Raw genomic sequence first — 271,215 nt, 5'->3', positions numbered from 1 at the left:
TTTTATTTTAGGTAGATCCGTGGTTTTGAATGAATCCCTGTTTAGGTTTCGTCCCAGTCAACATGTTTTCAAAAATCTGAATTCCGAAAATCGTGATTTTAAATAAAATGTTTACCCTTCCGAATAAATAAATATGGACAACACGTATTCCACTCATTGACTGTTGTTTTTCTATTCAAAAAGAAAACACTTGTATCAATTTAGGAATTACATAATATAAAATTATTGGTTAAAATTAAAAATACATAAGTAGTAACTAAGTTCCTGCCATCCCTAGGGAACCACCATCTCCACCAACACATGAAAAAATTATACATTTGAAGAGTTTATTAATATGTTACCAGCTGTTCCATCACACTATTGTAGAAGTTCTAGAAGTAAAAAATATAAATATATTAGCAGTGACTTTAATAGTTTACATCATGTCTATAGGTTTTATGTTGAGCACTGTAATATGAAAAATATATCTCCAGTTAGATACAAAATTGTTCTTAAAAAATTTAAATGTTTATGTTTTTAAATAAGTAGATGTGTAAAAAATAAAAATGCTAAAAGGATATATACCACTAATAACAATATATAAAAAGGCGTTTGTAGAAATAAAAATGTTGAAAGGACTTATACCTCTATTATTATATGTTCTTAGAAGGGCATTTATAAAATTAAAATTGTGAAAAGGGCCTACGCCATAAACACTTTTTTTTAAATAATATAACATTTAATATAAATTTAGTTTAAGAAATTTAATAAGCAGTTTTAGTTCCACGGAGTTTCGTGTTTGATATAATGTACAAATAAATATTCTATCTTAAAAAGTGGATTTCGCTCTGCTGTACATTAGGTGTTGGGGTGGAACTCTGACTAGGGTAGGTTAGATTTGAATGCAATGATAGGTATCATTGTATACGAAAAACGATTCTGGACGGAGTCGATTTGTCAGTCTAGGATATATTATAGATAATTAAAAATTTTCAAATCTTTGATTTAAAAAGAAAATTTTGTATAAATTTCTAGCTTAAAATAATTTGCGAATTTTCGTAATTTTTACGTATTTAGTCAATATTTGAACTTCAAATGCTAATAAAAAAAAATTGTGCCTACATATTTTTATAGATATTTAATTACTATAAGAATAACTTATGAGGAGCATTGTATTCAATTTTCAAGTATTTTGATAGGGCCGAAAAAATTTAATCAACCCTTCAAAAAAATTTTTCAGAAAAATTTAAAATTGCAGTTGTCTATTAATACCTCAAAAAAAGTCAAAATATTTTTAAAATTAAATCATATAAAGAAAATGCCAATCTAAATAACTGATAAAATTTTCAAGTATCTACGACTTATACTTTTTGAATAATAACAAATATTTAAAATCGTTTCAGGATAAATCGTTATCGTAACGCTATTTCGTAAAAATTTAAAATTCAAACGCACTTCAAATTTTTCCTGTAATGACGCTTCGAGATTTCTCTATAGCTACTTGAAGGAAAACTTAGTGTTGTATTCTTAATCCTTAGTTATAAACAGAAAAATTTTTATGATTTTTCAGCTTTAAAATTACTTGCAAATTTTCGCATTTTCGACAGATTTCGTAAAAGTTTGAACTATAAACGCTTATAAAAAAAAATTGTGCCTATTTATTCTTATAATTTTTTAATCGCTATAAGAATAACTTATGAGGAACTTTGTATTAAATTTTCAAACAAATTCTTCTCTAATATCCATGAAAACATTTCGTAATCACAATATAATCATCTCGTCTAATATCTATGTGTTATAATCTGTGGTACAATTATTGAACAATTTTTCAATTTTTCAATTTCCGATCTAAATATCTGGTGAAATGTTCAAGTATCTACGACTTATAATTTTTGAAGTATAACAAATAATATTTAAATTCGTTTGACTCGTTTGAGGATAAATCGTTATCATTACGCGCGCGATTTCATAAAAATTTAAAACTCAAACGCTCAAAACATTTTTCCTATAATGACGCTTCAAATTTTCAGATTTTCTCTATAGCTATTTGAAGCAAAACTTATGGAAAACTTGGTGTTAAATTTTATAACCTTAGATATAAATAAAAACAATATTATGAATTTTGAACTACAAAATAATTTGCAAATATTCATGGTTTTGACGAATTTCTGTCAATATATTTGAATTTCCAGTTGACATTTTTTTTGTGATAAAGATTGACAAATGTTTAAGAAACCTTGTATTAAATTTTCAAATCTTAGGTATAAAAGGAAAATTTTTTATGAATTTCTAGGATAAAATAATTTACGAATTTTCGTGATTTTTACGTATGTTGTCAAAATTACATATAATAATATATGTTATTTCTGACAAAACTAATTTGATTATATGAGTAGCTAACTAATAGTAACGAGAGATCTATGTAGTAATATCTAGTGCAAATAATGTGTAAACCTTTAAATTCAAAGAAATGTTCGTTTAGCATAATATTCGTATACTATAATGAGTATAATATCGTATCTTGTATATTATAAATTATATTTTAATTTATGTTTAGTAGGTTATGATGAAGTCACAACAATTAATACATACAAAGAAGCATTAATTCAAATAAAAAATCTTCTTTGGTTTGCTATTGATCAACAAGATGATAATCTTCTTCAATTGGTTTCATCGATCAAACAACATACAGAACAAAAAATAGCAGCAACCGTAACAAATCAAAAAACACTTCATCATTTTTGGAAATGCTAAATGTTTATATGTAATATTTAATTGTCGTCTTATATGTAGTATGTAATATGTAATAAAAAACCTATACATGATTTTAGTTTAAATTTAATGAATTTTAAAGAATTATATTATGTATTTAAAACAATAAATTGAAAACTATTCTTTGGTATGTATTTCTTATTTATTTGAATTGAATAATCCGGAATTTTTCCGTTTTATTGAATTATTATCAAACGTATTATCGTACATGAACATAATATGAGTAATATTTGTTTAAAAATATTGAAAACAAGTATACGAGTGTTCAACTGCATAATATTCTGCAATAGTATAGGATAATAATAATTAGAAAATTCAGTGGACAACTGTGTTCGTAAAGTTATGAATTAAAAAATTTTCACGAATCTGTATAGATTCATTCGTTCCTCTTCGATTAGTGTTTTCAAATTCATGTAAGGCCCCTCGTTGAGTTATTTCTTCTTCGTTTGAATCCAAAGTGTAATCAATATCACAATTTTTTATGCGCAAGTAATTATGTAAAATACATGTTGTTAATATTATTAGCTTTGTAGTTTGTTCTTTTAGTTCGATCGCACTTTTATAAACTCGCCATTTTTTTGTTAAGATACCAAATGCGTTCTCAACTACCCGCCTTGCTCTGCACAGTCTATAATTATATGTATCTAGTCTAATGTCATTTCTTGATAATCGGTGTGGAAATGGTTTCATTAAATAACTTTTTAAAGCAAAAGCTTCATCTCCGATAAGAACCATTGGGATATTTTCCTCTTGACCAGGTAATGGTATACTTTTTGGAACGTTTAAATTCCCGGCTTCCAGCCGTTTACCCATTACAGACTCTTCTAAAATGCCTCCATCAGAATTTCGTCCGTAACCTCTAACATCAATACAAATAAATTTATAATGTGGATCTACAATCGCCATCAAAACAACTGAAAATTTTTTAAGATAACAAAAATTTCTAGATTCACTATTATCCGGACATTTGATGGTAACGTGTTTTCCATCAACACTACCGATACAATTTGGGAATTGCCATTTCTCGTAAAAACCGCGAGCCGAAGCTTCCCAAATTGCTGTAGTAGGCTCAGGCATAAACATTGGTCCCATTATCTTGATTATAGCTTCACATACTTCTACAATTATTTTACTAACTGTTGAAAAACCAACACGAAAGCTGTGTCCAATAGTTGACAGGGAATCACCAGTTGATAAATATCTTAAAATTAAAATATTCAATAATTAATACAAATAAGTTGTTTAAATGATAAATTTACTTTATAGATTTCATATTATTTTATAAATAACATATTTATTTTAATAACCTATACTTTTAAATAAAAATGTCGTTTGTACTAGACACTAGTCTTTGTTATACATTTATATATATAATGATTTATCCTACCAGAGTTGGGAATTATTCGAATTATTCCCAAAAATCAAATAAATAATAAATTTACCTAAATCCTATAAATAACGTTCGTACTAAGGTTTTTTTAATAATATTTACTATATACTATAATTTTACATGTCAAAATAAGTATTAAATATTATTCATAATTTTAACGACTAAAAATATTCAGAATGAAAAATTATTCTTTATTCATAAATAAATTATTCATGCTTTTATTTTAGATTTTGAGCGGAGCGAATATTGATGTTAAAATGATGTGTTTTTTATGTGTGTACACGATAAGTTGTCGAAATTATGCTTCGATTTTCAACTTCAGTAGCTTTTGAGGTTAGAAAGTGAATATAGTTCGTACACTGGGGATGTGAAATTTAGAAATTCACAGTAGTTTTCAAAAGAACCGGAAAAAAACAATAAAAAATTTAAGGAAATACGGGAATTTTTACGCAAAATCAATTTTTTGAGAAAATCGATTTTAGATATTGGTGTAACTCTAAAACAAATTACCGTAGACACTTGACATTTTTACTGGATGTTTATATTGGCATTTTCTATACTTGATAACATTTTCAAGCTATTTTTAAGTTATTTATAGAAATTATAAATTTTCCGTTTTTTTTTTTAAATTTTTTATTCTATAAATGTCAATAAGACTGTATTCATTGGATCAAAAAACTTGAGAATTTAATACAAGGTTCTCCATAAGTTGGTAGTAGCAGTTGGTAAATATTAAAATACATAGGCACGTTTTTTTCATAACCATTAGAAGTTCAAAAATATTGAAAAAATTTATTTTATTGAAAATTTACAAATTCTACTCTATACAGTCTATACACTCATTATTTATTAAATGTTTTAACCTTTTATAAATACTTGTTTTACATATTATTTTGGGTAATTTATTACTAATTAATATAAATATACTATATAGTTATTGAGATAGGTACCTATACACTAAAATGTGTTTATTTTATATTTTAACTTTTAAAGGAGAAATTTTAAAAAATAAATGGAAGAACTCATGACAAAAGTTAACTTTATTATTATATTATGTTCCTTCAGAACACATGTGTACCTTGGTGGTTAAAACAAATTATTATTAACAACATTAATATATCATGTGTCCAAGATTTGTATATGGCACAAATAAATCATTATCATATTATTAAATTATTTAAAAAAAATTAAATTATTATTCTATTTCTCGACAAAAATATTAGAACAATGTTCACTATACAACAATAATTAAAATTTTGTTTTTCCATATACCTTACCATTAGTAAATATTTAATATTATGTCCCCTTAACGCCCAGGTTTATATTATTATAATGCTCTCCCTAAATTCAATTAAAATATTACTATGATTAGTCTGTGTACCAGGTTAATAAACAATATATTCCCTTCTATCTAACATAAGTGTGTTCTCCCAACTATTATTCAAAGGTTTCCCTTTATTATTTTTAAATTGTTATATCCTCGATGATGACTGAGTTGCTGTATAAGAAGTTGGTTAGCCCGGTAGCTTTGCCCCGACTAGGGTCCCACTATTATTATATTCCAAAATAAATTAAAATATTCTTTGTGACTTTGGTTCACACCTATTATATTATCTTATATCATATTGTATACTATTATTATTTATTAAATTAAATTCCATTAATAGTCAACACAGTGTTACTACACTTATAATATTATTAACTTAAGTTGTCCCACTCCTGTGTGGTCGTATACATATCCGACGGTATCGTTAAACCGAATATTATTATTATTAATTTTTTTTTTGTTTTTTCTCTTGTTGGTGCCTGAATTGCTCGCGCATCCAAATGACGGAGCTCCGCCATCTCGAGGTGAATTTCTCCCACCACGCGGCGACCAGTGGTGAGCACCGCAGCGCCTTTTCACGACCGGCGAAGTCGGAGGTGACGACGACCGCGCACGACGGACGATGCTCGGGCTGGTTAGTGCTGGGAATGCGCGAGATCCGACGAGTCTTGGTCGCCGCCGAGGTGCGTTCTCTCGCTGGACCGAGTATAGTCTCTCTAGTCTAACTAGAACTTAGAACTTAGAACTTCATAGACTCGTAGTATAAAAATATCGTAATTAATTCACAAGTTATAACGTTATATTGACATATTGTGCGCATTGGATTTTGATTTGATGGCATATTTCGTTATTAATGAACAATTAAATGACCTAGAAATAAGAAATAGTTTCCAAAGGCCAACGTATGATGCTTTTACATTGACGGATAAACTATTCATGAAAAATTTTTGGTTATCAAAAGAAGTAACGCGGTATTTAATTAATGTGTTAGAACCATACGTTGTGGTTGAAACCCGATTGTCTTCTATTGATATCCAGACAAAAATAAATTAAAAATTCATAATTATTAATCTACCTACATTGTGTTAGGGAACATTTAAATTGTTCAATTTAAGTTTACGCTAACAACGTTGAAATACATGGAATTCGGGAAAAAGAATATAAAATTTGTGTGATCGCTAAGCTAGATTTGATCCTTATTATCATTTGAAGTCTAAAGGCTATAAAAAATAATCTTTTTTTAGGTTTTAGTAGCTTTAAATAGTTGCTGCTTTGAACCAACCCGAAATTTTTAACACTTGGGTAAAATTTCCCAGTAATATTCAAGAACTTGATGAAGTTCGCAACGAGTAATATAATATATTAAAAATATAGGTACATTATAAAAAATATGTACAGTTTGAAACTAATTTTGTTAAAACTGTGAAGGTTTTATAAAAAGACGCGATTTGCTGGAGTCGTAGGCTGCTTAGATTGTACCCAATGTACCCACATTACCATTGTGTCTCCTTCAAAAAATTTGAATCTTGTTGAAAACCAATACCCAGAGTATATGTATGTAAACCGCAAGAATTACAATTCAATTAATGTTCAGCTGGTAAGTAAGATTACCTACTATTGTAAAATTAGAAGTAAATCATAAATATTATGCTTCCTAAGTACCTACAAAATGCTCCACGTTTTAAATATAGGTATGTGATTCAAATCTAAAAGTACTCAACGTAAATGCGTTATTTCCCGGAAGCACTCATGATGTTCATATATGGAACAACAGCAATGTTTCAATCATGCTTGAAAAACTGCATGATCATCATTATAGTGACTACTTTTTATTAGGTAAATGTTATTTAAAAATATTACCAAACCATAACAATTTGAGTACCTAACCCTAATTGGGGGGTCAATACACGGTGTGTCCTGCCTAACACGGGACCACCACCGTGTGCGAGCCTCGCTCCACGCAATTGCGTAGCACAATTCCGGTTGTCAACACAACCCCAGTAGGCCCGGGTCATTTAATTCGTAACTTTCAGCGTTGTCCCCTTTTTTACCCCACCTATTTTCTTTCTCTCCTTAACTTCTTTCAGATTCGTTGTCACCCCAGCTCGGTAGGGCCCCCGTCTGGTAGAGAGGGACTCTCTGCACGGCAAAGAGTCTGCGACACTCTTCTCGTAAGAAAACCGGTGTTGTAGGGACATCCTGAGCCAGGGAGGACACGACCTTGGACCGATCAGGTGCGGCTGCATTCGGGTCTCAGCGGTTCGCGTCTACCCATGTCCGGGGTGGTTGGTGTAAAAGCTGGCTTCCCTGGAGGTGTTCGTGTAGGCGCGACCGGGTCGATCACTCTGTGGTTCACTGTGAAAATCACAATCACAAATCACATCTTCAATATTCCATATACAAATAGTTTTTGAAAAGTCACTAACTTTATAGATATCTATTGTATTGCTTTTTATAGGTTCTTTAAAAAAACTCTCCAATTTAAGGAATTGTCTTCCAAGCAAAATTTGTTTTTTTTAAATGCTGACAATAACAAATATTAACTACTTTAATAATTTATAAATTGCCATTAGTTTTTAAGCCAACATATGAATCAGCATTAACATGTATTTTGATTGTAATTTGATCTAATATTAATATTTTTAACTGAGGAGAAGAAATCTCATTTGTAAGTGGACCTTCGCTATGTTCTACTTTAAACTGTTTTGGAGGAATATTATTTACATTATTTTCACAATTAGTCATAAATGACAATGAACGTTTTTGATATCTCTTTACTACCTGTTGAAGTGGTTTGTCATTTTTTCGGACCATTTTTTTTAAACCGTACATGTAATTTTCAAATTTAAAGCAGCTAACATTATCGAGTGGTCCATATAAATTATAGTCATCATATAAATGAATTAAAGAATGTATATTATGTGAAACAAAATGACTTCCATACAAATGAACAAATTGTGTAACAAAATCATTCATGATAGATTTAGCTGAAGATGCTAACATATTATAGTTGGGACTCAAAAATATTGTCATAACAATTTTTTAAGCTTAAAAAATGTTTATAAATCTTCTTTGATACAATAGAATGAATTGACAGAGGTCCCAAGTATAATAAAATCAATCTTAGTTCTGTTGCTTTAAACCTAGGCAATTCATCAAGTGACCTTGGCTTACAAGCAAATTCGCAAGGAATACTATTTCTAAAAGAAACCAAACGTTCAGAAATATGTTTAATTTGAATAGAATTTAACTTTTGTTTTTTAATATTGCGTTTGGATATCGTATCACCTTTCCAAAGCATTAATATCTTCTTGACCGCTCCTAGACATACAGAATGCATGTAATCAATACTAAAATGATTTACTACATCAAAATTTGGAATATTAAGTATTTATGTTACTTGGTGTTTATCGTTATGATATTGCCGTTGAATTTTATCTACAAGATCATTATGTGTCCGTTTTGAACAGTTCAAATTAGGGAAACACACTCGCCTCATTAAGTATTTACCTTTGACAGTACATCTGGTACAAGAATAAAAACCAGAATGGGATTTTTTATTAAGTAAAAAACTTTTTGCAGGCTGGTCGCAACAAATCGCATCAATAGTAACATTTTTATGAACATTATTTAATATATTATTTTCAGTGTACTGATTAACATTAATTAATGTTACCATGAGTTAGGTATAAGTTGTTCTATTTAATCGACAAAACATTTCATAAACGCATTGCTATTATCTGGTTTCTTATTGCCCACATAAATTCCTATGAGAAATACAGATTGGTTACGCTGTCTGCTTAAATAACCAAGAATAGGCCAAAAACAACTGCCTGAAGATTTCGACAAAGGCAAGCCATCTACACCTATAACTAATCTAATTGAATCTACTAAATAATTAAGATCAATATATTTTTTGATATTATCATTCACGCCAAAATGATAATATATTCCTGGACTAACTATTTGAACTTCAACAGGTTTTTCATAAGAAACCCCAGAGCACATTTTGTATAAACTTCTACAAGAAGCTGGTAAATGTTCAAAACATTTATGTTTTTTTTAAATACTTAATAACTTATCAAAACTATTGTTAGGTATATTTTGATATAAGGCCCATTGAACTATATCTTCAATTATATCTCTAGATGTAGCTATTGAGTTTTGAAATTCTTCAATTGGATCAAAATTTCCATCACTATTCTCTAGCAATAATGATGTTGAAGCATTATTTAACAATTGGTTAGCATTATTGGTAGGTAAATCAAAACCCACAGATGGGGAATGATATGTTACATGATTATCAACGTCTGTATAATTTGTAGTTAGTTCTATCAAAGGGTTATCGGTTACAATAGTAGAGGTATTATTTAATGCGACAGACGGTGAAGTTATAAAACTATCAATATGTGACAAAGTTTTTATGTAGTTCTTCTCGTCTAATAATCTCCTACGTTTGGTAGACTTACTTAAATTATTTCTTCTGCGCATTATTGTAGAATATTATATGTACATATTATGTATATATTATATATTACGTTAAATACTTAAATATAATTATAATGTAAAAATTACTCACTATTACTTGCAGTAGGTAGTCATTAGAACAGTTTGATGTACCTAGGTACGTAATATATTGAAATAATATAATATATTTTATAACAGTACGTTACAGTGTCACACGTTAGGTAAATCAATTTATTAAGTTAAAACTTGTAAAGTTAAGTTAAAAACATGTAATCTAATAAATATTATTAAAATAAACACTTCACAACAGACGCTATGAGTACCTATACGAAACCGCAGAATAAATGTTTAAACTTTAAATAACGTGTAATATACATAACAGTTCATAAGCATAACTTTAGATATGATGAATGTACGGAATACTTATTATTTTGTAATAAATTAGTAATTACGTAAACACTATTGTGGTCTGGCGGAAATTCGACAAATAATCATTTTTGAGTTAAAAATAATCAGCCGCGGCCGTCGAAAACCCTACAGCCAGGCCAGCCATGTATACCGGCACTACACAAACACAACAAATATCTTTTGTTGTTAAAGTTGTAAAATTTGTTGAAAAAACACTTATAGATTTAACATTTAATTTTAAATCAATTAAAATGTTGAATTCTAGTTTAACGTCAAAGATAATTATTTTTGAAAAAAATTACGTTTATAATTCTAATATTTTAGTTTATGTAAAATGTCCTAATGATGGATTCTTAGAGAACCATAAATTAGAATTAGTTACTATTATTTGTAAAGAATATTTAAAAATTAGATTGCACCATGTTGCAAAATCCATAACATCCGATATTGTGAGTAAACGGCGTGCCATGGGTACTTTTAAAATAAAATTATATGATTTTAATTACTATTTTGTTTATTTTTTGCATTGTACATAATATTTATTATAGTGATCTGTGGGTAGTAAATAGTGTTTTGCCAACCGAAAACATGGCGGCCGTCTTATCACTGTGCCTCACTTTTCGTAATATAGAAACCGCCCAGTTCGGTATCTAGTATAATATAGACATCTGTGTATTACTCTTCTGTGTATTACTGATCATATACAATGGATGGAGCCATGTCCCGATTTGTTGAAGCACATATTAGCGACGAGTCACGAGATGAGATGCACGATCTGCGCATGCGCATGTATACTCGTCACATATTTATTAAAAAAATTGCATCCTCCTTGGGAATTCATACTAAAAATTCGTCATATCTCATATAAATATTATATACACAAATATATTATTCATCTATTATAACAAAATTAATATTATTTAAAAATCAGTAAGTAGTAATCTTCGACCATATAAGCTAATAGACGCGCCTTATCATATGCTTGTATAGGCACAATTATGTAGCCATCATGTTTAATGATATGACGTCACGTTTAGGCAAAACAATTTCGAGTTATTATTAATTTGTTTATTAAATTATTTTTCACATTCTAGCTTTCATGGTTTCAAACTGCTTTCTTTGAAACTTGAAAGTATTGTGTTTTTTAAATGTTTGATAAATGACCATGGTTTTATTAGAATGATAGTTTTTTTTTTTTTTTTAAGTAGCGTTTATTGAAAATTTACAATCTATACAATTTTTGTACAATGAGAAAAATTGGAGGGAGGGATGACAATGATGGGGCAGTGGAGTGGTGGGTAATGATAGTTAAAGTATGAATGTTGAAAAGCTTAGTTTTTGGTTGCATTATTTTACTTTTGATTTTCATATGATATACCAAATGGCAAATACACCAGCTCACTAGGACTAGGTATAAGGTAACTACTGTCTACTAAAATGGTAAAATACAATAATGGTTTGATTAAATATTTTATTCTTACTATTAATTGAATAATATTTTATATAATATATTTATATATTGTGCAATCAAGTAATTATATTCTAATAAATAATATTTAGTATAGTTGTGGATCATTTACGTTAACAAATACATAACAATTATTTTATTATTTTATTGGATTTCATCATTGATTAAAGTATAATATACAAATATAAGTACCTACCATAGGCGCAACTAGATCTCTAAAACGAGGGGCGCTAAATCTGAATACATCACAGGGCCGTGGGGAGGGGGCAAAGCCTTCGACCACTTTAATCGATACATCAAAACTTTAAAAAATATATTAAGACTTTTTTACAAAAATAAAAAAATGAACAACATTTCTACTACTACAATATCGGAAACATATTGAAACATTTTAATTTCATAATCCTGTTAAATATATAATAATTTATAGATTTGAAATCAGCATAAATTTTCTGGGTTTCATGCAATATTTATTCAAAATAGTTTCGGTGTTTATCTGATTGAATAAATCTTTTTCAATATTCATCAAAGATAAATAACAAATTATATTATACGACCAAACAGTTCTACATTTTTTCAGGAAATTTCCTATCATTTAAAAACATAAAATTCATAATATTAGGTTTATAATAATAGTTATATATAAAAAACAAGGGGTGCTAAATTTTAACTTGGGGATGCTAAAAACCTTTTTTCGCCCCCCCTAGGTGCGCCACAGTGTACCTACAGTAAATACATTTATTACATACACGTATTTTTAAAATAGCCTTGCTATTTTTTGATTTCAAGTGTATATTAATCTGAGAGTTTACAATGAGGTAACAATATACTAGTTCTAAATATATCATTTTGGTAAATTTAATTTAATAATTATATTTTAATTAATAAATAAATCGTAAAATAGGAGAAAAACCGAGATACACAGATAGATTGATAAATAGTTATTAGTGTTATAGTAAGGAAATAAGAAATTAAGAATTAAAATTTGTAAGTAATCCATTAATCAATCATATTTTATTGGGATAGCTAGAAATGTTCTGTGATAAATAATTAATAAAATAAATAACTATATTATTATTTTGAAAATCCCGCGTTTTTATTTATAAAATAAACATGCGAAGAGTATACATGCACGCATGCGCAGATCGCTCATCTCATCTCGCGACTCGTCGCTAATATGTGCTTCAACCTGCTAACATGGGCAAGATAGGACATGGTTCCATTGTATATGATCTAAGGTATTACCACAGATTATATAAAACCAGATGGTGCACTCCCTATTCGGCCCATATAATTCTCAAAAATGCGAAAAATTAAAACCTACCTCAAATCAGTGTCACAACGGATAGGGAAAATAAGGCTTTATTAGAAATTATTGTTTATTAACTACGCATCACTGACTTTTTTGACACTGTTCAGCCGTTGTAACACAGATTATATAAATATATATTTAAATATATAGTAATATATAGTAATATAATATACATTTAAATATATAGTACCGAATTACCGTTATTGTTTTGCTGCTCATTGCTCAACGTACGCGGTATGCTGATATACTGGTATATATTATTTTGAATTAAAACTAAATTTTAGATGATTTTTGGAATTCCATTAGCATTGAGCCATTGACGCTCAAAGCACAGAATATAACAAAGAATATGCTCAAAGTACATATAATATAATATTATTATGTATTAAATATTATTTGATACAATAATTAAAAATTATGGTAAAAGTTGTTATACATTAATTTATTTCTCTTATGTGACCCTACTGATTTGAGGTAGGTTCGTGTTATCAGTAAATCGAAGAAGTGCACCATATGGTTACAAGCATAGATAATATAAGAATGGATAGGACACGCCTATACCAGTTTCATATGGGGCCGTGTGCTTTTTTGAGGAAGAGAGAAAGACGATTTGGGGCTTATTTTGAGGTTATGTACAAAAACTATTTTATTGAACAACAATAACATGATAATAATATGATATGAACTATCCGCCTTGATTACAATAATTACAATTTTGAATTTGTTTTTTGTGCCTTTATTTTGTGAATACTCAAATCATTTTATTTACTTTAAATTTTAACTAATTAATTGTAATTTGAAGAGTACCTATTTAGGCAGTATTCGACTGAATTTATCAATAAGAAAAAATCTCTCCAGTTTTTCATAGTTAAAGTTAAGTTACAATTGCATAACAAATATTCAATATTTGATAACATGTCTTGTGTGAACAATGACATTAATATGCTATTTGACCAAACTCAACAGTTCGATACGCATAGAGATCATCTTATTAAAAATATTTGTATAATGTTTTATAATATCCGTTTATTTCACGAAGTCAGAAAAGCAAACGATCGACTAAAACTCCGAAGTAAATTGACTAAACTTGTCCATTTCAGACATGAATGAAAATTGTATAATACATTAAATATTTTAATTACCAAATTAAACAATATTAATTATTATTATTATTAATCCTGTTACTTAAAATAATTGTTACTTGTAAATTTATTTAATAAAAAAAAAAGCAAAAAATATTATTATTTATTATCATTTATCATATCAATATTTGCCCCATATAACCTTAAAAATGTATCACTAAATTTTCTTGTGATAAGCTCTTATGTCCTATCCATTCTTATATTATCTATGGTTACAAGGGGATCGAGAGCAAAAATCATGAACCAATCATTGCTAACCATTACTGATCATGCGCTGGGACTCAAAATATTTAGTTATTACACGTTATCAACTTTTTTCAAACTTCATCGTTTTCATGAATGCATCTCGATTCTTGAGTCTAGCTCTATTCTCATATTGAATATAGAATGTCTAATATTTAGTAAAGTTTATTACAATGTCGTTGTCTTGTTCTAAATGCAATAAAGTGTTTGGTTATTATTGGAATCTTAAAACTCATGAAAATAAATGTAGTATAACTGTTAAAAATGAAAAAAATAACTTAATCAAATGTCCAGACAGTAAATGTGAATATTCATTTACCAGCTATGCGTTATTAAGAAAACACGTAGACGATCTTCATTCAGTTGTTTTAAATAAAGAACAACATTGTTTCAAAACCTTGAATGGTACGTGTTATGTGAATATTGGATTTATGTTTAAACAGTAAACACTTTCCTACCCGTTTCAATGTTTGCAGAATTTATGGAATGGAAACAACAAATTGAAAAAGAATGTGTTTGTTCCTATGTTTCAAAAGCAACAGCTCATTTAAAAAAAGGAAAGCGTACTTATTATTATTGCCATCGAAGCGGTTATTTCAAAACTAAATCACAAGGTAAAAGGCGTATCAAAAGCCAAGGCAGTAACAAGATAGATTCTACATGCACATCGTCGATGGTAAATAATGAATATCGTTGAGTGTTCTTTTTTCAATTTATAAAGTACCTATCTTATTTAAATAATTAGGTTGTAACAGAAGATACAAATGCAATAAGTGTTAACTATTGTAGTACCCATTTTGGACATGGATCTAACTTAGGCCAATGTCGATTAACTGCTGATGAACATGCAATGATAGCAGGTAGTGATGTAAATTTGTATAATACAAATGTATCAAATTGTATTATACATGGTATTACACAAGCTGTAAGAATTGTTTTATACAATGGTGTTAAATCTGTATACAACTTTTTTTTTGCTATGTGGTATAATATTTCACTCAGAATATAAACAATGTGAGCAATAAGCACCAACATTTTTGAAAAGCGTTTGTAATATACCAAAATAAATATTATAATTCATAGAAAATATTATTAATTAAAATATTATTTAAAAAAAATCGTTTTTATAATAATAGTATGTACATCCGCAAATCGCAATAGTATAATTAATATAATAATAAAATAAATAATATACTATTGCGATTTGCAGATATATATTACCAAAGGTGGGCATTAACTATTTAAAAAGTTAATTTTTTTAAACTTTTTAGCTTAACTAGTTGGTTTGTTTTCTAATTAACTTATGAACTTAACTAGTTTAATTTACAGTTGAAATAACTTAGCTTTTCTCAGTTGATTTAAAAAAAAGTAAGTTAATAAGTTAAAATAGTTTAAAATAGTTCATTTAATAAATAATAAAAAGTAAAATACATTATGATAAAAGTTAAATCAAATTGATTTATAATTTATAAATTAGAAACTAGAAAGACACATTAACTCTTTATGTGATTTACTTAATAATTTAAAAAAAAATAGATTTACTTTTTTTAAACTGAATTTTTTTTTCAATATTAACTTTTAACTTATCGATCTTGTGTCGTCTTAACTTAACTTAACTTAGTTAATTATTTTCATTTAAACACTTTATTGCATTTAGAACAAGACAACGACATTGTAATAAACTTTACTAAATATTAGACATTCTATATTCAATATGAGAATAGAGCTAGACTCAAGAATCGAGATGCAGTCATGAAAACGATGAAGTTTGAAAAAAGTTGATAACGTGTAATCACTAAATATTTTGAGTCCCAGCGCATGCTCAGTAATGGTTAGCAATGATTGGTCCATGATTTTTGCTCTCGATCCCCTCGTATCTGGTTTTATATAATCTGTGGTATTACTCTATGAAATACAGTCGATTACAGCACCAAAGTGTTATCATTTTTATTTTATCAGTATAATATGATAGTGTCACCTATATTAAATATAATAAGACTATAATTATAATCTTAGATCTCAGTGGTTCTAATTCGTTAATTAACTCAATTAAGTATAATAATAAATATAAAATAAAAAATCACAATAGTAATTGTAATTGAATACCGAAGATCAGATGATATGAAAACATTATTTTGAAATGTTTGTGGCAAATCTTTAAACTAACAACTAACATAAATGTTACAATGTACATAAATGAATAATGCATATACATATTTATTCTATTTTTTATTTTTTCAGTATTGATGTTCTGATGTTCTGCATATCAAGAATATACAACATTTAACAAATAGATAGAATCGAGTTTTTAATCAAACACGAACCAAATATTATTTTATTATATTTAAAATGTATTGATATTTAATATTTAATATTTATTTTTTATTTTTCAAACCGAACTGAACACCCAGAGTTTGGTTTGGTTCAAAAATCGAACAGTTTATAACACCTCTAAGTTTCTAGAATACTGTTTAAGAGGACGCTACACCAAAAGCGAAACGCATACAACGGCCAAGAGAACGCGCTGTTAAGTGTTTTCGCGATGCGCAGGCACGCGACGTTTAAGCCACGCCCACTACTCGTAGTCAGCGGTCGGCCGAGTGCCGACAATAATTGACAATTGTGCTCATTCTGGAGCGATGTTTATTATTTTCTCAACCTTCGTCAGTGACGGAACTAGTAAATATACGGTGCATACTGCATACATGTATATTGTATAGTATATTAGAATATTACGTCGCATTGTCACTGTACAGTGTACGCGGCTTGTATTTATTGCATTATTTTAATACTTACTAGTTACTTCATAAAAGATATATTCAACACCGTAAATAATATCTAATTTATAACTGTAACCTAAACTTATATTACCTAAAATATTAGTTTTTTAGTAGGTTAATTAATTGAACATGTTATTTTACGTTATACTGCTACCACATAGGTTTATTTTTTAAATGATATTTTTGTGTATTTCTAAACATTATAATTTTTTACACATCAGGCATTGAGTCATCTGTATCTTACCTTTCTACCTATCTAACTTATAATAATTTGAAACCTACGATTTTCTATAATAACTAATAAAGTGAGTAATAACTAATAAGTAACAACAAATATATGAAATATGAATAACGCATTCATTTAATAATATATTTATTAGTTTGTAATTAATAAATAATATAATGTATACCTAAACACTAGACAAGTAGCAAGGATAGTAGAATATTATTCCAAATGTATTTTTAAGAAAATCCCTGCTTTACTTTTTCATATCTTTTAATCTTATATTATATTACTAAATAGTAAAAATCTATAAAAAAAATAACTTATTTTTTATAATTTTTTTGATTTGTCATTTATATTGTACGTTTAAAATATGTAGTGTATTTTACACAGCATATCTCTAAATTTTGAGGAATATTTAAGGATAAACAACAATTCATTTATGTAGTTTTACTTTATTGTTTTTATTTTTTTTATTTTGAGCATTTTAAATATGTTCTGGCTCTCTTATGTCACTAATCAGCATCCTTTTCCCATAAAGTGGATCTACAATTTCGGGCAACAAACATTCGAAATAAAATCTAAAATAATAAAATACGTAATATATGTTATTTATAACTTTATAAGTATACCTACCTTTATATGGCATATTATATTAGTATATAAAGTATATATAATAAGTATCCATTGTTGATAAATAATTAGATTATGATATATGTTTTTTATTACTTACATCTTCAACTTATTTAACATAGTACTTTCCCAAAATGTATTATCAAAATGAATGATTTGTATGTCTGTCCATTGGTTTGTATGAATTACAAAGTAACAAACAATTCGGCCTTTAACTCAATTGTCCCATAATTTGGTAATAATAATAATTATGTTCCTTTTTTAGAACTATTTTACCAAAATCATCTATTTTAACTAATATTACCTAAATATTTAAATATAAGATTTCTAGTGTATATTTTACATTATAATTTTTGTGTATACCTGGCACCTGCTACCAGGTATACTTTTTATGACAAGTTGTAGGTATAATTTTTTAAACATGATATCAAAGCAATCTATTATTTATAAGATCCTAACTTTCTACGTTCTATATCTAGTACCAAGGTACTAAATACTTATCTTACTTCATACTCTTATACCGACGATTTACGAATCACACAGATATACGATTCAAGCGTGCTTACCTATATAGAAGGGGATGCAAAAGTATATAAAATAATGTGAGTATATCTGAATATCATCAACTATATTTAAAAAAAAACTACATAAACATATATATATATATATATATATACTGTAGACGTGTAGACTTACCAGTTACCATATATGTAATAAGTATCTTTAAAATTTAAATAAATAAAAATATACGTTTCACATTTATCAAAAATATAGAATAATAATTGATGAGGATCACATATTTTTAAAATTATTATTAGTTGTGGTCATAATTTTAATAAGACGTTCGGGCTCTTTAATATCGGACTTCAACATTCTTATTGGATAAAGTGGTTGAATTATTTCAGGTAGCATACAATCCATATAAAACCTAAAGTTATAAACAAATTAAAAATGTACTTACTTAAAATATTATTAAGTTAGGTCAGTTAATAAATTACATTTTTAACTTTTCTGCCATATTAGAAGTCCAAAATTCTGGTTCATAATAAATTTTTTCTATTGTAATCCAATTACTGGTATATATTACAAAATAGCATAACTTTCTGCGGGTAATATGCAACTGGCCCATTACTTGATAATAATAAATATTATCTTTTTTAAGTTTTGTACAATTATCTACAATGTTACAATATGGCAACTATAAAGTTTAAAAAAATTACCTTATGAAATTGTAATACTACAGGCTTAGTATACGCAATGATTATAATAATATGTAAACAACATGACTTACTAATTTTTTGTAAATAGCATCTATTGCATTTGAAGTGTCTTTTGCAATATATGGACATTTAATTTCAATAATTGCCGTTTTACCAATCAAGCCATCTACATAATATTAAACCCGATATATTTTAAATTGTATATGTACATTAAATTATAAAACATAAATAATATAATATAATACCTAATATTCAAATATTTTACCTGGACTAGCTGCTAAGTATGGCTCATCAGGATCCACTATCAAACCACAAATTTGTATTTTTTCACCAATTATACATTCTGCTTTTTTACGAGCGATAGGCTCCGTATCTCTGCCGTATTGTAAATATTTGGATTGGACATTTCCAGAATAAAGTATATTGTACACGGTGTTTTTACAACTGGTATTAGAACGCATTTTACACACTTGTCCGAATCGAGAGGCAGTAATTCGTTTTTTGCGTTCATAGTACCACTTCTCACTATCGCTTTGATTTCTAGTATCTTCTTCAATTTTTTGAATATCTGCATTCTCCAAGGATGTAAGGAATTCTTTTTTTTTTTTTTCAAAATCTTGAAGTGAATATTGGTTTGTTAGCGGCTGTGCCAAACCATAGTCAGTATCAGGACCGTCAGTACAAATAATTTTATTTTGTCTAGCTTCTGGGAATAACTGTCTTCTTTTTAAGGTGTTGGCTCTTATTCGCTCAGAATTTTTTATGAATCTTTTCCCAAATTTTCCTATAAAACAAAATAATTATTTTTAATGTAGATATCTTTTTAAAAATTTTAAAACTTTTTACTACTACTCACCTGGACTACAGTTGGAGATCTTTTTGTGTATTTTTCTTAGATACTGTTTAGAGTTAAATGAAACTACGGCTGCTTCTACCCTAGTATTATAGCTTCTTTTACTCGAAAAATTTAATCTTTTACCAGCTATGTGTTTGTTTATTAAAGAATTAAATTGTTCGCACATGTTGTTATTTTTATTTTCTAACAAACTTTCGGCATTTAAAACAAGCCTTGATACATAGTTTTTTATTTCATTCATCATTCCAGAGCTTTCAGCCTCTGGTACTAAGTTTAAATCACTATTTTTCGATCCGTTACAAAAATAAGAATCACACTTTAGATGCTGACCAAGTCTATGATATGGAGCGTTAGCAATATCCCTTTGAATACCTACAAGTTAAAAATGATTCAATTTATAATAAATTGTAAAATATTTTCCACAAAATACCTTTTATCTTTTCTAATTTCGTTACTCCAATTGTATTTTTCCAATGTATAACTGCTTTTGTGATATCACCTCTAAATCGTAAAATATTCGATAAAATATATTTTCGAACACGGAGTGGGTATTTTGTGTTTCTAGCAATCACTGTAAGTTTGGTGGCATAGTTTCGCATCAAATGATTTCGGCACTCAATTTTTCTTATATGAAAATTGGGACCGTACGGCTGAATTTCATTTAAACGTTTAGTCACACTGCTGTCCCCATCACCTATTACATTTTTAAATGCCACAATTTTTTTATTTTCACCGAGTAATTTTTAAAAAATTTTTTACCTATTAAACAATTATACTTTAATCCATGCATTTCCTCGCTTTTCATAAATCCTTCAACCACGCCATCCGCCTCCATACTTGTTGAGGATTTTTTCCAATTGAGGAAGCATTGATGATCAGGTGCGACTTTTTTATTATTTTTCGATTTTTGGCAAATACAACAATATTTATTGCGTATTCCAACGAAAAGCACTTTTTTAGATTTAAAACCAATTATCGTAGCCTAAATGAAATAAATAAGATTTGGTTTAATTATCATTATTACCAAACTATATATAAATATATTATAACTAGAACTAGAACTTCATGCTCCGGAAGAATATTAAAATATGCATGCGCATTTATGACCTAAAAATCAATTAAAACCAAAACTATTTAGTTATTGTTTAAATTTTAATTGACCTACTAAGTTAATAATGAAAAAATATAATAGATAGTAAATAATATTATATTGACAAACACCGATTAATTGATATCAGCTCGTATAAGATTTGTTTGTAATATTAGTTTGTATGTAGATAAAATAATATGCAAATATACCAAAATATGTACTAAAGGTAAGAAAAAACATTAAATATACAAACAAAATTACAGTTTTAATTACATATGCAGTATGAATGTACCTAATTCTTTAAAACAAATTTATATATCAATAAGTTATGTTTTGAATGATTAATAAAAAAATATGCAAACTCTAGTCCTAATACTTACTGCTCCAGATAAGGCATCGTATTTTGTCCGATAGCTGCGTTTAGACCACTGCCCATCTGCAACAACTGTGATGACTGGTGTGCCATCTACGTTTATATCACCACACTCCAACGCCATTTTTTTTTCTTCCTCACCAGCTTTTTTTATTTCATCCCATGCTGTTGCATGCACAATATCAGCTACGTTTTCTTGTACTTTCGTATAACCACTAATCGATAACGATGGGATTTCAAGAAATGAAAACAATTCCGATAGCTGTGTGTGACCAATACCGATTGCTTGACAGCCGTGAACAGTTGCTTTATTAATTGGGACTTGTACTGTTTTTGAATTTTCAGTATAAAGTTTACTTTTGATGTTACACACTTTACATTTGAATGTTAAAATTGATTGAAATCCTATAAATGTTTCTTTCTGATACTCCATGTCAATAAATGAACAACTGAACCCACCACTGTGTACTTTTTGGATTTGTTTGATAAAGTGCATAATATCAATAATTCTTCGGCCTGTTAAAGGTCTGTGAATTCAATAAAAAAAAAGGCGGGTAAGTCGTGTATGTCGCTCTGCTGTACAGTAGGTTACAAGTGGGTTACTGTAATGGATGGAATTAAATTTGAATCCAATGATATTATATCATTGTATACGAAAAACGATTCTGAGCGAAGACGATTTATCTATCTAGGATATATTATAATAGATTATTAAAAATTTTCAAATCTTAGATATAAAAGGAAAATTTTTTATGAATTTATAGCTTAAAATAATTTCAGAATTTTCGTGATTTTAGATTCTGAACGAAGTGATGAATGTATTGATTTTACAATGATGTGTGTTTTTTTTTTTTTTGTTTGTGTACAGCATAACTAGTCGAAATAATGCTTCGATTTCAAACTTTGGGGGTGGTTTCCGATGTAAAATTGAAGATCCTTGGTGCATTATAAAAGTCAAAAGTAAACATTTTCCAACAGTTTTCAAAAAAATCGAGAAAAACAAAAAAAAATGACAGAAAAACGGGAATTTTTACGCAAAACCCGTTTTCGACCAAATCGATATTTTTATATGGTTGTTATTCAAAAACAAAATCACAAATTTATTGAAAGTTTACATTGTAAAAACGTAGGTACTGCCAATATAGGTCCTATATACAATAGCTTTAGTGAGTCCTTAGCATCTTTTTTGTTTTAAATGATTTTATTGCTTTTAAAAATATTTATTAGTCAATCATAAACAGTATATTATAAATTCTAGTGATAAAATTAGGTTTTTTGTACACACTTACTCAGCAGTTGTAGTATTTTCCGATGATAAACCATCTTCAGATGCAGTATAAATAACACTTAGGTTATGGTCAGAAACATTGTTGTTTCTACAATAATTATTAATTACATTATACACTACTATTATGCCCACATTAATTTATTTGTAAATACTTACTCAGTAATGTTTGTAAATACAGATGATAAACTATCTTCTGTAGATGCAGTGTTGAAGTCATTGTCGTTGCTAATATAATAGGTATTATAAAATAATATGTATAGGTGTGGTTATTATTAAAATTGTAAAAATTAGTTGTACATATACATTACATTAAAATCACCTATACCATAATGGTATTATTCACTAGGTATAAACTTACCAATTTAAAGGACACGATTCTTGGTTCTTTATTGAATCTACACTTATCGATGATACGTTTAGACTTCTTCTATTAGGTAAATCCACAGATGGAAAATCATTTATAAAATAACAAATAGTAATAATATAACGATAGAAATAATAATTATTCAATTAATTTAACTGTACTTACTCTGAAAATTCACTACTCTCTGGACTCGTTACGTCTTTATTACTAAATAATCATATATAATTGTTAAATAGTGATATTTTTAGTAATTTTTAATAAATTAATTATTTAACCATAAAAACCCTTAAAACAAATGACCATATATACATGAAATTTTCAACTTTTTTAGTTTTGTTTTTCTATAAATATCGATAAAAATTTATTTGTTGGGTAGAAAAGCTTGAAAATTTAATACAAGGCTTCTAACACATTGTAACAATAGCAGTTGAAAAATATTAAAAATACATAGGTATGATTTTTTTTATAAGCATTTAAAGTTCAAATTTTGACTAAATACGTAAAAATTACGGCAAGGTTCAAATTATCTTAGATAGAAATTCATAAAAGTTTTTCTTTTTAGATCTAAGATTTGAAAATAAAATACAAGGCTCCTAAAATATTTTTACAAAAGCAGTTGAAAAATAAAATAAATGCATGGTCACTTTTTTTTTGTTACAAGCATTCAAATTTTAATTTTGACAACATACGTAAAAATTGCGAAAATTCGCAAATCATTTTAAGCTAGAAATCCATAAAAAATTTTCTTTTTAAATCTAAGATTTGAAAATTTTTAATAATCTATAATATATCCTGCACAGATAAACCGTTTCCGCTCAGAATCGTTTTTCGTATACAATGATATAATATCATTGGATTGAAATTTAATTCCATCCATTACAGTAACCCACTTGTAACCTACTGTACTACAGACCTAAAAGCTTTTATAGGACTTATAATGGACAATTTCACAGTTCTCATCCTCCAACACATGTTGTTTTCAAATATTGAAAGACGAGATCAATTATACAATTGGTAAATAATGGAATAGTAAAGAAAATAGCTAAAAAGACTTAAATAGAATTCAAAATACAATAAAGAATTTATTATGATGAGTATAAAATCCATAAAAAATGTAATTCAATATTTAAAATTAGTAACCTATATAGATATCAAAAAATTTAAATTCAAGCATTTTTAAAAAATGTGTTTACGATAATTTTATTAAAATAGTAATTGACGATTTTGTTTATTTATTAATTACTTTTTTATTGTTTAGTTAGCCTCATTTTATTTATTATTTATTTTATATACGATAAAATTAGCAAATTTGACAACGTTGCATACAATTTCATACGCAATCGTGTTTCTTTATTATTTTTAAAGGTACTATTAATCCATCAACAAACATACGCAATCGTTTAGCCAAAAAGGACAAACGTACGCAATCATGTTCTACCCATCCACGACTTACCGGCTTTTTTTAAATTTTGTACTGAGTGGAGAATGTATTGATTTTACAATGAAATGTATGTTTTTATTTATATTTTTTTTTGTGTCAGCGTCATCACGTTTTGGAACAGTAATAAGTAATAGTACTCGAATTTCGACTTCAGTAACTTTTTTAAAAGGAAAGTGAATCTATAGTAGGCATTTTAGGGGTCAAAAGTAATTAATATTTTCAATAGTTTCAAAAGCGTTAGGAAAAAACCTCAAAAAAAGTAATGATATAATATTTACGGGAATTTTTACGCAAAACCAGTTTACGACAATATTGATTTTTTTATTTATTGAATGTTCATACTGGAATTTTCTATAGTTGATAACATTTTCAAAACATTTCAAATCTTTTTAAGTTACTATAGATATTTGAAAATGTTTAGTTTCTTTTTTTTATAAATGACTATTTTAAAAAAGCTTCAAAATTTATTAAATGTATCCTAATATATTGCCACAATGAGAGTTAAAAAATATTAAAAATTGCAGTCAAAATTTTTTATTATAAGCATCGAAAGTTCGAATTTTACAAAATACGCAAAAATCACAAACATTTATTTTGAGGTAGAAATTCACACAAATTAATCTTTTTAAATCTAAGATTTGAAAATTCAATTCAAGATTTGTCATAAGTTTGACTTCTTGTATCAAATAAAAAAATTCTACTTTTAAGTCAAATTAAATTTTTATATGAGTGTTTGAATTACAATATTGGATATTCACTCACATTGAATTTCTATTGTACCGATATTCTTATTTTGTTGTTATTCAAAAACGACTAACTGTAGAAACTTGAAATTTACACCATATATTTATTTTATCGATTCTTATACTTTATAAATTTTCAAAATATTTCAACTCTTTTTATTTATAGACGTTTTCAATTTTCATTTTTTTTTTTAGATTTTTATTCTATAAATGTCAATAAAATTGTATTTGTTTGGTCAAAAAGCCTGAAAATTTAATACAAGATTCCACATAAGTTAGTCTTACATTTATTCCAAAATTATTAAAATTATGAATACATTGCAGGCATCTGTGGTTGGAGAAGCCCTTATCCCTGGACCCCCCATTCAAAATCGTTTTTCGTAAAAGAGAATACATTATTTTATTTATTCAACGGCTAGAACCCAGGATATAATTATTTAATTTACTATATAATCGTTCAAACAAACAAATAATTTCTAATATACAATACTTTAAATACGAGTACTTACTTTATTTTTTGACATCGACGTATTGCAAGAGAACTAGTGTTTTTTCTTTTGGTCGATCTTTTACGTTTTAGCTTATTTCCTTGTTTGCCATTATCAAAAAAACTAAAACTAATTACTCAAAATTCAAAACTATAATTCACTATAAGAAATTTGAAGACCACGACACAGAAATCCGGAAGATGTGATCACATTGAATAATCCAGGAGGAATGATTGTGTAATGTGATTCATAACTCATAAGTCATAAGTAATTCAAAAATAACTTTTATATTTATTTTTGAACAAATTATTAGAAATACAACTATTATAGGTACTATATCTATATAGTCTCATATTTTGACTTCCGCTATTAAAGTCGTAATGACTAAAGTATAAGTACCTAATTACTTTTATTCAATTGTTATAATAGCCACGTATATAAAAATAAAAATAAATAAATACTAACACTACAAAATATTATTTTTTACCAGCAATATACCATTATAATTTAAATTTTGTAGTTTTTTATCGTGTATTTCGTGAGAAAATACGGAATTTTTTTTATAAGTGTAGACAATTTAATTATTGCAAATTATGCATACTTTAAGGGAGGTATCTACTATATCGGAAAATATAATAATTTTCGTAATTTCGTATTATAATATAAAATAATAATACAAATAACAGATGGTAGGTCGTAGGTGGAATGTCTTCAATCATCAATGCCAATTATTATAATAAAAATAAAAACAATTTTTAATACATTTATAGCGAGGTTATAATCTAATATAATAATAATGATATTTCGTAGCTAGTAGTCTATATTACAGTTCAGTATAATATTCTTGGAAGCATCCGATAACCATCAATCGACTGTCGTCGCGCGATAATAGACAGTCGTAGTGGAAATGTGGGGGAATATATTGTGGCCGTCGCCGGATAGCCGCAACGGCAGACAGGTAGCAGCACGTTACAGCAATGAAAAATAAAATTCAACAACGTAAACATGTTTACGGAAAACAAACAAAACAGCATAAAAAAACGATTTTAGAGCAAAAATACCTATTATGAGATTTAAAGAAAACAATATTTCGGAGACAACCTCATCGGGATTTTGTTTTATTTCAAATAAACAGCTTGCTGTAAAAGGCACAAAAACATTTTTTTTTCCATTTTTTAAACAACTATAACTTTTTTAATAATTCATATTTGAATAAACACCGATGAGGTTGTTTCCTAAATATTGTTTTCTATAAATTTCATTATAGGTATTTTTGCTATAAAACCATTTTTTGATGCCATTTCGTTTGTTTTTCGTAGACGTGTTTTTACCGCTGAAAATGACCAGTGTAGCGTCCTCTTAAGGCAATAATTGATCTAACTGTATTTAAAAAAAATTTTTCAGTACATATGTTCTGAGCTGTACTATGTATACTATTAAAGAAAAAAGATGATAAAGAAAAATTAATCACCCTGTATTATTTATGTGTTATGTTTATTTACATTGAAAATACAAAACATAAAATGTTTAATATATTGTGGTTTTTTTCTTTTTAATCATAATTTATGGTTATTATATCTATATAAGTATAGTGCTATAACTAATAATATAAAATATCATATCTCATTAAGAAGGTATTTCCCAGTCACAGAGTTGAAAAAAAAAAGTAAATTGGTCTTAATAGTATAAAACTATATGGTAAAAGTGATCTAATTTGTTGAGTCTCTATTATTTGTTGTACTTATTTTGGCTAAAGTTAAATAATATTTAATTAATATATTTATTAAATTTACTGAAAAGCAAAAAAAAACCAAAATCAAAAGACTAATTTAACCTAACCTAATTATTATTTATTATTGTGATTTTTTATTTTATATTTATTTTTATACTTGATTGAGTTAATTAACGAATTAGAACCACTGAGAACTAAGATTATAATTATAGTATTATTATATTTAATGGGTACAGGGTAGTTGTTCGAAAAATGATAAGACATTTTTATCGCTAGCCTCTTACATGTATGCCAACGTAACCAAATGAAATATCTCAATTATTCAAAATACGATTTATCAAGTACCGTACTACAGCCACTAATTTAAAAAGTTATTTTTTTTTAAACTTTTTAACCTAGTTAGTTTATTTTCTAATCAGCTTATGAACTTAACTAATTTAATATACAGTTGATATAACTTAGCTTTTCACAGTTGATTAAAAAAAAAACCATCAAGTTAAAAATATTTTGAAATTTTTCGTTTATATGTAAATATTACTATATTAGTAGTTACTATATTTTATACTATATTAGTATAAAATAAAAATAAAGTATAATGTACAGTGTACATTATGATAAAAGTTCAATAAAATTATTTTATATAACTTATAAATTAGAAACTAGAAAGACACATTCACTCTTTATGTGATTTACATACTAATTTTAAAAAAAGATTAGCCTTTTTTAAACTGAGTTCAATTGATATTTTTTTCCATATTAACTTTTAACTTATCGAGTTAATATAAATCTAATGAATCACTCAGTGCAGCACATGTTTAAAATGTTAAATTAATTACTATTTAAAAAAAATAAAATTATGTTGGTAATAGAAAAATTTAAGAATTATCGTACTCGTCGTTCCGCGACTGCGTATAGACAGTTGTTCTAAATACAGTCAATTACAGCACCCGGAACCTGGTAGTTGTTCGAAAAATAATAAGAGCCTCGAGTACGATAATTCTTAAATTTTGTTTGATACTCTGATGTCTCAAGTCTGGGTAGTGAGGTTACTCTAATTATGAAATGCTTAACCACCAGCACCAAGTACCTACCCACCTATGAGGTACCCACCCTAAATTTACCTGGAGGCCAATTTTCGAAATGAGCTATAAATTATGTGACATATTTATCGCATGCAATAAAATGATAAAATTATCGCATACGATTAATTTATGTCGAACGTTAAAATTGTAGGCTATTTTTGAACTAGTATCGATAAAATTTTATCATATATCGAATGGAATAACATTTGTCGCATGAACCACTACGGTAACATATTTGTATACATTATTCTAATCTCAAAATGTAATAAATACGATAAAATACGGATAGATAAAACGTAGTAATCACTAATCACGATTATAGATAATATTTTGTAGTTTTGTACTTGCGCGTCTCACTTTTAAGTATACGTTTTACATTTTTACGTTAAGTAATAAGTTTAAGTACCTTTTATTTCGCAAGTTCGTTTGATTTTTTGTATAGTTGTTTTTGGTTTATTGTAATCATGAGTGCTCCGATAAAAAGCAGGCCAACAAAACAACAAATGAAGTTGTTGGTTGACCTTTTGGCTCTCGACCCACAAATAATGGCCGGTACATTTTCAACCACGTTTACCTCAAAACTAGCGAAAGCAAGATGGGAAGCTATAGCAACCCAACTTACGAGTAATGGGTTCCCGGGCGCAGAAAAAACATCAAATGGAAAAAGGTAATTAATTTATAACTTAATGCAACAATTATTGATCCTCCGCAGTATTTTATAATAGAAACAGTTTAATTTTTCAGAAATATGATAATTAAAGATTTTTGGTTATCGTAAATAGTTAAGCCAAAAAATATGTTTTAAAATCATTGAATTTCGTTTTTTTTAAATTCAAAATAAACGATGAATTATGTAACTTTGGCCTCTACTTTTTAATTGTGTAGGATCGAAGCCCCCCTCACATTGATATTAATAATGTTAGCTCCCTACTTCAAATGTTGACTATGCAATTCAAATTTTCAGATTTGCTAAGTATTGGTTATTTGGTTACATTCTCTGTAGGCTGTACTTAAGCAGTTTTCGGTGACCCGCAACACACAGATTGTGCATCCGGGTGATAGTCATTTAACTCTTAATATTTCGGATGATATTTTATCATTATTTCTAGGCATGGCAAGATACCAAGGCAACAGCTAAAAGTAAGGCTGCAGCTATTAAACGGCATAGTAAATAGTAATGTAACCGGGGGTGGGCCTCCCTGTACCATTACTATGTCAGATGTCCAGTTGAATGCCATTGTTCAAGTAAGTGATGTTGCTGTAACTGGCCATACAGAAACTTCTGAGTCTCTGGTAGAAATTGTTTATGAAAATGAAACTTTTCAATTAGGTATAATATAAATATAGTAAAACAAAAACAATTTGGTACTTAATACATAATACTTAAAATTAAATATCAATGATTTATTTGCATAGAAACTTCTCAAATGGATAGCGAGTTGGTTGAAATTATCCCAGGAGATAAATGTGAGTGTGTTTATAATAATGATAGTATTTATGAAAATAAACTTGTACTCAGCTAAACGTGTCAAATTAAAAACAATTTTTATTGTAAAAAAATTAAACTATTATTATTAGGTGACCTATAAATCATTTTAATCAAATATTTTACAGAATCATTTTCTAAATATAATTCATTCAAATTACAACATACTTTAAAATTTAAACAGAAATTCAAAATTGTTATTAAATAAAATAGTATTGAAACATCAAAATCATTTTTAGTGAAATTAAAATCTGTAATTATATTATGTAGTGTTATTTGAAGTCCCAGATGCATCTTACCAGCCACTGGATAATACATCCATAACGCTAGAACCATTAGTTTCCATTAATCCAGAACCCAAAATTAGTCAAAGACCAAGTAAGAATGTTTATCTATTTTATATTTTTATTGAAAATGTATTTATAAAATTGATTAATAATATTTATAATTATTCATCATAGATCTTATAAAAAAACTAAATTAAAACAGTTAGAGAATCATAATGAAGCTGCAAACAAATTAGCGGACATTGCACTTCAGAAACTAGAATTAAAATAAGAATATTATGCAAAGAAAATTAAATTGATGGACGAGCAAACTGTCACTTTAAATAACATAAATAATATTTTGTCAATTTTTTTTAAAAGTCAATCAGGAGAATAATAATGTTATAAATTGTTAATTGTTATATTTAAAATACTATTATTATTTTTAATTACCTACCAACAAAGTAAAGCAACAGAGTTCCTTGTTGATACGTATTTGTTTTTATTTGTTTAACTTTAGTTTTTATATAGTATTTAAAATGCCGTAAAACGGGGTAACTTTGGCCTACTGTTGGAATTTTGGATACTTCTGTGTATTGTGATAAGACATGTGGCTATTATCAATGTGTTAAGGCGGATTCACAGCTCACCGTAAAACGTGAATCGTGATTTCATGAAAAATATTTTAGAACTGTGATTGGTTGAACCATACGGTTATTTAGTAGTTTACCATTATTTATGTTCATAATACCTTACCTATACCGCTTATACCGTATAGTTGAGTTCAATCCTACTCAGAGCGTGTGTTCACCGTAGATTAATGATAGTAGTTCAAATTTAATTATTATCACAATATAATATTAATATTATCAAAATCAATCGAATAAATATTTAATAATTATATTTTATTATTTTAATAAAAATTAAAAGTACCTATACTATACTACTTATGGCTATATTAGTATTTTAAATTATTTAAATATGCAAGACCACCAAGACATCAATCCATCTCGTGCCGTTGTAGTAAGTATATATCAATAGTCATTAAGATTATACATCTGTCTATGTTAATTCTTTTCCTTAAAGTCAATATTCCAAAAACAGAAATTAGGTGACTCTTCAACTAATATTGGTAACAATCTCTTTCCAGCGCTTGTGATTTTCTGACAACCTAATAGCGTCCTCCATGGGGTAGCCAGTGATGGTTTTGATTTTGTCTATCCAGCGCATCATTGTTTCTCAATCTTCTTCAATCATTATCTTATCCAGGCTTGATTCGTTACTGCTTATAATATAACTAAAAAACTATCAACTGTTTGCATATTACTGCCAGTCTTATTTTTAGTTTTGACATGTCTAGGATTAATTTTTAGTTCTCTTTTCCATCCAAGATATTCAAACGATTTGTCTGTAAGCCCACATCTCAGAGGCCTTTATGTGCCTTACATCTTTCGCTTTGAGTGTCCGTGTTTTGAATCCATATAGCATCACTGAAAAGGTAAGTGTCCTAAGTAGGTCATCTTGCTGTTTTTAGATATATGGTTACCCTTCTAAAATGGTATTAACCTGCTGACTGCTTCCTTCCCTAGTATAACGCAATGCCTAATCTCTCTTGATAAACTGCCATTTGCTTGTACGAGTGAACCTAGATATATCAAATCGTGGTGGGTGGTAATGCTCCTGCTCGATATTGTTATATTGTTTGCTCTATAACTTAATTAGGCTTATTAATACATTTTATTTAGGGTCGCATGTGTAAAGACTGCAATGCTTTTATCGTTGGATCTAAATATGTAACGCATAATTGCTCAAACATCTCAACAAAAATCATTAATGTTCGGCCTAAATCGCCTACCTTACTGCCAATGAATCAGTTGTCTAGTAATAGTAAGCATTTTTCGAACATTTTTTATTTACCTACCTAATTCAAACATGTAGCTTTTTAGTTATTACACTGTTTTTACTCAGGATAATAGTACTTAAAAATGATTTTACAGAAATTTAAAATTAATGTAATATTATATCTAGCATATTTTAACTGGCAAGAAATAAATCATTTGATCAACGAACCCATTGAACCAGTTGAACCAACCGAATTTGATAAAGATGATACAGCTTCAAATATAACATCACAACTTATTCTTGAAGTGGAGAAAAGAAGACCATTATGGGATCATCGACTTCCAAAAGTGCAAAGATACCCCAATGTTATTATTAAGCTATGGGAAGAAATCGTACAAGAGTTGAATTGTAAGTAGCTTTTAAACACTATATAACTTAAATACCTATGTAATAATAATAAAAAAAATATAACAAACAATTTTACTAAAGATTAACTTGTTTTTATAATTACCATGGGGACAAAAAAATTATATTAATATAATATTTTATGAATACACATTTTTATGGCAAAAGCTATGAGAGTTTTCAAGAAGGAGACAAAGCTCCAAACGTTTGATAATTTATTTAATTTATTTTGATCAAAGGTGTATTCTCAGCTAAAGAGTTGGAAAAAAAATTTGTATACCTAAAAGATCAATATAGAAGAATGAAATCAAAAGAAAATAATAAAGCAAGTGGTTCGAAAGGAGGAAAACCTCAAAAGCCGTGGAAAAATTTTAATAGTCTTATATTTTTGGATGATGTTATTTTGATAAAAAATAAGTAAGTGACTAAAATAACCTATACATTTATTTTTTATTGAAACATTTGTATTTTATTTATTTTGCCTTAAATATATTTTTACTAATAGGACTGTATCAAGTATTGGAGACATTGATCCTGTAGTGGCTGTAGCAGATTTAAATACTGAAAATATTAAATCAAGTATGAATGGAAAATTTTTAATTGTGTAAAACATTGATAATGATATTCATAACTCCAATTATTGTGTACTTTAATTATTGTTGTCTATTTCTTGGTGGAAAAGATAATGGGCCCCACTGATCAGGTTTAATTATACATATTATTCATATTAAAACAGCATACATTTTTACTGTCTTACAATTTTAAACTTTCATATTAAATGAAACATGGTATTGAAATACAATATAATAAATTAAAATTACGATAAAATACGATAATGAAGAGGATAGATTAAAGGTATAGAATAATATTCGAAATATTTTATTTTGTTTATTCTGTAGTCAATTAGTTATTTTCTTTTTTAAACTATAGAAAAAATTATATTAGAGTTTACGTGAAAATATTATAAAAAATGTAACTCTTTGTTATTTCATCTGTAAGTTTTTTAGCCATCCTCTTCACAGTATAATATACTCTGCCATTACTTGTCCAGATGTATCTGTAGCTGAGTTCTATATCACCAAAGATTAATACTCTTATATTACAAGTATCTGGTACATTAATTGAAATTAAATTATTTTTTATTTAGAGAAATCTGCTAGTAACATAAAATTTGAAGAAGCATTAATCGAAGAACTAAAAGCTACAAGACCAACATCTCCAATACCATTACAAGTATCATCGGATACAATATTTTGTAATCACCTTGTTGATTTGATGTCTGAACTACCAAACAATAAAAAAAGGAAGTTGCAAGGAGTATTAGTTCAATCTATTCTGAGGGAGATGGACAACTAATTTTTTTTTATTGAATATTATTATTTAAATTGTAAACGAAAGGTTGTTTTTTTTTTATTTCTATGCCATACTATTTGAAGCTATTATTTTTTTTTTAATGTTATACTCAAATATTATGTACATAGTTTTTATTTTATTTTAAATATAAAATGGCATTTTTAAATAAATAAAACATTTTAAATCTTATCATATTGAAATGATAATTCTCCTTCATTCATAAAATAATTTTTAATTTTCTCTCTTATAACTTTAGCTGTTTGGCCATAGTTATTTGATCCCATATCTCTAATAGGTGCCAACGCTCCTATTTCATCCATACTATGAGATTGATTTCTTGTATGATCACAATATATTCGAACACCTATAGTAAGTTTTAGTATTACGTATAAGTTGGTATTAAATACAATAAACAAAATAATAATAATTTAATTATTCATTTACCTTCTCTACTTTCGTATTGTTTTACATAGTTATGAAGCACAACTGTTGCTTGTACAATTGCATTAACCGTTTCTTCAGTAGCTATTATTGGTCGTCGAAATATACGCCATTTAGAAGCCATTATACCAAAAGTATTTTCTATACACCTACGAGCCCGGCTTAACCTTAAAAAATAAAATAACTAATAAGTAATATTTTACTGGTTTATATAAAACTGGATATTTTAAAACAATATCTGAATTATTTATTACAACGATAGTTTGTTACAAAATAAATAGTATTATATAATATATGTTATTTTTACCTATAGTTAAAAACTGCTTGATCAATAGGCAAATTTGCCTTTGATCGGCCAGGAAAGGGTCTCATTCTCTCATTACATTTGGTAACAGCATGAATGCTTCATCTGCTACGATATAGTATGGGATAAGCCCATTCTCACTATCAATTGGTACATCATCAGGAAAATCTATTTCATTATTTAAAGTTTGTTTGCCTAAATTACATTGTCTAAAGACTCCCCCATCACTGCATCGTCCTGGTGCTCCAATGTCAACAGCTGTAAAATTATACTCAGCGTCACATATTGCTAAGAGCACAATGCTGTGAGTTCCTTTGTAATTGTAATGCATTGAACCACTATTAGGAAATGCCTATAATACAATTGAAATAATTATTTAATATTCATAATTATATCAAATCTATGGTCTAAATTGTAACCTGATGAACAATATGTTTTCCATCCATGGCTCCCACACAGTTAGGCATATTCCAACAATTACTAAATCCTTCAGACACTACTAACCAATCATGCTTATTTGGAGTAAAAAATACCTACAACAAAGATTGATTTACCCTCAGACAATTTTTCATTATATTTTTGAAAAAGATTTTTCTCGGCAATTATAGAGTGCATATATGCCAAATGTTATTACTTTATCTTTGAGTACTTCCCATAAGGCCAAACAACATTCTTTAATAATCCCTGATACAGTAGACTCTCCTATTCTAAAAGAATACATTATACTGGCCATACTATCGCCAGTTGCTAAGTACCTACAACAATGTCATATGTATTAATATAATATATTAAATACATTATCAGTGTCGGCCTGGCCATGGCCGTTGGCAAGAGGTTGCAGCCTGGCATGGGCAGATAGGCCTACCGGGCAACCGGGCATTTCCCGGTGGGTCCCCCTTCGTATTTCGGTAATGGGGCCCTTAATATCATATATTATTAAATTCTTTTTCATGTGGGTCCCCTTTTTAAAATTTTCCGGTATGCCAAAAATGGCCTATCCGCCCATGCAGCCTGGGTCCCTGTTTTTTTTATTTAGGATCTTTTAAATTGTTTAACTAGTTGGCTTATTAAATAATGGACTGTATATAATTTTAGGGCACAATTTGTCTTTATAGGAGCCCAAAGCAATTAAGTATTATACTTTGATTGACTCAGACAAATAAATTGATAAAATTGCTAACTCAACATGTCAATTAAATAAATTGCTAATATAAATTAAACCAATTGTACAAATTGTACAATATCACATTAAAACATTTGTTTATTTAAAATTATAACTTTTAAGGTATTATTTCTGTAATATTATAGTATTAGGTATAAATAAATATTGTAACCATGTAGTACACTTAATTGTTTGTGTATAAAATAACATACATTTAAAAAATTATAATATTATGTTGAATTACTTATATGCCCTAATTGCCCTTTTTTTTATCATTTTATGAAATTACATTTTAGGTGACACTTCTGAAGAAATCCATCTGGACTCTTTATTAAGTACCTACCTCATTGTTGCAGATGAGATTTCTCTGGGTGAAAGAATATCAGGTCTGTATGGATGCCTGTAAATTAAAGGAGCAACTAAGCTAACTAGATCTTCAAAATTTGACGGGCTCATGCGCATGAAATTGTAGAACATGGCAGAGTTATTTAGTTGATACTCTTTTACAAGTGTAGTGTAGTGATCCAAACGTCTGCGTTCTTTGAAAATAGGTCTTACATGCCACCTTCGATCTTTGTTTCTGTTACTTTTAGAAGCACAATATCAATAATAATCAGCACATATTTCTTAAACATATAAGTGTTTATAACTTTTAATAATTGTAGTGCAATATACATAGGTATTTACTTATTCTTTAAAAAATGAAGTGCACATGCTGCAATTAATAATTTTCGTCTGTGAGCCTTTTTTTGGTATTCATAGTATTCCAATGAAGACATATTTAAAAATGACATATAACAGAAAACATGAAAAAAGTTAAAAAATGAAGTATAATATTAATTATTAGATTATTATGTAAGAACTACGAAAATTATAATAACAAAAGTTCATACTATTTTTCCCGGTTTAATTCAAAAAAAAATTCAACTTAACCTACAAATAATTATGGTATCATTTTATTCCGTGGTATACATAAAGTGGTATATATAAAGTATACGAAAAAAGACGTGAACAAATTATAAATTATCACGTTTCACGGTTCACGGTGAGCTGTGAATCCGCCTTTATGGTGGTTTTCGATAGTTTATAACGCTGGTAACCGAGTATGATAACAGTTTTTACCGTTATCACTTGTGTTGTTATCAAAAAAAAAGTGTTCGTATTCACGTGTTTTCAACGGAAAAAACCACGTCTTAAAACTTTTGTTTCGTTTGAAGTCAAAAAATCGTTTTTTTTTTCGGTAATTCTGATATTATCTCATACATATAGTACTAATAAAGAATAAATCATGAAATTAAAAAAAAACCAAATGTGTTGATGTAAACTTACATTTTATAGCCTGGGGTAACTTTGTCCCGCTATAATTTGATAGTGATAGCTTAAATTTGATATTTTTATTTTTTATTTTTTGTCTTGATTTTGATATAATTAGTCGTTTTAGGCTCTTATATTATACCTGTGTACTTAGTTTATATAGTCTCATCTTTCTTGCCCTATTTTCTTAAAACAGTACACGATGCCACGTAATCCAAAAAGACCGATAGGTACAAGGATGTACACAAACTATAAACCGGAAACGTTGCAGGCATGTCTAAGAGCTATTAAGTCCAAACAAATGACACAACGTAAAGCTTCCGAACACTACAAGATACCTAGGTCGACGATAAAGAACAAACTAAAAAATTTGCACAATAAAAGTGTTGGCTGTCCCACAGTATTTACTCCCGCCGTGGAAGCTAGCTTCGCACAGCATTGCATTAAACTTGCCGATTTTGGTTTCCCACTACTCCCCTCGGACCTTAAAGCCTTGGTTTCCTACAATCACGCATCCGTGAATGCGTGGTGCGCGATGCGCGATTGCTCGGTCACGCTTGCGTCATGCGTGATGGAGGTGTTTTGCCAGACTATGCGTGATTATGAGCGCGTGGTTGGGAGTTTGGAAATTGTTGTCAGTTTGTGTTCAGTAACACGCCAAAATGGACGTGATGTCAGTCTATAGTTGGTTAGAAGATGAAGCCGACGAAGAACTTCTACTATTGGTCCATTTGTTCAGGGATGAAAGCCATGAAATGTACAGTGAACGGGACAGGGCAGGCTGCTACAACAACCTAATACAAAGACGCTTGATTGACAGTGAAACTCGATTCAGAGCATATTTCCGAGTTTCCTTAGAACTATTTAATTATATACTTAATTATATTAGAGAAGACATAAAAATACCTCCTTGCAATCGAGTCAAAAAACCTATATCACCGGAAGAAAAATTGAGTGTTACTCTCAGGTAAGTAAACATAATAAAATAGTTAGCTAAACAATTTTTTTTATTAAATCTTTTTACAAAATAAAAATAATAACAAATTAATGTTTTTGTAAAACAAAATATATAAATTTCACCTGGTAAATTGCAAATTGCAAAGAATAAAATAAAACATAATTTATAACCTTTTAAATTTCAAAATTACACATAACATAATGTTTAATACCTTGTTAAGCAGTTTGAAAAGATTAAATTATCAAAATGATAAAATATAAAACAAAAATTAAAAATCAGCAATATAGTCTAAATATGAAAAATTAGAATTATCTGGAGTTGAACTAGGACTTGAATAATCTGGTACACTTGTATTTGACGTTGCGGAATTTGAGGTTGAAGAATCATCCATGATATCCGTTATGTTTGTGAAAGTTGATGGTGTTGTTGTTGCATGGTTATTCGTTATGGTTGGTGTGTTATTTTTTGCCGTTAATGCACGTAATTCCATTTCCGATACAATATTGTTGACTCGCATTCTTGTTTCCACCACCAATTCAGGGGGAAAAGTCATGACCGTTGATGCCATGCTTTTAAAAAATATTTGGATCGGATTATTACATTCAGCTTCCTTCATCTCTTTCATCATGGCTAATCGTTCTTCTCGTCCTTTTTTTATTTCTTGAATTATTTTGTCTTTTCCTCCTCGTACTTTATTATGGTTTTTTAAAATATAATTCTTTTGGTCCACTATCAGCTTCATGTGATTCATCAAGCGGAGAGTCAGTATTTTCAACAACTATACTATGATTCACTTCATCACTCTCTGCATAATCTGTCTGATCTAAAATTCCATTTTCCACCTCAGAGTTATCGATGATAGATTCTCCTTCAACTGCAATGTTTGATTTTGTTCTGAAAATTACAAAAATATTTTCGTTAGGAGATAGTAAAACGGTAAATAATAATGAGGATTTTTTATTATCTATATTATATTTATTAAATTTTAAATAAAAATACATTAATTATAATTAAAAATTTACCTTCTTTCATCTTCAATATCTCTCAAAAAGCTTAATGTATCTACATTATATTTTGATTTACTGGCTGCTGCTGCAGAACCGGTGCCTAATTTTCGTTTTTTTTAAATTTTTTTTGTAAGAATCTCGTATTGTTCGCCAACGTGTTTTGCAATCATTCACTAAAATTCATAAATAGGTAATATCATAATCATCAAATTGTATTTACCGTCCAAGCTACTAATAATTTAAATACACTCATTATGTCCAATTAGTCATTAGAATAATACAATTTTAACACGCAAATTAATAAAAAAAAATTGAAAATAATATATACTTTTCGAAATAATTAATGTAGTCACTTAAATGGATCACTCTGTATAATATATATAATTAAATAAATAAATATATATATATATATATATATATAAATATATATATATATATATATATCAATTTTACAGGTTTTTAGCGACTGGAGAGAGTTTTAGATCACTTGCATTCCAATTTAGGATATCACACAGCTGGATAAGTGTAATAGTAAGAGAAGTTCTTGCTGCTATTTGCCTTCGATTAAAAACTATAACAATGCCTGTACCAACAGAGAAAATTTTAAAAAAAGTATCTAACAAATTTTACCAAATGTGGAATTTCCCAAATTGCTGCGGAGCCATTGATGGGAAGCATATTAGGATCGTTTGTCCTGACAATTCTGGATCCTTGTACTTTAACTATAAATCTTTTTTTTCAATTGTTCTGTTGGCTGTAGTTGACGCGAATAATAAGTTCATGGTAGTGGACATAGGTTCATATGGGAAAGAGGGTGATGCCGGAATTTTCCCCCAATCCAATTTGGGAAAATTGATTTCAAATGGACAATTTGAATTTCCCGAACCAAGTTGTTTGCCAAACACAGATATAGTTTTACCACATGTATTTGTTGGTGATGAAACATTCAAATTGACGAATACAATGATGAGACCCTACCCTCGAGATCAGTCGAAAGCAGATATAACAAAAGCCATTTTTAATTATCGGCTAAGTCGAGCTAGACGGACGACAGAAAACACGTTCGGAATCATGTGCCAATATTTTCGTGTGTTTTTTACACCAATTAACATTCTCCCAGAAACGGTCAATAATTTAAGAATGACAGGCTGTATTGTTCACAATTTGTTGAGAGACGAATGTATTAGTGTCCTACAGAATCAACTGCAGAAAAAGAACCGATGTACCTGAGAGAAAATGCAACTAATATGATATCGTTCAATCACGTAGGAGGAAATGCAACGCACGAAGCATTTCGAGTTCGCGATTCATTCAAAAACTACTTTAATAGCCGGGCAGGATCAGTAAGTTGGCAACAAAAACATGTCACCCGGACTAGCTAATATGATTTATCATTGCGTAATGAAGAAAAGAATGTAAAAAGTCAAAATACTATACTATATTACTACATTTACGAAAATACATTTATATTATATGATAAGATTATTATTTTTTCAAGAATTTCATTTTTAAAAATAGACATTATACAACTTTAATTAATATCATATGATAATCTAATAATAAAACTAACAATACCTAACGAGTTTGTTAAAAACGTCCATAATATTACTAACTATGTATATTGTATTTATTTATACATAATATAATATAAAATAATAAAATAAAATATGTACCAATTAAGTTAATAGAATATTTAATTAGTAGTTGGTTGTTTAACATAGTTTAATGTACAATGACTACAATTTACATATACGATATACATATCAAGAAATATCACTAGTGTTCTGATTTAAATTTTAAAATAAAAATTGTTGTATATTTACCGTTTTTTCCGATGGCAATTGATATTTCCTTCCAAACGTTTTCTTTTATATTATTATCTTTATAATTTTTTTGACTCAATTTATATAAAACGGGGTGGTTCCGTACCAATTCAATGAGTTTTTCATCGTTCACGGGACTAAATACTTTAGATTCCATTCCGAAAAGTATTGTTGAATTAAAAATTTTAATAGTTTAGTATAAATGCATATGTATGAGTCGTAATGCGACGCGCAGATGTTGGTCTTCTGGCAACCGCGACGTGATTGACGCGCGTGATAGAAGGATCCCGCGCGTGAATTATTAATAAACACTTACATAGTTTTTCGTGGTTTCAACTTCTGCGCGATCACGCATCACGCATCGCGCACCACGCATTCACGGATGCGTGATTGTAGGAAACCAAGGCTTAAGATGTCCGTAACTCGTGTACCAGAACTCAATGAATTTGTGTAATATGCTCTATTATTTAGTTTATATAATTAAAACATACATTTAATATATTTTTTTTTTTATGTAATGCATATGTAATTAAGAAGTAATAAAAAAATTTGTTTTCCTTAAACTGGCTGTTTTATTCGTTATTTTAGCTTGTTTTACCCCAAAATTGGTTTAATTGCTTTCCAGAAACTTGATACTTAATTTGACATAGGTTAACTTTGGCCCAAAGAAGCAGGAAGGGCAGATATATAGAGATATTTGGAGGTGGGTTAAAGTTTACCCCATTGCCGGGCAACATTGGCCCAAATGTTTGTATACATTTTTTACAGTTAAAAAACGAAAAAAATTAAAATTAGATTTCGGACAAGGCATGTATGAACACACACAATTATATACATATTTATTATTTTTTTTTTCTTAAGTAAAACTTACCTAAAATTAGCTCTAAAGTTTAAAAATTCTGAAAAATGGTACAAAGTTACCCCATATTGGTACCTACCAAGAAAGTAAAGCAACAGAGTTGCTTAAGGTTAGGTTGCTTAAGTATTTGTTTTTATTTGTTTAACTTAAGTTTTTATATAATATTTAAAATGTTCTAAAAAGTGTCATAAATACCTTTTTGCCTATATCTTATCATGCTATAAATTGTTATATTTAAAATGTTATTATTTTTTTTAATTACCTACCAAGAAAGTAAAGCAACTGAGTTCCTTGTTGATAAGTATTTGTTTTTATTTAATATTCATTAAAAAGCTTGAATGTTAATTTTTTACAACATTTACTTATACATTTATACATTTCTATTTTGAAGTACTTGTACTATTTTGCTTCGTTGCTGTTTCCCAAGCATTAAATATTGGTTCCAGTTGTCACGTTGCTCCTCAAATGGTCCTTGGTCCTGGTTAATTTCCATATTAATGTCTTCTTCAGTCTCTCTAATCTCAGGTACATTGTGTTCAATGCACATATTGTGTAAAACAACACATGCATTTATAATCTGTGAAGATTTTTCGGGTTTGTAATGTAATACCCATGAAGAATAAAGATAAGGAGCTCGCACTCGCTGATACAACCAGGCCGACTTTCGCTCGTACAATAAAAGTTGCGCGGAATCACCACGGGTTGCGCGTCGTTCGATGGTTATACTAAAAATATTTGAATAACATGACGAATGCATACAGTAATTTGGAAGTTTTTAGCATTTATTTCCAAAATAAAGAATGCGATGTTAATTATATAATATTGTAGATATAGAAAAATTCTTAACTGTAAACTGGTGTTTAATAATGTTAGTTAGGTTATAATTATAATACCTACAGGCTATAATAGGTAATACAATAAACACATTCAACAAAATATTAATGATGTAATTCTTTCTGACCTTTAAACTTAGTTTAAATAACTAACTAAACAAAATTAAGAGTTATAATACAATATACAAGAAATCAATTAGGAAAATAAAAAAAATTATAATAATAACATTAACATTTTCCAACGTTCTAATATTTTGAGGTCTTCCTGAGTGCTCGTGTTTTGTCCTTTGCAATGTTGTCAATAACATTATTTGATCTTTTACAAATCATATGCATCCTTGTCACAGTATAAAAATGGAGTATTCTTTGGGTAAATTCTCGACAATGTTCAATGCAACCAATAAGTGGCAAGTTTTCAACATTTTCTAATGTACCGGCAACATCAAAAAATGTATCTACATTCAATTTATTAATTTCGATTGTTTTAACAATAACTGATTCTAATGTTGAAATTAAATAATAAAGTCTATTGCTAGAAGCTAATAATCCTCCTCTGCTACGTACTTCTAACACTTTATTTCTGTTAAGTTCTTCAAAGTTGTTAAACTTCAAACTATTTTGACAGTTCTGGCAGGTAGAAAAACGTATTGCTTTACGTCTTACATATCCAGATATGTATGTTATTATGAAATCATTTGGATTATTAGGAGTTCTTTCAATTATTTCTTCAAGATCGTCGCAATGTATACCTTGGTCCAATATACGATCCATGCTATCCTCCCAAGAAATTTTACTTTTTTTTGAAACATTTTCAGTCACATCCTCTAGGGTCATCAGGGTTTCCAATATTTCACCTCCAGAAACATTGCTACCTTTTGGTGGCTTAACTAATGAATATGTGGAAATTAGTCGAAACATTTGTATATAAAGAACTGAGTCTGGGTGGTCATTTGACCCACAAGCAGACCTCATCATTCCAAAAAACCTCTAAAAATACACATAAAATATAATTTAACTAATTTTTAGATAATTGTTAATTTTTATTTTACTTCAAGGGCATCTTGATTCAATCTAGATGTCATCACATATTTATAACCACAATTAATTTGCAAAAAACTTGATATTTCTAAACATGCAGTAAGTGATATCTTAAAACCAGAACATGTATTATTCGACATAAAGTGTTTGCCATCTACCATAGATTCCCACTGTTTCATATAAGACAGAAATTCACCAATTGCCTAAAATTCAAAAGTTATGGTTTATAAAATGAATGCAAATACTATAAATCTATACATAAAGTTATAAAGTAGGTATATTTTAATTACTGTCCAGTGTATTGAATTTGGTCGTAATGCATTCAATGGAGTTCTGGAATTCATTGCAATAATTAATTTTTGTATTCTAGTTATAAATTTAATAGTTGGTTCACAATCTGCCAAGTCTTTATGGAATCCTTTCAATAATTGCATTGCTGATGCAATAGGCTCACCGAAAAACTGTATAATATATTAAAATTAACTTAAGTTATTACATTAAATAATTAATCACAATATGTATTAGAAATTACTTGAAATGCCATAGCTACATTCATTTTTTGATAATGTTTTGGTCTGATGTGATTACTTGTTAATTTATACGCAATTTTCAAATTATATGATTCTTCATGTTCTATATCCAATAGTGCTTCCCAATGTTTTAATTTTAAAATACCATCGGGTGTCTGTACAAGTATTAAAATATTAATCATATTTACACCAAATTTAAACATTATTTTATAAATTACCCATGTTTCTTCATGCTTTACAATGAAATTTCGTAAATTTTTTATTAAATGGGGGAAATCCGATAGGAACCATAATTGTCTTTTAATATCACTTGGATGGGTCACCCACACTTTTTCTTCTGTTACACCAAACTGGGTCCACATATTTCTATTCCAAGAGGCCCCATCCGTTATAACAGCATCAACAAAAAACCCAGATTTTTCCAAAAGTAGTATACATTCCATAATCAAATGGTGCAAAACAGTTCCAGCAGCACATCCCTTCGACAAAAAGCAAGCTACAGCCTGAACCCATCTTCCCTGGAATGGCTGAAACATAATGACAAGACCATGGTCTCCCTTTTTTGACTGCTGGTGAAGAGAAGTGTGTTCACCTAAGTCGGTAAAACCAACCATTTTTAATTTTTTTGTATCAAATTTCACAGCTTCGCCAACTTTCATTTCATCAATCAATATAACGCCTAAGAAGAATTATTCTCAGTTGTATTTCTATTAATGTTTGAAATAAACTTACCCCTCCTTTGTTCCATGGACATTTCAGATGATTTTTTTTTAAGCAATTCAAAAATACCTTTGTGAAACCCATAACCACTATCCATTTTATTTATGTATCTGTTTAGAGTATCAATACTAGGAAGTGCCAATATTTTATGTTTCCTCAAATGTTCATATGCTTTACGACTCTTAATTCGAATCAGCAAACATTCATATACCCAATAAGTATTATAACGCATACCATGTACACTACTAACTTTGGCAGCAGCTATACAGCTTTTAAAAGCTTCTTGCTGTTGCAAAGGCAATTTTGAAATTATTTCGGTAATATTTTCAGTTGTTAAACTTGCACATTTTTCTCTATACATTTTAATAGCTGTTTGAAGTTTACATACCTATATAATATGTATAAAGAGAGAGAGAAAGAAATAACAAATTAAATAAGAATATAAAATATAAAAGAAGAGTTAATAAACTGATGAATTCTTACATTTTTTTTAAGTCGTATGTTTTTATTTTTAACAGATTTTACTTTTTTTAGTATTAATTTTCTTTTTATTTTGTATTTGGTTAAACATTTTTGTTTTGAAGCAATGCAATCTTTTTCCTTTTTTCTAACTAACCGACACTGAAAACACCTACTACTTTTCATCCCTTTAATACCAATTTTTTTGTTTGGTAGATAACCTACACATTGGTCAGAACTTCTATAAAGAAAGTACATAAAGAAAACTATTAATAATATAGATTTAAACTATAAGTACATAATTTAATTTCAATAATACACAATACAATTTATATATTTATATTATAATATTATACATTATAATAATATACTAATAATTAAAATCTAAATAAAGTTAGTAGTTAAAAGTTAATTCAAAATTGAGTATCAATTGAACTAAGTTAAAATAAATATTATTTTTTGTTACTAAAAGGTAACAGTACAAATTTTATTGATATTATTAATACATATCAAAACAATGTGTACCAGAAACTTCATTTTAGACTAATTAAAAAACTTAATAACCTCTTATTAAGTTTAAAAGTTAAATAAACTTAACATTGTAACTTAGCTTCAACTGATTAACATGTTAATGCCTGTTATGTTTAATCTGGGCTGTTTATAATAAATAAACACAAATACTAGTATGAGTTATATTATACAAATCACTCTTGTATTATTACAATTATTACAGTCTACATTATGTCTAGACAAAAACCTAAAACCGAGTAGTAACATATATATAGCACAATACAAAAATTAATGCACTGAACTCAGTACGCGTAACCAACATTACTTAACCTAAAACATTACAATGCCCAGCCTTGTAGTTTAACTACTTTTATTTACCTGGCAATGCATACTCCTTCACATACATTAGAAATTTCATTAATTTTATGGAGAATTAATTCTAAATTTTTAAAACTAGAAACTTCAGGCAATTCTAATTCAGGCAAACAGCGCTCAGTATTATTTATGATAATCTGTAAACAAAAAATTACATTTTTAATTAAATATATTAATTATTATTTTATTATATTACATAATTTCAAAACATCAGTAGACAAGGGCAGCTTGTAATAAGAATACTAGGAGCTATTGCCTATTATACTGCTATTTATTATATAATACTGCTCCTGCTTTGAAAATGGGGAAAACATTTTTATTTTAGTTTAACAGGTTTAATCATAACAGGAGATTAGTCAACAGTAAAAATTAATGAAAATTTAACTAAAGAAGAACCTAAAAATATTGCATTGGTCCTGGTAAATTTAGTTGGTGGATAGTGTAAGTTTTGAAGATTCAAGCTGCCACTATCAGTAAATATACAATAAAAAATAAAATAAATATAATTTGTTACCTTAAGATTTAATTTAATTCCAACAGCTGCAATTATATCATTTTTTATTTCTCTCCAACGCGAAAATATTATATTTGAATTAGTACAGCAATAAGCCCATGAACTATTTGGCAGATTCAAACATTTTAATCCATTTTTAAGATCATCAAATGTAAAAGAAATCAAAGGTGTCTCATTTGTTGAAAATGGTTCCCTGGCGATAGTTACATTCTCAAAATTATTTTGACAAGTCCTGTTAGGTTCAAATTGATTTGGTTTTTGTCGTTTTTGAGCACTTAAAGATCTTTTCTTTGGAGATTTTCTTTTCTTAATTGTATATGATAGGTATTTTGGCAAATTTGGAAAAATTGTTGGAACTGAACCAGATTTTAATAATGGTATATCTCTATCCATAGTGAATAATGAACCATCTGATAAAACAGTACTATACGTTTTATCAACACACTCAGGTTGGAAGTGTAACTCACAAACATAGTTAGACATTTTCAATATTCTATCTGCTCTGGGTATTGATTTATTCCATATCATTCTTTCTTCTTCGTCCTATAAACAATTTCGGTTTCAATAGTGGAACTTTTCTACTTTACCGGACATCCTTTTTTTTGCGATTTTTTTTGGGGGACTTTGTCATATTTTTGACGAAAAAAATTATGGTGAAATCAGAATTTGGGGCTCGGACTTAGTTTCGAAGTTATCGACGAATGAAGTTCGCTATTTTAAGTTCACTGTCCCTATCATGAAGATTGATGTTTTTGTTTTTGAAACTTGCGCTTTTATGCAAATTACAGTGCGAGGTTATCCACTTTATCAGGTAATTAAAAACGAAAATATCCCTCGATCAGCTATCCAAATCCACCTAAGTTAAATTAAAAATGTATATTTGTTGCACCGAAAACTTAAATAATGATATAAATAACTCATTGTATTAGGTTTATTGTTCCATTAAAACACCATAAAATTGTAGATTAAGTATATCTAACGTATTATACATTTTCTATAACAAAAAATGTCAATTTCTGCAAGTTTTCATTGCCACGTGAAAATATCCCTCGATTTGCACGGGTAATATAATGCGGAAACAGAATTTATCTAATTAAGTAGGTTAGAATGGCACTCTCAATTTGTAATCTAGAAACCAACAACATAAAGAATATAAATAAATATTTAAGGGGGCTGCAGCACTACATTTTTTCCATACATTTAGACCAATAAGCGAAAGAAAATTAAACATACTTCCAGTAGCTCGATTTCAATTTTGAAAACGGAATTCGATTTGCATTCCTCTTTTCTAAGTTTACTCGGAAGTGGATTTTTATATATTTAATTTCGTCCCTATCTACAACAAAGTTAAGTATAAGTTTATTTTGAGAAAAATGTAAACTTATTATGCATTATATTATATTAACTAAAAATAAAATCGTAAATCTACTTCCGAGCAAACCTAGAAAATAGACTAACGAATATAATCATCTTTTCAAAATTAATATAAGTCGATCAAAACAACCTGAATTTTCATTTCTCTTTTGGTACTGTTTGCATAAAATTGCTGTCCTAGAGCAGGAGCAAAAGTATTTACTTCGTGTTTATTGACTTGTGCATGCGCGTATGGGCGTTAGAACATTTCTAAGAATCTTAGTAGCCATAACAATAGTACCCTCATTCCGAACGATTATAAATCAATTAGAGCTAATGACTACGGAAATGAAATAATAATATATTATATAATAATTGTAAAGTATAAAATATATGGTAATAAGTAAATTTATGTTACTACAAAACAAAATATGATTAGTTGTGTTCAAGTATTCAGCCGGTTAAGTTCAATTTGTTTTTCTTGTCCGTGATTACTTTTTTAAATTTTAAAATGAATGAAGACTGGCGTTTTGGTAAAAAAGCGCGTCTCAAGCTATGTGCACCACGGAAAAAACCAAATTTGGCTAACTTGAAACGCAAAAAACTCGAAGATCATGAAAACAATGATGAGGTAGGTATTTATAATATATTGAATAGATTGAATTTTAGATTCTGAACGGACTGATGAATGTATTGATTTTACAATGATGTGTGTTTTTTTTTTTTTTTTTTTTTTATTTGTGCCTGGGGACAAAATTTCTACCAGTAATAGTGCTTCGATTTTTGACTTCAGCCTCTTTTCTGAAAGGAAAGTGAATCTAGTTGGTACTTTGGGGGGTCAAAAGTAAAAAATTTCCAATACTTTTCAAACGCGCAGGGAAAAACCCTAAAAAAATAACGGAAAAACGGGAATTTTTACGCAAAACCAGTTTTCGACAAAATCGATAATTTCATTTTACTGTAACTCAAAAAATAATAACTGTAAACACTTGAAATTTTCACCAAATGTTTATATTAGCGTTGTCTACACCTGGTTAATTTTTCAAAGTATTTTGACTTTTTTTGAGCTATTTATAGACAATTTAAATTTTCGATTTGTCTAAGTATTTTTTTTTGAAATATCCAAGAAAAAAAATTGGCAGCCCAAAAAATTTTGAAAATTTAATACGATGTTACTTATAAGTTGTTCTAATCAGAGATAAAAAAAATCAAAAATCGTTAGTCACAATTTTTTTTTATAGGCGCTTAAAGTTTAAATTTTGACAAATTACATAAAAATGACGAAAATTTGCAAATTATTTTGAGTTAGAAATTCATAAAAAAATTTCTTTTTAAATATAAGATTTGAGAATGTAATACAAGATTCCTCATATGTTATTTGTCTATTTTAATCAAAAAAAAAAATTTGCACGCGTTTTTAAATATTATTTATATTGTTTTAAACATTTAATTTAAAAATATATATATATTTATAGCATACACTTCTTTTTAAACTATAGACAAATGAAATAATTGTGGGACCATCTACTTCGACTATATTTTGTTCCACAACCCCAGAAAATACATTGATTACTACAAATATTCTAGCCACACCAAAAAAAAAAACCTGATGAATGTCTCAAGAAATTTAGAAAACTCTTTTTCATACCCTTCACAAAATGAAATCAGCGTAAAAGTTAATCCGTGGGAAACACTTGAAGGTAGACGAATTGTAGATATCAAACATCTATTTCGTTCACTGCAATCAATTCACCATCAAGGTTTTAATTGTACTTTCCGTGATTTGGAGTTTTTAAACGAAATACGTAAGGGATATCTCAGCACTTTTCAATTTAAATGCAAAGTATGTGGCATTACAGAAAATATAAATAATGAGGATGAGATCTGTAACAGTAAAAATGTTAATATTAATATGGCTATAGTAAGCGCTACAGTTAATACCGGACAAGGCTATAGTCAATTAGAAGAATTTGCTGCGACATTAAATATGCCCAATATGTGTAATAGAACGTATCAAGATTTTCATAATACTATGTATATGCATATGAACACCATAGCATTGAATGAAATGCAGTTAGCGGGACAAGAAGAAAAACGATTAGCGATAGAAAATGGTCAAGTTGACCATTTAGGACGACCTAAAATTGCAGTAGTCGCTGATGGCGCTTGGAGTAAGCGATCTTACAAAACTAAATACAACGCACTGTCCGGAGTTGTAAGTAAAAAATAAACTACATATTATAAAAAACATAGTTCCTAAGCATATAAAATTAAATATATTCTAATAATATAAAACATGTATCTATAATAATAATTATATTATATTATTATATTATTATACTATATTATATAATAAATACAATAGTAGTATAATATAATATAATATATAGGTATATGAATAATTATTTATGTTACGTGATATTTAACAAAATATATTTATAGGCTTGTATTATTGGTGCAAAAACAAAAAAAGTTATATTTTGTGGAGTCAGAAACAAATATTGTTGTATATGTCAATTAGCTGAAAACCGTGACGAAATAGCACAGGATCATGTATGTTTCAAAAATTGGAATTCGGCCTCAACCGCGATGGAAGCCGATATTATTGTTGAAGGGTTCAAGCAAAGTCTGCATATGCATAATGTTATATATTCTCAGTTAATAGGTAAGTGACTTTATTTTTTTTTTTTGCATAAATATTTTCATTTACTTATACGTTGTATTATTGAATATATTATAAAAAAGGAGATGGTGACAGTAGTATTATGAAACGTTTAAGATTGGAAAAGCCATATGGTACAAATGTTGTTATAAAAAAAGTAGAATGTACTAATCATTTACTACGTAACTACATAAATCGTCTTAGAGATATAAGTGGGAAAAGAAAAAATGATAAAGGAGATGTCATACCTGGTTGTTATCGGAAAGTGGTTCATGATCGCTTACTTAGGCTTCGGTATGCTGTCACTGAAGCGATAAAATATAGAAGACTTGAACAAACAGATCGCACATATGAAGCAACACTGACTTTACTCAAAGCAGATATAACAAACGGACCTAATCATGTTTTCGGAGACCACACTAAATGCCAATCGTATTTTTGTGAGGGTCAAAAGAAAGGTATGTAATTTTTATTTGTGTACTGTATGTTTGTATGACATTTATGATTTATAGAATAAAAACTTAAAAATAACTATAAATAACTCATAATATATAAATTTCAAGTTAATAGTTTTTAAATAACGACAAAATAAGAAAATCGTTGTATGAGAAATGAGAATTAGATAATTTACGAGTGAATATATACCTAATATGTAACTTCAAACGCACGTAAAAATTAACTTGAATTTCCAGTAAACTTATTTGTATTATTTGTTAAATGTAGGAAAATTTAAGGGGAATTTTTTAATATATTTTTAAAACTTAGATATAAATAGAAAAATTGTTATATATTCTAACTCGAAAAAATGCCAATTTTCGTGATATTGATAAATTTTATCAACATTTTAACTTTAGGCGCTCATAAAAAATTACTGTAGACGAATGCTCGGCTTTTTTTAATGTTCAATAACAACAACTTATGAGGACGGTTATAATACATTTTCAAGATTTTTGACCTATAAATAGTTAAAAAATAATCGCAGTATTTTGAAAATATTATGGTGCATATAATCATTCTGTGATGCATCATCTACGGTTATATTTTTAGAGTTACAATAAAAAAACAAATTCTCAGTTTTTTCTTAAATTATTGTTTGGTTTTCTTGACGCTTGTATTATATATGTTTTAGGAGAAGAAAACATCGTACCCGATTTAAAAATCTTTGGTGTTTGGGATGATATTTGTAGAGCCCGAAATCTTCTAACTTATCATACCGAAAGTTTAATGTATGGCTATAATAACAATTCAGCTGAACTTTATAATTCAATTTTAACCAAATATGTCGGAGGGAAACGCGTAAATTTTTCATTGAAAGGGTCTTATCAACTAAGGTGTAGCGCAGCAGTCACTGCATATAATTCAGGACCAAACCGTCTTTCTTTGTTTAACAAACATGTAACAAATAAAAGCCCAGGGAGATTTACAAAAATGTATATTAAAAGGCATATAGTAAGAGCTGAAACTCGAAAACGACGGCGATGTCTTTTTAGTGGACCAAAAAATAGAAAAAAATGTACAACAATAGGAGGACCAGATGAAAACTATGGAAATGTGTCTCATGACCCACTTTCTGAACTTACTGATGTTGAAATCAAACAGTTAAAAAATAAGTTCATGGAAAATTTAAAATTAACTGAAAAACAAATTATAGACTTAGAAATGAATACTAAAAGACAACATCAATGTGATGAATGGCATTTGGAGCGAAAAAAAAGGTAGATATTTCATATTTTTTTAACAAAATAATAAGTTTATATGAATGTTTTAAAATGTTTTAAAATGTATACATTTTTATTTTTTAGACTCACTGCTTCAGTGTTTGGTAAATTATGTAAAATGCGCCAAACCACGTCTCGCGAAAAGGTAATAAAAGAAATGTTGTATGGGACTTTTAGTGGTAATGCTGCTACGCGATATGGAATTGTACACGAAGATATGGCTAAAGAAGAGTTGGAGAAAATAATTGGAAAAAAAATTGAAAGTGCAGGTTTATTTGTAGATGCAAATTTACAATTTTTAGCGGCGTCTCCCGATGGACTAATAGACAATGATAGTCTCGTCGAAATTAAATGTCCAGCGTCTGCTAAGAGTTTTACTCCAGAAGAAGGAATTTTAATGAAAAAAATAAAAAGTTGCACTATTTGTTTGCGCCGCAAAACAAATTTATATTGTGTCATTTATGTTATCATATTCATGTGCATGTATCGGTGCGTTCCACAGTTGCAGCCTTGTCGGCGGACGCTTATCAGGCGTTCGTGTGCGACCGGCCAGCTGTGGAACCATTATCAGTGTTCTAGTTTATTCGGTTATGTTCAAAACTTTTAAGTTGTTTCGGTTTGTCATGCTTTCAGTGTCATAAAGTTTCTAATTTTTCCATTGTTCAGTGTTTAGTGTGGTGACACTGAAAGGCCGTTCTTTTGAGTTTCTTCGTGTGTTTTTCATCCGTTACATGTAGAAGTCCATTGACTTCGCATTTTGTCGCTGTCCAGTCAGCATTGTTTTTCGTTCTTCATGTTCTGTTTGCAGTCGTCCCAAACCACGTTGTTGTGATTTTGTGAATTCGTCGTCTGGTAATTATCGTTCTCAGCATTTTTATTGCGTTCATTCATTTGTTTATCCCCAGTTTAGGGTGGTCAAAATTACCAGCGATTTGTGTCGTGATTCAACGTGTTTTGGTGTACCTCGTTGCTCGTGGGGACAGTAGCGTGTGCTAAAGATCCTGTCCCGGCTGCATTCAGTGTTTCATTGGTGTGAGTTCTTCGTGAACAGTTGTCGGCACACATTCGCACGTACGCAGGGTCAAATTTTTGTTTTTATTGTAACTTATTTGACATACTTACAGGCCCTGGTGCGGTAGCGTGGGTGTAAAACCAGGTGTGTGTCTCAACTGTTATGTGAGTATTGGTCGGCCAAATGTTTATGTGTATGACCGACGGGTCTTAGGTATGTTATATTAGTTACCATTGTTATTTCATTGATATTATATTATTTTGTTTTCAATAAACCAATTGTTACCACCCATTATTATTATTATGTTATTTAGTATTATTTTATTTGAATGCGCTGAGGTAGTGCGCCATATTATGTTGCCTACCTCACAGTCGTGAAGGCACCACTTATTATTATTATATTATTAAGCGCTGAACGCGGCATCATTTTTGGTGACCTCGACGTGATATGTGGTGGTAGCAATTATTGTATTTCTAGTAGTGTTATTTGATTTTTATTGTATTTCATTGTTTTTCTTATTTTGTTTTTTTTTTGATTGTGAGATAAGCACTTAGTGCACTACATTTATTTTGTATAGCAGCAATGGGTGAAGAAAGGTCGTTGAAGTTAGTAAAAAGGAAACTGAAGATCATCACCACTGAACTTGCAGCAATGTCAACATTCAGTTCTCACTTTAACGCTTCCACTGATGACATAAACGAAGTTCGTGTACGGCTCGAAAGCCTGCTTGATACAGTTGACAGATTTGAATCGCATCAAACAGAGCTTGAGGATCTTGAGGATGAGGTCCCTGATAACCTACGGATTGCTGAGAGGATGGCGTTTAAAGACCTCTTTTTCAGTGTCAAATCATCATTAATGAAACTTGTGAATGCCAATCAAGAAAACCGTTCAACGTCACCATCTTATAGTGAAGTCACTAAGTACAATGGGGAAAATGCTATGAGGTTGCCTCCAATCAATGCTCCAAAATTTACTGGTGATTGGCAGATGTGGACATCTTTCATTGACTCATTTAATGCCATGTTCCATAATAACAAAACTTTGGCACCGGTTCAACGTTTGCATTACCTAAAGAGTTGCTTAGAAGGTCAAGCGAGTGATGTCATAAGATCAATACCCACGACTGGAGAAAATTATTTGCAAGCTTATAACACACTTGTTAATAGATATGAAAACAAGGGTGCCATTATCCAGTCACACATAAGGTCACTGTTGGAAACTCCAAAGGTACACACCGCATCAGCCACAGATTTACAAAGGTTACACCATCATATAATGTCAAACATCAACGCTCTTAGGGCTTTAGAACAACCAGTTCATTCATGGGATGCGTGGCTCGTAACTCTAATTTGCAATCGAATGGACAGTAGTACTGTCGGCGAATGGCAGCTTCATTACAACAGTAAAGAATTGGCATCATTTACTGCAATCGAATCTTTTTTATTCAACAGGATTGCAGCATATGAAGCTGGTGACATGAACGACTGTAAGTCTGCATCTAAACCAGTTCCTGTGAAACCTCCAAGAGTAAATGAAAAGAAAGTATTTTTTACTAAGCATAGTGAAAATAAAGCAAAGTGTATCATCTGTAACACTGAACATTTTTTATTTCAATGCATGAAATTTAAAAACTTGTCCATCAAAGAGCGCAGAGAAACTGTATTCAACAATCGACTGTGTTTTAATTGTTTGAAAGCTGATCACCAAGCCCGGCAATGCAAGTCATCTTCATGTACTCGATGTAATAAACGGCATAATACTTTATTGCATTTGGATCATGAGGAATCGGTTAGAGACACACTTGGCAACCATGAATCTCAGTCAGTTCAGGATTCAGATAGTGTACCTCCCAATGTAGTTGCTTGCGGTATTGTTGACCGTACACTACAGATTCAATCAAATGTTCAGATCATACTGGCCACAGCAGTGGTTCATGTGTGTGACGCGGCAGGCAATATGAGGCAATGCAGGGCGGTCCTTGATTCAGGATCACAGCTATGTTTTATTACTAACAAGATGGCACGACGCCTAGGGTTACATATCATCAACAACACAGTACCCATTTCTGGCATCGGACAGTCAAAATCAGCAACCAGCAAATGTTGTGTTGGTACAGTGCATTCCCGAATTAATCAGACGAAATTCCAATTACAATTTCATGTGTTACCTACAATAACGGGTGATCTTCCAACACAGACGTTTAATTCGAATCAATTTAAAATTCCAGATAATGTACAAACAGCATTAGCCGATCCTAATTTCAACAAGTCTGGAACTGTAGATATACTCCTAGGGGCTGAGATATTTTTTGATATTTTAAAACAAAACAAACACAGGGTATCAACACATACAGCTTTCCAGGATACTGCATTCGGGTGGATTCTGATTGGTAAAGTCAATACACCAACATCTATGTGCTCAGGTGTGCATCCAGGTACTACATGCCAAGTATCTGCATTATCATTGGTCACGTCAACAGTGTTATCACGTCAATGTGAGGAAGAAGAAATTGTTGAACAACATTTCACTCAGACAACCACTCGCAATGATAAAGGTCAATTTATTGTCAGACTACCACTTAAAGACCATCCCTCGTGTATTGGCAATACAAGTGGCATAGCAAAGAAACGGTTTTTGAACCTAGAGAATAAATTGGTAAAAAATAGTGCATTGGCAAATGAATATGATGAGTTCTTGATGGAGTATTTAAAATTGGGTCACATGGAACAAGGTGGACAGTATTACGATGATCAGGCTAAAGGATACTACATACCTCATCATGCAGTATTCAAAAGCAATAGCATTACTACAAAGACAAGAGTGGTGTTTGATGCGTCTGCGACAGGGTCTTCGGGCAAGTCTTTAAATGACATACTTATGAAAGGACCTGTTGTTCAACCAACGTTATACTCTACCTTATTACGTTTTCGAATCCATCAAATAGCACTGACAGCGGATATAGAAAAAATGTACAGGCAAATACTAGTTCATAGCGACGACTGTCAATTGCAAAAAATTGTCTATCGTTCAAAACCAACTGATAAACTCCAAGAGTTCATTCTAAAAACAGTGACCTACGGAACAAAAACCGCTCCGTACTTAGCTACAAGGTGTCTAGTACAGTTGGGAAAAACGTGTAACGATTCAGAAATATCTCAAATCATTCAGCGGGACTTTTATGTAGATGATTTGTTAACAGGTGCAGACACTGTTGAAGAGTGTCATAACATCTATCAAAAACTCACCAATATATTAACCAGTGCCCAATTGCCGCTGAGAAAGTGGTGTTCAAATTCACCGATACTCTTATCTTGGCTACCTACAACCACAGATGCAAATTATTTACTACCATTGTCAGAATCTGAGTCAGTTAGCACTCTAGGTCTAATGTGGCAACCTAGTTCAGATAGTTTTTGTTACTCCGTGAAGCCATGGAGTCCACCAAAGTGGATGACAAAGCGCAGTCTATTGTCAGACATCAACAGTATCTACGATCCCTTAGGTCTTGTGACACCGGTAATGATAAAGGGAAAGATTTTTGTTCAGCAGTTATGGTATCTGAAAGTCAATTGGGATGACAAGTTATCAGAAGATCTATGTTCAAAATGGAAAAGGTTCTACTTAAACCTACAACAACTTGACAAGTTAACAGTACCCAGAAAGGTGATCAGGTCAGATAGTGTCGGTATTCAAATACACGGGTTTTGTGATGCTTCGCAATTGGCGTTCGGCACTTGTGTGTATTTGAGAACAGTTGCTCGCGATGGTAGTGTTAGTGTTCACTTATACACATCGAAATCTAGAGTAGCGCCTATGAAGGCCACTACGATACCAAGGCTTGAACTATGTGGAGCTGTGTTGTTGGCAGATCTTATTAATGAAGTTCAGATGGAATTGTCACAACTAGGCATTACAATTCCGTCCGACAATATTTTCTTATGGAGTGATTCCACCATAGTGCTAGCATGGATTACTAGTCAATGCATTTTCCATGTTTATGTTGCAAATCGAATAGCCCGCATTCAAGATTTAACGAAAACAAACCAATGGCATCACGTTCCCACAAATGCTAACCCTGCCGATTTGATATCCCGAGGTGTTGAGGTACAAGTATTGTCCGAATCTGCGCTATGGTGGCATGGACCACCTTGGCTTAGTCAAGAACCGACGTCATGGCCCAACTGTCCAATTCTACCAACTGAAATCCCTGAAACTAGACCAGTGAAATTGGTCCTATCAACACAACAAGCAGCTAATGAACTCATGAGTAGATACTCCAATTGGAGTCGGTTGATTCGCGTAACCGGGTGGATTATGAGATTTTGCAATAATGCCAAAATACGCAAACATCAACAGGACTTGAGATCCACCCACCATTTGTCCGTATTAGAGCTAAAAACTGCAAGAATGATTTGGGTTCGACAAGCTCAACGTCAATCATTTCAGCGAGATATAGACATTTTATCACAGGGAAATCAGCTAAGTGGCAGCAGCAAATTAAGATCTCTACATCCATTCCTAGATAGCGATGGGCTGATTCGTGTTGGTGGACGGTTGTCAAATTCGACTCATTCAAATTCAAGAAAGTATCCTATTGTACTTCCGTCAGACCATTTAATTACTAAGTTAATCTTCAAGTCTGAACACGAACGTCTTTTGCATATAGGTCCTCAAGGACTGTTAGCAAATATTCACATCCAATACTGGCCTCTACGAGGACGTATCCTTGCCAGGTCCACAGTACACAAATGCATAATATGTTTTCGAGCTTCACCAGTTACCTCAGCACCAATAATGGCTCCGTTACCACGAGAGCGGGTCACGGTAGCGCGACCATTTACACACACTGGAGTAGATTTTTGTGGTCCTATATCGATTCGGTCGGGAATACGTCGTGTGTCTGCAGTAAAAGGTTATATAGCAGTGTTTGTATGCTTTGTAACGAGAGCAATACACTTGGAAGTGGTTAGCAATCTCAGCACCGAAGCCTTTTTAGCTGCACTGGAGCGATTCATTGCTCGCAGAGGGATATGTGGTCACATTTATAGCGATCAAGGAACAAATTTTGTGGGAGCACACAAAGTATTGCAAATGTGGTTCAAGACTAGTACAGATAAATTAACCATTCAAGAAAGAGCAGCAACCAAAGGTATTGAATGGCATTTCAACCCCCCGTCCTCGCCACATTTAGGTGGACTATGGGAGGCAGCAGTAAAGTCTGCGAAAAAGCATCTATCAAAAATATGTCATAGTGCATTGCTCACGTTTGAAGAGACTGTTACACTCTTATGCCGCATTGAGGCAATTCTTAACTCTCGACCACTGACGCCATTGTCTAATGATCCATCGGATTTCAACGCCTTAACTCCTGCTCATTTTCTAGTTGGTGAATCTTTAGTATTCCCACCTGAACCTGAAATATTGACAAGCCATGTCAATCATATCAAACGTTGGTCTTTGGTCAAGGGAATGTATCAAAATTTTTGGAAACGATGGCTTCTGGAGTATTTACCTCAATTGCAACGTCGGAACAAGTGGTTCAATCCTGGTAAAAAGGTAGCTGTAGGAGACTTGGCATTGTTGAAGGAGGACAATATGGCTGTAATGAAGTGGAAGCTAGTCAGAGTGGAAGCGATTCATCCGGGTCCAGATGGAACAGTTCGTGTGGTAACTGTAAGAAATCCTAATGGAACTTTACTAAAAAGACCAATGGTTAAAATTGCTGTATTACCAACATCTCAAGAGTCAACAATCTAGTCATCGTACTTCTGTTATTATTCAAATTGTATTCTGTTATTATTCAAATTGTATTCTGTTATTATTCAAATTGTATTCTTATATAGTAACATCTTGTTATTATTTAGGTGTTTTTTTTTTTTTTGTTTTTGTGTTAAGTGAAGTATCTTGTCATTCACTACATTTATGTTACTATACAGATTGTATGAGTCTATAGTTATAAATTTTATGTATTGTGGGTGTTGCAAAACTCACATGGTATCTATGTAGGGGTAATGTTGTATCTATGTAAGGTTGAAAGTTTTATAATCTTTCAAAGGGGGGAATATGTTTGCGCCGCAAAACAAATTTATATTGTGTCATTTATGTTATCATATTCATGTGCATGTATCGGTGCGTTCCACAGTTGCAGCCTTGTCGGCGGACGCTTATCAGGCGTTCGTGTGCGACCGGCCAGCTGTGGAACCATTATCAGTGTTCTAGTTTATTCGGTTATGTTCAAAACTTTTAAGTTGTTTCGGTTTGTCATGCTTTCAGTGTCACAAAGTTTCTAATTTTTCCATTGTTCAGTGTTTAGTGTGGTGACACTGAAAGGCCGTTCTTTTGAGTTTCTTCGTGTGTTTTTCATCCGTTACATGTAGAAGTCCATTGACTTCGCATTTTGTCGCTGTCCAGTCAGCATTGTTTTTCGTTCTTCATGTTCTGTTTGCAGTCGTCCCAAACCACGTTGTTGTGATTTTGTGAATTCGTCGTCTGGTAATTATCGTTCTCAGCATTTTTATTGCGTTCATTCATTTGTTTATCCCCAGTTTAGGGTGGTCAAAATTACCAGCGATTTGTGTCGTGATTCAACGTGTTTTGGTGTACCTCGTTGCTCGTGGGGACAGTAGCGTGTGCTAAAGATCCTGTCCCGGCTGCATTCAGTGTTTCATTGGTGTGAGTTCTTCGTGAACAGTTGTCGGCACACATTCGCACGTACGCAGGGTCAAATTTTTGTTTTTATTGTAACTTATTTGACATACTTACAGGCCCTGGTGCGGTAGCGTGGGTGTAAAACCAGGTGTGTGTCTCAACTGTTATGTGAGTATTGGTCGGCCAAATGTTTATGTGTATGACCGACGGGTCTTAGGTATGTTATATTAGTTACCATTGTTATTTCATTGATATTATATTATTTTGTTTTCAATAAACCAATTGTTACCACCCATTATTATTATTATGTTATTTAGTATTATTTTATTTGAATGCGCTGAGGTAGTGCGCCATATTATGTTGCCTACCTCACAGTCGTGAAGGCACCACTTATTATTATTATATTATTAAGCGCTGAACGCGGCATCACTATTGAAAACGGTCAACTACATCTAAAAAGAAATGATAGTTACTTTTATCAAGTCCAGGGTCAACTGCACATAACACGCAAAATGTTTTGTTATTTTTGTATCTGGACACCTAAAGGTAATATTATTTTGTTTTGAACTAATAGGATTCTAATTAAAATGTATAATAAATAAGTTATTTGTGTACAGGTTTGATGTATGAAAAAATTGAAAAAGACGATGATTTCTGGGATAAAAATATGAAGTCTCAACTAACAACATTTTTTACAGAATACTTTTTATCTGAAGTTTTAAAAGACAGTCTAATATTGAATGAATAAATATAATATTTACGAGAAATTCAAACCCTTTTTTATAAATGTTTTTATTATTCATTTGATTGTCAAATCATTTTTTGGTTATAGTTCATAACTATGAAATAACAAAGTGACTCTCTTGTGTAGTATAATGTAATTGCACATTTTTGCGAATTGCAGCGAAAGCCGAGTAGTGAGTAGGTAATATAATAGTAAAAGATAACGCGCGTAATTGAACATATTTAGTCATTTTTATAGCATTTTAATTATACGTAGTTCTGGGAATTCGTAATACTGTCGACCGATAGTCCGAGGCACGCGATAATGGATTACACACACTAATGTTCATTTACTACTCACACATAGACATAGCCCAAATATTCATGTTATGTGAATTGCCTAAATATTACTCCTTAAAACATGATACGCTGGAGCCCCCTTAATGACACATCTAATAGTGTTTCCTTTAAATCATTGAACATTTTCGATAAGATAAAATAATAAGTTTAAGATTTCGATACCACGAGTATCTTATACCTACTTGTTATAATACTCACTGTGTTTTTCTGTGCGTACGCGAAAACATCTACGATGGAGAATCATATTAATCATATCAATTTATTCGATTTATTTATGATGTCAAACCTAAACGACGGTTTAGGTTTGATTAATAAATTACAACTGTTAGGTGCATTGCCCGCGGAAGAAAAGTGTATCCGTGGACATCAAATGAAGTTGGTGAAAGACCAATTTTCACTCGACAAATTTTAATGGATTTGTCGTGAAAAAATTAATTGTAAAAAGGGGAAAAAACTCTGCAATTATAGGTAAGTACTACTAAAATGTAATAAATAACTAAAAAAAACCGGGGAAGTCGATTGTTTTAATAGATTAATTGATCAGTTCTTCACTATTTTTAAAATCGATCAATCGAGTGCTTGTTGATTGTTTATTCTTATATAATGTATAAGAATTGTAGTTGATAGTGAATAAAAATTAAAATAGTTGAAAAAATTTGTTGTGCATAGGAAGTGCACAATCTGTTATCATATAATCTGTGGCGTTACTGCGCATACGCTAGGACTTGTGATTATTCGCGTGTATGGGCAGTGATGCCTTGCTAGCGGCACTCGTCGCTACGCTCCTCGGCGCCGTCGCTCCGCTCCGCAAATCGAAAATATCCCTCGACTTGCTGTGCAACACCACCTTAAGTAGGTCACAGGGTAAGTTATGTCGTAGTATGGGCAGTGATGCTTTGCTAGCGGCACTCGTCGCTCCGAAAAACATCAATCTTCATGATAGGGACAGTGAACTTAAAACGAACTTCATTCGCCGATAACTTCGAAACTAAGTCCGAGCCCCAAATTCTGACTTCACCATCGTTTTCAGCGTACTTACTTACATATATTTCAATTACAAAAATCGCAAAAAAAAAGGTGTCCGGTAAAGTAGAAATATACCCATTGATTCTTATCGTTAATTGTATGGGGAATCGACTGGTACCATTATTTTAACCCAAAAAGCACTATTTCCTTAAGAAAACGTTGATTCAAAAACTATGTTTTCTGCAAAACGTTCCTTTTCCAAAGTAACTTTCAATGCAAAACGTTCTTTTTCCATTTTGCTTCAAAATGGACCTTTTCCAATGTTAAAAATATACCTTACATAGTAACTTCTGCAAAACGTACTATTTCCTTCATTATTTTTCAAAAAGGTCTATTTCCATTATCAAGCAAAACGCTCTTTTTCCTATACATTTGGTATGAATGATTAAATAGTTTTTATCCAAAACGTACTTAATATTTTTTTTAATTATAATTTTGAGATAGTACATTTTTAATAAAAGTTTACATAAATTAATTCCAAATTATATTTATGCCAAGTGTTTATTTAAAATTCTATGTAATTTAAATTTTCATAAAATGTGCTAATCTCGTTTCTAACATCAGTACTATGTGAGATATTGTACAATATAGATTCTATGATACCAAATCCCTCCAAAATCTAATCAATCTGCAATCATCGTGCTCATGTTTTATAAATTAGTTATATTTTATATAATAAGATTTTGTTTATGTTACTATTAATATTTAAACGTAGAGTATATTAAATAAATTCAATTAAATATATTTAATATAATAGTAATTTTTAGTATGAATAGGGCCAAACGAATGCTGGAAGCAGCAGCAGCAACACCAGTAAGTATAAATTAAATAAACATTTTAAGTTTTAAAATAGGTAGGTATATACTAGGTATTTACTTTAGTATGTTCATAAAATACAATATTCACTATTACACCAGTTACTTTGTTTACAATTTTAGGAGTTTAGGCCAAAACAGTTGTTTGTTGGAAATGTAAGACATCACAAAAAAGTGAGTAGATACCTACTTAGGTAGTTGTAATAATTGATTCTTCCAATGTTACTAAGTTAAAAGTTCCCTAGTACACTTTGGTATTTTTATTTTCAAATATTATTTTGTTATTGTAGGATAAATCAGAAAATAGGCCAAAATCTTCTAATTTAAACTGCATTGAAATAGATGATACTGTGCTAAACAAGCCACAAAATGTAAGTTTCAAAATGTTTAGTGAATTGTGTATTACTAAACAATTTTTATTCCTTTAAACAAAAGTTACAGTGTATTAAAACTATGACACATACTCAAAAATTTTATTTTTTATTTTCATATTAAGATTATATATTTAAATATATTTAAGGATAAGGTAATAAATTGGCTGCAGTGTAATGAATTAATGGTTAATACTGAGGAGCCATCCACTTCAAAAATTGATAGTACAAAAAAATATGTAAGTTTCAATAATAATTTATTATTTGTTGTTATATTATATTCATGTGTAACACTTGTGTTTATATTTAATTTAGCATTGTATTTTGATAAACAATTTTTAAAGTAAATATTAATATTAATGTTCCTAACAATAAACAAGATAAATAATTAGTTAATATTATTAATGTTGTTAAAATAAAATAATGACTAATTTATTGAAATATTGTTTGGTTTTTCTTGGTATTATTGACATTAGGTTTGATAATTTTAGGGTTTTGATATGGTAGATTTGAATTGTATGGAATTTGTTTATGAAGAAACTTTGCCTCTTCAATCTGAAGAAATACATTCAAATATAATCAATCAAAATCCAGTTGAGATTTTATTAAATAATCCTGAATATACAGAGTGTATTGAAGTTATTGATGGAGGAAGAAAACTAAAAAAGCCAAATAAAAGGAATGAAAAAAAAATTGAAAGAAATAAAATCTCATCTAATGTTATTATTGAGTGTAGTCACAAAAATATGAGCAAGCCTATCTGTAGGATTTCTGAAATAAATTATAACTGTGTTCAAAATTTTAAAAATAATTTAAGTATCTTAGAAACCAAAATTGATCAAGATAAATTTTTAATTTCGGCAATGTCAATAGTCAAACCTGTAAGAACTGATCGTATAATATAATATAATATATAGGTATATGAATAATTATTTATGTTACGTGATATTTAACAAAATATATTTATAGGCTTGTATTATTGGTGCAAAAACAAAAAAAGTTATATTTTGTGGAGTCAGAAACAAATATTGTTGTATATGTCAATTAGCTGAAAACCGTGACGAAATAGCACAGGATCATGTATGTTTCAAAAATTGGAATTCGGCCTCAACCGCGATGGAAGCCGATATTATTGTTGAAGGGTTCAAGCAAAGTCTGCATATGCATAATGTTATATATTCTCAGTTAATAGGTAAGTGACTTTATTTTTTTTTTTTGCATAAATATTTTCATTTACTTATACGTTGTATTATTGAATATATTATAAAAAAGGAGATGGTGACAGTAGTATTATGAAACGTTTAAGATTGGAAAAGCCATATGGTACAAATGTTGTTATAAAAAAAGTAGAATGTACTAATCATTTACTACGTAACTACATAAATCGTCTTAGAGATATAAGTGGGAAAAGAAAAAATGATAAAGGAGATGTCATACCTGGTTGTTATCGGAAAGTGGTTCATGATCGCTTACTTAGGCTTCGGTATGCTGTCACTGAAGCGATAAAATATAGAAGACTTGAACAAACAGATCGCACATATGAAGCAACACTGACTTTACTCAAAGCAGATATAACAAACGGACCTAATCATGTTTTCGGAGACCACACTAAATGCCAATCGTATTTTTGTGAGGGTCAAAAGAAAGGTATGTAATTTTTATTTGTGTACTGTATGTTTGTATGACATTTATGATTTATAGAATAAAAACTTAAAAATAACTATAAATAACTCATAATATATAAATTTCAAGTTAATAGTTTTTAAATAACGACAAAATAAGAAAATCGTTGTATGAGAAATGAGAATTAGATAATTTACGAGTGAATATATACCTAATATGTAACTTCAAACGCACGTAAAAATTAACTTGAATTTCCAGTAAACTTATTTGTATTATTTGTTAAATGTAGGAAAATTTAAGGGGAATTTTTTAATATATTTTTAAAACTTAGATATAAATAGAAAAATTGTTATATATTCTAACTCGAAAAAATGCCAATTTTCGTGATATTGATAAATTTTATCAACATTTTAACTTTAGGCGCTCATAAAAAATTACTGTAGACGAATGCTCGGCTTTTTTTAATGTTCAATAACAACAACTTATGAGGACGGTTATAATACATTTTCAAGATTTTTGACCTATAAATAGTTAAAAAATAATCGCAGTATTTTGAAAATATTATGGTGCATATAATCATTCTGTGATGCATCATCTACGGTTATATTTTTAGAGTTACAATAAAAAAACAAATTCTCAGTTTTTTCTTAAATTATTGTTTGGTTTTCTTGACGCTTGTATTATATATGTTTTAGGAGAAGAAAACATCGTACCCGATTTAAAAATCTTTGGTGTTTGGGATGATATTTGTAGAGCCCGAAATCTTCTAACTTATCATACCGAAAGTTTAATGTATGGCTATAATAACAATTCAGCTGAACTTTATAATTCAATTTTAACCAAATATGTCGGAGGGAAACGCGTAAATTTTTCATTGAAAGGGTCTTATCAACTAAGGTGTAGCGCAGCAGTCACTGCATATAATTCAGGACCAAACCGTCTTTCTTTGTTTAACAAACATGTAACAAATAAAAGCCCAGGGAGATTTACAAAAATGTATATTAAAAGGCATATAGTAAGAGCTGAAACTCGAAAACGACGGCGATGTCTTTTTAGTGGACCAAAAAATAGAAAAAAATGTACAACAATAGGAGGACCAGATGAAAACTATGGAAATGTGTCTCATGACCCACTTTCTGAACTTACTGATGTTGAAATCAAACAGTTAAAAAATAAGTTCATGGAAAATTTAAAATTAACTGAAAAACAAATTATAGACTTAGAAATGAATACTAAAAGACAACATCAATGTGATGAATGGCATTTGGAGCGAAAAAAAAGGTAGATATTTCATATTTTTTTAACAAAATAATAAGTTTATATGAATGTTTTAAAATGTTTTAAAATGTATACATTTTTATTTTTTAGACTCACTGCTTCAGTGTTTGGTAAATTATGTAAAATGCGCCAAACCACGTCTCGCGAAAAGGTAATAAAAGAAATGTTGTATGGGACTTTTAGTGGTAATGCTGCTACGCGATATGGAATTGCACACGAAGATATGGCTAAAGAAGAGTTGGAGAAAATAATTGGAAAAAAAATTGAAAGTGCAGGTTTATTTGTAGATGCAAATTTACAATTTTTAGCGGCGTCTCCCGATGGACTAATAGACAATGATAGTCTCGTCGAAATTAAATGTCCAGCGTCTGCTAAGAGTTTTACTCCAGAAGAAGGAATTTTAATGAAAAAAATAAAAAGTTGCACTATTGAAAACGGTCAACTACATCTAAAAAGAAATGATAGTTACTTTTATCAAGTCCAGGGTCAACTGCACATAACACGCAAAATGTTTTGTTATTTTTGTATCTGGACACCTAAAGGTAATATTATTTTGTTTTGAACTAATAGGATTCTAATTAAAATGTATAATAAATAAGTTATTTGTGTACAGGTTTGATGTATGAAAAAATTGAAAAAGACGATGATTTCTGGGATAAAAATATGAAGTCTCAACTAACAACATTTTTTACAGAATACTTTTTATCTGAAGTTTTAAAAGACAGTCTAATATTGAATGAATAAATATAATATTTACGAGAAATTCAAACCCTTTTTTATAAATGTTTTTATTATTCATTTGATTGTCAAATCATTTTTTGGTTATAGTTCATAACTATGAAATAACAAAGTGACTCTCTTGTGTAGTATAATGTAATTGCACATTTTTGCGAATTGCAGCGAAAGCCGAGTAGTGAGTAGGTAATATAATAGTAAAAGATAACGCGCGTAATTGAACATATTTAGTCATTTTTATAGCATTTTAATTATACGTAGTTCTGGGAATTCGTAATACTGTCGACCGATAGTCCGAGGCACGCGATAATGGATTACACACACTAATGTTCATTTACTACTCACACATAGACACTGTCAAGACAACTGATCGTCGAAAAACCCAACATCGAACAGATAGAAATGTAGTAAAATATTTTTTACCTACTCTTCAAGGAAAAATACCTGTATGTTCTACAGTGTTTAGGTCAATCACATCAATCTCAAGAAAGCGTTTAAACATTATTTCGAAAAACTATATGAAAAATAATAGCTTAGGTAGTCCTAAAGAAAATCGTGGAGGAAGTCGATTGAGTTTGGATGATGAAAAAATCAAAAATTCAATTATTGATCATATCCAAAATTTCAAAGCTAAGAAAAGTCACTATTCGAGAACAGACACAGGACGTTCTTATCTTCCACCGGGAATAACTATAAAGTTAATGTATAAACATTGGAAAAATGAGATGGTTAAAACTAATCAAAAGTTTGCTTCATTTAGTAAGTATTACTTAATATTTACCACAAAATTTAATCTGGGGTTTGGACATCCCCGACAAGATGTGTGTGGTTATTGTGCTGGTCTAGAAGACAAATTAAAAAACGAGGTTAATGAAATAATTAAAATTGAATTACAGGAAAACCTTAGTGCTCATAAATACATCAGTAAAAAATTTCATAGCTTGATGAAAAAAACGACTGAAAACTCAATAAATATTTCTTTTGATATGATGCAAAATCAACCACTACCAAAACTCAGCATTACAGAGACATTTTATAGTCGTCAAATTTGGTTGTACAACTTAACTTTTGTACTTAACTCCGAACTTCAAAATCCTGAAAATTGTTTTACATATACTTGGCTCGAGACAGAAAGTGGGAGAGGCCCAAATGAAGTTGCTTCTGCACTCCTAAACTTTTTAGAAATGATTGATAACCGACTTCAAACCCAAGACAAACCTATGACTGTTGTTAACCTATTCTCCGATTCTTGTTCAGCTCAGAACAAGAATCAATTTGTTATGACTGCACTACTTTATTTTATAAACCATAAGGCAAAGGTGATCAACGAAATACATCATTACTTTCCCGTGCGTGGACACAGTTATATGCCGCCTGATCAGGTATTTGGTCGAATTGAAAAGAAGTTGAGACAAATGGAAACCATTTTATCACCAAATGAATATTATAAAGTGTTTAAAGAATACACTACAGTAAGAACATTTGATAAGGATTATGCCATCATGGACTTTAAAACTGCCGTAAAAAAAATTGTTAAAAAAATTGATTTTAAAAGTACGGAACAAAAACATTATTCGTACATTCGAGGTAAAAAGACTGTTGGAGTAAGTTCATCATATGAAGAGGAACCAATACGAATAAATGTACTTAAAAAGCAAGCCAATTTGGAAAGTATTGGTTCAGCTGAAAAATTACCCAAGACAAATCACGTTAAACAACCAAAACAGGAAGACGTGAGACGTTTATTAAAATTCTTCACAGTGCCACCTGATGCTCAAGACTTTTATGAGGATATTTTTACTGAAAATACTAGCAGTATTAATTCAATAGAGGATTGTCAAGTATATGATGAAGATGCATAGATAAAATAAATATTAATAAAAATACCTAGTCACTTTTTGTTCATAATTTACAAAAGAATTTCTTATAGATTTAATAAATACCAAGTGATATAAGTGTAAGTAACATGTAAGTTCCTAATGTTCTTTTGCTTCATTAGTTTATAATAAAGGTAGATAAAGTTGTTACTTTAAAATTTAAAATAATTATTTTGTTTAATATATTTAGGTAATTCAGTTGTTATTATTACAAATACTCAGAAGGAAATGTGTATGTAATAATTTATAATATATAGCTTTGCATTAAAAGGACAAAAGTTTCATTTTAATTGTTAATATTTGTTTATTATTAATCATGATTATTTAATATTAATTAATAAAAACACATCATACATAAAAATATTATATCTTATATTTTGTCCTATCCAACAATTTTATTCAAAATGGACTTTTTCCGGAAATAGTATGTTTTGAAAAAAATTTAGAAAAAATTTTCCAAAACGTACTTTTTCCAAATTTAATGCAAAACATACTTATTCCGGAAAAGGTCCGTTTTGCAGAATATGACTTTTTTGAACCTTTAAAAAAAGCAATTAAGAAATTAAATTGAACAGGAATACATTTAAAAACAGAATAAGAATATTTTTAAGATTTTTTTAAAATCTTCAGATATGGTCTACACCAATTAAAAATATCCTTAACAGAAAACTGGCTCCACTGAAAAATAAGAAATAAGGAAAAGGTACGTTTTGCATTGAAGCCCCTCAATTAGTATAAACATCGAACGACCTGCGACCTAGTGGCGAAATCACACACCTTATTTCGTGCGGATGGAAACGAGTGTGTTTCATTTACGCACGTCAACGGGAGTGCGAGCTCCTTATCTTTATTCTTCATGGTAATACCCTATCCTTGAAGAGACACCTAAAATTATATTTAATTGAGAACGAAGGAATGACTAAATAAATTAATTTTGAATAAAATAAATGAGTACCTAAAACGCATTTTGAGTACACCATTGCATCGTTCTATAATGCTCCTTGTGGACATTTGTTTATTATTATAAAGTTCCTCAGCTGCAGTAGTGGGGTGTGTTATAGGTCTGACTGGTGTGAGTAACCAAGGCCGTAGCGGATAACCAGAATCTCCTACAAAGGTATCAAAATTATAATTTAAAATTTATTTATCTGGTAAAAACATACATTAATATTTACCTAATAAAAAGAAGTTGTTAAAGTTTCTGAAATGTAATTCCTGAAGAGTGTTTGAAACATTACTATTATTCCAAACATGTGCATCATGTGTACTACCGGGGAATAATGCATTAACATTTAAAATTTTTAGATTTGAGTCACATATCTAAATACAAATAAAATAATCCATAGGTATGTATTATTACATTATAATATTTAGGTATTCTTACTTCTTGCACTCAGAAAAAAAATATAGGTTAAGTTTTAATGATTTATTGTTTTGCAATTTATATGTACTTATATAATTAAAAATTTCTTAAAAACCAAGTAAATATAATTATAAACTTCTATCCATTAACTTTTTTCATTTCAAACTTAATTTAAACAGTTTTTCATTAATAAATGGATAATTTTCTCTGAGTGTGGGGAAGTATGCAAGAAAAAAAATGTAAAATGTTATTAATTCTTACTAGCTGAACGTTTATCGAGTGATAATTTTTCCGGTTCACATACATGTACTCAGGGTACTTGTTTTCCTCAAGGTTAAGATTTTTTGAAGGGGGCACTATAGCAACATGGGTACAATCCAAACATACAATCACGCCTGGAAATCCAGTTTTAAGATAAAACCTAAAAAGGGGGAAAGTAAATACATTTTTAACAAAATAATGTGATATAACTAAATTATTCCATACAAGTAATTTCTACAAGTTCCTTTAGTTTAAAAAAGTATTAAATAATAAATGTCTTACTCATGACGAACTGCATTGAGCTCACAAATAGTATGCGGGAATTTGACCCATGAATTGAAAATAGAGGGATTATTTAGTGCTGTTACGACCTCTTTAATGCAACAGGAAACTGACGCTTGTGACAGTACAGTATATCTACTGTTGCCAACCGGTGTTTGGTATGAGCCTGTTGCAAAAAAGTTTAAGGCAACTAGCACCTAGAATAGATAATTTTCATGAGACAAAAATCATTATAGATCATTAAATTAAAAATTGTATTTAAAATGTTAAAACCTTTGTGTCAATATCAATTGATGACAAACGGCTTGGCTTTTTAAGAAATGGTCTTAATAAATCAATCACATATTGTGTAAGATGTTTGGTTAAACGAAAATTTTTTATGAACATTTGTTCAGTCAGTGTAAATGGGTCCGACAAAGGTCTGTGAAAATCATTTCTAACACCATTATTATTCTCGTTTACATTAACCACATTTTCTACAAAATTGTTGACAACCAAATGGGTCATTATATTAAAATCTGACATTTTCGATAGTTCACAGTAAATTACTTATAATAATATATTAATATATAAAAATATTAAAAACCACAAAACTTAAAACACTTGATTGATTAATATAAATTAGTCTTTACGAACATTATGATTTTTTGAATAATAATAATATTAATTTATAATATTATAATATAAATATACAATGAATAATTATTGATAAGGATATATGGGTTATTTACTATTTTATCGATGGATACTAAATTTTCATGCGATAAACACTTTGTCACCACCATTACACCAGTAGACAAATAGTCAAATGATTTTTGTGCGACTAAACTATATCATATTTCAAAAATATCTTTATTTTTTTTTCATGCGACAAACGATTTTATCGTATGCGACAAATTTTATCACAATTTCAAAAATTGGGTCCCTGAGTAGACAATATACTCGCAAATAATTTACGAGTATGTAGTCTACTATAACTTAATAACTGATCAGTAAAATCTGTTTTACGTAATTATTGTAATACAATGCAAATAGCGGCAGCACTGTTTATTTCCAAATTGATTGTAGATGTTTATTACAAAAACGATAAACTAAAAACAGTAAAAACCATTAAGTAAGTTATTTATAGATTCAGCTATGATAGCTGAGCTATCAAGTATCATTTATCAATAATATTATTATCGATATTAGTTTCATAATTAAAATAGGTCGCCATTTTCTCATTATTATATTATGTTATTAGCATTTGACATAGTATTTTATAAATTTGTTGTATTTTATTATGTCGATTGACAAAATAATATTTATTATATTTATATAAAGCTATATATAAAGGTTGATTTTTCGTAACTCGTACATAAAATGTCTGATACCTGTTTATGTGGTAAAAAACAATTAAGTTTAAATTCGACTAATTGGTCTAGATATGTTATATCTTGTAAAAAAAAAAAGATTTGCTTAGGAAATTCAAGTATATCAAATTTTTTCAAAGTTCCTGTTGCTTGTACTCAGCCAACATCATCAAATGGTATGTATTACTTTATTATTTATATTTTAGAATATTGTTTTATTCATTTTTTTTTTATCCATTATCACGTAACAATGTACTATAGTAAATAGTAATAACTGTGGAGCTCAACTTCAGGGGTCTCGAGATGCAATAGATTTGTATATTTCTTTAGAAACTAAATATAATAAATCTGATTTGGTACATATGTGTTTTTGGGTCTAGAGTTTGAAATTTATAAGTTAATAGAACATTAGTACCTACTACCTAGACCATTTTGCAAATTTCCAATATTTTTTTATACATTTATAAATAGGTACATAGTATGGTTAAGTTATTATGTACATTTTTGTTTCATATTTTGCAATTTATCATAAATATTGTAATTTTTCTATAAATTCTATAAAATTGTTATTAATTTGTAATTTGTATAAAAATGTATATTAAACAATAATAGGTACCTATTATTATATATAAATAACCTACCTCTAAAATAAATTAATATTATTGATATTATTAAAGTATAATATAATATATAGGTGTTGTATGATTTATTATTAATCAAGGCGGATTTATTAGGTTAGGCGCTCTGATACTCACCATTTAGTTTTTAAATTACAAATATTAATTTTTTGGATAATTAGCCCACAGAATAATTAACATGAGATTTATAGAAAATTGACAATATTTAGCTGTACATTTCAAAATGTATAAATATGTTTAGTTTAAATAATCCTTTTTTAATACATGGACACAGTAAGTGCAGTAATTTATAATTTATAAATATGTAATTTTATTTCATACTACCATACCTTATGTTTTATAATTACACAAATAGGAAAATATTAATAATTTTATAGTTTATTAATCAACTTTTATTTTGTTTTTATACAATATTATATATTTTATTAAAATTTTTAGTTAAAATGCATGGACCTGAAATACTAGATAACACCAACAAAACTATTGAAAGTTTGGGTAAATATAAATAATTTTATAGTTAATTAATCAATTTTTATTTTGTTTTTATACAATGTTATACAATGTTATATATTTTATTATATATTTTAGTTGAAATGAATGAATTTGAAACACTTGATAACGCTAACAAAACTATTGAAATTCCAAGGAAAAATGCAGGTAAATATTTTTTAAAGTGCACAATGTACCTATTTATATTTTTACTGTACTATGTTTTTATTATAATTAACACGTTCACTGCGGATGACGCCAAATGGCGTCATCCGCACACTATTTTTCAATACATTATAATTTAGTCCGCGTTACAATCAAAAACCTCATTTTCGGTCAGCGTTATCTATAGATATTAGTTAATACGTGTGTGCAATCGCACATCGATATTTCTATTTTTAGTCTATAATATTTTTATTTTATTTTGGGATGTTTACTATTCCTTTATCAAGTTAATTATCGGTATTTTCAAGAAATTCACTATCGTTGCAATCATTTTTCCATCGTCGGTCGTTGATGAAACACGTACGTATTCACATTTTATTGTTTTTATACATTTTATAGTTAAATTATATACATTTTATTTCTTTTGGACGATTTTTTTTTTTTTATTTCGTTTACTTTCGTATTACTTATATTATGAACATGGATAATACATTGAATAAATCCGGTCCATCTCGACCAAAACGGTTATGCAATATGAATCGAAATTATGAACAACAAATTGAGCAGATGCTTTTTAACTCTGATAGTGACGAAAATTATGATTTTTCCGATTCTGGTAGTGAATATGAATTTGAAAATACTGAACAAGTGTCTGACGATTTTGAGAGTGATACCGTAAAGTGGGGTGACTTCGGACAATTTTTCGTGTTTTTTTGAAAAAATATGATTGTAAATTAAAGTAAAAATTTCAAAAAAAAAAATTTAACATCTACAGATGTTTATCCACTATATACGATCGTTAAAACTAAAGTTTAACTTCAATAACAAACTTTTTTAAAAAGTTAAAAGTTGTCCGAAGTCGACCCACAAATTGGTCGACTTCGGACACATACTTATTTTCACATAAAATCATATTAAAATTTATATGGTATGACTTCGGACAACAATTTAAATTTTTAAAAAACAAAACTGCAGACTTTCTTGTCTTTTTCCTTTTTTTAACCTTCAAAATGTATTAACAATAAAATATTTTATAATTAAATTAACAAAATAAATGATGAGCCAGAATTGGTATTTTTACTGGATGTCTTGTGTTATACAAATTAATTAATACCTTAAAAAAACTACTTACAGTCTTTTTTTTACTAACTTCAGTCTTAAAATACATTCTTTTGGTAATTAAACAAATCAAATTAATAAAATAAACTCAACATATAACAAATTAATACCTACGTATCAACCTACTATTTTAACAATTTAACTTAGTCTACTTTGACTATTTGTAAAATATTAATAATATAAAACAATATAAAATTAAATAAGTACCTTTGTAGATAAAAAAAACAACACTAAGTAGGTACCTAGGTCCCACCTACTCATTCAATTTCAGTAGCATCAATATCAAAAATATATCTGTCTCGTTTTTGTCTACTCAATACCTTGACTATTTTGACAACTTGCGTCACTTTAATCCGACTCTTATCGGCAACTATTGGGAAAACGAATGTTGGAGGTCCAGCTAAAGAATTTTTTTTTCTTAAAAAATTAACGTTTATTATTGGGTAATCTATATCGAGAATCTGACCAATATAATGTCGATAACTTTTGTTTGTTTCATATTTTACCAATATACAATTGTCAATTTCAAATTCAACTGGAATTTCTTGCTGGTGATTTGGAACTGCTTGACTTGTTGAGGGTTCTTGGTCATTATTAAATTCTATTATCTCTGTGTCGTTATCGGTTTCAGGGTCATCAATATTATTTTCGTTGACATCTTCAACTCTAAAATCTTCAACATTGATGCTTTTTCCAGGCTCTACTGCAATTTTTTCCCCCTTGGTTTTTTTACCGTATTTTCCCCTAAACGAACTTCTTGTAAAATGTCCACAAAAGCGTCAGTCCACGATCTACTTCTATTCAGTTCTTCCAGTTCTTCATCTTCAGGCTTAGATTTTACCCGTGTCAATACACGTTGTTTATCGAACGGAACTATTCCAGCGGCCTTAAATCCAGCTTTGACATTAGACTCTGGAGATTGAACGGACTCTAGAGCTTTTTTTAGCATTTGTGGAAATTCGGACTTTGGCAGAACACCTCTATTTTTCTTTTTCCACTTATCTAGAACATTACGCCACGCCGATTTTAAGGGACGGAAAAAAGCCAAATCTAAAGGCTGACACAAATGTGTCGAATTTGGAGGTAGTAGTACAAATTTAACTTCATTAATTTGACATAGTTTAATTACATTTATCGATAAGTGGCTAGCAAGGTTATCTCCTATCAAAACTTTTGTGCCAACCAAATTTTTTATAAAAGGAATAAATGAAAATGTAAACCAATCTTCTTCAAAGATTGCCATGTCAAACCAACCACTTATATTTCGATTATATCTCGCTCCGGGTATACCTCCCTCTACCCATGTTGGATATAAATGTGCAGCTTTGTACACAGTATAAGGTGGAACAATATTACCATCAGCTGAAGCGCAGAACATTACTGAAGTACTTGTTTTTGACGAATCTCCTATAATTTCAGGATGTTTGACACCTCGTCTAACGATAACCAATTTTTTTCCAGGGTCGTCTGAAAAATTGGTTTCGTCGTAGTTGAATATGTTAGTAGCGGGTATATCACGCAAAACATCTTCAAGATTATTAAAATATTTGTCTAAGATTGGTTTTGAAACCCCTGCTCTCACTCGTTTAATATTTTCTCCAAATCGTTGTGTTAAGTTCTTATTACGTTTCAAAAATGATCTAATCCAATCCACGCCAGGCATATTGTTGTGTTTAAAAATTTTTCGTTTCTTCCGGATCTATCTAAATACGACTGGACCAGAATCTGTAAATCCGATGCTCGTAGAGGGAACCCCCATTCTGCACATGTAATTAAACCATCAACTAAAATATCCTCGTCTTTTTTTGAAAGAACCATCTGACCACCCGGCTTTCGAAACATGTTGTTTTTATTATTAATATAATCATATATAGTAGCTCTTGGAACACCATACTTTTCACATGCTTTTCGAACACTTAAATTTTTTACTTTAACGTCATGGACAGCTTTCATAAGATTAGCCTGCGTATAATTCTGATAAGAGCGACCACCTACCTTTTTTTTGTATTTTCCCATATTGTTTGTACTGTCTGAAGTCGGCCCTCTATCCTTCAATTTTTGCACGAAAATTCATAAAAAATATCATATGACACTAACCACACTTTTTATAGGAAATACTTATTGAGAACTAGTTTATCTCGAAAACAAAAAAAAAACGATGACGATCGGAGTATTTGTTGTTGAATTACAAATGTTATGAGATGTGATAACAAAAATGGAGGGAAAATCCAATGATAAGGAATTAACTCATGGCCTCCACGCTATCAGCGTTACAACGTTACGAAACGTTTCCTACATCCCAATACAGGTTGGTAACCGTGAAATGTAATAAAAGATGATTTTTATTTAATCAAACCGATCGTATGCTGTACTTTATCAATTATTATCATGTTGTCCGAAGTCAACCCATGTGTCCGAAGTCACCCAATTTTACGGTACTGAGATCGCGAATAATGTACCAAGTGTAAATACTCAATCATCAACAAATACTAATAATGACGGTGACTGGCAAGAGGAGGAAATTGAATTATCTAATTTTCCTTTTATAAAACGAAACGAATTGCTTGTTCCGATAGAAGGCAAAATAAATCCTATAGATTATTTTTTTATGCTTTTCGATGAACATTTTATAAAACTATTGGTTGATGAAACGAATAATTATGCTGAAACCGAGTTTTTACGTGTAGGTAGTGCACCACGTTCTCGTATCTCCAATTGGAAACCAACAGATAAAGACGAAATGTTAACATTTATTGCATTGATAATTCACACTGGTACCATAAAACTCAACAGATTGAATGACTATTGGAAAACCCATCACCTTTTCAACTTTTCTTGCTTTTCAAATTATATGAGTCGTGATAGATTTTTAAATTTATTAAGATGTTTTCATTTTGCACCAAATATTGAAACTAATAATCAAAACCTACCTGAGGATCGCTTATATAAAATTAGACCTTTAATTACATATTTCAATAACAAAATGAATACCATATATTATGCCAAAAAAGAACTCTCACTTGATGAGTCCATGGTGTTATGGAGAGGCCGTCTCCAGTTTCGTCAATACATTCAAAATAAACGCCATAAATATGGAATTAAATTATACATGCTTACGGAACCTCATGGCTTGGTATTAAAATTTGCCATTTATGTAGGAGTACTCGATGACTTGGGAGGAAAAGGCCATGCAGCTAATGTGGTTTTGCATTTAATGTCCGAAAAGCTAAATAACGGCCATGCGTTATACATGGACAATTTCTACAATAGTTTTGATTTAGCCTCCAAATTGATTGAAAAGAAAACGTTTTGTACTGGAACATTAAGATTGAACAGAAAAAATACACCACAGGATGTTGTAGAGTCAAAATTAAAAAAAGGTGAAACCGTTGCCAGATACTTTCAAGGTGTTATGATTGGAAAGTGGAAAGATAAGAGAGATGTTGGTTATATTTCCACCGAATTTAAAAATAATTTAATTCTTACCAAAAACCGAAACGGTAAAGAACAATTTAAACCTGAACCTATCTCAAATTATAACCGTTTTATGAGTGGAATTGATCGGCAAGACCAAATGCATAGCTATTATCCATTTACTAGAAAAACAATCCGTTGGTATAAAAAAATTGGTATACATATAATACAAATGTTATTGATGAACTCATTTTATTTATATAATCAATATCACGCCGGACCTAAAATATCATTGTATGATTTTCGATTATCCATACTCAGTGAACTTTTGCCCAAACATCCAAAACCTAGATCTTTTTCAGTATCACATACTAATCATTTCCCAAAAACTCACGATGTTGGAAAATCTGGAAGACCTAACAGAAAAAGATGTCATCTGTGTTATTCTAAAGGGATAAGAAAAGATACAACATACTTCTGTCCAAGCTGTCCGGAAAAACCCAGTCTTTGTCATCAACCATGTTTTAAAAATTTCCATAAATAGTTTAAAATAAAATAGTAAATAATAAATATTAAATATTATAAATATTAAATAGTCAGTTTCCATTTTTTTAAAATTATAATAACGTGTTCACTTTTATTTTAAATTAATAAGGAATAAAGATGTTTTCATTTTATTAAATTATAAGTACATATTTACTTTTAGTTATTTATTAATTTAATTGCATTGTAAAATAATAAAAGTAACAATTTGGTATGATAGTTGTGAGTAACTGTTTGGTATACCTAGCATAACAAATTTGCTATGACGCCAATTGGCGTCAATCAGCGTCAGATAAAAGCAAAGTGTATGTGGTGCGGATGACGCCAATTGGCGTCAACGAAAAAAAAACTTTGAATTACTTCCGCACATTTGAATGTGTATTGTAATATGATCCGCAGTGAACGTGTTGAAAGATGCTTATGAAGATTAGAGTGTTAATGCTGAACTTAAATCATTAGACCCTAGAAATTTTATTGAAATTGGATTAAAATTAACACCGGAAGAAAAAATATCTATTATCAGAAGAGGACCTTTTCAGCCAGAAAAACATGAACTTATGGAGAAAAATTATCCCCAGGAACATGGTCATCGTTTCAATACTAATCAGTATTATAGAGTTTTACATAGTGGTGAGAGAATCAAGCGCGATTGGTTAAGTTTTAGTGTTAGTAATAGTCGAATGTATTGTTTATACTGTATGTTTTTTGGAAAAAATAAACAAAGATCGTGGACAGTTGACGGATTTCATGCTTGGCAAAAATTACAGGATATAAGTTTGCATGAAAAAACTGAAAATCATATAAATGCTGCTATTATAGTCAAAATGAAATTATCTTGTATCCCAATTTTTCCACAAATATATGAAAATAAAAGAAAGCAAGTATTAGAAAACAGAGAAATCATAAATGCTCTCATCAGTGGCGTAGCCAGGGGGGGGTTTTGGGTGTTTAAACCCCCCCCCCCCATTGACTTTCAACATCTAATAAATTATTATATATTTCATTAATTCTAGTACCTACTATCTATGAAAATATATGACATAAAACGTTTCTGAATATTCAGAGAACTCGTCCAGAAACGACAGAAACCTGATTGATATTTGATAATAATAATAATATTATATTTTTAATATTATCTGCACGAGTTTTCAAAAACACTGTGGTTATGACCACGATTAAAGATATTATTTATGGTTATTATTACAATGTATCACGGTCTTAGAAGATAAGATAAAGACCGTGCAATGTATTATCACAATATTTGATAAAACTGTTTGCTTATAATTTATATCACGATAATATTTGAATGTGAGACTGTTGTTATCTATTACTTTTGATTGTGTGATATTGTGATAAATTAAAATCAGCAAATTTATAATTACGAAATTTACGGATAAAAAAAATTCTAATTTGTCAATTGAATTAATATTTGATATTACATATTTTACTTTTGCCGTTATGGATAAATTTCTAATAAGAAAAACGAGTACAGCAGTATCTCAATCATCATCAAAAATTGATGTAGACGATGTGGTGAGTTAATTAATACTTAATTCTATTATTTATACAACAAATAATATAGTCCATACAGGAAAGTAACATGAAATTATGTTAAATATGTCGATTATTATATTTTAGACTAACACTGATAAAAACAAACATAAACGTTCTGTGGAAGATGATGAAGATGTTACCACCAAAATTGCTAAAACTGTAAGTAATTACCTACTACTTAATTACATTTAATTTAAAAAATGACCTATTTACTTAGCAGTTAGCAAAAACTACAAGATCATTATACCATATTGTGTTATATTAGTTGAATTAATGATTTTATTAGTAAAATTAAAAACGTATACAGCTATGATGCAATAGGTACCATTGATACTATATGGCCATATGGGACTAACAATTAATGTTTTTTTTTTTCAACAGAGTAAGAATATCCTGAACTTCAGAAATTCTGAAAACAGCCATGACACTGATATTACTGATTCTATGGATATTGGATTACTGATTCAGCAGTTAGAAAAGGTTTGTATGAAAAAGTATTTAAATATGTTTTGATGTGGTTCTAAATTATTTTATGTTTATAATTTATATATGTATAATATATGTATTTATGTTTAGATTTTAGATTCTGTGTGGAACAAAACACCTGTTGGTTTTTACTTTATGTTATTATGATTGTTTTAACTATAAATATAACTATTATCTATTTGTATATTGTATTATTGGTTTTTTTGTGTCTGTGACCTATGTTAGTTGTTTGTGTATTAATAGGCCAATAGGTAATAATTATAATAATATAGAATATATACAATAAATAAAATATAAATTTACACCAATATATAATAGTAAGTACTGTGGTAAATATAATTTTATAACTTTAAACTTATATTATGCATGAAATAATTTATATGTTAAAAAAGGTTTCTGCAATTAGTTGTAGACTGCTTTTGGTATAAATAAATAATAATATTTACAATGTAGCTAGATAATTGCATTTAAGCTTTAGATTTGATTTTATTTTAGTTATATTTAGTTTATTTGATTTGCTTTATTTTTACAACTTTTGTTTTAAGTAATTAATTGAGTTCAAATTAATATTTCAATTTGTTGTAGATTGACTCAAATAAAAGAGCAGAACTTCTTTTAAAAATTTGGGAACCAGATCATACTTTTAAGTTTCCTATAAGTGGAGATAGAAAATTAAAATTTCAACTTAGCTGGTTAAAAAAATGGTCTTGGTTAACTTATTCAAAATTGCATGATGGTGCATTTTGTAAATTTTGTGTTCTTTTTAAAAGAAACGAAGGTGGTCGCGGTAATCAAAAATTAGGCAAACTTGTTTTAGAACAATTTTCTAATTGGAAAAAAGCTATTGAAGAGTTCAATAAACATGAAAATACAAATTACCATAAAATGTCAGTTTTGAATGCTGACAATTTGTTATCTGTATATAACAAAAATATAGATTCTATTGATGTGCAGATAAATAATAGTTTAAAAATGGAAATCCAACAAAATCGTAAGAAAATACAACCAATTATTAAAACTATTATTCTGTGTGGTCGTCAAGGAATAGCCTTAAGAGGCCATAGAGATTCGGGACCAATAGATCTAAAACACAACACTAATGATGGCAACTTTCGAGCTTTGTTACGGTTTAGAGTTGAGGCGGGTGATAAAGAGCTAACAGACCATTTACAGAATGCTCCTCGAAATGCATCATATCTTAGTGCAGATGTACAAAATGAAATAATAGATGTATGTTTAGATATAATTTTGAAACAAATTGTAAACAGAGTAAATAGTGCTAGATGTTTTACAGTTTTAGCCGATGATACTACAGACATTGCTGGTATTGAACAATTTTCCCTATGTGCTAGATATTTAGACACAACAAAAATGATAATGAGAGAAGATTTTTTAAAATTTGTTCCTGTTAGTGATGTCACTGGAAAGGGATTAGCGACTACTCTTCTGACAACTTTGGAAGAAATCGGAATTGATGTAAAATACCTACGTGGTCAAGGGTATGATGGTGCCGCGTCCATGAGTGGACAATTCAATGGAGTCCAAGCTCATATTACTAAACATTACCCTCTTGCACATTATATACACTGTAGTTCCCATAGTCTCAATTTGGCTATTTCAGATGCTTGTAGTATTCAGTCTATAAGAAATTGCACTGGAACTATTCAAAAAGTTTGTATTTTTTTTAAATACCCCAAAAAAAATAATGTTTTATCTGAATCAATAGGACGTGTATGTTCTTCATCAACTCATAACCGTTTGAAACTGTTATGTCCAACAAGATGGGTAGACCGACATGACTCAATCATTATTTTCCTCGAGTTATTTGATGCAATAGTTGATAGTTTATCAGAAATTTGTACTTGGCTTGATAAGGATGCTTCATCAGGAGCATACCAATTGCTGTGTGCTATAAGACAACCAGAATTTATACTAGCAACTTATATACTGGGACACGTGTTGAGTTTGAGTTTACCATTAAGTAAGTTTCTTCAGACAAAAAATATAGATCTGGTTGAAGCTATTCAAACCGCTGACAACGTAGTAAATATAATTAAACAGCTAAGATTAAATGATAAAAGTGAATTTAAAATTATATTTAATAATGTAAAATCTAAATGTGATGCCTTAGACATTGAGATATCTATTCCTCGTACAGCTAACAAGCAAAAAAACAGATGCAATGTCCAAGTTGATTTGCCTGAAGATTATTACAGAATATCTTTATTTATTCCATTTATAGATCATTTTTTAAATCAATTAAATGATCGATTTTTAATTCATAGATCTATAATTGAAAATTTTAACTTTATTTTACCATCATCCAATAGTATACATAATGAAGACAAAATTAAGCAGCTAGTTGAAATGTATCAAGGCGATTTAGACTGCAGTGTGTTAGCAGCTGTGAGTGAAATTAAAATTTGGCAACAAAAATTTACAGCAACTAAAGATTTACCAAAAAATGCCATCGACGCTCTTCAAAAATGTAACATATCAATATTTCCTTCTACTTTCAAACTTTTACAGATTTTAGCAACTCTCCCAGTCACAACTGCTAGCAGTGAACGATCTTTTTCCACATTAAAAAGATTGAAAACATATTTACGAAACACCACATGTGAAAATAGGTTGAATGGTTTAGCAATGATGAATATACATAATGATATAATAATAGACCCTGATGATGTCCTAAATAAATTAGCGACTAAAACAAGAAGAATACGGTTGATGTAAATATTATAATGTGATTAAAATTTTGTTTGACATTAATAAATAAATGCTTTAATTGAAATTTGAAGTACAATACAATTTGAAATAATTTGTTTTATATATACCTAAACCGTAAACCCCCCCCATTGAAAAATCCTGGCTACGCCACTGGCTCTCATTGAAATAACTTTGTTTCTTAGTCAACATTCATTGCCATTTCGTGTCCATCGTGAAAGCTGGGATGAACGTAATAAAGGAAATTTTAAAGACCTAGTTATACTGATCAGTAAATTTTCTCCACAATTAGCTGTATATATAAATCACTTGAAAACCAAAGGAAAGAGTGAAGTAAATTTTATATCATGGCGAAGACAAAATCAGCTCATAAGTTCTGTAGCCACGTTTATCAAAATAAATATAAGAGATGAAATTAAAAAAGCTTAATATTTTAGTATTTCAATCGATACATCAAAACGTGAGCAATTAGCTTTCATTGTACGTTATGTTAGTTTCAAGGAAACGTCTTCTGTAATATGTGAAAGACTATTAGCACTATAGGAATCATCTTTATATCAGCTTTTTTCAATATTTCAGGATATTTTCCTTGAAAATGAATTAGATTGGAGATCTTCATTTGTTGGTGAGAGTTACGATGGCGCCAGCAATATGCGAGGACAATATGAAGATTTACAAGCTTTCATAAAAGAAGTAAATCCGTCTGCAGTTTATACGTGGTGCTATGCTCACCGTCTGAACCTTATCGTAGTTCAAGTTGCTAGTAGTTCTGCTGATGCAGTAAATATGTTTGGTAATGTAGAAGAACTGTATAACTTTATCTCATCTAGTAAAAAAAGAATAGCTTTCTATGAAAATACACAAAAAGAAATCAGACCAGCTGAAAGAGTAAAAAGATTAAAAAGAGTAAATACAACTAGATGGATGTCATATTCCAAGGCTCTCCAGACAGTTCTAAATACTTTTGATATAATCATAGACACTTTGGAAAATATCAAAGTTACAGAACTATCTGATTACAAGACTTGCTCTAAAGCCAATGGATTAATTGAATTTTTACTATCACTACAATTTGTAATGACTGCTATATGTTTCAGTAAAATATTTCAATTATTAGATCCAGTTACAAAAATTATTCAATCACCCGATATTGATTTATTAGGAGCAGTAAACAGTGTACAAGTGGTCTTAGATAACATTAAAAAAATGAGATCAGACAAAATATTTCAAAATATCTGCAATGAAACAACAATTTTCGTGGAAAAATCTGACTTTGAGTTTACATCATTGCCAGTGAAACGTTGTAGACAAAAAAATTAATGGCAGGTGATTTTAATCCTGACCATGTTATTACAGATCCAAAACAAGAATATAAAGTCAACACTTATTTTATGATAATTGATGCAGCCATTGTATCAACTGAAACTAGATTTCATTCAACAGGTCAACATTTATTAAAAGATATTTCACTTTTTTCAACTGCTCATTTAAAACAAACTAAAAAAGATCCTACAATGTTACCTAAAGACGCTTTTAAAACATTCTGTAATTTGTACCACCACTTTGTAAATTATGAAGATTTGAGGACAGAGTATATACAATATTCTAGATCATTTTTTGAGTTTGAAGATGCTATTGGGTTTCAACAAACTTATATCCATGACGAAAAATACACCAGTTACAATGATAGTGAACATGAAAGTGAAGAGAATTCAGATTCGGATCGTGATGAAGATGAAGGAGCAATTTATGTTCACAAACATAATAACTTAGGCACATTACTACATATGCTTCAAGTATGTCATAAAGCAGGATTAAAAAATGTTTTCCCATGCCTTACATATTGCATGTACATTACCTGTTGCAAGTACAACGTCTGAAAGAACTTTTGTCTAAGTTAAAAATTGTTAAAAATAGATTAAGGACAACAATATCACAAGACCGCTTAGAACAACTATTATTAATGTCATGTGAATCAGATATAGAGATTGATAACGGTCAAGTTATTGATATATTTGCCAACTGCAGTTCTGTGTTGAAGAAAAATCTTTTATAGCTTATAAGTTATAACCTATCATATCAAAGAAATGTATTTTATTATTATTATTATTATTATTTTAATTAATGTTTGAATTTTTTTCTAAATACATATAAGGTTTACTGGTTTACATATATGATTGGCCTTATTAAATAATTCACTGTTACCCTATTTAGAATAATTGAAGTGTGTGTACAAATATTATATGTCCAAATCAACCACAACAGTGGTGGTGGTGGTGGTGGTGGTGGTGGTGGTAGTCTTATGTGATTTGAACCATAAGTTTGTGGAGAGTTGGGCGCCACTGGTTCACTTGTAATATAAGATAGAGATAATTCTATATTGTTATTGATCAAAATGAAATAGAAATAATTTACTGAATTTAAACTACAAATGGTTTATTTAATTTGCATGTTTAATAATTATATTTTGTTTTTCTTTAGGTTCCCTATCTCCCAGTTCATCATATTCTGCTGATGGTTCGATTTCCTCATATAGCGATACCTACTTACCTGCTTTTTTTATTTTGAAACAAACATTTTTTTTTAGTCTTAGTTATTTAAGTAGTTAATAGTGCCTTTTCTTACATGGTATGCATTATGTAACATATATGAATAAAGTTTAATTTTGGATTTGAACGTGGCCCGTGGGAAATACATATGAGGTTATTAAATTTCTGTAGTGCCAAACAAAGCAATATAGGCTAAATATTACGAACTAATAATTACATTAAACGGTCAGGATATTGTATTAATTGTAGGTACAATTGTCATTTGCATGTTTATTAAAAATCATATACCTAGATAATAATTTCATAATTATTGTCACGTGCCATTAAGCCGTGAACGTATACCTACAAAATATGTTATTATTTTTTCTTCCTAAAAAGTATTGTATTGTGGGACTTTGTTATATTATTATTTATTATGGATTCTAAAATAAAAGCGTTTGCCCCGGCCAACAGAGTGCAAGCACTGAAAGCGAATGGCTCCACCCCGTGATCATGCCTATGAGCTGCGCATTTATGCACAAACGGAAATTAAAGCTGCGAATTCCAGTAGGGGGAGTGATAAAATGTATCTGATTTGAATTGAGAAACATATCAAAATTTATGTTTCAAAATCAAAAATGTGATAATCGGGGATAAACGCATAAAATATTTGGGTGATGAGGTTTAAAAAAATTGTATAATCTTTGTACCTAATACCTATTGTTATTTGTTATACCTATATGGCTATATGATAGGTAGGTACATCATTGGTATTATTGATATTTCGTGGGGAGGTTAACCCTTCGCGGCGAAACGGTCCGCGACGAAATGTCCTAGACCCCAGCAGTCTATCTGTGAGTTGTGACAAGTTCATATTAAATATTATTAATTATGGGCCGTCATATATTGTCAACAGTATTAATTACTTATTACTTATCAGTAACAATTTATTATATTGTAAATTACAATTCTTGGTCATTTGTAATATAATATAATATAATTATATATTTTATTTACTTTGCATTTTTATCAAAACAAAACTCTGAATAGTAAGTCCTAAACTTCTAAATAGTATATTTTGTTAATTATACAAATTGAATAATTTTGTTAAAATTTAACCATTCATTATTATAAACTGTAAACTAAATATTAATTATTCACAATAACCAGGTTCTCATGAGATTTCAAATGTTTTATTTTAAGTATTTTTAACATACCTACATACAACTGCATAGTGCATACATGTATTAAAATTTTTTGTTTGAAAAACAAATATAAAAAAATAAGGTTTAGAAACCGATTGGAACCGGTTTTAACCGGAACCAATCTTCAATTTTGCTTATCGATATTAGTTTTTTCTGATTTCAATTTAAAAATAAAATATCGATTTTTTTATTGAAGCAGAATATCGATTTAATTATAATAAGATTTCGATTTTAAATATTTTTTTTCGATTTTATATAAAATTTTGTTTTTTTTCGATTTTGAATGTAATTAATTTTTTTATTTTAGTTTCCGTTTAAAACAATACCTATTATTAGTTTGAAATTAGTGAAATATTTTCTAGTTATGAATAATTACTATATTATATTATTCTTTAATACTCTTACATTTCAACCAATGTCTAATTTAGCTTAGATTTTGTTCATATGAGTTAAATTTCTGTCGCAGCTATTCAAATAACAATTCCCAAGCCTAAAAGGCTTAACTTTAGTTATTGTTTAGACTTTTTAAATCACAAAATACTAAAAAGCCACCAAACAGATAACATAATAAGCCAATAAATTGTCATACTTTTGGACATTTTCAATTTCTACCAAAGAAAATAAAGAATAAAGAATAAAGAATAAAGAATAAAGATATAGACGGTAGGAACATCTCAATAATTTATTTATAATTGTAATATAAATCCAAAAAAACATATAACAAATCATATTTGATATTTTTATTAAACTTTTTAATCAAACCAATTACAGTTAGTTAAACCAATTACAAAATGAGGAAGCTTTTAATCATCAACTCCTAGTTAGTAAACTTTATTGAATATCATATTTATGTCATAAATTTTGTCTTTGAGCAATCATTATAGCATCTAATAAATTGGCTGATAATGACGTACGTAGATCAGATAATATGAACTTTATTCCATTAAAACTCCGTTCAACACTAACCTGAAAAAAAAATTAAAAATAAGAAATTTCACAAGAAAATACAAAGTATTATCAATGTAGTATATACCTGAGTAGCGGGTACAGCAAGAACAACATTTGCTAACTTATAAAGATCAGACTTTTTATGTTTTTGGGATTCCCAAAATGTAAGTATGTTTGTTTTATAATGTAGACGCTCGACATCTTTAAAATTATGCAAGCTAATGGATATATCATTTGACATATTTGTGTCACTCCGATTACTTGAAACAGATGATTGTGATGACAAAAACAATTCAAATCCATCATCAGTTGTTTCTGTAGTGTTATCAGGAGAATCAACATTATTACTGGCTGAAAAAAAAATTATAGATACTTTTATTTATAATTATTATTTAACACTAAATAAGTTAAAATTGTTTTATCAATCGGTATTAACCTGTAGCTGAATTATTGACATCATCAGTTTGATAAACATCATCTTGTATCTGAATCATACACTTCCATGTTTTAACTAAATGATCAATTCCAGTATTTTTGTCAGATTCATTTAACATGCATTGATACCGTGGATCAAGGAAAATTGCTAAAGAAAAAAAGTTTCAAATATTATTAAATACCTACTAAATAAAGACTGATTATTCAGCTTAAAACAACATTAAGGTGAATGTGCACTCGTGTGTAAACACAATAATATAATGTTTTTCTTTTATAATATAATTGTTTAACATATAAAAAAATATATAAGATATAATCAAATTTATTTTTAAGCTTTTGTTAAGAACAAATAATGTTTTAATCAACAGCAGCACTAATTTGCCAGTCTTTAAATTATTTTTTAACTGTATGATATAAGGTTTTGTATATGTGGTTATGACAATTATTATATTTCGTCAAACATACCTGCCAAAAATACTGGATTTTTTAATAATAGCACCTCACGCTGTTTCATTGATTTCAAAATTTGTTTAGCTAAAATTGAACCGTTAGACTGGAGACCATGGGATGCTTTAAGCCATACTCCATAGAAGTCACCGAGGTTGATGTCCTGCTTTTGAAGAGCTAGAGTAGCTATACACAGTTAATCTTAATATATCTATTAGTTACTAATATATTCAAAAACTAAAAACTTTTAATTACAATCAATATTAACTGTATGATAAATAATATATTTAATGACTTTTAAAGAAAATTATAAGAAAATATAAAACTTTAAAAGTTAAACATTTAGATAAAAAAGTATACTTGATAACTATATAAAAAGAAAACCACTGCATAAAGGTCACACACTGCAGCTGGAGGGGTAAAATTATTTTGTCTTGGCGGTGCCAAATTGTGACCAGCTTCATTTTGCTATTAATTGCCCCAGCGATAATTGCCACCACTGCAGTATGTGGGGGCAGTGGCGGTTATACACGCTGTTCAAGGGGGGGGGGGGCGAAAATAAAACCAACCCTCCCCCACCCCATAGCATTTATATACAGGGTGATCCATTTAAGTGGGTACACTAATTATCTCGAAAAGTATTAACTTTTTTTGAATTTTTTTTTTTTTTAAACTTCTAGGTTTATGTTTTTCTAAAACCGTATAATATTTTAATTTTTTTCACCCTTATATTTATTAGTGAAACCACTATCAACTTTTGATTTTCAAATGGTAACATATAATAAAAATATCATGAATTATTAATCCCATTTTTATTGTGAATTTACGCGTTAACATTTTTATTTTTCAATGATTCGTTTGCGAGATACAGCTCTTCAAAGTATTGGTGGTTGAAAGTCGGTACCGCTGGAAAATTTTAATTTGTAAAGCCCAGAAGCTATAACTGATAAATTCGATACCGTTCGAACTAACTACCTAAGGTACCTAACATTAAACATATTGATAATTGTTGTGCTTTGAACCTCATTAATTGAATGTCGAGCTATTAGTGCTATTACACCTTTATGCTAATTTAACCATTAAAGCTACGTTTTGTTGACCTTGACTGTCGCACCAAATCCCCTCCATAATCAATATTACCATAGAACAATAATAATCGTATTACAATTTACAATTACCGATATTTGGCGATACCTTTATCATTATTTATAATTATCTATGATGACCACGGTCTTATGAGATAATAGAATTGATTAAAATATTATAATATCATATTAGTTAATTAATGATAATAGTAAAGAAAAATCAATACTGATTACTGATAAAAAAACTTTAAAACTTGTGAAGTAATATACAATAACGTATATTTTGTATATCTACTGACTTGGTGTACACTGTACATGTTTCATCTAAGGATACATCATATAAACAATAATAGAAACATCTTGAAAGCCATACAAAAGATAATAGAAATATAACAAAAAATTGTTAATATCTGGACCACTAGGTACCAAGAGTTCAAGACCACATAAATAAACAAGGATTTGAAAGAAAGAATTTATGAAGACCCAACTACATCAGTCTTGGTTTATTTAATATTTTTTTTTTAATATATGTTCAAAGTGCTGTCCATTTTGTGACAAACAAAATGTCATACGTTTTAAAACATTATCAGTCGAACATTTTTTCAAAATGTTAGCTGGTATATTTGAACAGACTTCTGTAATTTTTTTTATCAGCTCATTTTTACTGGATGGCATTATATCATAGACAGCATTCTTCACAAATCCCCAAAAGAAAAAATCCAAAGGTGTCATGTCTGGACTACGTGCTGGCCATTGAATTTCTGGACTCCGGGTACCCATCCAGTTATCTTAAAAATAAAATTTAAATTAAATGTAATACTTATTTGTATAAAGTGTATCCATAACTTATTGGGTTAATGTAAATGAATACCTATGTGAATATAAATGAGAAGAAAATTGTGTAACTTTAAATATTATATGTATAATATTAAAATTTTTATAAGTAGCAATCAAACAAAATATGATGATAATGATAATTACCTCCGTAAATGTTGTTTAAATAGTCCTGAACCTGCCGGCAGTTATGGGCCGGAGCACCATCTTGTTGCCAAAATATATATTTTCTTTTAGAAAGAGGCAAGTCTTCTAATAAAAGTGGTAGTTCATTTTTCAAAAAATTTAAATACTTACTACCATTGAGATTTCCCTCATAGAAATAAGGTCCAACTAAATATTCGTCAATAATGCCACACCAAACATTAATTGACCAACGAGTTTGGACATTACTTTCCAAAGCCCAGTTAGGATTAATGTCACTCCAATAATGCTGGTTATGGTGATTAACTTGGCCATTATTGTGAAATCTGGCTTCGTCAGTCCATAAAATATTTGTAAGTATAGTTGGATCATCATCCAATTTAATAATCATTTGAGCAACAAAATTTAATCATCTCTCAAAATCATGGGACAGCAACTGCTGAACCTTCACACTTTTGTAAGGATGATACTTATAACACTTTGCCACACGTTGCACTGATGTATATGGTATATCCAGATATTCTAAAATATTAATATTACATTTTTAACTTTTAATTCCTAGAAAATATCTTTATTTTGTTAAAATTGAAGGTTTTTAGATATACTTTTGAATTAATAATATTTGTAATGTACAGTATTTTAGAAACACATTTTTAAGTTGGGTTATAAGTAAAAGTAGAACCTTTATGTATAATGTTATTGCAAAAGTAAAATGTAAAAATTCTTTGATATACTTGATTCTTTGATGTATTGTTAAATAAAACCTTAGTATAATTATGTACCTATATCAAATGTGTTGATTATATTTCGTAATTTTATATTCATATTCTATTTTTCAAGTAAACAGGGCTGCTAATTACAATGGAAATTTTATAAAGTAAAAAATTATAAAATTGAAAATAATGTGAAGAAGCAACCCTTAAAAACAAATTTATTACCAGATATTGATCTTAATGAAGTATAAGGATTCTCATAAAACGAAGCTAATATCGCAAAGGAATTATTTTCATTTGTGACTGTCCTAGCTCGTGCACGAGATTTACTAACAAGTGAACCATATGTTTCAATTTTTTTCAAAAGTTTTATAAAATAGGTAAAATGAGGTTGTTGGCGATCTTCATAGCGAGTGTTGTATAACCTAAAGAAATAAAATCATTTGTCTGTCAAGAGCCTTGTCGTTTGATGAAAAATGTAGCTTTGTTTACCTTGCTGCAGCTCTAGCGTTTTTTCCTGATTCCATGTAACATGTCAACATATCTGATTTTTCTATATTATTATAGGACATCTTTACACAAGGTGTAATAATTAAAATAATTTACAAATGTTTAGGAATGAAGAGCAAAATTAAGGGTCTAATAATAATGTAATAATAATATTATGTATGTATGTAAGTAACCTTATATATTATAAAATGTAAGTAAGGAAAAGTAATATTAAAAATAACATTTCATCATTAACTAACAAGACAAAATAATTAATACGCGTTTATTTTATGCTAAGCGGCTAGGCACATTTAAAATATAAAATTACCTACTTATACCTGAATATTATTTTAATTATCTTAAATTGATTTATTTACAACACGATGATGGATTATGTAATGTAGCATAATATAGATATTTTTGTTTTAATTATTTTAATTGCAATTAAACACTTTTATACCATACATGTATATGTATATAAATACATATGGACACATTTGAAGAAATACTATTAAAAATTATATTAAAATAATAAGGATAGGTACAATTATTTATCCCCAAGAAGATAATAATAGACATTTTGTTATAATCTTCACTGATGAAACCTTTTAAGTTATTAATTAGATAAATAAGTACTGATATTTCTGACAAAAATAATTGAAAGCATTACTACAGTACGATCAGCAAGCACATTCTGAATCGGAATAATTAAAAATTTTTTATTTATCCATTTAACACAATGCCTCGCTGTTCACGATCTGAGATTGGGTCAATATCGGAGAGCGATGAAAAGGAAGTCATTGTAAAGAAGTACCAGAAGTATAAAGAAATATGTAAGGAATTGATAGTGGACAATGAGCAACTGAAACAAGTAATTAACTTTAAATTAAAAATACAATTTTTATTTTGGTTACATTTAATTACTAGTTAGTATAGTTAATAATACTAATACATTTAAAAGTTACAACTTACAATACTAAAAACACATCATTTTTGATTTATTTCTAGAAAAATTCAACTTTAGAAAGGAGAGTAAGTTTGGAGGTTATGAAGACCAACGACTTAGAATCCGATAATAATCAGTTGGCAGAGAAGGTCCAAAATCTTGAAAGCATAATCGTAACTTAAAAATTTAACTTTAACCCACTATAATTATTTAATATATTATGTACATTCACAAAATACTATATTAATTTAAAATCATGTATAGGAAACCCAGAAAAATGAGTTTGAAAAGCAATTAAAAGAGTCTCAAAGAACATCCTTGGAATTACAAGAAGAAGTTGCCACGTTAAACAATCGTATAGAACATTTAAATGACCAATTGGTTATTATTTTATAATCTACATTCTACATATAAACCAAATTATTAAATATATGTTTTTATGTTAAAGATTATAAAACAACATGACGTCGAAAAATACGTTGAAAAATGTGAATTACAACTATCCAAATTGGAACTGGATGATGTTTTTGTGAAGGTAATTGACTTTTAATTGTAGGTACCTAACCCATGAATCCATGTCTATTCTGGATTTCTTGTTACAAATTTTGAAATTCTGAAAAAATTAATAATATGCTATTAATAAAATACAATTAAATATTGTGATATCTGAATATTATGAATAAATATAATATTATAACCCTGACCAATATTGGATAATGATATGTGTGCAACCATGTGGTGTCCTCAAACAAAGAAACAGTCAACATACATTTATTTATTCATAAAATAATATATCAAAAGGTATTACAAATGTGTAATTCCCTCATCATGCGAATTTTCATTGTCATCTGCTTGTAAATTATAAATTTTACTTATTGTACATGTTGTATAGATCATAACTCATCAAATAAAGTCAATTACTTAAAAAAAAATAATAATATATATTATTGGAGTATTGTAGTTAATTTTATTACTCATATTTAATTAATCACAGTAAATTAAAAATCCTATAACTTAAAATACATTAATATTCTGAAGTTAAAAATAATAAATTATGTACCTATATTTTCAATAACTCAAAATGTAAAATAATAAAAACTATGAAAGAAATGATTGGAACTGTAATCTTTTACAGAATGATCATTAATATTTTCAGGCCTCAAAATTAAAACTGTTAAAATAAAAATAAATTTGTGACAATAATCATTTTAAAAGTGACTTAAGAACATTCCTAAAAATTCTAAAAATGTATTATATTTTGATTGATATATATTTAAAAAGAAATAATTTAATTTACCATACAATGTATACCATTGCACTTACCTACTACTTAGGAGCTCTCTTCTAAATTAATCATTTGCTATCCATGTCCGGTTAATGTTGATGATAGCAAATTAACAGATGTTAGTCCATGTTGTAATTTATGTTTTAGACGTGTAATTCATGGTGGTGCCCTAAGCACAGTAGCTTAAAACAAGATTTGCCATTCTTAGTTCCAACTACTTCGGAGGAAAAAGTAGCATTGCGCCTGGCAGTTACACGTCAGAAGTATTGGGTCACTGAATCAAAGGTATGATATGAATTATTAGTTTTATTAAATTTTAAAAATGTAGATACCTACTTGAACTTGGTGTTCTTCATATCCTTCGCTCATTACCTTGCATAATTTCAACTGTTAATTAGATCAGATGTTGCGTCTTGGACTGTAAAACTGGTGTTAAGCATACAGTTCCTCCAGCATGCTTTACCAGGTTTTTAAATGGTAAACTGAAGAAGACCAGTTTTAAGCCTTCTGAAGCTATGTCAGTATCTAAAGAAAGTGTGGGAGATCAGCCACCAGCAAATAATGAAGAGGATTTATTCAATATTTCTATTTCATCATCTGATGAAGTATAAAGTATAATAATAACATTTGTTTATTTTAGTATACTGTGTTATTAAAAATAAAATATTATTCCCTACCTGCTGCATTTTACTATTTTAATAAAAATTACTATTCACAATAATAATGTACTATAATACTGATTGGAGTGGAGGTTTACCCATAGACTGGGTTGTAACTTGTAAGTATACCATTGTATATTTCCCTATTTTTTTTTTTGGTGACAAATGATAATTTATTATGGTCTATGCACGATTTAAGATAGTACTATCTTAAATCGTGGTCTATGATACTTTTCACACTTAGATCATACTAGGGCACTATAGGTACAGGTATGCTACTCCTCCATTTTGCGACTAATAATCTTATGTGAATATGAATTTCTCCCCCTTACTTTTATCATTGATAAATGAGTCGCAAAATTTATTGTGGCATAGCATACCCATTATATTATGTAGAACCTTAATCATACTAAGTTTTCACATTATATAGTTCAGGTTTTCCCCAAAAGTTGAAACTGATACCAAAAAAATTAGTTAATAAAATACTATTATATTTTGGTATAATGGTAATCGGTAACCGTTTCTCTTGGGGTACCTGAAATAGGATTCACATCTAACCGCTTCATCTTGCTAGCTATGGCCTATGAATCTATGATGATGGGCTGGTGAGGTTAGAGAAGCTTATGTAAGAATGGATCTCTAGGTGGGGCTATTCGTTTGAAAACCGACATTTTTCTTTTCTAATTGAAGGTATATCTTGGTCTTTAATTAACTTACTGTTGCATATTTTTTCAGTTAAATTGGTTATAATAACAAAAATATTGGTTGTATTTGAAAATGTAATTTTATTTTTTAATTCTTTCATGTTTGTTAGTTGATTTATGATTATTATTTTTAAGTATATGGTATAAATATTACTCATTACTCTTTAGTATACACTAAATCTGTAGGCATATTGGTAAGTGTTTTCGTAGTATAGGTACTGTAATTATGAGGTCGGTTAGATAACTTATAATAATAAGACTAAACTTGAATAATCGGAAAAACTAGTTATTACAATTATTCATGATTTTGTTTTAAATAAACTATAACCCACTATAATAACATTTTAGTATATCTTTAGAATAATATATACCTATTTTTTTAAATTGTCAAAAAAAAATCAATTACAAAAAAATATAGTATAATAAAAATCAATGGGTATGGTACACCTTAAAGTTTACAATACAGTATACACACATATAAATACTAAACAAATATACCAGGTATAATAAACACCAATATCTTATGAAAATAAATTATTGAGTTTAATGTCTTATAATACTGTCCAGTACAAAATTTGAACACAATAATTTTTAAATTGATTTTGTGGTTTAAACGATATATCAATATGTACAAATATACTTAATAGCTTTAAAACATAGTAAGCGACTAATAAAAAATTACATAGTAAATGATACAATTTTTTTTAATCATACAATATAATACAGGTGTATGCTGACATTAATTTCAGATGGTTTATGATAAATTGACGAGGCTCATTACCCATTTGTAAAATCTCTTCAGAGGCGCATACAAAGCTACCTAAGAAATTGTTTTATATACCTTATTATTTATTTAAATTAAAGCATATTCAGCACACCCCTATGATACAACTGACAAAAGTTTAAAAATGTAACTAAATCTATATAAAATGAGGTGATTAGAGCCATATTTAAAATGTTATTTTCACAATTTAACAATGTTTTATTGCCAATATTTTTTCAATACAATATTAATTTAAAACTTTACTAAACTTGTAGTTCTTGTTTTTATGATTTATCTTCTAATAGGTTATTTATTTTTTTTTTAATTACCATTCAAAACTATTTCACATTAGTTTTGAATTAATTATAGCAAGTTAATAATCAAATTTTAAATATACATATTATATGGTGCCTAACCTATAAGTAAACATCTAGCATATTGTAATTTTAAATACATACTAATTGTACAACTTTTTTTCAATTATCTATATTATTTAATTAAAAACAACTTAATTCAAAATTGCAAATTCCACATATTACCCCATTTTATATTTATAATATTGTGAACCACATAAATAATTTTAAATAATTTAATAGTGAAAGACTATGGATAGTTAAATATTTCAAATTTAAATTTATATAATATTATGTTTTTTTAACAATACAATAATTATGAATATTGTTACAAACAATAAGGTAATATGTCAAAAACAACTTAGCTATTTCAATATGTCGTGACTGAAATCACCCCATTTTATATTTCTATTATTATGAACCACTATAAAAGGCATTTGTGTAGCAGGTGATCTACCAATTTAATAGAAGTGATCCACTACAAGATTTAGGTACCTCTAATAATAATATGTATAATATGTACATTGTACATACCTATTAGGTTTAAAATATATTTTACCATTAATTATTAAGATATTTTTTTATTTAGGATTATCAAATCAAATAAGAATTCATTCAAAAATACACAGTTTACCGCCATTGATTAGTGCTACTATATGAAAATTATATTTCTATTATTATCAAAATCAGGAGTACGGCACGTACCTACATTATCATAATAGTAATACATTATAGTTTTCAGCTTAAATTGAGAAGTATGTAATAAGTAATAACTATAATAATTAATAGGCAAATAATAAAGGAGTAGAAGCGCACTTGATCGACTTTACAATTACTACTATGAAAGAAATGCATATTTATAAAATTTGATGGAGCACCTGCTAGATAAACACCCTTCAAAAATGTTACCATAATATTTAAAAGCCCAGGACTATGATAAATCTATTCCAAATTAAATGATACAGTTAGATCAAAATATTCGTTATGCAGTAATGCAAAATATGAGTTAAGATCATAACATGTATTCAAAAAAATTGAAACAAACTCAACTTAACCCCTAACTTAAAAAAATACAGTAAAATTTAAAAATGGGACTAATAATATTTTAACTTAGATTTCGTAGGTGGTAATAAATAGCTAACAACACCAATCAAACAGAAGAACTATTCAGTTGCAAAACACTAAAACAATATAATTTTAAATACAAATATTTTTATGATACATAGGATTAAGACATACCTACCTAATATTATAACAAAGTAGTTATTTAAATAAAATATTTAATAATACCATGTATAATAATGAAGGTGAGTAATTTATGATTTTTTTTTTTTAATTTTCTAAAAACATATTTTACCACCCATTTAAGTATCAATGATTAATTGATGTTGTTAGCTAAATTAACTTAATTGTATAATATTTGTTAAAATTAAAAAAAAAAAAAAACATTAGCAAGTACTATTTTCATTTAACATATTTTTAGTTTACTATATTATTGGGATTAAGTTTTTTTCTGGAATGCAGATTGTCAGACTTGATTTTTAATCTTCTTTGAAATTAACTTGAGTAGTTGAGTATTTACTATCTAATAAATTAAAAAAGGATAAATATAACCAAATTATTTAACGGTAAAAAAATATGTTTACATTCTTAATTCATTTTGTAGTCCCTCCCAACTATTAAAATAGTATATGGGAAACAACATTTTTATTTGTTATTGTTCTTGTTTGGAAAATGTAATGGACGATAGAAAATTATGTGATTTCAATATCCATCTCCAAATCATTTGGCCAAGTATATTTGTAGTAAATACAGATCAACTTAGTTCTTACTGTTCTTAGTAATAATTACTATGCCAGAATGTAAAATTTGAATATATGCAACTTATAAGTACTTCTGAACAGAGAACATTATATTTTTAAGTATGTATGATGTAGATAGGCAACCATCTTGTTGTGTCCAAGTAGATGGTAATAAGTAAATGAATAATATAATATATATGAAGTTGTATTAGGTTTGTGCTATGGTGTATTGGTGCCAGCCAATAATTTTAAGAGTATAACAAATTTTGTGTTATCAAACTTTGAATAACATTTATTGGTGGTGTAACTGAATGAACAAAACTGATTTAACTGAAAATAAAATTTAAATAAAAACTGTTAAGACGTCATAATAATGTATGGTAATATATGTACAAATTAATGTATTAATCATAACAATTTTTCTACATATACATTTTAAGAAAACTTACCAATAAACTGAATGTAGGTACAAATGTTGTGCCACAGAATATAACAATTGGTTGTGCTTTCCAAGTGGTTGGTATTCATGTATTATCAAATTTACATCACACTTCATAATATTAACTTAAATACATAGGTATATTTTTGATTGAAATATCAAATAAAATACATAAATATATCCCAAATTAGGACTTAGGTAGGTATAATGTAATTTTAAGTTCAATGGAATATTTTTGACAAACTTATTGATTCAACAACTATTTTGTTAGGTATATTATGCTTTTAAAGAAATTTAAACTGTCTGTCTACTTATAACGGTTTACAACATAAACTAACTATTATATAGTTAAATAACTATTAAAGTAATAGTGCTATGCTGCATGGCCACATGGTTTAGTATTTTATTTCACAAGTTTTAAAGTTTTTTATCAGTAATCAGTATTGATTTTTCTTTACTATTATCATTAATTAATTAATATGATATTATACACGAATTAAAATATACTGGATACCCAACGACCTATATGAACTGCTATTTTTCTTGGACCCAAACTGACTTGCCAAAACAGCTGTTGCAAACTACACCTAGCGCTTGTTATCATATTAGTAGCAACTTTTACAAAATAATTTACCGCCAAATTTCTAAATATTTGGAATTAAATAAACAACCATGACAAATTATATTCGTCAATTCGTCATGTTAATTACTATCATTGGACATTGTTTATAACCAAGAATTAAAATAGACGTACATCTTAATTCATGTTTATAACTTATTAAATAACACTTTTATTTACCATATTTACCTACTTCAAATAGGTACATTGCTAAACGATTGGTAAAGAGTACTAAGTGCCAGTTATGTATAGAAAGTATAAAAAATTTAAATACATCAACTGTCGGTAGTGAAGCTGATTTACTTAATAATAAAACAAGAGGATACCTAACTCACCCAGATCGAAATTTATACTTAATACTCAAACATTTAGAAACATGTTTTTCAAAACATGCCACTTCTTGTGATGTGTTTGAAGATACATATAATGAGTTTTTTAGTTTAAATATTGGTTTAAAGTTTCCTTGTTTTGAACATCAAGCTGATATATTGACTAATATTTTTTCGTATTATATTACTATGAGAATGAGGCAGTATTCTTACTTGGTGAATCAAAACTCAAAAAAACTAAGTAAAACAAAAAAAAAATTATCTAAATTAGTTAAAACATGATTTGTTGACTAATTTAATTTAAGGTTTGAACTGTATATGTATTGTAATTACAGGGTGATTGATTAAGCGTAAAACACTCATTATCTTAATCAATCACCCTGTATAAGTATTTCATGCAATTTGTATTAAGTAACTATATTAATAAATTTGTAAAATTATTTGTATTATGTAATAAAAAAAGATGTAAATAATATTCATTAAATAATTAAATGTGCATTTTTCTTTTACTACCTATTAATACTTACCTTTCACTTAACACTTTATCAATCCATTTTGTCATAGTAGAATATTTAGAATGGTCAATGGTGCCTATTAATTGTTAATAATATTGCAGATTACAGTAATAAGAAAATGCATGAATGTTTTAAATTAATCGTTCAAAAAAATCATAATATTATTTGTTATTTATGCATAATATTTTAAATTTTAAATAGTCAATCCATTAGTAAACATTTAATTCCCTTGGAGCGCTAGTGCACCTTTGCACATTGAAAGTCAGTTTAGGAGCGCCTTATCATGTATCGTTGGGTATCCAGTATATTTTAATTCGTGATATTATAATATTTTAATCAATTCTATTATCTCATAAGACCGTGGTCATCATGAAGACTAGAGATAAGGAGGCCAAACTCTACCACAAAAAACGTCCCGTATAACATAGCGCACTAATTTCTCCACCAGTCTGCGTGGCGGTCAAATCCGTGGCTGGCTCGGAGTATAATTAACCCGTATTAGATTGGGACATACTCGACTTTATTACATTTAAAAAATAATAATTAAAAAAATAATAATCGTATTTAAATTAGAATTACACCATCGTATTCAGCGAAAATTTATCTTTAAGAATGTTATATATTTACGTAATATATGTACATATAAATAGTAAAAAAAAATTTTTTAAAAATGTAAACTGTCACGTTTACATAATTATTATATATAATTAGGTATTTTACAATATAATTTATACATATTTACATTTATACTGGTGCATATTATTTTCTATTTTGACGATACCGATTGATTACATCAAATTGAGGAATTATTGATAAAAAGCTTAAAATAACTATAAGCACTTAAAGTTTTCGATATTTTTACGTGTTATGTTCTTCATTTTTTAAAATTAAATTAAGTTTTAGATATTAAAATAGATAAAAATGAGTCGAAATTGTTATGCCCCTGGGTGTTCAACTGGCAATTCTAAAGAAAAAAAATATAATTTGTTAAATGGCATTCGAAATAAAAGTATATTTAAAGCACCAAAGGTAAGTAATTGTATTATTTATACAAATACCCATAATAATATCCATATTATTTTTAGGACCCTAAGCTTTTAAATAAATGGGCCAAAGCGATCCCAAGAAAAGATAAGGTACTTAAGTTACTTACTATTTATATGTACATATATTACGTAAATATAGAACATTCTTAAAGATAAATTTGCGCTGAATACGATGGTGTAATTCTAATTTAAATACGATTATTATTTTTTTAATTATAATTTTTTAAATGTAATAAAGTCGAGTATGTCCCTATCTTATACGGGTTAATTATACTCCGAGCCAGCCTCGGATTTGACCGCCACGCAGACTGGTGGAGAAATTAGTGTGCGATGTTTTATAGAACCAATTTTTGTGCAGGCGGCCAGCAGTGTTTGGCCTCCTTATCTCTAGTCTTCATGGTGGTCATCATCAAGGTGTATTGATAAGGTGTCGTCACTTGTTTGATAACTTGATTGAAAACTTTACTACAGATAGTCGTCACCACCGGGAGCGCTGTATGTCCTAAAGAGGCCGATAAACGAACACTTTTGTATACCAAAACCATAGAAAATTGAAAATATATTATGATTTAAGAAATAAAATTTAAAATTTTTCATTGCATAATGACTTCTATGTTCTAAATTATTTGTATTTAAATACTTTCTTTTTATCAAATACAATTATTAATATTATTAAATATTGTCATTTTCAAATTTCCTATTACAAAAAAAATATATGAAAAATGTGAGAGTTAATTCACTAAATTATCATACATAATGCTTTCAAAGTGTTACAATGAACAAATAATAATTATTAATAATTAATTAATATATTGATTTTTAAATACAATTCATTATTTGTTGATATTGAGGTTAATACTAGTATTCATATTACCTATGTGTTACCAAAATGCATATATTTTGAATACCTTTTTATAAGCATTTATTACTCAGTTGTACCTATCACCATTGATTTTATAATATATTCATAGTTTTTATAGTATATTATAAAATCAATGCTATCACCTATATATTATTATAAATTATTAACCGATATCTTGGGGATAGAAACATATCCTTATATGGTCATCCTAGATCAGTGCTTATTTTCTTTAGACTTTAAGCGTTTATGGAAAAAGTTTAAATACTTAAATTTTAATACTATTATTAATATTTTTCAAAAGTATATTAAAACATTAATTTACTATACATTTTAATAATTTATCTGTGTGAAATAGTACATGTAATTTTGGTATATACCTAATTTAGAAAAAACAATATATAATTTTGATTAAGAGGGCCTTGACAGTTTTACATTAAATTTAGGGAGCCTCATGACAAAACAATTTGAGAAGCACTGTACTAGATTATATTGTAAAATATCTAAATATGTATATACAATAATATGTATACACAATATACAATATATACAATAATATGTATAACTAGATGTCCCGGTAAAAGATCATGTTTGTAATGTTGCATTTTAATTTAAAAACTTCTTATTCATTTTTCACTGTTTATTTTTCAAACATAATTTGTAGTTATTAAAGAAATATATTATACAGACAAAATTTTTGAAAAAGGTTGGTTGCTCATTACACAGTCAAATATTAACCAATTATATCATAATGCAATATGTCAAAAATGATATTCACTTGCAAAAGAAAAAAGTTAAGAAAAAAAGAGCAAGTTGTTAAAAACAAGAAAACACCAAAAAAACTAAACAATTTTTCAAAATTAGTTTGATGTTTATAAGATAACTATTATTGAATAATATTAAAATATAAATAATAATAATATACCTAATCATATAATAAAATATGCAAAATATTTTAAACATGTTTTTAGAGTTTTTTATGAGCACTAGAAAATAATACTTCACTATACCAGACTACTATTAAAATTAGGAGCAGAATCATAATAGATTTAATTTAATTTAAAGATTTTAAGAATGATGCAAATATCCAAAGAATAAGTGACTAAATTATACATCATATTTTATAGTTGATGTCAGTAGTAAGTGGGGCACTTGTTATTTGATTATATTCTAGTTCTATATTATTATCTTTATTTTTTTGTTCAATTAATTTTATCATTGATTCACCGTTAAGTTTTAACAAATTTTGATAATTCAAAGTAAACCCCTTTACAACTGTTTTAAATTTATTATTGTTTGTTTTATAATAATAACTTTTAGGACCCGTCGATGCCCAATCTGTTATATATACATTTTCACCTAATTCATCAGTCCATTCTCCCAACATTGTTCCTGTTGTAACTTTATTATAACCGTTATCAATATAGAAAATAGAATCTGTATCAAAATAAACTACAGCTCTACCTAATTTATCTAACATTTCATATAATCTTAATCTCGCACTAGAGGTTGTAAATAAAGCTATTAAAATGTTTGTATTATGAAAATTTTCAACGTAATAATCTTTATAATTATAACACATTTGTATCATATTGTCGTTTAACAATTTTATATTTATATTTTCTAATCTATCGTCTAATAATATCTTATAGAATTGTTGTGGGTCTGTAACAAACTCAGTTTTTTTCATATTTTGTCTTTGTCCAAATTTTCCCCATAAACTATTTAAACACAGTTTTGCTACAGCTCGTCTAACAGGATTATCACCTAACTTATCTTTATCTAATAAAATACCCATTTTATCGAAAATTGCTTTTATATACTCATCATTAGAACTATAATTATGTTTTGAACTTTCTAATTTTATTTTCATAAAATTATCAACATACTCTTTAAATAAATCTGTTGTTTTTTCTTCAAAATTCCATACTTCATAAATTTTTGTTATAATGTAACCTTTTTCCAAAGCTTTATTAACTTCGTCTGTTGTCCACGTTCCTATAAATTGCCTTTCATTTTGAGAATGATTACATTTTTGATTTTGATCTACAGAACATTTATAAAATAATGGAAATAATAATTTTTCATTTTTTTCCATTTTTATTTTTACTGGAAGTACAGGGTGATAAAGATTTTTTGGAGGTAAAATTTTACATTTAATTAATCCAAACCAATTTTTATCATATACTTTTGGTTTCAATATTTTTTCAGGATGTCCAACAGGATAATAATCATAATAATTCACAGTTGGATATAAACTACACACATCAATATAACGCATTTTTGTATTTTTTACTCTTAAGAGGCCGTCATGGTAGGAAAAAATCGACCGTAAAAACATACTTTTTTATTTCCAATAGTACTCAGGCCTCGTTGATCGTAGAAACATGATTTTAGTATCAAAATAATCACGAGAAGTTGTACTTAAAAATCTTGGAACAGATTTTTGATTTATGTTTTCTAACCAATTTTATTTGCATTTGAAGTTTGTAACAAATTTTAATTTTTTTAAAAAATTATATAAAATCAGCAAATTGAGGTATCGAAAATCTGTTCCAAGATTTTTAAGTACAACTTCTCGTGATTATTTTGATACTAAAATCATGGTTCTACGATCAACGAGGCCTGAGTACTATTGGAAATAAAAAAGTATGTTTTTGGCAAAAAAATCATGAATTCGCCGTCGTCATGTGCTGCTCTAGTGACTACAGTGGCAGAATTTTGAACAGTACTTCTGCCACCACCCCGCGTTCATAAGCAGCGGTACCGCTCCATAGGTCAAAACTGGTTATCTATCTCGGCCGCGCGCTGGTTATAAATAGCCAAATTGTCAATATGAAAATAATAATTTTGTCATTGAATAATATTATTTTACATTTCCAATTTTCGTATTCCTATTACTATCGTATTTTACGCAAAATGGAACCAAATCTTAAAACTGTAACTAATCAGCGAGAAAACGTCCGATTCAAACGATTTTTTTTTCAAACTGTAGTAAACTATTCGATAAAATTGGATATTTGATATTTCAGATGAATTTTTTTACATTTAAATCAGTATAACTGTATATTATGTAAAAAACTTAAAATCATACGCTGTGAAAAAAATTATCAACGATGGATAAATAAATATGTAATATTTCATAATACTAAGTACACAAATTATTGTTTTTGTATATTAATTAACATTCAATCAACATAATATGCGCCAATTTTATTATTGTCTGTCAAACAAAATTTGCTGAAACATTAAACGATTTATATATATATATTTTAATATTTATATATATATATTTATATATAATATTATTAATTTACGAATATATTTTTCAAGATTACGTATTACATTGTTTATTAATTTATTTTATATTGTATTTGTAAGGTGCAAGTATTGTAGTAATTATATTCCTCTATTGGCACACAAAGGTAATTTGAGAGCACGAGCAGTTAAAAAAATTTACCCACCCGCCCACGCATTTTTATTTAATAACGTACCCTAATAATTTTTGTTTCAATTAGTGATTCATTTATATATTATTTATGAATAATATTTTATGCTATAATCTTCAGTATAAAATACGTAGGTTAGGTTATGATATGACAATTATATAATTATACTTATGTATAAAAAGTATCTACCTATCTATGTAAAATTTGAATTTTACGGAGACTCTTGGAAGTTATGTATATATTTTCAAAAAAAAAAAATGCAGCGAATGATAATTTGTATAGCCGATAGGACAAAGCCACTTAGGTCAATTATAATTTATATGTAATATGTTTGATTCGTATGTCTTTATGTGTTATCTTATTCACGTCGTCGATAACATAACAGAAAGTCTCTAAATAAATAAAAATTATTTAATTATTTAATTATTTAATTATTAATGATAAACGAAGACATTAAATATTGAAATAAATGGTTTCAAATATTGACATCCTGCATGTCTAACTGTTCACGCCAGTAATTATTGGTAGTAGTAAACTAGTAACTAATACATTTTCGCTGGATTTTCATTACGGTTTATATTTTTTTTAATTATTTATTCACGTGAAAATGGATCAACTCAACAAAAAAACTCGTCGCTGCGCATCAAAAAAATTATCAGTTAAAAAATCGCTGAGTTCTCGAGTGATGAACATTCTAGGAATTCGTGATAAGACTAAGAGGTAGGTACCTATATATTATTATTATTAATTTAATACAATTCACTAAAATTATGTTAACAAAGTCCCAATCCAGAAATCGCAGAACCTATTGTAGAATCATGTTATTTAGGTGCTGACAATCAACCACCATGTTCATCAAAGGAAATAATTAGGTAAAGTTGTAAGTGTAATAATTTTTAGGTTGTTATTCAAATGTATAATACCATAACTATAATATTAATTAAAATAAATTATAATTAAACTTAATGTATGTACTAGTATGATTTTTAATTATATAATACAATTTTATTGTAATTATTTTTAAGTCACAATCCAGAGGCCATAGAATCTGTTATGGCACCTTTTTTCTTGGGAGCTGTTAATCAAACACCATGCTCATCGAGGGAAACAATTAGATAAAGTTTAATAATTTATAGCCATTTTATTGTATGAAATCTACTAGAATTTTATTTTTTATATATAATACATACCTACATCATATACATTTTTTTTATGGTTCAGTAAAATCTTGGATTTGAAGGACAACGAATTTAATGATTGTGGTAGAGAAGAAGTTTTACATAATTTGACAGTAGATGAATCCATATCTAGTAATAATGAAACTAAGTATGATTTTTAATTTTAATTTTGATTGAATATAGATGAGCCTAATAATTTGTGAAATTTATATTATTTTTGAACCAAAAATCAGTATTTCACACATTCCAAATATTGGTTATAGACTTATAACAATTTTAAAATTAAACATGATTATTTAAATTTTATAACAGGCCATGTGATGTAAATGAAAGTTTGGGAAGACGAATAGTGGATATCCATTACGTTTTTAATCAAATTAAAAATAGTGTTCATCGAGGGTCATTTGGTTGTTCATTTTTGAACATGACATTTATTTCTGAAAAAAAACATGGATTTAGATCAACATTTAAGTTTCAATGTGATATGTGTAACATTATTATGTTTATTAACTCAGAAGAGTTAAAACCTGAAACTTATTTACCGATAAATGATGCCGCCGTCAACGGATCAATAGCAGCTGGAATCGGCTTTACACAATTATCTGAATTTTGTGCAGTTATGGATATCCCTTGTATGTCTTCGTCTACTTTTCTATTAGTACAAGAGTTTATTAGCAAAAGAATCCATGAAGTCGCAGAGGTTCAAATGAAAATTGCTGGTGATGAGGAACGTCAGTTAGCAATAGAGGCTGGTGAAATAGATGCTGACGGGACCCCGATGTGCACCGTAGTTGCCGATGGACAATGGTCCAAGCGCAGTTACAAAACTAAATATGATGCGTTATCCGGCGTGGTAATATTATATTCATCATATTATAATAAAATTATATAATATATTAATGCACAAATGTATAGGTACGAGTTTCAAATTAAAATATTATTCTAGGCAACAATAATAGGTTACAAATCGAAAAAAATTTTGTTTGTGGGAATCAGAAACCGTTATTGCATTATTTGCCAAAGGTCTAAAAATAAAAAATTATCTCCACCCGAACATACGTGTTTTATGAATTGGAAAAAAGGTGCTACTAGCATGGAAGCTGATGCCATTGCTGATGGGTTTAAACAAAGTGTGGAATTGCATGGGCTCAAATACAATAAACTAATAGGTTCGTTATAAGTTATATAACATATATATCTGTCGTAATACCAATGTTCTTATACATTTTTGATTCATAATAATTAAAATGATGATAAGAGTTATCGTAGTTGACTTTATTATGATTATAAATAAAGGGCCATTCAGTACGATCCACAACGACTGTATTTTCAATAAATATTATAATAACTAAATTACAGTTAATACTTATATGAATATATTATCACTTACATGTTTAAAATAATAAAAATAATTATAATTAGGTATTTATAAATAAATAGAATTATTGAATAATTTGACCAGGTGATGGAGATTCAAGCGTTTCAAAAAGGCTTGCTGAGATCATGCCTTATGGCCCCAGACTGCCTATAAAAAAAATAGAATGTCGGAATCATTTATTACGAAATTATGGTACAAAATTATCAGCTATGACAGCAAATACAAAATATCCAATTTCACTAAGAAAGCATGTAAAGGCAAATATATTACGTTTTAGATTTGCGATAACTAAGGCAATTGAATATCGTAATAGTTTACAGGGGCTATCAGATTATGAAAAAGAAAGTGAAGAACAAGATTTCGTAGTTTTATATGATGGTCCAGCATCATTAATAACATCGATTACAAACGACAACTTGAATATATTTACATACCTCGTAGAGACGGATAAAATAGTTTTTGCTCTCAAACAAATAAAAAAAACATTTGCGTGTGAAATTCCGGTAATTCAAACTGAACACCCTCAATTACTTATTCTTACAGATACCATGTTTTTAAATCATTTTCAAATAAAATCTATTTCTCCGCAAAACACTGATCTAATCGCTTATGTAAATACGAAATTTGTATATGTAGAAAATTTCTTCAAATCAACAATAACCTCATTATACAATGATTTATTACAAAAACAATGTGTTCTTGAACGGAAATTATTGCAGCAAAGACTTTCGTTAGCCTCAAACAATCTTCCGGAGTTTGCGTATATTATGGGCGGCGGTCCTGGTTTCACGGCTGTCAAGCATGCCGAAATAATTTATTTAATTAAATGTAAAAAAGTTAGTGTCGAGATAACAAAAAAAAACGAATGTTATAACGAATTACCTGTTTTATATAACAATCAAACTTTCTTTATGGCCTCAAAAACACATTCATTACAAAAATATGGAACGCAAATTAACTGCAATTCATTATTCCCGTCAGCATTTAATTTAGATGGTAATTGGTATGGATTTTTCCCAAATGTCCAGGAAATAAAAACGCCACAAAAGTTGAAACCAAATACAGCATGGACATGGACATATAAAGGTGTAGATTTTTTAATGAATTCTGGGATATATACAAAAGATACAATGAAAGCTTTCCAACAACATATTATATATCCTCAGGAACAAGACGCCGTTAAAAATAATATAATTAGACAGTCAATGGGGTATGAAACGGTAAATCAAGGGATTCAATTTAAATATTTAATAGACGAACACACCCTAGGGAAAATGGTGGAAGATAAATTATTTAAATTATGGGGTTGGTTTACAACAATTGGAACATTTATATCGGGACTAATGGGGATATTCTTTGTTGCAAAAGTGATATTAACACTCGTTGACATGGGTATTAATATTACTTTTTTGTATCGAACTTTTAGGTGGAGCATAAAGCTCTTAGCAGGATTTTTTAACAGCATTACACATAATTTGATACTTCAATCTCATAAAAACAACTACTTAAAAAATCGAGAGTTTGATGAAGATTCTTTGGAAAAAAAAAAATGTCAGCATCATAATAAAAAAAATATATACCCAAAACTTCAGTATGAAATGGTTTAAAACCATAAAACAAATAAATAAATAATATTTTTTATGTACATATTATTATAACATTTTGTATGTAAAAAGGGCATAATTACCTACGCGCATAATAATAAAATAAAATATAAAATATAAAATATAACTTTTTGTAAATATATTTTACATGTTTATTCGCCGCGCTAATTAAAAATCATCTGTAACGATTTATGGTCACAAATAAAATTAATAAATCACGGATGGTTTTTTTATTACTGCGGAAAATATATGCATAAAATATTTAAGTACATTATGTTATATTATATATTTTATTTTATTATTATGTACGTTTAAGTAATTATGCACTTTGTGTATAGATAATATGTACATTGTACAATATGTACATATCACATATTTATAAGCTTATTTATACGTAAGTTATCCATTGTATATGAATCTAAATTCTCAATAGTAAAAATTTGTCTCTAATCCAAATTTGTATATGTATCTCTATTGTTTCTTTTAATTTATACATTAATAATTTAATCACTTAAATAATATTGTACACCTCTCACCACAGCTATATTATATACTGTATATCGTTATTTTATGTTTTCATATTATAATTATTGTAATTGGGTTCGTCCGTTTAATAAATTATTAAATATATATTAATGTTATGTTTCAATTAATTATGATACATAAATTAAATGTGTTCTTTACATTTGTAAGTACCTACATTATTTATATTTATATATATAGATCATATGAACATGATAAGTTTGTAATGTTTGTATACAGATTGTTTTTTTACTGCAAATTGCTATTGTATTAAATAATATAAAAAATTAAAGTATTATTCTATTTATTTCATATAATATGTTATGTATAACACTCAACTTCCTATATTAAGTTTAAAAATAAAATAAGTAAACAGGTATGTATTTTATACTAACAAAAATATTTAAAACGTTATACTAATTGGAGATGAAAATATCATACGATAAGTACTTCAGGTCACTAATAAGTAATATCGTAAAAAACGTGACACAGTTACTAAAAAAACCTATTTAATCGTAATGAAATTATTGTTACTACATGTTATTACATGTATTTTAAAAAGTAATTGGGCTAGAAATACAAATCAAGTTTTTGTGTATTATTATTTGTTTGCTTTATTTATCGATTAATATTCTTAAGTAAGCAGGGGCTTTAATTAATAAATAGGTCGCGACTCGTGACTCGTGAACTAGGAGCCACGCACCGCGCACCGTGCGCTAGTACATAGTAAGAAATACTTGGATGACAATTTACGCAACGGTCAACTACATTGACGCGAAACGTCTATAACGACAGTCAGTGATATAATAATGTACCGCTCCCGAGATTATAACACACGCGCCGCAGCGCGTAGATGATGGGCGTGGTAACGGCCAGCCGCGACGGCGGCGATACGGAATACAACGCCATCTCTTGAGCGTTGTATGTTTTTCACTTTTACCACGACGGCCTCTTAATTTTGTAGCATTTGTTCTACCTCCAAAGAAAGCGTCTCTTGGATTAATAGGTTCAGCTATATCAGCTTTTTCCATTTTTTTGTATGTATTACTATTTATCCAATCACATTCCCATTGTTCAACAAGATTATAACCTGCTTTTTTTATTGATGTACTTCTTTCAATTGTTTTTTCATACAAATCTTCCATTGTTGCATGATTTATATTATTTATAGTTTCTCTATCTTTATAACATTTAGTACAACCGTGCCAAAAACATCCATGATATTGATAAACTGTTTTTGATTTATTATCAAATCCGTCTACTTTAGCTCCTGCTATTTTTTTTTCACCGCCATTTAATGCATGTAAGATATTTTTATTATTAAAATGTTTTAACCACGTTATCGATTGTTTTGAATATTTTTCATTTTTTTCTTTATCAAAAACAGCTATAGTATCTTGTAACAAATATTTTGATTTATAAATAGACATACAAACACCTGCTATAGTCGTATATTGAAAAGGATCTATATTAGCTATTTCCAAAAACTGTTTTCTGAATTCTAAACAACTTCTTCGTAAAATATCTACATCTGAATTACAGTAAGACTCTAATTCTTCTTTAAAATTAAATATATAATTTTCCTTAATTTTACTATCATACCATTTTTCAAATTCTTGTTTATTCTCTGTTTTCATTGTCTTGTATCCGTAATATTCTTTATCAGGTAATACGCCTATATAATCTTTATTTTCCACTGTATTAAAGAAATGTGGGAAGTAACCTTTTTTCAACTCTTTAAGACCAAAAGTTTTGGGAAAACTACTAAGTGGAGCTTGAATAAAATTACTACTATCTTTTATTTTTATATTTAAATATTTAATTTCTAATAACATTAGTTTTGTACCACTATAAATTGTAAATGGTTTTAGAGTGTTATCAACCAAGTATTTTAATATAAATTGTGAATCGTATCCTTTTGCGTAATGAGCTATGAATGTATAACCCTTATATTTAGAGGATATTATATGCTTACAAAATTCTTCGTTTGTATCAAACATAATTTTATTTCCATCAAAATCATGTGCAATTATTTTATTTGCGATATGAGTTCCTGTTTCTTGTTGAGCTTCATAATCAAAAAACATATATTTTTCTGTGTAAGTACAATCTTGATATTTTTTACTACCTTTATAACATTTATAACAATCATCACGATCAATACATTTACCTCCTTTTGATATTCTAGGTTGCATATAACATTGGTGTTCATTTATTTTCACTTCTTGTTTACAATTTCTACATTCACTATATCCACATAAATGTTCCTTATTTCTTAATTCTATTTTATTACATTCAATACATTTGTAAACATATTCACATATATTATTATGATTATCTAAACATTCTTGATTAAAACAATATCTATTACATTTTTCACAATATATTCTATTTTTCGTACTACATAAATGTTCAAATCTCGTACCAAAATCTGTACATAATTTACATACATTGTATTCTTTAACACATTTATGTTTATCTTTATTTTTATATGGTTTATCACACTTTTCACAATAATAAGACGATCCGTAGAATCCTTTAGCTGATGTAATAACATCAAAATGATTACCATTTTTATACAAATAAATTTTATTTTTTTTATCATCGCCCTTATAAATTAAAGTATTTAAATTTTCAGCACAAATAACATTTATTTGTATATCTAGTGCAAGTTCCACATTCTTAATATCATTCAATGTAAAACCTTCTTCGTTGTATTCTGTTAACATATTACATAATTCTAATGCTAAATCTTTTTGAATTTTTCTACCTTTTCTCAAGTATATAATATCATTGGGTTTTAATTCATGTCCTAAAATATTATTTGTTTGAGTAGATAATGCAACAACAATAGCTCTGGGACAACATAAATTATCATTGTTCTTAATCTGAATAATACTATTTTTCGTTTTTATATTTTCTGATAAATTTATTATTTTAGTTCGATTTGAACCTCTTGGTATTTTTACTAATTGAACTTGAAAAGTAGTTTCTGTAATATCAATTGTTTCAGCTGAAGTTAATATGTTACCAATTATTTTTTTTAAGTTTAATAAAAAATTGTCAGATTTCATTCCAGTAGATATAGTATTATTTAAATTTGGATTCATTACTATAATATTTATTTGATCACCTTTTTCGTAATTTGAATTTTTTTGGACAAGGTTTAACATCTCCTCTAGAGCTTTATGTGTATAATCAATTTCGTATTTTGTATTACTTAGTTTAAGATCTTTTATTAAAGTTTCTCTAAAACAAATTTTATATTCAGCTTCATGAATCTTAAATTTCTTTTGCACTTGTTTATTCAATTGAATTACATCTATCAACTCAAAAACCTCTGGTGTTTTTTCTAATGAACTATTAAAATAATTTTCTTCGGTGAAAAAAGTTTTTTCTAACTTCTGAAACGGATTATTGTTTAATGAACTATTATCAGTCTTGAAAATATCTCCTTTAAATTTACGAAAAGGTTGTTGCTTTCTTTTATTTATGATACTTGTTATTAAATTTTCTTTATTAAGTTTGTAAATTGATCTTATATCATAATCTCTTGCTAATGACTTAAGCTCAGAGATTTTTAAATCACGAATTGTATGACCTTTCCTAATTTTTGATATAAGATCAATTTTTTTAAGGGTACTATATCCCCTAAGTTTATTCTCTTTTGCTATTGACTTAAGCTCAGAGACTTTCATATTTTCTAATATTCTTATAGAATTTATAGATTCCATTGTTTATTATAATTTTTTTTTTTTTTTTTTTTTAAATAAGATATTCAATTTCTTTTGAAAGATTTTGCATTTGAGGATTTTATTTCATTTTGTGATCTTTTATGAATAAAGTTATTTTACTGATCTTTTTATGTTTAATTACAGTGTACTGATCTTTTTATGTTTAATTACAGTGTACTGATCTTTTTATGTTTAATCACAGTTTACTGATCTTTTTATGATTTATTACAGTTTACTGATCTTTTTATGTTTAATTACAGTTTACTGATCTTTTTATGAAAAAAGTTATTTTACTGATCTTTTTATGATTTATTTCATTTTGTGATGATTTTCTGATGAAAATCAATCTTGTGATCTTTTACTGATAATTTTAGCAAAAGTGTCCTCAAGTGCCCCACTTACTACTGATGTCTACTCGATAAAAAATATTGCAAATGATTAAAATGCAAATTTAATGTATAATTACAGGCTCCAATTTATTATGCCAACTCAATAAAAAAAAACTTATTATGATTCATTGTTTTAGTAAATACTAAACTTCAATTTAAAAAAAAATAGCATTATAATTCGTAATTTTTAAGACATTTTGCATTTAACCCGTCAGTGGTCGCGATGTGAGCGCCACGCTCACATTTAAACGAGTTTGGTCATATCACTGGCTTGTTTCTGGCGTATTTCGTGTGAAACTATAAATACCTCTTATCGACATATGTACAAATATAGAAAAAATTAGATGTTATGAATTTATCAATATTTCTGCTTTGTGTTGAAGTTCAAAGTCATTAGTCACGAATAACTGAGCGCAGCGCTCACACGCGACTAATGCCGTATTTATTTTATTTTGTTATATCGAGGTTTGTTTCGTAATTTTATTGTTTCGTATTTTTATATAAAAATGGATAAAGTGACACAAAATATCACTTCATGGGTTGAAGAATCAGAAAATTTAGATTGTTTATATGATACAGATGATTCGGCCGATGATCCTGATTTTGTTCAGCCTGATATACAAGAACAATGTGAAAGTGAGTCTGATTTTTCTGATACAGAATTTATCGCAAATAAAACATTGAATACGCGTAATAGACCAAGTACATCTCGTAGATCTCGTTCTAGAAGCCCTTTGTCGGATAAAACTTCTCAACCCACCTATTATTTAGGTAAGGATAATATTACGAAGTGGAATATTGACGGCCCACCTTTGAATGTACGTACTCGCTCACATAATATAATTTTACATTTGCCTGGGGTAAAGCGGTATGCGAAAGACGCCAAGTCTATAGTTGATTGTTGGAGTTTGTTTTTTCCCGATACGGTTATAGAAGAAATTGTAAATTGTACAAATATCTATTTAGCTAAAATCAGAATCAATTATCAGAGAGAAAAAGACGTACTCGACACTAATATTATTGAAATAAAAGCGCTCTTTGGTCTCTTATACCTAGCAGGTTATCTTCGAAGTAATCATTTGAATCTAAAAGACTTATGGTCAAATGATGGCTTTGCTCCAGAATACTTTCGTGCAGTTATGCCTGAAAAACGTTTTTACTTGTTATTACGTGCGCTTAGGTTTGATGATTTTCGCACGAGAAAAGAAAGGTTATCGATAGACAAGCTAGCTGCAATTCGATCCGTATTCGATGATTTTGTAAAACGGTGTCAGGACTGCTATACTATAGGTGAAAATGCTACGATAGACGAAATGCTAGAAGGATTTAGAGGGAGATGCAATTTCAGACAATATATCCCCAATAAACCGAACAAGTATGGGATAAAAATCCAAGCGCTAGTCGACTCAAAAACGTTTTACACTTGTAATATGGAGGTATATGTCGGGACGCAACCAGATGGCCCTTTCAAGTTTGAAAACAGCCCATCAAGTGTTGTGAAAAGGCTGATTTCACCGATATCGAAAACGGGACGAAACGTCACAATGGATAATTGGTATAACTCCATACCACTGGCGACTAAGTTGTTGAAAACTCATAAGCTTACTGTAGTTGGGACTCTACGAAAAAACAAAAGAGAAATACCAACTTGTTTTTTGGATACAAAAAAAAGGACTGTAAACTCAACCATTTTTGGCTACGGAAAAGATATATTACTTACTTCATACGTCCCAAAAAAAAACAAAAATGTCCTTATGATATCCACTATGCATGAACATGGAATTATAGATTCTGAATCCGGAGACCAGAAGAAGCCAGAAGTAATTACATACTATAATTCCACAAAAGGTGGCGTTGATGTGGTTGACGAGCTCAAGGGGGAGTACTCTGTAGCAAGGATCAGTTGCAGATGGCCACTTACGATATTTTTTGCCCTTATGAACATCGCGGGAATCAATAGTCAAATCATTTTCCGAGACAATACCAACCAAACTATAAGCCGACGGTTGTACTTGAAAACCTTAGGAAAAGAATTGACTAAACATTTTATGATTCAACGTTTACAAAATAAAAAATTATCAATTCCTCTTAGACAGACTATTATGAAACTGACTGATCAGGTAGAAAAACCCACGGTAGCACCGACTCCTGAATCTAGTGATCGCCCAAAATGTAGATTTTGTCCGAAAAGAAAAAATCGTAAAACTATGGTAATTTGTTTTATTATTTACTAAATGTAAACATTTTTGTATTATTCTAAATTATATTTACAATGATTTTCAGGTACGTTGTGAAATGTGTAATGTTCCTATTTGTAAGGAACATACAGTAGCAACATGCACGTCTTGTGGTAAGAATAATGAAATCGAGTCTGATAGTGAATAACGTTAGGAAATAAATGCTTATTTTTTTAATAATTGTTTCCATTTTTTTTTTTTTCATATACATAATGTTACAATCATTAATAATTCTTACGAAATTTACTACATTTATCATTACTATTTTTAAAATTGTGTATAAGGTATAACAAAGTATTATTTATGTTTATAATTTTTTAATTTTAAATTGTTATTATAAAAAGTTGTATTGAAAAGATGATATGTATTTGATTTTTAATTTCTAAATATATTATTATTTTTAATCATTATAAGAAATAAAAGTAAAATGTTAATGCATTATTTTTGTTTCCCCGACTACCACAAACTTGAATTTAAGATCTTAAACTTATTCTAATGAAAATCGTATGCAAAATTGACAAAACAGGTATAAAGAGCGCTGCGCTCACACGCGACTAACGGTGTTATAAAAATCATCGCGACCACTGACGGGTTAAAAGTATGAATACATAGGCCTTCATAGGACAGGAAGCGCGCTCTGGTGACTATAGAACTGTGGTAATATTTTCAATCAAGAGTGTATACGTATAGGGGTCCAGAGTGACGACACCTTATCAATACACCTTGGTCATCATAGATAATTATAAATAATGATAAAGGTATCGCCAAATATCGGTAATTGTAAATTGTAATACGATTATTATTGTTCTATGGTAATATTGATTATGGAGGGGATTTGGTGCGACAGTCAAGGTCAACAAAACGTAGCTTTAATGGTTAAATTAGCATAAAGGTGTAATAGCACTAATAGCTCGACATTCAATTAATGAGGTTCAAAGCACAACAATTATCAATATGTTTAATGTTAGGTACCTTAGGTAGTTAGTTCGAACGGTATCGAATTTATCAGTTATAGCTTCTGGGCTTTACAAATTAAAATTTTCCAGCGGTACCGACTTTCAACCACCAATACTTTGAGGAGCTGTATCTCGCAAACGAATCATTGAAAAATAAAAATGTTAACGCGTAAATTCACAATAAAAATGGGATTATTAATTCATGATATTTTTATTATATGTTACCATTTGAAAATCAAAAGTTGATAGTGGTTTCACTAATAAATATAAGGGTGAAAAAAATTAAAATATTATACGGTTTTAGAAAAACATAAACCTAGAAGTTTAAAAAAAAAAAAATTCAAAAAAAGTTAATACTTTTCGAGATAATTAGTGTACCCACTTAAATGGATCACCCTGTATATATAGTATAGTATATACAAATAAAGTATATAAAAAAAATCCCAAGGGGGGGGGCGGTCCACCTTTCGCCCCCGCACCCTTATAACTGCCACTGTGTGGGGGGACCTTAATTCATACCTAAACGTTTTTGTCTCTTAAATAGTTAAATTAGTAAATTCTAACTAAATATATTATCTTGGATAATTGTATGAAAAATAATATTCCTATAGTATTCACAAGTTTTAATAAAAATATATTTAAAATAACAATATAAGACTACAGTGAAATTTGTGCATTCATTTATTTCTTTTTTCAAAAATTAGGTATAGTATAAAATCTTTGGTGAATGGTATAAATGTCTTAAGTCAAAAACAACTAGTTTTCAGGAAGATAACAAAAAACATTGGAAAATCATTCAAAATCATTGACAATAATGTCTGGGCTGATTATCAGTTTAATTTAGTATTCAATGTACTAACTTTCGTATTAACTATTAGGTAGAACTTTAAAATCAATTTTTCATTGTTTTTAAGTGACTTAAGATATTTAGATTTTTATTTATTATGACTTACGCTATATGTATCATTAAGTTTCAACAAGGTATGCATTTAAAATGATAACTTTATTAATTATTATTAACCTGTTCAATAAAGTAAAACAACAAAAAATAATATTTTTAATTAATAATATAACAACATATGCTGTTTGACAAAATAAAATAAATTTTTAACAGCTAATTACTTTTCAATACAATAAAACAAAATTGAATATAAAATAAAAATAAACTTATAACCTGTTTAGTAAAATCAAACAAAACAAAATAGAATATAAATTAAAAATAAATTTATTTCAAAAAAATAATTTAATGTTAAGTCTCTGGTTTTATTGCTATTAATACACCTAACACGAGAAGTTTTTTTATCAGCAGAATTAATTAAGCAAGATATAAAATTAACTCTTTTTCCATGATCCCCTAAACTCCAGTATTCATTAAATATAGAAATTCTTATGTCATCAGTAAGAATCTCAATGCACTTTTTTCTACAAGATTTTAAAAGTTGCATTTGCCTTCCAGTCAATTCATTACCACTTGAATTTACATAAGGTAGCCCTCTGTGTAAATTGAGTGTTCTTTCTTTTCGAACAGCCCGAGACCACTTTTTTTTATTGGACTTATCCGTTAGGTTAGGTTAGGTTCTGTATAAACCAAATCTTCAATACCCTCAAAATCATTTTCCAGTAATATTGCTAATTCTGGTTCCAGTGGTAGCTCAGGAAAATCAATATTTGAATTAATCGTTCTGGATAAAACTTGTTCAGGTTCTGACAAATAGAATTAATTTGAATATTTTATTTTACTTCTTCTTCTTCTTCTCTATTGGCTTCGGCCTTTAAGACCATGCCGCTATAAACAAATCTTGCCATCTGTCCCTGTCCTCTGCAACTTCTCTCCATCTGATTCCTGGTCCTATCGATTTTATGTCCTTCTTTACACAGTCTTCCCACCTCAACCTGGGTCTTCCTAAAGGTCTTTTCCCTGTAGGCTCTATTTTATTTTACTAAGCAGTAATAATACTATACAATATTTGATTCAAAGTAAGGATAAAATAGCTCTTTATACATTAAACAAAAAATTATATTATATTATACTTTATAATATGCATCTAGCTTAATAATTTTCTTAATTTGTATAACATTACTTATTATAATTTTATTATTAAAGATTTAAAGATGAACATTAACATTGTATTTTTACTTACTATTACTAATAATATTACGCTGTGGCTAGAGACCCGGTCACCGGGTATCTAACGCTATGTCCTAATTGAATCCGGGCAATGCGGTGCGTGCGTTGCGTCTATCGCCCGCACCGCAAACCGCTGCGTGTAATTTTTAATGTGGCAAAATTAAATACTACTTTATCGCTACGATAGGCGGGTAAACTTTTATTTCTTTGACAGTTGTAAATATGCCACTAACGGATACACAACGAAAGTTATTACTTTCCGAAAACTTGTGGTTAAAATATATACGTTTAAAAAAACTAAATAAAAGAAATAATGTCAATACTGTTTATAAAGATCGTTTTATTTTTGGTGAATTTTATCATCTTTATCCAAAATTACGTGAAGACGAAACGTTATTTAGATCGTACACTAGAATGATACCACAAACGTTCGACTACATTCTAAATTTAATTGAAATAGAGTGTTCACACAGTACAACTAATTTTAAGAAACCAATTTCAGTGGAGGAAAGATTACTCGTAACATTAAGGTAATTATTTTAATTTTAAATAAGTAGATATAATTGCTTATAATGATTGAATTATTTTTGTACAATTGTTTTAATTTTAAAGTTATATTATAAATAATAGTAATATATTAATACTTAGTCCTTACATTTATTTTATAATTTAAAAATAATTAATATTGTTTGAATTATTTGAATCAGACGTAGACGATGAAGATGGTGGATTTGTATAGTAATTTGTCATATTTTGATCATTAGAAAATTGTTGTGAGGATATTTCTCGTAATAATGTGTCTTGTATTGTACTCCTAAATCTTAATTTTTGCAGTGGATGTAACTGTTTCATGTACGGAATCAATGATTTAAAAAATAATAGATCTTCATCTTCAGGGGCTTGTGGTTCTAATATAGCAGCAACTTTTTTAGCTTCCAACTTTAATAGTTCATTTTCAAATGAAGATTTTGTGTCAATTTTTTGTTTTTTTTTTGTTGGACGATTTGGAGTTAAAGAACTTATATTTTCATCAACGCAAATATTTGAAATATTCTGATCGATTTTTTTTGTTGGACGATTTGGAGTTAAAGAACTTATATTTTCATCAACGCAAATATTTGAAATATTCTGATCGTCTGTATCAAACTCAACCTCATCATTATGAATTAAATCGTCATTTAATTCATCGCTCTCCGAAATATTACCACTTGTAGTTCTAGATTGTACAGAGTCTCTCAAAAAAAGCAATAATTGGAAATATGACCATCTTCCATTATAATGTGCTGCAAACTCCTGACCACTACCAGATGCACCTTTTGGTATTTTTTTTATTTCTTTCAGAAATTGATCTCTCAAATTTCTCCATTTTTTTTTAGCTTCTTCTTCTAAAAATTAAAAAAAAAAAAATGTTTACCACTTTTTTTAAAATTTTTTATTATTTTTAGCATAAAATAAATATGTTATCCCGTCATTAGAGCGAAAGAAAAAAAGCCAGCGCCAATGCGTTTATAAATTATTATTGTCCTTACTATTTATCGTATCATAAGACGTAATGTGGCGAATCACATAAATATTACTAATATTACTCGATCTGATGTTAACACTACAGTAATAAAGATAAGTCTAGATAGTAGATAGTAATTCATTGCATTTATATTACCTGCTATGCTATAATATTTTATACACATTTAAATTTAATATTAAATTTTAATTTTAAGTTTTAACTATCACAGTAGTATATGCGACTGAAAATTATTATAAGTAGTATAAATAGTATTTACTAACTATTGATCTTTTTTATGATCAAACTAAAAATAATAAAATATTAATGGCGTTTTAATTTTTTTCAGGTACTTAGCTACTGGTACTGCTTTTAGACAAATTGCGTTTTCGTTTAGAATTTCCAAGACAACTGTTTCATCAATTGTAATTGAAGTATGTCGAGCTATTTGGAAATGTTCCCAGGAAATACATATGCCTACTCCAAGTATAAATGATTTTGAAAACATCGCTCAAGATTTTTACGACAAATGGAACTTTCCCCATTGTGTTGGGAGCATTGATGGAAAGCACATACGGTTAAAGTGTCCAAAAAATTCTGGAAGCATGTTTTATAATTATAAACAATTTTTTTCCATAGTTTTAATGGCCATAGCTGATGCGAATTATAAGTTTATTATGGTTGACATAGGTGCTTATGGAAAAGACAGTGATGGTGGCGTATTTTCCAATTCTAATGTACATATTCGAATAGACAATAATTCATTAAAGTTACCTAAACCAAGATGTTTACCAAATTCAAATAATGTGGCACCATTTGTTTTCGTAGGAGATGAAGCTTTTCCTCTACGAAGTTATTTAATGCGACCTTATCCACGCAAGCAATTGGACGACGTAAATAAAGAATATTACAATTATAGATTGTCGCGGGCTCGAATGACAATTGAATGTGCCTTCGGTATTGCATCTGCAAAATTTAGGATTTTGCAAAAAAGTATAGAAACCAAAGTGGAAAACGCTGATCATATAGTGAAAGCAATATGCATTTTACATAATATTATAATAGACCGCGAAAAAGATACTGCGAGACAAACAAGTTTGAATGAAGAACAACCGAATACATTACTAATGGTGCGAAGAAATAAAGCCAATAATAGATCATCTCGATTTGCAGAAAATATTAGAAATATATTCACTTCAATTAACTATGATATTTAAAATGACTAAAGTACTAGACAGTACACGCCGTAAATTTATAATAAAACATATTTTTTTACTTACTTGGCATACATAATTCTTTCCCTACAGCTTCCCACTCTCGATCAACTTTGATTCTATCTTTAAATTGCTTATGGAACTTATCCCATAAAATACGCCTTTTTTGAACTTCTGAAATAAGACTCTCCATGACTTGCGATGTGCAGTGTATAACTACAGTGTGCAGTGTACATTCAAATGCAAGTTGGTATATTGTAGATATCTTGCCCGCCGTCACCGCAACAGATAAAATCAAACTTGTTTGATTATCAAATATTGCGTGCGGTGCGGTGCGGGTAGTTTTACCGCACCGCATACTTTTGCGGTCGTATTAGGACATCCGTACTTATCATACCTGGTTTGTTTTTTCTCCGCACCGCACGCAACGCACGCACCGCATTGCCCGGATTCAATTAGGACATAGCGTAATACGTACCCGGACACTGTTTTGCGCATGCGCGGGGATATTTTCGCCGCGATGTTATCTCTGTTATCAGGTAGGTTAGGTGTTATCAATCCCGCGTAAATTTGAATTTTTTTATATAATATAATTCAAATACATTAAAATACCGGTTTCAGTGAACTGTTTTTACAATTGCAATTTATTACCTACCTCTTGATAAAATACTGTAATTATATACCTTGCTTCTCCTAGTCTATAATACAAATGTAAGGGTATATTATTTATTTAAAAATAGTCAGGCTGTTTGTTTTCTGGTTTTTCTTCATATTTTTGAATTTAACAGTGACAGTTTTAACAGTGACAGCATTAACAAAGCTATTTGTATAATAAATTAAAAATTAGTGTTAAATTAAAATAACTAAAGTTATCAAGATGCGCATAGGTGACACATTTGAAAGTTATGCAGAATTTGAAAAAGCCTTAAATAATTTCAAGACATCAAACTTTGTTGACTATTGCATTAAAGACTGCAAGACTATTTCATCTCAAAAACACAGGTACCCAAGATTGGCAAATACGTCTGAAGATTTAAAATACTATTATGTTAAACTTATGTGTATTCATGGAGGGGTCCATAAAAAAAAAAAAGATTTGCCAAGATCAACGAAATACCTCGTAAGTATTTAAAGTATTATAGATAGTATAATATACTAAGTATATATTATATTTATTTTATTTATATATCTACCCTAAACTTAATTCAGAACTATGCGCCAAGGTTGTCAAGCTTTTATTTATTTAATAATAAACAGTGAAGGAAATGCATTAGAAATTAGTCGAATGGATAACAACCATAACCACATATTATCTGAAACATTATTCAATCATCTTCCAAACCAACGAAAGATTAACCCACAAAATAAAACTGAAGTTCTTGAGTTAATGGAATTAAGAGCAAACAAAAAATTAATTCAACACACAATGCAACTAAAGACTGGTAAAATTATAACACTGAAGGATCTTTCTAATATATATACTACAGGTAAAAAACAAACAATTATTAGTTTATAATCTACCCATGTTTGATTATTATTATGTTTAATCAAAACAATTATTCAGGAAAAACAAACAGTGACAGCAGTTTAGATGAAATCGTCCAACAGGTACGAAATAAACATAACTGTACTGTAGACATTTCTGTTGATAGTGGAAATAATTTAATTGGATTGTTTATCCAGGATTCAATAATGCATAACATATTTGAAGCTTTTCCAGAGGTAAAAATTATTTATTCACATCTTTATATTATACAGCGTCTGCAGTTTTTAGCAATTAATGTTTATAAAGCATATTATATACATTTATATTATAATTACAGGTTGTATTTGCTGATGCTACATACAAATTGAATAACCTAAGAATACCATTGTATGTATTGATGGTTGAAGACGGAAATGGAGAAAGCGAAGTTGCAGCTTTAGGATTGATGACAAATGAAGAGAAGGAAACATTATAATGGTTTTTTGAAACATTTAAAAAATTTAATGGCAGAAGTGAAGATACTAAATTTTTTATGACCGATAAAGATATGACCGAGAGACAAGTAATTAAAGAAACATTTCCTAATGTTAGCTTAGGTATATGTCTTTTTCATGTGTTGAGGACATTTAACCGTGAAATAACGTGCAAAAAACAAAATATAACGCCTGATCAAAGAGACCAATTAAAACAGATTTTTGAAAAAATGTGTTATGCTCAATGTGAGGATGATTATAATTCTTTATTTCAACACTTGCAATCTAAGGCCCCAAAATCAGTCTTCGAATACTTTTTAAAGAATTGGAACCATATTAGGCGAAAATGGGTGACTGGACTTACATTCCATAGTGGAAATTTGTTAAATAACACTAACAACCGTTTAGAGTCCTTTAATGGAAAATTGAAGAGTGTGATTCCAGTTTTTTCAACTATTGATGATTTTGTTGATAAACTCTTTATTTTATTGAAGTGCTTAAGACTGGAACGTGATAGGACTGCTGTAAAAATGGTTCAAAAATTACCAATTATACAAAGCAAAGATCCAGATCTCAGTAAATATTTTCTGTTACTTACTTCTTATTCATTTATGACGGTCAAGAAACAATTTGAAGCCAAGTCAGAAATGCTATCATTCGCTACAATTCACAATTGTCAATGTAAATTCTATATAGCTCTGACATTACCTTGCTGTCATATTTTTAATGCTAGACGAACAAATAATATATCATTATATGATGAGGATTTATGCGCAACTCGTTGGACCAGACAATACTATTATAAAAACCAACGCGTATTTAAAATGCCTACTACTACTATAGAACATTCTATTAATGAGGTGACAGAATGTAACAGTTTGACAGTAATAAAAAAAAAAACCCAAGAAAAAGTTAACAGATAATTTTTCTAATTTCACAAAAGAAATTATTATTTATATAGCAGGATTTGTTGTCTACAAATTATCTTCAATCATTCAGTGTCAGACGTGTCTTCAATCTTTATGTTCCAGTAATAAAGAACTATTTTGTAATTCTCTTACTGCTATCAAGAATAGGGGCGGAAATAAAGGTGGTTTAAACTATCCAAGCGATGATGTTATTATTATATGTCTGAAAACAGAAAAAATTCTTAAATCATTTAGTTATCAAAATAAACCTGTCAATACATTATTTCTACAGTGTCAAGTTCTCCAGCATTTCTATAATTCTAATATATTTAATTCCTTAAAATCTCATAGTCTGGAAAGTACCATTCCTTTATCTAATCATGTAATTTTATTAATCAAGTCTATTTCATGTACATATATTAAACTTAAGATCAATTATAATTTAAAGATACAGAACGAAAACCCATCACTGCGAATGTGGTATAACAAACTGACCCTCTTTAGAGGTCAATAGCAAGTAATTTATCGTATTAACTATTATGTATATGTGTATATTTATTGTAATAAACATGTTATATTATAATTTAAGGTTGTATTTATTTTTTAGAGATCTTGAAATGAAACTATTCATTATACCTCAAACAATATAATATGTAATACGTAATAATTTTAGGTAATTCAATAATGTATAATATTCAACTCGTAATACAAGTTGTAATAAAATTATAGCACAGAATTACATTTTTTTTTCATTTATTCTGTGATTATAGTGTGTAGAAGGATTAAAAAACCTAAAATTAAAAAGTACGTACGTAAAATTTGATGATTTGATCATTCGCATAGTATTAAATTCTCATAAATACTATGATGAAATAACAGTAATTATTATTTTTATTTTTAGTTTGTAAATAATATGGTTCTCAAATCTCAAATATACAAGTTGATGCCTTAAATATTAAATTTATATTACAAATTGCAATGATAAATAAGCAAAATGTTTATTGATTGTAAATTTTATATTATCTGAATTTCGTATGTTGGTACCTACCTATAAATCAAACATGATACAATATTTTATTTGTATAAAATGGTAGTTCTGAAAAAGGAGTCCGAGTTTTGGCTTCAATTTATGATTACAACGGCCCCTTTATATTACTCTATGTGATGAACTTAATGATTCTAGCAGTGATACTGAAACTGAAAATAACATGGATACACCACCAAAAATTACTGCTTTTGATATTATTAAATTATTAAATTCGTATAATTTAATATCTGCCTTTCCAAATTTATATACAGCATATAAATATGCATGCACAATACCAGCAACATCAGTTTCACGTGAACGGCCTTTTTCTAAATTTAAAATTAGATTAAGATCCACAATGAAACAAAATTTACTGGAACCATTAATGTTACTATCATGTAAAAGAAATATTGACATAAACGAGGATGAAGCTGTTAACAATTATGCAAATAGTTCACAGATATTAAAAGAGGCATTGTTATTTAAATAAAAACAATATTGGATTTTATAATATATTATTTTAATTAAATATTTATATTAAGTACATATTACTATATTACAAAAAAAATAAATACAAATTTAAGATAATGCTTAGTCATTAACAAGTTGACTGCCGAGCCATTTTTATTATAATGGTTCTTAGCGCCGTGAGTACCATAATTGGTATTCAACAATACTTATAACTACGCCAAGGCAAATTTTACAGATTTATCATGTGGGCCTTGGGTATTTTTCAGAGAAATCTAATAATATTTTTGTCGTAATCATTTATTATTATACTACTGATTATAAATAAAAAAAAAAATAAAAATCGGAGTGAGTACCATTTTAGGTATTCAATGCCTATTATATCATAAATTCCTACTCCCGATTACGTTATGGCCACGTGCATGTGCGTATATCGACTTAAAATAGACTATAATATGAAGTTTTCCTTGTAAACTAATAAATATCATTATATCACAATATTGTCGGGACAACAGCAGTGAAGGCTTTAGTATCGTCGCCATCCTAGTGTGATTTTGATCAATTTATTATGTCTTGTTTGTAAAAAAACTCGTACATAAAATACGAAATAAAACATGAATCGTGATCAAATTTTGGCTGCTCTAAGTTCTGATGAAGATGTGTCTGATAATTCATTTGTTGACGATTCAGATGCAGATCCTGATTTCAATTTAAATCTTTCGGTAAGATATTTTAGAAATTATATCCCCCATAAATTATTGTTGTATAGTAGGTAGGTGTTAAGAATTGTTTTTATTGTATGCGTAGGATGATAGTGATTTGGAGTATGTTGATGTTTCTGATTCGAGTGACGATGATACCTCTATTATACCCATTATTCAAACACCAACTCAAACTGAACCAAATTGGGGTCCTGTGAGTGAAAATGTTAGCTGTCCAGTTTTCAATGAACAAAATGAAACGTTTGGAATAAATCCAGATTTATTTGATACTTTAATTGATGGAACGCCATTTGATTTTTTTTCCTTGTTCGTGGATAACGAAATTTTAAGTATATTAGTTAATGAAACTAATAGATACGGAAATAATTTGTGTTCACTTCCTTTACGTCCTAAATCTAGATTGAAAAAATGGACAGAAGTTAATATTGATGAAATGAAAACATTTTTAGATATAGTTATGTGGATGGGGTTAACTCCGCAACCGAGTTTGGCATCATATTGGAGTAAAAGTTATTTATATCGTTCTGAAATCCCAAAATGCATGACCAGAAATCGCTTTGAAATTATTTTAAGAACATTTCACTGTTCAAACAATGCAGAATGCCCTCCAGGTGATAGACTTTTCAAAATTCGTAATTTGGTAGATTTATTGGTGATGAAATTTAAAATGTGGAACGTACCTTCTGAAAATATGTGTATTGATGAATCTGTAATTCCTTTCGTTGGACGATTATCATTTCGTCAATTTATAAAAAATAAACGACATCGATACGGAATAAAAGTATTTAAATTGTGTATTAATGATGGCTATACAATCGGCTTTAAAATTTATGCGGGCCAAGAGTCAGTACCTGGTGTAGGTGTTTCCACTAAAATAGTAATGGAGTTGGCCGAGGACTATTTAGATAAAGGGAGAACAATGTATACTGATAACTGGTACACGTCAGTAACTCTTGCTAATCAACTTCTTAATCGGTCAACGAATTTGGTGGGGACATTACGTTCAAATAGAAAATTTAATCCAGTATCGGTTGTAAAAGCAAAATTTAAAAAAGGAGAAATTATGTCAAGTCAAAGTCAAAATAATATAGTTGTTCTTAAATGGAAAGATAAGCGGGACGTATTAATGCTATCAACCAAACATAAAAATAATACGGTAGTAGTGAATAATAAACGAGGAAAACAAGTTGTAAAACCTCAAATGGTGATTGATTATAACAAAGCAAAAGGGTATGTTGATATTTGTGATTTAAGAAGCTCATATCATTCACCACTTCGGAGGTCATTGAAATGGTATCGAAAAGTCATGTTTGAAATCTTATTGAATACATGTTTATTAAATGCGATGTCTTTGTATACTGCTGTAACTACAAAAAAAAATAGTGTAACTCAATTTCGTGAAATTATAATTCATAGTTTGATTAAAAAAATCGAAGTACAACCAAGTGAAGAGAAACATATTCTTATCAATGCGCAACGAGGAAAATGTTATATCTGTTACAAAGAAATGGCTGAACAAGGTGGAAGACAACATGCTCAAAAGATTACACGTAGAGTTCAGACTAAATGTACCAAGTGTTTAAAATATTTTTGTCTAGAATGTTTTTTTAAGACCCATTCATGTAAATTATTGTAAAATCCAATTAAATTTAAATTAAACTTTGCTATTAACATCATTTTATAGAATTTTTTCTGTACTTTTCATTTCAATGGCTAAATTGAGTACCAAATACGGTCTTCAATAGTTTAACACATGTTAAAAGTGAGTACCAATTTTGGCATTCAATGCCTGAGAAATAAGTTAAGTGAATACCAGGATTGGTACTCAAAGCGTGAGTGACAAATAACTTAAAAATAGTATGGCGTAGATAACAAAACTAATGAGTACCAATAATGGTCTTCATGGCAGTCAACTTGTTAAAACTATAAGTCTTAAAACTGCTACCTAAAAGTTTAATTAAGTCTGAAGGTAAATAATGTTATAATTTTTCCCTTATGACATTTGTCATCAAACTACAATATATTTTTCTAGATTTCTTATTTCTTATTAATAATAATAATAATTTTATTTAGCAAAAATCATATACATTCACACTAATATATGAGAAGCATAAGCTTGTTATGGGGGTTATAAAAGTTGGAGTACAATACAAGATAGGAAAAAAATGATAAACAAATTATTATAAGATTTAGATTAGTAAAACTAATAGAAAAAAAAAGAAAAACATTTTTAGCAAACAGTATAATCACAACACTTATATAACTCAATTTACATACAGTATAAACGCAAATATTTTATAAATTAAGACGTTTTATCATAATTTTAAATATGTGAGATCTAAATTTTCAGAAAAGATTTAAATGTAAAAATATTTCTGTATTTATAAATATTAATATTAAGCTGTCTACATATCAAAGAAGCAGTGGATATATAAATTTTTAGACCTAATTGCTTTTTAGAGATAGGTACAATAATATTAATATTCTCTTTATATCGAGTGTTATATGAGTGATTAATTCTAGCTAGATTATGTTTAAACATAAACTTGCTATACAGGTTTAAACCTGTATAAGCTTAATAGTATATTTCTATAATATAAACTTTGAAAACATGGAACATTAAGCTCTAAATAAGTGGAATCATTACTATAATACATAGGTCTCACTAGTAAAAATTTAATTAACCTATTAAATGTGATTTTAAGCCTATATGTATGTGAATCATATGCTTGACCCAGGATACAAATACCATAATTAATAATGGTAATATCATATTATTATTATTATTTAAAATTGGTTTATAATAACTAATAAGAAATAAAAAAAATACTTTTTTGAATAGAAAGGTGTAATAAAATTACGGGTGGGGGGGTATAATCATTTTTGAGACGTGGGTGGGTACTAAAAAAATGTATTCGCCCCTATTAAAAAATCTTGTCGCCACGCCACTGAATTCTATGGAAAAGTGGATTTAGGAACCATGCAAAGTAGTAAGGATGATGATCAAGATAATGCCCAAGCAGCAACAAATGCTTTAGTTTTCTTGGCTGTTTGTATAAATGGCCATTGGAAAGTTCCACTTGGATATTTTCTTATTAGTAGTTTTTGTAGAAGTGAAAGAGCTAACCTTTTAGCCAAGTGTTTTGAATTAATGAAAGAAACAGGAGCAGTGTGTCATTCAATCACATTTTATGGAGCCCCCAAGCATTGGGTGCAAACTTTGATTACTTCTCTTCATCGTTTAAGCCATGGTTTAACAATCCAGCAACACCAGAACAATCAAATCCAATTTATCTCTTTTGGGATGCAGCTCATATGTTAAAACTAGTTCGCAACGGCAACACTTTAGGTGAGAAACAAGTTTTTATAAATGGTAAAGGAGAAATAATTAGATGGAACCATATTGTTAATTACAAGAACTACAAGATAGTAAAGGTTTGCATGCAGCCAATAAATTAAAAAAGTCATATTCAATATTATGAAAATAAGATGAATGTACGTTTAGCTGTACAAACTTTAAGTAAGAGCGTATGCTGTAGCTTATTATTCTGTGAAGAATTAAAACTATTATCAGGAATAAAAGCAACAGCTGAATTTTGTGAAGTTTTCAACAATGTGTTTGATTTAACTGATTTCCGTAACAAACTGGGAAAAGGTGATTACTATTGTCCAATTAATGACGAAAAGATTAATTATATTAAAGATTTCATGGATTATTTTAAAGACTATATTGAAGGCCTTAAATATTATGATATTAAGAGGACGTGATACCCGCATGTGTTGTCTCCGTCTTACAAATGCGTAACATGGTACATTTTTCGCTCAGCAGAACACGTGTAGCTCCGTTAACTTAAAAATTAGAGTGAACTGACCTCTTATAAAATTTAAAGGTAAGATTATTAACTAGACAACCTCATATGCTTTTTATTTTATATCAAATTTAAAGCGAGTTATGAGTATTTTAAAATTGTGAATTTTTTGTGCATCTTAAAATACTCATAACTTCCTTTAAAATTCATATCTTACCTTTAAATTTGAGACAACACATGCGGGTATCGCGTCCTCTTAATAGTCAACAGCAAGGTATTCATATATTAAAAAGCCAACGCAAAACTGGATTTTTAGGCCTTATTATATGTCTTACTAATCTTTTGAAACCATTTGATGTAGTAAAACCCTATGTAATGTCTTACCTGTTACGTTATAAAATTAGTCAGGATCATTTGGAAGTATTTTTCAGCGCAATGCGAAGTCGTGGTGGATTTAACAATAATCCTAATGCAATACAATTTCGATCAGCGTACAAACGATTACTTGTAAGTAAAAATAAACGAAACAATGCTGATGCACTTTGCCATTACAATGATGATGAATCAAAATATTTTGAAAAGTTTGAACATGATTATGACTATCGCACATCTCAATTGGAAGAATATGTTAATGATGTTGTTAAATACACCAGTGGGTTTATAGTCTGTAAAATAAGAAAACAAAAAAACATCTGTGAAACTTGTTATAATGAATTGACAACGGAAGACATGATTACTTCATCAAAATTATTAAAAATTAAAAATAAGGGTAAACTTATCAACACATCTATTGAAAAAAAAAATGACTTGCAACTGAATATGTAATTCGAATGCATGATGACATGCTACTTACCAAAAAAATTGAACGAAGTCTGTTCTGAAACGTCCATATTTAATTCGGACACAATAAAAAGTCATATACTTAATCAAGATGTTTTTGAAAATCACAGATCGCAATTAATTCAATTAATAATTCGCCATTACGTAAATATAAGATAACACCATTTTGCAAAGATGCATACACTATCAATTTCTTGGAAAAGCATACGAAGACATTTTACAAAATTAATTTTATTTAAAAATCAATAATACACACGAAACATTGTTTTAATTATACTCTAATATTGTACTCACTATTTTTTTTTCAATTTCAATCTTACATAAATAATATCTTGGTCGACAAAACTATTGACGATATTACATAATAACATATTAATAAACATGTATACTATAATTTTTTTTACATATAGGGATAGTCATGACTGTAAATATTATTATTTATTATTAATTATTACATTAATGTTGTTTATTTTTGCATTTGCATTTAATAAAGTTAATAGTCAATTAATCATAATAATTAATTATAATATTTTATTCTATACATTAATTTATTTTAAACCATTACTATTTGGCGTCATTGCCCTGGTCGGCTTGTTTCTATGCGCATGCACACTAGTTGTTTGTTTCCTGAAACTACAAAATAAGTGGGGGGGGGGGGGGGTTATGTTGGACACAACGAATGACTGAAGTAGCTCTATCCCATAGACCTATTAACCATGGGCCGCGCATAGAGAGAGAAATCATAAGTGGATTCACGACAATTGAGCGCAGACAATTGAGCGCGTGACAATTGAGCGAAGACTATTGAGCGCACGACAATTAAGCGCTGCGAAAATTAAGCGCTAAGATAATTGAGCGCAATATATAAAAAATAAAAATAAAAATAAAAAATGTAGTATAATAATTTTGAAAAATAAAAATTAAGTCATAGTATGGTTTATAATACATTATGAGCCAAGTTAAAATATTAAATATTTTGAGCAATGCCTTTTAAAAAATGTTCAGTTGATCTGGAATGAAATTGTTCACAAATATTTTTTATCCTCAATTCTGAATCTTTGTATTTTTTTTTTTTTTTGGTTTTGGTTCATTACCTGCAACAAATTGGTGAATTCTCATGCGATTCAACTTTTCCTCTTTTTTTAGAGCGTCGATAAATTTCCAAATTGATGGATGAACTGCATTTAAAATTGATTTAAATGAATAATGCCATCATCCTTCAATAGCATTGTTGGTCCTTTTCAATCATTTTTAATCAATCCATAACAGTTCCATAATTGTATAGGAAACTTTGGAGACCTTCGTTGCCTGTTACGACTTATACGACCTATCCACGTGTCTTCAAAATAATCTAAGAGAGGTGTCAATATGGTTTCATGTTCTATATAAAAATCTGTTTGTAATAGGTCTTCGAATGCAGTAATAACAGACTCTGAGGGAACATATGCTAATGCATTTAACATTTAATATTTAATGCAAACTCGGAATTTTCACGATATTTTATGGCGAGTCCCGTATTTTGAATATGTCTCCATATAGACTGACAAAAGTGAAAAAAACAGCCATTTATTTCTGTTTGAGGAAATACTTTTTTCACTGCATTTATTGTACGCCGTGAATTGTATATAGCTGGTAGAAAATACTATGTGACGATGAAAAAGTACCATCAACATATAAATGTTCACAATCAACCATCATATCAAGATTTTCTGTAGTTGAAAAAATTAATATGCGTGGAATTTCTTGATTTTGCGAGTAACTATCATACAATAAAAATGATTTACCATCTAATGTTGTTGTAAATTCTGGTGGAATGATCAACTCCTTCAATGAAGATGGAATTGCTGGTGCCATTAATTCTTTTTGGCGAATTCTTTGAACAGTTTTTTTCATTGAATCAACTGCTGGTAATTGACCAGCAACCGCTTCAGTAATCTACAATAGTAATAAAACAAATATTTTAATTTTTTTTTTATTTCTTAAACATGAAAGTTAAAATTATAACATGTCGATACAAGTTGTTTTTGCATATAAAATGTATTATTTAATAAAATTGACATGGCTCTTATTCAGTCAATATTGAACTTAGAGCCATAGTTAACACATAAAAATTACTTTAAAAATATGCCAATCCGAATATGGTGTTAAAAATAGGTGTTGCTATTTAAAAAAAGTTTTTACTGCGTATGCGCAGACTAAATTCTCAAAAGTTTTTGAAATATATCGAAAAATGAGTATTCATATACCACCAGTTTGTAAAAAAAAAAAAAAAATCGATTTATTCCAAACAAATCCGGCCTAGAAATTCAGTGTTCCCTAAATCGGTGAACACACTGTATATGTAAATACGTACAAACGATAAAGTAAAACGTATATATTAGTACTAATGAATAGTGTTTCCTATGTTAAAATCAATATGCGATTATTATAAACACTGACAGAAAACGAAAGTTACTACTATAAATTATACATTGATATAAATATATAATAATGATCTCATAAAATATAAATATTAAATTTTATATTATATTTACCTGTAAAGATACCTAAAACAGCTTGAGTACTAAGTTCAGTATGTTTTGCAGTTGTTTTTAAAAATTGCACTGCTTTTCTCGCTTCAATTTTTGCAATATCGGGTACATGGTTGTGCTCTTTTTCACTTTCACTAATAATTTGACCATCCGTTAAATTAATACGACCACGACATTTTTTCGTATTGTATTCAATACATCGCCAACTACTGTTTTTGTCGAATCTGTATATATATCCGTTGTAACACAGAAGGTCTCGACCTTTTTCACTTTTAATAAATTCCATTTTATAATTTAAAAAAATTTAAAAGAGAATGCACAGTGTGCCAGTATGCCCATGTGAAAATATGACAATAAAGTTATATCCAGCGATAAGAATCTACATCGACTGCTGCGTTATCGTCGTTGGAATTGTATTCTAAAAAAAAACGATTTAATAACACTGTATCGATACGATACGAACGATGCGGCAAATAAGTAATAACATTATCATCAAACATAAATATTTTCTGACGGTTTATATAGGTATTCAAAGACAGTGCGAACAAATTTATTTCTAATTTCGTCATTTCGTGTACAGCAGTAAATGTAATAGCGCTGAAACTGTCTCAGCGCTTAATTATCACAGCGCCCAATTTTCGCCGCGCTCAATTGTCTTCGCCCAATTGTCGCGCGCTCAATTGTTGGGACACCAAGTGGATATTAAGCAAAACAGACAGAGCTAGCCGTTGGAATTCATGGAAAAAACAATATTTTATTCCATGATAAATTGTGTTACCTATCATCCGGCGTTTTAAAAAATTAAATAATTTGAAGTTTAATTAGAAATGTTAATAGTACTTTTGTAGTTTAAAACTATAATATTTTGGTTTTTTTTAGCTGTTTTGTACAAAACCATGGTGCAATATTGCAATATAAAAGGCTGTAACACAACGTCAACGATTGACGTTGTAGTTGTAAAAGTGATGTCTGGTATTAAATAAATGAATATTTTAAAAGTTTGTCCAACTATATACGTGCCCAGTCCCCAATAAATAATCATTTATTGCAATTAATTAAAGTAATTTCAAAATATTATTTAACCATTCGACTACATCGTTATAATAATGAGTTAGTAAAACCAAAAACTAGAATTAAATCATATTTGACAAAATTAATAACTTTTCAACATCAATAACAATATCTGTATTTTAGATTCTGAGCGGAGCGTTTTTTTTTTTTTTTATGAAGAATGGGATAAAATAATAAAATTTGCAGCGTCTGACGCTACAGGGAAAACAGGGTAAACGCAGCGTTCAGACGCCGCGTCAAGACGCGTCGTTCTATCGCGTCTAGAAGTCGCAGGGAAACCGTACCTTTACACCAACCGATTGAGGCCAAGAACTTTTGTCTAGTATACAGATATCTTTAAGAATTGAATTATCAATATCATTAATTATATCTAATAATCTTGAATTTAGATTAGGTAACACAGATACTTGTTATGAACTGATCACCAGTGCCGGCGCGACGGGCGGGCGAGCAGGGACATTGCCTACAGCCTCGCGCTTCTATGAGGGCCTAGCGGGGTATATACCGGCAGCATTTTTTTTATTCATATCTTGGTTTTGTGTGACCCAAATGGCCACACTTTGTGATAATAAATATCATCAGCCACCCCATAGTTGATTGGTTATATCTCATTAAATATTGTCATGCAAATTATGATAATAGTTTTGCCAATTCATGCTAATTATTGGTAAAAAAAAATTTCGAGATTTCAATATTGGGGGGGGGGGGGGGGGCTGGTGAAACGGTCGTGTTTAGCTGCTCTCGAGAGCACGTCTTGTTTGTTTAAATGGTTGTCATTGACTACCAAACAATATTATTATTGGTAACTTTCTCAAATTTTTTATGCCCAAAACCTTCTCTGTGATGTCCTCTTTAATTTAAAAAAAATTGCAAGATGATCCAATAAGTAGTTTCGAAGCCAAACCGTAACAAAGATTTCCTCTTTTGCTTGATTTCAGTTATATACATATATATATAGTGCCATATATGTATTATGTATGGTAGCACTCGACTGGGTCGGCCGCGGTTCGCGCTACTAATGATAACCGATAATGAAATTTATCATATTGTACTATAAAGATACAACAGCTATGATATTAGTAATTCTGTACCAAAATTTGAGATAAATGATAGAGTTAGATTATCATCAGTAGTTGATGTATATAGAAATAAATTGAAAAAAATTGGTCCAAGGAAATTTTTACAATTGAAAAAGTTTTTATATCAAATGTTGTTTATTATAAAATTTATGATATAGAAGGTAGGTACATTTTATGAAGAAGAATTACTGTTAACATTATTATAAATTGTATATTTTGTTGTTCTTGAAGTAAATTTTTTTAATAAAAAACCACAATTAGAGTCTCTTTTTAAAGATCATAATCTGGCTAGAGAATGGTTATAATAATGTAGTATTTAAATTAAATTATATTCAAAGTATTAAATTGTATTATTGTATACAATATAATATAGTATTATTTGAAACTTTTCTAATCTAAAAACGTGCACGTTTTATAAATTTAGATTTTTCGTAATACACAATCTGATATCCTCTTCTCAAGCCGGCCTAAGCCCGCCACTTTGGAGTCCCGTACTGATATTATCCATCATCTTCTGCGGCCTGTCGAGCCCTCTCCTCCTCTTCCTTGACGGTAAGGATGTTTTCTACCATCTTGTAGAAGAGTCTGAGGGTTTTGCCTTTACAACCTGGGTTCTTACATCTTGTCCTTTTTTCATTTTAAACTGGCCAGTGATCTGTTCTATCAGTCCTTACCTCTTTAGGTGGAGCATGTTGTCCTATTTTAGTGCCCATTTTACCTTTTTTAATTATACCTTCTTGTACATCATTAGTTGGACGGCCACGTTTCGGAGTTATAGAAGTACCAATTTTACAAAGAGATAAACCTAGCTGTTCTCTAAAATGTACTTATGACATAACATTTGTGACTTGTTTTTGTTTTTGAATTATTTTATGGAGAAGCCATGAGTTTACTATGGTAACATCCAATAAATTATGAAAAACTCTCATATACCATTTTCTACTTCTCATTTTTATTTTATGGCACCCAAGCAACCCATCTAATAAGTCAACGCCACCCATATGCCTATTATATACTTTTATTATGTTTGGACAATCAACTTCTACCCTTTTTTTTTTGTTTTCTATCAAACCTACTAACATTGACTACCGGATCTACAGCAGCAAATGTTGATAGCAAACTAACAATTTTTGTGTCTTTCCATGTAACAGCAACAATATTTGTTTAGTTATTTGCTCGTTTAACTGTTTTTCTTCATATTTCATTCGTTCATACAGAGGTTTTACAACAGCTGACCATTTATGAACTTTGAGATTTTAGGTTTCCCATCTGCTTTTAAATGAACTCCAGTAGTTTTCAAAATGTCTGAATAGTTTTCTATATCTTCTACAGTTGTATTTTTTGGTTCCTTCTCACATAATAAAGACCATAGCCCTACACTCCATTGATAGTAACTATCAAGCAACTGTAAGTTACCATGAATAAAAACTACAGAGTGTTTTCCTATTTTATATAAATCACTAGTTTGATCATAATGCAAACTATAAGATTTATCATAACGTTTTATTATATGATGTTTATTATCTAAAAAATTTGCAAATGATGGATTTACTCATCGTCATCATCTTTATCACTAGAGCATACAGTTTCTGTTTTTGTTAGTTCAGTTGTTTGCGAGTTACATTGTATATTTTTTTCTGTCTGTGCACTCAGTGGCTCGATTTTTGGTTTAAATACATCGCGGTAGTAGTTGTCAGAATCTATAACACCTTGTTTCAATTCCATTATATTTCGTTTTATATTCTTTTTTGATGCTATTAAATTTTCCAAAAAACTTTTTCTTTGTTCATTGTGAATAATAAACACAAGATAACTGTATCGTATGACTACTAATAACACTATGTAGATAACAACAGTGTTACGTTATATTTATATATATATACCTATATACGTGTGTACTTAAAATTTATTTATTTTAATAAACGTATGAAAACCGCATCTATATCTTCCTTCATCCAGTTCCCGCGTTTTATCGATAAAAAAAAACCCGTAGTCGCTGCGATTCTAAGAGAAATAAGAAATTTTCCGAAATTCTAAGAAATCTACACGGAAAAAAATTTGGTTGATCCAACCAAAATACGACACCCGCAACCAATATTTTTGATTGCACTCGTGACAACAATTTGTTTGGTAGAAATTGCATACTGATTTTTGTAAACAGTACTTTGTATTGACAACATAGGTTCTGTTGTGATAGCAATATTAGGTTAGCTTATTCTAACCTGAAAAATGTTGTTATATACACTATGCTTTGTAGCAGTTTCTAAATTATTTTGTATCCACAATAATTAGACTGGTAGCATTCAACTGTTTGAATAGTACTTGTAGCATTTTATTCTGTTAAGACTGAGTTATTATTAGACTAACAGTGTCATTAATTATTAATGATTGCAATATTATTTAGTTTGTTTTTCAGAACATTTTATTGAATCACATAATTTATTGTTTTGGAAATACAGTAATGAATTGTAACTTAAATAATCATTATTTTGTTACAGCTATATAACTATTTAGCTGGAATTACTATTTAGAATAGTTATTTTTTAAGAAGTAAAATTTAAAGTATATGCCAAAATTTAATAAGCCTGCCTAAAATCTTCATATTTATCTGCCAAAAGGTGTTTTTATCTTATAAGTAAAATAATGTGCAATTATAAATTAAAACAAAAAATAAAATGCAAGTTTATTTAAAATAAAATATACATAAGTTCCTAACTTTAATTTAATTACAATAGAAATACATAGGTATAATCAGTGCTTTATGTTACTTGCAAATTATACACACATGGAATGAGGAGCTTATAAAAATTTATGAAGTTATACTTAAGTTTTAACATTTAATTAGTAAAAAGTAGCTAGAGTTAAATAAGATATTATTATTTAACCTCTAACAGTGATATATCTATTGACATTGTATAAATATGATTTGGAGTGTAGGACACCAGATCATTATAATAAATAAAAATACTGTCATTGATTTTTTCTTCTACTTCTAATGAATGATAATGTTCATCAAATATTGTAGCATTTAGTTTGAAACATTGAAATATAATTAATTCGTTGTTACAAAAATATATTTTATTTATCATACCAAAATTTGGACCATCTAATTCACATATATTTAAAGTAAGAATCATTTTAGGGGTGTATCGTGTACCTTTAACTAATATCCATGGGCAATTTATTAATGAATCAAGTGAATTTCTTTGTATAAAATTTCTAATAGCCTGTGTATCAATGTCATCAGTAATTTCAGTACAAGGACCTAATTTTATTTCATCACTTAAAGTTCCTTTAGTAAATATGTTATTTAACTGTAATTGGTGTTTTATAGCTAGGGTTTTACATATATTACGGCGATTGCTAGAAGTATTTGCTGAAATTTTAGAAATTCTATGCTTCGCTTTAAAACGCATAGACCATAGGGAAATTAACGGACCAAATTTTTCAATAATTGTATGGTAATGTACCATATAATGATACTTTGGTTTTAATTCACACTTGCTATATTTAATTTATAAATCATGATGCTCAGCAACAAGAGTTTGTAATAAAACACAACATTCTTTTTGTAACAAAGGAGATGTGAGCAAGTCAAGAATTTTCCTCAATAAAATATAAAGTACCCATACTGTTTCATCTCTAGGAACAAAATCTCCAATGATTAAACCTAAATATCGTGTAAGCGACATCATTTCTGATGCAGAAAGTCTTAAAGTATTTTTTTTTAGATGTTCAATATACAAAATGCAAGGTTTAATGCCTTTATCAGGGCCATAATCAAAACATAGCAATCTTTCATTAAAAACTTGTAAGGAAAAAAGTTTTAAATCTTGTATATAGTATAGCAATAAAAATGATTAGTCATATTTACAGACCTCTTCCAATAAGTCATGCATAATATCTACGCCTACTTAATCTAACACACTGAAACCTATGACATCATGCCATACACAAGCTTCTTTCACACCACTATCAGAAACATTACCCTCAATAACATCAAGGTGATACTATTCTAAATTTCTTAATAGATTTTCATCAGCATAACACTGCTTTTTCATTTCTTTTTTCTCTATCATACACATACGACACACATGGGTTGCTGAGAAACTCTCAACAAACCCAGTTATGCTATGGATTCCTAAATTATCCCCTATTATGAGGCCCAACTCAAACTTAATATTTCCATTGAAATCATCAGTATTAATATCAATTCCAGTCTCTCTTAAAAAAATTCAACTCACCAATGACAGGTTTAAAAATAATATTACTACCAATTTCTGTCGGTCTGACGAATGAAACAATAATGTTAAAAAAATAGTATTTAAAGAAGATTGGCGATGAGGTAGTAAACATGGGATAGAAACATAAACAGCACCAAGTTAATAGATTCGGTTGAACTCTGGCTTTTGGGTCCGGAGAAAAAAACGTCAAAAAATTTCTAAGTCCATATCACTGCCACAATATTATCACAACAGCAATACTACGCAGTGTTGCCATAACAATAATTTTATATAACACAATAATAATTTTATACTACGTGATCACATAAAATTGCATGGCTTTTGGGTCTGGGAAAAAATGTCGAAATATCGAAAAACGTCTAAGAGGTTTTTTATTCGTATACAGTATTAGAATAACATCCGGTAGTCGGTTTTTTGATTTATCAATTTTTGATTAATTACTATTATTATTAAAAGTAAAAAAATATGGTATTCGTTAGTCGTTCCCTACATTAAATATTTTTATTTAAATTACATTCGCGTTACTTGTAATTATTTTCATGACTAATATATTACTTTCCTTCTTCATTCAAAAAGTAGGGCTTTACAAATAACGTTAATTATTAAAAACAAAAATTATAATTTCCCACCTAATGTATATTATTTATTTTATTAAATATATTAGACAACTGTAATTGTTGTTGTATTCAATAATTATATTGTATGTTTTAATTTCTTATATCATATTTTTAAATATATATTAATTATATATTCATTTAATATGATATAATTATTTGAACTTAAAAATGTGGTGGCCCTAAAAAGGGCCGTTTTAAATGAGTGTGCTAATCACGCAGTGGCGGATGGTGGAAGTTATCTGTGGAAATAAAGTATTAATATTATAAGTTTATCATAATTTACATGCTCATATACAGGGTGTCCCGTGAGGATTTACCAATTGCAATATCTCCCGAAATAATGGTGATATCGAAATTCTGATTTTGTAATAAGACTCACAGGGATAAGAACTACAATTATTTCATACTTTAATTGATTTTAATGTTTTGGTAAAAAAGTTAAAAAATACATTTTTTTATTTAATTATTTCCAAAAAAATTGAAGATAGCCATTTTGTAGAGTTTATTTTTTTGAAGATATTGATGTTTCAAAATTTTATTTTCATAATTTTCCTGATTTTTAATATTTTTTTTAGTTTCGAGAAAAATTGCGAATTATTAATTAACACCGTAATGTTATCAAACATGTGATCCGCCGCACCGCGCGCATTCCCATACAGACGGCCGAATATCTTCCGTGTTCCTAATAGTTATACATTTTTAATCATATTTTATTTCTTCAAAACTAGAAAAATATTAAAAATCAGGAAATCAATGAAAACAAAATTTTGAAACGTCAATATTTTCAGAAAAATAAACTACAAAATGGCTATCTTTAATTTTTTTGGAAATAATTAAATAAAAAAATATATTTTTTAACTTTTTTACCCAAACAATTAAATAAATTTAAAAATGAAATAATTGTAGTTCTTATCCCAGTAAATCATATTTTAAACCAGAATTTTGATATCTCTATTATTTCGTGAGATATCGCAATGGGTAAATCCTCGCCGGACACCCTGTATGATATGAGTGGATATGACGTAACCTGAAAAGAGATGTTTTAAATGTGTTTTATCACATTAAAGCCGTTTTATCAAGGTACCTCTAGCATTCTGGACAGTGACAATCGTCAATGTCCCGTTTCATTGGTTCGTATCCAATGCCCGGATATGCCCTTGCAACGTCGCTCATGAACCTTTTGAAACGGTCGCTGGTTGTAGGAAGGCGATTTAGTATATTGGTTCGATACATCCATTCGCCAATGTACGAATCCGCTACCCGCTTGCAATTGCATCTTGTTAAGATGCGTTTTAATTCCCTCCACGATCTTTCTATATGCTGCGTGTGGTAGCGAATTGGTTCTTGGTTTGGTGGCCGAACTCCTTCCCACTGCTTATCTAAGCACTCTTGGCTAAATCTGCCAGTCCCTACCCAAATTGGTGGCTCATTTTTTGGAGGCTCAACAAAGTTTATTGAGTGGTTTACCACTCCATGACCACTAAAATGAATTAAAAATATCAATTATTTAAAAAAAAAATGTACGGTAGGTTTCAATCTTGCATATATTTTTTAAATTTTATTTGGTTATTATTTTGATAAATTTATTTTATTAATTTATTTTCATTTTTATAATACTATATAATACTTATATATTACTTTATAATATTTACCTAAATATATTACCACATTGACCATAAGCCCTCCACATGTCACTACATATAAATGCATCTTGGTTAATGTATTTTTGCATCAGTGGTAGTAGCGTGTCAGTTGACCTGTCCGGGACTATAACACCAAATACTTGTTTGGTAGTACGACTTATACCACCTTAATAATTATATTACAAATGTCTGTATTTATTATCTCACAAATTATTAATTTATGATTTATGATCGTTATTTTCAATTACCAAATAACCACACAGCATTCCATACCATAACACGCCCAACGTTGTATTTAGCTCTGAACAGATGCGTCTCATCTACTTCCACGATATCGTGTTCATTGCCGATCATTAGGTAGTCGTGGTTCATTATTTTAGTGGCTACGTCCCTAAAATATTCAGTATAAGCAACCGCTGTGTCTGTAGATATATTCACCTATTATTCAAAAACATATTTATTTTTTTATTTAAATTCCGCGAAAATAAGTAAATAAATTACTTGATTCACAATAGTATCATAAAATTAATAATAATAATAATAATAATAATAAAATTATACAATAATTATTATTATTATATAGTTATTGACATCGCGCGTTATATCATAAGCGCAATTTCAATAATAAAAAAAGCGGGTAAGTCGTGGATGTCGCTCTATTGTTTAGTAGGTTACAAGTGGGTTACTGTAATGGATGGAATTAAAAATGAATCCAATGATATTATATCATTGTATGCGGAAAACGATTCTGAGCGAAGACGGTTTATCTGTCTAGAATATATTATAGATTATTAAAAATTTTCAAATCTTAGATTTAAAAAGAAAAACTTTTATGAATTTCTATCTAAGATAATTTGAACATTGCCGTAATTTTAAAGTATTTAGTCAAAATTTGAACTTTAAATGCTTATAAAAAAAAACACCGCCTATGTATTTTTAATATTTTTTAACTGCTATTGTGACAATGTGTTAGAAGCCTTGCATTAAATTTTCAAGCTTTTCTACCGAACACATAAATTTTTATCGATATTTATAGAAAAAAAAACTAAAAAAGTTGAAAAATTAAAATGTCAGCAAACAGCTCAAAACAAATCTAAATATTTTGAAAATTTTATCAAATATATAAAATGACTATATAAACATTCAGTGAAAACAAGCTAACCTAAATTTCAAATGCTCATAAAAATTTAATTTGAATTTCCGGTGGAATTTTTATTTGTGATAAAGATTGAAAAACTTGTAAGGAATCTTGTATTAAATTTTTAAATCTTAGATTTAAAAAGAAAATTTTTTATGCATTTCTAGCTTAAAATAATTTGCGAATTTTTGTGATTTTTACGTATGTTGTCAAAATTCAAACTTTGAATTCTTATAAAAAAAAATTGTGACTGTATATTTATTTTATTTTAAAAATCGAAGCATTTTTACTGCCCCAAAACGTGATGACAGACACAAAAAAAAAAATAAAAACACACATCAATATATCGCTCCGCTCAGAATCTAAAATGAGGATGCTTAGTTCTGAATTTTATAGGCATTAAAATTAAAATTATAATTTGCATTTTAACTCTAGAATAATAGTGTTTTATTAATAATACCTATTCTGATGTCTACGAGATTCTTTTGTTATTTGATATGCAGTGATCGTAATACATGAACGCAAAAAATATTGGGGTTGCTATTATGATTTGCTATACTATTAATAGCAATATACTATTGTTTTAGGACAGAGTAAATAATTTTTAATCGACGCAATAATTTTAAAAACTATTAATTAAAACTATTAATTAAAACTATAACTGCTAATAACTGCTATATATATTCAAATATAAAATTAGAATAATTATGTCTTAGGTATCTTTTGCTAGATAATTTACAACTTATAACTTATAAAATGCTTCTACTTAGTAATTATGTAGGCATTATACAAATTCAAATTAATTTACCTATCGTTGGATCGTTGCTGTGTCCGAATTGATTAACCTCAAATAAATCATTTGAACGATTTTATTGCAGCCCAACTCTCCAGCAGTATGTACATACTCTAAAAACGTATTTTTAGTTGGATTCATTTTATGGCCACCCCCACATTTGAACCTGTAGCCGAGTTTCCGACTGGAATCAATAACTCGATACATTGGTCTTCCACAACGCGGATCCGGACATTTCGGCGTGGCCATCTCGGCGTGGCCATTTCGGCGTGGCCGTTTCGGCGTTGCCGTTTCGGCGTACAGCCTTTTCGGCGTGGGTCGATTTCGGCGTAGTAATTTTTCATAAAATGATTTTAATCGCGTTTAGATAATATAATGTTAGTATTGATTATATTGTACCGATATCATTTATCACCTTTTATCTCACTTTCGTCGGTTAGATGCAGGTATGCAGTATGAACTCATTGAACTGTATATAATAATAATATTTATAAATATATATTATAGTATGGGATTATACTGTCATACAACATAATCTATATTACGGTCTAAGTTAATAAAGATATAGATTTAGGTATAGTTAACCTATACGCTGTATTGATAGACGATCATTGAGTAAATCATCAAGTAGTCAGTAGTTAGAAATCGCTATGGCACAAGCAATTATTGAAACTTTCCGTGGACGTGAAATATATGTACATGATGGGTATATGTATATTTTTGATGCATTTAGTGCAAATAAATTAAAAAAGTTTTGGCGATGTCGTTACAAAGATTCGTGTAAGGCGAGAATTCATACACTAGTTGAAACAAATAAGTTTTTAAAACAAATAAATGAACATTCGACCCATGACTCGGAAGCGGCTAAGATTGAAGCTAATTATGCAGTTACCAAGATGAAAAAACGAGCACGTGAGACAATGGAGCCTACATCAAATATCATCAATGAATGTACGAGTGGATTATCACAAGCAGGAAAGGTAAATATCAAAATTTTAATAACTTCAATTGAGAATTAATTTTAAATTAATTAGGGAGCGTTGACGGCCGATGGAGCTTTAAAAAAACAGATAAGACGCACGCGGCGTGAAATTCAAGCTGCACCCGATGCTCCAAAAGATTTGGTTTCATTAATAATACCATTGAATTACCAGTCGTATTCGCCATCTGAAGGTGTAACTGAACAATTTTTACTACACGATAGTGGACCTGGAGTCGATAGAATTTTAATTTTTTGTCGCCCTCAAAATTTAAATATTTTATCAGAGTCTTCCAATTGGTATGTCGATGGCACATTTAAAGTAGCACCTCATTTATTTTCGCAAGTATATATGTAATATTAAGTAAATACCTCGATGGCGTTCATCCCCTTATTTATGCTCTTTTACCCGATAAAAAAAACCAAACGTATGAACGGCTATTTAAAATATTAATTGAATTAAAACCAGGGTTAAAACCAAAATCAATTGCTTGCGATTTTGAGCAAGCTGCGATCAAAGCAATTAAAAACAATTTTCCTGAAGTTCAAATTCACGGATGTCTATTTCATTTGACAAAAAATTTTAGACTTAAAATGGGTGACCTAGAATTATTTTCGAAGTATAAAAACGATGCAGAATTTTCAATTTATATTAAAATGATTTTGGCTTTAGCTTTTGTTAAAATTGACGACATTTACAATAGTGTAAACTTATTATATGATGAACTGCCTGAAGAAATATTTCCTCTCTTGGAATGGTTTGAAGAAAACTACATCGGTACAGTTGTAAGAAACCGTCGTCGAAACCCACTTTTCCCCCCTATAATTTGGAACGTTCATGATCGCGTACTTAATAAAGACGATCGAACAAATAATCATGCAGAAGCGGCAAATCGTCGTCTTAATCTACAAATGGCAGTTGACCATCCGACACTATGGGCATTTATATCATGTTTAAGGAGAATACAAAGTGGCCGAGACACCTTCTTTTGCCAATTAGAAACAGGCAAAAGTCCACCAAAAAAGAAAAAAAAATACATCGACGTCGATAAACGTATTTTAAAATTAGTCTGCGATTATGATAATCGTAATATTATGAGCTTTTTAAGAGGGATAGCACATAATTTAAGTATGATGACCTGAATATTTTTATTCATGATTTTAATAGCATTCTCCTTATTTTTATATTTTTAATATTTTAATATTATTATATACAGTTTTTTATACAAAAATTATTTATATATTTAATACAATTTTTTTAGCATTCTAATTATTTTAATTAAATTTGTTTTATTATACTTAAATATACCTAATTATTATATACAGTTTTTTATACAAAATTATTTATTTATTTATATTTTATGGTGACCTACCTAATTTCTTGAATGGCTCTACGCTTAAACGGCCTTACGCCGAAACAGCCGTACGCCGAAACAGCCACGCCGAAATGGCCACGCCGAGATGGCCACGCCGAAATGGCCACGCCGAAATGTCCTAGACCGTCCACAACGACATTCAGGCACATCAAATTCATTCGGAATAATGCCAAAATATGTAAAAATAATTTTACTTTGCCTCCCAGATGAAATACGTTGCTCTTCAGTTAGGCCCCAAAAAGGCACCTAATGAAAATACTGACAGACAATTTGGTTGAAGCAACGTGTTAATATCCATAGTAGTATAGTATAACAATTAACAAAAGTTAAAAACACTACTTTACGATTAGAAAACTCAAATCGGAATGACGAATTGACGGGATTTCAGTGAATATACACCAAAGATGGCTAAAATTAAACGTTGTTTTGACTGGGTCTATCACGCACATCAGGCGGATATTCGTATGCATTTCCGAGGATTTTAATAATAAATTATAATTGTTAGTGGATAGTCTGTTCTTGGTTACTTATACATTAGTGTATTTTATTACGACGTTTTATTAATTTCATTACGACGTCAACCGATATGTTGCTACCAATCATGCAAAAATATATACCTACACCACGATCATAGGCGTAACTATAGGGGGGCTATGATATAAGAAATTAAAATATACAATATAATTATTGAATACAACAACAATTACAGTTGTCTAATATATTTAATAAAATAAATAATATACATTAGGTGGGCAATTATAATTTTTGTTTTTAATAATTAACGTTATTTGTAAAGCCCTACTTTTTGAATGAAGAAGGAAAGTAATATATTAGTCATGAAAATAATTACAAGTAACGCGAATGTAATTTAAATAAAAATATTTAATGTAGGGAACGACTAACGAATACCATATTTTATTACTTTTAATAATAATAGTAATTAATCAAAAATTGATAAATCAAAAAACCGACTACCGGATGTTATTCTAATACTGTATACGAATAAAAACCTCTTAGACGTTTTTCGATATTTCGACATTTTTTCCCGGACCCAAAAGCCAAGTGGGTCCGTGAAAAGCGGTCGGAAAATCGATAAATCAAAAAACCGACTACCGGATGTTATTCTAATACGGTATACGAATAAAAAACCTCTTAGACGTTTTTCGATATTTCGACATTTTTTCCCAGACCCAAAAGCCATGCAATTTTATGTGATCACATAGTATAAAATTATTATTGTGTTATATAAAATTATTGTTATGGCAACACTGCGTAGTATTGCTGTTGTGATAATATTGTGGCAGTGATATGGACTTAGAAATTTTTTGACGTTTTTTTCTCCGGACCCAAAAGCCAGAGTTCAACCATAGATTCCAGAATGATTACCTAAAGGATTTCCAACTTCATAGTCATCATAAAAGAGAAAAATTGGCAATACTATTTGAGATTCGTAGTCTTTTTGTTTTTTGCGCCAAACACTTCCCTGTGTAAAGTTCATTAAATCTGAGTTGTAAAGTTTACATTTATTTAAATAAAGTAAAGTTCCAGACAAAACATTTTTCATTTTAAAAAAATTATAAAATACATGTCTTATTGGGATAAACTGCTAGGTGCAATTAACTGGAATCAAAGCAAAATTATTATTTTGTCTATTTTCATTTAATTGTTCTCCATCAACATACTCTTGAGGTGGAATGTAAGTACCAAGTTCAGTATAGTATTTAAACCGTTTGTATTCTGTATTTAAATCATTAAACCGATGTCTACAACTTCTAAAATTGAGTTAAAATGATCAAAACATTCTTTTAAAATATTACCATCCAAAAGTAATTTAGATACACTACTTCTTAAAGTATAATTTATACCATAAAAAATTAGTGACATATCATCTACAATGGTTTGAACAACATTTCTTGGAACCTGAGGATTTGAATATAATTTTGATAAAAATGAGCTAACATAATGTTCTTGTATATAACAATAATTGCCACTGGTGTCTTTTTCAAAAGGTGTGTTGGATGTTTCTATACCACTATTAATACATAAATTAAGTGTATTATGGTCCCCATACACGGTCAGTTATGAATGTCAGTTTTTGTGATTGTCACTCGTGATTGACCGTGTATATTAATGAATGTCAATCATTTTTTTTAACTGATGAATTTCAAACAAGTTTGATTTTTTGTTGTCAATCAGAGTGATTGACAATCATGACGGACCATGTGTGGTAATGATTTATACTCGTTATCATTCAAAACAATAACAAAAACATTATCACAGTTGTACCACGTGCTTATACGCGGAATACTTTTCAGTTTTCACTTTCAAAATCGTTATTCATTAATAAAGTAAGTATATTTTAACTAAACATATTTGTCGCCGCCGCAACAATTTGATGGTAACGCTCATTAATGAGTAGTAATTACTATAGGTATCTCGCCGCCGACCGACACACACACAAGATATCACAATTTATTTTTATGTTATTATTTCTTTTTTGATTATCTGTGAATTATATAATATGTAGATTATAAGCAAGTTATCGCCACCGTCGCATCGGCTGCGCGAAATATTAATTAACACAGCCGCCCAAGCCGGCAGTCCGTTCCATAGTGCCAAAGTGCCAACGAGGAAGTGCAGCAAGTATTCCTCTTGCCCTATTTTACTATTATATTATATACGTGCTCGAATCGCCGTGTTGTACTACATAATATTATATCATATATAATTGTGTGGGCGCGAATCGCCGTTATTATTATTGTAACACATCAGTTATATTATTATATTTCACTATTATATTATATACGCAGGGCTGCAACTCAAAAATTGAAATAAAAAAGTGAGAAAAGTGATCAATTTTTTTATTTAGGTGACTAAAAGTGACTATATCTTTTTATAAGAGATAAAAAGTGACAATATTTTGCTTAATAAAAAACATTTTTAATAGGTAACTAACTAAAGTATATTGCTCACTTGCATTTTATTTTATAAATTAATAATAAAAAGAAACAATAAAATCAAATCTTTTGATATATTTTACAAATTAATAAACCAACATAAATATAATAAATATAATATAGGCATCTGCCATGTAAATATGTAATAACTGCAATACCTATAGATAGGTACTAAATTTAAATTATAATTTAAGTATAGTATAATAATAATATAACATTTTAATAGGTAACTATATACTAAAGTATATAAATATTGCTTACTTGCATTTTATTTTATAAATTAATAATAAAAAGGAACAATAAAATCAAATCTTTTGATATATTTTACAAATTAATAAACCAACATAAATATAATATATAATATAGGCATCTGCCATGTAAATATGTAATAACTGCAATACCTATAGATAGGTACTAAATTTAAATTATAATTTAAGTATAGTATAATAATAATATAACATTTTAATAGGTAACTATATACTAAAGTATATAAATATTGCTTACTTGCATTTTATTTTATAAATTAATAATAAAAAGGAACAATAAAATCAAATCTTTTGATATATTTTACAAATTAATAAACCAACATAAATATAATATATAATATAGGCATCTGCCGTGTAAACATGTAATAACTGCAATATAGATACTACATTTAAATTATAATTTAAGTATATTATAAATATAATTATTGTAAGGAAAACATTTTTCTTTTTTTTTCAGTCTTACGTTACATTTGTACTGAGATCATCTGAAACTTACTTAATCTTTTTTAAGTTTCTTGGTAAACTGTGTGATGAGATTGGACTTCCTTTTCTCAATATTTTTTTTAATTGATTCAGTCTTGGAACATCTTTCCCTCTCATCCTCTCTAAGTTTTTTTGCTGTTTCCAACATACCCACAGCAATCTGAGCATTAACTAAGTCATTTTTTTTTATTGCCGTTTGAAGACGTTCAGTTGCTTCTTCTAAAAATTTATCAGCCGCTTCTATTTGTTTTAATTCAATTTTTCTAGATTTTGTAAGTTCTTCTTCTAGTTTGTCAATATTTTTTTTACTCTCTAGTATTTTTAATTCTGATTCTTTTCTTTGATTTTCCTGTTCATGTTCTAGATTTTTTTTCTGTACTTCTTCCATGTTCTTACTTTTTAATTCCTCAAGATAACTTAAATACTTAGAATGGGCCAATCTAGCAGATACTAAAAGTTCATTAGTTAATGGAACCAACTCAGGTCTTTCATTGAAACGAGATAAACCTCCTTTAATATTAAGTCTGCTATTTAGCATACGGCAGGACATTGCAGCTTTATCGTCAGTGATTATGTTTCCCGAAAGGGAAAAACCACGCTCAACTTCAGCACTCCCGTGCGATAACGTTAAACAAGATTTAACAAGTTGTGTGACTGTTGGATACTTAAATTCTCCAAATCCAGTTTTAAGTTCAAATATATTATACCAAAAATGATCAATTCTTACTGTGGTATTTGTAAAAGTTTCATGTTTTAATAACTTCCACTCATCGACTAGTTTATATAAATCTACTTTGAAAGGCATTATTTTTGAAATTTTTTCTATATCATTCACACTTCTAGATTTTTTTATTTCATCAGTTTTCAGACACCTAAAATATTTCAGCTTTGAAGAATCTTGAATAGATGACTTCTGTAAAATATGATTGCCAGCAGCAACAAAATGTTTTCTTATGTTTGTCAAAAACAATCTTTTATCAAGTTCAACTATTTTGTCTATATGTAACTTCAATTTATCAGGTAAATATAATTTATCTACACTCTTGAGATTATTTATGTCAAATATATCAATAGAATTATTTTTTAACCAAACTTTAACAATATCTTCTTTACACACATAATCTGCAATTACACAGACAAGTTGACTAAGTTCTTCGTGCATGATATGTATCAGGGGTTCTTGGCGTTGAAACATCCCAGTAAATCTTTGGAATATAGATGTAGACCATAATATGAATTCGAGCTCTGCTTTAAAAGTTGTGCAATTTAAGCAATCAATAATATTTTTATACTTATTAGTTTTTATAAGACTTTTTTGGTTATTAGGAACAAAAGTTAAAAAGTAATCTAATAGACCATCCCACTGTTCAATGATACGGGCTGTGGAGTCACTTAGAGTTAACCACCTGGATGCACAATGTTTCAAAAACTTATGATAAGGTATACTATTTTCCTTTTGTATTTTGGAATAATCTTCATATCGTTTAGGCCATCCGTGAAAAAAATAGTAAACATCAATAACAAAATTTGATACTCTTATTCCTATAAACTCTAATCCTTTTAAAAAAGCGTTATGGACAATGTGAATATTACATGTGCCGATATCTATCAAACCAATACCACGAATGTTTTTTACATTTTCATTAACCAATTTAAAAACCGTTTTATTGACATTTGGGCCATCACTTCCAAGCATTAACAACTTATCAATTGAAAGATTTGCATTGTTTATTGCTTTAATAATATAATCTGATAAAATCAAACCAGTCGCTGAACCGATAAAAAAAGTTTCAAGGTGACGAACAACTACCCCTTTTGTATCATCACACCAATACCTTATTGCACACTGTAACTCTTTTACGCCTTCAGAATTAGTGGTCTCATCATAAATAATTGTGTAGTAACAAGCCTGACATTCATCTAATAACATTTTTCTAAAATGGGGACCTAAACAATCTGTTATTATATACGATAACTTAGTACGGCTTAATGAAAAGTTAGTATCAACAAATGTACCAGGAAACATTGCCTTGAAAATGTCTGCCAAACCATCACAAGAAGTTGTTGACATATTATTGACCACACTCTTCATCGTCCATAATATTTCAGCTCTTGTGGCCATATCCCTTGATGTAAAACTAGTGGAAATTGCTAATTTGTGAACTCCTTTCTGTGCTAGTGCATTATTTTCTGGAAGCATGTTAGGAGGAACAGAACATAAATGCAACTGTTGTTCACCGAGCTTCACTTTGACATTTTGTTCATGTTTAATCGATTTTGAATGTTGGAATAAGGCTTGAAATCCTTTTGATTCGCAGTTTATTGTATTAGCACAAGCGATGCAAAATACTTCGGTCTTAGAATATTTTTTCCCCCACGTAGAAATTGTATTATTACACGAATCCTTTTTGAGGAGCCACACATCTTGCACAGTACACTTTCCCATAGTTGTGGGATAGAAACGATTTAATATTTTTATACACACTAGTAAAAAAACGACAACTAATGTACTTGATAAATCAAAATAGAAAATTTTAACAACGTGTAAAAACTGAAAACTTTAATAACAAATTAAAAACTATAAACATTTTTATTAAATAAATTATTTTAATTATTGAAGATTAGTGATTTAGTGATTACAATTTACAATATAGTCATGATAATAATACAATATTATCAATCTTATCTACCTTGAAACACTATTATGATAATGGTTACGTAGTGGTAATATACGGTTGTAGATCACGAGATTACACAAGACATAATCAAATTTCCTTTAGGTATCGTGTTTTAAATTTTAATCATATATAATTTTATTGTTATCAGTTAAATTACCAATAATTAGTAAATATTGCTATTGGTAATGATTATTTGAAATATGGGAGTCCATTATGTCGCACCCTGTATTATCTATGATTTTAATCACGACTATAATAATAGTACAATACAATATTATATTAATTAAATATATATACGAATATTGTAAGGTAAAATTTTAATCAACAGAATTTTAAAAATTACATGATTAAAAGTATTTTCAGTTTCTGTTATGAAACATTATAATAAATGGATATAAGTGAAAAAAGTGAGAAAAGTGATAGTTTTCGAAATAAAGTGACAAAAAGTAACCTAACCCAAAAAAAGTGACAAAAAGTGAGAAAAGTGACAGAGTTGCAGCCCTGTATACGTGCGCGAATCGCCGTGTTATATTACTACATACATCATATCTACCTAATTGTGTGGGCGCGAATCGCCGTTATTATTATTTGTAACGCATCAGTTATATTATTTCACTTTATTACTATTATATTCGATTGTGCGGCGCAAATCGCTACCTTTATTATTTGTTTCGGCGTTAATCGCCACTAATTGTTAATCATACTTAATAGTTAATATATTATATTTGTGTGTAAAATTATTATATTTAGCTAGGACCAGCTGGCCAGACTGCGCTCCACCAAATTGTGAGTTCTTTTTATTATTATCGTTATTTATTAATGTTAGCGCAATGGGCGTCCTTTATTAAATAATATCAGGTACGCCGGTACGCTAAATGATATAAGGATAAAAAATCATATAATAAATTCAAATAACTATATCCATATAATGCCTGATTGCATAAATATAATAATGTATAATAAATTGATATATAAAATAGGATTAGTCCTGTTTGACTCAATAATAACAATAATATAGGTATATATAAAAAAAATATGAGTAGCCCTAATGGCTTAACAATGAATAATATGTGTATAAATATAATATGAATAGCCCTACTGGCTTAACAATGAATAATATGTGTATAAATAAAATATGAATAGCCCTACTGGCTCAACAATGAGTATGTATGTATATAAAGATATGAATGAATTTTGCCTTCGATGGCTATACAAAGTATATAATAATAGTTGGTCTAAGCTGGCTCAACACAACAGTATAATGAATCAATTCTGCCATAAGCGGCTATATAATATTATATAATAATGGTAATAATAATAATGAGTATAAAAAATATGAATAGCCCTACTGGCTCAAACAATGAATAATATGTATGCAATAATAGTAAAAATAATAATACTGAGGCTCGTCAGCCTATTACCTGGGAACTGGTGTCCGTTGGCGGCTTCGAACCAAAACGCTACCGTCTCGGGATGCCCACACTTGTACAATCAAAAAATAATACAATATGAAATAAAATGTGGGACAATCCCGAGAACGTACAACCAACGGGCCACCAGTTCAACGAATAGTTCACGAACAACTTGCCACAAACAAAACAACACAAAGTGGTATAAATGGTCACGTGGTTCTGTAAGCGCGTGTCTTGACCGCCCTGAATCGGGGAATAATAATTAAAACTTTGTAGTATAACAATATTGATACTTACAGAACCTTTGACCGTAACGTGATGATGAACAACAAGTAAAACAACAGCAATATATGATTATATATAAAAAAAAAGGAACTTTGATGTACAAATGGTAACACGAATAACCACAGGAAAAAAAAATGAAACACCACTAGCTGAGTATGAACATACAGCTCGAGAGGCGGAAAAGAACAACCCGATCGTATATAAAAACTTGAGATCTTTGCTAAACTTTGTAATGAAAAAATATAGTGACCAATGAAAGGGAAGTATACTCATGCAGTATCACCATGAAATAAAATAAAAGCTAGACACTGACTTTCGGTGGCACTGGAAACATTATCTATTAAGGTGCGATTCCTATGCGCGCGGCCGCAGTCGCTCGACTATAGTCGCGTCGCGGCGCGACCGTTGTTTTCAGCCGCGCCGGCAAGAATGAATTCCTATGAGCGACGAGCACGACGCGACAGTGTGATCACTGTAGTCCTACCGAGATAGTTCTGTCTAGTATCATACATTTTCTTAAATTTTTTAAAGTTTAAAAATTAAAATTAAACTATTTTTTGTTTTTAACAAAGTCGATTAGTATAACATTTAACATGTTGGTGTCACGTCGCAAAAAACAATTACTAGCATTGCTGTGTTTACAAGAGATTGACGAAGAACAAGCACTAATACACCATCACCTGTCAAAGAAATCAAAAGAAACCCATACAATTTTCCAAGCCAGGGAAAGTGAAGGGTTTTTTAGTATACTAATCGAAAAACATTTATGGGAAGACCAAACGAAGTTTCGAGAGTTCTTCAGATTAAGCTGGGATCAGTTTAACTACGTGTTAAACTTGATAGAGGATGACATAACTTCCAATCCAACTAATAAAATTAAAAAACCAATCAGTCCAGCAGAAAAATTAGCAGTTACATTAAGGTAAATTTGATTAGTCACATATTAGTCGCATATAGTCGTAGGTAACAGGTAAACAGAGGTAAACAGGTCGTCCCAAAGTATAAAATATGTATTAGCATTTTATTAAATAAGTACGTTTTCAACTTTATATAGTATTATAATAGGTAGTTAAAGACTAAACATAAAATAATCTTTTAATATAAATTATATTCATAATTTATCTAACTCATTTTAAACATATTGTAAAATATAATGCCGCTAAATATTTAAAAAACTTAAATGTATTAAAATTTAAAAATGATTAAATAATTATTTAATTCTGGTGAGCTGGTGACTTTCCAAACTTGCAAAATTAAACTGTGTGTAATAAAAATGGTTTCTCTTTATACATTGTATTCATTGCTCTGTGATAGGTCGCAGTATGTTAAAGTTTGAAGATTGTTGTAGATATTTGAAGATTGTTCTCCATGCTGATTTAAACAGTGCTTGAGAGTCAATCTTTCTTCAACCGATCCATTATTTTCTGCTTGCAATGAGTTTGATGTAGTAGAATAATTATATGTTGAAATTCCTGACTGGAGTGATTGGAAACTAGCTCGAGTAGAACACGAAGAATCCACGTATACATGGTTTTGGTTCTTTATTTCTTTTGTTTGTTGATTATTTTCCATCTCTAATTCACTAACTATCCGTAAAATGTCCATTTTTGCCTTTACTTTCAAAGCCGGAGAAAAATGTTTAACAGTCAACGCCATGCTTTTGAAAAAAACATCAATCGGATCTTCATCATCTGCATTAAAAATTTGTTCCATAATTTTTTTCCTCTCGTTATTGCCTTTGTTGAGTAACTCAACCAACGAATCATTTTGTTTAACTTTTTTAGATGCACTTTTTGTGGGCGGTAATTTTATTTTTTTCGGTTTAAATGTAGTCTCTTCTGATTCTTCTTGTTCCGTATATTTTTCTTCTTTTACGTCTTGTATTACATGTGGTATTGAAGTACTGTGACTTATATCATCTTCACTATGTCGACTATCATTCAAATCGGTTGAGAGGTTGGACAATCCTCTACAGAAAAAAAAAAATAATAATTTCTATAATGTCTTATATTTATAGATAATAGCTATTAGTGAAAATAAAAACAATGTTGTATTCTAATATAATAATACATTTTATACGTTTTTAAATTATAGATATATAATATAATTTTATAATTTTATCTGCACTATATGTATTAATTGTTGAGCTATTATAGTTTTTTACTAAAAGCTAATAAAAAAAAAAAATTAATATAATTTTATCTTTTATTTTAATTTAAAAATAATATTTCCTAGATTGCTATATAAATATTATGGAAATTATTGCTTACTCTCGTTCATACGATGGTGCGTCTAGAAATGAGAGAACATCCGATAAAGGCCATTTTGATGGTTTATTTTTAGCCGATGATCCTGTTCCCATCTTCATATTTCTTTTTTTTTCGATTGTACGTATCCTTTATATTCTTCCAACGCTTTTTGCATTCGTTTACTAAAAAAATTATATACACTTTGTTGTACAAATCTAGAATAAAAGTATTGATAACCATATTTATGATCAATTTTACTAAACTATAGTAGATACCTACTATACTTACGAAGGTTTATTTTTAAGGCGTAAACTTCAAATTATTTAAAAATCTCATTAATCAACGCTAAAAATATAAAGACTTAATAAGAATTTCTAAATAAGAACTATTTGAATGATTCATATCTTGTATATACAATTACAATTTACATTTTAGATTTTAGATAATGTGGCTTTGTGAATATAATATATAAATATAATATATACAGAATAATAACATCTCTAACCTCTTTTATAGCGATAATCAAAACAAGACTTCTAGCAATATTATTAGTATATTCAATTCAAAGTAGAGTTGTATTATGGACATAAACTATTCTATTACCAAGATAACTTTTGACGTCTTTATTGATTTTAGGAAAATTAAATAATTTTTCAGTCATTTTCAATTAGTATAAAACAACCATGTTATTTCGTAATATTAATTCCAATTATTTTGAATCGTATTATTAATAATTCGCCATTTCCTCGTATACTGATCAAATTTAATATGAATACAAATAATTTCTTATTATTTTCGCTATAAATTATGAGTTAATGAAATCTAGGTAAACTCATGTTTTCGGAGAAAAAAAAAATCGATCATCACTAAACCACTATAATATGTATAATTGTACGGCCACTAGCCTCGACCCGTGAATGATGGAGGTGATAGTGAACCGGGATTTGAGGTAACCAATTGATAGTGTTTTAATAGGAATGATCGGATGAGTATATATATATTATAGATATATTGAATGTATTAATTACACAAACGTGGATGGGGGGGACACTTAATGTATAAACTTAATGTAGAACATAACTATCTTAATATTAATAGTTAATACAAAATCCAGTAAGTACAACATTACGTGTCCGCGACGTCTTGAGATGGTGCATCAGTTGAAAGGTTCGTGGAAGCGAACAATACGCGCGTCACGAACAATCAAAGTGTATTATGTCGATTGTCGACAGTTAACACAGTGCGAACGATGTATTCGTACGACGGCGAAACTCGTGTTGGCGAACAGTACGCGCAATACGAGCGGTCGCACAATATACGTCGATGAACTAACACGACGGCGACGAGAAATGCGTGCGCAGTTAAGCTCCGGCCCGCTGATCAGTTGAAAAGTTCGTGGAAGCGAATAATACGCACGTCACGAACAATCAATGTGTATCATGTCGATTGTCGACAGTTAATACAGTGCGAACGATGTATTCGTACGACGACGAAACTCGTGTTGGCGAACAGTACGCGCAATATAAGCGGTCGCACAATATACGTCGACGAACTAACACGACGGCGACGCGGGGTGATGACGGCAACGGAGGCGCACACGCGAACGCACATAAATCGGAAAAAATCGCTTAAGACTATTTTCGCAGATTATATTATGTGCAAAAAAAGGGGGTGAACGGACGACGGACATTACGGTACAGAAAGGAAAAACGATCTTTTTTTTCCAACGGCCATATGAACGACAACAACAACAACTTTCAGTGATAACAGGCCTCGTGATACGCCACACCGGCAACCGTGTGTCATTTTGTGCAACGCTGGTAACTCGACGATGGCACCGTCCAGTGCGGAATATAGCGAACCAACTTTATCGCATGTTGTGCGGCGGCAACATACTCCCCCCTTGGAAGACGTAGGCTTCCAAAGTGTGATCCGTGAAATCCCGGGTATGCTGGTGGACAGGCCCACGTTGATGTAGATGTAGAGAGAAACTTATTTACTAGACTTAAACTTAAAGGTACGATTATATACAGTTATTTGATATTTAAAGGAAGAAGTAATTTTAAGGAAAAATCACATGGAGGACGAGTGAGCGTTTGGATCATCTTCTCCGGGAAGAATTGCTAGTTGGACAACTGGTCGTTTATATATCCCATCCTGAGTTCGAATAGTCACTACCCTCACCACTCCATCCACACCTGGATGAGTGTTCACAACACGTCCCATTTTCCATGCTGTTGGACGGACATTCGGACGACGCATTAAGACTAGATCTCCGACTCTGAGGTTCACTTGCTTGCGGTACCATTTTGACCTTCCCTGTAATGTAGCCAAATATTCCCCGGACCAGCGGTTCCAAAATGACTGTTGAAGCTGACTTAATAACTGCCATCGCGTTAGGCGGTTTATCGGCGTTTGGGTTAAATCTGGCTCCGGTAGCGCAACTATAGGACAACCGATAAGAAAGTCGCCAGGAGTGAGGGCACGCAAGTCGTTTGGATCCGTAGAAAATGGGGTGATCGGCCTGGAGTTGAGTACCGCTTCAATTCGATGTGCCAATGTAGTCATTTCTTCGAATGTGAGTATTTGACTACCAATGACTCGCTTTAAGTGAAATTTGGCTGATTTCACGGCTGCCTCCCACAATCCCCCAAAGTGAGGGGCAGCTGGAGGGTTGAAATGCCATTGACATGGTATGACATTTGAGAAGAGATCGCGAGCAGCTGGATCTTGTAGTTGAGAACGTAGGATATTGTCCGCACCTTGAAAATTGGTTCCGCAATCGGAATAGATATTAACTGGAACACCTCGCCGAGACGTGAAGCGATGTAACGCGGCAACAAACGCGGGGGTTGATAAGTCGGACACAACTTCTATATGAACAGCCTTGACTGCCATACACACGAAAATTGCTAAGTAACACTTAGTCCCTTGAGCGTTTCGACGTTTTCCTTGCTTTATAATAAGAGGGCCAGCGTAATCTATGCCTACATTGCTGAATGGTCGTACTGACTGAGTCCTTGATTTTGGAAGGTCTCCCATAATCGGCGACGGAATGGTAGCTCTATGTGTTGCACATGTTACGCACTTAAACGTTATAAGTCGTATGACCGAACGGCTAGATATAACCCAGAAACGTGCGGCTAAGAGCGAGGCAACTAATTGTGGTCCTGCGTGAAGATAATTGATGTGGAAATGGCGAACGAGTAAGGTTGTAAGGACACAAGATTTTGGTAACAAGATAGGGTATTTACGATTCTCGTGGATATTAGCATGCCGAAGACGACCTCCTACACGAATGATTCCGTCCGCATCTATAAATGGAGACAGACGCGCTAACGACACTGGAATCGCTTCGTTCTTGGACGAATCAAGCCCTTTGAAGATGGAAGGGAATTCTTGAGCTTGGGTTATCTTGACAAGTACCTTCAAAGCGTCTTCTAATTCTGAATAACGGATGTAACCTGTGTAAGCAGGCTTACGGCGGAGTTTAGTAAAGTAACGAAGGATATGGACGAGAACTCGTCGGAGACGCGTAAAGGTCGAAAACCGTTCTAGCCAGCTGTTGTCATAATACTGTATACTGACAAGATGAATCGCATCTGGGGTGGGTTTTCGTTCTGGCAACTGATCACTTGGCATTACACTGAAATTTGTTGAAGCCCAATGCTGGACTGGTTGTTTCAACAATTCAGGTCCATTCCAATATAAGTTGTGAGAGAGAGCTTCATTCGGGAACATGCCTCTGGAAGCGCAATCCGCGGGATTATAATGGGTGGAAACATGATGCCATTGGCAATTTGGTAGCAACTCAGAAATCTTCTTTAGGCGGTTCGTCACGAAAATTTTGAAATCTACCTGCTGAGAGGTTAGCCAAGACAATACGACGGTGGAATCAGTCCATGCATGAATATCTTGAATGTTTATCTTCGAATCCAGGGTTGTTTGGACACGATGTAGCGTTTGTGCGAGTAATAGCGCCCCACAAAGTTCCAGCCTCGGAATCGATAACGCTTCATCAGTGCGTCCCGACTTCAATGGTGCAACTTTAGATCTGGCGGTAATGAGATGTACAGTCGGAGGCATCGAGCTGTACTCCAGGCGAAGGTATACAACTGAAGCGTACCCACTGAGGGACGCGTCGGAAAAGCCTAGGAGCGTTACATTCGATGACTGTTCAATGGGAATATATCTTTGTACGTTGACGGAGGATACACTCGGGAGTTCAGATGAAAACGTTTTCCAAGATGAAGCCAGTTCGGCAGATATGGGCTGATCCCAATCATAACCACTTTTCCACAACTGTTGCATAAAGCATTTTGCCCAAAAGGTGATAGGACACAAGACTCCGAGTGGATCGTAAATTTTTGCTATCGCAGACAACACTGACCGCTTCGTTGGAGTAGAAGTAAAGGGCTCACTATGATAAGTAAATATGTCTCTCACGGGGTCCCAATGCAAACCAAGGATTTTGACGGAGCAGTGATCCTTTGGGTCAAAAGATGATTCCATAACTCTGTCTTCCACAGGAATATCTCGAAGAACATCTGCGCAGTTGCTCGCCCATTTCTTGAGTTCTAGACCACCTGCGGTCAGCAACTTAGTCAAATCACGTTGAAGGATTAGTGTTTCAGGAATTGTAGCTGCACCCGTTATGATGTCGTCGACGTAGGTTTCTGTAGTGAGAACACCTAGAGCAACTTGATACCGGTGTGCTTCATCTTTTTCGAGTTGGTGGAGTACGCGTAAGGCATGATAGGGTGATGAAGCAATTCCATAGGTCACAGTCGTCAATGCATACTCCACTAAAGGTTTTGTAGGGTCGTCTCGCCATAATATGTGTTGATAGTCACAATCTGAAGGATGAATGTTGATTTGTCGAAACATCTTACATATATCGGCCGTAAACATGTATTTGATTAAGCGGCATCGAATTAGTATATTCATTATGTCGCACTGTAGTTTTGGGCCGACAAATAGGGTATCGTTTAACGAAACGCCTGAAGAAGTGCGAGCTGAAGCGTCAAAAACCACTCGCAACTTAATTTTATCCTTTGAGTACTTTACAACCGCATGGTGCGGAATCACGTATTTCCCTGGTGTGGTCGCGATTTTCATGTGACCTAGTGATTGATAATCACGCATGAATGACCGATATTCAGCATATACTTCAGGTTCCACTTGTAATCTACGCTCTAAGTTGAAAAATCGAGACATAGCCATACTCCGGGAGTCGCCAAGAACTGATGGGTCCATTTTAAAAGGCAGGGAGACAATGTAGCGGCCTGTATGATCACGCATAGTAGTACGTTGAAAAATATCTTCACATTTCTCTTGTTCTGTGAATGGGATAGACTGAACTTCTGGCTCTTCACAGGCCCAAAAGCGATGTAACAACTCCTTAAGAGAGGGTTCCGTAGATAATTGTAAACACACTCGAGACTGAGAGGGTGCCTGACTGGAGGTTCCCACGAGAATCCAACCAAGAGATGTCTCAAAGGCTGATGGAAGGCCGTCTGAATGAAGAACTTGATACCCGTTTTTGAATATCTTATTGTACATGTCTGCACCGATGAGGAAATCAATGCGACCAGGTCGATCGAAAGACGGGTCAGCAAATTGTACCTTAGAGTAGGTGGAGCGTATGGAAGGAGTCAAAGCTGTTGCAGGCATGGGACCCGTGATTCTTGATAATACTATAGGCTCGCATATCCACTCGGGGGCAGACGATGCATGCGGTACGATATGACAAATGACAGAACCTTTAGTTTGGATAATAGGACTCTGAGACAAGCCCACGACAGTAACCTCGTTCTGACGTCTGCTGAGGCCAAGCAGGGTTGCACTTGTGTGCGTAATAGCCGATATCTGCGACCTGGAGTCGATAAGTGCCCGAACAGGTGTCCATCGTCCAAACTTGTCGCGAACCCGAATCAAGGCTGTACCTAGCACATTAAAATTGGTAGAGTTAACCATGCCAACAAAGGCGGCTGAAGATTGCTCTGAGGATGGAGACGAAGAATCCGAATTGTTTTTTGATCGCAAGTGGCTGTCTGGTGTTCTGGACGCTGAAGTCCTGTGATCAGTTTCACCGAGATGTAACAATGAATGATGTCGAGCTGAACAATGGCGACAAGTATATTTTGATCTGCATTTTGACGAGGTATGAGTGGTGCTCATACAATTGGTACACATATGTAGTGACTGTATCTTTTGGAGACGTTGTGTAACGGACAGATTTTGAAAAGTTGTACACTTTCCAATGTAATGTGACCCTTTACACATAGGGCATGATTTTATTGATTCGGTGGATGCCGCAGCAACTAATGAAGTGCGAGGGTAAGAAGAAGTCTTCTTGACCCCTACTTTAGGCTTCAGGAAATTGGAGGTTGGCAAACTTGAGGTAGAACTATTTTGCAGTACTTGACACCTCGTATGAACAAATTTCAATAGGTCGTTAACAACCGGCAGCGCGTTGTTAATATACTGTGATTCAAAGTGACATCTAGTGGAGGGATCTAAAACACGAGACGCGACGTAGAACAGTAAGAAACCTTCTTTGTCCGGAATATCAAAACTTTGAAGAGCTCCAACATTTTCCTTAAAGGTATCGAGAAAGGCCTTCAAGTCAGATAATGAAGCAGACTTCATAGGTGGATAATTAAAAATCTTGTCCATGTGTGCGTTGATAATCAAACGTTGGTTGTTGAAACGTTCCCCAAGTGCATTCCACACAACCTCATAATTTGCTTCGGACAACGAAATCGATCGAACTACCGCACTTGCGCTTCCCGTAACAGAAGACAATAAATAATGAAACTTCTCGATTTTTGAAAGACCGTCGTTGTCGTGTACTAGCGACTTAAAGGTATCCCGGAAGGTTATCCACTGAAGGATATCACCGTCAAACGTCGGAATCTGGATTTTTGGCAATTGTATATGTGATCGCTCCTGTATACCTGATGTGTTCATAAGAGGTGACTTGGAGGAGGTGTCACATAAATTTTCGGAGATGGCCATTATGACATAGTACTGATCAGTTAAAGTCGTATTTAAGGGTGCATGTATGTCATAATACTCCTCTTCCCGTAGGAGTTGTATTAAAAGATCGAAAATTGAATCTTGCTCGGCGAAGAATTGGGTACGAAGAGCTTCGACATCCCTCTTCCTTGCACGGAACAGGTTAAGGACTTGGTGATCTGTCTCAACTTTATGCGCTAAATCACATAAAAATGCTACTTGAGAGACTAATCCGTCGCGTTTTACTATTGTGCGCTTCAAGACACGTTCAGCACGCTCTTTATCTGCAGTAGACAGGGGCATAGTTAAGACAAATCTGATACCGAAATTCGAAAATATTTATTTGTGGACTGTATAATATTAAATCCGGTTCAAAGGACCAAAATGTACGGCCACTAGCCTCGACCCGTGAATGATGGAGGTGATAGTGAACCGGGATTTGAGGTAACCAATTGATAGTGTTTTAATAGGAATGATCGGATGAGTATATATATATTATAGATATATTGAATGTATTAATTACACAAACGTGGATGGGGGGGACACTTAATGTATAAACTTAATGTAGAACATAACTATCTTAATATTAATAGTTAATACAAAATCCAGTAAGTACAACATTACGTGTCCGCGACGTCTTGAGATGGTGCATCAGTTGAAAGGTTCGTGGAAGCGAACAATACGCGCGTCACGAACAATCAAAGTGTATTATGTCGATTGTCGACAGTTAACACAGTGCGAACGATGTATTCGTACGACGGCGAAACTCGTGTTGGCGAACAGTACGCGCAATACGAGCGGTCGCACAATATACGTCGATGAACTAACACGACGGCGACGAGAAATGCGTGCGCAGTTAAGCTCCGGCCCGCTGATCAGTTGAAAAGTTCGTGGAAGCGAATAATACGCACGTCACGAACAATCAATGTGTATCATGTCGATTGTCGACAGTTAATACAGTGCGAACGATGTATTCGTACGACGACGAAACTCGTGTTGGCGAACAGTACGCGCAATATAAGCGGTCGCACAATATACGTCGACGAACTAACACGACGGCGACGCGGGGTGATGACGGCAACGGAGGCGCACACGCGAACGCACATAAATCGGAAAAAATCGCTTAAGACTATTTTCGCAGATTATATTATGTGCAAAAAAAGGGGGTGAACGGACGACGGACATTACGGTACAGAAAGGAAAAACGATCTTTTTTTTCCAACGGCCATATGAACGACAACAACAACAACTTTCAGTGATAACAGGCCTCGTGATACGCCACACCGGCAACCGTGTGTCATTTTGTGCAACGCTGGTAACTCGACGATGGCACCGTCCAGTGCGGAATATAGCGAACCAACTTTATCGCATGTTGTGCGGCGGCAACAATAATAATAATATGTTACTGACGAATTGAAAATATCACATTATTAAAAACTTTTGGTTTATTCACATTTATTTTTATTTTTAAATGTAGATTCATGGCAACTGGAGAATCTTTCAGATCGTTGGCCTTTGCTTTCCGAATTTCTCAGAGTTATTTAACACGGATTATAAGAATGGTATTGCTAAGTTTAAGTACTCATCTAACACCTATTTTACTAAAAATGCCAACAAAAGATGATTTAATACAAATATCTGAAGAATTTTGGAGGAGGTGAAATTTTCCGAATTGTGTCGGCGCCATAGACGGCAAACATATTCGAATCTTCGCACCTGGAAAGAGTGGCTCATTATTCTTCAATTATAAAGATTTTTTTTCGATAGTATTATTAGCAATATTGTCGACGCGAATTGTAAATTTATTTTCGTTGACATTGGATCTTACGGCAAAGAAGGGGACAGCGGAATTTTCCATAAATCAAAAATTTCAGACCTTATAAATAAGGGCGGATACTTTCCTCCACCAACGAAAATCCCAAATTCCGATATAAGTTTACCATATGTGCATGTCGGTGACGAAGCTTTCCGTTTGGAATCAAATATGATGCGTCCGTACACAAGAGTTGAGTCTCGGAAAGATTATGAGAAAACTGTTTTTAATTATCGTCTTTCACGTGCCAGGAGAACAACGGAAAATAGTTTCGGACTTCTCAGTCAAATTTTCCGCGTTTTTTATACCCCGATATCATTAAAAACAGAAACAGTAGATCACCTTGTTTTAACAGCATGCTGTCTACACAATCTGCTTCGTGATCGTTATTTGGAAAATTCGGGAAAACATTACTATGACTATGACTCAAATGAACCACAATCTACGAATAACATGATACCATTGGCAAGAGTTGGAGGATACGGGAACTTTGAAGGTTTTTTTGTAAGGGATGAACTCAAAAAATTCTTCAATAGCCCAGAAGGGGCTGTACAATGGCAAAATTATCAAGTGAAAAGAACGGATATTACGTAAAAGTATTTTATTAATTTAGATGTATAATAATAAGTTAGTTTATAAGTCATCATAAGTCATAACACTTTATAAAAAACATAAACTATAATTAATTTTAATATTTATACCTATCGTAATACTTGGGTATTGCATAAAGTATTATTCAGTATAAATTAAATATCATATACTTAAATAACTACATAAGATTACAATTTGTATATATAATAAGTTTTTAGTATGTACTTGCATTGAATAAGTGCTAAAATATTAAATAAAATGATTTTAATGTAGTGAACTATAAACTATAGTATAACTTACCATTTTTTTTCAATTCACTTGATATTTGGTTCCATACGTTTTCTCTAACCACTTGGTCTTTGTACAATTCATGTTCTGCATTAAATAATGATGGATGTTTGCTGACAAGTTCAGCAAGCTTTACATCATCTTCTGGCGAAAAACAAATTTGCAAAGTTTCGGAAGACATTTTTGTGTTTAATTTATATAATGATGATAATATAGTAAATAATGATAATTCGTAGGACGCGACGGCGACTCGACTGCTCAAGGAGCGGTAATCGCCGCGCGGCTGTAGACGCACTCTACGGTCGCGCGGCTCAGTCGCGGTGTTAGGAATTACCTACATTTAAAAATAGAAAAAGAAGTATCCGCGTGGCTGAAAACAACGGTCGCGCCGCGACGCGACTATAGTCGCGCGACTGCAGCCGCGCGCATAGGAATCGCACCTTTACAGAAAAGGCTCAAAGGTTGAATAAAAATAAGTTATTAATGAGAGCACACACAAAAATACAAAAAACATAATACCGTTACAGCTACGCACGCCGCTCACCATCAGCTTGATAAGAGCATATCACTAGTTCAACACACGCTCAATGGCGCGAACAATTAATTATTCATACATACTATTATATCATTATTAATTTGTTGGGCAAGAAGGGCCATATATAGTATTATTGTATTCTGTTAGGCTAGAGCAGCTGATTAATTATTACACTTAAATGTATTGATTATAGGGGCTCGCATAGCAGCACCCTATATATATATATATATTTTTTTTTTACCTGTTGGGCCAGTAGGGCCGTAGAGTTTATATTATATCTTGTTGGGCCAGGAGGGCCATATTACTATATTCTTTTTATACCCTTAGGTGTTGCTGTGATTGTTATATTCTTGTATTCGTAATAATTATTTATTTGTGAACAATACAGCAACTCATTTTTTACCAACAACCGTGTTACCATTTTATTATTAGTTTTCTCTTTCTATTGAGTCGCTATACTTATTTACACACAATCTACACAGGTCGGTCGGTGTGTGAGTATAAATATACAGCGTACGAAGTATCTGGTGACCGGGCATCACGGCCTATTATTGTCCGTACCCGGCCCGTCCAATATTGTTATATTAAGTATTAATATAAAGTTATAATATTTTTAAAATTTTTTTTTGTATGTACATTTAAATTTAAAATTAAATTAAATTTAAATTTTGATGTACAATTACTAAGGCATAGGCTACGATAGATTTAGATGGTGTCCTTTGTTTTTATCTTTAACCTAAAAGTGAAGAATTATTAAACGAGTGTCATTCATAAGAGTGACAATCATAAAAACTGACATTCATAATATGTATGTGTATGGGCCCCATTAGAGCTGCAGTTATTGTTAACTGAAAAACTACAATTATCACCAGAAGTACTCTTGGTGATTTCACTTTTGAACACGGGTTATAATGTTTATGAGTGGCTAGATGTTTTTTAAACGAATTAATAAGGTGAAAAGTTCTATTGCAGTCATTTTCAGAACAAGTATATTCAAAAAAATCATAGTCTGGATGCCATATTGTAAAATGCTTACATAATAATTGTATACTTAAAAGACTTTGTTTACAAACAAAACAAATTAGGTATGTTAAAATTATATTAAGCATATAGGTACTAAATAAAATTAAAAATAACCTATCAAATACTTAAGGTCAAAATATGAAAATAAAATATAAATTAACTTTTAAGAAAATTATCACTTGATAAATGTTTAAATTCCCAAATCACTTAACAATTTACGCACACATACTCTGTTTCCCAAAGTTTTAATTTTATAAAAACCTTTTTGAATGAATGACTAGATTGGTAAACTTTCGACAGGATACTGCAGATTTAATGCATGCATTATTTTGAAACAACAATCTACTGAAGATAAAATAGAATTTAAAACATAAAATGTGTCACCTACCACAACAAAATACTGTGAAATGTTGTTGCAATTTGGTCCAACAATAATTATGAAAGGGGGTATTGCCAAAAATTTGAAAATCGAGTTAGACATCGATTCTGAATGGAAAAAATGCGGTAATTTCGAATTTGCGATCAAAATTAAACAATATCGATTATTTCTATGAGCAAAATCGATTTAAAAACAGCTGTTCAGTGCATAATGTGTTATTGCCACATTTTGAGCCATATCAAAATGTGGTACTTCCAAGTTTATGCCAAAAACGTGTTATTGCCTATGCTATATGTATAGGAACTAACTTCTTATCAGTGCAAAACGTGATATTACCATTTACATTATCTATGTTAAATACAATTTAACAATCACCTACAGTAATTTGAGCTTTTTAAATATTATTTAAAGGGATTGTAATAAGTAATTTCATCTATTATGATAGTATAAAAATTTTATAATATTAGAAAACAATTCAATATAATATTGTATTAATGTGTAACATGTGATAACTGATTACAAGTATGGTTTAATTATCAAATTTTCATGATTACACAACATACAGTTAATTAATTTCATATTTTGTTGTTTCATATTATATTATTTGCTTTAAGTTTTATTTTATTATTAAAAATATGAATAGAACAATTAAAATGTTAAAAGCTGCTCAAGAAGTAAGTACTTACCTATAAGCTAAATACAATAACAATTATAAGTAATATAATGTTCCTGTTAAGTGAGATACCTTACTCAAACTATGTGTCTTGCTTAAATAATGTAAACCCAGTATACAGTTTTTTTTCTTCATGTAGGTATTCATATTTATTTTAGCATTTCACTTAATATTTTCTTTTAGAAAAATGTATACAGACAACTTGAGTATGATAAACCTAGTACTACTACAGTTAGTCAAATGGTTAAAAACAACACTGAGGTATATTATTAAGATATTAATATTGTATTTGTTGAATGTAAACAACACACCCTATAGTATGTAGATTATAAGTAAAATTATTCACACTGTAGTACAGCAGACGCTGAATAGGCATTTTATATTACTAGCATCATATTCGTTCTATGTAGTAGCCTGTAGGACGATTAGTCGTTGTTTTATATTACGCCTCGGAGCACTATAGTTATTCGTATCAATTATACATATTATTATTATATTATTACATATATCCGATCTTATTATTATTTACCTTTAGCTTCTGTGTATCTGGTGTACTTCAACAGGTTATGGGCCCAGTATAGTAAGGTAATTATAATAAAGTCGTGTATGTTTGATACAATAATTATTGATTTACGAATCGCGTGTTTGTGTACAGACAGTGTACAGCAATAATAATTCGCGAAGTATAGTGCAGTGCAGTGTTAGTGCATCGATCGTGTGAAGCGCAGCAATTGTGTTTGTTATTATTACATTTATAGTGTACAGACATTGTACAGATAATTTGTTATTATGGAAAACGAATCTATAAAAATTAATAAACTAACCGGTAATGACAATTGGGAAACATGGAAATTCCAAATAAAAGTCATAATGACTGCAGCCGATATATTTGATGTTGTGACCGGAAAATCGAAAAAACCTGCTCTTACAAAATCAAGTTCAGAAACTGAAGAAGATGCAAGAAAAAGGTATGGTGTAGATTATTCAATATATAAAAAAGCGGACAACAAGGCTCAAAAGTATATAGTCACGTCAGTGGATGAACAACCACTGCAGTACATAATGAATTGTGACACGGCTAAGGAAATGTGGGACAAGTTGCTTAGTGTATATGAACAAAAGTCGGACTCGAGTGTAACGTTGATTCAACAAAAGTTCTACAGCTATGTTAAAGACCCAGATGACAATATGGCGATTCATATTTCGAAATTGGAGAGTCTTAGTAGAAAATTAAAGGAGTTAGGTGAACCAATATTCGACTCAATGCTTATGACCAAGATACTAATGACTTTGCCAGAAAATTATAAACATTTCTACAGTGCGTGGGATTCGATACCAAATGTGGACAAAACATTGTCTAATTTGTCATCTAGACCAGTGATGCCCAACCTTTTTTCCTCGGCGGGCCACTTTGGTAAACATTTGTAATCGAGCGGGCCACCAAATATAAAAGAACTCATAATCTCATTCTTAATATAATTTAGTTACACATCGTAGGTTGCAATATAATATGGAGGTACATGTTGGACTGATTTTCTTATCTTTTTTATTGACTATAGCACAGATTACAAATTGAGGTACACGTTGTAGGTACACATTAACTTGATCAGTACGCTCTTTATAGTGCACGGGTGGTATCGATTTTAAATCATAAAATTTCTATTTTAAAATGTCCGACAGAAAAAAGCGCAAATACAATGATGATTACCGAATTTTTAACGAAAAATGGTCAATAAGTTACTTTTTCATTGAAATTAATAGAAAAGCTGTTTGCCTTGTGTGTCGTGAAACGGTTTCAGTTTTTAAAGAATTTAATATCAAACGACATTATGAAACAAAACATGAAGCAAAATTCGGCAATTTAAAAGGTAAGCTATTATTTTCAATATAATTAAGTTATACAAAAACTTAATGTCGTGTAATATTATTTAATTAGGAGAATTACGTGTTACTAAGTTAGAAGCATTCCAAAAAGATATCCACACCCAAAATGTTTCAAATTTATTTAAAAAACAAAATTCAACTAAAACAAATGTTGTACAAGCGAGCTATAAAGTAGCGAATTTGATAGCTAGTGAAACTAAACCTCTAAGTGAGGGAGATTTTATAAAAAAATGTATTTTAACTGTGGTTGAAGAAATAATTCCTGAAAAATTAGAACTTTTTAAGGAAATAAGTTTATCACGAAACACAATTACCAGACGTGTTGAAAATATAGGGAATAACATACTTACACAGCTACAGAACAAAGCACGAGATTTCAAATATTTTTCGCTAGCACTGGATGAGAGTACCGATATCACCGATACTGCCCAGCTGCTAATAATTATTCGTGGCATTGATATTAATTTTAATATAACAGAGGAGTTGGCTTCTTTACAAAGTATGCATAATCGAACAACAGGGGCTGATATATTTGAAAAAGTAGATCTTTGTCTTCAAGATCTTAAGCTCGATTGGAGAAATCTAAGTTGCATAACAACAGATGGCGCTCCAAATATGAGAGGAGAGAATATTGGTTTTGTTGGTAGAGTAAATAAACTTTTAAAATTGAAAAATACTGAACCTCCTATTAATATTCACTGTATTATTCATCAGCAGGCTCTCTGTGGAAAAGTTATAGGTCTCGAACATGTTATGTCTGTTGTAACAAAAGCGGTTAATTTTATTAGGTCTCATGGCCTTACTCATAGACAGTTTCAAAGTTTTCTTCTCGAAATAGAAGCTGGGTACAATGACGTGGTGTATCATAATCACGTTCGATGGCTAAGCAGAGGAAAGGTTTTGAAACGATTTTTTGATCTACGAAAAGAAATTGAAATGTTCATGATCGACAAGGGAAAACAAATTTTAGAACTTAAAGATGATAATTGGTTGTGGGATTTAGCTTTTCTTACAGACGTAACAACACATTTAAATATTTTGAATCTTAAATTACAAGGACCTGGAAAATTCATATTTGACATGTATAATTCTATTAAAGCATTTGATGCAAAATTAAAATTATTTATTAATCAAATTGAGCGCAGTGATTTCAGTCATTTTGAGAACTGCCAAATATTTAAGAATAACACAAAATCATTATGTTCAACAAATCGATTTGTATGTATGTTAAACAAATTGCAAACCGATATTTCATCTCGATTTTCAGATGTTAAATTACATGAAAAATCGTTGCGTTTATTTGAAAATCCATTCAATATTGATGAAATTGATGTCGATACTTCTTTTCAACTTGAACTTATCGAGTTAAAAACAAATTCATTTTACTATGATGAATTTCAAACAATGAAAAAATATGATATTTTAAAATTTTATTCAACGCTTTCACACGAAGATTTCCCTGCTTTGAGAGACATTATGATGAAAATGGCAACTGTATTTGGCTCGACGTATATATGTGAACAAATATTTTCACGGATGAAACAAACAAAATCAGTTCATAGATCGCGACTTACGGATGAACACCTTCATTCAATTTTGAGGATTGGAACAACTAAATTCCAACCAGATTTTTCATTATTAGTCAAAGAAACACAAGTTCAAATTTCACATTAAAAACATTTTTATATACTTTTTATTTTTATTTTTATTATTGTATTTTTTATTTATAAATTAATTAAAATCGTATTTTGTAATAATTGGAATATTTTTTGGAATATTTTGTTTTATTTTAATAATTTGTAACGGGCCACATGGAATACCTTGGCGGGCCACATGTGGCCCGCGGGCCGCGGGTTGGGCATGACTGATCTAGACTCATGGTAGAGGAAACAAGACAAACTCAAAGTTATGATGCTGAGAGATATACTGCAAGTAGTAGTGCATTTTCGGCAAAGAAATCATTTGGAACAAATAAAGAAAAACGTACGAAAATTGGCAATTCTGAAAATCAATGGAACAATGATAAAAAACCAGGCAAGTGTAATCATTGTAAAAAACCAGGGCATTGGAGACGTGAATGCCGGATTTTCTTAAAATAACAAAAAGAAAGAAATAAGAGCCACTCAGGAAATGCGTTGGTTGGTGTACAATCAAAGGACATCAAAATCAGTGAGTCAGAAAAATGGTATGTGGATTCAGGTGCTAGCGATCACATGACTAGCAGAAGAGAATGGTTCAGTAACTATGAGTCATTTGAAGTTCAGTTATCAGTACGTATTGGTGATGGCAAACATATCATGGCAATTGGCAAAGGGAATATAAATGTTCAAGCGAAAATCGGTAATAAATGGGTTGACAGTCATTTGTCAAACGTTTTACATGTACCTGATATTAAGGTAAATTTGTTTTCGTATGGAGCGTGCCTTGACAAAGGTATAAAAATGATGACAGACAGCGATGGATGTACATTTAAAAGGGATAATCAAATAGTTGCTATTGGAGTTCGTGAGAATAAAATGTTTTCAATGGCTCTGAAGACAAAGTCAGTGCAAGAAGCTGAACAAGCAAATATTGCAGTTAAAACTCTCACATTACTACAGTGGCATGAAATGTTGAGTCATCAGAATGTCCAATATGTTCGGAGCTACTTGAAACATATGCGGATTCCATTTACAGAAACGAAAAACAAATTTTTCTGCGAAGCTTGCATTTATGGTAAACAACACAGAGAGCCATTTACACTGAGCAATACAAAAACTACAAAACCAGGTCAATTAATTCACAGTGATGTCTGTGGCCCTATGGAGGAAAATTCACTTGGAGGTAAACGGTATTTTGTTATATTCAAGGATGATTATTCTAAATATACATATGTGTATTTTATGAGCCAAAAATCAGAAATTAAAAATAAATTTGAACTATTTTTAAATACAGTCGAAAATCAGTTAAATATTTCAGTAATTACTTTAAGAAGTGATTGTGGTCTGGAATATAAAAATACTGAAGTAAAAGCCTTATTGGATAAATTTGGAATAAAACATGAGACGAGTGTACCATACACACCCCAGCAAAATGGAAAGGCGGAAAGATCAATGCGAACAATTGTAGAAGCGGCCAGAACTATGTTATATAGCAAAAATCTATCCAAGACACTTTGGGCAGAAGCAGTGAATACAGTCGTGTATACAATAAATCGTACAGGTAACACAGATCGAGAAGGAAAAACACCTTATGAATTATGGTTCAATAAAACACCACATATAAATCATCTGAAAATTTTTGGTAGCGAAGTATATGCACATATACCAAAAGAAAAACGAAGAAAATGAGATCAAAAGGGTAGAAAAGGTATACGTTGGATACTCAGAAGAAACCAAAGGATATCGTATATGCATTGATGGAAGAGAAATTTCAATAAGCAGAGATGTAATATTCAAAGAGTCAACAAGTCCATCTACAGCTACACAAGTAAAAATCATAAATAAAGAAGAAGAGGAAGAAATAAATTCGGAAGGTGAAGCTGGAGATGAGGAAGACAACAACGACGACGAAGAAAAGTTGGATGATGATGAACAGATACCAATAGGAGCTGAAGAGCAAACAAGAATGACACTCAGAGACAGAGGAAAACTCAATAAACCTATAAGGTATAAAGATGCATTATTTTCAGCATGTAATGATCCAGTTACATACGAAGACGCTATGACAGGTGACAATTCAGATGATTGGAAGGCAGCAATGAACGATGAAATGTTGTCATTGAATAAAAATAAAACATGGACACTTGTGGACATGCCTCAAAATAAAAAACCTATAAATAATGGTTGGATATACAAGACTAAATACAAAGCAAACGGAGATGTCGATCGGTACAAAGCAAGGTTAGTAATAAAGGGATGTGCGCAAGTTCATGGAATAGATTTTCAAGAAACGTTCAGCCCAGTAGTGAAATATGATTCTATTCGAGTAATACTTGCGATAGCAGCAGCCAGAAAATTAGTACTCAGACAATTTGACATTAAAACAGCATTCTTATATGGAGATCTTGAAGAAGACATTTATATAAAACAGCCTAAAGGTTACGAAGATGGAACACAGTTAGTATGCAAACTTCAACGGAGCCTATATGGGTTGAAACAGGTACCCAGGTGCTGGAACAAAATGTTCAAAAATATGCTGATGAACTTTGACCTAAAGGAAACAAAAGCAGATCCTTGTCTATTCGTAAGTAATAAAAACAATCAATTACTAATTGTCGCTATTTTTGTAGACGATGGACTAATCGCAGCAACAAATAACCAGCTGGTGGACATAATGGTGAAGTATCTAAAGGACAACTTCGAGACGAAGGAAGGTGAACTTGATCATTTCTTGGGTATTGAAATTGATCAGAGACCTGATGGTTCAATTTTCATACACCAATCTTCATATTGCAAGCGCATTTTAGAGAGGTTCAATATGGAAGAAACCAAAGTCCTGCATATTCCCACAGATCCACAACACTCATTAGATCCAAATTTATCAGGATCATTGGAAGCAGGGGAAGTTCCATACAGAGAAGCAGTTGGAAGTTTGTTGTATCTAAGCCAAATAACAAGGCCTGATATAACTTTTGCAGTAAATCTTGTCAGTCGTTATCTAGAAAAGCCTCTGACAATTCATTGGAATGCGGTGAAACGTATATTTAAATATTTAAAGGGAACATTTAATTATGGTTTAATTTATGATTCTAGTGTAACACCAAAGTTGCGTGGATATAGTGACGCAGACTATGCTGGTGACACAACAACGAGACGATCAACATCAGGATTCATTTTCATGATGGGAGATGGAATCGTAGCATGGTGTTCACAAAGACAAAAATCGGTAGCACTTTCGACTACTGAGGCAGAATACATAGCGCTGAGCCAGTCTATACAGGAACTCACTTGGTTGACGCTACTTATCAGTGATCTTCTGGAGCCACAGGGAGATACACCTGTTTTGTATGCAGACAATCAAAGCGCCATCAAACTAGTGAAAAATCCAGAATACCATAAGCGAACAAAACACATCGATATTCGCTATCATTACATTCGTGAGAAGTTCAGTGAAGGGATGTTTTCTCTGGAGTATGTGCCAAGCAAGGAGCAGTTAGCTGACATATTGACTAAGCCAACTCCACGACCAAGATTCCAGGAACTCAGGGAGATGATGGGAATAAGATATATTAATTCTAAGTTAGGGTATATTGTTTAAGGGGAAGTGTTGAATGTAAACAACACACCCTATAGTATGTAGATTATAAGTAAAATTATTCACACTGTAGTACAGCAGACGCTGAATAGGCATTTTGTATTACTAGCATCATATTCGTTCTATGTAGTAGCCTGTAGGACGATTAGTCGTTGTTTTATATTACGCCTCGGAGCACTATAGTTATTCGTATCAATTATACATATTATTATTATATTATTACATATATCCGATCTTATTATTATTTACCTTTAGCTTCTGTGTATCTGGTATACTTCAACAGTATTAAATTATTTACATTATGTAATTAATTTTGAATGTACTCTTATATTTAATATACATAGGATAATCACTTTAATAATACAACTATTAATATAGTTACTTTAACATCTTATTAATTAATATTCTTTTAGAAAAATGTATACTCACAACTTGAGTATGATAAACCCAGTACTACAGTTAGTCAAATGATTATAAACAACAGTGAGGTAAAATACTAAAATACTAGTTACAGTAATAGGTAGTAAATTTAATAAAAAAAGAATACTTGATAACAAACTAACAGCATCACGAGGCAAATTTCATAAAGTTTTCATTAATAACTTTAACTTAAGTTTTGGCCATCCACGTCAGGATGTATGTTCATTTTGCTCTGAAATGAATGCACGAATACAAATAGAAGATGATACTGAAAAGAAAATGGAATTGAATAATGAATTACAATCCCATAAAATCTGTTCTAAAATATTTTCTAAAACAATGCTTAATGTCAAACCAGGTTCTGTGAATGTATCATTTGATATGATGCAGAATCAACCTATACCAAAACTATCAGTGACTGACACATTCTACAGTAGGCAGATATGGTTGTATAACTTGACATTTTGTATTAATTTTTCTAATTCAGAACAGAGCCCTGAGAACTGTCATTTATATACATGGGTTGAGTCTGAAAGCGCTCGTGGTCCAAATGAGGTGTGTTCTATTTTCCTTCATTTTTTAGAAAAACTGCAAGAACGAATAAAGAAAGAATCAATTCCTATAACTGAGCTTAACTTATTTTCAGACTCATGTTCTGCTCAAAATAAAAACCAATTTGTCGTAGCAACTCTGTTGTACTATATAAATTATAAAAACACCATATTTAGTAACATAAATCATATATTTCCAGTAAGGGGGCATAGTTACATGCCCCCCGATCAAGTTTTCGGACGCATTGAAAAGTATTTACGTAAAAAAGAAATATTATTATCTCCTCAACAGTATTATGATATATTTAAAAAATTTGCTACGGTTCATGTATTTAATAAAGATTTTTTTATATACGATATAAAAAAGGCTGTAAAAAATGCATGAAACCTAATGTTATAAAAACTACAGAACAGAAGATTTTTATTTATTATAAAGGGAAAAAGACTGTTGATGTATCATCAAATTATAATGAAAATCCCACTTATACAGTATCTGTCCTCAAAAGGGGCAGTAGTCTAAACACTTTAGATACAATTGATATATTACCTAAAATTAATTATGTGAAACTGCCTAAATAAAAAGATAGGTTAGGTTAGGTTAGACTGTTGTTCAAACATTAAATTTTTGTAAAAATTGATAATGATTTCTTTTTGACGTGAACCAACAAACTAAAAAAAAAATACGAAAAATTAGTAATACAATAAATATTTAGGATAAAACAATTTATTTTAAATATGTTTGTTTTATAGACTGTTTTGATACTATTTAATAGATAAATTATGTGTTTTATGTAAGAAACAAATAATAATATCATCGTAAAAAGAAAGTACGATAGGTGATTTCCGACATCATAAAAAATTATAACAATTTTTTTTGTAAAATATTATTTAATATAAACATTTACCATTCCGGGACGATTCCGTTTTACAGATGAAATATCAGCCATTATAAATAGTTGAATAACACGATTTCAAAACAAAAAAAATGCTATTTGAAAATTGTACACCTTGAACCACACGGAATAACAAACATGTAATGATAATAAATAATATTACACCAGTAACCACTCTGTATATTGTAACAGCGTCGTTCGACAATCATACGACGGCAAACGACACATGCCGACCGAAGGCCATCCTGTCGCGGATGTGGTGGGGATACGCAGAAATGAACACGTTTTGGTCGCACTCTCTCGTGGAACGGAGTATAGTTTAGTTATCACTCGTGGAAAATCTTATTTATATTAACATATACTTATTCCTGTCGATTATTATTTATTATTATGGTTGTTTATTTTTGTCATATTTTGAACAACAAACATATTTATTTATATTTACATTTTATTAGAGATGTAAAATTTACGTAAATTCTGTAAATTTGGTAAATATTGATAATTTTTGTATGTCACCATAGGAACACCCTTAGGAACTCCTCACTTCCACTTTTCCATGAACTTATAATTATTGTAATGCTTATTTTTATTATTTACTGGATAGTGTGGTGTTCATGGTATTATAAATTTAATATATGATTTTATAAGTATATAAGTCCCTAATAGTGTTATTACTTATTATTGACTTCTTTTCATGTATTTTAAATTACTTTATATTATGAATAAAAATATTATAAATGTACCTACCAATAAATTGTAAATGAATCAAATCAGATTCATTAGGTAACTATAACATCAACAACAAAAAAACAATTTAAATTCTAGTCTTTTAGTTTCATATTTCATTTGTCTTTTCCTCGAGTTATAATTAGTTAAAATTATAATTTAATAATAATAATAAAAAGTAATTAAAATAAAATAATTACATTTTACCAATCTGGTTATTGTGTGATAAATGGTGAAATACACGGAGTAACAAAATTATAAAAAGATCTTATTAATAATAAATAATTAATTAGTATAAAATCAAAATTAAAAATATTAATATAATTCTTCTCAGTCTGATCTAGAGGATAGAGTGGAATCTGAATCATCAAATAAATCTTTTGAATTCCAATCTTCTTCTGAAGATTCTGAAAAAGAACTAGAAGTTAAGTTTAACATATTTTTAGATTTTGGTGTACTTGTTGCCATGAATGTTGATGGTCCTGGTGTAGATGGTCTAGGTGTAGTTGGTCCAGGTGTAGATTGATAGTCGATTTTATTAGTGTCATGACATATTGTATTTACATGTCTCTCTTTGCAAGGTTTATTTTTAGGAATACTTGATTTTTTTAAATTATTTCTAATTTGATGAATATAAAGTAATTTTGCTGCACGTTCATTTGTTAATCTATTTATTTTTTTTTTTTGTGTGTATTAATGAGAATGTACTGAAAGGCTTTTATGTAGCAGCAGAAGATGGAGGCAGAGATAAAATTGCTACTAAAATTTTGTTTAAATAAGAACTACCACATATCCATCCCCTTCCACCAAGTGAAAGGATTTAAATTTTTTATTTCAGTAGACCAAACAAAATTATTACTCCAAAGGCCTTCATTGGAACGGTATTGAGCTAGTTCAATCATTATTTGTTGAGTTTCTTCAGGCATTATTGCTGTGGCTACATTGAAAATATACTCAACACCTGCTATGTCATTTATTTGTGATAAATATTGTTGTCGCACAGTCATATTTATGGGATAACTGTCACTTAAGGTTTCTCTTAAAGTTAAATGGTGGACCCTTAACGGGCCCGTAAGCTATGATTTATTTTTAATAGAGATGTTACGAACTGTTCGATTTTCGAACCAAACTGGAAATTCCAAATAATCGAACCGAACCAAATATCTAATAGTTCCGTTCGATAATCGAACCAGAGAAATAAAAATAAAAGTCGATGGAGTAACGGCTAAAATTATAAGTTATTATTAAATAATTAATAGATTAATATATATTAGTTGTTTAATGTTTGCTTGTTTTAAATATTGATGTTTTTCGATTTTTCTTATCAGTTATCATCATATTAATAATTAAAAATTAAAAATCTCATGCATAATAATTATTAACTAGGTATTAAAGTATTTAAGTAAATAGTAGTAAAATATTTATTCAATAATTCTGAGGTATGGTGGCTAAATGATAAATAAATAAATAAATAAATAAATATTAAATAAAATAATATCCAATTTAACTTTTAATGTTCGGTTCGAGTTCGATAAAATATATGAAGAGTTCGGTTCGGTTCGGGTTCGATTAAAAGTGTGTAGGTTCGGATCTGTTTGAGTTCGTTAATTTAAAGAAAAGTTCGGTTCGGGTTCGGTTCGACCTTAAATATTATGGTTCGTAACATCTCTAGTTTTTAATCATTTGAACATAAAAATAATATTGTAATCAATTTGTTAAAATTGTTTTCACAATTATTGTTTTACTGTGTATTCGTGTTTTTTTTATTTTTATTAAATTGTCAATACCTATCTAAAGTATAGTTAATATGGATGATATATTCGAACTAATTGATTTTGTGCAGTTTGCCGATGAAGATAATGCACCTAAAAGGTACATCAGGGATCAAGAAAACCCTGTAGAATTATTTTCTGATCTCCAATTTTACAAAAGATACAGGTAAGTATCTATTATAGGACTATTTATTGTACTTCTGTAAATATTTTACATTTTAATAATTATACAGTGAAATAAATACTTTTTAATAGATTCAACTGAACAAATGTAGGTACATTAAACACACATTGAATGTATTTTTAATTATTTTTTAATTTAGGTACTCTAAAGAAATAGTTATTGATATTATTATGCCATTAATAACTATTCATCACAATAATAATCGTGGTTTGCCTATCCCACCTATTCTTCAACTCCTAACAACACTGCGGTTTTACGCATTTTCAAACTTTCAAGTAGACGCTAATTTCAAGTCCCATTCAATTTTTTGTAAAATAAGTTTTGTTAATTTCAATTTAAGATTGTAAATGGTGACTTAAGAGAAATTAACCAAGGAACTGTGTCAAGAATAATTAAAAATATATCTAAAATGTTGGCAAGTAATGTAAAAAATCATGTACATTTCCCTAGAAATATAGATGAATGGAATATTATAAAAGTTAAATTTTACCAAATGTACAAGATGCCTAGAATTGGAGGATGCATAGATTGTACGCACATACAAATACAAAATCCTGGAAGTCCTGATTCAGAAGTGTTCAGAAACAGAAAAGGCTACTTTTCTTTAAATGTTCAGGTATGCATTAATTAGTTATCAGGCATCAAAAAGTGGTTTTAAACCCAATCATAGATAAAATATAAGTAATTATTTATTAAAAAGTTATTTTTTATACCCACTATATGTCTGTATACTAGGCTGTTTGTGGACCATCAATGGAATTTTTAGATATAGTTGTAAGATGACCAGGCAGTTACCATGATAGCTTTATATTTAGTGGAAGTCATGCAAACAAATACTTTTCTGAAAGTATAGACCACGTGTTATTGCTTGGAGATGGAGGTATGATTATATTTGTATATTAGCTAATGTACATATAGTTTAAATTTATATTTATCCTATAGGTAAGAGCCTTGAGAAATTTTTTAATTATGTTTCAGTTATAAATTAATCAGTTTTTCTTTTAATAGTTAACATTAAAAAGTTTATCGTAATGTTACGCTAATTATAATCATGAGATATTTTTTTAATTTTATTTTTTAACTATTCAATTTGATTATATATACTGTAACAATTATAATATGTTACATGATACCTAAATATATATATATTACTACACGTCTACACACTTAACATTATGTACGATGAACTGCCAGAGCCGGATTGGTATATCAGCCCATCGAGATTTTCACTTCTAAGCGGCCCATTTACATATTCACTGGCCCAAAATTTTGGTCTCTATAATTTTTTATTGGTTTATTATGTCCAAAATCGTTACGAACTTATTTACTTATCCTAACATGTATTTATTTTCACCCACACTCTGACACTACCGGCCCTAACTTTAAGCGGCCCACCGAGATTTTCTCGGTAGCTCGCCTAACCAATCCGGCCTGTGAACTGCTGACCAATACAATAATATTAACACACACTCATAACTGTAAGACCTATGGTCAATGCACACCATGTATGAAGTAAGTTAGTTCACTGTGTACCTTAGACCTCAACACTCAACAAACATCGAGTCAGATAGTTGGATAGAATATAATTTATATAACTTGTGATTATTATTATTTGTAAGTGTTTAATCTATAATAAAACTTAATGATAACTGAAACGGAATCCTAGTTATTTAAATATATTTAAGATCCTGTTATATATATATATATATATCTACCCCTGGCTACGGTAATTATATCTATAGAGTACAGTAAAAGAGAAATTACTTTTTAAACCAAGAAAATATTCTTATGTACAATCATATGTCCAAAGGGAACACAGGCTGATAAAAGAGCTACATACGGTAATATGTTAACATCACCAAAAATAACATGAAGGCCCTTCGAGAGGTTCACTATTGACTATATAGGGCCAATCAATCCACCAAGTAATGGATATTATTACATTCTAGTGGGCACCTGCGCAACTACGAAATATGCCATAGCGAAGGCATATAAACATGCCGACTCAAAATCAACGGTAGCTTTTCTCATAGATGTAATACTACAATTCGGGGCGATAGGGGAAGTGCATTCAGATAGAGGGCTTCACTTTACAAATAAATTGGTAAAAGACCTGTTAAAAGCACTAAATATACAAATACTAATTCCATAGCTTACCGCCCCCAGAGTCAGGGACAAACCGAAAAATTTAATGGTACTTTAATCGATATGATAAGTCATTTTGTACAGGAAAAAACAAATCACTGGAATCAATATTTAAAATATGTACTCTTCGGATACAACACATCGGTCAATGAAACAAAAAATCAGTCTCCATTTTATCTATTGCACGGCTATCACCCAAAATCAATTTTCGATTATAATCTTATTAGCACAGATACAGCACCAGCAATTTTAAACGAATTAGAAAAATTAAAGAACATAAGAGACGAGTTACCAAAATTACTGGAGGAAAAGTTTCTAAAAAATAAAAAACATTATGATTCACATAAAAAACAAATAAAATTTGTAGTAGGAGAAAAAGTATTAGTTAAGTTAGAAAATAAAGGATCGAAATTTGCATATAGATATCAAAATTATATGACAAATATCAGAGGGTACATATATAGTGGAAATAACCAAGAATGGACAGTTAGTTCATGACTATAAACACGTTAGTCAACTAAAAAAGTTTAAAAGTCGATAAAATAAAGAAATAACATAGGTAAGAAAAACAGTTAAACGCATTATATATATTTTAAGTTTGATATATTGCATATTAGTATAAATATATATTTTAGGTATATAGTAATTAATATTAGATATATAATATATAACCACAGAATTGTTTAGAATATAAGGAGATCGCACTTGATATATTAATAATTTTTTTTTTTGTTATTTGCCAACTGAAATGTAATATCCAAGAATTCACAATACATCATAATGCTAAAGAGGTCTCGATTTAGGACTATAAAATATCAAATTAATATTTAATAATATGACTAATATAGTAATATGAACTGTTATATGTAAATGAATGAGAATAATAATAATAATTAACAAACGTAGGCTCAATATTTACAAAAAAAATAAACAAAAAAAAAACATACTACCGATTACTGAAGCATTTTAACAGTATAGACAAGAATCAGTCTTAATAATGAATAGTATAGAAACGGTCATACAACGAAGTCTTCAAACTACACACCATACAAGCAGCATAGAATAATCATAATTTGATAACTCGGTGAGTAAAATAGCTTATCATAAATACTAGTATATTTATCTATTTATTCAGAGTTTTACTTAGTTACTTACCTATCTATTTTTTGTTACGGTTAAGATTTACCGACCAGAAAAAGTTAAAACAATTAACATGAAATTAATAATAATTACATTTATGGTATTTGAGTTAACTAAGGGAAATCCAAATTTTTTTGAGAATAAACAATTCACTATCAACCCAGGTATTTATTTCGAGAATATATCCCCACTACAAATAGCTATTTCTCAATGGAATTTTTTGACGTTTCATAATATTTCGAATTACGAAAGTAGTTATGAGTTCATAAATATATATTTTAACAGATTTAAACTAATTTGCCCAAAATTTGAAAATAAATCAACAGACATTAATGATATATGTATACATTTAAAAAAAATTAACGCAGTACTATTAGACAAAATTAATGAGGAAAGAGATGTTCTACAACAATATTTAAATATAGATAAAAAATATAATGTAAACCCTAAGAACTATAGAACAAAACGAAGCTCATTTTTCGGGGGGATTGGAAAATTACAACGAGCCCTATTTGGAGTTTTGACTGAGGAAGAGGGTGAAGAATACCAAAATAAAATTAGAATTTTGGCAGAAAAACAATTAAAACACTTTTAATTCAGAAAGATCAAATTAAAATTTTTGAAAATACTCTTGATTCAGTGACAACAATTTCGTCAGATTTTGCTAAAATTTAAAATAATATGAATAACTATATAAATTAAATAAACTTCGAAGTGTATAGTCAAAAGAAAGAATTAAAGATATACTAAATATAACGAACTAAATATAAAGGAATATAATATATTATTATGTTATATAACTCAATATACAATGAGCTTATCAATCAGTTTTCAAAAGAAACTTCAATTTTATTAAACACAATAATAGCCCACAGAGGGCAGATTAATCCACAGATATTAAAACCAACCTAGTTATTAGATCAATTTAAAGACGTAAAAATAAATTTACCTTCAAATTTAACATGCTAATTGAAATAAACATTAAAAATTACTTTTATTATATGAAAATTATAGAGTTAAATATATTTTATCAGAATAATTTAATTATTTATTCAATAAATTTACCACTAATAGAAAATCTAAATTTTAATTTATATCGTATCATTAGCTTACCGGTAAACGTCAATAAGAATAGGTTTATTTTTATACAATCCCCTGAAGAATATTTAGTCGTAGAAAATAATAAACAATACTATACATTTTTTTCTCAAGATCAGGTGGACAAGTGTAAATATATTAAAATGAATACGATTTGCAATGTAAGTACCCCGTTATCTAACGCAATTAAGCCGAATTGTGAATTCCAAATGTTTAAAAAGGGTAACACTATACCATCCAACAGTGAGGTTAAGACGATCAACATGGTCCACGATATTTAGTACCACTTAAAAAATAATAACCAATGGTTATATGCCACTCCTGAACTGATGGAAATAGTAATTAGTTGTGGAGAAGAAATGGAAAACACGATTATTAATCAAACAGGCCTATTATCCCTAAAAATTAATTGCAAAGCATCTACAAAAAAACACTCATAATTTCAAAATATAAAAACCAATGTCATTTTTCAAAAGACTACTTACCTCCTTTCCATCTACCTAACTTTACCAAAAACTTAAATAAGATAATCATGAAGCAAAATGTACCACATAATAATGTAGATACGATTGAAATACCCAGAAAATTCAATGACTTAAAACTTCATGCTAAATCACTTTCAGTTTTAAATAGAGAAATAGAAAATCCTTTAAGAGACAATGCTAAAGAAAAAACAACAAATATTCACTCTACCGGAATTACAGCATTAATAATAATAACAATAGTGGTTATAACATATACAATAATTAGATATGTAAAAAATAGGGGTAAAAAAACTAATAGCAAAACCAAGGATAAAGTCAATGTAGTATATCATGTGGATAAGAATAAAATACAAAAAGATAACTGATTGCGCCGGAATAATTCTTACTCGTTTTTTTTAGCAGTGGACTACTCCGACTTGCGTCGATTTCGGGAAGGGTGACCTTTATATATAATTTGTAATAACAAACAATATGTTAATGAGTCGCTTAGCGCATAATACATATAATATTCGTTAAATTAAAAAGGAAAAGGGTACAATAATAATGTATAGACATTCAAATAAGTGTATGGGCGCCCACAGAATATAGAAACATTAGAAATTATTAACTAAATGACCGCTACGAATTAGCATACGGACAATAAGGTAATACGATCAACAGATCAACACGTAAACAGTATCAATGACAACAATGATAATAATCATAATAATAATACAGGTGATAATGAAAGAATGATAGTAGCAATGATAAATTAATAATTCTGGTATCACCCGGTATGATTTAGATTCGGTGCTGCCAACTGGACGACCCGACTGCTTGGCGTGCGAAAAAAACCCGACGACGGCGGCCTTCCCGATGAGACTTCTTGCGTCGGCAATTCGAACCAATATATTTTAACGGCGATGCTAAAAACTCCGACAACCGGTTGTCCACGGAGCAGAAGAGCAGATGTAGAATCGCAATAGAATAATAAATCGGTCGGACGACGGATCAAATCAATCGCGGTAGCCACGACCATGAACTACAAGCATTCAACAGTTGATCCGAGCGATCTGGCATACGACTACACGAGGTCGCGCGAAAGGATCGGAATCGCAGGCAGATATATAATGGCATATAGCCGCACACTTCAATACGTACACGCGTAGCGAGGCGATGACAACAAAGGGGGGTTCGACGGAGTGCGGAAACGGCCGGCACGGTGCCCCATATATGTATGGGTCAACAGTGACACATAAACAAAACTGGACGGAAATGGCCGGCACTCTTAACGCAAAACCAGCCTAATCGGCGGATGCGAGCGAACTGTCGGGCCGGTCGGGAAGTATCGCCGCAATCGCAAAATCGCGATATGACGACGGAAAGGTACAAAGTTCATCATCGGTGCGGTTTTATCTTGATGAGGAATCGGGTGGACGCGGATGCATGCGTTGGCAAAGTGCGGTTCAAACAATAACAATATAACAGTTGAAGAAATTGTCGAAACCTAAATATATTACGTGATAATTGATAGACGAAAAATTCTAGTAAAAATCAGTGCAACTTGGTACCGGTTTATAATTAACTAAATTATGTAATACTTATACATTTATATATCGACGGTGTTTTGTAGAAAGGGCGTAACCCTAAAAAAATCGAAAACCGACTTTTTGGTATCAAAATTTTCAGAAAAATTATACTGTAAAAACGTCGTTCATTGGATAAGAAATGTGTCTAACTGATAACAATTATACTGAATGGAGGCGCCCTTTTAACAATATAAAAGTAAAATATGATTTTGTAAAAAGGGAGTTCTCCACACAAATATTATATATATATTGGGTAACAATTTAGAAATTACAGTATTTATACTTTTACTTGTTAGTATTCAACTGTTTATGTTGTGTTATTAATTTATTATCAATATACAATAATAATATATTATTAATATTATCTAAACGTCAATTGATCCCATTGCTATCATGGCAGTCTGTTGTTATTCTGTTATCATAGAAGTTCCCGCTTAAATATTAATATTATTATTATGATAAATATAATTTATCACTTCGACAGTGGTCGGTTTGTCCGTTTGTCCACAGAATAGATAAATTGGTTTATCGGACAGTTGTTGTTAACGTTCACGATTATTAATAACTTAATAATAAGTTCTTAATAATCATGTATACCCCCGTCTCCCTGTCATTGATTATAAATATTAAAATAATATCTAACCTAACTTAGTATTTATAATCAATGGTCGTATTAATTAATGTTACACAGTGAACTGCACAGAATACATGACAAAATAGATTTGTCGTTGCACTACGTTTTGGTCTTTTTCGTGTTTGTTATATTTTAATTATTTCATCATGACTTCAAGAACCCTAAAGCTGATGCGGATGGCATTAAAAGGTAAAATTAGTATTAGTACACAATATGGCCATAATGCAAAAGATAGTAATAATATTATTACTGTTAATGAGGAACCTAATGATAAGAATATAAATCTTAATAATGCCAATGAACCTCTTCTAAACGAACTTGACAATTATACATTCGACCTGGATATCAATAATATTGACGAGTTTGTTTTATTAGAAGATGGAATTGATATAAATACTATTTATGGGACAGAAACTAATTTAAATAATATTAATAATAGTATTGGAAATAATACTAATCATAATATTATTACTTCTAATATTAATAATATAAATGTCCCACTCCCAACTTTTTCTGAAGCTGATGAAGATATAATTGTTAGAAAGTCTGATATAAACCTCAATATTGAAAACATTGATGAGTTGGTTGTACTCGTATTAGAAGATAAAATTGATCATAATATTATTATAAATACTACTTCTGAGACAGAAATTAATATAAATATTAATAATGCTATAGAAAATAATAATATTATTTCTAGTATTGATATAAATGCCCCATCTTCTGAAGCTGATGAAGATCTGATTGTTGGAATGTCTGGTAAAAAAAAAAGAAAGATTGATGTTCGTTTAAATAAAAAAACAAAACCGTGCCATAGGTGAAAGCTATAAAAAAATTAAGAAAGATAATAGTTTTGAAATTGTAAGAAAGAAAAAAATGAATGAAAATGATTGTTTGGTTAAAAAAAAATGTAAAAATGAGTGTGCGACCATCGGTGAAACTGAAAGATTGGCTATATTTAATAAATATTGGTATGAACTTCATGATTATAATAGAAAAAGAGACTATTTATTAAGTTGTATGGAAAAAGCCCCCATTAAAAGGACTTATGTTTTACATACATCTAATCGTTCTAGTACTTATCGTTATTTTGTCTCTGTTGATAATGTTGAAAAAGAAGTATGTAGGAAATTTATTCTTAGTACATTGGACATTTCAGAAAAATTACTAAGATATACTCGTGATAACAAGATTGATCTCTATGTTTATAAACATGACAATAGAGGTAAACAACCATAAAAAAATAAAACTGCTAATGTCATAATTGGGAATGTTGACAGATTTATACAAATGTTGCCAGCTGTCCCATCCCACTATTGTAGAGGCTCCTCTAGTAAAAAATATATTACAAATGATTTTAATAGCTTGGAACATGTGTACAGAGTTTATATTGAAGACTGTAAGTTGAATAACAAACCATCAGTATCCTGTGGTGTATTTAAAAAAAGATGGAATACTGAATATAACATAGTTATTCATGTACCAAAAAAAGATAAATGCACTTTTTGTGAAGGATTTACAAATAATGAAACTAAAACAACTGAAGATATCTTAATTATGAACATCACATAGCAGAAAAAAAATTCACACATGAAGTATTTAAGCAAGACCAACTGAGAAGTGGAAAAAATGGATTTTTGTGCTGCAGCTTTGATCTGCAAAAAGTGTTGAACACTCCATGTGGCAACAGTATGTTATTATTTTATTCAAGAAAACTAGCGTATTATAACTTATTTATGAAAGTAATACAAAAAATGGACATTGTTATCTGTGGTTTGAGCCTGATGGCAAAAGGGGCTCAAATGAAATTGCTTCCATTATATTTAAATATTTAATAACTATTGATGAAACAGGTACTTTTCAAGAAATAGCACTTTATTGTGATAGCTGTCCTGGACAAAACAAAAATCATGTTGTTTTGTCTATGTTGCGATATTTCCTATTAATTTCAAAAAATATTATCAGTTTAACGATTAATTATTTATTGCCAGGACATACATACATGCCAGTTGACTCTGTGCATGCATGTATTGAGAAACATTTAAAAAGAAAAACTGTATGGCCTCCTTCTGAATGGCCTACCATAATCAGAAATTCAAGAACTAAATTTGGTCCATATAATACTGTTGAATTAAATCATTCAGACTTTTTAGATTGGTCCGAAGTATGTAAAACAATGTTTAATCGACCAAAATTAAAAGATGCAGATGGCTGTGATGTTAAATTTAAAAAGATTAGAACTATTTTAATAAAGAGTATCTGAATAATTTTAAGATAGCTTACTCTTTTAAACACAATGATGACAATAATATTATTTTAGACTACAAAAATGTAAGTATTACTGAGAATAGATTAAGATCCAAACTAAAAAATGTTGAACCAAAACAGTTATATTTCTCCAAACTTCCAATAACTGAAATCAAATACAATGACCTTAAACAGTTATGTACCAAAAAAACAATCCCTGATAAATTTCATAGTGAATACTTGGAAATCCCATTTAAAGCAACAATTAAAGATGAGCTAGCTGAAACTGACGAAGAAGACTGAAACCAAAAACTATTTTTCAGGTCTCTATTATTACTATACCTACCTAATACCTTTAATATTATGATAAACCAAGTTATTACTTAATTTTTTATTATAAAATGTTGATAATTAAGTTTGTTGTTATATTATAAACTATTTTATTCATGTTAATTTTTATAATTACTATTATTATTAATAAAAACTATTTTATTCAAGTTTATATTTTAAAATGATAATTAATTGAATGAAAATCAATTATTTGTTTTAACTTTTTATCAAAGTCTGATTAAGTTCCTCTTAAATTTATTTTGTTTAAAATGTATTATTTTTTTTGTTAATCAAGTTATAATTTTAATTTAATTTTTTAACATAATATAAGTAGATACCTGGCTATTATGTTATTATTATCATTATTTCATTGTATTATAATTATTTTTATTAACTATTTTGTTCAAGTTTAAATTTTAAAATGTGATTATTAATTGAATGAAAAATCAATTGTTTGTTTTAACTTTTCATTAAAGTCTGATTTAGTTCCTCTTAAATTTATTTTGTTTTAAATGTATTATTTTTTGTTTATCAAGTTGTAATAATATAAATTAAATTTTATAATATATAGGTAGATACCTGGCTATTATATTATAATTTTATTGTATTTATAAAAATGTTGATAAAATTTGTATATTATTTTTATTTTGTTCAATTTTATAATTTTTTAATAATATGGCATGTGATGATTTGAATAAATAAAAGACTATTGAAAAATAATATTATGTAAGAAGGGCACCTACCACTTAAATAATAATATTTTATGATAAATTAAAAAGGGCTTGTGAAAAAAAAATACATAAAGGGCTTTTACCACTAAAAATTATTTTAAATAAAAGGGCTTTTTTATAATACATAATGCAATATGGGCTTAACCCTCGAATCATGTGTTTTAAATACTAATTACATATTTATTTCAGGTAAGTATTGCAAATTAATAATGATCTATGAAATCGATATTCTTTCAATTTTCTAAAATTTTATTTCGCTAACTGTATGTTAAAAATTGTATTTTTCATGCAGTTTTATGTTCCTCTTCAACAATTTCAATTACGAGGGTTACGCCCTTTCTACAAAACACCGTCGATATATTAATTTTTTTTTCTCTTTAAAATGTTAACATAAAAGTCGAGTTTCAGATATAGCAGATGTCAAACACCAATTTAGCTGGGTTAATCAACCTAAAAGAACCAACAATAGGTATTCAAGTTATTTATGGATTAAGGTTATAAATTAAAATGTATAAAATGTATTAAATTATTTAAATTATAATTTTTTTTTTTTTTTTTTTTTAATGTTCATTTTGAGAACTATATTTTTGTATCATCAGAAATACTTATATTGCCGATTATTGCTATTAAATAGGAATATTATTAAATTATAAAACCAACACTATTTGTATAAATAAAAAGTATAATTTGCCTCTGGCGGGGTAGAAATACTCGCAAGCAAGTACTTATAATACACAAATAGTCTACACTTGGTTAAAAAGAAATATGGTTCTAGAAAGTTTTGAAAAGCATCCAATTAAAATAAATTGTTAATGGTCATAATTGACAATATAAGAAAGTTAATTAAAGTTATAGATATTAGAAATTATAAAACCAATTCAATTTGATAATGTATACATAATATGTAGATTAGGTTTATATGTACAAAAATGTAACAAAAAAAAAATACATGGAAAATCACGAAAAACTTCAATTAACAGTCCACCTTCACCATGTTCAGTCATTTTTTTTTTTAAGGGAGGGGGTAATGTAACAATTATAATATGTTACATGATACCTAAATATATATATATATATGTACTACACGTCTACACACTTAACATTATGTACGATGAACTGCTGACCAATACAATAATATTAACACACACTCATAACTGTAAGACCTATGATCAATACACACCATGTATGAAGTAAGTTAGTTCACTGTGTACCTTAGACCTCAATACTCAACAAACATCGAACTCCGTATAACTACGATACAGTCAGATAGTTGGATAGAATATAATTTATATAACTTGTGAGTATTATTATTTGTAAGGGTTTAATCTATAATAAAACTTAATGATAACTGAAACGGAATCCTAGTTATTTAAATATACTTAAGATCCTGTTATATATATATATATATATATATATATATGTTACGGTTAAAGTACGAATACCGGTTAAACCTAAAATTTACCGGTAAACCCTAGGTTTCGCCGACTACTGTTGGTAAATGTCCGAAATTCGGACATTTACCAATTGATTTCGGTAAAACCTAGGATATACAACATCGTTTGGTCAAACCCCGAATGATTTTTGTAGTTCGGACTTTTACAAACGAGATTTGGTAAATCTTAGGATAAACAATCAGTGTTAGTAAAAGTCCAAACATGTTTGCCAAAGTTATTAATTATTATTATTATTTAAGTATATTATAGGTAGGTACTATATCAATGACTAATATATTAGTTAGTATATTATTTTATTATTATTATTATTAAGTACTAATGCAAACACTATCAATAGAATCACAATACAATCAATAAATTAGCCAAAAAGGTACTCTAAGTATATATGATAAAAGTTGTTCCTACTTTATACTGTGTTGCACATACAATATAATTTAGTTTATGATATGGAACAGGTTTGATAATAGATTGATTATCGATTAAATAGGCATATTGAAAATAATATTGTTTGCAGTATTCGTTTTACAATTGTCGTTGAAATCGATGACGATGTAGAGACACAAGGAGAAACTCAATATGTAGAAACAAGGGACGTAGAAAATGAAATACCAGCACGGACACAAAAAATTAAGCAACATCGAGAAGAATCACTCATCGGCCTACAGAAACAAGCAAGACAAATGTTGCAAATGTCAAACAAGAAAATGCCAATTGTACTAATTGGACAAACTGTCAAAATTAAAATTCCCGAAGTCGATCGGAGTAAAATTGATGCCCGCACATTAATGGCTAAGGTGTTACAAGTTGTGGATGCAGATTTTTATCGCCTAGGTACAAAAGCGGGAACACTCTCACAACTGTTCACTCGCAATCAGTTCACCTTATGTGAAGAAAATTTTTTAGAATCAGCAATTATACCAGATAATGAAATTGGTATTCGACAAGCAGTATCGCAACTGTCTTTGACTGGTGGACAAGGACTAATAAGGTGTGATTGTTTGAAAAAATGTGTAACAAACAGATGTAAATGCCGATCCAAAAATTTATTATGCAACTCGAGATGTCACAGCAGTCAAGCCTGCACAAATAAATAATTAAATTATAATACAAATAATATACTAGCAATAAATGTACTTAAAAAATTTAATTTGTCAATTTTTGCATTAGTACTTAATAATAATAATAATAAAATAATATACTAACTAATATATTAGTCATTGATATAGTACCTACCTATAATATACTTAAATAATAATAATAATTAATAACTTTGGCAAACATGTTTGGACTTTTACTAACACTGATTGTTTATCCTAAGATTTACCAAATCTCGTTTGTAAAAGTCCGAACTACAAAAATCATTCGGGGTTTGACCAAACGATGTTGTATATCCTAGGTTTTACCGAAATCAATTGGTAAATGTCCGAATTTCGGACATTTACCAACAGTAGTCGGCGAAACCTAGGATTTACCGGTAAATTCTAGGTTTAACCGGTATTCGTACTTTAACCGTAACATATATATATCTACCCCTGGCTACGGTAATTATATCTATAGAGTCATACGACTCTCACTAGATATCTTATATTTAACTGGTCGTTCCCCCGACCACGTTACAATACAATATTTTATCATCGAATTCAAATATGACACATCCATTACAATGGCATACTCGATAACTACTGTACAGATGAGCAGTACCCACTTGTCCACCTTTTTAAATATATTATTGTTAGGTAGTTAAATAATTTAAGGATCAAATATCCTATATTTTAATTTCTATTCTACAATAAATATTTCTCATTGTTTTTTCATCAACGGCTATTACTATTGCTCCCAAAAATAATATAATCTTTATATCTACTACTGAGAACTTGTAATAATGATCGCTGACCGGCCCATATTTATTTTTATTCAAATTTACCACTGGATTAATATTTTGTACCAGAATATAAATAAATTGTATAATCATAAGTAATTAAATACATAAGCGTGCGGTGTTAATTTTTTTTAAATTTCTTCTAATTTTTTTTTCAGACATCTACCTAATTTAAATTTTTTAATTTTGTATGTAAAATGTATTTTATTCAATAAATTGTATATTTTCCAAATTTTTACTGCATATTTTTAAGTTTCTAGCCTTGGTTATTATTTAAATTTATAAAATATGAATAGGCACCTACATTAGTCAAAAATACAGATAGGTAGGTACCTAACCTATTTGTATACATTTTAAATAATTGTATGCAGTATAATAACATTTATACAACAATTTGGTATAATGAGCTATTGTTTATTTGTCAACTGAATGATAATTATTTCTAATTTTATATTATAAATAATAAATATTATGTAAAATTATTGCGGACACAAAACCCGTTCCATAGCATTGATTATAAATAAAACAATATCCAATATACATAATATGTAGACGGTATATTATGATATAATGCCTTGTTTTTTTTTTTTTATTATTATCAATAGAATCATGTGACTTGACCTATGTAATATAAAATTAAATTAAGATAACAAATACACGTTTCATTAATAGTAAATTGGTAGTTAGATAGCGTACAGATTATAAAGGTTGTAGGTACAACAATGCATCGGCGTACAACAGAAGCACAAAGTATATTGTTATTATTATTCATTGATGGCATTTTTACAAATTAAATACAAAATTTGAATGCAAATAGCTTCTTTAATTATCAACCAGTAATTATGAATGATACGTAAAAATTCATTAAAAAAAAATCCTATATGAATAATATTTCAAAAATATAGATTCCCATTTGAATTTTAAAAGTTACCCCTAAAATCTCCCCCTTTAACTAATAAAAAAAAAAAATTATATTATTAGTTTAGAGTATGTGATTCAAATAGGTTTTCACATCAGTCATTTTTTCCTAATTTGAATAGATCATGCTGAAATCTGCTGTCACATGAAATTTGGAACACCCTGCATATAAATCATTGGTTAATTGTAACACTGGAGTATCCAAATTAATTGTTTCAACATTCTGGGAATGAACTATCATTAAATGCTTTCTGAATTTTTCAGACCCTTGAAAACCTCTGACACATCCTCCTTGGTTACATGCGTATATTGAGTTACTATTCAAGTTATGGTAGACTTTCAAATGCAAAATAAGCTTATTAATCAATGAACATCTTAAATTAGGTACACAACAAGCAGCAATACATTTTTACTTTTACTTTTATTAATTTGAATCTCAAAATGTAATAAATATAATAATGAAAATATTTTTCTGATATTTTTATTGTATAAATAGAACTTTATATTTATGTTTATTATAGTTGAAAATTAATTAAAAAATGAAAATGTTTTATTTTCTATAATAATTGTAGTTTACTAATAACTGAAGTTATGGTTGTAGTTGATTTATCATAAACAGTTACAAGTTTAAACAATTCTTGTTGAACCACTATCCAAGGGTCACAACACTCCTTGAGATAGAAACAATTGAAAACAAAATAAGAATTAAAACAAACCTCTAAAGCTTTAACGGGACAGTCGAATGACCATAACTTTTGATTTACCGTAATATAACATGTATCAATTGAGTTATAATCTTTTCCAGCAATGGTTATGTAAGGTTGTATAGTGGCTCCTTGTTGACTGTACTTTGAACGCCTTTTCTCAATATCTTCTTGAAGTCCAATGATATTCTATTTAAATTGAAAGTTATGATTAGAACAAATTAATGTAAAGTTTTATATGACAACTATACTGACTGTGCAGAAATAAGAAAATGCCGAAGCAAATTCCAATGTAAAAGATCACAAAGAAAACAATGTGTTAAAAGATCAGACAATTGAAATGCAATAATTATTAAAATATTTTTCGCAAAACTTATAATATTAATAATTAAAAATTGAAATCCATTATATAATCACAAAATATTTTATTATATTATATTTTCAATCTTTTTTTTTTTTTGGTTTTTAATTAATGTATTAAGATGGTTTACAAAATTATTTCTATCTATATTTGTTTTATGATTTCCCCAAGCTAAAGTATCAATACCATTTTCCAAAACAAATCTTTTATCATCATAAGCACTTAAAGCTTTTTTGTTTTGTTCTACAGTAAAAATATCATGTTTCTTTGTTCTAAATAAATTTTGTTTAACATATTTTGGAGTTTTATCAAATAAACAATTCTTAAAGTCATTAAAACATATTTTATTTTCCACTACATTTTTTTAACACCTTTAGCTTTTTTATACTCTTTTTCACTATCTAAAATTGTACGTGAATATAATTTAGATCTTAAACCTATAAATTCTGTCATAATTTTTCCATTCAACTCATCTTTAAACTTACCTAAAACTTTTTTGCTAATTAAAGGTAGATCATAAATATTATCTTTTGGATAATCAGATGTATCAAAATGATCTAAATTAATTTTCATATCCTGATAGAAATCATCAGTTTTTATTTCTATTATTAATGAGTCTGTATCAGTATATAACAATCTAACTCTATTTCCATATTTTTTCTTTAGTATATTATAATAAAAATCATACATTAATAATTTAGATAAATCTAAAACACACATTCCTATATAAATTGGTTGTTTGAAAGTTATTTGTGTTCTTTTCATATGGATTGCAGCTAAATTTTCTGTAAAAATTGTGCTTCTATCAAAATTTGGTCTCACAATTAATTTGTCTAGTTTTGACACATTAGAACATAATCTTATATCAACATGATTTCTAACATTCATCATAGTACGTCCATAACCACTATTGTTCATTAATTTTAAATATTCTTTTTCAAACTCATTCTTAGCTTTTGATCTAAGATTAGTATTGAAATCAATATAAACTTTTAACCAAGGAGATTGACTAAATTCTAACACTCTATGAATTTTTTCTATCTTTAAACCTAATTTAATATATAATTTTAACGTTTCATAATGTATTATATATTTTGTCTTATCATACAAAGTTGTTAATCATTTTGGGAGTTGTTCACCATCAAAATGTCTTTCTGGCGCTAAAGGGAAATCTGAATGTAGATCATGAAGTTCTTTAGGATAAGATAAATCAACTTCTAAAATATAACCTTTAGGTGATTCATCAGAAATATTCATTACATCAAAATTATTCAGATTATCAATCCATTTGAAATCTCCAGTAGGTAAATATTTACTCATTGCCCATCCATAAAGATTATTTGCATCCAAGTATTGTAAGAATATTGATTCCTTAAGAGTATTAAACTTTTTTCCCATATATTTATTATTTGCTTTAGAATATCTTTGACTACATTGAGATAAGCCTCCTCTTATTCCGGATTCAAACATCAATATTTGATCGATATCTGTTAATAAATCTAGTTTTATTTTTGTCATTCTTAACATGCTATCCCACGCAAATCCTGGTGTTGTGTAATACCACAGAGGATCTAATTTATAATTTTTTAAAGAAATGTCTCTAAAATTTTCTATTATATCTGTTAATAGTAAAACATCGATCTTATTATATAATCTGGTGTGTTGCATATTCAGCATTTATATTATATGATATTACACCTATACTGTTTATACTAACAATAATCATAAGTATCATATTACGATCGGTGGGGACTGTCCATCGGTTATTAGCGAGTAGAAATATATTGTACGTCATTACGATTTATACTGTCAACAATAAATGTCTATATAATACGTTTATGTTATTATTTATATTTATAATACATAACAAATTGGCGACGAAGAAAATAATAATTTAATCGTAATCACTAGTGCATTAGAAGTTTCAAGTATTGTATTCATACTAATACAAAATGGCAACTCCTAAGACAGAATCCATAACGAACTTCAATCAAGTTATTGGGTCACCTGGAAACTTTGAAACAGGTATGGATATCACAATTTTTGAGTCAAAATTGACAAATTTTTTTTTGGCAAATGCCATCGAAAATAATATTCAAAAAAGAGTCATTCTATTATCATCAGTCAGTGAGGAAATTCACAAAGTACTTTTTAGTTTATGTGTTCCTAGCACGCCAAACGATGTTGAGTATGAAACTCTAATGAAAAGTTTGAACAAATATTTCAAACCAATAAAATCGTACTTCGCGGCTAGGTATACATTTTATCAAGCTAAACAAAGACAAGATGAATCGGTGTGCCAATGGGGTGCACGTGTCAAAAATCTTGCTTCAAAATGTGGGTTTTCGTCGGAACTAACAACAGTCATTAGAGACATATTTGTTGTCGGAATGGGTTCAGGACCAATCCAAGATCTTCTGTTAGAAGAGGATGCCTAAAAAATTGGAGCTACATATTCGAATCTAATGGAAATCGCGACAGCCAAAGAAGCTGCAATAAATGACAAGAGTGGCTGGAAAAAAGAAGAATACGCAGACTTGAAGTACCAACAAAAAAATAATGGACATACTGCCAAGAAGGGGTTCAACACATACAAGGAGTCAAAAATCAAATGCGGGATTTGTGGCCGTTCCAATCATTTTCAAAAAAACTGCAGATACAAGGACTTCGAGTGCAACAATTGTGGTGAAAAAGGTCATTTGTCCACCGTATGTAAAAAGGGTATGAAAGAAAAGAAAAATATAAAAACACAAAATAAATTTTTGTATGATAATAATGATGATGACGAAACAGTTAATTATGATCTTTCGAATACTTTTTTTTCCATAATTGATCAAAATTTTCAAAATAAAGCGGTAAAACCGTTTACAGTTAATTTAATTGTACAAAACAATAATGTAAGCTTCGAAATTGATACCGGTTCACAACATAGCGTAATTTCAAAAAGATTATATCATCAACTGTTTAGTCATATCAAATTAAAAAAAAATGACATTTCGCTATCTGATTACGTCGGCAACGACATTAAACCGATAGGAAAAATATTTGTCGATTCGGTGTACCAAAATAAAAAATTTACAATGTGCCTTTATGTTATCGACAACGGTGGTCCTCCATAAATAGGTCGAAATGATATAAAAAACATAAAATGTTTTACCTTGTTTAGTATTGAAAATGACGTAAGTGTCGATAGTATTATAAAAAAATATAACAATGTTTTTAAAGATGAAATAGGCACTTTTAACAAATACGAAATTTCATTAAATATCAAAGCGGGGGCAGTACCTAAATTTTACAAACATAGGTCTATTCCATTAGCATTAAAGGGAAAAGTTGAAACCGAAATTGAGCGTTTAATCAAAAGCAACATTGTGCGCCGTAACGCTCCTACTTTTAAAAATCGCGGTTAGCGACAACGACTCGCGCAATGCTGTGGGCGGGAAGGGGCGAACTCACAATATATTACCTTCGTACACGTCTTATAGAGTGGATTAATGCGTAATGACGCGATATATTTTTTTTACACAATAATAATTAGTGTAGACGTCGTGTACAATTGACCACGCGCTACACCAATAATAATAATAATTTGAACAATTGAACAATAATAATTTATACAATCAATAATAATAATTTTACAATATGACCTGATCGACACCTCGGGGACAGGTCACAGGTCAGCACGGTCCTCGCTGGAAATGCGACAGCGTCTTCCTCGTCAACAACCAAAATCGGCACTGCGGCGCAGTTGAACGACGGCCCAGCGTTGACACGTATAATAACTTCGGTGGTGCGCGGTGACACAATCCGTCAAACTTAGACTGTCTCTAAGTTTACGACGGTATAAACGTGCACCAATTATAAACGTAAAAAATAAAAATAAAAAAAATAAATAATGATGACCACGAGGTCTAACACAGCCACACGAAGCAACGCAAACCGGCGGTGCGTGATCCGCCAAGCTCGAGCGTAGGTAAAAGACAACAAAAAACCGTCCTCGGCACGGGAGCCGTGGACGCCGGCCGGCGGGCGGACACCGTGGAGGGGGAACGACTCGTCGCGAACATTCCGCGCCGATCACGTGACTTGTTAAGCCTTTGGACTTTGGTAGATTCGGCGGGAAGTTCAGCCGTGTTCGAACAAACATTTTAGTTTCCGTCGACCACAGCGAATGGGCAACTCCAATAGTACCAATATTAAAACCAGACGGCACGGTTAGAATTTGCGGTGATTTTAAAATAACAATAAATCCGGTATTAGAAGGGACTGAATACCCTCTTCCAAAAATAGAACATTTATAAGCAAATATTAGTGGTTCAAAATATTTTTCGAAAATAGATTTAAAAGACGCATACCAACAAATGGTTATTAAAGAATCTGATCGCAAATATACCACTATTAACACACATAAAGGTTTATTTAGCTATACACGCAACCCTTTTGGAATAAAGTCGTCAGCAGGGGAGTTTCAAAAAGCTATGGAAACTTCAACAGCAGGTCTTGAGGGCATAGGTATATTCCAAGACGACATTATTGTTGCAGGTTCCACTATCACAGAGCACAATGCTCGTTTAGACAAATTACTAAATGTATTGTCAAATGCAGGTTTAAGAGTAAAGTTGAATAAATGCAAATTCATGCAAAAGTCAATTGAATATTTGGGTCACAGGTTAGATGAAAATGGTTTACACACACTAACAAAACACACAGATGTTATAAACGATGCCATTGTCCCAGAAAATAAAACATTGCTAAAATCATTTTTAGGTTTAGTTACGTATTATATAAAATTTATTCCAAACGCTGCAAATATTTTAAAACCATTGTACACTCTTTTACGTAACGGCAGTGAATGGAATTGGACACCAAAATGTGACCAAGCATTCAATAAGGTCAAACAAATTTTAATTTCGAAACCCGTATTGGCACATTATAATCATAATATTCCGATTAAACTCGTTGTAGACTCATCATCTTATGCACTAGGCGCAGTTCTTTCCCATGTGTACCTAGATCGTACTGAAAAACCTATAGCATATGCATCAAGAGTTCTATCTGAGTCAGAATGTAAATTTCCACAAATTGAAAAAGAAGCTTTAGCAATTATTTACGGGGTTGCGAAATTTTATGACTATTTATATGGTAGGCATTTTCTATTAGAAACCGACCATAAACCGTTAATATATATTTTCGGTGATAAGAAAGGTATCCCAATTTACGCGGCTAATAGATTACAACGATGGGCTTATGTTTTATCATCATTCGATTTCGACATAAAATATGTAAAATCCGAAGATAATACAGCCGATTTTTTATCACGAATAAAAAGTTCAAAATTAAAAATTGAAAATCATAATGAAGAATGTATTAGTCTTAATTTTATTCACGAACAATCACCTTTCACATTAGACTGGTCTAAAATAAAAATTGAAACAAGTAGAGACACAATTCTCGCCAAAGTATTAAACGCAGTCAAAACAGGAGAATGGAATAGTGATTTTTCTAAAAATTTAGAACTTAATTCATATAATTTACGAAAAACTCAAATTGCAGTGGAACAGCCGAACAGGGATGTCTATTATGGGGTTACCGTGTTATTATACCATCTAAATTTCGAAATAATATACTCAAGGAACTTCATTCGTGTCATATGGGTTCTTCCAGTATGAAAAGTTTAGCGAGATCATACTTTTGGTGGCCAGGAATGGACAAAGAAATCGAAAATATCACACAAAGTTGCGACAATTGTATTAATGTCAGGCAAAATCCGCCAAAATCTGTAACATCACCTTGGAAATGGCCAGAAAAACCGTGGACTAGAGTGCATTGCGATTTTCTTGGTCCATTTCAAAATAAATATTTTTTTGTCATTGTTGACGCAACCACAAAATGGTTAGAAGTATTTCAAATAAATTCTATGACAGCAGAAATTGTTATTCAAAAATTTTCAGAAACGATAGCACGATTTGGAATTCCAAAAACAATTACATCAGATGGTGCAAAATGTTTCACTGGTTTTGAATTTCAAGCATATTGCAAAAATCTAGGTATAAGGCATATGACAGGCGCTCCATTTCACCCAGAATCAAACGGCTGTGCGGAATCAGCAGTCAAAACAATAAAATTTTTTTTTTAAAAATGCTCGACTGCACAATCCCAATTAAATAAATTTCTTTTGATGTATCGTAATACACCTCATTCAACAACACGAGAAACGCCAGCTAAACTAATGTTAGGTCGATCAACACGTTTACAATTTGACGCGTTAATGCCGAATACAAGTGAAGTGGTTATTGAACGACAAATATCACAAATAAACAATGGTGGTAATAGGATAGTATCATTCAATACAGGTGATAATGTTTTAGCTAGAGATTATAGGAATAATAACAATAAATGGCAAAAGGGTAAAATTATCAAATCCATTAGTTGTAATACACACGATTTAGAGCTCGATGACGGAACTATTTGGAAGAGACACAATGATCAATTACTCATTGATAAATCGCTGACACCAGCGAATAATTCAATTTCACTTACACCCACTAGACAAATAAATGAAAATACTGAAAATATTGAAACCGTAGGTGCAAAACAAAATCCTGATACTATAATAATAAATAAAACACCCAGACCAATTAGATCTAGAAAACCACCTCAGCGATATTCTCCAAGTGATTATAATTAATGTAATTAAACTTACTAACACACTAACATAGCGATTAAGCAATACACAAAATACTACTTATATATATATATATATTTTTTTTTTAAGGAAAAAGATGTTGCATATTCAGCATTTATATTATATGATATTACACCTATATTGTTTATACTAACAATAATCATAAGTATCATATTACGATCGGTGGGGACTGTCCATCGGTTATTAGCGAGTAGAAATATATTGTACGTCATTACGATTTATACTGTCAACAATAAATGTCTATATAATACGTTTATGTTATTATTTATATTTATAATACATAACATGGTGAATTCACGAAGATTTTGTATATTAAATACTTTCCAATTTTTTTGTGAGTTTTCATATTCCTCTTTGGTTATATTTTTATCAGTGAGAGAACTATAAAAATTTTCTATAGGTGGTAAACATGTTTCATTAAATTTTTCTTCAGAATCCATATACTCATAAGGATAAGCTAACTTCCTAGTTATTAAATTTAAATATTTTTTAGGAAAATATTTACTAAGTTCTTTAAATTGATGTTTTTCAAGATTATTTGCTAGTTTATCTAAAGAACTTGGTAAAAATTTAAATGAATCAATAAATCTTAATTCTGTTGTTAATATTGTTTCTTCACCTTTGATAACTTTTGTACGTTTTATAATTTTTGAAAAAAAAATATATTTTTATATATACGTTGAATATACACCAAAAGAAATCCAAAAAATAATTAATCTTAAAAAAAATTTACAAAATAACTATAGAAAAACAGTTTTAAACGATAAATATACATCAGAAGAAAAAGTAAAACATTATGAACCAATATTAAAAGCCTTATCAAATGTTGAATCATCTGTTAATGATGTTAAAGAGGTTGCTATTAAAACTGATAATGATATTCAAAAAATGATAATACCTACTCCTTATAAACCTACTTATACAACTCCTTATAAACCTCGTAATCCAGAATTATTACGACTAACAGAACCCAGATAACAATTTCTCAACTTAAATATTCTGAGAACTTTATAACTAAGTTTCATCGATAATGTTATTTGTTGTATGTTCTTATAATTTTTTAGAAATATTTTAAATACAACTTTTTCAAAATGTTTCAAATGTATTATTTTGAATTTAATTTAGTGACAACATTTAAAAAAAATTTAATTGATAATGTTGAATAACATTATTTTTAATATATTCTTACAAGATGCACAACAAATTAAATTTGTAGGTTAAAAAATAAAATTTAAAAAATATTTTGAAAATGACATATCAATAAAGTTGAATAATGTTAAAATAAAATATATTCTTTAAATGTTCTCCTGATCCTTTTTTTTAAAGCAAAAAACATAAAATGTAATTTTAAATAAAAATGAGTCATGCTGTCCAGCCTGTCCAGATAGGTACATGAAAACACGAGGTAAAACAGTTAATTGAATACAAAATATTGTAAAAAATTTACTTATATAAATTATAATAGGTCTTGGATTCATATTTGTATTTAAAATCTATAAATGTGTAAATATATTATGTAAAAAAAAAATGAAAATATGGAAGTTTATAAATAAAAAGTGGGCAAGTCTGTATCGCTTTGCTGTATAGTAAAGATTGAGATTAGGTTACTATAATGGATGTGTTAAATTTGAATGCAATGGTAGCAGTGGCGCCGAAAGCGGTGGTCAAGTATGGCAAGTGCCATACTTAATTATGGGGTGGGTGGTACTACCCAGATGCGAGATGCCTGTTGGAAAATTTAGATATTTGTTGAATAAATTATGAGGTTATAAAAATGTTTGTCAATCATTTAAATATTTAATATATATTATTCAATAGACATTAGATAGTCAAAGATTGATAAAATACTGATTAGCCTACTATCTAGGTACCACGGTATATGACAGCTATTTAGGAACTTTGTGCATTCAATAAGCATAGGTTGCAAGCCTGCAACAGCAAAATACAATATTATTGTTGAAATTCTATTTATGTTTCATATTATTAATTGGCAAATGGCAATATTGTCTTATTGAGTAATCACTAATCGTTCTTGTTAAATAGACATTTTAAACTTATGTATGCATAGTTTATTCCGTTTTGGTAAAAAGTCCTGGCCAATATTGTGTTTAAATATTATTATAATTACCTATAAAATATAAAAATGTCAAATACAAACTGTGAGTTTTGTGGAAAAGTTCGTTCTAATATCAATTTGACAAATTGGAAAAGGCATATAAATGCTTGTGCAAAAAAAAAGTTAAAACCCAATACTAAAATGTCTGAAACAATACTGAAGAATTCAGAAACGCCATATAGTCGACAAGAAAAAAAAATTTCTATGTACTTCAAAACAAACGTAAAAGTAAGTATAAAATAGTTATCATATTTTAAAGTAGTAATGTACATGCATATTCAGGTATGTATTAATGACTAATGTTTAGTATCTTTTATTAGTATCTATAGTATTTTATAATTATACAATTTACATATTATTATGTATTACTTATTTAATTTATATTTTATATGGGTAATTTCTAGTTAGGTATTTTATTAGTTTAAAAAAATTACTTATGTCTGTACTGGTATCAAATAGGAATATTTACCAACCTGTTTCTTACTATACTAAAATTTACCCTATTATATATTTTTAACGGCTGTAGTCCCTTTAACTATTATTTTATTAATTGTACATAGCTATAAAATAATATATACCTAGTTAAGTAATAATTATCATTAATAAATTATAGATAGCAACAAGATTTCATGGTGCATTGTTAAGAGCAATTATAAGTTATAACAATTAAAAATATATTAAATCCAATTTTTTTTAAAAATAAAACTAACTAATAATTTAGATTTTAGTTAACTTAAAACTATTAAACTATTAATAGGTAACCAAAATTAATATGTGTTAAAAGTTATTTAATTATTAAGGTTCCTAAAATTAAAAAAATGATTATATATTCAAAAGGTTATTTTGCATGAAATTGCTGTTGAGACAAACATAAATTATAGGTACTGATAAGTCATGATTAATTATTTATTTTTTATACCAACTAAGAACATGAGTAAAATCATGTGTACCATGTGTCCAAGTTTTTCTTGGGGAATATGTAAGTATAATTAATATTTCTGATATCTGATATGATTTAATATAGTTTGGCCAACCTTTCCTATGTATAGTATTTATTATTTAATTAAAAATGTTTGACCGTTTTAGATTCCTCAAGAAAATTTTGATTGTTTATTAAAAACAGATAAAGTCAAATGTGATATTGCTAAATTGTTATCGAATTCTACTATAGCTTGTGCTACTGATTTAGAAAATGATGTGAATGAAAATGAATACCAAGTAAATTAAATCCTTGTTAATTGTTTTATGTTACCTACAAATATAGGTAAAACTTTAATAGGTTTTTAATTTTAATTTTTTTTAGAATCTTGAAAATAATAATTTAATGTCAGTTGATGAAATTAGTAGAAATGAATCTGATTCATTAATAAATAATTATTCAACTAAAAATGTTAATTCTACTTCAATTACTTTAAATAATTGTCATGTAAGTTGGAGTTTTGTAAATTTTAAGCACTTATATAAAGTGTTACAAATTTAATTCTTAATCATGTCATTATTTTTTTTTTTTGTATCTTCTATTTCTATTTTAGAAAATAATCCTATTTTTAATGATGATATAGAATATAAAAATAAAATACAAAAATCTGTTTAGGTCTTTTAACTAATTTTTATACTACAAACTTCATAGTTGAGTCAAATTAGTGGTTAATTTTAGTTTTATAAAAACTGTATGTTATGGTAAAATAATACCTTTATATCCTTCATTTCCTCTGTGTATAATAAATAAAAAATATTTACACATTTCTAGATATCCCAATCAAATGTTAGTAATTTGATAGATATGGATAAAAACAATAGTGATGATGGGGATGTATCAGAAAAGTTATTGGCCACTTCTGAAATTAATGCTGATTTACCATCAACAAATGTAAATCAATATGCTATGCTAAATTAAAATCTTTTTTAAAATTTCATAAAAATAAAAGTATTATAATATTATGTATTTTTAGACTCAAGAAATCAATTTACTAACAAGATGTGAAAACATTGAAAACAGTGATAATGGATCTCAATTTCTAGAGAATATTTCTGTCATTAATGTCATTGACGATTCAGTATCGACTATTTTAAATGAATATCAAGTATGTAATTTAATGTTAAGTTATGATTTATTTAATACTTTGCTTTTTTTATACCACTAACTTAAATTATGTTTGTTTGTTTATAGTTTGATACACATAGTGATGAATTAGAATCATTATCAAATTCATTTAAATGGAAAAATGACCCAATTTTTTTCAAAAATAGACCGTTATACTCCAGAGATGATAAATATGATTTTAAAATTGGGCTCATGTCAACCAAAAGCTACAGATTTACCAAATTCTCAATTTCCCAAAGTTAACAACAGATGCTTTCACGAAGCTTGGTATTACAGAAAGTTACCAGATGGAACGATGATGCATAGAGATTGGTTAACTTATTCTCCTGGTATAAACCGAGTATTTTGCTTGCATTGTATGTTATTTGGAAAAAAAAGTAAGAAAGCCTGGGTATCAGATGGATTTTGTAAATTCCAAAATGGGTCTATATCCTTAATGGGACATGAGACTACTGATGCACATGTAGAAGCTTCACTTAAAGTAAAATTGAGAGAATTAACGTTACCATTAATACCATCAATAGTTGAAGAACAAAAGAAGCAAGTAGCACTTAATCGTGAAATAGTAGGGCAGTTGATAGAAATAACTAAATATCTGGGATACCACTCATTGGCTTTTCGAGGTCATCGAGAACAATGGTCGGATTTTAATAAAGGTAATTTTAAAGATTTAGTCGAGCTTTTGGCAAAGTATTCTCCAGCTATTTCAATTCATGTTTCAAATCTCAAAATAAGCAACAGAAAAGAACTTTCATTTATATCTTGGCAACGTCAAAATTTACTTATAAATGCTCTAGCACAAGAAATATTAGTTATTATTAAATTTGAGATCCAAAATGCTAAATTCTTTAGCATAAGTATAGATTCTACTTTTGATATTTCGAAAAGAGAACAAGTTTCATTTGTGATTCGTTATACAAAAGAAGAAAAAGTATTTGAAAGACTTATTTCCATCAAAGAATCAATATTCATTACTGGCCAAGCTCTTTTTGATCTGTTTATAAAAGTTATGGAGTACAATCATTTGGATTGGAAAAATTTTTTAGTTGGACAGTCTTATGATGGAGCGGCCAGCATGCAAGGTAAATACAACGGGCTACAGACTAAAATCAAAGAGGTAAATCCTCAAGCAATATTTGTTTGGTGTCATGCTCATAGACTTGATTTGATAATAACTTCTGCAGTTGGTTCATGTGCTAAAGCTGTTGATTTATTTGGAAATATGGAGAAACTATTTACTTTTATCAGTTGTAGTAAGAAGCGAATTTCCATGTATCGTGAAAAACAAAAAAAATTATATCCAAATGCACGTGTAAAGGCATTAAAAAAAGTTGCAACCACAAGATGGATGTCTCAAGCTTATGCTCTAACAACTGTGCTTGAAACACTGGATTCCATTTTAGAAACTTTAGAAGATATAAAAAGTTTAGAAGGACAGGTTGATTTTAAAACAGGTGCAGAATGTACAGGGTTACTTTGTTTTTTGCCGTCTTTTAATTTTTTATTGACAGCACATATTTTTAAAAAAGTATTTGATTTTATTGAACCTGTTAGTAGAGCTTTACAAGCTCATAATATTGATATACTATTGGCTATTGAACTAATAAAGAAAACAGAAAAAAATATTAAATGTTTGAGATCTAGTGACATGTTTTTCAATATTTATGAATCAGTAAAACAATTTGCCAAAGACAATAATTTTGAATTTGAACTGACCTTACCAACAAGAAGACTTAGACGAGTTCCACAACAGCCCGGTGAATTGTCTAACGATGAACAAATAAATGATCCTGTGATGGCTTATAAAGTAAACACATATTTTGTGATTATTGATAAAGTATTATCTGAACTTAATAAAAGGTTTAATAATAACTCTATTATGATAGCTATGGATCTATCTTTATTAACAATTAAAGTAATTTCTAGTACTATGAAAAATAAAAATATACCTGTTGATGCATTTTCATCCATCTGTAATAATTATAATCAAATTCTTAATAAAGAAGATGTTGTACGAGAATATGAACAACTTGTAAAATCGAATATTAATTTAATATCTTTAGACAAAAATGTATCTATAGTTTTAAATGATGCATTATCAGACGAGTCAGATTCAAGTAGTTCAAATTACTCTGTTGATGAAAATGAATCTGTTAATGATTCTCTAAGTATTTTGAAAACATATCAAATATTTATTAATAAAGGGTTACTAAACATTTTTCCAAATTTATTTACTGTTCTAAAAATTGGTGTTACATTACCAATTTCCAGCGCATCGCCAGAAAGAACCTTTTCAAAACTAAAATTAATAAAGACAAGACTTCGTTCTACCATGGCCCAAGATCGACTTGAAGATTTAATGATAATTTCCTGTGAATCTAATATAAAAACTGATACTGACAAAATTATAGACAACTTTGCCATGAGGTCTTCTGTTTTAACAAAAGCTTTGACTTATTAAAATATTAAGATAATTTTAAATAATATACCTATTATAAATATATTTATTATTTTTAATATTATTATATTTTAATTTTAAATGTAACAGAATGTTTTTGTTATACTGTTATGTAATTTTAAAACAAACTTGATTTCTGTACCTACATAAAATATTGACTAAGTTTTTTTTTATTCTAATGTACATAAATAAAAATAATAACCCTAATACCCCATGGTAACATAATTATCTTATATTATAATATAGTATTTGATTTTAAAATTTTTATAAATTAATATTAATATAAATAACAAACAAATCAGGGAACCCATCTTTTACTCCTTAGTTTGCTAAGAAAGTGTAAGTGTATCTCATCATAATTGATATTATTGTGTAATTGTTTTTTATAGTGCTGTTGGGGGTTGTGGGGGGCAAAGCCCCCCACGAATTTCTGCATAAAATAGGGGGGTAGGTGGTATGGGGGTGTAAGATATCTCCCTGCCAGACTACTTAAATTTTAGTTCGGCGCCACTGAATGGTAGAGTAGCCTGGGGTAAGAGTGCACATGAGGTAAGAGTCCAATTTCGCTATTATCAATTTAATTTTCAATATATGGTCAAACTGTATATTATCAATGATTATTTTATCATTTCTCCACGATCGTCCGTGTGTTTGCACATGGTTGGAACACTATTTTGTTAATTATGAGGTAAGTTAAATTACTCAATCATCTGATGTAATATTCTAGTTTTTTCTAAAGTTTATTTGTAACCTAATACCGCTTGTAATAGGTATGATACTGTTAATTAAATGTTGTAATATGTTGTAAACTTTATATTACAAGTGTCGTATAATAGTATTGTTACACAGATAAAAAGATAATTATGAATTAGTTAAAAATGTTCGTTTGGGGTAAGAGTACAAAATTAAATTGGGGTAAAAGTTCGCAGTACGTACTCTTACCCCGGGCCAGGAACAATTTAATTTTCTAATTACTATATTTTATTGAATACCTGCCCTTTATAATTTTCATTTTAGAACTCATGTAAGAAAAACGAATCGTGTCCCAATTACTGAAGTAATATATAATGCTGCAAAAAATTTAATTGATAGTGGAGTATCGGTTCGTAGTGCAGCAATGCAATTAGGGATAGGAGAGTCAGCACTAAGAAAAAGATTAAAAGTTGGACATGGTGTTTCATCATTGGGACGTTTTAAAAGAACATTTAATGATGAACAAGAAAATGAGTTAGCAAAACATTGTAAAGACTTAGACAATAGATTTTATGGGATATCTTTTAAAAAATTACAACAGTTAGCATATCAGTTTGCATTAAAAAATGACATTGAACATCGATTTAATGAAGAAAAACAATTAGCGGGATATGACTGGGCAAATTCTTTTATTGTAAGACATGATTTATCATTAAGAACTCCTCAAAAAACAAGTGTTGCGAGAATCATGGGATTCAATCGTTATCAAATAAATCGATTTTATGATAATTTAAAAACAGTGTATCAAAAATTGAATGTACCACCAAGTCGTATATTCAATATGGACGAAACAGGAATACTTACAGTACCAAATAAAGTCCCAAAAGTGATTTCGTCTAAAGGAAAAAAAATAGTAGGAAAATCTGTAGCTGCCGAACGTGGTGAATTAGTTACTGCAGTTTGTTGCTTCAGTGCGAGTGGTATTTATGTACCCCCTATTTTAGTTTTTCCGCGAAAAAGAATGAAAGAAGAATATTTGAATGGTGCACCCCCAGAAACTTTAGGTTTTTTATCTGACAGTGGTTACATAAATTCAGATTTGTTTTTAAAGTGGTTAGAACATTTTAAACATCATGTTAAACCATCTGAAGACTCCCCAGTTTTACTTATTTTGGACAATCACACCTCACATATTAATATAAATACAATAACATATTGCCGAACTAACTTTATACATTTGGTAAGTATACCACCACATTCAAGTCATCGTACTCAACCATTAGATAGATGTTTCTTCAAACCGTTAAAAGACTACTATGCCTACCATTATGATATATGGACAACCACACATCCTGGAAGAGTGGTCACTTTATATCAACTTGCAGAAATTTTTGGTAATGCATATGGAGAAACTGCAACAATGAGCAAAGCATTAAATGCATTTCAAATGTGTGGAATTTGGCCACTCAACCCAAATATTTTTAGTGATGATGATTTTCTACCTTCTACAGTGACAGATCAGACAGTTTCTGAAGATCCTCAAAATGATCAGCCATTAGACATTTTAAATATGCCAATTGAATTTGTTAATGATGAAGTTCAATTAAATCAAACAGTTGAAGAGCAATCTACATCATCGCTTATAGTAATTTCTTCTAATATATCTACAGAGCCAATAGAAAATAGTATACTTCAAGCCTCAACTTCAAAAATTATAAAATCCCCAGTGTCACCTGCAGATATAATACCTCTCCCGAAAATATCACTAAAAAGAAAGCGTCGTGCCAAAGGTAAAAAATCTGAAATTTTGTCTTCTACTCCTTATAAAATCCAACTTGAAACTTTAGAAAAAGATAAGGAAAATGCAAAACTAATTTCTGAAAAAAAAAAAGCAGATAAGAAAGCAAGAAGAAATTTATTTGAAACTAAATCAAAACCAAACAAGAAAAAAGTACTTAAAAAAGCTGATACCTCTGAACAAGTAAGCACACCGGTTAACGCTGAATCAGCTACAACAGTAACTTACAAAGAAAATTGTCCAGCATGTAATGAAAAATATGAAGATCCACCAACTGAAGATTGGATTATGTGTTGCAAATGTAACATTTGGTGGCATGAAGCATGTTCATACTATGAGGATCCCCATAAAGACTTTGTATGCGATTTATGTTCATAGAAATAATACTTCAGTTACATTTTTTAATGTCAGTTTTTTTTTTAAATTTGTATTTTAAATATCTATTTGTTAAAATTGACAAGGTAGTCATGAAAAAGAGGTAATTATTTTTTTTTTTAAATTTGTATTAAAAGTTTCTATTGAAATTGACAAGTTAGTTATGAGAAAGAGATTATTTATTTTATATTTTAAACTATGCAATTTAAGCATATATTGTTTTATTTTTATGTTTATAATCATTAATTAATATTTTAAGTGTTAAATAATTTATTTTTCCATTCAGGGAAAGATATTGTTCAAATGTTTAATATGAGTTAAATGAAACAAATTGTCAAACTAGTCACGATTATATGTTTTTTTAATTTTTTTTATATTAATTGTATTATGCAATTTAGTTATAAAAGTTAATAATAATATTGGACTGTAAACAAGGTAACCAAGTTCCTTATGTATTTTAAAGATTATAATATTTAATATTGTTAAATATAAAATATATTTTGATTAATAATTTCTAATAAAGAGTTATTCTACACAACTAAGTCTATATTAATTTCCCATAAGGACTTTTACCCCTACCTATACGGAATTTTACCCCACGCATGGGGTAAGATTCCCAATTTTTATTTTTTTCATTTTTGGCAAATAATTATTTAAAGGTATATTAAAATAAAGTTTAATCTATAAATTTAAATTCCTTATAAGTTTACCTTTTGAAAAAATATCACTTGAGAGCATATTAAAATGTTTATCACATTATAAAAACCAAATAAATAGAAAACGCGCACTTTTACCCCATGCTACTCTAGGTATAATTGTATACGAAAAATGATAGGTACTAAATGGAGATGATTAATATTTAATTGTAGTCAGTCTATATAGGATATATTATATTACCTATATTTAAATTACATAATATATGTTTTTTTGATAAAAGTAATTAATTTTTAATTATAATTTCAGACGAGTTGCATATTTCCTTACGACAAGGATAAAAATATTACGAAATACGTCAAAATCACAAAAAATTTATGGATTTCTCAATTTATTCATAATCCCAATGCAAATTTTCGCGATATGCTTATAAACAAAAATTGTGATTAACGATTTTTGATTTTTTTTAGTACGATAAGTAAAACTCATAATAAACCTTGTATTCAATTTTAAAGATTTTTGGATAGCCAATTTTTTTATAAGCATTAAAAAAAAAAACTTTTATAATTTCTTTTGATAATTTAATCGTAAACAGGTAACGCTTATATAAACATTAGATTAAAATAACAAGTATTTCACAATAATTCGTTTTTGAGTTACAGCAAAATAAAAAAATCAATTTTGTCGATACCTAACAGATAATACGTAAAAATCCTGTTTTTTCGTTACTTTTTTAGGGGTTTTCCTCACGCTTTTGAAAAAAAAATTTTTTACGTTTGACCCCTCCAAAGTACCAGATAGATGAATTTTCTTTTCAAAGAGGGGCTGAAGTAAAGAATCAAAGCATTATTTCTACTTCAAACCGTAATGATGAGAGACTCAAATAAAAACATCCATTTTTGTAAAATCAATGCATTCCTCAGAATCTAAAATGCAAAAATAATACGATTATTGCATAGAAGCTGATAAAACTAAATCTTATTCAGAATTTTGATTGAAATGAGATACCTAATCAAATTTTTATAGTTAAATGCTCTATGGTTTGATCTTCACATAGATTTTTACTGACCAACAGACTCCACTCGACAAAAGAGCTAGTGAGCTCAGTTTGCAATAATACCATATTTATTCCCCAATTTCAAAATATTGTATTATTTGATCTAAAATTTAAGTTTTCTTCTCCTATATAGTTATTTATTGATTTATAAATTGTATATTATTTTATCTTATAAGATTCCTAAAATTCTATGATGCGTTCGTGTAGAGCAGAGACGGAAATTCTGTGTACCTATAATGTTCGGTTATTATAACATAATGATATTTCTATTAATGTAGGAAAATTCCATTACCTCTAAATTGCATTTTTCAATAATTTAATACAAAATTTACATGGGTACTTTTATGATATATGTATATATAATATGGTTCAAAAGCCAATAAATTTAGATTTATATGATTCTTATTAATTTACTATTATAAGTTTTTTTTTTTTTTTTTTTGTTAAAAATGTATTGTTATATAACTATACAGCTATGCATAATATTAATTTGATAACATCTCAATAAACATATTATATTGTTTAAATTTAACTTTAAAAGGTATCAAGTAGTTAATTATGTGGATTGTTGTTCATTTCTTGGATGAAGACGCTGTCGAAACTGTGCCTGAAACATGGTATCACAGAAAAAGTAAGACGTGTGCATGGCCTAATGCAAAGAATCGGGCAAAAAAATTAATTGAAAAAAGAGCATATCCAAATAAGTTAGAATATAATTGGTTGCCAGCGAGGATGTTAGGACGAAAATATGGTAAGATTTAAATGATATTTAAATAGTTTGTTATAGGTACATAGATAGATAGATAAAATTCCTATATATACATAAATAAATGTTTAAATATTTTTTTTTAATATAAAATTATATAATGTATCAATATAGTTATACAAGAGGTAAATATTGTTTTTAGGAAGCTTAGAAGAAGCCCGAGCTAAGGAAAACAAGGCCCTCATCCTTTCAGATTTATCTGCAAATGATGAATATATGAGCAAAAAAGTTACTACAAAAAAACAGTTTGAAAGTAGAAAAATAGAAAGTCCTCCAAGTTTAAAATCTAGTAAGATATATTATTTACATTTAATTTTCTCTGCATTTTAAGACTTAAGTAACTATATATTTGCCTTTTATACATAGTTTCTACATAACTTTGCAAATAAAAAAATATGCTCCTACAATAGTTTTAAAAATATGAAAAATGTTTTTATTCAATAATACATTACAATTATAATTAATATCTAGTTAATTTGTTATATTGATATTTTATATTAATTTATACCTATATAATATTGTCTTGTATTATTTTGTTAAATGTACCTACTATAATTTAAATAAATTGATTTGTAATAACTATAGTCAAAATAAATTGTTAATATTATTTATTAAAAAAATTAATAGAAAAAAGGAAAATGAATTATGATAAATTTATTGATGATGAAGATGAAGATAATATAGATACATATGACTCTGATAAAGATGCAGAATATAAATTACCCAGGGTTTCAAATGGTAAATTAGATATAATTATTTATGTAACTTCTCATATTATTATTACTAAAATCTAGCTGTTCAGTTTTATATTATATAGTATGCTATGTAATTTTTTGTTATAAATTATTTTCATAATTATTATTATTACTATTATTATTATTATTACTTAAATTAGATTATTCAAGTCCAAAAAGTCCAGCAATGATTGAAAATGATAAAAGTGTTCATTCAAGTTATATATAAATATTTAAGCCCCCATCATTAATTTTAGAAGTATTATGTGGTAAATAAGTATACCAATAATCATACATCTATTAATATTAATAAAATAGAAAAAAATATTCAAGACAAAATTGTAATTTAAAGATCTAAATATTAATAGGTACAGACTTTAAAAAGTAATCTTTGAATAAAATTATACAGTGCATATTGCAGTATAATGTTTTAAGTTGTATAGTTTAGTTTAAAAATCTAAATTCTAATAGGTACAGAATTTAAAAAGTAATCTTAGAATTATATAGTGCATATTGCAGTATAATGTTTTAAGTTGTATGCATATCAACAATTTCCATGTTAGATAACTATTGCTTAAAAAGAACAATATAGGTATCTTGATTATTTTTATAAACCTAAATTCTATTATGATGTAATTTTTTATATAGTTTGATTTTTAATTTATTAATAATAATATATTTATTTTTTAGATTTTCAAAATCTTGTTCTGGCTTTATTAAATAATTTAAGTATGAGATATCTAATTTGAGCTCAACAATAGATATACAACAAAGTACTATTAATGCATTTGATACATTCTTAAAAAATACTGGGAAAACAATTGCTTCTCAAATGTCTAAACAAAATTCTGCAATAACACTTGATGACATGTTTCCAATAAAAACTGAGGAGGAACTAGAAATATTTGAAGAAAAAATTAAAGGAGATAAAATATTTCGAAATACTGCGGTAATTTTACATAATTAACTTAATATAATTACTATATTATTATAGTATAATTAGTTATATACTATAACTAATTATAATAACTCTGTATGTTCTATTTAAATTTGAAAAAGCACTTTTACATTATTATTATAAAAATTATTAACCTACCTAGGAATTTATAATGTGGTAATAATGAACATATTTAAATGCATTAATTTTTTCACAGACATCAAAAATCTCGGTGCTAATAGGTATTGGTGATATTGGTGATAGCACTAGGCGTTTGATGTCCAAAATATTTGAAGATGAAGTACTTTGCAACTATTCGTTATTAGGATTTAAGAAAATAAAGAATTTTTCACAACTATCTACCTACCGTTTACTAATTGGTAAATAGAAATGTATAATTAATTAATTTATACAATTAATGTTTTATCCTCACAACATTTAAATATCAAAACACCGAAATTATAATAATAAAATTCATAATTTATAACTATAAATCACATTTAACTTATTGAGTTCTAAAACAATATAAAAACATTAAAAACTTAAAAGTGGTAACTACAATTTTGATAATAATTATTAATTACATTTTTAAAGAAATTGTATCACAGTATTCGCAAAATAAATAAATTAAACTATTATAACCACTAACCAAATAAGACCCTAACAGACAACAGTATACTTACTGGCTACTGCCTACTGGGTCACTGGGATATAATAAACATTATGTTTTTATTTTACTATTTTTATTTTGTGATAATTACATTATCATTATTATTACATAATATTCTGTTAAAGTCACGACCACAGATTTATAAAAATACTTATATAAATATTTTTATATATTTGTGCTCACGACTCACGATTTAAGATAATATACAGGTTAGGTTAGGGTCTTAAATTGTGGTTATAGTATCAATAATCAATATATTATATAATATCTTTAATTCAATTATAACTATTCTTATTTCTTATCACTCAAAAATACTAAATAATACTAGCATAGAATAACTGTGATGCTACTTACTAGTTACTATTTTATTTATAGTATATTAGTATTATAATTGGTCGGTATGTCATGAAGAAATTTATTCACTACCATTACCACCTTTTAACTTTTTAATACAACACCATGTTTAGAAGTTAGAAGATAAAGCTTGAAGCCAGTATGGCTTTACACTTTTTCAACTTGCATAAACAATAATACAATAATACTTCAAAATTGCAATAGCATAATATTATTCAGTTAACCAGTGGCGTGGTGAACATTTATAAGCCATGATGCACAACATATATTTTAGTTCCTATACCCACCCACCCAGTAGCGCAAATATGTGGGAGGCTTACCCCCCTCCAATCAAAATTTCTTGGAGCCACCTCAAAAAATTTGAATAGAATAGGCATTTATTCAAAAAAATATGCATTTGAGGTTTGAGTCCCCCTGAAAATATTGCCTATTTGCGCCACTGTACCAATCCTTTTCTCAGATACCATCCATAAAATATTTCCAAAACAAATTACCTAATGAAAACTATAAACTAATAATGATTTAAGCTATTAAGCACCATGATTTATCTTCTTATACTTATCTAATATTGTATATAGGAATAAGGATTATAGAATTATAAGAGATTTTTTATTTAAGAAATACTTAAAATCAAACAAACAAAAGTGCCCTTTGTAAAACTGTAGATGATCGACCAAATCGATTGATAATTTCTTCGTAGTCAATTTTAACATCTTTTTCAACGCTAAGCATTAGTAAGCTCTCAAGCCTTCCTTCATTAACTGTAGTCCTCAGTCTAGTTTTGATAAGTTTCACCTTAAGAATTAATGGTTAATATTATACAATTTAAGTATGTTAATTAATTACTTTTGAAAATGTCCTCTCTGCTGATGCTGAAGTCACTGGAATTGTTCCATAAGCTTTAAATGCCAAATATAAATTAGGAAAAGCAACAGACAAATCCAAAGTTGATAATACATGAAGCATGGTGTGGAATTTTATTTTTTCTAATTTATCAGTTGTTTTGCTGCTTTCCCCACTACTACTGCTACTGCTACTATTATTTAATTCACAATCAGAGTTTTGATCATCTTCTTCTTGTTTAGTTGTATTTTTGATTTTTGTATGAAGTTGAGATGGTAAATTAATACTGGAAATTAACTCATTGAAACTTTTAGCAAATGTTTTATATTCGTTTTTTAATTGTTCTACATTAAGGTTTTGTATCCACGTTCCTAATCTATTAAAAGCATCATAAGGTAGTGTTTGATTTTGATCGTTATATAATGCTATTCTTTCTGGAGATAACAAAGCTAAATCTTTCATTATTTCATGGGATTCACTAAATCTTGTACGAATAGAATTTATGATTTGATCCAACACTTTAAAATAAGTTTCAAATTTATACTTATTTTCTGGAGAAGATAATACTTCATCCCTACTGTTTTCACCAGGCATCCTTTTTTTATTTCTTCTTCTATTTTCTTTAAAACTTGTAGAAGGAAGACAATTATTTTCGGCAAATTGCTTTGCTTCGCTTAGTAATTTTTCATATTCAGTATCATTCCTTGTATGAGTTAATTGTTTTAAGCTAGTATTCATTAAATTAGTAGCTTCTATAAAGTCTAAGGATTTGGATTGGAGATAATTCGAAAGAGGTGTAGTAATATCAAATATGTTTTTCATGAAAATCATGGATAAAATAAAATTGAATGAGGTTATTATTTTTAAAAAGTTGTTAGCTCCTGCAGAAGTGATTCTATCTTCAGAGTTTGATAGATTTTGAAGTGAATCTAGTAAAGCATCAAATTTAGAATATACAACTTCAATGACACGGCCGTGTGATGTCCATCTAGAGTCTGAAAAATTCTTCATTGATCTAACACGCTTAAGAGGTTGAAGAAGCTTTTGAGATTTTACAAATTCCGCAGTTCTTTTTCTCGCTCTCATAAAATTAACTAAAGCTTGAAGATCACCAAAGAAATTTTTTGTATTGGTACTAGAATCAGCAGTGTCTACAATTACTAAATTAAGTCTATGTGCGAAACACCACACGTATATGGCTTTCTCATTTTCCTTTTGAATTAATGTTTTTAATCCTTTATATTGTCCTTGCATTGAAGCAGCACCATCATATGATTGTGCATATAAATATTCTTTCCAATTAATATTATGCTGTTGCATTATTTTTTGAAATACATCAAAAATCCCTTTACCTGAACTATCTTCGGCAGTTTCCAAAGCAATTAATCTTTCTTTGATTTGTCCCATATAGACATACCTTAATACAAATGCTACTTGTTCTAAACTTGACAAATCAGTAGTAGTGTCTATAATTATACAAAACATTTGTGATTGCTTAACTTCTTCTAATATTATTGAACGAACATACTCTTTCATAATATCTAACAATTTGTTTTGGCTTATATTTGATAAAAATGATATTCGATTCTTTGAAACATTATTTATTTTTTGAAGGTGCAAATTGAGAACTGGATGATATTTTCCCATTAAATTAATTAGTTCAAGGAAATTTCCTCTATTGTTAGATTATTTGTGCTCATTATGGCCTCGAAGAGCAATGTTTTGTCGAGCAGTATACAATAATGCATCAATGACTACCTTTACAATTTCACGATTTTCGACTACTTGTTTATTAGTTCCATGTACCATTTTTAAATCAATTCTATGGTTATTGGTATAAAGAGCTTTACTCATTTCAGACTGTAAATGTTCTGTTAGCAACTCATGTTGTTCAATATTTCTCTTAATATTAGACCATTCATTTGTCCCTTGGGAAGCAATTAACAATCTTTTTGCTTTGGGTAAACCAAACAATTTACAAGTCACACAGAACACTTTGTTCAGAGCAGGAGAGTATGATAACCATGATCTTTTACATGGGGGTTGATCCTTTAATTGTTTGTAGTAGTAAACTTCATGAAAAGACCTTACCTTTCCAGTTTTTGTGTTGGTGTTTATTGGATATTTTTTATCAATTAACTCAGAAGGTAATGGTTAACAAGGACCCAACTGGGTAAATAGCAATAGCTGAGAGTATGGTACATTGTCTGGTATATAGGCTGGATCGTTTGGAAAATTTTGAATTGTTAAATTTAACTCAATATCATCTGAAAATATATTTCAACTGAATAATTATAATTTATAAATTTAATCACAGTATGAACATAAGATTGTACTACGTAAATATTATTTGATAAATAAGACATTATATCTCAATATTGAATATAATAATAATATTATATATTTATATCCAGTGAAAATTCTTTTAAAAAAAAATGTTTTATTAAGTTATGAATTATGATAGTTGAATTATATGTTGATAATGGTTTAACCAATTTAAAATTATTTAAAATATACACTTTTAGAAAAGCATGAATTAAAATTTTGAAAAAGAAATAATTTCAAAATACCTAGTGAATACTTTTCAAGATATTGAGTGTAGTCACTTAAATAGATCATTCTGTATAGTGTTGTAAAATATAAAATAGCAATATCTCCAACAACAAAATTTAATATATTTTCCTTACTTTCACAAAATTACTGATACTATCTGATCTTAAATATTATGTTTTGCATATTAAATATTAATTATTATTAGTTAAACACAAAATATAAATTACTTGTTTCAAGGTGTTCAGCCATTGATGTAGTTGATAAAGCTTCTATAGATTCTACAGTATTTGAATCAGCTATAAAATCAACCTCAGATATTAGAGCTAAAATAATTAATACCACACACATTAGATACCTCAATTTACTTACCAATTGTTGTTTTTAATTAATATAATAATGATGATTATTCTTATTATTAAAACACAACTATTTTATATAATTACCTGAGACTGGAAGACAGGTATCAGGGACAATTGGTTCTTCATTTGTTACATAACCATTTTCACTATTTAAATCAGCATTAACTAAATCAGATCCTCTGTCTTCATTGTCCATATCATCTGCATAAATATCTTCGCATACTGTTAAATGTTGCTCATCTGAAATCATAAATAATTTTTTAATACTGAAAATAAAAAATTTTAAATCTGATTAAATTTTTTTTTTTTAAATTCAAATCACCCATTTGTAAATCTGTATTATAGAAAACTAGATTGTAAGAACAGTTATTTAAGTTATTTAAGTTATAAAGTTATTTTTTTAAATCTCATTACTTTGTTAAGTAAAGTTGATCCAGTCGTAAAAAACATTTAAATTAAAAAATATATATAAATATAAAATATTATGTGTGATTAATATTTGAATATTACATTCTTTAAAATTAAAATAAAGATTATTATATTAAACAAGTAGTAATTCAATACATAATAATATGTAATAAAAAAATAAAAAAAAAAAATATTGATTACAACAAGTTATTTTATTTATCAGATCTTCCTGTTTCTGTATTAGTTTATAATTTTTTAATAATTAATTTAATTTACCTTGATCACCATTAATATTTTTAACAGTTATTGCACTATTTAAATCTGCATTAACTAAACCAGATCCTCTGCTTTCATTGTCCGTGTCATCTACATGAATATCTTCGCATACTGTTAAATGTTGCTCATCTGAAATCATAAAATATTTTTTTTTTACTAAAATTAAAAAAATTATAATCTGATTAAATATAAGTTGCTATTCATAAGCCATTTAAGTTCAATCTATTTGCAACAGCGTATGCCATACTGCCGTTCTATACGGCTATTCAGTGTTTAATTTAATATATCTTATAGTATAAAAAATAGGATTAGAAACTACCTAGTATGTTTTTCAGATTCAACAAACAGTAGTTACATATAACAAAATAGGTAGGTCCTATAGAAGTATAGAACCTATACCATTTGAATTGGTTATTTATGAAAGGTGAGATGTCACAATTTTTTGGAAAATTACTTTTTTTAATAAATATTCTGAGGAAATAATGTATAAATGTATAGTTTAATTTTGAAAAGAGTCGACTTTTTACCCCATTGATAAATAGGTAAACATTTTTCCAATTTAACTGTTTTGATAATAACAGTTGTTAATGAAGATTTAAAATATTTTTTATCATGCAAAATTGTATGAGAAAAACAGTTATTTTTAATTTCCCGAAAGTTTCATTTTTTGGACTTGGGGGGGGGGCCTTCATAAATAACCGATTCATTTAGTTACAAAAACTTAATTGTAAATAACTATTAATTAACATATATTTGTTGGTAGGTACCTAGATAAAAAAATAGAAAGGTACTTTAAAATTTAAATTCTACAAATAAAATATGATACTTCACAATAATATTAGTATAATATTTAAATAAATAGTACTTACCATTTTTTTTTCATTTTTATTGCATCAGACTCAGAACAACTAGAAGTCTTCAAAAATCCTTTAAAATATGTATTTACATATTTTGAAGATGAATTCTTTTTTTTTATCGTTTTGCACGCGCTTAAATGCCTTTTCCAATTCGTCGGATTTATGTTCATTTTTTTTTTACCACATAAACATGCTTCGGTTTCGACGTCAGACATGATTAAATCAAATTATCAAAATAAACAAAACTTTAGAAAACCAAAGTGGTCACAAGTCACAATGCTTCAAAGAATGAGAAAATGTCGTAGTCGCAGTGTCGCACACTCGCGTCTCGCACTGGATTATTGAATATTGATTACAAAAGAATAGTTTAATCAAATACGATAACACACGCTCACGCCGTTTTCTATTAATAAATCACCAATAATAATATTATTAGGCGGGTAGCGGGTATAAGCAATCGCGGTCGTTAAGCACATTTCTAGAAACGAACCAGCTTATCTGTGTTTTCCTAATAATAATAATCATAATGCATTATTTGTAACCGACTGACAACAACCGTCTGCATCGGATAGACCGATATTTTTGGCGTACTGATTAACTTCTATAATATTAACAGGTTTTATGCTGTTGAGTGAGTGTAGCACACTAGCTAGTAGCTAGCACGTGTCTTACACAAGTAAGACACATTTTGTATACGAATTAATATTTTCTATCATAAACCTAGTTACCAAGGTGCCTAGGTATTTTATGGCAAGGGGACTACCACCCACCCACCAAAATTTTTGAAGGAGCAATTATTGCTCCAAAATAATACCTTCGCCACGCCACTGGGACTGAGTATGGTTATTTTTCTATGAAACGGCGAACATGACGACAATAACATTAGATAATATTATATTATTAAGTTTAACAAAATACTAATCATATTGTTGCCAGTGCTGCCACTAGCAGAGAATAATTACCTATTTAGCTATAACAACGAGTGTGTTATTGAGTGTAGTTGACTTTTCATGCGCGATGGGTAGCCGCGCAGGTGGAAATATCTCCATCGGTTACTGGTATGGTATATAATATGGTGTGTGTTATATTATGGCTTACCATAATGCTTGGTACCCAAGTTGGATCCAACTACATACCCACCCATACACCCACCCACCCAAACAATTTTCACCATGACGCCTAGGCGTCATTAAACCCCTTTCACCACGCCACTGCAGTTAACTATAAGCAGGGACGGCCTGGGAGAAAAATTCAGGCCGGGAAAATGTATTACACCAGGCCACATTTCAATGTTTACGGCATAGGCGTTAATATAAGGGAGGACAAAGTTATATGAGGTTTTACCCCCCCCCCCCTCCCTCACCAACACTGCAAATTAATTTTATAATTATTTATTTACCTAACCTTTTAGACTTAAGATTATAATATAATATGTAAGAGGACATAAAAATAATAAATGGACCTTTAATCAGTATCAATATTTTGCGACTGTTTATCTCAATTCAATTACTAAGCCTAAAGGCCTATATAGTTACACCTATATGTATATATTCTCTTTAAACAAATGAAAAAAAAAATTATTTAACCATTTATTTAACATAATTTTGATATATAAATAAGCAATACTATGCTTGAATTTTCTATAACAAATCATAATTTATAAATATGATATACGCCTAATAAACAAACCAAAAAGAATATAAAGTAATTAAGCTTTTATAATTCAATTTATGTTTTAAACATAAATAATAAGTTAATACAAATTTTAAAGACATGATGAAAGAAGATTACTTTTTTGTGACAGTAAATCAATTATTTGATCATTATCAATATTTACCAACATTTCTTTTCCAACCGACATTAACATAAACGCTTCAGTATTTTCATTACTAAGTTTACTTCTTAACCGATTTTTTATATATTTTAAGGTAGAGAAAGATCGTTCACAAGCAACTTGGGTAACGGGCAGACACAATAAATACTTATAAGCAACTGTTAATACTTGATAAGCGTTACTATATAAATTGTATTTTATCAGTAACTTGTAACAACACAGTGTACAGTTTCTACAACTATTACACATAACTTGACTTATTTCATCAGAGACACCTTCCAAATCATCCTCGTCATTTTCAAGTTCCCAATTTAATATTTCATACTCATCTGCAATCGACATTTTTAAAAATTCCCAGTTATTCGAAAAACTTATTAATTCTCCATGAATTTGATAATAAACTTCATCTTCAGTTTTATAGTTGGTAAATTTCAATATTTTTTTTGATAAAGTCTTAAAAGCTTGATGTGGTAATTTTTTCTTATGTGCTAAAAATTGTATAGGTGACAAAAGAGCCAAGTCTGTCAGCAATTCACTATTATTAGTAAATCTTGATTTCATACTTTCAATAACTGTATCCATTACATAGTTATGTACTTCAACTGTAAATTTTTTTTCAGCATCTTTTATGGGATCATCATCCAAATTCTCACCAGGCATTTTTTTTTTTTTTCTAAAACGTGTTACTTCAAATTGTTGTTGTATACATAGCATATTTTCTTCATCGTCCATAATTTGGTCTATTTTATTGTTTGCCCACTCAATAAATTCATTACTTGTTTTTTTAATGTCTTCCATTCCACGCCTAAATGTTTCTAATTGTTTTAATGCTGCCTTTACTAACTGTTGGCATTTGAGTAAATCTATGCCACTAGTTTGGAGATATTTTGACAGTGGGCCAGTTATACTAAAAATTCTAGAAAAAATATGTGCTATCAAGATGGTATCATACTTTAAAAGTAAATTTAACAAATTATTTGCCTTTAATCGGACATCAGGATTGAATTTTTGGTTATTAGTTATTTTAGAAAATGCTACAATGAGGCATGGATACATCGAATCCGTTGGATTTTGGTATTTACCGAAAATGTGTTCAAGAGCGGTTTGTTTTGACCACCATCGAGTTTCACCAATTAATTGTAATTTTTTTTGATTTTTCTTTCCAAATTCCTGTAAGCTTATTTCACGCCATACATCCATTCTCAGATACGATTCTTTAAAGAACTGAGCACATTTGCTGAGTAATCCAAATAATGATGCAACTAAAAGAGGATTTTTAGTTGCATCACATAGTACTAAATTTAATATATGACTATGACACCATACATGCACTTGATTAGGGGATGATTTTGTTAAAAATGATGTCATTCCTTTGTACTGTCCTTGCATATTAGCAGCCCCATCAGTCGAATTTCCAATACAATTTTCTACATTAATTTCCAATTTTTGAAGAGTGTTCAAAAGAAGTTCTGACATTCCTTTTCCACTTGAATCATGACATGGTTTAACAGCTACCAACTTTTCATATACTCTATCATGTAAAACATATCTTATTACAATAGAACTGTAACACGTACCAATCCCTTTAACAATAATCGGGAGATTGGACACGCTGTGCGGGTTCCGTAATGAATCAGAGGATTAGGCAGGTAAAAATAATTAACCAATATGTCACTATCATGAGCTTAATATTTTACAACAAAATTTAAATAATAATACAAATAAATGGACAAATAACTCACGACAGCGTGACAATGCAAAACACGATATGACCGGGACCTGGAGACTTGAGTTGCTGGGTATGGACGGTGACCGGGACCTGGCGACTTGAGTTGCTGGGTATGGACGGTGACCGGGACCTGGCGACTTGAGTCGTTGATTATGGTAGGTTATGTTTAAGACGGCGAAACCGCACGAACTTAATGGTCGGGTTCAGGACGGCGAAACCGCGCGCACTAATCGACGTAACAATGCGTAAAAAAAAATGAAAACCACACAAGAAGGCGGAATATACAAAATGAACTTATCGTCAAGCGGCGACCACGGCTTAATAGCATACGCCAGTCACAAGCTCGGACGCCGTATACACACTGGTTTTTTGTATATTAATATAGTATACTTGATCGCCGTACAGCGCGGCGTTGACCTTTGGGCTAGGCGGATAACGACCCCACCAAACAGATAATGTATATATGTACATGACTGGGTCGACTCAGTATGTTGTATATTTATGCAACATAACTCCCCCTTGGAAGACGTGGTGTGTCTTCCAGTGTGCGCTGACGACGTAGTGAAGATGGCTGGTATTTGATCGTAGAGTTGGCGGTCCCAGTCATAAATAGTGTTGGTGCAGACAGGTATCAAATTTAGTAAAGTAACAAATATATAACATGGAATTATTCATGCGTAAATAAACATAGATTACATAATTTATATAAAATATTACAATTGATTGACTATTATTATACGCCACTCGTTAAGCAACACATGGTATGATAGTTATTGGTACCTAGCGAGCAAGTATTATTTCGATTTAATATATATTTTTTTTTTTGTTTTTAAATAATAAAGATTAACAGGAAGGATCGTCAGAGACGGGTAATACGGCTAATTTGACTACTGGGCGCTTGACTAATCCATCCGCTGTTTGGATCGTGGCCACTCGGACTATGCCATCGGTACCGGGGTGAACTTCTTTTACACGTCCCAAAGGCCAATACGTTGGTGCCTTATGAGGCAAATTTATTATTACAATGTCCCCAACTATAACATTTGGTTGTTGTCGCGTCCATTTTGTACGTCGCTGTAGTGAAGATAAATATTCCGACGACCACCGATTCCAAAAGGATTGGGTGCATTGCCTGATCAATTCCCAGCGAGTTAATCGATTTATCGGTATTGATGTAAAATCGCGGGATGGTAACGCTACTAACGGTTGTCCTATTAAAAAATGGCCCGGTGTCAGTGGGCGTAAATCATTTGGGTCGGACGATAAAACGGTCAGAGGTCTTGAATTAAGAATGGCCTCGATTTGCGTGGATAGGGTAGACATTTCTTCGAATGTAAACGTTTGGACACCAATAACTCGCTTTAAGTGGTATTTAGCGGATTTGACTGCAGCCTCCCAAATACCACCAAAGTGAGGAGCCGCGGGAGGGTTGAAGTGCCATTTACACGGCAACAGTGTAGTTTGCCGACTGGCTGTGGTCGTTAACATTTCGTGTAGTTCTCGGTTGGCGCCTTGAAAGTTGGTCCCGCAGTCCGAATAAATATTTGATGGAATACCCCGACGAGAAATGAATCGATTGAAAGAAGCCATAAAAGCATTTGTAGATAGATCTGATACAATTTCTAGATGTACGGATTTAATAACAGTACATACAAATACCGCAAGATAACATTTTATCGATTTAGCATTTTTACGACGAGATTCTTTTACTTGGAATGGACCAGCGAAGTCGACACCGACGTTGCTGAACGGACGGCACGGGCGAACACGGAACGACGGTAACGCGGCCATAATTGGTTGTGGCGCGGTGGCTCGATGTCGAGCACACACGACGCATTTGAATATGATATGGCGTATAGCGGATCGGCTGGACAAAATCCAATACGTTTGAGCAATCAGTGACGACACTAATTGCGGACCCGCGTGAAGATACATGAGATGGAAGTGCCGAATTAAAATATTAGTTAACGCACATTTCTTCGGCAATAATACAGGGTATTGTTGATGAACGTTAATTTCGGCATTCCGTAATCTACCACTAACTCGAATGACTCCCTCAGTATCGACGAAGGGTACCAATTGTGCAATAGATCTAGGCACAATAGGTTTGTTTTTCGACTGCATAAGTTTAACTAAACCCTTAAAGTAAATAGTTTGTGTTGAGCGAATAGCGCACGTTAACGCTTCATGAAGTTCAGTATTTGTTATTGTCCCTGTACGCGTTGGCAACCTCTTTAAACGCAGCCCTATGAAACGTCGGACATAAGAGATTGTTCTTTGTAACCGGACTAATGATGAAAATCGGGAAACCCAGTCGTCTGTGAGTGTAGATAGGGTTGTTAACACCGATATTTCGGCATCTATATTTTTTACTTCTGGCAATGATGACGGTGACAACTTTAGGTAGGTATCGATTGGCCACGTGTTTTCACATGATTGCAGAAATATTGGACCGTTCCAATATAACGACATCGAAACTGCTTGTGACGGAAGAAGACCACGTGAAACGCAATCCGCTGGATTTTGCCCCGATGAAACATAGTGCCAATGGCAGCTTGGTAATAAATCAGCGATTTTTGCCAGTCGATTAGATACAAAAACTTTGAATGTGGTTGGCGTAGTAGTCAACCACGAAAGGACCACGGTAGAATCTGTCCATGCGTGTTTTGTTATATTTGGTAATTGCATAAATATGGGACTGACGCGATGCATCGTTTGAGCTAGTAAAAGTGCGCCGCATAACTCCAGTCGTGGAATACTTATCGCACTGTCACATTTACCCGTTTTCACGGGGGCAACCTTTGATTTGGCCGTCAGAAAATGAACAGAGATACGATTATCATTGTGGACAATGCGTAAATAAATTACAGCCGCGTACCCCTTTTCTGACGCATCTGAGAACCCGAGTAATTGGACGGAAGAAAGGTCACTTATCGGAAGATAGCGTGGTAATTTTATTTTTTCTACTAACGGAAGTTCGTCTGAGAATATTCGCCAACTATCGACGATGTCACACGGTAATGGGTCGTCCCATTGTACTCCGAGCTGCCATAACTGTTGCATAAAACACTTGGCCCAGAATGTTATGGGTGCGAGCGCACCGACCGGGTCGTACAGTTTTGCTATGGTTGACAATATTGACCGTTTAGTGTACATATTTGTTGATGCAGTAGTATGGTAGCTAAATACATCCGACGTGGGTTCCCAATGTAGACCTAATATTTTTATTGATGATTCCTCTTTGGGATCAAATGACAATGTTATTGTTCTATCCTCAACTGGAATGGACCTTAAAACTTCCGCACAGTTACTTGCCCACTTTTTTAACACAAATCCACCGTGAGCTAATAATTTTTGAAGTTGTGATTGAACGAGAACTAATTCTGAAATAGACTCGGCGCCAGTGATGACATCATCAACATAGGTTTTTGTAGACAATATATTTTTTGCGGCGGGATATTGTTTTCCATTGTCTACCTCAAGTTGATGTAACACGCGAATAGCCTGGTATGGCGATACTGACACACCGTATGTCACGGTACACAATTCATATTCACATAGCGACTTCGATGGTGAATCACGCCATAATATATGTTGATATTGACGATCGCGCTGTGAAATCAAAATCTGCCGATACATTTTACATATATCGGCTGTGAACATATACGGGTAGAGACGACTGTGAAGTAATAGTTCAGCAATATCCGTCTGTAATTTGGGTCCGGTGTATAGTAAGGCATTGAGTGACAATTGTGACGTAGAGTGCGCGGACGCATCGAAAACCACTCTTAACTTTAATTGGTCACCCGTATACTTTACCACAGCATGATGTGGTATGAAGTACGTACCTTTACTTGTTGCGGGTTTCATATGCCCCAACTCTTCATATTCAACCATAAACTTCCGATATTCGTCGTATAAATTAGCATCACGTTGAAGTTTTCGTTCCAAATTATAAAAGCGCGAAAGCGCCGTGTGATACGAATCTCCCAATTCCGCGGGGTTTACCCGAAATGGAAAAGAAACGACATACTGACCATTTTCCTCACGTGTCGTCGTACGCGAGAATATTTCTTCGCAAATATCGTCGTCGGTAAACGGTACAGAAGGGGGAGACGGTTCTTCAATACTCCAAAAACTTTGCATCAATTGGTCAATTGACGGTTCAGTCGTTAACATAAGGGATGTAAGTTGTGATGTATTGTTGTTCACGGACGTACCCGATAAAATCCATCCTATCAGTGTTTCGTACACTGATGGTATGCCGTCCGTATGAATAACTCCACCACCGTCCTTTAAGATCATACTGTGTATATCAGCACCTAATAAAAAGTCGATGGGACCCGGTACATCAAACTGTGGATCAGCGAAACGGATATCGTTATAAATTAATCGAATAGACGAGTTTAATTTTACGGTGGGCATAGCCCCGGTAATTTTTGACATTATTACGGGTTCGCACGAGATGAGGGGAGCATTTGAAAGCTCTGGTTTTATTGTACAGGCAGTTATACCCTTTGTTTCGCGTACGGGTGTATGTGACAATCCCACGATTGTATGTTTACATTGTCGACGTGGTAAGCCTAATCTGGTGACACATGCGTTCGTAATGACCGATATTTGTGACCCCGAATCGATTAGTACACGAATAGGTGACCACATACCCAAGCTATTGCGTATATGAACGATTGCTGTGCCAAGAACAACGGTACTGGAGGTATAAGTTGTACCTGAAAAGGTGACATCGTCATTCGATGAATTCCCTGGCGAAGTGTTGTCAACACACTGGGACACTGTACTATCCTGACTCGATTCAATTGATTTGGGTTTTACAACTGACTTATCGAGATGAAGTAGTGTATGATGCTTTTGAGCACAATGGCGGCACGTGTGTTTTGATTGACATGTGGATGTTTTGTGATGAGCACTCAAACAGTTCATGCAAAGACGACGCGACTGTGCTGCTTTGAATCGCTGTTGGACTGGTAGAGAACTAAATTTAGAGCATTGAAATAAGAAATGAGAATCTTTACACATGGTACAAGATTTTTGTTGTCCTTGGTCAGGAATGTTGGACGTGAACAATGAAGATTTATGGTGTAATTTTTTATTCGATTCCGTTTGTTTAGGTAAACATGTCGATGTAGAATTTTGTAATATTTTGCATCGATTGTTGACAAACTTTAATAAAATATCAATAGTCGGAGTCTCATTAGTATGTTGCTCCGCTTCAAACAAACGTTTTGACTGCGCATCTAGACACCGAGATGCTATGTAAAATAGTAAGAAACCAGCCAAATCGTTAACGCCTAGTGCCTTTATAGCGGAAATGTTCTGTTGGAAAGTGTCTAAAAACCGTTTTAAACCTGATACTGATTCACTGGTGAGCGGACAAAAGGCAAACATAGCGTCCAGATGATAATTTACTAATAATCGTTTGTTGTCAAAACGAGTATGCAATGCCTCCCATGCAACCATATAATTGACCTCCGTGAAGGGTATCGAACGTACAATAGGTAATGCCTGACCCGATAAAGATGATAACAGATAATGAAATCTTTCTATGTCAGACAATTCATCGTTTTCATGAACTAAAGACGTGAACGTGTCACGGTAAGAACACCATTGCTGGAGATCACCATTAAATTGTGGCAATAGAATTTTCGGTAATTGAATATTGCTACGTGTGCTCCGTGACGAGACATTTTGAACACTTCGATCAGCATCTAAGTGATGGTTAGCTGCAACAGCTCGCACCTTATAAAAATTGTCCAATATAATTGCTTCAATAGACGCATGTGACTTGACAAATTCTTCCTCGCGCGATAGGATAATTAATTGGTCAAGGATATCGTCCTGATCGGTATGGAAATTGGCTAACAGGCTGTCGAGGTCACCAAATCGGACCCGAAAAAGCGTCTTTTGATCGGAATCAGATTCAATGTTCTCACTTAATTTCATGAGTGTTCTAAACTGTTCAACAGTGCAATCTCTTTTAACAATGCTACGCTTTAAAGATCGTTCAGCACGCTCGATGTCACCCACAGACGGCGGCATTATAGTTATATTAACACAAGGGGTATAATCGTAAAAGACCAGAAGCGGGTCACTTACAATACAATAGTGTATGATTATTAATCGATTAGTACAGAGATCAATTAGTATTAAGATTAATTACGGACAAATTAATTCGGTGGCATACACGATATGACCCGTCTAATTAGCAGGTAACACGGGCGGCCTTCCAAATAGACCAATTTAATTTTATCAAAGCGAGAGTATCCTTTATCTGTGGTTGATATATGTTATATAATATAGTTAAAGTTATTATTTGGTGCGTAATGATATTTTAACGACGTTCAGGAATTGTGACTGTATGACCAATTAAGTGAACTTTGTTCTGTTCGTTAAAGATAGCATATATCGCATAATCACCTTTAGCCGTAATTACCCACAATGCGATTTACACTACAAATATACTAATACATATAATTCAAAATGACAATTTCAAGAAACTGAAAATGTTCATATTCTCAAACCCAAGTTGCTCACTGGCACTAATCCCCTTAATTCATCCGGTTCGAAGGACCATGTAACACGTACCAATCCCTTTAACAATAATCGGGAGATTGGACACGCTGTGCGGGTTCCGTAATGAATCAGAGGATTAGGCAGGTAAAAATAATTAACCAATATGTCACTATCATGAGCTTAATATTTTACAACAAAATTTAAATAATAATACAAATAAATGGACAAATAACTCACGACAGCGTGACAATGCAAAACACGATATGACCGGGACCTGGAGACTTGAGTTGCTGGGTATGGACGGTGACCGGGACCTGGCGACTTGAGTTGCTGGGTATGGACGGTGACCGGGACCTGGCGACTTGAGTCGTTGATTATGGTAGGTTATGTTTAAGACGGCGAAACCGCACGAACTTAATGGTCGGGTTCAGGACGGCGAAACCGCGCGCACTAATCGACGTAACAATGCGTAAAAAAAAATGAAAACCACACAAGAAGGCGGAATATACAAAATGAACTTATCGTCAAGCGGCGACCACGGCTTAATAGCATACGCCAGTCACAAGCTCGGACGCCGTATACACACTGGTTTTTTGTATATTAATATAGTATACTTGATCGCCGTACAGCGCGGCGTTGACCTTTGGGCTAGGCGGATAACGACCCCACCAAACAGATAATGTATATATGTACATGACTGGGTCGACTCAGTATGTTGTATATTTATGCAACAAGAACATTGGTCAATTACAGTTATGTCTTGCGTTGTATCTATAAGAATAGAAAACATTTTTGATTCCTTAACTTCTGTTGCAATTTGATTTGATATTAAAGAAGAAGTTATTGTTATAATAGATTGTAAAGTATTTTTTGATAAAAACGTTAACAAATTTCCACGTCCCTTCTTACCAGCAAGAAACTTTGTTTCACTTTTAGTAATTATGGTATTGAAGTGTTCATTTATAACTGGGTCATATTTACTTAGTAAAATCATTATTTCTAAAAAGTTTCCGTGGTCTAATATTTTATTGTTTAAAGAGTGAGCACCTTCGTTTCTGTTGCCTCTATAGCTCAACCCTCTCTTGCCAATCAACTTTAAAACCAACTTTAAAACATCTATGATCCTTTCCAAAATAAGTCTATTTTTTTTAACATATTCTTTTCTTTTATTGTTTTGATTGACTGTCAACAACATTTTAATGTCTCTATTCTGTGATTTAAGAAAAAAAGCTTCTGATGAGTGACTATGAGTGCGACTATTTTCATGTTCATTTATTCTTTGGTACACATGTTTCCAATCATCAAATCCTTTAATGAAAACAGAATCTTGAGAAGTAAACGCCAAACAAACAAAACAGAAAAGTTTATTAGTTGACTTACAGAAACTTATCCATAATCTTTTGACACCATCTTTTCGAAAAAATGCTTTTTTTGATACAAATGGTAAATCAGTATCATTTGTAGGTTGAAACGGATGCAATTTTAAAAATAATGACATATTATCCAAGTTTGGTTTCTTAAAAGCCTCAATGACATTATTATCCAATTCACTAAGTTCATTACCACGGTCAACTACAATAATATAAAAAAAAACACAAATATTAGTAATTTAATTTTTAATGTACAGCCATACTGGTCAAAATTATTTTATAATCAAATTAAATGTAATAATTATGAAATTATACTAGATGATATAATATGCTTATTTATTATGTATAAATATGTAGAATGTTAGCCATAACATTTTCTTTACAGAAATTATTATTATTAGGTACTAGGTAATATAATAATAAATATTGTAATATTATTTATTACAAGATAGTATGCTACTATGCTAGTAATTACCTACATATATTATGATAATATTGACAATTGTATAATATATATTTATTTTTTTAGTTTAGTTAAGTCTCAATAATCAACTAAAATTAATTCTACTAAATCATAGAGTGCAATTATATCCATTATAGTGACAATATTAGAGTATTAAACATAAAATTGTTTGCATTCAGTCAACATTTAACAAATACAAATGTTTGAATAAATTTATAATTACCATTTTCGCTTATTTCTTCAATTTCTCTTTCATTTTTTTCTAAAATACTTGGCTCGATTTGATCTAGGTTGAGTAAATCATTGTTAACACTTTCTGCATCATCTAAGCGTTGGCCATCTATGATACATAGGTAAAATTGGTACAAAGAAAAAAAAAATAATATAAAAGCTTTTAATACCTACCTACATTATCATAATATTATACAATATTGCAATATTGTAGGTTCTAAGCCCTAAGGTAAGATTGTAAGAACATATACTATTATAAAATATAGATAGTACTATTTTATTTTAGTTTATAATTCAGTTTTAATAATCAACTAAAATAAATTCTACTAAATTATAGAATGCACTTATATTCATTATAGTGACAATTAGAGTATTCAACATAAAACTTTTTTGCTTTCAGTCAAAATTTAACAAATACAAATGTTTGAATTAATTAATAATTACCATTTTCATTCATTTTTTCAATTTCTCTTTCATTTTTTTCTAAAATACTTGGCTCGATTTGATCTAGGTTGAGTAAATCATTGTTAACACTTTCTGCATCATCCAAGCGTTGGCCATCTATGATACATAGGTAAAATTGGTACAAAGATAAAAAAAAAAATATAAAAGCTTTTAATACCTACCTACATTATCATAATATTATACAATATTGCAATATTGTAGGTTCTAAGCCCTAAGGTAAGATTGTAAGAACATATACTATTATAAAATATAGATAGTACTATTTTATTTTAGTTTATAATTCAGTGTAAAATGCGCAAAAATATTTACCAACTTTACCAAATGAAGCTAGAGGTATTAATCCATTTGGAATATATCATAGTAGTAAAACTGATGAATTCATGATCGGAAAATACCCTATAATATTTGATTTTGATGATATAATTTTAAATGGAAAAAAACATATACTAACCCCAGGTATGTGGTGATTATTAACTCATACAGATGTTACAAAACCAGAATATTATACAAAAGAAGATTTTGAAAATTATGAAAAAATATTAATTGAAACAGATTCAATATATCAAAATAATGATATTAACACAGGAAAACCTAAATTAAGTGTAAGTGCTAAATATAATGAAATGATTAAGCCTATTTGGGAAAAAATTAAACTAACAACAACAACAAAAACTAAAGAAAATAAACCAAAAACATCAAAAAAAGATAAATCACCAACACTGAAAGAATCACAAAGTTTACCCTAAAGGAGAAGGTTTAATAAAATATACAAATAATCCTATTGAATTTATTTATATCGATAATATAATAAAAATAATTGACAGACTATATTTTATATTAGCTGAAGAAATAGCGGGAAATTATGGTTTTCATAATGAAAAACTTGGTATTGTTCATTTGTTTAAACGAAACATGGAAACACTGATTGATACTCCCAAAAAAGGTGTTGAATATTTACTACAATCTTTGTTAAATTTACTAAAAGAAACAACAAATAAGTTAGAATATAATATTAAACAATTAATTGACAGACTACATGTTATATCATCTGCAGAAAGATCGGGAAAAAACACTTATCATGATGAAAAACTTGAAATTCTTAATTTTTGTATTAAAAAAATAGAAAAGATAATTGATATTCCCGTTAAAGGTGTAGAATACTTAATGTCGTATATTTCACATTTACCAAAGGATATTATAAAAGGTTCAGGGTTTTTTAATGATTTTTAAATTGTTCAAAATTACCTCCGATACATTGGCCTGGATATAATTATCTAGGACCATTTACAAATTTAGATGAAAATATTCCCCTGATTAACAAGTTAGACGAATATGCAAGAGAACATGATTATTTTTATAAAGATCATAAAGATACTAAAACAAAACATATCGCTGATAAAAATTTACAACAAAAAGCAATGGAAAGATTTTATGCTTCTGATAGTTCTTTGAATGAAAAAATTGCTGCTTTGACAACTGCAAATGTAATGAAAACAAAAAGATATTTAGGAATGAATTTAATATTTGAATAAAATTTAATATTTTTTAAATAAATATTTTGTATAATAAAATGCATTTTAAATTAACTGAAAACCATAAAAAAAAGTTGGCTGAAGCTCATAAAAAAAATTCTAATGCAACAATTCATATTGCTAGTGATAAAATATATAAAGGAGAAAATAAATATTATTTAGATCAAAATCAAATAGATAAATTAAAAAATGCCAAGACAAAAAATTCTGGAGTAAGGTTGGAGATTACACCGAAGCAAATTAAAGGTGGATTTTTACCATTAATTTTACCTTTTCTAGAAGCTGCAGCAGTAGCTACTCCAGCTTTAATTGCGTTGTATGATAGTTATAAAGATAGTAAACATAAGAAAAAAATAGAAGAGGAAATAATTCGACACAATAAAGAAATGGAAAAAAATAAAGGTTCTGGATTGAAGACAAATAAAAAAAAAATCATTTATTTCGATATATCAATATTTAGAAAAAACATTAAAAATTATCCAGGTTGTTATACAACTTTTTGGAGTAAAGTAAAAAATATAAATATCGAACCGTTAAGTAATTTTGATATAATAAAATTTGGAAATAATATAAAAAATTTTAGAGGTTGTTTCATGATAAATGAATTACCTGAAAAACCTTGGTTAAATGAATGTGGGATATTTAATTTAAATAATTCTACTCAAAATGGTTCTCATTGTGTTGCATGGAAAAAAATAAAAAATTATAAAATATATTTTGATTCATTTTCGAGTACTCCTCCTCCTGAAATTTTAAATTATTTTGGTGATGATAATCTGTGATGGTATAACAATGACAAGTTTCAAAACTATAATGATCCTCCTATATGTGGACATTTATGTGTAGAATTTATTGACAATTATAAAAAATTTATTTAAATATAATATATTAAGATATTTTTAATAGAAATATTTCTATTAAAAAAATGACGATTATTTAGTTATATTCTAAGCAATTTGTGATCGGAATCTGTACCTCCCATGCCAAGACAACAAATTTTGATATTTCCTAAATCTTGAAAAACACAAATATCATGAAGATATTTGAATAAAAAAGTACCTGTTGTAATTATTAAATCATTAGCTATCTTACAAATTTCGAGCCAAGTTGGTGATTCTAGTATTTTAGAAGCATGAGGCTTTCCCATTTCCAGAAATATTGTGTCCATGATCGACAATTATAATATTTCCTTTAATAGGAATTGCGTTTTGATTATATTTCATGATTTTAATATTTTTATTATTAGTAATATAGTATTCATATTTACAAAACTTAACAAATATTTTATTATTTAATATTGATTTTTCTATTTCATTTTCATGTAATTTATTAAAATCTTTGATAGTTGTATCCATTGTTTTATTATAGATTTCAATTCCTTTCAATAAGGTATTCAATTTCTTTTTAATAATTATTGCATTTCAATTTTAATTATTAATATCATAAGTTTTGCGAAAAAAAATAAAAAATATTTTAATAATTATTGCAATTCAATTTTTAATTATTAATTTCATACGTTTTGTCAAAAATATTTTTGGGGAAATATTGCATTTCAAATTTTAATTATTAATATTATAAGTTTTGTGAAAAATATTTTAATAATTATTGCATTTCAATTGTCTGATCTTTTTGCACATTGTTTTCTTTGTGATCTTTTACTGATTTAAGGACTGTGCCAGGAATGGTACATCTATACTACTAATACACATAAAAAACATTTGTTATTTTTAACATAGTTGGGAAATGATGGTTATGCATTACTGAGAGATTTTTTTACACCTCATAAGCCCATCGATAAGAAATATGAGGATCTCAAGAGTTTGCTTACAAGTTATATAAACCCAAAACCGAATTTAATTACCGAAAGGTACAAGTTTAAAGAACGTAGACAGGCTACGAATGAAACTGTTATTCAGTTTATAACTGGGCTTAAGAAAATGTCTGAATATTGTGAATTTGGTACAGCGTTAGATGATTCCTTGAGAGATCAAGTTATTTGGGGAATAAGAGACAACAATATTAAAAAAAGATTATTATCTGAAGGCGCATTAACTTTTAAAAAATGTATTGAATTGAGTTTGGCTATGGAGAGCGCTAATAATGACATTTCAAAATTTGATCACCATGAGGCAATCAACTACCATAAAGCTTCAAAGAAGAAGTATACAAGGTTTACGGGCAACGCCAAACGATCATCATCGATTAGTAACGGTAAAACAGAAGTCGACTCAAGCAAGAAAAAAAATTAAAGCCTTATTTCAATCGTAGGAATGAGTTAACTATTGAAGTAGGATGCTTGTTGTGGGGACATAGAATAGTAGTACCTAGTAAATTCAGAAATGAATTGTTAAATGAGTTACATCATACTCATATGGGCATTGTTAAAATGAAATCTGTGGCTAGGTCGTACATTTGGTGGCCTGGTATCGATAATGATATACATAATATCACAAAAAGTTGTATCGCTTGTTTGGCTCATAGTAATAATCCTCCTAAAAGTGTATTACATAGTTGGCCTTGGACTGAGGGACCATCTCAACGTATACATTTAGATTTTTTGGGACCTGTAGATAGAAAAATGTTCATAGTAATATTGAAGCTTTTTCTAAGTGGTTATATGTTAAACATTTACAAAATATTACTACAGTATCAACTATTAAGGTGTTAAGGGAATATTTTTCGTTTTGGGGAATTCCTAAAAAGTTAGTTACTGACAATGGACCTTCTTTATGTTCATATGAAATGGAAGAATTTTTAAGAGTTAATGGTGTTTCACATATTGAAACTCCACCATATAGTCCTTCGACTAATGGAGCTGCAGAGAATGCTGTGAAAACCTTTAAAATGTTTCTTAAAAAGTGTGCAGATAAATTCAGGTATAGAGGATAACATAAGTAAATTTATCTTATCATACAATAGTACAAATCATTGCTCGACAGGAGTTAGTCCTGCTGAATTACATATTGGGAGACAGTTGAATATAGCATTGGATAGGTTAATAGTCAAAGCAAAATATAATTATTCAAGAAGTTTAGAAAGGGCTAAAGAAAACTATAGGGGTGTTAGAGATAAAATATATGTAGTTGTAGATGAAGTCATGTGTAGGAATTATGGAGAAGGGAATAAGTGGATACAAGGGAAAATTATACAAAATCTATCTCCTGTTACATATTTAATTAAAGTTATTAATGGTAACATCTATAAGCGACACTTGAACCAAATAATTGATTGTAAGAGTAAAGAGGAAGCTGGATTGGGAATTAATAAAGATTATGTTTTAAAAGAATTACAAAATGTTAATGACAACAATAATATTAAAGATAACATATCAATGAGTGCAAGTAATAAAGAGTTTGTAAAAGAAGAAGTAAAATTGGGAACAGAGGATAAGAGTGAGGAAGTTGAATTAAGGAAAAGTCAGAGAGTTATAAAACCTCCTATTCGTTTAAATTTATAAAATATTGAATGTTTATGATTATTATTATTTTTTTTATATGTTCAAATAATTTAATGTGAACAATTATTATTATATTCATATTAATCTTGTTTTTATTTTATTAAAAAAAAAAAAAAAAAAAAAAAAAAAAAAAAAAAAGAGAAAAATTTTGTATTACTAATTAATATTATGTTATACAGTGTGATCACGATTTATGGTAACACTAAATATCTCAGGTTCATGTCCTTGTATTGAACTGGCGTTTTCGGGAGGTGATAGGGAGTACCTAAATACATATTTTTGGATAAATTTCAAATTATTAACACTTTTGGTGTGCGCACGCGCAATACAACTTACATTTTTTTAAATAGAAACACTATTTTTTTTCTACATATTCGGATAGATTATTTTTTTTTTTTGAGCATTTTTTGTATCAACAGTTTTTTTTCTATTTTCAAAACTGACCAAAGTTAGAGTAAGTCGAAATTTGGATTTATGCATAATTCGTATTTAATGAAATTTTTATTTATAACCACTGGAAATAATAAAATAAGTGCCAAATAAATGTTTAATTTACTTGTATGACTTAAAAATGCCAATTACAAGGATCAACTAATAATGGACAATGTATGGAAGCTTATATCAAATAACCTGAATAATAAAAGTGGTAAGTAGTATACCTATTCAACATATTAATGAAATTTCAAAATTAATTGTTAATTTGTTGCGTACCTGTCAGTGTAGACTGTAGAGTAATAGGTATCTAGTTAGTTTCTATAAAATTTGAAATATTAACATCTAGATAATTACCTCAATTAAAATAAAATATTCTATCTTCATATTATCATATTAACCTAAATGAAAAGGTACATGTACACATAATATCATATTATATTTATTATAATATAATAAGTCATCTGATATATTTTAGCTAGATATTTATTTTGTGTTTGAACTCAACACTGGAATCTGTATTTTATTAATTTACGATTTTAATACGATTTAATAGAACAATTTACAACATTCAAGAAAAATAAAGTAAGCACAAGTATTTATTTATTTTTAGTTATTATTACTTACGTACAACATAATCTGAATAATAGTTATTTATGTTAACATTACATTATGAAAAAAAAATACATTTATAAATATATGTTATTTTCATATTATTTATATATCAACTGCGTCGCTAAGTATAACTAAAATAATATGCTATTGTGGAACTAGAATATCTATTCTAATCTATTAGATTGATGATTTTGCCACGGAACAGCTCCCTGTGGACTGTTGAAAATTTTTTTAAATTCGTCCCTCACGAAAAAACCCTCATACTTTGCATATCCTCCTGCTCTTGCCAATGACATCATATTTTCAGATGGTTGAGGTTTGTTATCATCGAAGTTATAATAATAGTTGTTCGTATTCTTCAAGTAACGATCGCGGAGTAAATTGTGAAGGCAACATGCAGTCAAGACTAAATTATCTACCGTTTCAGTTTTTAGAGATATTGGTGTATAGAATACTCTGAAAATTTGGCTTAGAAGCCCGAAACTATTCTCCGTAGTTCTTTTCGTCCGGGAAAGTCTGTAGTTGAATACGGTCTTTTGATAATTTTTTCTAGCCTCAATCCTAGAATAAGGACGCATCATATTATGTCGGTCTAGGCGAAATGCCTAGTCCCCAATATGTACATACGGTAAAGATACATTGGAATCTGGCAGTTTTTCAGGGGAAGGTAATATTCACAGGTTAAAATTGTTTTAAAGATACTAGATTTATTAAAAATTCCACTGTCCCCTTCTTTGCCATAGGACCCAATGTCCACAAATATAAATTTACAATTAGCGTCCACAATTGCAAGAAGAACAATGGGAAAAAAATCTTTGTAGTTAAAATATAAGCTTCCGCTCTTTTTTGGCGAAATATGCGGATGTGTTTCCCGTCTATGGCACCAACACAATTTGGAAAATTCCGTTTGTTCCAAAAGTCATGAGCAATACGTACTAAATCTTCTTTTAATGGAGGCTTTAATAAGACTGGCGTTAGACCAGTACTTAAACTCTTTAAGACTAATTGTATTATACGTGTAATATAACTTTGAGAAATTCTGAATGAAAAAGACAATGACCTCAGCTATTCAACCATTGAAATATATCTAAGAAAAATACGTAACATGTTAAAGACATTTTTTTTAAATTTATAATATTTAATATATTTTATTTATAATAAAATGCGATATTTCTGCCACAGTAGTATTAAAATAATTAAAACTGTTGTGTAATGATCCTCATAATTGTTATTAATATGTAAAATAATTGATATAGTTATGTATTTATATTCACTGACATTCATCGACTTTGAAATAACCAGATTATAGGAAAGCGTTAGCATAGATTAAAGGTCAAAAATTGGAAATATCATACACCTTTGATTAGACGACGTCATGATTACAATAGGAGTCCACGTAGCATAAATAGGGAAGTCATAGAGTAAGTCGGGGAGTCGATTACTAGAGACGAGACGACAACGTACTAGGAATATAGTGATTAGCTGTTGGATATTAATAAAATACTTTATGTTAATGTAAATCCGTGTATCTTTATTATACCTCCAATACAAATTCGAGAGCTGAAGCGGACACGTTACAATATTTTGGTGGCAGCGGTGAGTCGAATGTTTTAAGCTACAATTTATGTTGGAATCAAACAACAGCAATCAAAATCCAAGAAACAGAAAATCATACTTCAGGTACTTTAATCCAAATTTAATCAAAACAAAGCTTGTTAATGGAGAATCTGTATGTCGTAAGTTTGTTGTTTACTCTGAAAGTAAAGGTTGCATATACTGTGCACCATGTCGACTATTTGGAGGTCCGAATACTTCCAATGTATTCTCTAAATTTGGATTGAAAAAAAGGCGAACAAAAATTAAATGCTCATGAAAATTCAATAAATCACAAGACTTGTGTTCTTAAGATGAAAAAGAGAGGAAGTGAAGTAGGGTGAATTGGCCATCAACTCATTTTACAATTCCAATCAGAAACAAATTACTGGAAAGAAGTTTTAACCCGAGTTATAGCTGTTGTGAAGTCACTAAGTTCTCGGGGACTAGCAATGAGAGGCCATGAGGATAAATTCGGGTCAACTCACAGTGGTAACTTTGTTATGTGCTTAGAACTCATTGCCGAGTTGGATCCCTTCCTTAAAAATCATATATCAACATTTGGAAACAAAGGGAAAGGAACATCATACTTATCATTTACAGTATTTGAACAGTTTATAGAAATTATGGGTGAAAAGAAAACAATTGTGAATGAGATAAAAATGCAAAGTATTTCTCAATCATTGTTGATTCAACACCGGATATTTCACATACAGACCAACTAGCATTTATTTTTAGATATGTACCAAATAATGGTGAACCAGTTGAACGATTTTTGCAATTATTGGCAAACCCAGGACACAAGTCTAAAGATTTAGCAGATGCTGTTTTTATGGTTTTAAGAAAAAATGAAATAGATATTAATAACTGCCGTGGACAGTCTTACGATAACGCTTCCAACATGTCAGGAATATATTCTGGACTCCAAGCAAGAATCAAAGAAGTATGCCCCCATGCTGTTTACATTCCATGTGCAGCACATTCATTGAACCTAGTTGGAGAATGTGCTGCTAATTGCTGTATAAATGCTAATGAATTTTTTAATTTTCTTCAGAATATTTATTCTTTTTTTTCTGCATCTACCTATCGTTGGGACGTGTTGGATCAATGCTTATCTAAACCTGATAATGTTACTGTTAAAAGATTATCTGATACCTGATGGGTGGCTAGATATGAGGCTTGTTTAAGTTTATCACGTAATTGGAATGACATTTTGAAGGCGTTAAATATGTTCATTAACAATCCAACTGAAAATTCCAAAACTAAAAGTGAGTGTAATGGACTATTGAAAAAAATGAAAAGTTTAGAAATGGGTATTCTGGTATCAGTATGGAATGATATTTTAGAGAGGTTTAATATTGTAAGTAAGAAATTGCAGAATGTTCATATTGATTTTACTATTGTAATAAACTAATAACCCTATATAAATTATTAATAAATTATATAATGGATTTGAGAAACAGCTTTTCACATTATGATAAACTTGGCATGGAAAAAACTGGAATTATAGAATATAAAGTTTCCCGCATAAAAAAAAGGAAAATGCCTTTTGATGAATCATCTCAAGGTGATACAACATTTGTTAGTAAAAAATCTTTTGAAATTAATACTTTTATTATCATAATAGATTCTTTACTTACAGAGTTGAGAAAGCGTATAAACTCTTATGAAAAAATTAATACTTCATTTGGATTTTTGTTCAACATTACTGAGTTGTCAGTGTTAGAAGTAAGACAAAAAGCTGGAGAGTTACAAAATCAATATCCTCAAGATTTGGATACATCGTTTATGAATGAATGTATTCATTTTCGTAGTTACTTAAAAGGCTTACCAGAAAGCGTATCCACAAAATCGGTGCTATATTTGTGTCAAGTCATGAAAGATGATAATTTACTAGATATTTACCCATACGTTAATATTGCATTGCGAATGTTTTTGTGTGTTCCTGCATCAAACACTTCGGCCGAGCGTTCATTCAGTACTCTTAAAAGAGTTAAATCATATCTTAGATCTTCGATAAATGATAATCGTTTAAACTCTTTGGCGATTCTGAATATTGAATCTCAGTTGACTACTTCATTAAACTATGATGAAATAATTTAAGATTTTGCAAGATCAAAAGCGCGACGAAAGATATGAATTTAATGATGTTTGTTTACTTGTTGACATTTTGTTCACTATTTTGTTAATAGATATGATAATAAATTAATACATTTTACAATTTGCTTTGTTTATTTTGTTATCATGGGTACTACTGAGAAATCTACAATATTCAATATTCTAGGAAACTCGATAGATTTTTAAACTTCATGATACTATTAGCATATCACATGTATTGTAAGTTTTTTTTATGGGTAAGAAATTACTGCTATAAAAAACCAGTGATAGGAAAAGGGCATTGAAAAAATGTGTACCCGGGGCAAAAAAATCCTAAATACGCCACTGACAATACGTAAATATATGTACTATCGTCGTGTATATACTAATACACTGACAAATCGTATATCACGTATATTACGTATATCACCGGTATTTACGTAAATAAAAAAAACAAAAAAATAAAAAATCGAAACCCAATATTAATTATTGGTCCCCGCGCCAGCTGTTTCGGGGCGTAGAACTTCGAATAAAAGAAAAATAATTGCAGTCGAAAAGGATAGTCGTCGTTGATCGAAAAGTACGAGACCATCAGCATATCAAGTTCCAGAACATTTCAACATCGAAGTCAATCTATTCAACAATGGACAGTAAGACAGTAAATATACACCGATCCTCGTGAGTTAAAACTATTATTTTTCTTATCTATATAATATATTGCTATAATTGTTATACTATATTATTATAACTATATTTTCATTTTTTTTTTGTCTTGCTTTGCCCATGAGTAGTGATTGCCTATATTTGTAACTGCTATTCTATTGCTTATTAGTCAAAAATAAAAAAAGGGAGGGGGGTTAATGAATAATTCTGAGGACGAAAATAATCCATTAGAGGAAAATAACGAATTAACCACTGTTAATATTCTCAACGTCCTATTCCCACTTCACGAACTAGTTTAACAGTTAGGTTCTCAAATCCGGAAGACCCTACTTCTGAGAGGGAGGTAGCTGATATTTCGGTAGATCATTTGCTAGTTAGGGAAACAGATTTATTGATAGCCACAAATAATTTATTAGCTAACGTATCTGATGAATTACAAGAAGTAGATAAAAGTATAAGCTACGTCGTCACAAAGACGAATCCCTTGATCACAGAACATTCCGAACGGACAGAAAATCCGCCACAAACAACAAATTCTGAACAACAGTTACTAGAGGAAAGTTACTCAGAGATTCGAATTGATTGGACTGAAGATCAAATTAGACACGACCATTTAAACATGGCTAATGACACAGAACCTCAACAACATGAGTCGATACCAAACGTAAATACGGGAACTTTGACTATCACAGAAGAGCAACTAATACAGATCGTTAATCAAAAAGTACAAGATGCACTCAGGTTACGAGATAACCCTCAGACAGTAGAGGCGATGTCCAACAATCAAATTGGATTACAAGACGCAATCAGACTATTACCAAAATCACTTGATGGTGAGAATACTTAGCAAGTAGAAGTATTCCTAGAGAAATGTGATTTTGCTGTGTTTTGTACGGTGCGTACAGCTATCTCAAGGTTGGTACAAGCCATACAAACCAGATTAACCGGGAAGGCTCGACAGGTAGTAAAATATCAGCATTTTGAGTCTTGGGAAGAACTAAGGGATCTTCTAAAATTAAATTTAGAACCTCAAAGAACCACTCAACATTAATGTATAAAGTATACCAAACAAAATAGCAATGTTAAGAACCACTGAATACTGTTAGTAACATTATTATATATATGTTGTAGTATTAATGTATTTAGCTGTAAAATAATTATTTATATTGTAAACTGATACGTGTGTGACAACAGGCGAGTAAGACTCCCTCTCCATACGGCTGGTCTAAGGAATCTGCTGAATAAACCCTTTTGAACGGTCGACCAGCTCGTATGCGGAGACTCGCACACGTATCAGGCAGTCTTGAAGTAACGCAATACGATTACAGACCATTTTTCAGAGTATTCCTTTTATTAAAACAATACAACAATTAAATAAAGAATATTATTTTGAGCCAAAGTAATTTCGTCTCGTTATTTTTTTTATTTGTTACGGGGTCGCTAAGGCACGTCCATAATAGCAATATCAGTAAACATATAACATCTACAGCCCTGAATAGCTAAGATAGAAAATATAAATATATTATACAATACCTGGACAGCCAGAGAAGCAGCCTTGCAGCCTCCTTCAATGGTTGAATTAGCTTAAAATTGAGCAGTAGTAATTGTTGAATTAATAGTGATTTAATTAACTAAATAATTAACCCAAGATCATAATATAATCAAAAACCCTTAAGAGGACGCCACACATCCGTAAATTGTACATATATTAAAAACCGTTTTGCGCGGGTAAGAACCACTCAGTCTGTAATCCTAGTAGAGACACCAAATTCGTACACAATGTAGAAGATAATATTTTCTGTGTCGTAGCGTTTTTAATTGTTTGATATCATTAATAAGAACAAAGTTATAATAGTTTTAAAAAATAGATATTTTTACGTTTTACAAACTTAAATAACTTTTGATATATTGGTCTTATCGAAAAAATTAAAACGCTACGACAGAGTTAAAATTCTCCTCTGTTGATGGTGAAAAATTGGTTTCTTAGTTATAACTGTAATATTCTCGGTTCTTTTCCGCGCGATACAGTTTTTATGTAAAAATAAATTGTATATTTTATTATTTTTGGCTGTAATGTGCTGCGACCTAGTATCTTTGCGAAAGCGAATATGATTTCTCCCACTCTGACGTGCACGCCGCCTAATCTATCAATAATACGTTCTAGGAATGACGCCGACGCGAATACGCGATTTCAAATTTATAATAATAACAGCAATGGTTTTATGTTATTAAAATTAAATATTATACTGAGTAGTGTACACTCCAAAGTAAGTACCTACTAACGACGTTATTGACTTATACAAGCGGGACTGGGTGAATGAACACGGTTGTCTACTACCTAGCAATCATATTATTATTTATAAAATTACGATTATCGACCGCGTATGATTTAAAAATAATTTCAATTATGTAAATAACGAAATGACGAGTAAAAGGCTTACAAATGAATAAGTTGATAGTATAATGTCAGTTGGTAAATGGATGTGTCTAGAGAACATTATACGTCATATTCGATATTTACACATTTTATGGGTTGTTTAGATTTTAGTGATTTATTTATTTTATAGTGTATTTTATACTTTCATATGTGAAATTGTATTTTGTGTATTTTTACATTTGTTATCATAAATATTTTACAATGTAACCAAAAAAAGTACGATCAAAAAGTAGACCTATTGGGAAGAAAGTTTGGCGTCAACGTATGAAAAATGTACAGTTAAAAATGTAAGTCAACTATTTTGATTTTTAGCTTTTTAATGATTAAATTTGTTTTTTCTATATTTAAAATAATTACATAATTTTACACTATACTTAATTTTAAAATATAGAAATAACACTATCATAAGTAAGTATATTTTATTTTTTAGAAAACAATCGGCGGATGTAGATGTTGAAAAAACTGAAATTATTGAAAACAATTTTAGTATGGAAACAGACGATTTGACTTCTAACGATATGCTTGTTTGTAGGTACGTAAAAATGACGTAAAATATTTGTAAAAATTGTCAAGTAAAATGTGATAGAACGTATAGCTAAATGATAACTTTTTGACTCAGGGGCGGACTGGGCCACTGTGCTATGTGCTACTGTGCATTTGCACAGTGGGCCGGTGTCATACTATATCCATCGGGCCGGTACAAAATAAAATAAAATGTTTTGTAATTCAAAATATTTTTGTAGGCAGATATAACTATATAAATACTACTATAAGCAAGGCTCGGGACTTATAGCACTTAAAATCATTCAAATAAGCGCTTAAAAACATTATGAAAGTTTGTAAATAAAAAAATTAATCCATTCATATTGAGAGCCCTTGCTAGATATTCTTGTATCGTATTTTTCAAATTTAATAAATATTATTTTGCTTTTTTTTTTACAAATTTAAAAAGCGGGTAAGTCGTGCATGTCGCTCTGCTGTACAGTAGCCAGTAGGTTACTGTAATGGGTGGGATTAAATTTGAATGCAATGATAGGTATCATTGTATACGAAAAACGATTCTGAACGGAGATAATTTGTTTGACTCGTTTGAGGATAAATCGTTATCGTTACGCGATTTCAAAAAAATTTAAAACTCAAATTCTCAAAACATTTTTCTTATAATAACGCTTCAAATTTTCTCTATAGTTATTTAAAGCAAAACTTATGGAAAACTTAGTGTTGAATTTTTTAACCTTAGATATAAATAGAAACATTTTTATGAATTTTGAACTACTAAATAATTTGCAAATATTCATGGTTTTGACGAATTTTTGTCAATATTTGAACTTCAAATGCTAATAAAAAAAAAATCGTGCCTATGTATTCTTATAATAAAAAAACGATTTAATAATTTTTATAGAATAATTTCTGTGGTTTTTAGTGAATCAGTAGAAACAATTACTAGTACACCAAAAGTTACAATCGGTTCAATTGTATCAAGCACAGAAAAAGAGTCATCTTTATCGATGAACTCGATTATTGACCATGAGCTGTGCATAGAATCAGATGAATCAATCAATACAATAGTTTTAGAGTAGGTATATTATTATAATATATTTATACGCATATAATATTAATTAATTTTTAATAATTTCATAATTTTGACAACAGTAATTTAATAAATTTTACTAATTGTTTTTAGAAAACTAGAAGGAAGAAGAATTGTTGATATTTTGTATTTTATAAGTCAAATCCAAAAAAAACATGATATTGCATGCATTCGGTTGCTCATTTATAGATATGGAGTATCAGTCTGAAGTTATAAAAGGATTTCAATCTGTTTTTTATTTTAAATGTAAAGTTTGTAACATTGTGGAGAAACTTTATACTGAAAATATTAACAAAACCGACACGGTATCAATCAACCATGCTGCTGTCAATGCGTGTCAAGCTATAGGTTTGTTATTATTAGAAATTATTGACTATTAATTATTATATGCATTTATCCCGACAATTGAGCGAATACAAAATGAGCGAAAACGTATAGAGCGAAAAAAATATAATATTATAATATAATTGAAATAAATCATTTGCTTTTCAATTTAATTATAATGGAAAACGATAAACATAAATAAATAAATAATACAAAACAAAACGTAACGTTTAACAAAATATATGATATATAAATTGTATAACGTTTTAATTATGAATAAAGATAAACGCAAAAATTGTAGAACGTTTTAATTCTGAATAACGATAAACACAAAAGTTGAATAACGTTTAAATTTTGAATAACGATAAGCTCAAAATTTGTATAACGTTTTGATTGTAAATAACGTAAAACAAAATTTTTTCAAATGCAAGCCCTGGTAATTATACATTACGTTTACAAATTTCAATCGTTTTTTTTTTTTTGTCAAATATAACGTTATTATAATAATTGCGAACCCTGAATTATGTACTTATGTATAGGTACCTACCTATAAATGTATCTATATTTTAATATTAATATTTTGTCGTTTATAGGTATTGGACATACACAATTATCAGAATTTTCTTCATTTATTGAAATACCATCATTATCATGTAGTAGTTATTTAAAAATACAGTCTACTTTAGCCAAAGTAATTTCGGATAGTGCATGGGAAGAGATGAGAAAAGCCGGCCAGGAAGAAAAAGAACTTGCTTTGAAATGTGGTGATGTTGACACTGATGGTATTCCGATGTGTACGGTAGTGGCTGATGGACAATGGTCCAAATGAAGCTACAAAACGAATTACAATGCATCATCTGGAGTAGTTAGTTTATTTATTAAATTTTAAACACAGTTAATATAATCATAATTAATGATTACTGAATCTGTATGTTTAAGGCTTAAAATTTAATTTAATTTTTATTATCGTATAAAATATCACATATTATTTGTATATAAGGTATGACTCAGTAATTATAACATAATAATATGTTTATAGGCAACAATAATTGGATATAAAATAAAAAAGGTTTTGTTTATTGGAATCAGAAACAAATACTGTGTTATATGTCAGAAATCAAATATTAAGAAAGAAATTGCATCTGAACATCAATGCTTTTTGAATTGGAGAAAAGCATCTACAAGTATGGAAGCAGATGGTGTTATAGAGGGATTTTCGAAAAGTATAGAATTATATGGACTAAAATTTAATAAACTTATTGGTAAGCGAATGATTATAATTAATAAGAACAATTAATTTTAGTATGATATATGTTTTTAAACCTTAATATATCAAGCATATAATATTTACATTATTTACAGGAGATGGGGACAGCAGCGTTATGAAACGACTTCAAGAAGTACAACCATATGGACCAAACTTTTTTATCGAAAAAATTGAATGTACAAATCACTTGCTTAGGAATTATGCTACTAAACTTAATACATTGGCCAAAGTTACAAAATATCCGCTTCGTGTTCGAAAATTTATTATTACAAATATAATTCGATTTCGTTCTGATATTACAAAATCCATAAAACATTGGATAAAAGATATTAAACTAACGAAACTACAAAAAATAAAAGGTATAGGACATGGTTACATACATTTTACTTTAATTGAAAATTTTAACAATTGTTTTAATAAAATTTTAAAATTTTAATTTCAGAAATTCAAAAGGATTTAGCCAATGCTCCATTTCACCGGTTGGGCCAACATGTAAATTGCGCCAGTTATTTTTGTCAACCAGGTGAAAAAAAAAACGAACTAAATCTAGTTCCAGAGGCCATAAGTAGTGGGATGATGTCAGAAATTCAAAATTGTGTATCGCGTTTAATTAGTAAATCCTCCAGTTTACTAGAAAACAAAACAAATAATATATGCGAACAGTTCAACTCTGTAATAAATAAGCATATTGGTGGCAAAAGAATTAACTTTTCTAGCCGAGGAAATTATAACACTCGAATTGAAGCAGCGGTTGTGGCGTTTAATTCAAAACAATTTTTACGGAAAATCCACAAAAAAATTACTAACAACCACAGTCCAGGTAATAAAATACGTACAAATAAAATATATATGCATTATACTTTATTAAATTATTTAAAACCGTAAAACCAAACCTCTTATATGATAATAATTTTTAAATTCAAATTTAGACGAAATTACATATTAAAACCAAGACTAACGATTTCAGTTATTTTTGTTGTTGATATTTAATAATTATATTTTTATTGATATATGAAACTTTTACGGTATATTTGTTTGTACATTTTCAAATATAATTATTTTCAGAAAATAAATTTGACCAACTGTATGAAATACAAAAATTAATTACTTTACTTGCATAATATCATTAAATATATCTACTTATAGTAATATTATATAGGCTGACATACAGTCTTCACTCAAAATCGTTTTTCGTATAGGTACAATGATATTATATTATTGAACTCAAATTTAATATCATCCATTACAGAGACCTACTTGTAACCTACTTCACAGCAGAATGATATCCACTTTCCCACCTTTTTAAACTTTAATTATAAATTCTTTAAAAAAAAATTGTACCTATGTTATTTTAGATATTATTGTAGCAATACCTTTTCACTCAGAATCTATAATATCGAATTTAATAATAAAAACGATTTTGAAGGTTTAATATAAAATTTTTAATATAGGAAAATTTGGGAAAAAATATTTAAAGAATCACAGTCGAAAACTTTCTAACACCGCGAGAAGACGACAATTATTTCCAGAACGCAGAAATAATATTCGTTATTCAGTTAATGGACCTGATGAAGATTATGGATTGGCGGAACCGCGGAACCGTTTGTTAATGATTTGTTACCAGACATTTTTTTAGAAAAACAAAAAAAATTTCTTATGTCACTAGAAGCTGTGAACAAAACCGACATCGAATTTAATACACGGGACCAGAGTAATAGTCAAAGGTGGTTTAAAGAGCGTAAGATCCGACTTACTGCTTCTCGTTTTGGTCAAATATGCAAAATGAGATGTACTACCAGCTGTAAAAATACGGTTTATGATTTATTATATGCAAATGAAGCGCAGGCGAAAAGTTTACAATATGGACGAGACATGGAGGCTATAGCTCGTTCGGAAATAGAAAAAAATATAAATAAAAAAGTTGAAACGTGCGGTTTACTGATAGATCCAATAATCCCATATTTAGCTGCGAGTCCAGGTAACTAATATTAATTTACAATTTAGTACCATTATAATTAATTTATCTCGAAAAGCTAACACATAAGTTTACATGTATACCTAACCTTAGGTATTTAATATTTATAGAAATTAATATTTGCATTTAATGTTTAGATGGGCTGATAGAAGACAATGCCATTGTGGAAATTAAATGTCTTTTTTCTGCCAAGGATACTTTAAATGCAATAGATGCCGTGAAAAATCAACTTGTATGTATATTATATTGTATAAATATTGAAGATTGAATGTATAAACATACTTAAATCAATTTGTATTTAAATATTAAATAATTGTATTTTGTTTTAAATGTACAGCTACAGTATTGTAAAATAATCGATGGATCAATTAGGTTAAAATTAGATCATGCATATTATTTTCAAATAATGGGACAGTTGCATATATCTCGAAGACAGATGTGTTACTTTGTGATATACACTTCTAACTGGATGAATATTGAAATAATTGAATATAACAATTCATTTTGGGAAAATAAAATGGTCGACAAATTAAAAACGTTGGTTGCTTTATCATAATACATTTTAATTTTTAATCCATAGTTATTCTTTTACTGAAATTAATATTTTTATTTTAGATTTTATGTAGAATGTTTACTCCCAGAGGTTGTCGATCCATTATACCCTAAACGTATGCTCAAGGCAGATATAAGAGAGTCCGATAAAATAAAAAAAAATATGATTTCAAACGAAAGAAAAAAAAAATTAAAAAAATTTACTGTTATTATAAATATTATGTGTTGACATTGAAATGTTAGATTTAAGGTAATATTAATTTAGGTTAATGTTATATATATTATATTAATGTGAACTTTATTTATTAATATATATTATTACTTGCATTATAAACTGTATCTAATTATATTTCCATAACCAATTTATTTCCTTTCAGAAAAATGTTGTTTTTTTTTTTTTTTTATTAATAGAATCAAGTCCGCGGCTACTATGGCCATTGGACGAACATTATATTTACAAAATTATACATAGTAATACATTTTTATGTAGAGATACAATATATAAAGGAGAGAAAACAATGAAACATTACGTTAACTTATTGTATTAGGTTTTGTTAAGAAGTCCTGTGATGCGGAGAAATTCCAGGGTAGTTGTGGGAAATTGTTGGATAGTGTTGCTACTGGTGCTACGGCATATAATATTGAAGTCATCGGCATATAATAGGGGAATGTTGGGGTTGAGTATTCCTTCGGAAATGTCATTGATAGCGATTAGGAATAGCGTCACTGAAATGGTAGATCCTTGGGGTACGCCATTCTCTTGAGTAAATGTATCAGATAGGGCGTTGGAAGTTTTAACCTGAAAAGTACGGGAGCCGAGAAAGTTATTTATGAAGTTCAAAAGGTTGCCTTTAGTTAGAATTTTGTTGAGCTTGTGAATAATTCTAGGTCTCCAGGCTGAGTCATATGCCTTAGCGATGTCGAAGCTAATCCATCCTAAGCTTTGATTGTAGTTTAGGGCTGTTTGTATTTCTTTTTTGATATTTAGAATATTTTTGGTAGTGCTTCGATTACGTCTAAATCCATTTTGTTCAGGGGTGATAAAATTAGATTTTTCCAAGTACCACATTAGGCGATTATTAATTATTTTCTCAAGAAGTTTTCATAGCGTGTTTAAAAGGCAAATAGGACGGTAGCTATCAGGTAAAAACTTATTTTTGTCGGGTTTTAAAATGGGAATGACGTGACCATGCCTCCATACGATGGGGAAACAGTTGTTGTTCCAGATTGAGTAATATATTGATAGTAAATGGATCCTTGCGTTCGCTGGGAGGTTTTGTATAAATAGATAGGGGATTCCGTCTGGGCCAGGGCTTTTGCTTTTGCAATTACGGAGAGCTTCGTCCAGTTCTGTAATAAGTAGAGGTGAATTGAGATATATTTGGTCATTACTATGGGGGTTGACTGAGTTTGTTGGGTTGTTGTATAAGTGTTCCTTGGATAAGAATTCCCGATCATAGTTTGAGTTACTTGAATTCTTTTGAAACATCTGCCCCAGGGTGTTAGCTACTTCTTTTGGAGATGAAGTAGTGTGGGAGTCTGTAAGGTAATTGATAGTATTTCTGTTGGTTCCTCTAATGGATTTGATTTTTTTCCATACAATTGAAGACTCAGTTTGATTGTTGATGCTAGATATATATTGTTTCCACGACGAGGATTTGCTGCTCTTAACCAGATATCTGGTAAGGGCTCTGGTCCTTTTTAGATTAATGAAGTCAGCTTGTGATAGGGTAATTTGGAATTTCTTGAGAGCTTTATTTTTGTTTTTTATGGCTTTATTTATCTCGTCATTCCACCATGGGAAACGAGGTCTTGGGGAGCTGCTCTTAGACATGCCTATTGTAATTAAGGCTGTTTCTGTTATCATGTCGGTGAAAGTCTTAACGTCTGCATCTATGTTTTCTGGGGACGAAGTGGGGAGGTTTTCAGATTTTTTTTCTATTAGAGCTGAAAAGAGATTCCAATTAGCTTTCCTGATAGACCAACGGGGAGAATAAACCAAGTGTGTATCGTCGAGTGGGTAGTTAATGGATATTAGTATAGGAATATGATCACTGCTGTTGATAGTATATGGTAAGGTACACCACTCCAGTTTATGCGAAAGAGATGTGTTTGCGATGGATAAGTCAATTGCAGAGGATAGTCCATTAATGGGGTTGATTCTTGTGGGCTGTCCGTTGTTGAGAAGCATCAGATTATCATGAGTAAGTAATTCGTCGATGATTTTCCCTCTGTGATCTGATTTGTAAGATCCCCATGTCTCGCTGTGACTGTTGAAGTCACCAACTAAAATAAATGTGTTGGGTATGTCGCGGTCGTTATCGTAACGACCGCGGCGTCTCCATCGACGTCCGCGAGATCGCGACCGAAAACCGGTCTGGCCGTCGCCGGCGGCTAGCGACGGCGGGGTCGGCAGCTTTCGCGGGACCGTCATCGAACACACACGTAACGATCCGTGATCAACGTAAAGTGTTAAAAATACTGTATAATAAACGAGGCGTTACAATTTCTTTAGTGCATCAGCATCCCCGACCGTCCCTACACCTACATTGGCGCAGTCGGAAAAGGAGTAAGGTAAGTGCTAATTTTAATAAAAATAATTTTACGTAAATTAAATTAAATTAGCACATATCAGGTTAAAAGAACCTACAATAGGTGTCCTGATCATACCGGTTCCTAATATTTTTTTTTTATTCTGATTTTTTATTATAAATAAAATATTAAGGGCTTGTCCAATCTAAGGTGGTAAATTGTAGCAAAATTTGCATAATTTAGCGTAATCCCTACAGTGCTAAACGTGGTTTAGGCTATTTATAGATTTACATATCTCTACCAGCGATAGCCCGTGTTACGTAATTTCGTATCTATCGTAATTTAATTAGATAGATAATAGCAATTAAATTTAATCTCCACAATGGTTGCTAAACGCATTAGTGAGTTAAATATTGTCGATATTAACAGGGAATTATCGAAACGTGGTATTGAGACCGGGGGGTCCAAGGCCGATAAACTCTTAGCATTAGAAGAGTATATTAGGGCTAAGGAAAATATGGATCTAGGATCAGTACGGTTTGGGAAAACTGACGAGACGTCAGCCCAGGTACCGGGAGGGAAAACATCGGTGGCTCAAACTGGGGAGGAGGAGGTCGACTCTGAAAAGAGTTTGATAAACCAGTTCATGGAGCAGATGTTGGATAGGCTGGAGGGGTTGGAAACAACGGTCGACAAGCAGCAACTGACAATCGCTACTCTCAGCGAGAGCGTGGAACGCTTGGAACGGGAGTTAGCCGAAGAAAAGCTCAAGTCAACCGAACGGGTGGAGCAAGCAAGTTGCTCATGCCGTGGAAATACCCAACAACCATCAACCAGCGATATATCCGGAACAAATCAGATTTGCCCGGACGAAAGTCAAAATCTTCCGGTCAAAACTCAAAGTGTGAGTTTTGAGAGCCGATGGGCGAACATACGGAGCAGATAGACCGGGGAAAACCCAAGAAATCGGAGTTGTACCGGAGTTTCCGGTAACCAGTCCGGAGTGTCCGGTGAAATGTCCGGTGTCTTCGGTGATCTGTCCGGAGTGTCCGGCGAAGGGTTCGGTAGAAGTCAAAGGGAGGCGTTACGGAGTAGTTCTTCCGGTGTAAAACGCGTACATTTCCCCGACAGCCTGCTCATTCCACAGAATGAGTTGAATATGGCCCGTGCGTCGATACCAGAGTTTGCCGGTAAGAGGGAGGAAGACCCAGTGCAGTTTTTGCTCCAGGCCGAGGCAATACTCGAAGAAACTGGTATTCACGTGGCTAGATGGGTGACCGTTTTGGCCCCTCAGCTGAAGGCTCAGGCAGGAACATGGTGGGGAACCATGAGAGCGTTGAACTTACCATGGCAAGAGTTCAAATCTGAACTATTGGAAAAGTTCAACGGGGACGAATTACAGTCGAGCCTACAATCGGAACTGTTAAGTACCGCTCAGACCAAGAACGAAACACTGGGGGAGTACGTTCTACACAAGTACCAGTTGTATCGGAGGTTAAACCTTGGGCTGACTGAAGAAGCGGTGGTAATGACAGTGATTGGACTCATGCGTGATGAATTTAGAATTCATGCACGTATTCAGCGACTGAGAGCGTTCAGTGAATTACGAGCGCTTGCCCATGTTCTGGATGGAAGCAAGGCCGTAATACCGGTTAAGGCGGGAGTGAGCACTGGCGGAACACCAAAGTTAAAATGGTGGGATAACCGGAAAACTGAGAGTGCTGAGAAATCCCAAGTGCCAAATCCGAAGCAACGACTTACAACTGGATCAGGATGCAGAGTATGTGGTAGTCATGACCACTGGCAAGCTGCATGTCCAAAAAGAAAGTCGGAGTCGGGAAACGCCAAAACGACCGGCGGGACCGCCGGGTCCCGACCGGCCAGGAAGTAACCGGCGAAAAAACAAAGAGTCGTCCGAAGAGAAGTAAGCAACGAAGTTCTACATCGGCAGTTGGTAACGTTCCGGTACAGGAACCACAAACTACCAAAACTGACCCGGAGAAAAGGAACTTTGGAGTGTTACGGACCGGAGACTCGGGAAAGGGTCCGAAGAAAATGGGCCAGACGAGTTCTGAACCGGCGAATTCCGGTTAGGTTAGGCTAACCACCCGAAGATAACCTCCGGAGTGAGGAGTTGTCCGGTGAAAACCGTCCAACCTCCGAAAAAACATCGGAGAAATCGCCAAAGACATCCGAGAAAATCCATTGAAAGTGACGTTCCGGTGAAGGAACCACAGTTCGTGACAATGGACCGGGTAAATGGTTCTGCGACGGAATGGTGGACCGACCACCTGGACAACAAGGCGGGAAAATCAATCAGGATTGGAAATGTTTCGGACAAATGTGAAGATATCACCGAGGTGAGTTATCCTTCCGATAACAATGTCACAAACAGCGTTTCAAGTGATGCGGAACAAGAAAAGTTAACACAGCAGTTGTTAATTTGTCCGGTCACATCCGAAGATTTTTCCGAGGAGTTCATTCCTTATCCACGGGAAAATTGTAAGAGGAGAGACTCAGATACAGACTCAAAGTTTGAGTTGAGACAACGCTTCTCGGATCTGCGGACCGGAGGGTTAGAGTCTCCAGCAATTGCAACGGTGTCAACGGGGAAAACAAGAGTAACGGATGTTCCGTTACCGGCCATAGAACTAGAGTTTGCACTCGGTGCAGTAGTAGCGCTACTGGACTCCCAAGCGGCGAGGACTTACGTCAAATCGTGGGTGGCAAAGAAGTTTGGCCAGAGTTTTACCGAAGAACCGGAGACTGTCCGGATGGCGGACGGTCGGACCCGAGAAATTACGGAGTTTTCCGAATTTCGGGCCCGAATAGTGGATCTGGAGGTAAGCTTCAGGGCGGCAGTGTTAGACGACCTCATTGGAGATGTCTTCCTGGTCCATGATTTCCTCGTGGAGCAACAAGTCGCATGGGACTACAGTGGTTGCATAATCCATCTGGGGAAAGAAAGACGTGTTTCTGTGAGTTGGATAAATCCAGTAACTCCGGTCACCGTAGGAGTGGACTTAACAACCGCAGGTTTACCCGAAAGAGAGTACGGTATGCGAGTCAAGGAAGTCCTATGCCAATATCCGGAGGTTTTCTCCGGAGAAGTAGGCAGAACTCGGGTCATAGAGCACCAGATCCGTCTCAAGGATCCAAATCCGGTGGCTCTAAACGCTTACGGGTACTCCCGAGAGAAAAACGAGGTGATTGCCGAAATGGTGCGAGACATGGAGGAACAGGGTTTTGTTGAACCTAGCATATCTCCATGGGCTGCACCGGTGGTACTGGTGAAAAAAAAGGATGGTTCACGTAGATTCTGCGTTGACTATCGCCGTCTGAACATGCAGACGGAGTCGGACGCTCACCCGATGCCGGATCTCCATGACATGGTCCGAGGAATGGGTGGAGCGAAGATTTACAGCACCATGGATTTGAAATCAGGATACTGGCAGGTGGGTCTCTCACCAGAGACACGTCCACTCACGGCGTTTAGGACCCAAAGAGGATTATTCCAGTTCAGAGTAATGCCTTTTGGACTAAAAAACGCCCCCGCCACATTCTGTCGCTTGGTAAGCGAAATCTTCCGTGGGTTAGTTGGTAAATTTGTGTTGGTTTATTTGGATGATATTGTGGTATACTCCGAGAGTCCCGATCAACATCTAAACCACTTACAGACGTGGACACAGGAGTACTGGACGGTTAAAAGCAAAGTACAAACAGAACCAAAATACAGACATTCTGACTTCCGAGTGAATACAGAAACACACACATTGATAAAATTATATTGAACAATGAACATTTTCATGGCAACACTTTTGTGTATCAGTTGAACAAATACGATTGTTAAATATCTGGAATATCTGGTAAATCCCAAAAAACAGAAACCCGCGCGACGATAATATAAATAGAACTAACGTAAACAGTGCGTATTAATAAATACTAACTTATAAAATATCGTTCATTTAATAAAGAAATTGTCACATTGAAAAATATTTTATAACAATTATTATTATTATTATTATTATTATTATTTATTAAAGTGGTATTATATGGGTATAATATAAAATGTATAAATATATGAATATGCCTAATGTACCTACACATTTCTTGTTCTTTTGAAAATAATTTGTCATAATGAATATTATTTAAATAATAATATTATCAAGTGAAAAAATATACTTATAAATATGACAAAATAATATTTTTTTAAATAATAATACATTGTTAATTCATTAAAAACTGTTCATGTCCGGTTTGATAAATTATTATTTGTAAGATGAATTGTTTTATCAATACGAACATTTAGGTTTGAATTAATAACTTTTGTGTTACTTGGACAAACAACTCATTGTTAGTAATTAACAACATACATTTTTCATTATGAAGTATACATTTTTTTCAGTGTAAAAGAGTGGTTCATTTTGAATTTTGAATAATAAAACAATAATAATAATTAATAATTACAATAGAATATTACAACAAATAATAATAATTATTCATAATTAATAATATATCTATTTAGATATTACATGATATATTGATACTGTATAAAACTATCACACATAAGTTATATATAGTAATACATTAATGAATTATTTGTAATATTTATACTTGAAATCAAAAGTATGTATCTACATAACAAATCATTGATATAATCAGCACATAAGTTAAAAATTAAAAAAAACAATAAAAACATCATTGTAAAACCAATACATCCTAGCTTCACTCAGAATCTAAAATATAAATAATTAGGTAAAACATTAAATTGCTGATTTCTAAAATGTATCATTTTGGTTAGGAATAATCGTGCGTGTAGTAAAAAAAAAACATAATAAATCATAATAAACAAAATAAAAACATAATAATTATTGATATAATGAGTATAAGGGTTAAAAAATAAAAATATAAATAATTAAGTAAAACATTAAATATTACTGATTTCTAAAATGTATTGTTTTGGTTAGGAATGATCGTATATGCTCCTTAGGTTGACTCTCCGTCATTGTAAAATGGTGGATGCGTATGATAAAAAAACTTTTTAGAATTAAATTTATTAACTGTAATAAATGATTATTAAGTGCATCTTGATCAAAAAAGTGATCAGTTATATTTAAGAAAAATATTTTTATATTAATTTGTGAAGATGATTTTAATACTAGAAAACTTAAAATATTTTTTTCTGATGTTAATTTATTATTATACGCTTTAAAAACTCGATTAGCCACTTTACATAATAAAATAACATCTACAGATGGTTTTGTCAACCCTCCCCTATTTTTAATAGATAATAATGAATTAGGTTCACTATGTGAGCGTGTCAATGCGCCTAAACATACATTGCATAAAATATTTTTTTCTAATTTATGTACAATAAAACCAGCTATATATTCAATTATATCATTGTCTACATTTATTAAATTATCCATACGCATGTAAATAGATGAAGATATTAAGTCTTCTTCATTAACTTCAGCACATAACATATCCAAGTGAAGAGAACCATCATTATTTGATTTCTTCCTATTACTACTGACAGTTAAAATTTTAATGTTATCCATTGGTACACAATTTGCTTCAATAGAAATCGTTATTTCAGCGTGAGTTAATAAGCGTTTGTAAGCACTTTCAAATTGAAGGACAGTAGGATTGTTATTAAATCCTCCTTTTGAACGAATAGCTGAAAAGAACATCTCTAAATGGTCTTGACTAACCTTATAAGTCAATAAAAAATCAAGTTCATTAGCTTCCAACAAATCATCAAAAATGTTATGAATACTTTTTAATGTAATTATTAAGCCTATGAATCCAGTTTTTCGTGTAGATTTTGTGATTGAAATTATAATATCTTCTTCTCCAATTTTTTTTTCACACTGTAAGCTTCTTAAATAAGAGATTGAATCATTTATAAAATTGTGAATTGCAATTTTGTCTTTTTTATATAAAGGTTTTTTATATTGGCCTTTACCTAAAAAGTTTTTTGTATTTAAGAAGTCAAAAAAATTGTCCATATTTTTACAAAATTCAATGGTAGGTTCAGAATATTTAAAAGAATTTAACTTCAGATTTTCATTACAATATTTTAAAGCATCAGCCACACTTGCACTGAATGTTTGAACAGCCAATCTGACTTTCATTTTTTCTTTTGAATAGTTTATATGCCTTGATCTTAATTTATTTGCTAGATGAAGTCCTATTTCGTCTTGTACCGTAACCAAATTTTCAAATAATGACCATTTAATAGGTTGTACATTTTCATTATATAATACTTTCAGATCCCCTAAAGTATTTCTGCATAATTTGATCATATGGCATGCATCCAGCAAAATATGAATTAACTTTCCTGTTTCAGGATGATAAAAAAATGGTTTAAGATTATCTAAAGTTAAATCAGCTCCTAAACATCTAGCTGTTGAAAAAATTGAGGCAGTTCCATCAAACGTTAGAGTTTTAACAATAACACCAGTTTTAGGCACATGCTGAAGACATAAGTTTATCAAATTGCTTTTTTCTGTAGAGGCAATACCATTAATCAAAAAATATCCAACTGCAGGTATTTTCCAATTTGAATTGATGGCAACTAACATAAACACTAATGCTTGAGTAGCTTTAGGAAGTCCATCACAGTTTTCTGTGCCAGTACCATAATTAATGTATCCTATTAACCTATTGCCTTTAAAAGTTACATTTTCTTTAATATGCATCTCGTCCATCAACAATCCGCAAATTAACTTTTTTCCCTTATTGCTCATTTCTTGTACTTTTAATGATATCGCATTTAAAGCTTCTGATGTAAAACCAAGCTTTCCATCAATACATGAATACCAAGTTCGCAAAGTACTTGGATGAGGTAAAAAGTTATTAAATGTTTCACGAACGTAATTATAAGCAGCAGGAGAATAGAAGTTTAATGTCAAAGCAAAAGTACGTAACTCAGAAGAGTAAGTTCCTGATTCGTGATGTAACTGCCTTTTGAGCAAGGAAACTTCTGCATTAGGTAAAAACTCCTAAAAAATAACATTCAAATGCTAGTACTTATATTTAAAATATTAAAATCTAAACCAAAAAACTGTTACCATTTACCACAGACATATTGGTATTGAGACAATATTTTACACTGTAACACAAGGTTAGGTTAAACCAAATTTTAATTCACAACAATACAAAACACAAGTTTAATAATTATTATAATAGTTTTATTTTTATTATATTTTAGTACATAATTGTTTCAAAAATTTGTTAAAATTGTTAATATTACGCCTATGTAATATAAACACTTTAACACAAAATATGTCAAAACTTTTACAAGTACATACTTTTAGCATTGAAAAGCAATTTTGATCAATTTTATTTTCATTTTTGAGATGATCTATTAATTGCTCTAAATTTAAAATTTTCCTTTCTAAATCATAATTTTGTTTTCGTAGTTTTTTTTATTACGGATTGATATCTTTCATTGGACCTTTTAGCTGCAACAAATAATTGACACCTACTATTTGGACTTTCAACATCATCCACACTTTTGAAATCACCAATATAATGCTTTCTTTTCCTATAAATAAAAACTTTGTAGAAAAAAATTTAAATAATTAACTTGAATATTTAACCTTGGTTGGAAGGGAGTAATACATGTAGGATTTAACTCAGTACTCGACTCAACTACAGGTGGTGATGGTATAACATTGTCAATGTTGACTTCTGCTAAAATAAAATTGTTAGATATTACAATTTACATAACCACATAATATTTTATTTATTAGTTACTTGTAACATTTTTATTCAACTGTGATACAGATTCTTGGTGGTTACCTTGCAAAATATTTAATGAAGTTGTACTAGTAGCTATAATAAATTAAAATATTACTTATTTCTCTAAAACATCTTTAAAATTGTAAAATTATAAAATAAAAATGACTAACATGGTATCTTACAAATAATGTAATTTTCATCAACTTCGATTACTTCAATTAAAGATGAATCTAGTAAATAATATGTTGATTGTTATTTAAAAATTAAATTCAGTAATAAGGCAATATAGGTAATAAATAATAATTATTAATCTTATATTTGGAAATAACTTACAATTTACAAAAATGCTGGGTATGGCATTTTTTTTAAAACTTTTTTTTCATTAACAAGGCTTTTTGAGTAATCAGATTCTAAAAAGTGCATGCTACATATTTTAGATGAATCTGTAGGATTGAAATTACTTTCATATTTCCGTATAGCATTTATCCATTTTAGTTTTATTTCAGATGATTTAGGTAAACTGTAAATTAAAATATAGGCACTTATAATTTATACTAGTATGCTAGTACTAGTAATCTTAGGTCCAACAAGTGTCATGCTATGCCACTCTTTTAAATTTGTATTTACCTATGCATCATTAAATTGATTGGATTGTGTTTGTTTTCCCTACTGTTGGGTATACAATCGGTAATTCAAAATTGCGCGGTCGTATGCGATAGGCATATGCCGTTATGTTGTCGCCCTGCTGCGCCGCCACCGAAAAACTGTGCGAGTGAACTTTGTATCTCAGAAGAAGGGGCCGGTACCGTCGCGGTCAGCCGACGGCCGCCAGCACCCGCCGATATACACTTTGTCGTTTCCGAGCCGTTTAGGCAAGTTCTCGTACATGTCGCGATCCGGTGCGCCGCCGCCGTTAAAACGCCATTTTTGTTGTGTGTTCCGTGCCATCAGCCTCGTTGCTCACCCGAGCCTTTTGCCTTTTTTAACTCGTCGCGAACGCCAGTTTTCGCGTTACGAGTGTCGGCCCGTGTGCCGACACCCCGGCTCATTGTTATTGGTCCGTCGTGGGCCGCGTTAGCGCCGCGACCCCGAGCTGTGGTCACCACGTATCCACGTGTTTGTCGTCGGAGCCGTCCGCGCTTTCGACGCTTTCGTGTCGCACCGCCCGTGGTGCACACGAACTTGTGTATGTCGACCTCCCTTGGTCAGTACACTCATTGTACATCGTCGCCCGCTCGTTTTACCTACGCAGTGCGAATTTGCCGTGGTCCCACGTGTTCACGCGCCTCACCGTTTATCCGCCGGTTTCCTCGACTGTGTGCGCCGCATTTACGCCGCGTCGCCACCGAGGTACTGGTGCGAGTCGAACATCGTTATTTGGTCACCCGTCCGACGACGGAGCCTGAGTTACCTGCCATCCTAGGTACTCATTCCGCGTACGCATTGTTCCGGTTTTGACTACCTCCACACCATCGTCGAACATCAGCACCACCTCCGCGGTTTCGTCGACTCGCTCGTCACATTCGACGGAGGTGCAAGTGTCGCACGCCAGATCGACGCCCGCAGCCGTGCCACCGTCGTCGTGGGTCAACAGCAGCATCATCGTCGTGGTATCAGTTCAGCGTTTATATCAGGTCGTACACACGCGTATTCTTTTGTATCATTTTTTTTATTGTCATAGGTCTCCGACGTGCATTGTCACGCTATTATTCTAATTGATTTATTATTCGTCGTCTTCGACGTGCATCTGTATTAATATGTTATTTTTGCCGATCGGCTTGTGATCGCGCACTATTTATTGCCACTAACATTAGTCTGTAAGATTTTCGTATTGCAGAATATCATAATAAATTGGTTGTATATTTTAGACCGCAAACAACGGTCTTATATTTGCTTTACCGCATTAGGTTAGGTACCTCGCATCATCTTCCTGATAGATATAATTCTCTATGCGCAATCAGCTCCGATCTCATATTTAAATACAGTCCACTTTTCTTCTCTCCCATAAGGTTATCGACTAGGGTAGGTAAGTATCGGCACACAGGACGGGTTGCGTGTTCGCCGCCGTCCATGCGCGCACTCACACACACGCACACTCGTAATCGGCTTTGCATGTGCAGCCGTCGTCAGCACACCTACAGAATTTTATAGAACACTTGTAAACCATTTTATTTTAATTATAATACACAAATTTTGAATTTAATTAATTTAAAAAATTACTAACGTATTTTGTGATAGCAGTGATAAAAAATAAATTTTGTTATATATTCCATGAAAATGATTTGTTCTTCTATGACCTACCTAAGTTGTGAGCTATCTCTTTCTAACACTGTTTGCCTCGGACCTCTCTCTCTGCTATCAGTCCTTTCTTTATATGTCTATGCGTGCAACAGCAACAATAATCAAAAACACATGGGCCACCAGCCCACGGAGACACACACACAGAGAACAACACGGCGGTTACGGCGGCGGCCGACGCGTGGTTACCCGAACCAGGGTGACGCGTGCATCAGGCTGACCAACATTGCGAGTGGCTGAGCGTGGCCACCACTTGCCGCCAAGCAGCGATGGATTTGAATGCGCGAAAAGATCGAACAAGATTTGTTATTAATGAAACTTAGCTATAATATGTATTCAAAATAAATACAATCAAATAACAAAATAATACATTTTAATAAAATGTGCCCTACATTAAAATATATATGCGTATCCATAAATAAAATAATAAAGGATATAAAGAAAATACAAAATAATACTAAATACTTTTATATTTACGTTTGGAGATACCTATAGTTATTAATGAAAACTAAGTAAGTTTTATAAATGGCCACTAGTGGAACAAAGATTTTTAGCTGCTTGTTTTTTTAAACGAGACGGAGCTTGTGCTAACCAAAGTTCTATTGGTTTTTTTATTTCTTTTAATGGAGTATCCCGATACTTTTTCATCTTCTTTACGGATTCTGTCAACACAATTACTCAATTACAAAATATCAAAGCTTTGTTTACTAATAAAGTGTAAAAAATGGATTTTAAAAATGACTTACCAAATATTAAGCTTCAACATTGCAGAGTGGAAAACTGATGTTTTCCTTTAAATCCTATGTAAGAGTAATTAGAAAGAAACTTATCAGAAAATAACTTCTGCATAATTTTTCTAATTGTTTCTGATAAGGAATCTCCAACTAGTCGATTTAACGATACAATCTGAAATATTGGTTCAATGCCAGTTATCATAATAAAAATAATATATTTGAATAATTATAATAAATAAATGTACATACAACTTGGTTTTTATAAGTCAGATTTTCTTCCATTAACTCCAGTTGATTATCATTTTCAATGCTGATAATCTCATGGAATACATCTGAATCCCAGATTGATGAGTGATGGGTAGATGGATTAGAACATTTTTCAAAGTATGTTTCTAAAAGCTCACGGAAAGAATCTTGTCTTTTTTGGATGGACTCAATTTCATACTTTATATTGGTTAGGCTTCTTGTTACAAATTTTTTGAATGCTATAAAGTACAATAAACATGTAAGTGATGTATAATATATTTACATAAATGAAACTCACATACTCATATATGCTTATGTATATAAAATATTGGTAAAAAACCAATTGGTTTTTTCTTAATTATTTATTAATAAGTGATCATCAATGGAAGTAAAAATAAAATACTCATATTCCTTTTACTTGAATTTCAATTTATAATTTCTGAATCATTTGTAATTCAAAATTATTGTATAATTTAAAATAAAAAAATTAACCAAACTATTTTAGCATAATGATTTAATATGTATAATAATAATATATATAAAGGGTTAAAAAAAAAGTTGCTTTTATTTTAGAATCTAAAAATGGGTATGAAATTTACTTTTTTTAACTGGTGTTTTTCATATTCTTAAATATTTTATTTATTGTTTATAATTACAAAACACCACATACAATACCTACAATGATTTTTGAAAATGATTTATGTATAATTATATATCACAATGAAACCGTTAAAATTATTTTTACCTTTATCACTTTCAAGTTCGATAGAAGAGGATCATATTGTTTATGTGCTTGTAGATATTTTAGTTGTTGGTATTTCAGGTGTTGATGATTGGTGATTTGAATTGGTAGAAATGTTATGATGAAATACTTTCAATTTTTTATTGGCAGTTCCTGATATTTCAGAAGTTTTCTCAGTGGATGTTTTCTTACGTTGTTTGAATTGCGGAGTTTCAACGTTTAATTTTGATTTTAATGTTGTATCATTGAATAAACTGTTACCTTCATCAGAACTTGGACTGGATTCATTTCTGTATGACTTATCTTTATCAGAATCATCGTTAATATTAAATAAGTCTTCAGATTCTGTAAAATAGGTTATAGGTATGGTTAAGAGAAAGTAATATGAATGTATAGTGTATACTATTATATTGAGTTGAGTACAATATTTTATTTAAACTTTTATGATGTCATGATGATCAAAAAATTTTGAACAAAATTAATGCCTATAATCAGCTATAATTAATATGTTCATAAATCTTGAGCAACTTATTTTAAACTATAATAATATGTATACTGTATTATAATAGCCTATTATCATACATAATACAATTATAATTATATAAATAACAATAATAATAATTAATAAATACAAATGTTTAATATTACCTTCAGAAATATGGCCAGCAGGACTTGGAATATTAACAGGTTCATTTTTTTTATTAATTGATTTAGATTTTCGAATCCTTTTTAAGTTTGTGTTTACATCGACATTTTCATTGGATGATAT

At 30.0% G+C, this 271,215-nt stretch overlaps 15 protein-coding genes, 1 long non-coding RNA gene and 6 pseudogenes across 18 annotated transcripts in view; 13 read left to right on the top strand and 9 right to left on the bottom strand.

Annotated features, from left to right (window-relative positions):
- Positions 1-18,932: 18,932 nt before the first annotated feature.
- Positions 18,933-22,131, bottom strand: LOC149060029 (uncharacterized). The gene is made up of 8 exons (XM_089216754.1): positions 21,691-22,131; positions 20,980-21,202; positions 20,651-20,914; positions 20,221-20,592; positions 19,630-20,148; positions 19,436-19,530; positions 19,143-19,342; positions 18,933-19,072 (listed from the first exon to the last, which is right to left on the bottom strand). The coding sequence occupies exons 1-8, from the start codon at positions 22,114-22,116 to the stop codon at positions 18,937-18,939; spliced, it is 2,235 nt and encodes a 744-aa protein (XP_089072880.1). The 5' UTR covers positions 22,117-22,131; the 3' UTR covers positions 18,933-18,936.
- A 7,130-nt stretch (positions 22,132-29,261) lies between these two features.
- Positions 29,262-30,970, top strand: LOC107172369 (uncharacterized; annotated as a pseudogene).
- A 520-nt stretch (positions 30,971-31,490) lies between these two features.
- LOC149060028 (uncharacterized) lies at positions 31,491-34,176 on the top strand. The gene is made up of 6 exons (XM_089216225.1): positions 31,491-31,596; positions 32,319-32,460; positions 32,602-32,823; positions 33,060-33,237; positions 33,326-33,399; positions 33,968-34,176. Exons 1-6 carry the CDS (start codon positions 31,555-31,557, stop codon positions 34,174-34,176), a joined length of 867 nt encoding a protein of 288 aa, XP_089072351.1. The 5' UTR covers positions 31,491-31,554.
- A 2,243-nt stretch (positions 34,177-36,419) lies between these two features.
- LOC149060027 (uncharacterized) lies at positions 36,420-36,859 on the bottom strand. Its single transcript, XM_089218237.1, has 2 exons — positions 36,768-36,859; positions 36,420-36,666 (listed from the first exon to the last, which is right to left on the bottom strand). Exons 1-2 carry the CDS (start codon positions 36,857-36,859, stop codon positions 36,420-36,422), a joined length of 339 nt encoding a protein of 112 aa, XP_089074363.1.
- A 2,107-nt stretch (positions 36,860-38,966) lies between these two features.
- On the bottom strand, positions 38,967-41,339 carry LOC149060026 (uncharacterized; annotated as a pseudogene). Its single transcript, XR_016189650.1, has 3 exons — positions 41,183-41,339; positions 39,375-39,532; positions 38,967-39,246 (listed from the first exon to the last, which is right to left on the bottom strand). The product of XR_016189650.1 is annotated as an uncharacterized LOC149060026 (transcript).
- Positions 41,340-49,982: 8,643 nt separating this feature from the next.
- On the top strand, positions 49,983-61,259 carry LOC149060025 (uncharacterized). Its single transcript, XM_089218213.1, has 7 exons — positions 49,983-50,588; positions 50,816-51,038; positions 51,119-51,493; positions 52,165-52,750; positions 52,838-53,170; positions 60,844-60,962; positions 61,034-61,259. Exons 1-7 carry the CDS (start codon positions 49,983-49,985, stop codon positions 61,162-61,164), a joined length of 2,373 nt encoding a protein of 790 aa, XP_089074339.1. The 3' UTR covers positions 61,165-61,259.
- Positions 61,260-63,293: 2,034 nt separating this feature from the next.
- LOC149060024 (uncharacterized) lies at positions 63,294-67,451 on the top strand. The gene is made up of 9 exons (XM_089218192.1): positions 63,294-63,338; positions 63,464-63,514; positions 63,631-63,711; positions 64,203-64,430; positions 64,681-64,903; positions 64,984-65,358; positions 66,030-66,615; positions 66,703-67,154; positions 67,226-67,451. The coding sequence occupies exons 1-9, from the start codon at positions 63,294-63,296 to the stop codon at positions 67,354-67,356; spliced, it is 2,172 nt and encodes a 723-aa protein (XP_089074318.1). The 3' UTR covers positions 67,357-67,451.
- Positions 67,452-73,713: 6,262 nt separating this feature from the next.
- Positions 73,714-85,673, top strand: LOC149060022 (zinc finger MYM-type protein 1-like; annotated as a pseudogene).
- Positions 80,309-81,037, top strand: LOC149060023 (uncharacterized). Its single transcript, XM_089216753.1, has 4 exons — positions 80,309-80,380; positions 80,489-80,563; positions 80,786-80,884; positions 80,981-81,037. Exons 1-4 carry the CDS (start codon positions 80,309-80,311, stop codon positions 81,035-81,037), a joined length of 303 nt encoding a protein of 100 aa, XP_089072879.1.
- Positions 85,674-88,202: 2,529 nt separating the features above from the next.
- On the bottom strand, positions 88,203-88,569 carry LOC149060021 (uncharacterized). The gene is made up of 2 exons (XR_016191668.1): positions 88,384-88,569; positions 88,203-88,316 (listed from the first exon to the last, which is right to left on the bottom strand). It is a non-coding gene; the product is annotated as an uncharacterized LOC149060021 (long non-coding RNA).
- Positions 88,570-93,807: 5,238 nt separating this feature from the next.
- LOC149060020 (uncharacterized) lies at positions 93,808-95,287 on the top strand. The gene is made up of 3 exons (XM_089227440.1): positions 93,808-93,926; positions 94,824-94,961; positions 95,075-95,287. The coding sequence occupies exons 1-3, from the start codon at positions 93,831-93,833 to the stop codon at positions 95,285-95,287; spliced, it is 447 nt and encodes a 148-aa protein (XP_089083566.1). The 5' UTR covers positions 93,808-93,830.
- An 11,611-nt stretch (positions 95,288-106,898) lies between these two features.
- Positions 106,899-256,374, top strand: LOC149060012 (uncharacterized). The gene is made up of 13 exons (XM_089227428.1): positions 106,899-106,933; positions 106,996-107,085; positions 107,239-107,329; positions 107,436-107,539; positions 107,704-108,244; positions 108,338-108,560; positions 108,854-109,114; positions 254,061-254,438; positions 255,070-255,219; positions 255,255-255,596; positions 255,731-255,825; positions 255,931-256,130; positions 256,209-256,374. The coding sequence occupies exons 1-13, from the start codon at positions 106,899-106,901 to the stop codon at positions 256,372-256,374; spliced, it is 2,676 nt and encodes an 891-aa protein (XP_089083554.1).
- On the top strand, positions 109,537-110,376 carry LOC149060019 (uncharacterized). The gene has a single exon (XM_089218190.1). The coding sequence runs from the start codon at positions 109,537-109,539 to the stop codon at positions 110,374-110,376; it is 840 nt and encodes a 279-aa protein (XP_089074316.1).
- On the bottom strand, positions 120,916-122,027 carry LOC149060018 (uncharacterized). The gene is made up of 2 exons (XM_089218189.1): positions 122,000-122,027; positions 120,916-121,724 (listed from the first exon to the last, which is right to left on the bottom strand). The coding sequence occupies exons 1-2, from the start codon at positions 122,025-122,027 to the stop codon at positions 121,009-121,011; spliced, it is 744 nt and encodes a 247-aa protein (XP_089074315.1). The 3' UTR covers positions 120,916-121,008.
- LOC107171171 (uncharacterized) lies at positions 123,932-125,936 on the top strand (annotated as a pseudogene).
- LOC149060017 (uncharacterized) lies at positions 142,448-146,166 on the bottom strand. The gene is made up of 5 exons (XM_089218177.1): positions 146,062-146,166; positions 144,221-144,410; positions 143,982-144,138; positions 143,414-143,809; positions 142,448-142,568 (listed from the first exon to the last, which is right to left on the bottom strand). The coding sequence occupies exons 1-4, from the start codon at positions 146,164-146,166 to the stop codon at positions 143,416-143,418; spliced, it is 846 nt and encodes a 281-aa protein (XP_089074303.1). The 3' UTR covers positions 142,448-142,568; positions 143,414-143,415.
- LOC149060016 (uncharacterized) lies at positions 147,367-148,076 on the top strand. Its single transcript, XM_089215620.1, has one exon. It carries the CDS (start codon positions 147,477-147,479, stop codon positions 148,023-148,025), a length of 549 nt encoding a protein of 182 aa, XP_089071746.1. The 5' UTR covers positions 147,367-147,476; the 3' UTR covers positions 148,026-148,076.
- On the bottom strand, positions 157,501-158,961 carry LOC149060015 (uncharacterized). The gene is made up of 2 exons (XM_089215621.1): positions 158,610-158,961; positions 157,501-158,308 (listed from the first exon to the last, which is right to left on the bottom strand). The coding sequence occupies exons 1-2, from the start codon at positions 158,705-158,707 to the stop codon at positions 157,624-157,626; spliced, it is 783 nt and encodes a 260-aa protein (XP_089071747.1). The 5' UTR covers positions 158,708-158,961; the 3' UTR covers positions 157,501-157,623.
- Positions 172,555-174,468, top strand: LOC149060014 (general transcription factor II-I repeat domain-containing protein 2-like). Its single transcript, XM_089218176.1, has 2 exons — positions 172,555-172,778; positions 172,847-174,468. The coding sequence occupies exons 1-2, from the start codon at positions 172,580-172,582 to the stop codon at positions 174,466-174,468; spliced, it is 1,821 nt and encodes a 606-aa protein (XP_089074302.1). The 5' UTR covers positions 172,555-172,579.
- LOC149060013 (uncharacterized) lies at positions 216,789-219,055 on the top strand (annotated as a pseudogene).
- A 315-nt stretch (positions 256,375-256,689) lies between the features above and the next one.
- LOC149060011 (uncharacterized) lies at positions 256,690-257,214 on the bottom strand. The gene has a single exon (XM_089227424.1). It carries the CDS (start codon positions 257,212-257,214, stop codon positions 256,690-256,692), a length of 525 nt encoding a protein of 174 aa, XP_089083550.1.
- A 12,012-nt stretch (positions 257,215-269,226) lies between these two features.
- The window catches only part of LOC107172069 (uncharacterized), a 2,332-nt pseudogene continuing 343 nt past the window's right edge, over positions 269,227-271,215 (bottom strand). Inside the window, exons 2-6 of the transcript XR_016189915.1 lie at positions 271,095-271,215; positions 270,450-270,791; positions 269,708-269,943; positions 269,471-269,630; positions 269,227-269,386 (exon numbers count right to left, since the gene is read on the bottom strand). The exon at positions 271,095-271,215 is cut by the window's right edge and continues 44 nt beyond it. The product of XR_016189915.1 is annotated as an uncharacterized LOC107172069 (transcript). The remainder of the gene's footprint in view (positions 269,387-269,470; positions 269,631-269,707; positions 269,944-270,449; positions 270,792-271,094) is intronic.

The sequence above is a fragment of the Diuraphis noxia genome, unplaced genomic scaffold, assembly GCF_037042655.1.
Source record: "Diuraphis noxia isolate RWA-SAM2 unplaced genomic scaffold, SU_Dnox_SAM2 contig0001, whole genome shotgun sequence".
Lineage (NCBI taxonomy): Eukaryota > Metazoa > Arthropoda > Insecta > Hemiptera > Aphididae > Diuraphis > Diuraphis noxia.
Note: the sequence above shows the minus strand (reverse complement) of the source record. Positions and strands in the feature narration are given on the sequence as shown.

Excerpts from the sequence above, each read along its gene's own strand:
- LOC149060027 (XM_089218237.1), bottom strand. The coding sequence starts at position 36,859 with ATGTCTTCATTGGAATACTATGAATACCAAAAAAAGGCTCACAGACGA. Across the intron at positions 36,667-36,767 it reads CTTCATTTTTTAAAGAATAA|TAACAGAAACAAAGATCGAA; the intron begins GTAAATACCTAT and ends TGCTTCTAAAAG.
- LOC149060025 (XM_089218213.1), top strand. The coding sequence starts at position 49,983 with ATGAATGTCTCAAGAAATTTAGAAAACTCTTTTTCATACCCTTCACAA. Across the intron at positions 53,171-60,843 it reads ATGAAAAAAATAAAAAGTTG|CACTATTGAAAACGGTCAAC; the intron begins CACTATTTGTTT and ends TGAACGCGGCAT. Across the intron at positions 60,963-61,033 it reads TTGTATCTGGACACCTAAAG|GTTTGATGTATGAAAAAATT; the intron begins GTAATATTATTT and ends ATTTGTGTACAG.
- LOC149060012 (XM_089227428.1), top strand. The coding sequence starts at position 106,899 with ATGAACATTCTAGGAATTCGTGATAAGACTAAGAG. Across the intron at positions 106,934-106,995 it reads ATTCGTGATAAGACTAAGAG|TCCCAATCCAGAAATCGCAG; the intron begins GTAGGTACCTAT and ends ATGTTAACAAAG. Across the intron at positions 255,826-255,930 it reads ATGCCGTGAAAAATCAACTT|CTACAGTATTGTAAAATAAT; the intron begins GTATGTATATTA and ends TTAAATGTACAG.
- LOC149060028 (XM_089216225.1), top strand. The coding sequence starts at position 31,555 with ATGCAAGACCACCAAGACATCAATCCATCTCGTGCCGTTGTA. Across the intron at positions 32,461-32,601 it reads GAATCAGTTGTCTAGTAATA|CATATTTTAACTGGCAAGAA; the intron begins GTAAGCATTTTT and ends TATTATATCTAG. Across the intron at positions 32,824-33,059 it reads AATCGTACAAGAGTTGAATT|GTGTATTCTCAGCTAAAGAG; the intron begins GTAAGTAGCTTT and ends TTTTGATCAAAG.
- LOC149060016 (XM_089215620.1), top strand. The coding sequence starts at position 147,477 with ATGGGTGACCTAGAATTATTTTCGAAGTATAAAAACGATGCAGAATTT.
- LOC149060024 (XM_089218192.1), top strand. The coding sequence starts at position 63,294 with ATGAATAGGGCCAAACGAATGCTGGAAGCAGCAGCAGCAACACCA. Across the intron at positions 63,515-63,630 it reads ATGTAAGACATCACAAAAAA|GATAAATCAGAAAATAGGCC; the intron begins GTGAGTAGATAC and ends TTGTTATTGTAG. Across the intron at positions 64,904-64,983 it reads TATATATTCTCAGTTAATAG|GAGATGGTGACAGTAGTATT; the intron begins GTAAGTGACTTT and ends ATTATAAAAAAG.
- LOC149060011 (XM_089227424.1), bottom strand. The coding sequence starts at position 257,214 with ATGTGGTACTTGGAAAAATCTAATTTTATCACCCCTGAACAAAATGGA.
- LOC149060019 (XM_089218190.1), top strand. The coding sequence starts at position 109,537 with ATGGGCGGCGGTCCTGGTTTCACGGCTGTCAAGCATGCCGAAATAATT.
- LOC149060018 (XM_089218189.1), bottom strand. The coding sequence starts at position 122,027 with ATGTGTATAAAATATTATAGCATAGCAG. Across the intron at positions 121,725-121,999 it reads AAAATATTATAGCATAGCAG|AAGAAGAAGCTAAAAAAAAA; the intron begins GTAATATAAATG and ends TTTAATTTTTAG.
- LOC149060017 (XM_089218177.1), bottom strand. The coding sequence starts at position 146,166 with ATGGCCACGCCGAGATGGCCACGCCGAAATGTCCGGATCCGCGTTGTG. Across the intron at positions 144,411-146,061 it reads ACTCGGCTACAGGTTCAAAT|GTGAATATATCTACAGACAC; the intron begins GTGGGGGTGGCC and ends TTTGAATAATAG. Across the intron at positions 144,139-144,220 it reads GAATGCTGTGTGGTTATTTG|GTGGTATAAGTCGTACTACC; the intron begins GTAATTGAAAAT and ends ATAATTATTAAG.
- LOC149060023 (XM_089216753.1), top strand. The coding sequence starts at position 80,309 with ATGGATAAATTTCTAATAAGAAAAACGAGTACAGCAGTATCTCAATCA. Across the intron at positions 80,381-80,488 it reads CAAAAATTGATGTAGACGAT|ACTAACACTGATAAAAACAA; the intron begins GTGGTGAGTTAA and ends ATTATATTTTAG. Across the intron at positions 80,885-80,980 it reads TGATTCAGCAGTTAGAAAAG|ATTTTAGATTCTGTGTGGAA; the intron begins GTTTGTATGAAA and ends ATTTATGTTTAG.
- LOC149060015 (XM_089215621.1), bottom strand. The coding sequence starts at position 158,707 with ATGAAGATGGGAACAGGATCATCGGCTAAAAATAAACCATCAAAATGG. Across the intron at positions 158,309-158,609 it reads GCACCATCGTATGAACGAGA|AGGATTGTCCAACCTCTCAA; the intron begins GTAAGCAATAAT and ends TTTTTTCTGTAG.
- LOC149060029 (XM_089216754.1), bottom strand. The coding sequence starts at position 22,116 with ATGGAGTATCAGAAAGAAACATTTATAGGATTTCAATCAATTTTAACA. Across the intron at positions 20,149-20,220 it reads GATCTCCAACTGTAGTCCAG|GAAAATTTGGGAAAAGATTC; the intron begins GTGAGTAGTAGT and ends TTTGTTTTATAG. Across the intron at positions 19,073-19,142 it reads ATGGCAGAAAAGTTAAAAAT|GTTTTATATGGATTGTATGC; the intron begins GTAATTTATTAA and ends TTATAACTTTAG.
- LOC149060014 (XM_089218176.1), top strand. The coding sequence starts at position 172,580 with ATGTCCGACAGAAAAAAGCGCAAATACAATGATGATTACCGAATTTTT. Across the intron at positions 172,779-172,846 it reads AAAATTCGGCAATTTAAAAG|GAGAATTACGTGTTACTAAG; the intron begins GTAAGCTATTAT and ends TTATTTAATTAG.
- LOC149060020 (XM_089227440.1), top strand. The coding sequence starts at position 93,831 with ATGTTAAAGATTATAAAACAACATGACGTCGAAAAATACGTTGAAAAA. Across the intron at positions 93,927-94,823 it reads TGGATGATGTTTTTGTGAAG|ACGTGTAATTCATGGTGGTG; the intron begins GTAATTGACTTT and ends TTTATGTTTTAG. Across the intron at positions 94,962-95,074 it reads ATTGGGTCACTGAATCAAAG|ATCAGATGTTGCGTCTTGGA; the intron begins GTATGATATGAA and ends ACTGTTAATTAG.